The sequence below is a fragment of the Vulpes vulpes genome, chromosome 2, assembly GCF_048418805.1.
Source record: "Vulpes vulpes isolate BD-2025 chromosome 2, VulVul3, whole genome shotgun sequence".
NCBI lineage: Eukaryota > Metazoa > Chordata > Mammalia > Carnivora > Canidae > Vulpes > Vulpes vulpes.
The window spans coordinates 116,636,800-116,921,214 of NC_132781.1; the positions used below are offsets into that span (position 1 = coordinate 116,636,800).

Sequence of the window (284,415 nt, forward strand, 5' to 3'; positions counted from 1 at the left end):
GTCTAAGAAATAAATAACTGTGTCCAGCTTTTCATTATTTTTAAGTATTACTTTAACGATTCTGACCAATACAGCTTTGATAACAAGGTTTGCATCACCCCAGGGGTTAATCTGATGGCACCTTAGCAGCTAGTTGCTTGGTGCAGGTGCATATAAATCCAGAATCATGAGGTTTTTGTATCAGGAAACTACTTCTAAAACAAAGCAAGATGTAAGAAGAGATTATTAAAAAGTATAGGAAGCTAATATGTCATCCGGGAAGTAGTTAAGACTAATCAGAAAAGTGAGGATGTAAGTTAAGGTCTGTGTGGGAACAGTGGCTCTCTTCCTCAGGGAGCGTGGCAGAGACACATTGCCAGCCAGCATTGCCGCCTCGGAAAGCTGAACCATTTATCTCCCCTGGAACCCAAACATCGTCTCAATATCTATCAGAGCCTCCTTTTAGAATCGCCCTCAGTCATGTAAGAAACTACCAGTAATCATTTCTTTAAAGTCATGCACACACAACACACATACACCCACAGTTATCAAAATGTCAACACACTAGTTGGAGATTATTTACCATAGCTGACTGAATCTGAATTTTGGCTATTTTCAAAGTCTCAGCTCCACATTCATAGGATACACTTCTAGGGTTAAACATTTTTTAAAGGTTGAGCTTTGCTTAAAAGAAAGAGAGAAGAAGGAGAGGAAAGGAATGTAGGAAGGAAGGAAGGAAGGAAGGAAGGAAGGAAGGAAGGACGAATGAATGAACTATGCATCCTTCCAAAGGAATTCTCTGGAAAGCAACGATTTTTTAGTGTATAAATTCCTGTTCTTTTAAAATCCATAAACATTGCTTTATTTTTTTTAATTGTAATGTTTAATTAAACATACTTGGGAAAATATACCTGACTAATTTTTCCTTTTTAAAAAAGTATTTCTTTCCAGGTTTCAGTTGAGCGAGAGATACCCCCCCCCCCCATATTATTTTTGGAGCTTTGTGTGTTTTCCTTGGCCAGGAGAAGAGCATTGTGGTACTCTGAAAATACACGGGCCAGACTTATATAGAAAAAGAACGGGTAACACACATATTTATTTTGGCCCTTTCTTGAACTCCCACTGTAAAATATGGAAAAAGATGTTTTGGAAGATACAAACTCACAATAATTTTTTTTTTTTTTAGAAGAATGTAGGAAAGGAAAGCAGCTACGTTTTGGAAGCTAGGCAGAGGGAGTTCCATTTCCAGAAATAAGGCACACCGGGTTATTCAGATCATCTTCCCCTTTGAACATAATAAAAGGATGATTGAACTCTAAAGAAGCTCATTTTAAAGTTCCTGGCCGGCTGACAGGATAATAAGTAATTGTCAGGATGGACGACACGTCGGGAACCCAGAGGGGCTTAGCCATGCACAGAACAGCTTTTGTCCTGTGGGCACCAGCCAAAGCAAGCAGAAATAAACTGAAATTTCATGGCTCTCAAGGTTTGGAGACATGCAAAAGTGGGGGGTTCTCCAGGAAGTCGTGCCCCTCTAAGGCTGGGGTCAGAAAGCCCACCGTCTCCATGCAATGTCAAGCAAATTGGATGGAAAGCCCACCCTGAAACCCAGAATCAACTCATGCGCTTGGAACCAACCCCATGAAGTGGCAGGTACAAAACAAGATAAAACCAAAAGCCAGGGCATGCTTCTTGTCCAGTGTTGAAATCTGGCCCCTCCAGATCAGAGAAAGGACGGAGTGAGTGCTCCTGACAGGTGTCCTCAGCATCAGATAAGGCGCCAACGGCAGAGTCAGGAGCACAGACGGGCACACGGACTGGGAGGGAAGGAGCAGACGGTGTGCCTTTCGGAGCACAGGATGGTGCACGGGGCAAATGAACACGCTAGAGCTAAGGAGAGGGTCGGGGGCGGGGGCCGGGGTGTCGACAAAAGCAGAAAGCAGAGTGGGCCGGGGAGCATGAGCAGATGTGCTGGGGCCTCAGTGAGGGTGCTTGTTCGGGGTTCCCAGCTTGAAGGAAGGAGAGTGAATTGGGGGGAAGGTGGTAGCGCTGTGTGACTTACATCTTTATTAACCAAACTCCCTTTCTTTGCTCCAGGAAGGCAGACAAAGGGGGAGGGAGTGGGGGGCTGTCAGAGGAGGGGGCTGGGGCCCTGGTCAAGGGCGCGCACTGCAGGGGCTGCTGGACCCTCCCTGACGGGATGTTGGGCCTCAGGGGCAGGGAAATCAAGAGCGGTTGTTAAGCGGGTGTCTTGAACAAGAGGTAGATAATAATACTGTTCAGAAACGAGCATTGGGATGAAGACGTGGTGACAGAGGCGAGGCACGAGGGCTGTTGTATTTGAAACACTCGTGCGAATCAGGAGGGCTGTGGCCTGCGCAGATGGATGCCTGGGTCTCTAACCCAGGGACGGGCCTCTGGGATCTTCCAGCATGCAGCTGGGCATAAAGTCCTGGCTGGAGGTGAGCTCTGTCTGGGAGACGGGGTGGAAGAGCGGCCAGGGAGGAAGAAGGGAGAAACTGGAGAAAGGACGGGGACCCAGCTGAGAAGGAGCAGCCAGTGGGGCAGAGGAAAGCCACAGGGAACCTTCCAGAAGGCGTGGCCACCTGGTTTCTGTGCTGTTGTCAAGGCGGATGGGGGGGAGGGGGCAGGTGACGCCCCAGGGCTAGCGACAGGGCCTCTGGGAAGCTCTGGAAAGGGCCACCTGCTGACAGTGATCAGGGTGGGGGCAGGGGGATGGGAGAGGGAACCAGAGACGTTTAGTCACACGCATCCTCGGTTTTGTGGAAGGAAAGTGGAGAAAAGGTGCAGTGTTGCAGGGAGATGAGGGTCCGGGGAGGCCCTGCCGTGAGGTTGGAGGGGTCATGACGTGTCACAATGATCCACCAGAGGATGCAGAGAAGGGGCTGGGGCTTCAGGGAAGCAGGAAGAACAAAGGCCCGGGTCGGGTGGTCCTCAGAGAGACACGGAGGAAAGGGGTGAGCACGCAGGTGAACCGGAGGGAGCGGCCAGGTGAGCGGCTGCAGAGGCAGGACCCCCGTTCGCCCCCTGCTCGGCCACTCTGGCCTCTGGCTCCGCTACTGCCCCCGATGGGGCTGTCGGCCTCCCCCAGGGTGGTTCCCAGCCCCTCTGTTCGTCTGCTTCTCAGCGGCGGGCAGAGGACAACTCTTCCTCCCGCCAGCTTTTGGATTTATTCGAGCCCTCAGCAGAGAGGACGATGCCCTCACATTGGGGCGTGCAATCCCCGTTCCTCATTCCACTGGTTTCCACGCCAACCTCCATGGAAACACCCCCCTGACACTCCCAGAACAATGCCCGACCAGCTGCCTGGGCATCCCGCGACCCCGTCAGGGTGACGCAGAAAGTTAACCAGCACTATGTGCTTCCAAGCCACCTGAGCGGGATCTGGCTGCCAAAGCATACCTGTAAGGGACCCTACTACCTCCCGGCCTGGCTAGACCGCCTGCCCTCCCGGGTAGCCAGCAGGCAGGTGGCCAAGGGTGGGAATTCTCAGCCTCTATGATCACATGGGCCAGTTTCTCATAATAAATCCTCCTTCATAGATGTAGCCCTAGTACATGTGTGTATATCTACTGAATGACACAGGTGTAACCTCCGTGGATACATAGCTTCCAGCCCCGTTTCTCTGCAGACCCCTGACTCGTACACCCCTTGGTTAGCTCTCTCTGCCTGTTGCCCTGGAAGGAAAAACAGTGAGGGTGACCTGCCAGCAGCATCCCAGACTGGCTCACTGTGGGCTCATAGTATGGCCGTGGGTAGCTTCTCTTTGGATTTCGGTTTCTTCATCTGAATTAGGATTAACAATGTTAGCTGGTTGGCCTACAACCAAACAAAATAAGAGCAACAGAAAGAGAATCGGCACCAGGGCATCTGGAGGCTTGGTTGGTTGAGATCTGCCACTTGACCTCAGCTCAGGCCTCCATCTCAGGGTCGTGGGTTCAAACCCTGCATTGGGCTCTGTACTTGGTGTGGAGCCTACAAGAAGAAGGAAGAGGAGGAGGAGGAAGAAAAGGAGGAGAAGAAGGAGAAGGAGGAGGAGGAGGAGGAGGAGGAGGAGGAGGAGGAGGAGGAGAAGAAGGTGAAGCAATGTCACAGAGCTTGACCACACAGGGCCCTGCCTCAACAGTTCACTCACTCTGTGCAACTGGGTCCTTTTCATTCCTAGGAAACCAAAGTCCCGGCCCTAAAACCAAATGGCGGCTTAATGCAGAAGCATCCTCCCACCTTTATTGAATAAAAAGCTGATTCCAAAGAGAACTGAGCAGATACATTCTTCAAAACAAGAGCACGGAAAGTGCAAAATGAGCGCACCCCTCCGTGTACTTATCCATGAGGGGATTGCATCTTCTTTATTTAAAAACGCGGTCCCCGGGGTCCGCAAGCGGAGGGTGATAACCCGGGTGTGCACGGGGAGTACCCACAGGTGAGTGTGCAGGGAACTCCCGGTGGCAACCCCAGGTGGGCAAGACAAACGAGACCCAGATCAGCCCAGTGCCAAAGAGCCTTGCACAGTGATCGCCCCCCCCCCAAGGCCAACTGGCAGAAAAAGACTTTATAGGAGCTTCATATCAAAGAAAAGCTTTTATCAGCTTTCTATAGCTTCAATTTAACTTGCAATAATGATTGTATTCTTCTCCGGCACCACGATTTTTTAAGCAGGTGTGCAAGAGAGGGAGAAGAGAGGACGGATGGCTTTTATGTCCGTGTAAGAGAGGGGGCTGAAGGAATCATCCTATTTTATGATGATTTTTAAAGATTATATCATTTATGTGAGTTGTGTTTCCTGTGCCTGCTTTTTAAGGATGATTCTTTTTTTTCTAATTTTATTTATTTATTCGTTAGAGACACACAGAGGGAGAGGCAGAGACACAGGCAGAGGGAGAAGCAGGCTCCATGCAGGGACCCCGATGTGGGACTCGATCCCAGGACCCCGGGGTCACGCCCTGGGCTGAAGGCAGATGCTCAACCACTGAGCCACCCGGGCATCCCAGTGATGATTCTTTTAAACTGGGAATTCATTACAAGCAAAGCTTATGCTTGTGACTACTCCTCAGATTTCACACGTGCGTGAAGCCAGGAGTGTCCATTAATAATTCAGAAGACCCGGCTTTCATCCCCTCTCATCCCATGGTCTGATACTTGGGATGCTAATGTGAGGAGACTAGGAACCATGCAGGTGGCATCCCGCGGCTCCAACAAGCCTCACCCAACAATCCCAACAACCACTCGGGGAGACAGCAGTGTCGGTCCCATAGGATAACCCTCTGTCTGACTCTGGCCTCCTACCAGGTGTTCACTTTTGCACAAAATGGGCCTTTCCAGCGCATACGTTTCTTTCTCCTTCTCTTCTGCAGCCTGTCGCCAGATGCTCGTAAACAGCCGTGCCTACAGGGTGGCCACAGAAACCTTCTCGAAAACATTGCCAATGGTGCAGTGATTGGCCTCTATCTGCAAGGACCTCAATGTCCTATTCGGGAAAATTGTTTAGTCATGAGTGCAATCTGTGTGAGATGCAACAGCAAGCGAGGGTCGCGAGAAATGATCTGACTTGTATTACAACTCGTAGGCCAGGAAGGCTCTGTTAGGTGACCACTCCCTGTATTTTTCCATCAGCGGCAAAGTCGTTAGTGGCATAAAGTGTCACTAACACGTGAAAGAATGACCAGAGGAGAGAGACTCATTCCACTCGACCAACCCAAACACCTGTGGATCAGGTTAGGTGCTTCTCATCCCTTGGTTCTGCAAGGAGGTTCTAGAATCTCTCAAAACAGAATCGGGAGCATCGCAGGGCTCCAGGAAAATCTGCTGGGCCTACAGGTGAGTGTGCAGTTGAGTCACCCAATCCTCCATCCTTATTCAGTGTGACCCACGAGGGCTTGGAGTATGGAAATCCATCCAGACAGGGATTGGACTCGGGGCACCCGCAGCATCACACGGGGCAGCCAAGCCTCTGCTTCATCAAGGTGATTAGTCACGTTTCTGTCCCCGCCAGCCTGCTGCCTCCCAGCGCGGGAAGACCGCCCCTGTTCTTCCTTTCCTACCTTGTGCTGAACAACTAGAAGTGAGGGAGGTAGGGGGGCATCCCAAGCAACCGCAGGAGCTGCAGTACCTCGGAGAGCTGGTGCCTACCCCCCAGCCAGCGGGGATGTCTCTGCGCCTGTCATCACAGAGCCTGGCTAGTTAAGAAGAAATGTGGATTTTGCTTTAGCCTAATGAAGCTTTGCCGTTTTTAAAGGACATCACACTGTGATCACCACGGTCGCGTTAAAAGATAATGCTAGCCGGTGTTGTGCGTGTTATTTTTAGCACGGAGCCTAACGTACAATCTCAAGTTAGGCAGCAGGATCCTTGGGCCTCCCGAGGGTCTCGTTAAAATGAGATGTTTCCCTCTAGAGGTTCACTCGGTAAGCAATGCTTAAACTTTTTAATCAGGCTGCCCTGAGTTGCCAATCGAGAAACAGTTTTGAAAACAAATCCTCGGTCAGACTGTGGCTGGTGCCCTGACAGTCGAATCCCAGTGACTTCAAATGTAGGGAGAAGATGATCTTTGAATGAAAGGTGTCGAGAGCTTTCAGTGCTCTAATTAAGATCTAAGAAGGTACGTATCCAGCTAGAAAGTCACCACCGCATTAAATTATACTCTCCTGAGTAAGCCAACATCAGCTTAACGGCATTTTCCGGGTAACAAGGTTGTGAACGCTAATCCCGATTTTGAATGCGGGTTGGGTATTAATGCTTCGACTAGAAAAGGCTGGGATTCTGAGAATAAGACCACTTTTAAAATTAGTCAAGATTGTCTTTATAGCTGTTAGACAGCCACATCTGTGATAAAACAGGGCTCGTCGTCTACTCAGCTTTCTGTTGCTGAGCACACGCCCAGTCTCCTCAGGAGGAAGTCCCTAAAAAGTGGAATAAAATAAAAATCGTCACAAGATGGATGCAATATTCCATCTTCTGTGGTTGAGATGAAACATTTCATCTAACGGAGGTGGTGTGAGGCTGCTGGGTGCCCATCTGGGGTGTATTTCCATTCTGGGGTGGGCTGGGAGTCGCCTCGTCACTCCTCAGCGGGGTCCCAGCCCGGGAGGCTGGCCTTCACCTCATAAGCATGAGGGTGTCTGTGTTCATAGACAACAGCTCCGCTGAGACGGAGCCACCAAAACTGGTTCTCAGGCATTTCTGGACATGCTAATGCTCTGCCCGCAGGTGGTCTGTTTTGCTAGTGCACCATCGTCCTTCCTTCTGAGGGTGACATTTATCTCAAACCATTGACTTTCCAGGCTGGCTCAGACTCCTAAACCTGTCTTGGAGACCAGTAGGGCCAATGGGTCAGGTTATCAATGGAGAGACCCCAATCAGTGGGAATCTGGGAAATTCTTCATGAGCTGAGTTTGGGCTGCACCTTGACCCACATCTGTCAGTCCAGCTTTGTGATTTGATGAGCGACCTGATGCCACGGGGCCGATATCTAGAGCCAGAGTCGTTCGTGAGCTTTCCACATGATCGTGACACCAGAACGTTGTCACGAGAATAAAGTCAGAAGTGCGGTCTCCTTGGGAATAAATGTTTCCTAGTGAAAGCGATGTGCTCAAGGATCCACAAACTGAAATGAGTCCTGCTCCCAATAAACAACAAACAACCCCAGGAAGGCATGCAGGGAACACTCCTTGAATCAAACAGACTGAAGACGATCTGGACTCCACTGAGTGGCCTGGCTAGGTCCAACTGATGAGGTTCACCAATGACAGGCCACCCCTGGGCGGAGAATCATGTCACTTCCAGGGTCATTCTCCACGAGGCCTCAGCTTTAGTAAGGAAAATAGAATGTATGTGTAGACTCTGATATCAAAACATATACACTTATCTTAAGTGTTAGAGCATCAGACCACGTTAATTTATTCAACAACAACAAAAAATATGTTTGCTGCCTACGATGCAGCAGGCCCTGGAAAGCCAGATGCAAGACAGGAATTTTGACAGATTCCAAATCAAACACCTCTCAAGGCCCAAGGGCTCTGAAGCATTAGGTAAGCGTGGACTGAGTTGACGTGCTCGTTACGTATCTCCATTTCTGTGAACTATACCATCCACTCTCACTCGTTGGACAAGGGTGGTCACGTCCCCACCATAAGTGCAGTTTGGGTCAGTTTGAAAGCCTCGTTCTCTGGTCAGGACCAGGCCAAATCTAATCCAGCAGAGCAGGGAGGAAAAGCAGACACACATCCACATGTAACGCAGGAAAATCTAATCGCCCTGAGGAATAACATACGGCTCAGTGATTTAGACCAAGCATATTTCCCCACCTTCCCAGATTTACTTTGAAGTAAAATCTAATCACCACCAGAACACAAAGTCTAGGCCCTCTTTTTAGGCAAGACACAGAAAATCTTCCATTCATACCTTCTCAAGGTCAGACACGCAGGTACAAAGTGTCATTGGAATAGAAGACTTCGCCGTAACAAGAGAAACATCTCGTGGATGGAATTTGTGCACATCATGCAAGCCAAGAAGATCGCCCTCGGGATTCTTGGGGTTTCATTAATCCCAGTCCTTATTCCGTGCCCACCGCCACCATGTCGTGTGTGAATGCAGACTGGCTTTACTTATCATACAGTATGGTTAGTACTGCAATATTCACAGAACAGTCTTCCGGCTGTTAAGTTTTGTATTATTCATGTTGCCAACCTCCTTCTGTGGCCCCCAGACCTGCCAGCTGGGGGTTAGCTGTGTGTTTCAGGTACTAGTGATGCCATAGGACAGTCTGCTCCTGCTGCTCTAACAGGACACCACAGACAGAGGGCTTAACCAGGCTCTGGGGGCTGTAGGTCCAAGATCCAGGGGGTGGGGGTTATGTCCAGGCAGGGGTAGGTCCAAGATCCAGGCAGGGGGCAGGTCTAAGATCTGGGGCAGTGAGGGGGAGGGGAGGTCCAAGATCCAGGCAGGGCAGGTCCAAGATCCAGGTGAGGGTAGGTCCCGAGATCCAGGCAGGACAGGTCCAAGATTCAGGTGGGGGAGAGGTCCAAGATCCAGGTAGAGAGGAAGCGGGCCTAAGTTCTAGTGGGGAGGTCCAAGAACCAGGTGGAGGTAGGTCCCAAGATCCAGGCAGGACAGGTCCAAGATCCAGGTGGGGGCAGGTCCAAGATCCAGGCAGGAGTAGGTCCAAGATCAGGGGGCGGAGATCTAAGATCCAGGCAGGGGCAGCTCTGGTATAGGGTGAGACACCCCACTTCTTGGTTCACAGATGGCATCCTCTCGCTGTGTCCTCATGTAAAGAAAGGGACAACGGGCTCTCTGGGGTCTCATTTACAAGGACACCAATCCCATCCTGGGGGCTCCACCCTCACAACCTCATCCCCTCCCAAAGACCCCACCTCTCAGCACCATCATCCGGGGGTTAGGTGTCAGCATATGCACTGGGGTGGCCACGGGCCATCCGTCCACAGCAGCAGCTTTGCCATGTGCTCCTCGCTGCACGTCTGATGGACCTTGAGCCCCTCATTCAACATCAGTCCAGGGAAGAGCACACGTTTGCCACAGATGTTCTTGGCCACTGGGTCCTTTAAAGCAGAAAACTGCTTTGCTCCTTTAAGTGACACACGGGACCTCCAGCTGCAGTGCGCTGTCTGCCACCACTGGGGTCGGGCTTGGGGGGTAGAGCACAGGAGGTGGGGGCCCGCACAGCCCGCTCCCCAGGACTGTGGTCCGTTTGTGTGAGGAGAGCGGGTTCAAACAGAAGGGGCCACATGGGAAGTTCCTCAAGACCTTGAACAAAGTCCTGTCTCATGTGACGTCTTTACAAGCTGGGGTGCTTGTCAGTCACGAGACGGCCCTGTGCCGAAGCTCACCAGGAATGCTGACCCAGACACCAACAACGCTGGGGTGCTCAGAGAGGTGAGAATGGAAGCAGGGAGCAGGTGTGGGCGCACCGCGGGGAGATGCCATCCGAACTGCTGGCCACCTGCCTCCTCTGCTGAGGCCCAGTTCGTCCTCATCTCGGGGGTGCTGCTAACACAGGGAAGGAGAAAGCCCCCCGCCCCCCCCGCCATGAGGGAAACACACACTTTTGTTCAAAGCTGGTTTTTCAGGATGACTCACAGAGGGCTATTCTCACGGGTGCTTAGCCTGTGTGTCTGCGTGTTCATCTCCTCCACCGACCACAGAAAATCTGTGACCTTCAGCACAAGGGGCCTCCCAGCCCATCTCCACCTCTTCTCCTTGGAACGCTCTCTGACACCCTCCACGCAAGTCTACGAAGACCAAGGAGATCGCACACCTACAAGATGCAGACGTTTCCTGCTCTGGTCCCTGCTCTAGAGGAGAAGCCACTGACGTGAGTCACACACCCAGAGTGCAGCGTGTCTGCAGGGACTAGCTGGGCCATCTGGTCTACCGGCCCCACAGCGCTGCGGTCATCCCCACCGCCGCTGCGCCAGCCTGCCCCGGCCAGTGCTGCAGGCCCCTGGTGGGTTGATGAGCCCACCTGCTTGTCTCCGGTGGCCACTGCGTCACCACCCCCGGCTGTGAGTCCCACGAGGACAGAGCCTCACTTACCCACTGTACCTTCCAAGACTACAACATCTTTGGGCATGTGGTAGGAATTCAATAACTACTTTGGGATGAGCGCGTGCATATTTACAGTGATTACACTGGGGCGGGGGGATGAAGAAACTGAGAAAATGAAATTTACTTTTCACTGAATTCTCTGAAGTGTGATTTTTTTTTCAAATCTATAGCAAACAATGTGTTACGGAGAATGACAAATCCTGAAAGTAAATAACCCTTCATCCAAAAGGTGATCCTGTGCTGAAAGGGCCTGTTGGGTCCTCTCAGGCCAAAGGAGGAAAGGCGGGGCAGCCCGAGGAGCTTCAGCTGTGCCCCAGCCCCTTGCTCCCTTCACAGTCCCGAAACCAATCCTAAAACATTCCCTCCCCCCAGTGCAAGAAGGGAGGTGCTTGTAGCAGGAGGGCCCAGCGTCTGTGCTTGCAACTACATCCCTGCAGGTCCCTCACCCTGGGTGTGGTGACCCTGGTCACTGAAGCTTTCAGCACGTTGCTAGATATGTGGCCACAAATGGGTGACACCCTGAGGGTGCAGTTGCCAGTCCCGTGGCACGCCTGAGCGGAGGCTGGCAGGTGAAGGGGCCCTCCTTCATGTGGTGAGGACCTGCTGCCGATATAGGTGCGGCCTGAAAGGACTGTGCTGTGTCATTAACGTGGGTCAGCCCTCATGTGTGCTCCGTAGAGGCAACTGGCTTTGGCTGGTTGGACAGAACTAGGTTTGATGGGTTGGTTCCGTTGGGAAAGGCTGTTTCTAGGGGAAGAGTGGAAACATCAAACAAAGAAAAGGTTCTGAGAAAGGTCAGCCCTCCATGTCCTGTTATTGTTCTTGACCCCCCCAAAAAACAACACTTGGTGAAGGGGCCCCCGGGGGCCCGGAGTGTGTGCTCCAAACAGTGCGGGCGGCCAGAGGAAGCAGCGAGCAAGCAGGTCAGAAGCGGGGGCACCACCGCCCCCGTGAGTCATCTCTGGGCTCCGTGCAGCAGCCACAACTTGCAAAATAGGAAGAGGGGGGTAAGGCAGAGAGAGAGAGGGACGGAGGGAGGGAGAGAGAGAGGGAGAGAGGGAGAGAGAGAGGGAGAGAGAGAGAGTGGATGTGTGGTGGGGGAAACAAGAGCCACACTGTTCCTCCAAAGGCAACAAAATAAATCACCACTGGAACCTAAGAGTCTCCATGTTTTGTAGGAATCAATCTAGAAAACAAACAAGTAGGAATAAAAAGAAAAACTTGGGTGCATCCGGGGCTGGGATCCGGGGGCAGCACGACCGTAGCAGCAGGGAGGCCGCAGTGTATCAGGCCTGTGGGAAGCACACGGCCCAGGGCTCCACTTGCTGGCAGCCAGGGGCACCCCGACAGTCACATCTCTGGGCAGAGGCTGCAGGGCCCCCCCCCCTCATGTCCTGGCTTCGGGACTCCGAAGCTGATGGGGCCCCATCCCAGCAGAACGCACAGCCACGACTGCCAGCCCCCAGGGCCAGGGACATCCTCAGGCCTGCCGACGTGGACGCCATGCTGCTGGCAGCTCTTCTCTAACCGGAGTAGATGACAGAAGCATCCAGAACAGTAGGAGGGCATGGGCAACACACAGCATCGGGTCTATGGGGTCAGCCTGGGACCTGCTCTCCTGCCAACAACCACACACTGCCCACACCAGGATGAAGTCTGTGGGTCAGGATCCACAGCACACAGCAGGTCGACACAGTGAGCAGGCCACACTGCACAGGATCCACACCCCATTCCGGGATCCACACCACACTCCGGGATCCACACCCCAGGATCCACACCACAGTCCGGGATCCACGTCACATACCAGGATCTGCTGTGAGCCACTTCCCAACACCTTCCTTGCCCAGGCGCCATCCTTGGTCTTCCCCATGCACTGAATGGAGTCTTAGCTCCCTGCTCCCCCGCACCCCCCACCCCGGGGCTCATCCTGGTTCCCTGCGTGGTGAGGGCCAGTGATGCGAAGCAGTTGGTCAGGGTTGGTTCTTTGCTCTCTCCCCATGACCTCTGCTCCCACCCACCCGTGCCCCCTCCCTGCAGGGCGAGGTGACCTGAGAGGTCGCGGCAAGCTCAGCAGGGTTGTTGTAAAGCCACGGACATGTGTGTGTGGAGGACACCCCAGAGCCGGGCGGCTGGCAGTGTAAGCAGCACCCCCAGCCTGTCCCCCTCCAGGCTCCTGCACCCGCCCGGGCGCTGTCCTGTCCCTTCCTGTCCATTTGGGATAAGCTTCCTCCTCCTTCCAAGGGTCACACAGGAGAAGCCGTGCTCCCGTGGACGCTCCCCACGTTCATGGAGCGGCTGCCGGCAGGCCCAGGGCTCACTCTCGGATGCGGATGAGTGTCCCGGGGACCCAGCACTACAGCCCTGTGACAGGCGCTCAGCCCCAGGCATGCGGGCCTTGCACAGGTGGCGAGGCCAGCCGGGGCAAGGCAGCTGAATGAGGGCCTCCAATCCAAGGCCACGGGGTGCTCAGGGGGCCCGGGCACCCCGGGAAAGCTCCTGAGCTCTGGGCAAGGGCAGAGGGCATGCTGCTCGGTCAGCCCAGACAGGAGTGACCTCACGGCCACCTTGCGATGTGCTGTCATGCTGGAGACACTCGTGCTTGGTCTGTGTCCCCATTCCTGGCCCAGAGCTCCCGGACCCCATGCTGTTGGCTAAGGGAAGGGCCGCGAGGGTGGCAGGGGTGTCTTGGGTTCACACCAAGGCCCTTTGAGCCACACCTGGGTGCATGCTGGGGGACTTCTGGGGAGCCTCGAGGATGGAGCATGTTGCCGGGGGACCCAGCAGCGTGAGGATGGGGCTGGAACCTCTGGCCGTACTCCCTGATCTCCGGGGAGGGGTGGTGGGACCAATCACCAGAAGCCGATGACTGAGTCCATCACATCTGTGTAATGAGCCTGTGTAAAGACCCCAAAACGAGGGGTTTGGAGTGCCTCCGGGTCGATGAATCCTGGGGTTCCCGGACAGGCGGGTGGGCCCTGGATGGGGATGAGGGCCCCTCGCCGCCTCCCACAGGCATCGCCCTATGCACCCCTCCCCTCTGGCTGTTCCTGAATTGTAACCTTTGTAGTAACTTGTCACGTAGCAGTGAACAATTTTCTGGTCTGTCATGACCCGTGACCGGTGTCTGCAATGGGGTCATCTCGTGGGGCCAAGCCTGTCACCTGCAGGGCCGGTGCTTGTGGCAGGCAGACAGTGTCAACAGTGGGCTCAGGCTGGGACCGGAGAGTCTGCCTTTGGTACTAACCGCCACCTGCACCACGCGTCCTGCCCTGGGACCGCACCCCGAGTGCTAAACACGGAAGTAATAACCTATATCCTTAAATATAGAATTAAATAAATGAACTATAGTATTGAATGAGCATAGAATCAAATCTATATTATTAAATACTTGAAATCATAATAAAACTAAACTGAAATAATAATCAGGGGCATTCTGGAGAATTCCAGCCAGGCACTTTTTTGTCCTAATTCTTCCAAAAGACTTCCTCAAATATCAGAAAGGGAGACAGAACATGGAAGACTCCTAACTCTGGGAAACGAACTAGGGGTGGTGGAAGGGGAGGAGGGTGGGGGGTGGGGTGACTGGGTGGCGGGCACTGAGGGGGGCACTTGATGGGATGAGCACTGGGTGTTATTCTGTATGTTGGCAAATTGAACACCAATAAAAAATAAATTATTATTAAAAAAAAAAGACTTCCTCAAAAGCCTGACTTCTGGGTCAAGTTCTAAGTCACAAAAACACATATTTGCTCTGTTTCTTCTTTGGAACGGGAGACTTCCGGGCTCACCAATAGCCCAGCTGCCTCCTAGGCTGTCCTGGGATCTGACCCAGGGCCACCTGAGAAAGCAGCATGTGGGGGCACAGAACAGCCAGGACCCCAGGTGTGAGTCCACCTGGCCCAGGACCGATGGACAAGTCCCCTCCCTACCCCTTCTGAGTCTCCTCCATTCTGCCAGAGGCTCACCTCCATTCAGTCATTTGATTTCCATTCATAAACTCAACCACCTGATTCAGGGATCTTGAATATCGTCTTATGGCTCCGCCATCCTTAGCCTCTGCTTCGTGGTCACGAATGGCTGCCCAGGCACCAGCCATCGCTTCCATGCTGCAGCCAGGAAGAGGTAGGGCGGGAGCTTGCATTCTGTCCAAATCCGTGCTGCGTGCCTTCCTGGCTCAGGCAGGTGCGTCCTCCACTTCCTAACAAAATATCCCTCAAGGCCTCCGAATTATGCATTGTCTCTCCAGCTTTGGGGTTTTACAAGATCAACAGAGTGAGACATCCTAGGTATTAAGAGAGTCTTGGGTAAATGAGTGTCACTGACTGATTTCCTCTTATTTCCCAAGTTCTCTGTAAAACGTGAGCTCGTTTCTCTACTCCGTCGCAAAGACACAGAAGTCAGTGAGCTCTGATCAAATATTCCTCTAAGGACTGCAGACTATTGATATCTTGGGTCATCATTCATAATGCAAATCTTTAAATGAAACGTAGACCAGGAGTTTACTCTAGGAAGAGCTATCCTGGGGATGTACGCCACGTACCGATTCAGGGATCGTTTTATAATGTGATCTATTTTTCTAGAGATTTTGCTCTTGCTTCTCATTATAGACTGTACCAAGCTCGCAGACGTGTGGGCTAATTGATCATCGTGATCCGCCAAGTCGAGCTTATGTGAAGAGGTGTCCGTTCATTGTCAGCCCCTAAAGCACGGAAAAGTCGGCCACTTGCTCGGAATCGGTTCCTCGGAGCAGGACAGCTTGGCAAGAGGCTTCATATCCCACCCGTGCGAAAGGAAGGGGAGGCGAGGGAGAGGACTTTTCCCTTTAGATAACCACAAACAATCTCCAAATAACCCCTCCGTTTCAGGGAGCGACACATCTCTGTTTGCCAACCTGTGTTTGAACAGTCGGAATCACTACCTGAGCAGGCCCGTGGGTCCATGCCCTCGGCTGTGTGCATCTGATTCGGAGTGAGCTTGAGTTGTCACCGTGGGGCCACAGGCCAGCGTCCAAGAAATGACATTTGGAGCGAAGACGAATGATCCCCAGAGCAGACATTTGCGATGGTTATGATAAGGTCCCGGAACCTTACCTCCCTCGAGGAGGCCAGAAATATTTGTGTAAAACCAGATCAAATAAAAGGCCTCTCCCTGGTCCCTCAACTAAATCATCTCTCACTTAGTGTCGTTAAACAAATATTGGCCTGGCTGCGAGGGATGTGACCTGTGTGCCGTGAGTTTGTCCCCCCACCCCAGCTGCCCTCGGCTTTTTTTTTTTTTTTAAGTCTTTTTAAATCCACTCCAAGGAGTTTCTTTCCCACCAATCTTCTCAAGAAACCCTGTCCTGTGGCTTAGGTTTGGATGAAGCCCAAGGCTCCTCTCCCAGGTGCCATGTTGCCTGAGAAGGATGCCACACTATCGGCCACCTCGCTCAGAGAGAGAAACCACCAGCATCTCTCAAAGCTGACATTGAATCAAGAGTTGCCAAAGGGGTCCCATTGATGCCCCCGTCAAGAGCCCATGATTTCGATGCAAGCCTGCCTGCAGGTCAGCACTGCTGCTTACCTGAGGCGGCCTTGGCCAAGGGAAAGAAATTCTCCAGGCCGCAGCTCACTTATCGCGAAAGTAGGGACTTGTCACAAATCGACCATGAAGATCAAGTGAGCAAAGGCACAGGAAGTGCATGAGGTGGTGCCGGGAACAAGAGCAGACTTTACCTGTGTGTTTTAGAGTGGCTCGAGGTCCAGGTGGTGCCCCGAGCTCACTCCAGGACTGAGCCTGGAAGCTAGGATTTTCTGTGCATGCCACTCTACATCTGGGAGGTGACAGGAATCCCAATATGGTGTCTCCAAATATGCCACTTGGGCACATGGATCATTTTTGAGCTGATGACAACTAAAAATAAATAGTTTTATACAGAAGAGGTCTTAGAGCTTCCTTTATCTGAACACAGAAACTCCAGGAAAATGTGGACCACCATAAATGTCCTGTCTGGGGGAGTTTTATGGCTGTGAGATGGCAAAAAGCCAGCACCAAGATCAATCTGCACAAACAGACTCAACTAAAATAATCCTTATCTTCCACGAGTTTCCTCATATATTGACCTTCCCACAATTCACCGCCCCTTCAAGCCCAACAGCCCCCCTGCTCCTTTGTCTGCTCCGCAATTTAGTGCCTTTTCTTGAAATGGTACATAATTTTCTGAGCCTAACTATGTCTTTGGGTTTCATTTTTTTCCCTGTGAAATCCCTGTGCATGAACTAAAAAGTATTAACATCAGTAACAATGTGTATGCTTTTTTCTCGCACTCATTTGTCTCTTGTCTGTTTAAGGAGAAGTCCCCATGGGAAGAACATAAAAGGGTGGAGGAAAAATTTTCCCTCCCCTACTGATAGAACTTGGGGACTTTGGGAGGAGCCCGGTGAGGCATTACCCTAGATGCTCTGGGATTGCCTCCCACTTCCCACAAGAAAACTTCCCAAACCAGGCAAATCTCTGTCAACACCACACACTCTTTTATCCTTTAGGGCCACGTTCTTCTGAGTTACCACTGCATCTTGACCACATTTCCAAGCTCACCTCCTGCCACGGCATTTTGCTGAGCCAGAGTTCAGTAGCAGAAACGAGTCATTGTGAAGCCATCTAGCCAGGCATTTCTGCCCTAAAGCCATGGACATTCTGTGCCATTCTTTTCCCAAGCCCGGCCTCATGCTATTTCCTGAGACTGGAAGTCCCTTCTCTTACAGCTCACCCTTTCCCTCTGGTCTCACTTTATGCCGCATCTCCACCATATTTCTGACTCACCCCATCCTGATCAGAACCCTGTTACACATCCCTGTAGCACCCCATGCTTTTTCCTTCAACACAATTGATTGTAACCATAGGCTTGAGTGTTTTCATTCATCAAAAAGAAAAAAAGCATCTTCTTGACGAATATTGCAGAAATCCATTCATATGAGGTCCCTAGAGTCATCAAATTCTACTGAAATGAAGTAGAAGTGAGTTCCAGGGGAGGGGGTGAGACTCAGGGTTTGGTGGGGAGTTTGGGAGGATGAGAGAGTTCTGGAGGTGGTGGGGATGGTGGTAACACAACAGTGGAAATGTGCTTACTGCCACTCCACTGCACACTTAAAATGATTAAGATGGTAGATTTTACGCTATGTATATTTTACCACAATAAAACCAATCACCTTGTTAATTTACAAAAAAGACCTTTTATTTCCCTGGACTACAAACCCCAAGGTGGGACACTGCTGGTCTGGCTCAGCACAGAGCACACGGAAGTTGCTCAAATGCATTTGTTATGCGAACTAATAAGGAGTGTTTAATTGCTTAGATAATTCACCACCTTCTTAATTTAATTATCTGACACTTCCTCAGTACCAGGGCTGCCTTTCCTACCAATAGAAGTTAAAAAAAAAAAAAAAGTATATTTTCTCTGTCTGGGTCTAGTGCTTTCAGACCTAAATCACTCAGCAGGGATCAGCTCAGGAAAGGCAGCCACATCCAACAGCGCATGCAACCCAAGGAAGCGTGAACTGAAGCAAACCACCAAAAAGCCACTCTGCCACTGTCCAGATCTTTCTGGAAACGCATAGAATAGGCATGGTCAACTCCTTCTCTCTCCAAAAGCTTGTGAGGCTGTGGAAACCTGATAGAGAAGGAAGACAGAGGCTCAGGGATCAGAGATCCTGTGCTGGGGCTCTGGCTTCCCACCTGTCTGCAACATGACCAGTCTGGGGAGCCTGTGAGCTTTAGTTTCTTCAAACCAAGAGTGGGGCCAGTTGTGAAAAATCTCATGACTTAATATTGATGGGGTTCAGAACATGCCACCCTAGACTGACTCTTTCAACATGAAGGAATCTGAAGAAGGGATCATGCAGGAAGGACTCTCCCACCTCCCCTGAAGCAGGTCACAGGACCCTCCTGCCACAGGTGCCCTCCCTCCACCTTGAGGACGGGAGCACCCTTATCTCCAAAGACAGGGACACCAAGGGGAGTCCCAGGGAGCAGGCCTTGCTGGGTCTCCCCAGGTCACTACCCTGAGCTCATACCCTTCGTCCTACCACATTTTCCATGAATGTCCACACTTCATCACGCCCAGCGTGAAAACACTCAGGTTTAACGGATTCTCCACATCTTCATTCCTTATGAGGGCTCCGTGTCACATAAAACTTACAATAAATCTGTATGCTTTCCTCTCCTTAATCTCTTTCATCTGTCCAGTTTATAGAGTCCCAGCCAGAGGACCAAGGGCTGTAGTAGCAGAAAGAGCTCTGTCCTCCTCCCCAGTGTCCAGTGAAAACTAGGCCATGGAGCTATCCACACAGCATTGTGTCAACACACACACCGTGATTACAGCCTGGGAAAAATAGACACCAGCCTGTCTACTGGCTGGTGGTGGGGAAGAGTTTTGCTTCCTTCTTAATGCCTTTGTGTGCTTTCTAGATCCGCACAGGTTACCACAAGGGAGGAGGCCCAGCACGACCCTTCCCAGGCTGCAGCCTCACTGTCCAGGTGATCTGCTGTGACGCGGCTTCTCTGGGCAGCAGCCTGCAGCTCCCTTTGGGGGAAGCACGAGGAGTTGATGAAACCATATACACCAGCACTGAGCCCATCAGGAGCTCGGCTCTAATCAGAAATGACGGCAAGGAGGCAAGCATTGCACTGCTTAGGGTAGGCTGCTGGTGGGAGACCTGTGGGCGCCTACCGTAAGTGGTCCTACCCTGCAGATGCCATGCTGGCGGGGAGTACTTTGTTCTGAGAGATGCAAAGGAGATGATAAAACTCTCCCTTCCCGGAGAAGTCCTACCTTGGCACTAGATCTTCATTACTTTCCAGTGAGATACGACCACCGTTCGTGGTGGTATATTCAGTCTTGCCTGACTTGCTTTGTTGACAGAAAGCTTAATCTGTTGTTTAAAATGATGACACCAGCTTTGCAGTGTCATTGGGAGTGGCAAATGGAAACACACTTGACGCACTGAGCATTTGAAGTCTGTCTTTTCTCCATCCCCTTGGCCTGGGATGATACAGAACAGAGAAGCAAAGACCCAGTGGCTCTGGCAGTGTGGGCCTGGAGAGGGGAGGGAGGCCACGACTTGTGCACCCGCCCCCACCGATCTCCTCCATCTCACCACTGACGCGCGTGTAGTGGTGCAAGCAGCTCAGCAAAGGGGAAATATCACTTGAGACTCATAACAAAGGACTGCAGATGGATGGAAGGGAGTCGGTGTTCCGTCTTGGCTCAGAACACAGCCATTTTGTTCATGTTCAATAAACTAGGACCCCAGGACTCCATTAAGATCCCATACTGCAGGGGCACCTGGGTGGCTCAGCGGTTGAGCATCTGCCTTCTGCTCAGGGCATGATCCCAGGGTCCTGGGATCGAGTTCCACATTGGGCTCCCCACAGAGAGCCTGCTTCTCCCTCTGCCTCTCTCTCTCTCTGTGTGTCTCTCATGAATAAATAAATAAAATATTTTTAAAAAAGATCCTACATTGGGGACCTCACAGTGGGATGGGGCTCAACTCCACATTACAGTCCATGTTCTAGAAGACCTCTAGGTCCTCAGCTTCATCCTTCCTTGATGCTGGACCAAGATTTAATAAGACCCTATGTTCATAGGGCAACTCCCACTTCCCTTGAGCACTTGGCACTTGAAGGAGGAATTCGCACAGCAAACCAGGATGAGAGTTGCAAAGACCAGCTCGTTCCCGACAGAGGTGGGAGGCCCAGTCCAGCCTGGGCCATGGAGGTATCTTCCTGTCCAAAGGTTCAGTGCTTCTTTACGAGCAAATGAAACAGTAAAGCAGTACAAGTCACTGTATGGTTTGGTTAATGTCACTCTCTTCCTAAATACATTTATTTATTTATTTTATTTTTAACATCATCTGGCAAATGAGGCATTGCTGAATCTTTCCCATCCTTGCCACCCTGCCACGCCCCCCTCCCCTCAGAAGCTGTGATTTGTGATTTTCAGATCCCTCTGAAAATGTGTTCATACTCTGCACGGAATTCCAACTGGAATCCCAAGAAGGTGTGGCTGAGCCAGTGACAATGAAGGGAGCCTACCAAGCTTCATTAATATGGGGAGAAAGTGAAACAGAAATAAAGATTTTTCTCTACATCCCCCTACACCACCAGACAAGGAGTAACCATAGTAACAGATGCTTAGGAAACCGGGAGGTGAGAAAGACCAAGAATGAGAATCCCCAAGCCCTGGGGACCCTGGTGGTCATAGGCAAATCCAGAAACCTCCTCTTTCTCACCTGGATTTTGATGGGAGATATTTCTCCCCTTTCTCCCAAAATTTCCAGGAAGCGATATAGAAGCAGAAACTGCCTTATAAATAGATGTTTTTTTGAATAAAGCGGACAATGAAGAAGAGGGAAAAGAAGACATTCCTTGGTACTCACACATACCAGATTGGGAAAAATAACTTCCGTGTTGAAAATAGAAATAAAATCTGCTAAAAATAGTAGTGGCTGCAAGTGCTTTCAGTGAGATCAGAAATAACAATCCAACCGTTGGGGTCACTTCTGAACAAAAGACCTCTCACCGTGGCGCTGATGTCACTGCAGCTAAGGCTGCTCATGGACGTGGACCCAGAGGCCGCTCTGGCGCTGGGCTCCTCTGCCCCGTGGTCCTACTCTCTGAGGCCAGGAGGAAAGCTCTTACCAGGAAGTGAGCTCATGAAACCCACTCTTCCCAAGAGCCCCCATTATACCCTGTTTTTTTGTTTTTAGATTTTATTTATTTACTTGACAGAGAGTGAGAATAAGAGAGACCACAGGCGGGGGTGGGGTGAGCAGAGAGCCTGACGTGGGGCTTGATCCCAGGACCCTGAGATCAGAACCTAAACCTAAGGAAGACCTCTAACCAACAGAACCACTCAGAGGCCCCTAACCTAGATTTTCTTTTTTTAACTCGAAAATGTTGGGAAATATCTACACCTATATTTCATCAAGGAGGAAAAACATTTTTGGTTTCAGGGAACGGACTTGCTCCTCAGAACCACCCAGAAAAGGACATTATCCGATAGGTACCAGGGCTGAGGATGGTTTCCAGGGCACTTGGAACACAGCAGGCAGATCAGAGGCCCTGCCAAGGCTCACTGAGCTTCAGAAGGCAGAGGCTCGGTGTTTATCAGCAGCAAATACGGCGGAGTATTATCCTCCTGACTGGTTCAGTGAGACTTGTACATCCAAGGACATTTCTGCACAAGGGCTGAGCTCAGACTGGGCCTGTCCACATTGTGGGGACAAAAGAGACAGGGATGCTGCATGTCTGTGCTCTGAGGCCCCTGGAAGCTGCCCTGAACTGGGTGGCACCTGATCCTGTCTGCAAGGTCAGATCTCCTTTGTAAACACTTGGTAACCTTCCATTAATTACAAGAAGTATTAATCTAGACTCATCATGTGGGAGGCGTGTGTGTTTGTTGACTCCTGCTGCCATCCCAAAGGCAACATGAAATATTGCAAAATTATTTAAAACAAAAGGTCAGTGAGAATAAAATATAATGAAAATTTCCCCCAAAGAATAAAATTGCCCATAACCTTTGACCTCTTTTAAAAAACCTAATAGAAGTAGATCAAGATAATAAAAAAGTGAGGGAGCTCGTTCTATATGACCAGCAATGAGTAGGCAGGCTATTTGATGATAAAATTGCATATTTGAGACAACTCAAGGATGCTGTTATTTTAGCATTTTTTAGATTCTATTTTCTGGATGTGAACCACTAAAAGTTGATCATTGTTTTCCCATTCCAAATCACATTGATTTAAGGTGGAAAGAGGATTTTTAAACTCCATTATCTACATCTGACTTACTGAAAATCAAATTTTTATTTATTTCAGAAAATCAGACATAGTCAAATTCTTTTATTGGACTTGATGAAAGTGACATAATTTGCTCAGAAAACTTGGTTCTAATTCCAGGTGCCTCTCCTTGGGCAGTGACTTGCTCTTTCTCTTTCAGAGTCTGCCCCCTTTCCATAAATGCAGAAATAAACTAAATCCACAAAAAGTGGAACTGCTGGCTACATGGTACATTAATAAACAGGAAAATGATGGATTGCAGAGATGATAGATAGATAGATGATAGATAGATAGATAGATAGATAGATAAGCAGACATGTTCAATGAGCTCTAATGTCCATTCCTGCTCCACAGCATGATAATGGGTATTTGTTTTTTAAAGATTTTATTTATTTATCTGAGAGGGCAAGCATGGGGGGAGGGGCAGAGGCAGAAGCAGTTTCCCCCAGTGAGCAGGGAGCCTGACCAGGACTCATCCCAAGACCCCAAGATCATGACGTGAGCCAAAGGCAGACACTCAACCAACTGAGCCACCCAAGTACTGACACTGGGCATCCATAAGGAAAGATGTCAGTAACCCTTCAAATAAGTTATAGGTTTTCAATATCAGAAAACCTCCAAGTATTAAGACTCTTCTCCCTACTTATAGACTAATAGAAAAAAAGAAAACAGGGAAATACTCCTCTTTACAATAATTTCTGAAAAAAGAAAACAGAGAGATACTCTTAACCAAGTTGTTCCTGATGTTTGAACTTTTTTTGCCAGAGAGATTGCTATGCGTATGCAAGCATCACTACTTCACCATATTAGGTGTGACAGGGTTTCAAGAAAGGGCTGGTAAACATGCCTGTAGGAAGGGGATTGTTTTCTCAGCCACGTGAACTTTCTGTGACGTCTCTCCCCAGACTCCCAAGTGGGGAGTGGCTTCGTTCAGAGCGCGGAGGGCGGAGCGCACTTTCAGTAGACATTTAACAGAAAGCGACTGTTGACGGATACTTGAAAGATTGAATTCGAATACTCATGTTTGACTATTTGAAGGGCCTGTGTTCATTTAGCATAAGCGGAATTGAAGTCAACCCTTAGAAGAAAGGAAGGTGTGCATTTTACAGCAGGAAACTCTTCCAACTTTGCAACTGACCATATTATAAAAATGATCCCCCAAATCAAAGTAGTGAGGAGCCATACCTGGCAGCAAGAAACCAGAAAAGGAGCCAGGTGGGGTGGGGATAGATTACTGTTTTTAGATTTCTTTCACTTCTAAAGGGGGTTCTAGATTGTATTTTGTATTTTGTGCATCTTTTCTTTCAAATATACAGCACACGGGTATATGCAAAGAGGAAACTATGGATTGACAAATAGGTTTTCATTATTTAGGAAGAAATACAAGGTCTAAATTCCGGAGGTGCGTTAAGATCAATTTAGTTTGTACTCTCAGGACATCTCACATTTGGGGATTTAAGCTGATGTGTTTTGTAAGCTTTCATAAATGTCTACCAAAAAAATGAAATTTCGGAGCTGATGAAAACGTAAGGCTGAACAAAGCAGAGTTAAGCTATTACGATTAAAGATGTCATCAAATTCTCAAGTGAGACTGGGAAAAATAAGCCAGAAACTAGGCCGATCTGGGGTGACTTTTCTGGGTTGTTTGTGTATCAGGCAGAAACAGAGACTCGCCAGCCGCTCCTGGTTGTGACTAAGCAAGATTGGAAATGAATTGCTTTCGAATCTTCGAAATGCTCCTGTGTCACCGTGCATGATTTGAGGGGAGGGGTCAAGAGCAAAGGAAGCCATGGGAGACCACAGCCATGCCCAGAGTTGCTCTGCAGAGGCGAGAGGAAGACCCGGGAATGGCACGGAGATTGTGGAAGCTTTGGAAGTGCTGAGGGTCTAGTGCTGTGAGTGCGGCGGGCACCAGTGGTACGCTGTGCTTTCTTTGCCTGCTCTCCACACCCCCGCCCCGATTACACACACGGTCCCGGGTGCCAGAACCAGGAGAGCCTCTGGATGCAGGCCCCATGCGGCCAGGCTGCCTTCGTTGCTCGGCTGTGCTGGGGGGTCACACTGTTTGGAGATGCTCACCTGCTCGGAGCCCCACCTGTAGATGCGGGGCACGCACCAGCCAGGAACCACCGTGGAGGCCTTAGACCACACCTCAGCTGCCTGTCTGTGCTTTTGGCCAAGTCATGAAACCTGTGAGGCTTGGTTTCCTCATCTGCAAACTGGGGATGTGCGTCTCCCACCACTCAGGCTCTTGGGTAGAATCGTGAAGCAAAAAAAAAAAAAAAAAAAAAAAAATGTAGTGAATGTTACCCCTCTGTGTGAAGAGCTGATTTAATGCACAGGTTTCCAGTGATTCCCTCCTGGGTCGAGATGCTTTCACAAAGCCTGAGTGATAGTGTCCTCATTGTTTCTGTCGTCCCAGCGCTTGATGGCATTTGAGGTTCGGTTTTACTCCATGTCGAGCAGAAATTGAATGAAGCCTCTATTATAAGGGTAAGGAGGGGAACTGAGTGGGAAAAATTAGAGAGGGACACAAACCATAAGCGACTCCTAACTCTGGGCAACACAGAAAGGGTTACCAAAGGAAGGTGGGTGGGAGGGATGGGGTGACTGGGTGACAGGCACTGAGGACACATGATGGGATGAGCGCTGGGTGTTATACTGGATGTTGGCAATCTGAATTTAAATAAAAACTTTAAAAAATTAATTAAAAATTAATTTAAAAAAAAAGTTTGGAAAGCTTGCAGAGGAGCGGCCACCCAACCCGGTTCTGCCTTGCCGGGTGGAAACACGCTAGTGAGCCGTCCACAGCACAGGGCACGATTTCACCATTTGCCTCCGTGTGAGACCAAGCGCTCTGTTTTCTGTAGGCCACGTACATAACGGTACAAAGAACATGAATAATGGACTTCGGGGTGGTTACTGTACCCACAGGCTTCCCAGCCTCAAACCCATGCAGCTTGTGAATCAGACACTTGCAGCTAGAAATGTCCACATTGTGATGCTACAGTAGCCGCGTTAGTAAGATCCCCGCTCGTCATCCAGTTGAGGGGCTCGCCGTGGCTGTCCCCACAGTGATTCCTGCTACTGATCGGATCCCGGAGGAAGTTTCCAAGTGATAAGAGCAACAAAAAGAAAGAAGCCAATTGCACTTTTAAATTAAATTTCTTAGGACACCTGGAGGCTCAGTGGTTGAGTGTCTGCCTCCAGCTCAGGGAGTGACCCCAGGGTCCCGGGATCGAGTCCCTCATCTGGGCCACCATAGGGAGCCTGTTTCTCCCTCTGCCTGTGTCTCTGCCCCTCTCTGTGTCTCTCATGAATAAATAAATAAAATCTTGCTTTAAAATAAAAACAAAATTCTCTAAGAAATATTTGTCTGTTAATTAAACATCACGTTTCAGCAAATCAAATCTAGTCAGTAAATGCAAGTAGTTGACAGGCCTATCAAACCTGAGGTCACTCTAGGAACTGCTTCTGTTTTTTGTCATTTCTGTTGCTTGGATTTAATCCTCAATTATTTGATTCTTGTACATCAGAGGCTGTTCTAATTTTTTACATGAGTACGGGTGATGAGAGGCAACTCTGTTAGGCTGGACCTCACCTTACAAAATATTTGTTGTTTCTGAGAAGCTTCAAGCCAAACAAACCCCACTTTCCACTTTCAAGCCAAACAAATCCCACTTTCCACAAACCCCACTTCCCAGTCCTGTTCACTGTTTTGGGGAACGTGTGTTTGGTCAAATGAACCAAACATCATCATCACCATCATCATCATCATCATCATCATCATCATCATCATCATCACCACCTCCTTTATATCCACCATGAAACCGCGTTCCTTACAAATCTTACAACCACATCTGCAAACCCTACGCTGCCCCTTTCTGGTGAAACATTTTGCTGTGGGCTCTCGTGCACCAACGTGAGAAACCAAATCAAATTAAAAAACCGTATACGAGAATGTTTGCTCCTCCAGCTGGATCCTAATTTTCAAAGTAAACACTGAATCTTTCGGAAGCAAAAGCTGTTTTTCATGCAAGCAATGGTGGAGGTGCAATAATCGTCCGCCACAAGCGGCTCCGGCACATCTCTGGGCTGGGACATCACCTCCGTGCCCCAGGCAGGTGTCCCCGGGCCCTCCTCCGTTTCTATGCCAGCAACCCGACGCCCGAGCCCATCACAAACCACAGCCACCAATGAGCCAGTTTCCTCCAGCGCGTCTCCAGATTATTGCTTTACTCGCAGGGGGAGGAAAACAGGGAAAAAATCAAGAAGAGCAAATCTTTACAAGCTGTCCTAATCATGGCTTGTGTCAAGTGACCATTGCAACGTGGGTCCTTTCTTCAAGGTTAGATTCACAGCACAGCACCCAATGAATGCACTGAACACAGGGCATGCAGGCGAATGAAAGGACCCCGGGGTGCAGAGCACCCCTCCCGACGCAGCAGCTCGGACTCCCGGGCCGCCAGAGGAAATGGGTCGGGCATCGGCTCCCTGGGCCCAGCGTCCCCGCCAGGGGGCCACCCTAGCTCCCACCGCGTACAGCCTGCGCCCCCTGCGTGAGTCCTCAGCAGAGTGCTCCCCTGGCTGCACTGCTCCCTGAGCGTCTACCGTGGAAAGACCACCTGTGGGACAGGACAAGCAGGTGCCAACGTCAGGGAGGCCGCCGGGACAGGCTTCCAGGCCTGGCTGGCGGTGGGTGGCTTGCGCGCCAGCCAGAGGGCACATGCCTCCTTGGACCCTGCACAAGGCCCACGCAGCGAACCGTCCTGGGCAGCCTGGGAATCTTCGGGGGGACGGCTGGGGAGCAGGGACGACGGGAGCAGACGTGGGTTACCCGTGGGCCTCTTGAGACCACTAGAGTGGCGCACGTTGGCAGGCACCCTCACTCACCCAGGACAACACGCGGGCCTTGGGACCAGGGGGGACAGGTCCTGGGACAGCCAGCACCCGCCCGTCCCCCTCCAGCCCCCCAGATGCCCTGCGGGATGTCAGCAGCTCCCCAGCATCAGGGCAACTGCGAACTGGAAGCCTTTGCCTCTGCTCGTGGTGTTCAGAGCAGCGTTGCCCTTTGCCCCAGGAGATCCACCCCGGGCGGCCGCACACCCACCTCTGCCCTGAGGCTGCGCGGCCTGCAAGGGCTCCGGGAGGCCGTCCCCGTCCGTGGCCCGTGATAGAAAGCCTGAATCGACCCCCGAGACCCCGAGGCAAATGAGTCTGGCCCAGAAATCTTTCTCCGTGAGGGGACGGGTTCCCGGGGCTCACACGCTCCAGCTGTGCCAACCCAGGTGCTCACCGACAGGCGGCCGCAGAGCCTCAGGTGGGGGCGTCTCCTAACCTCCCTGTGGGCGGGGAGCAGCTGGAGCGCAGGGTGTCGGGGACCCAAGCCAGACGCAGAAAGACAGAGGCTGCGTGATCTCAGCCCATGCGGACGCCTGGGGACACCAAAGTCCTGGAGCAGAGTGCAGGACCCTGAAGGCCAGGGTGGGCGGGCAGGGGCAGGTGGGGCTCAGGGCACCCCTCCCATGGGAGCGCGGGGGTCGGGGAACTAAGGCACGGCAGAGGAAGGGTGCGCACACCCCCTCCAAGCTGAGACACCCATCATCTCCTGCCCGAGGACACCCACATCCCTGGCTCTCAGCGGCTCAGACGCGGGTGGGCGTCTACACCACCAGCCCCTGGTGCTCAGGCTCTGAACCTGGGCTGAACCTCGCCAGCAGCAGCTGTGCGGGGTGTCCAGCCGCCGATGGCAGACGTAGGGCTCCTTGGCCTTCGTAACCGCACCAGCCAAACTCTAGAATAAACCTCTGTCAGGTCCCGTACATCGGTATCTATACACACAGCTTCTCAACTGGTTCACAAAGTCTTTCTTTGAACCTCTGCATCAGGCGCAAAAGTCTCTAACTTGATTAAAACGGACACAGGGGAGGGTTGCTCTTGGAGCAGTGGCTTCTATTAATGAACAAGCAACAGAAACCAAAACCCCAGCTCCGATCACCGCGTCTATGAACGCGAGGCAAGAGGGCCCGTCGCCGGGGTTGAAACCCCGACCAACATCAACTGGAGTAAGAGCTCGGCCGTGAGAACGTTAGGGAGCCGTGTGCACACGGGCCCTGCCACCCGTTGGGTGACGCAGCCGCCGGAGCTGAGCTGCTGATGGCTGCGGACCTGTCGCACGTCATTGTCGGGACTCAGGACCCCTTCGGCAGGGTCCGTGGTACGTCCTGCGCAGTTTCCGCTGGATTCGCTTGTGCGCATCAGATGTGTCCTATCTGCGGCAGCAAGACCACCCTCGGGATTTACGGCCTTGACACGAGCCGCTGCCCCAGCCCCAGCCCCAGTGCCCTCACGTGGTTTGGTGATGCCCGGAAGCGCTTCCAAGACTCTGCAGTTTCTGAGCCAGACCTGGGCTTCCCAGGGTCCCTGCCACCCCACCACCCTCTGACCCACCGCGGCCCTGGCCCTCCTGAGCCATCATCCACATCGTGACTTTTGCACCCCCAGCTTCCCCTGGGCTTTGATAACTACCTTGAAAAATTGCTCTGGTTGGGGTGACCCAATGTAGCCTCATGTATCCTCCTGGTCGGTCCCCACCTGGCTCGGAGCTCCCTAGTCCGGGTGCCAGCCTTTGCTTAGGTGTTCACTGCACGGTGCGGGCTGGGGAGCCCCATCATCTGCACCTGCCACCATGATCCCACCCCATCCGGTCCCCAGAAGCAGAGGACACCATTCCTTCCCCCACCCAGTAGGCTATTAAAGTACAAGCCCTTTGTGCCCCGGACCGTACTTTCTAAAGACTGAATGTTTGGGTTCAAAGGACTGAATTGACTAGTGGCAATGTCCAGGAGACGTTTGCCGACAGACACTCGGCACCGGTCAGAATTGGCCGCATGGACGCTCGCCACTGCTTGGGCACCCCCTCCTCACTCTGTAGAGTCCAACACTTCTACTTTCAAGATCCCTCCTGTTAAAAGGGTGTAAGAATTAGGCCAGCTGATGTAAAAGCTCCGCAAAACTGAGCGGTGGAGAATGACCTACTTCTAGGCTTCACAACACACAAGATTAAAAGGTTAAAAAAAAAAAATATGCGGGGCCTCCATAAGTACTTGGAGACCAGCACTTCATCAAGATTCTTTCAGTAAAAGATTTCATTTATCATGAAAGTTGAGGGGCGCATTATCGACTTGACAGCAGATTAAGGCTATTAAGAAAATTTGCTAAAATAAACATCGAACTTTTCGCCCTGCGGGAATGGTGGAATTGCTGGTAATCACTAAGTGAAACAACCAGAGAACAGGATGAAGCCAATAGTCATCCCCTTCCACAGAGTACCTGGCAGGTGAGACAGGACACGGCTTTAAGTTACAGATGTTCAAACAAGGAATAACGAGGGTGTGTGACTATAAAGCCGCTTAAAGGAAGAAAGGGGGTTAACTCGGCCACTGCTCCCGCATGGATTCCTTGCAAAGGCCTTCATTAGCTCCGTGGGCCGCAGGGCGAGCTCCCTGAGGACACCGCACGTCGCGGGGGTGCGTGACCTTGCAGGAGTCACACCTTCCAGGTACCTACTGCCTTGAGCATCTCGGACCCGTGAGAAAGGATATCGGCTATTTGCAGCGACCCCAACACCCTCTTATCCAACTCCAAGGAAAGCATCACCTAAAGAAAGGTGGGGGGTGGCATGGGCAACAACGGAAGCTCGTGTAGTCACGCACGCAAGGCCGGGAGCGTCCCGAGCGTGAGATCAAGGCACCCGATCAGGAACCCGTCTGGGAACGCATTTCGGGCTGCGCTCGGTGGCAGGCTCCCGCTCAGGCCGATTTCTTGGCCACCACTTTATGATACTGGGCATCGCGATGCGTGGCATTGCGTGGACAAAACATCAACATCTGGAATGCGCATTTTTGTTCCCACTGGAAACGTTATTGATAGATACAGTGGTGCTGCATCGTCCTGGCAAATTTAGTTCATCTCTTCGATCCTTTTCCACATACTTCCCCCTTAGGCTCTTACCTGTAGGAGATGCCTGGCCGCTCCACGAATCCGTGGAACCTGGAGGCAGTTCAGATATTTTGTCAGCTTCTTAACACTGTGGAGCCTCCGAAATAAAACCGTTTGCACTTCCATTGACTCACTTAACAGTGTCGGGAGGTGGGGGGCTAGAGGATGTCGGTGAAGTCACCACCGTTTTTAGCCTGTTACTAGCATGACTGTATTAAAACATGATATAGGGGCACCCGGGGGGCTCAGTGGTGGAGCGTCTGCCTCCGGCCCAGGGCGTGATCCCGGGGTCCAGGGATCGAGTCCCGCATCGGGCTCCCTGCGTGGAGCCTGACTCTCCCTCTGCCTGTGTCTCTGCCTCTCTCTGTGTATCTCATGAATAAATAAATGGAATCTTTTTTTAAAAAAAATGATATATATGCACTTTTTTAAAAGACTACAAGGGAACGCTGTCTGGTTCCCTTTGGCTCTTCCAAAGGGCACTGTGTCCCAATGGTTGTTCGCTGGTGTTTAAAGTGGTGGTGAGGAAAACCCCCACTTCGTTGGCTTCAGGAGGTGAAGGCATCTGCTGAGGGTCTCCGGGGGGTGGCTGGCAGCCAGAGCAGGTGGGGAAGGCCCCTGGTGTGCGTTTCCTCAGAGAGACCCTAACTTAAGGCTCCTTGTCAAGACGAGCCTGACCCCATCCAGCACACATACATGACACAGCACACAGTCAGGCTCTCTCCACACTAGGCAGTCGTTTCCAGAGAATGCGAGGACACTAGGCTATTTGTCCGAGGAACGGATGGGGACATGGACAAAGAGGAGCATCCTGTGTGCCAGTGATTACTTGGCTTCCTCCCTCCCCTGCCTGTGGGGCTCCCCCCTTCGGTCTGGGTTCCCAGGAATGCAGGGTTATTGCACAATGTTCTCGTTACCTGGTGAGACACCGTGCAGCATGGCTGTCCCACGTACATCTGACTCTTGCTCTCACAAGTCTGTGTGCATGCATATGTATGTGTAGGTGTGCATGCATGCATGTGCCAACGTGTGTAGGCGTGTGCAGGTTGTGGACAGGTGTGCATGTGTGCACAGGTGTTTTCATGTGTGCAGGTGTGTGCATGTAGATGTACGTAGGTGTGCATGTAGAGGTAAGTAAGTGTGTAGAGGTGTGCACACATGCAGATATATGTGTAGATGTGTGCAGGTATATACATGTGTACTGGGGTGCATGAGAGCACAGGTGTGTACAGGTGTATATGTGTGCAAGTGGACAGGCATATGTGCAGGTGTACAGGAGTATGTGTGTGTGTGTACACATATATACACGTATGCCAGTGTGCATGGGTGTGTAGGCATGTACAGGTCTATGTGTGCATGCTGGTGTACAGGTGTGTACAGGTGTATGTGGGTGTGCAGGGGTGCATGCATGCAGAGGTGTGTGTAGATGTGTGCATGTAGGCATGTGCACAGGTACATTCATGTGTGCCAGTGTGCATGTGTGCGGGTATATGAGCGTGTGCTGGTGTATAGGTGTACATGCATCTGTGTAGACATGTACACATGGATGCATGTTGCATGTGTGTTGGTGTGCATGTGTACAGGTATATGCAGGTATGCAGATGTATATAGGTGTGCATGTACAGGTGTATACATGCGTGCATGGTGTAGGTGCGCAAGCATGCAAGGTATGTGAGATATGTTCAGGCAGGCATGTGCACAGGTGTGTGCAAGTGTGCATGTGTACAGGTGCATGCATGTGTGCATGCATGCAGAGGTATGTGTAGATGTGTGCAGGGAGCTATGCATACAGGCGTATACATCTGTGAGTGTGTGCAGGGGTGTGTACAGGGGTCTCACTGGCAGACCCTGAGGTTAGCGTTAAGTACCCAGAAGCTGCAAGTACTTTAATAGGAACAGACACACTTGCACACTGTGGGTGCACTCATCACGTGAGTTCACTAATTGTCCCTTAATGCTCATGCTTCATGACCGTGCGGTGAATTGACATGTAGTGGAGTCGGAGCCTCAGCACACATGCCAGCTGGAGCCCTGACCGCCCGATGTCATTCAGCGCAGAGCCGGGGTCATTAGGGTGTCCAAGCGAGTGAGGATCGTGCGGAGGCCCCAGCAGCCTATCCGGACATCCGCCATCGCCATGGAAACGCGGGCCCTCGCCAGCAGCATCAGGACCACGCGGCACCGGCGGCACTCGGCTGCACACGGGCGAACACCTCCTCCGACGGAGCTGGGCCGGCTCGCGGACCCACAGGCCAGTGGCAAGCACCCAGCCGCAGATCCAAACTGCGGCGAGACCTGCATTTCCTGAGCAGGGTCGCTGGGGTCTCCACCCCACGGAAGTCGGCCCGCAGTGGTCGGCCACCCCTCCTCGAGAGAAGCTACTCAGCCAATGGCCACTGTGACGTCTGGTGGCGAGTCCCCGAAGCTGGGGAGCCTGGAGCCGTGGCCTGTGGGGGTTGGGGACAGGCCAGGGATGCGAGCACCTGCGGGAGGGGAGGTGGGGCAGCGTCCGTGCCGTGAGGCCACCTGACCACCTCTTCGGGGTTCGGCTGGGGAAGAGCAGTGGAGGCGCCAGCCCAAGGCAGGTCGTACCCCTCCTGCTGCAGGCTGGCGAGAGTGAGCACTGCACCCTGCTCCCTCTTGCACCTTCATCTGCTCTGGAAACATGCTCCCTGGTGAAGCATCATTGGATTCCTGCTGGCACGAGGCAGGGGTGCCCTCTCCAACATGGGGCTGTCGCCTCACAGGGCATCTCTTGAGCCCCTCCCCGCCAGGCACAGGCCTGCGGCGTCCACACCACCATCTTTCCAGCTCGCGCGTCTGGCTCCTTTCCCCACCCAGAGCTGTTCCCCGGAGAGCCAGGGCGCGCTGCGGGCATCTGGGCGCGGTGGGAACAGCGCGGGGCTGGGAGCCACACAGACCCGAGGTTTGAAAGCCACGCTGCCTGGGAACCTGGCTCTGAGCGGGAGACAGGCTTGTCCTGAAACCCCACACTATCACTAGTAAAGGAGGTTGTTCCAGAAGTAAGTGGGGGTCATGGGAAACACCCGGCCTCTTGGGCACAGCCTCCAGGCACCCCTGCCCTCCCTAGACAGCCCCCCCCACTGCAGGGCCATGCCCCATCTGTGGGCATCCAGGGAGCGGTGCTGGGGTGCGTCCTGCCCAGGTGGGCCAAGCCTGGGACGTGGGGGGTGCTGGGGGGACCACGGAGGCCGGGCACAGGGCGCGGCGTCCTCAGGTTCGTCCACAGAGCAAAGCCGGGACAGAGGACCCGAAGCCTTAGGTGTTTCCTGAACGGGTTGAAAGGGGGGCGTTATTTTGCAGTTTAGAACCAGGATTTCACCCTGGCAGGGTTGGAGGGGCGCCTTCCAGGAGGGTCTCCATGGGGCAGCCCTGCGCCAGGCAGGGGTGGGTTTCATTCCGAGGACGAGGGCGACACCTTGTGGGCTTCCGGGGACACCTCATGCCCGTGTGTGGCCAGAGGCAAGCCTGGAGGCCCGGTGTGTGCTCCCGCTGGGACCTCGTGGTGGCAGGTGCCCAGGGCAGTGCAAGTGCACGCGTCGGAATGGAAAACACACCCCAGGCCTTGGCAGCTTCGGGTCTTCGGAAGAACCTGATGTCAGTGAGCCTGGCGGATTCCTGGATGAATCTTGATGTGATGCATCAGCATCCTTGGGTCACCCAGGTCCCCAGGGTCTGCAGGCCGCACCCTCCTGTCCCCCGGCCCCTCCTGCCATTTTCAGCGGCACTCAGGAGAGTGCAGTGGGAATGGGGCCGGAGCACATCCCAAGGTTCATGTCGCCCTCATCACGCCCTGGCCTTTGGCACAAGCCAGCTAGAGAGGCACCTGGCCTCTGGCATCCCCCTTCCCCCCGCCCCCGCTCCTCCGCAGACTGTCTCCCTGAGCGGCTGCACCACACCTGATGCCCGCCGTCCCTCCTGCCCTCCGGCCTGGGCGAGAGTGAACAGCGCAGCCTCCAGGGCACAGAGGACACCCTCCCGGCTCCCCCTCCTCTTCTGGGCTGCCTGGGGTTAGAGGAGACATGCGCCCAGCCTGGGGTGAGGCCGCAGGTGCTGCTCCGTTTCCCCTTCATTAACATCATGGCACAGCAACATCATTGGCCCTTCCTGCGGGCACTGTGACCATCCTGCCCAACGGGACGGCCCGCGGTCTGTAGGGACGGGTCGGGGGTGCTCCTCACGGGGGCTGAGACTCCAAAACACAATGAAGCGGAACACCCCAGGCCCAGAATCCACGTTGGCGGCGCCAACCCCCAACCCCCAGGCCACCCCCAGGACTGTGTGGGACGCAGCCGCCCCGCACCAGGTACCGACCCTGCCCCTCCCCCGCTGCCCCCCCTGGCCTCCCAGCCCCACCTGGGGGTCGAGCACCCGCCGTGCGTCTCAGGCACCGGTGCTCAGTAAGCGCTTCCACTCAGGGCGTCTGGCCGCTGGGTGCGGAGGTGTGGGCGAGGGAGACGCAGGCCCCCCGGGGGCCCCTGGCCTGGCCGGGCGTGTCACCCTCTGCGGACACGTGGCCCACTGAATGCAGCATCTGGGAGACGTGGACATGGCCTGGGGGCGGCCCGGGGGCAAAGGAGGCCTGTCGCAGGGCTTCGCATCACACGCTCTTGAATACATGGAAGGGGACGTCGGGCCGTTGCTTTCTCAGCCACAGCTCACCTCCGCGGCTTCTTGCAAACCCGCCCTGGGCGCCTGGGCTCCGTCGGGGACGCATCTGCCTTGGGCTCGGGTGCCGAGCCCGGGGCCCTGGGATCGAGTCCCCCATGGGTTCCCGGTTCAGGGCGGAGTCCGCTTCTCCCTCTGCGCCTCCCCTTGGTTGTGCTCTCTCTCTCTCTAGCTCTCAAATAAATAAATAAAATCTTAAAAACAATAAAAAAGAGAAGAAAGAAAGGAAGCCTGTTCCATCGTGAAGAAACGTGGCAAAGACCCAGGCCGTGTGTCCTCGTCCAGCACGTCACGTGCATGTTCTCTCTCCACCGGATCTCCAGCAGGAACACAACACGTGCCTTAATATCACTCAGCCCCCGGCCTGGGGACTGTCGGTGGCTAAAAGGGATTGGAAGCTGTAAATAACCATCCCCCAGTAGAAGCGGGGTGGCCCGTGCTCACCGCACTCTCTGCCCCGAGCACGTGTGTCCCTGCTCTGCTCACAGAAGCCTCCCCTCTTTCCCCCCATCCCCGACCCCATGTTCTGGGCTTGGAATAAGCCGGCTCCTTGTGGAGATGCTCACCTGGACTCGACCGAAGCAGGTGTCCTCCGAAGATGCCAGGCTGGGCCCCTCTCATGCGGGACCCACGGCGGGCGGGGAGATGCCAGCGGGGCACAGGATTCCAGTCATCGAAGTAAACAACGTGTTAATGCGCTGTTAAAAAAATCAAAATTAATGCAAACACCCGTGATTAAAAAAAAATCAGCATTTTAAATAAAGACGGGATCATTATTCTTGACTTTTTTTTTTTTTTTTTTGCCTCGGGCTCCAATATGGCTCATCACAGCACTGTCTTTATGTCAAATTTTGATATTTTGTGCATCATGAATTTTCCACACTCATTCTGAAGTTTTAGCATGTTGCGTTAAGATTGTATTTCTCTTGGGTCTTGAGGGATTTTCATTTGTTTGTTGGGAGACTCCTTAAGTGCCAGGCGGAGGAGGGTACCCAGGGCCCGCTGGCTGCACCCATGAGCTTGCACTCTGGGACTTAGACGGGGCTGCCGGACTGTTGCACCCCACTGCTTCATGTGCCTCCCCGGGTTCCTAGCTAGCGTAGAGAGGTTGAGAAAGGCTGCTCCCTCCCCACCGCATCCCAGCCAGCATGGCTCACCACCCTCAGGCAGGCTGCCTCACCCCCCCCAGCTGGATGTCCCCCCAAGACGGAACTCCCTACCCTACCCCCGTGATGGTGGCTTCCCACACAATGTGCTGCACCACTCATGACAAGCTCCCAGCAGCTGCCCTGCAGAGCGCCTGGCTCTCAACAATCATTTATTGGGTCGATCAATTGATTGACTAATCGATTGATCAATACCTCGGAGCTTGGGATGCCTGAGAGGCTCAGCGGTTGAGCATTTGCCTCCAGCTCGGGGCGTGATCCTGGGGCCCCAGGATCGAGTCTCACATCAGGGTCCCTGCAGGGAGCTGGTGTCTCTGCCCCTCTCTCTGTGTCTCTCATGAAGAAATAAATAAAATCTTTTAAAAAATACCTCTGAGCCCAATCCACTCAGACTATGCATGCTCCACTCATTCTCTCTTCCACTTGACCCCAGGAATTATAGTGGAATGCTGCAACGGGCTCCTCTTTCTTCCTCTTCCTCACACACACAGTGTCCACACACACACACACACACACACACACACACGCATGAACCCCTATATCAGATTCTGCAGCCAAGAAGCACACGGGAGCTGAGGTCACCTCCTGGGCTTGAGCTGGGCTCTGATGACCTGAGTCTGCTAGGCCACAGCTCTGACCTCCTTTCACGTTTTGCGTTTGTGCTTAAAGTGTTGTGCGTGGCATGTGCTCATCAGACGGGACGGCCAGACAACTTATCACGGCGCCTCCAGCTGTGCTTGAATTTCCCATGAACCACGAGGAGTGTTTTAGTGCAAGTATGTCCCAAAGATTGCGTGGCACCCACTCACACTAAAGAAACCATTTATCTCTCTGAAATTCCTACCTCACTGGGTGCCCTTTGTTGTCACTCGTGACATCTGGCCACCCTGCCGCCCATGTGCCAGGTTAGAAACCGTGCCGCCTCTTTGGCCATACCACAGGGACTCCAGCTCCAGCCCCAAGCTGGGCCCACAGGTCTCCCGTGAAACCGTGTCTCTTTCAGCACCTAGAGGGACCAAGTCTCACGACGTGTGTATGTGTACATCTGTGTGCAAAGCCCATTATTTGCATGATAGCAGCAAAAATTGGAGGACGGGGAAAAGAGGTTCTGAGGGAATAAGCTATGCATCTAACCTGAGTTAACTTCCTGCCCCAAGAAAGGCTTCATCACATGCACACACGTTAGTACGTACGTTAAATATATTTATGTTACATTTAGACGTAAATACATATATGTATGTAAATACATAGAAACACACATTTCCTGGAAGATCGGGTTCCCTGGGAAAGCCTGAGCCCCCTCCACGTCTCTGGTTGACCCACCTTTTCCTGCCGTCAGCCCCCTGCCTCCGACCTCTGGGCCCTGGTCCCCGTGAGGCCCTAGACGAGCTCGCCTCGGTCCTTGGTGCATGAACAGACCAAGGCCAGACAGAAACGTGACAGCCTCGTGTTGTTCCTACGTTGCCAACGGGAGTCTCTTAATGGGTCACAGAGGGTTCTAAAGCAGTGCTCCCATCTGGGAATAACAAGGCACCATCTTAAAGATACGATTTTTGCACCAGATGGTACATGAAGAAGGATCTTAACCTGAATGCCACTCAAGTTGCTTCTGATTCCTAATCAGGAGACTCAGGTGCAGGGTCGCTGGACTGAGAGGCTTGGCCTCGTGCTGTCCAATTCCATCCACTGCTCTACTGCTTCCTAAGCTGTCCTGTCCCTACCAGAACAGACAGAGCCAGTAAACCAGTGAGCAGGAAGGGGCACACTGGCCAGATCTCAGATGTCCCACGATGTGCCACCAGTTGGGGAGCAGCCGTGGGAGGAAAGCCAGGGGGTCAGTCGTCCCAGGGACTTGTGTGTCTCCCCATGCATGCTGCCCAGGGCATTAAGGTTGCACACTACTGCGCAAAATTATTATTATTTGACAGAATAAAAAAAAATATGAGCTCCTAGGTGGCCCAGTTGGTTGAGCATCTGCCTTCGACCCAGGTCATGATCCCAGGCTCTTTGGGGAGAGCCCCACATCGGGCTCCCTGCTCAGCACTGAGCAGAGAACCTGTTTCTCTCTTTTCCTCTGCCCTTCCTCCCTCCTCCCTGCTTGTGCTCTCTCTCTCTCTCTCCCCCTCTTTCAAAGAAATAAATAAAATCTTAAAAAAATAAAATAAAAAATTTAAAAATAATCATCACCTATCCTTTGATTGCAAAGGCTTCCAAACTCTCTTCAGGAGGAAATTTGCCCATGCACACCGCAGAGGGAAGAATGTTTTATCACAACTACTAAGGTCCTTCCTAGCAAAGTACAGAAAATGGCAATACAGGGAGTAGAAACCCTTTGTGCCTCTCCAGAGGAAAATTGTTATTGCCACAGAATATATGAATTGCAAAACACCACCACGTAAAGATTTACGACATGTTTCTGTTATATGGGGGAAGAATGAAATGTAACTTGAATTTATGTAAATGCTGTTGACAGGAAACAGGGCCTTCATGTCTAGTCATGGATTACGATTTGTGTAGATACGCTCAAAGAGTGGAGAAGAGACATGTGTTGACAGACCTTTCAAAAACCAAGAGAATTTTGTAACCTGGAGCATGTCCACGAGAGAAAAGGCAGGAGACACCTACATGGGAGAGATCGTGAGCACCTCATAGCTCTTCCTTTGCAGGAACTGTGAGGCAGGAGTGTCACTAAGGTCACCAGAATGGGAGCCGGGAGCACAGCCCAGATTCCAAGGGCAGCACCGTGGTGCCCAAGCACCCAGCCTCCGTCCCCTCTCCGGGGAGAAGTGCCTGAGCTGGGACGTCTTTCATCCTTCAAGCTCCCGCATCCCAGTGCCATCGTGAGGCAGCAAACGCTCGAGCCCACGGAGACAGGTGGCAGGAGTACAGTCGGGTCTACCCACCCACGGCCGCCTGCTGGTCTCCCGGGGAGAAAGAGAGCAACATGCAGAGGGCAGTGTATTCAATAGCGTGATAGAGGACTTACGTCTACAGGTGGGCTCCTCTCACCCCCATGAAGGTCCGAAGAAAGGTCTCACACTACATGGAGTCCCAGCAGGTGAGGAAGAGGGTGTCTACACAGGATGACGTCTTCCCCTGAAATTGCCCATCAGACTGTGGGCCACGGTGGAGTTCGGGACGGGGAGAGGTGGCCGGGCAGGCTGGGATACAGGGAAAGATGCAGGATCCCAGGCGATGCGCCATCCTCAATACCAAAACCAAATGCACAGGTGTGAGCACATCGGGGGCCCAGGCCCCTGACAAGAGAGAGCCTGTCTGGGTGAGTCCCGGCTGCGGTACCCGAACACCACAGACCGGGCCTCATGAGCAACTGACACTGGCGTCTCAGTTCTGGAGGCTGGCGGCCAAGATCAGGATCCGGACGCTCCAGACTCAGTGTCTGGTGAGAATCCACTTCCTGGTCCTGAAGGAACGAGGAGGGAGCTCCTTGGGACCTGTTTCACAGGGGCACCTATGGCTCGGCCATCCACCCCCCGCCCACCTGGTGACAGGATCACAGCTGCGGAGTTCCCAGGTGTGGGTGTCCTCAGCAGCATGGGCTTGGGCCAGCCGCCATCTGTCGTGGGGTGCAGGACCGTGTCCTCGCTCACCCCGGTGGGAGAGCACATGGCTCCAGGAGAGAGACGGGGCCAAGGACCTGGGGGGGTCGCTTGTGGGCCGAGGCTGTCACTGGCTGAGAGCAGAGCACCCACGAGGGGATGGGCCAGCCTGACGTACAAGATGGTGCCCACGTGGTGAGGGACCCCACAGCCTGCAGTCCTGCTCAGACAAGGCCACATTTACCCACAGTGGGGTCCCCCCTCCAGTTGCCTTCCCATGGGGCCACCAGTTTACTGTCACAGCCCTGGGAAGTGGGCAGCCACCCACTTTCAATGCTGATGTGAGGTCACATTACTTCCACCCATGTAGGGAAGCCCTGATGTCTCGAGATGCAGAGACACAGCAGGAGGGGCTTGGAGCCAGGTTCTAGACACGTCCACAACATGTTAGAGAAGGAGCCTACACAGGTGAGCGGACTGTCCCGGTAAAACCGGGCAGAGGAGCCGCCGTGGGCCCAAGAGACACGGGCAAGAGCTCCTGCAGGACGTGTGGAGGACGTGTGGAGCCGTCTTCCGCTCCATTAGTGCAAGACCAGCGTGCTCACTGAACAAGCAGGGCGGCACAGAAGGAACAAAGAAGGCACAGACCCATCCAGTTTTGGCAACCAGAGAAAATTGTTCATATTTCCAGTGAGCTACTTTCTGATTTTTTTTTTTTTGCATACGTAACCTGGGTCATATTGTGTCACATTTTTCTTGAACCTGACATGATGTGTTAAGCCCTAACTCATAGAGTCTTTAAAAAAATATTCCATAAGCAAGTATTGTGCACTTTATCTCTCCTGATGAAGAGAGAAATTGTGCCGCTCAGGCTCCTGCCCCCACCGCTGCCACCGCATGAGGCCACAGGGTCCCCTGTCTGCCAGCCTTCTTATCAACCCCCTTGCAGGAAAGGGAACCGAAAGCATGAAGCACGCTTGACGGTGGTGGTCACAACTGGGTGCAGAGCACGCCACCCCAAAGCGCTGCACCCTGGCAGACTAACTACCTCAAGGTGAAGGAGTTTGAGGGGCAGCAGGTGAGGGAAAACTCTCTGACCTCCCCTGAAGCAGGTCTGGGACCCTCCTGCCACAGGTGCCCTCCCTCCACCTTGAGGACGGGAGCACCCTTATCTCCAAAGACGGGGACGCCGAGGGGAGTCCCAGGGAGCAGGCCTTGCTGGGCGTCCCCAGGTCACTACTCTGAGCTCATACCCTTTGTCCTACCACGTCTTCCATGAATGTCCACCCTTCACCACACCCAGCGTGCAACACTGGGCCCCAGCCGAGAATCTCCCTGCACGTGGTTCTCTCTAGGCCTGTGTCCGCCGGGCCATGCCATTGAGGCAATCAGGAACATCTGATTCGTCCGTGGAGTTCCCACGAGACCCAGCCCAGAGGCTGGGTTAGCGAAACGCCAAGGACACGGGGCCCATTTCCTGACTTTTCCCGGACGGTTGGTCTGAGACCCTGAGGCCCGCGGGGCGTTGCGACCGCTCGGCTTCCTGGTAGACGGGCAGCGTCGGCCGCCGTGTTCTGGCTCCCCGCTGCTCACACAGCCCCGGGCTTTAGCCTTAACCCGTCGGGACGTGGTGGACATGGGAGCGGGTTCCCGGCCCCCGAGCCGGCAGAGCTGAGGCCGTGGCATGAATCCGTGGACTGATGAGGCCGTACCCACCTGAGCAGGCCTCCAGGAAAGATGGGAGCCGGTTACCTGGGAACAGATGGCCCAGGATGGACAGAGGCCCGTGGGCTCCGCAGGCCGGCACAGGCTGCCTCTGCTCCACGGTGCCCCCCCACGGGGCCTTGATGCTCCCCTTGCCCTGCTGGCCCGTCCTCCACGTGCCCCCTGGGACCCACGCAGACCTGGAGCGACGAGAGCCCCCGTGGCCCTGTGCTTCCTTCTCTCTGCCTCCCCAGCTCCTAGCATTGGTCCTCACACAACCTTCAATGATTACAACTTCAGGCATTCGGCCCCGCGGCGTGCAGCTTGCTGCAGATATTGGCCGCGGCAGGTGCGCACCTGCAGCCCGCTGATGTGCCAGGTAGCCCGCGGTCGCTGCGCCCCAAGTCATCCCCGGGTCCTCCTGCCACCCCGGGCCTCAGTGAGGAGCCCGCACACGCCAAGATGCACAAGCCCCCCGGAGCCCTGCCCTCTGGAACAGCGCAGGCCATGCACCCCTCCCCACCGGGAGGTCAGCCCGGGCGCGGTGTGTGCTCCACGCGGGGTCGAGTGGGTCACTGCCTGAAGGCGAACCCGAGGCCTGGTAAGCAGAACCTTGGCGTGGGGCGGGGGGGGCGCCCAGGCTCCATACTCTTCGCAGAGAACACCGCGAGCGCCCATCCCTCTAGAAAACACAGACGGGTCCTCAGTCCCCAACCCCACTACGTCCCACAGCAGATATTTTGAAACTTAGAGGAAGAACGACGGATCTGTACTTCCTGGAAACCACGAGCTATTTGGGAAAAACAAAACGAAACGGCAACCCCGCGCCGCACGTCTCAAGACACTTGAGCATCTCCATGGAGGAGGAAGAATCAACACGACCGTGAAGGTCACTGTGGTTGTGGGGACACCGGGAACCGTAGGTGAGCACACGGGTCGCTTTACCAGGCGATTAGCGCTACGGCCTCTCGGCAGAAGGGCACATCTCTGGGATTCGCTTCTGAGTGATCCCTACGGATGGCGCGAGGAAAGGGGGTGCAGCGTGGATGGAATAACAGCCGCCGAGTACTGACCACTCGGAGCCTGATGAGCACACGGGGGCTTGTGATCCCGTCTACTCTGGCACGTGTCTGAAATTTCCCTACAAAAGGGGGGTTTTGTTTTGCTTTGTTTTTTTTTTTTTTTTGGCTTTGTTTTTGTTCTTGCGGCTTTTATTTTATTTTATTTTTTTAAGATTTTATTTAATTATTCATGAGAGACACAGAGAAAGAGGCAGAGACACTGGCAGAGGGAGAAGCAGGCTCCAAGCAGGGAGCTCGACGCAGGACTCGATCCCAGGACCCCCGGGGTCACAACCTGAGCCGAAGGCAGACGTTCAACCGCTGAGCCGCCCAGCCGTCCCTATTTTATTTTTTTTTTAATTCACATCCACCTCCGGAGTGGGTGCCGGCAGCTTCCGTCCCTCGGGTGGGACCACCTTCCGTCTGTCCCTGGTCTCGTCAGAGCCAGTTTCCAGACTGCCGCCTTCATCTAAATTCCAGAAATAGCTAGGGCCCTGCGACTTTCAGGCGTTGTACCTGAGATAATTAGAAAAAGAAATCTGTGTTCGTGTGCCCAAGATCATTAAAGAATTTAGGGAGCGAGCTAAAGCAGGGAGAAAAAAAAATGTCTTCCCTCCTACTAAAATTAGCTGTAAGTAGCTTATTGCAAATATGTGCTTTATTATTATTATTTAATGCAAACTTTCTGAAACTTGTGATATTTCTCTCCAGAGCCGGGAAGAGAGGAGGGGAGTCGGTGGGCAGGAGGGAGTGGGGATGAGTCAAGGGCTTGTTATGACGGAATGACCCCGGGCTTCCCATCAGCCTGGCCTCGGGTGGCCATCACCCCAGTGCCCAGGGTCCTAAAAGCAGAGATCCTACAGTCTCTCAGGAGAGACCTGCCAAAACCGGCTGCCTCACAGCTGCTCCTGGTCCCTCCTGCCGACTGGATCCCGGGATCCGCCCAGGAGATCCCTGAGCCGGCACAAAAGGTGGGGATGGGCACTCAGCGCCACTGCCTTCGTGGGAACGAGGAGGTCAAGGAGAGGGGGAAGCGGCCGTGGGGTGAGGGTGCTGTGCTCCAGGGGCGTCTCCCATGGCCCAAGGGGCCCGGGACTCCATGCAGGGCTCCGTCTCCGTCTTCCCCATGTGCTGTGTGCCACGCTGGGAGGGGATGACACACCAGCCACAGACCCTGCATGACACATCAAGAGTCGCCTCCCCGGAGACACGCTAGGACTCCAGAAACAAGATCAGAAGTCGTCTGGAGAGCCCGTTGCTGGAGAGAGGGAGAGGCCGTCTCACCTCCCCAGGAGCGAGCTTCGCGGCTGGAGGAGAGGACAGCAGGGGGGACAGAGGTGGACTTGAACGTCCAGCCCGCGAAGCCATCCTCGGGGTTTGCCGGCAGCAGCCCCGAAGCAGCGCCTCGGGGACCCGATGCATCCCTTCTCCGTCCCCGGGCCCCCCGAGACATGTCCTGCATCGTCATGCCGGCTGTCAGCGCTCAAGCCCCCGGCCCCCACCGAGTGACACGCTGACTACGTGGGCATGGAAGTCACCGTGTCACGTATGGGCAACGGTTTTAGGGGCCACTTGGGGCTCCCCGTCCTTTCATGGGAACATGAGTCAAGAGAGGTCAACAGACGGGTGACAGCTGAGGACGGGAGCCCACGGCAAGCCACAGGCCCACGCGCCCCGCGGAGGAATGAACTGCGCCTGCCGTTGCTCCCACCGAGCCAGGCCGGGCCGTCAGACACGCAGGGGGAGTGCTCCCCACGGACGACACGTCACACCGTGGCCCTCGCCCCCCCACCCCCGTGTGTGCCAGTGATGACTTTGGAGCGAGGTCCGTATGGCACAAAAACAATCATTTGGAAATTTGGAAAAGGGGAATTTGGTTATTTGCACGAAGGGAAGACAAACTAAAAAAAATATCTCGGCTGTAGGTCTTAATGCTCCACGTGGACGCCCGAGGCCCCCGAGTGGGATGCTCTCCCTCAGCTCGGCGAGGCCTTAAGGGGCCCCGTACACCGTACATCCCAGAACGTTCTGTCCTTCCCTTTCCCCATCTTCCAGGAAAGAGTCTTTTCAGTCCACTCTGCCTCCCCCTACACGGGAGCTCATCCGAGTCAACAGCCTGTGCCCGTGGAGCTCTGCTTCAGGCCTCGCAGGGCCCGAGCACCTCCCCTCGCCCACAGGACACCCGAGGGAGCCGGCCACTTCCTGGGAGCCCGGCCCCAGTCTCACTGGGGGCCTTCCCCTCGGGCCGCTCTGTCTCCTGTGCACCAAACCCGCGGGCTCCCTGAGCTGGGTGCACACAGTGGCCGCGAGGAGCTGGAGCGAACCTCACCTGGACCCCTCTGGCTCCTGTACCATTAGCTTGCTCCTCCGGCGTTTGCCACGGCCTGGACAGTAAGGCCCCCTCTCTGGAAGGGACATCGGTGACCCAGCTCTTGCAGCAGAGCACCCCAAGGGCTTAGCCTCCAGGTGACAGGCATCTGGACCCCCCGGAGCCCCGCAGGCTTGATCTGAGGTCACGGCCTGACAGGCACGGGGTGCACGAGGGAAGGTCTTCCCTCCCTGAACGCCGACCTCCCTTGACCACTGCTCCCCTCCCTCCCTCCCTCCCTCATGTCGACCCCCGCCCCCGAGGCGTGTCCACATTGCATCCCACTTCTCTCCCGTGACCCATCAGCAACTGTCACTCGTGGTGGCTCGAGCCGCCTCCAGATCCCGTCATACCTGCAAGAGCACCTCACCCCCCTTCCTAACATCCCGCAGCGCCTAGCTCTAGATCTCCAGGTCCTTCGTCAACTGGATGTGTGATTTCGAATCCCTTGTTGAGCTCCTGGAAGCCACGCTGCAGAGCAAGCTTGTTAACCCGTGACCGATTTCACTTCTGGTCGTCTGCCTCTCATCCCATGCGCCATTATTAACGAGGGGCTGATTGAACATTAATGTGATTGGAATCTGAATTAATGTATTTTTAATAATTTATTGTTTTCATAAATCCAAGACAATAAGATCAGAAGGACGGGCCTCGTTGTCCTCACACCGATGGAATTTAAAATTAAGAGCCCACTTTGCCCTCACGTCCATTTAAAGCCCTCAGCGGACGTGCGCTTGGCTGACCACGACAATGTTCCTTGGCGGTGGCGAGTCCGTGAATTCTCCAGCTCCCGTCCAAGAGGCCTTGTTCTGGTGACCCCGGAAAGCCATCCGTCGGCGTTACGGGCCTCAGGCACGCGGTTCAAGGGGGCCGGCGAGGCGGTCATTCCATCTGGAGGCTGAATGCAAAGGTGTGAACTTCCACCTGGCTCCCAACGCTGGCAAATCCCTCAGTCTGTGCCCACAGCTGCCTTCTGCGTTCGTCCCGTGTAAATAGCGCCCGGAGAACGATGCATGGGATCGCCACCGTGCGCCTCGCTCGTTCCGCACAACATCTGCTTTGTTCTTCACGGTTAACAGATGGAAGCCACACAGAATGGAATGTGAATAATAACCCTGGGTGAATTGAATCAAGTTCAATTATCATTCCCGTAATAGACTGAGTGCCGAAAAATCTACATAAATATGTTGAAAGTTTCTATGTGGACGGGTTTTTTAAAAATGTATTTGGCCAAATGCACGCCTGGCTTTAAATGACTGTATTTGAGCATCTTTAAGTGTTCTCACCTGATGTGATTCAACTAAAAAAAAAAAAAATGCACTGAGTTTGCACAAAGTCGTGCATGAGACGATATGCCCCAGGCATGGTGAAGAACAGAGGGTTAAGTCAGCACCACCTTCTCAGTGTGAAGGCAGGTGTCATCTCCGAATGCCTGCACGGCAAAGCCTAACCATCCAGCTCCGTCCAGTCACGCAGCACGTCCGGTATGCAGGGTGACGCCACATTGCAAGGTAGCCTTTGGTCGAGTGATTTAAAGAGATTGGGTACTGGGATCCCTGGGTGGCGCAGCGGTTTGGCGCCTGCCTTTGACCCAGGGTGCGATCTTGGAGACCCGGGATTGAATCCCACATCAGGCTCCCTGCATGGAGCCTGCTTCTCCCTCTGCCTATGTCTCTGCCTCTCTCTCTTTCTCTCTCTCTCTCTCTCTCTCTCTCTCTCTGTGTGTGTGACTATCATAAATAAATAAAAATTTTTTAAAAAAAGAGAGATTGGGTACTTTCTGTAGGTCAACACAAAGACGACAGCCAATGACTATCCACCAGCTATGCTCCATCCCACTGGCGTGTGCCGCACAACCACGCAGGATGCATAGACCTTGGAAGAACACCACGGATTCAGAAACAGCCAATGTCCTTTAAGATACACCGTGGCGGGGATCCCCAGGTGGCTCAGCGGTTTAGCACCTGCCTTCCGCCCAGGGTGTGATCCTGGAGTCCCGGGATCGAGTCCCGTGTTGGGCTCCCTGCATGGAGCCTGTGTCTCTGCCTCTCTCTCTCTCTCTCATGAATAAATAAATAAAATCTTAAAAAAAAAAAAAGATACACCGTGGCAAAGGCTCACAGAAGTTGACCGAGCCGTGCAACTCTGTCATTAAGCTCTGGTTTTATCTATTTATCACCACGGTCGTCAGAGCCGTTGGTAAAAATTCAGATGCCTCGTGATTTTTTTTTTTATTGTCTACAATATAAAAAAAGATATATGGGATGGAGGGGGAGCATACGACGAGGTGGAGCATGGATCTGTGGGGCAGTGAAAGGGATCTGAGACCTGTACCCACCATCACAGCGTGGGTGATGTGGGTACAGGTCATCACGCGTGCCCAAGCCCAGAGCATGTACGGCATGGACCGCAGGCCCCAATTCAGAGCACAGACTTTGGGTGCCCACGGCGTGCCGGTCAGATTCAGCAACCACACCAAATATACCACCTGGGGGAGGAGAGTGGGGGGCGCTGGCCGGAGGAGACTGTGCATGTGTCGGGACAGGGACGGGGCACATGTGGGAGATCTCTCTACCTTCCTCTCAATTTCACCATGAACCTAAAATCGTTCTAAAAATATTTTTCTGGTCAAACGCGCTGTGATATGGAACCAAATCCCACAGCACCTCGCTTTTGGAGGTGGCCTGGTTGGAAGACAGAGAGGGGCAACGGGCAAGTGCTCTGTGGCTCCAACTGATCCATAGACACCTAGAGCATTATTATAAGTGTAGGTGTTTCTTTCTACAGGAATAAAGTAAGTTGAGTAGAACTTTCTAGTTGGAAAGAATCTCTTCAACCAACCATCTACAAAAGCCCATGTGAGCCTTCAATGTCCACCTTCCAACACAGCTCCTTTCTTTCCTCCAGATGATTTATGCCTTTGTAAGATGAGTCTTTCTGTAACCATTGCCACCGCCTCCAGCTGAGTGTGACGCAGGTCACGCCCCCGGCTGCTGAGCCCACTCATGCATATGGATGGACGGTCCAGCAGCCAGCTGCCCGGGATAATGAAGGCCCGTGCTGCAGGGATCCTACTCTAAAAATGCTTACATCAATGCTATCCTAGGACCCATGGAGTACAAGGGCACTGATTTTACTTCCATTATGTCTATTTTTGATAAAATGTTTTTATTCTGTTGATAATGGGTAGGACTGGTCAGGTGAGCGTCTATGCGATGATGGTGGTTAATACAGACTAATTAATTTATCAGCTCGTGTTAGTGACATCAGCACCGTTCTTTCATAGTTATTATTCTTTGCTTTTGGATATATTTGAATATTTTTGAATTTATACATGGTATGCGATTTGAATACATGAAAGCCTATTCTGGGGAGACGGTACCTTCCGCTTGCTCACCGTAGCCACACTCTGATAGATCCTTCCAGATGACCTAGATTACCCGTATTTATTAATTTTTATATTTTGCACAGAACTGTTGCCCTGGGCTGGGTCTTGCCTCTCTCCTATGTTATGCCCTCTGTGTTTTTTTTTTAATTTTTTAAATATGTTCAATGTGGTTAAAATACAACATGCATTTTACCATTCAGAGGCATTACAGACATTCCCGCTCCTGTGCAATCATCTTCCCAAAGGAGAACTCTGTCCCCATGAACACATATTCCCCGGTCCTCTCCTCGGGCCCCTGGATGACCATCCTACCTTCTGTTCTTATGACCGTTGACTCCTCCAGGATCTTCCCAGAAGTGGCATCATACGGTGTTCGTGCTTTTGCGTCTGGGCGTCTTCCACCAGCATGAGGTCCCCAAGCTCCGTCCGTGCCGTGGCAGGTGTCGGAATGTCCTTCCTTCTCAAGCCTGAGTAATATTCCAGCACACAGCATTTCCTTGTCCATCCAGCCATCGACGGACACTGGGCTCGCTTCCACTTTGTCGCTTTGTGAATAGTGCTGCTGTGAGCGAGCGCGGGTGTGCAAGCATCACCCTGCTTTCACTTCCTTTGACTAAGCACCCAGGACAGAATTACTGCGTCATGGGATGATTCTACCTTTATTTCTGCCTTCTGTTGTTAATGCTCCTTCTTTTCCTTTTTTTTTTTCTTTAAATTTTTGCTACATGGAATATGAGTGTAATCTCTCTTTCTTTTTTTTTTTAGGAGTTTATTTATTTATTCCTAAGAGACACAGAGTGAGGCAGAGACACAGGCAGAGGGAGAAGCAGGCTCCCTTCGGGCAGCTGGATGCAGGACTCGATCCCAGGTCATGCCCTGGGCTGAAGGCAGAGGCTCCACCAAGCCACCCAGGGACCCCTAAGAGCGTGATCTTTGCCCTGCTTGTGCTTCTGAGTCCTTTCTTTTATGCTAATTTAAAAGTATCTCCATTTTGTTCTTAATTCTTTTACTGGACATTTAAAAACTATTTATAATATCCTTAATTCTCTGTCTCTGGGCTTCCTGTTCAATATGAAATCAGCATATTTCCGACTTGTCTGGCTTCCCTTTTCTTGCCTCAGTAAATCTACTTTGTTACTTTACCACCCTTCGCTCTTCTAATACATCGCTCTTTCCAATACGTGTGACTCGCCAGTGCCGTGCAAGCTCTTGCGCCCCAGACCGGCCAAGAAGGGGGCCACGGTGTGTCTGCACCCCTCGCTGACGTGGCCGGAGCACGGCGGACCGCTGGCGTCACCCTCCCAGGAGCTGCAGTCGTCCCCGCGTGCCCGTGGCTTCCGTGCTCGCTGCTCGTGCTGGATTTTAGTTTCCCCGTGTGTCACGGGGGCATTGTGTTGCATCTCCTCCGGGGCAGCGCACCTGCCTACCTCACCTGGCCCCGACCCCACACGGCTTAGACCTGAGTAGTGGCGCACTCCCGCCTTCTAGAACTAGACATGGCTGCCAAGCCGGGGGTGCCTGAGGTTTCCCCTTACGACCGTGTCCTTTGTTCTGTGTGGTTGGCCGCACACCTGAGGAACCTGGATCTACAGACACAAACCCGCTGTGTCTGTCTTCTTAGCGTCCAGCACGTCCTTGCGTCCGATGATTGCAGCTTCCGTTGTTTCTATACTGACCTCGGTCTGTGCTCCTTCACCTTCTCCTCCTTGAGCGGCCTGCACGCGAGCCTCATGGCCCCGGGCTCACCCCGCCCATCCCCGTCCCCCTCACTTCTCAGACGTGCCGGCTGCACCCAGTGGGGACGAGTGTCTGCCACAATGTCATTGTCACGGCGTGCAGTCTGTCCAGCGCTGATGTCCCGGCACGGAGCTCTGCCCACCTGGGCCCGCGTCTCCCCAGCGGTGTCTCCGAGAAAGGTGCCCACTGGGCTGCGACTACTGGACACACTGTTTGCACCTGCTCCCCGGCCTGCAGTGGGCAGGCTCCGGCTTCCTTTATGCTTCTCTTCCTTGTTTCTTATAGTGTCTTTAACAGATCTGTGCCTTTCCCTTTCCTATGGAATCCAACTTTTAATAAAGGGAATCTTTCTGGACTGGCTATTCACACAAGATACAAATGGGGTCAGGTCCATCTTCCCTGGTTCAGAACAAAGCCCCTTCCTTGTAACTCGGGGCTGCGTGCATGCACGCCTGTGTACTTGGGTGTGTGCATGCATTATTTTCTTTTTTAAAAGATATTTATTTATTTATTTATTTGAGAGAGAGAGAGAGAGAGAGAGAGCACAAGCAGGGCGGAGGAGCAAATGGAGAGGGAGGAGCAGATTCATGCTGAGCAGGGAGCCCAATGCAGGACTGGATCCCAGGATCCCAAAATCATGACCTGAGTTGAAGGCATCCGCTTCACCGACAGAGCCCCCCACCCAGGTGCCCTGCATGCATTATGTTAGCTGTGATTTCTCCCCAGCTCACAGGAGGTGAGGATGCAGGCTGCCCCCAGTCTGGAGCCTCTCGCCCTCACCCCAACTGAGAGGTTGCCTCCTGCAGAGCTCACTTGTTAAAGGACCAGCTAAAATGCTTGGCATGAGGCCTGACACACAGCAAATGCTCACAAAGTGCGGGCTCTGTCGTGAGGCAATGTCTCCTGCTCCTTTGTGGCACCCGGGGAGCGTCCTCCTGCAGCCCCGCATCGGCTTGCACGCCTCCAGACGGGGACCCTCTGCAGTGTCACTTGAGAAGCTGGGGAGCCACTGGCTGGCTTGGGGACCTGCGGGTGGGCACCCTGTCCTCCAGGCCCCACTGCGCCCACTCGACCCCGTGTCCAATGTGTCACACACACCATGGCTCACAGCCACACAGCCTCCCTGAAGGGAGAGTTTGCTTTCTGGATTTCTGTTCATCCTTGTCTCTGGGGATAAGCTTAGAAGGGACATAACAGAGATGTTTTAATGTGGACCCAGTGTGTTGTTTGCTTTGAAGAGACTGAAAGGCCAGCCCGTCCAGGGTGTGTATTCATTCGTATGCCCACCGTCTACAACACAAGTCAGGGTTTGTGTTGGTAACCTGGTGGGTGTTAGGGATGTGCAGATAAACAAGACCTGAAAGAATGGAAAGCGTGGATTCGAACACCTGTCTCTGCGTCCGTGTTCACAGCAGCATCATTCACAACAGCTAAACAGCAGAAGGAACCAAACACCCATGAACGCATAAACAGGTGAGCAAAATGTGGTAAATGCACAGAACTGAGCATTATTCACCCTAAAGGGGAAGGGAATATGACCCGTGCTACAATAATGAATCTTGAGGACGTTATGCCCAGTGGAACAAGCCAGTCCCAAAACCAAATCCATTGACTTTCGTCTGACTCCATTTCCACGAGGTACTTAGAGCAGTCTTGTTCATCAGATGGAACAGTCGGTGCTGGGACCTGGGGCGGGGTGATGAGAACTTTGTTTTTCAATGGGATGGAGTTTCAGTATGAGATGGAAAGTTCTGGAGGTGGACGGTGGTGATGTTTGCACGACCTGTGAGTGTCGATCGTGCCTCTGAACTGTGCACCCGAATATCATCAGGATGGAAGATTTTACCTTGTGTGTATTTTATCATAATTAAAAATAAGCAAATGAGCGCAGCCTGGGTGCCTCAGCGGTTTAGCACCGCCTTCAGCCCAGGGCCTGATCTTGGAGACCTGGGATCGAGCCCCACATTGGGCTCCCTGCATGGAGCCTGCTTCTCCCTCTGCCTGTGTCTCTGCCTCCCTCTCTGTGTCTCTCATGAATAAAAAAAAAAAAATTGTATGGTCTCATTCATTTGGGGAATATAAATAATAATGAAAGGGAATAAAGGGGAAAGGAGAAAAAATGAATGGGAAATATCAGAAAGGGAGACAGAACATGGAAGGCTCCTAACTCTGGGAAACTAACTAGGGGTGGTGGAAGTGGAGGAGGGTGGGTGGTGGGAGTGACTGGGTGATGGGCACTGAGGGGGGCACTTGATGGGATGAGCCCTGGGTGTTATTCTGTATGTTGGCAAATTGAACACCAATAAAAAATAAATTTATTATTAAAAAAATAAAAAATAAAATTAATTAATTAATTAAATAAATATTTTAAAATATATAAATAAATAATAAAAATAAGCAAATGAAAGTAAATAAGCAAGTAAGACACAGTCCCAGCATTCAAGAAACCCACAGAAGGGTCAAGGAGTACTGGGAAGGGACCAGACCCCTGCCCTCCGGCTGGCTTCTGGAGCTTTGAGACCTCCCTTGGCCTTTGGGACTTTGGCCCCTCCACCACGAAAACCCTGGACTGAACCCACAGGTTCCTCGACTCCCTGTGACACTCTGACACGGCTCTGCATCACAGCCCCCAAAAGACCGTGAACATAACAAAGTTGTTATCAGAAGTCCCTGCAGCTGTGCACAGCCGCTTGCCCCGGGGCAAACCGAGGTAGAAGCATGGGGTTTGGAAACCGGCCCCCGGAGCCGCCCAGTTGCCCAGGCCGACCCGGGCAGTCCCACAGCCCCGTCGGCCTCTCTCCACCAAGAGGTCTGCATTTTCAAGCCACGCAGTTCCTGTAGCCAGCTCTGGGTAGGTCTTAGCCCAACGTGGTGGAGGTCAAGTTAGAGTAGCTCTAGTTCCAAAGAACTCCAGCCCTTGCTTGGCTTTGCCGTGGATGCAGCCAACCAGAGCTCGGAGACGCCGAGAGGGACAGTGCACCAGGAGCCCATAAACATGTCAGAGACAGACGGCTGGAAACCCTGCTTTATTACACTGGAACCCGCGGCGCAGAGCTGCGATGAAGGATGAGTCTGGGACTTGGCTTCAGAATGACCAAACTCGAGCTAATTTACATCACTTTTTGGCCTAAGCTCTTGGCCCTTACATTAGGTTTTATTTCTGTTCCCCCGACCCCTCCCCAAAGCCTCTTCTCTCTGGTCACAAATAGACTTTTACTAGCATTTTTGAAAAGAAAAAGGAGGAAAGGATTGAGGTCAGGTGGCCCACGTCGACTTGGCTCTGCTTTCCACGGTCATTACTCACTGGAATTTGAAATGCATAGTTAATCATCTGCAAAGTGAGGAAAACAAAAAGCAGAGCCCTGGCCCGGCTTCTCCGGGAGGTCAGCCCGGCCTGCCGCGCACACTCTGGAGAGCCCTCTGCATGCAGAGACAGGCAGGCGGAGGCCCTGGAGGGACACACATGCAGACATACATACAGACACACAGACACATCATGCAGACACACAGACACATCATGCAGACACACAAACACACACACAAGTGTAGACACATGTACACAGTGACACACGTAGACACACACACAGATGCAGAAAATAAAGGACATACTTGGTGTTGACGCGGTGCTGCTTTAGGCATTAAGCAGGAAGTTGTGGTACCAGAACTGATGCATCTTACAGGCCCCAAGGAGTCATGAGCAAAGCCCATGTTTAGAGGCCTGTGTGGGGTGTGTGGGGTGGCCCACCCTGCCCTGGAATGACACTGGGACCCCACGGCTCACCCCGACTCTGACCTGACCCCTTGCCCTGAATGTCACCAGGACCCCACGGCTCACCCCGACTCTGACCTGACCCCTTGCCCTGAACGTCACCGGGACCCCATTCCAGTCTGGGATCTCGGAGTCATGTTCCTGCCCGCGTGGAATTCATGGTGTGTAGGGGTGTGGGAGCCTGGCTCAGCTCACCACCCTGACCCAGACTTGGAGACACAAGGTGGTACCCAGCCCAGGGCAGCAGAGAGGGACCCCAGGGAGAAGGGGACACCTACAGGTTTGTGAGGTGGCCCGGGGGGGCTCAGGAGGCCCAGAGAAGGAGGCAGAAGGGGATCCGTCGCTGTGCTGGGCACAGGCCACTGCAAGCCGCCGTGTGGACAGCAGGGTGGGCCGGGAGGGCAGGTGGCCCAGCTGGGGAGACGGACAGGCAGGGCTCCAGTGGCCTCCACTTTCCAGAATACAGAAATACCTTCTCACTGGTTGGTAAACAGCAGCTGCTCTGAAGCCCCTACAATAGCCTCCTGCTGCCCGGTGACCCCACCTCCACCCATGGCTCCTCAGCTCCCCCAAACCCAGACAGTGAAAGGCAAACTCCCAGCAGAGCACGCCCCCCTGAGACCTGGCCCTGCGCGTGTGAGCGGGACTCGGGGCCACCACGCTGTGCTGCTTGCTAGATACCCCGGCCTCACCGATGATCCTAGAGGAGGACGACCTTCCGGAAGCCGCCATGCAGGGACAGACTAGAGGGGCGCCCACCGCAGCGGAGCCTGGCTCCTTGTCCTCGGGGGTGAGAATGCAGGCGGGGGACAGGTGCAGGAGCGTCCACCAGGCCTTCCAGAACCACGAGGCGTCGCTGCTGATGCTCAGGAGCTCCGGCCCCTGCTGGGGGGAAGTGGGTGAGGGTGACAAGCCCCCGTCCTGACCGGAGCCCTACTGGGGCTCAGAGCCGCTTTCACGCTTGGCTGTGAGGGTGAGACGGCTGGGGACTCCCTCCTGAGGGCCTGCAGAGGACGGTCCCCTGCCCCAGCCCCGACCCCTGACCCCCGACCCCCGCGGAGCGTTCTCCAAGACCTGGCGCTCCCCCGACGGCCAATGGTGCGCGGGCCCAGAGCTCGGGGCTCCAAGGGCTCCCAGCCAGGTTTCCCAACAAGTGGAAGGAGAAGAGCGGCCCTGGGCCGGGGAGCTGTTTGCCCCTTGCAGGTACCTGTGGCGGTGAGTCCACGCGTCAGCGGGCCTGGGCCACAGGCCTGGGCCGCAGGACGCCCGGGCGGTGCTTGGCGTTACCCTGGGGCTGTCCGTGAGGATGTTGCTGGAAGACGTTGGGGTGGGAGGTGAAGTGGAGCGGGTCGTCCGCACCCCGGCCTCAATCAGTTGAGGACCCAGCAGAGCAACGGGGTGAAGGGGGAGAAGCTGCCCTGTGCCCGAGAGCACGTCGGAGCCCTGTGTGCATGCAGAACCCCGGCTGACGCGCCCCCGCGAGAGGTGACAGCCCGGGGACTCCAGGTACGACGGGTGATCGACATTCATCGGGTGGTTTTCATCCCTTCCGAACCAGACCCTAAGTTTTCATCGCCGTGTGTGTAGCTCAGCCGTGTGCAGTGCCTGGCACACAGCAGATGCTCAGGAAATGACTCGAGGTTTTGTTTGTCTGTTTTAGATCAGCTTTCTGGACAGGCAAGGTCAGGAGGGAGGTTCCAGGTGCCCCTAAACTCGTGTGCTAAAGGTGTACATCTGTTTTTTTTTTTTAATTTATTTATTTATTCATGAGAGACACAGAGAGAGAGGCAGAGACATAGAGGGAGGAGCAGGCTCCATGCGGGAAGCCCAATGTGGGACTCGATCCGGGATCCCAGGATCATGCTCTGAGCTGAAGGCCGACGTTCAACCGCTGAGCCACCAAGGCATCCCACGTGCATCTGTTTTTAAATCGGCGAAATAGTCTGCAAATCTCATACCATCGGGAAGTTAAAATGAGCCCAGAAACAGGAAAACAGATTATGGGCAAAAAAAAAAAAAAAAAAAAAAAAGGTGCTCTTGGATCCACAGGCCATGTGCCAGCCCCGACCCCGAACTGATGCTGTGCAGATCCATGGGACAGTCGGCTTCTGCCATGAAGCATCTCCAGTGCGGGACCAGGGCACTTGGGGGGGCACCTTCCTGCCCAGGGCTGCCCCCCCTGGGCCCCGTGCAGGACGCTCGCTTCTTATCTCCAAACGGATGGACCAGCTGTCTTCCGGGGAAACACTATAATTCTAGCAGGGCCCGTGCCTTGCACCGAGCTCCGTGTTTAACATATAGGCTGTGCTTAATACCCCCCATTTTATTCTACAGTCCCTGTTTGAGGCAACACACTCATAAGGCAAAGCAACTGCTCAAAGTCCCCGACTGACGATCAGCTGGCTGGAGCCCCTGTCCCGGGCCTACATCACCTGTGCTACCTCCCATCCCCAACAGCATCATTGGTTTGAGTGGAGGTGCTGCAGACGGAGTGTCTGTGTCCCCAAACTCCTATGCTGAGGCCCTAAACCCCCAGTGGGATGGTGTCAGGGAGCAGGGCCTCGGGGAGGCCACGAGGTCAGGACGTGGAGCCTCACCAGGGTGAGTCCCCTCACAGAAGACACCCCGGGGAGCCCCCCCCCCACCCCTTCCCCTGCGTGAGGACACGGCAAGAAGAGAGTGTGTGCCCCTGGGACCAGGTTCCTGGCCAACACTGAATGTGCCGGGGCCTCGGTCTTGGTCAGCCAGGCTCCGGAGCTGTGGGGAGCACGCTTGCACCGTCCACAAGGCCCCCAGCCTCGTGCACTAAATCACAGGGTCACATGAGAATGAAAACACCGTGAACACCCAGCAGATGAGCACCTAGGTCGGGGCTGCGGACACGCAGAGTAAGGGACAGTACTCCCCGGTGACAGCGTGCTACAAATAAGCGGTGCATTTGTTCATTTTTCACCTGGTGGAAAGAGCAGCGTGCTCTGTTTTATGCTCCTGGACCGGACTCGTGTCCCCCAGGCCAGTGCATCTGCCTGTCTGACGTGTGGGCAGCCTGGTTCTGCCCAAAGGATGGAAACCCTGTACCGATTTGTGGGGCTGGGGTTGTGTCTCCCTCTTCGCAAGCAAAGCCGAGGATATATTTTTCTTCTCTCTAGGGCTTGAGGCAAGCTTGAGCTACAAGTTAATGGGACCCAAAATATCTCTATTTTATGTTATTAAAGGTAATCTTCTTTAATTAACGTAATCTGAGGAAAATAATACACTCTAGAGGCCAAAGAAGTGGCATATCTTAGATCAAAGCTTCCTCCTGGTGATTGTGTTTGATTATCTTTTAAAAACATGCATCATAAGAATTTCTACAATGCAGTCATTTGACTCTTGATTTTATTTATTTTGTAGGTACTTATATTCTGACTTTTAAATCATAAGACAGTTGGGGTGTCCTTTGCTAATGTTTACAATGTTGGTAACCCAGAGGGAGAAAACGATATAAACTATACATTTTCTTAATGTTGGTTTTCTTTTTTTTTTTTTTTGGAATAGAAGTATTTCTAGAACTGTAATTACTTTTTATAAACAGCTTCATTGAGATCAGAGCATACCCCCTGTCGGCCCTCCTTGTTTCTAGAGCCTTCCGCTCCATCTGAGGGAAAGTAAAAATAAAAAGCAGTAGCCCCTCCACCTGTGATGCTGGTAGGTGTGTGCTTCCAAGAACAGCAAACCCAGACAAGGTTAGGACTTTGTACTTCACGAGGAAGATCTGTTGACCGAGGCCTCGGCCAGCCCTTCGGAGAACCTGACTGCTTGCCCTGCTGATCTCGCTTCTGCAGGGTAGAGCGGGTGCAGAAATAAATGTCATAACACACACACAAACTGCTTGCATGGACCCGGCCCGTGGTGAGATCAAGGCGCCATGACAGGCGGTGTCTGGAGAGGACGCTCTTCCTGCTTTGTAAACGGTTCCCTTCTCTCTGTGTCTGCACAGGGTAGAGAGAGAGCTCTCTGGCGTCTCTTCCTCTTCTTACGAAGACCTCCGTCCTATCAGATCAGGGTTCCACCCTCATGACCTCATTGAACCCTAATGACCTACCCAGAGACCCCAGCTCCAAACACCACCCCACTCAGGATTAGGGTCAACTTGTGAACTGGGGGTGATGGGCACAATCCGGTCTCTGGGAGCAAGGGGACTCCTCATCCACACACAGAGTGTGTTGTTCTTTTGCTTTTTTTCACCCTCAATCTTTCAGTAGCCCTAAGACCTCTCACCCCAAAGAAAACGTGGAATCTCACGGGGAAAGTCTAAATGCAACATTACTTTTACCCATGGTAACTCCTCGTATAGCAGGAAACAACCGGTTCTCACTGTGAATATGGGAGGTGGTGTGTGGAGAAGACGCAGACCAGAGCCACCTGTGCGTCTACACCCAAGGCTGTCTCCTCTTGTCAAACCAGATCCGGCAGGTTCTCGAGAAAAAGCTTCAGAAAGGTAAACTAGGATCTGTCTCCAATTCTTTACTTTTCCTCTCATAGCACTCAGGCTTGGAGTCACGATGTAGAGTCCTAGGGAACCTGCCAAGCGTTCCCCAACCAAAGAAAAAGAAAAGTAGGAGAGTCTAAAGGCACATGCAACTGGGAAAGTCATGAGGTCCCAGGATATCAAGTGCAAGGACCCCGGAGCAAGGCCAGGCACGGTGCTGGAGCAGATGCCTTGAGAGGAAGAGCCTACCTTCTCATGATTTGACTCGTGTGAATTAGGACAGCTCTTCAAGCCTTTGACCCTCATTACCGCTTTCCTTGTCACATCTCAGAGTACAGATGACACAGCCATGTAAAGCAACCCAGTTATTTCTAAAAGACAAAGTCCAGGACCTGAACTCTTTTAAGTTTGCCCTAATATTCAACAACCAGTTCGACGTGCTGCAGCGGCCTCATTTACTGTGTGTTTTATTGGCCTACCTGAGACGGCTTTGTGAGGCAACGTGAAATCTTCTGCTTGAACACAGGGACCTGACCTCAACTTGAGCAGTCAGGCCTGTTCGCTGCAACAATGTGAGCACTGCAGAGATGAAGACTGATTTTGCAGGATCTATTTTGCACTAAAAATATTGGACATGCTTCAGAGGACCTAGGGGCCACCGCTTGGGGTCAACTTGCATTACTGCTAAGTGTCCTTGGAGATGTCACAGGACTAGTGCTTCTCAATGCAAATTTAAAGAATTCATGAAAAGAGCAAGGTGTGTGTAAAATTATAATAGAGGGGAAAGCTTGGCTTCAGAAGATAATCCTCTCCTTGACTGCAGACCTTGATAGGGTTTCCTGCTGCAGGTTGACTTAGGCGCTGCATCTTACAGCAAACTCTGAAGTTGGATAGTACGTCTGTAGGAAACCACGTGATGGATGTAAAGCCAGGGAACAGAAGTGAAGACCAAGCAAAGCACGTTCTTACTCTTATACAAGACCAGCCTGTGTCCTGTCTGGAGGGTTCCAGGGGTTCCTGCGTGCCCCATCCCAGGACACACAGACAAGCAAAAGTCAACCGGTCCAGAGGTGAGAGGAACTCTCATGACCAGAGACCACCAGTAGACATCTCAGTCTGGAAAGACAACTGATGGGAAGCATTTGGATGAAAACTTTGGCACGATCAAGTAAATTTGGTGAAGGAGGGGAATTTTAGATTTGAAAGGTGATTGCAGGAATGTCTTTCCAAGACACAGAACAAGAGTGGAATGCATTATCACAGGCAAAACATGACTGCAAAGACTACTGTTCTGGAAGCACGTCTGTGTAAGATCATGAATTATCCATGAGAGACTGGTTTGGTGAAGCTTCGGAGCTGGGCACGGACGTAGAGAGGAAACATGTAGCAAGCTAAGCTATGTGTTGATCCGTGGCCATGATGCTCCTCAGGCTCTTCTAGATCACAGCACAGAGCAGACCGGTGCAGCTGGAGCCGTGTGCCTAAGGATCACAGCAGCACATGGCCCGAGTGTCGGAAGAGAATCGTAACACGCAATCTGCATGATCCCACGTGCAGTGCGGGATATAGAGAAGCACCGTCTAAGTCATATCTGATTCATATGGCCGTCGCATCAATGTGGAGTCATGATCCATTTGGGATGCATTCAATATTTTTCCTTCTATAATATGTTCATTTCCTTAGCAAGTATCTCAATATCCTCATTAATCTTTGTCTTGCACATTCCTGGTCTTATTCCCCCAAAGGAGTTCTCATATTGTCTCTTCTGTTTCCATGATACTTTCCATAGATGGGAACCCCAGACTTGAAAGGGGTTGACATGTGTCTTAGGGAGAAGTGACTAGGGACTTCTCCTGCTGGGATTTCCAATGGAGGGGTCCAATGGGAGAAAAAGCTCATCATTTCCAACTGTAGAAGGTCCCCAGGTTCTTGGAACAGCACTTCACTGTCCTCTGCATGGCATTTATCATGCGTTAGAGTAGGTTGGCACCCCAAGGGAGGTGCCTACCACATTGCTAGCTGCGGTCTGGTACCCGACTGGTTATACAGGGTTCTGAGAGTGTTCTATGTTTTCTTCAGCCATATATTCATCATGACCACAGAACGTTATGTCTTCTTATATCCTTAAGGTACTCTCCAGTTGGGAGACAAAAAGATCATTGGAGAGAATTGCATTATCTTGCTGGGGTTTCAAAGAGTTCTACCCTGAGGAAGAAGCCATAAATATTCATAACAGGTCCTGCTTCCCTGGATTCTGATAGAGATGAAGACTTTGTAGGTTTTTAAGAAGGGTGTTTAAGACGTTAGCTTTGGTTGATAGCGTATTTGTTTTTAATAAAACTCAACAAAATATATCTGTCTCGCATCTCCCCAGGATATTAGATTTTTGCTACATTTGGTTTCCTAATGTCCTTTTGTAAACTGGAAGGACAGGGGAAAAAATCATTCATTAGCAGAGGGAAAATTAGATAATCCACTGCCTTTCTGGAGATTTTTGTCAACCAACTGGCCTGACCTTCAGGATGATGCTCTTCATTTTGCCCTTATCTCCTTGAATTACTGCTATGCTAATAATGCCTGATTTTTGTGTTATTCCCATGGTTGGATTTTCTCAGGGTTTTTTACTGAGGTCAAAGCTTTCAGATATTCCATTGTTATTGCTCAAAATAAACAGTCTCATTATTGAACTTAACCTGGAACTCAAAACAATGAAAAGTTTTCAAAAAGGCAGAAAACCAGGAGATATTCAGCTCTTTCAACTTTTGGTTTCAGAAACTTTATCGTGGTCATTCCAGGAAATGGAGTCTACCCAGGCGGCAAGGATTCAAAGGGAAAAAAAAAACAAAACAAAACTTCTGAGACGCACATAAAGAGAGTCTCTGGGAACAGAGCAGTTGGCCGACGTGAAGCTCTGGATGTGCACCATCCAGGGCTCTTGCCTCCCTCCTGGCAATGTATAATTACCTGCAAGTGCTGAGGTAGTCCCTCGGGCTGTCTGTCTGGACCCCTTTGAGGACCAAAGAACTAATGAATTTCAGATTTTCAGATTCCATGGCAAATATTCTCAAAAATAATGTGTAGATTCACCTCTGCTTGCATATCAGAAAATTCAATCATCGTGGCCTGAAAGTGTGTCATGTAACACCTGACTGAGTAGAGTAAGGACTAAATCCAGGGCCTCAGCACACACGGGCAAAGGTAACGCAGTGGACAACGACTGCTCTGAAGGCCTCCAAATAGAAGATGGCCCGTGATTCTGTAGGTGGAACAGGACCATCTGGCTATTGATTGGCACCCCCGTTGGAATGGAAATAATCAACATCACCAAGAAGCCCATCATCACCAAAGCCTTCCAGTCGGAGTTTCTCCCAGGCATCCCGAGCTCCTCATGAGCTTCCGAACTCGTGTCTCAAAGGCAACCGGCCCCTCAATCACCATCCCCCAGCCTGGAGCACCTGCCTCTCCTGCCACAATATGAGCTGGTCCTCAACAGGAACCAGCACACTTATGTCTGTCTTTCCAGAGCCCCGTGCACAGCCTGACACCTTTCCAGGCCTCAAACAAGGATTTATTGAGTCAATGAATGAACAAATGAAATGATGTACTGTGTTTCAAAAATCTATCTACTGTGCCTGTGATATGTAGAGATGGGAAGCCCTCACAGGACAGTTGACTTTGTCACTCTTTACCATATACAGTGTGACCGACGGAGCTGGGGTCTGACGTCTGCTCCCTCTGCTTCAGCATGCTTGCACCACCAGTGTTGGCTTGGCTTCCTTCCTTCCTTATTGATCTGGATGCATCAGGATGCTGAACCTCCCCCGTGACTTCTTTCTTTCCTGCTTGCCACCTTTCCATCCCCCAGTCCTGTGGCCCCCAACACCAGCTCTGACTCGAAATCATGTTGCAAAACCCAGCAATTTCACTCATGCGGAACTCTTAACTGTTGACCTGATTTTCACAGCAGAACAATCCAAATGTCCTTGGCCGTCAAGGGGGCTCCGCGTATTCACCTGCCTGCACACCGCAAGGTGTGCAGATGTGGGATGAGCAGCTCTGTCGTCAGATCCTGAACGTGCGGCCTGCCCTCCCTGCTGCTGCCCTGCTCGCTCTCCAAGTCAGCGCCCCCAGCCCACCAGAGAGCCCCTGTACCACAACGACTCCACAGGTGCAGCTTCTCAACTTGGACACACGTCTCTTGGGGTAAACCCCCCCAACAGCCACCTGGGTCAGCTTCCATCCTCGGGTCATGAGGGGCTGCCACTGGGCTTCCTGAACGCCCCAGTGCCGGGTCCCACCCTCCGTTCCTCAGCCCCAGGACTCAGAAAGGTGCTCCTCCTTCTGGATTCCAGGCTAAAATTTCCTGAAGGCAGCTCTTTTGTCAGATGTGTGGAAGTCATCCGTGATGTGCTAGGCACCCTAAGAAGTGAACAAGATGGACTTTGGCCTAACTTTATAGAACTTTCCACTGGGACAGGACAAGCAGACAAGGAAACTGGCAGGTTTGCAGGTGGTGGTCTGTGCTGATGAGGGACCCGTCCCATGGGTGGAGTCCTCTGCCCGGAACACAGCCACGGGGGATGCCTGGCTCTGGCCCCGCCCGGGTCCAGTTGGTTCTGGGGTAGGCAGGCCAAGACCGTTTCAGAGCTAAGGACTATTTCCAGCCAATATCAGAGATGTGGCTGCTACTCAGGCAGGGAGGAGACCCGTGAGACCCAACTGTCGTCTTCCCCAACTGGGGGAGTCCTCCGGGCAGAAGCTGGGGTGACATGTGGGGAGGATCGCAGAGCCAAGGCCAGGGCGATGTGCTCACCCCGCAGGCCCGGCATGGAGCGTTGTTCCTGTGCCCTGAAAACACAGCTTAGAAGATGAGATTTCAACACTGGGCAGCCTCGATACCCTAGAATAACATGATCCACTTTGGGCCTCGTTGGGCCTCCCAGCCTTGGTCTTGGACTGTTTTTAGCAAACATTTTTCTAAACTTCCAATTAAAATCTCTTTTCAAACCAGTTCACATAAACTTCCTGCTTCTTGCCACCTGTTCTCTCAAGATTTTTTTTTTCCTCCTGTCACTTAACTTTTCCTGAATCAAGCAACATTTCTTTCAGGAGAGGCATGAGATATATAGGAAGGATGCAACTTTGATCCTCCCAGATATGATTCTGATAGGCAAACAGAATGATCAATAAACATGTATGGAGAAACAACGATGTGCATAGACTCTACAGCAGGCTTGACAGGACCTCGCAGAGAGAAGCTGCTGGCTGCACGACCGGCAAGTTAATATGACCAAGGGGCCAACAGGTGCCCCTTCGCTTTGTTCAGGAAATGTGTGGCTACTCTAACCAAAAGTAAAGAAGCTCTTTTGAAGCATCGTTGATTCCTGCTTTGAAAGAAATAAAATCTTGGGGCTTTTCGGTGGCTCAGATGGTGAAGTATCTGCTTTGGGCTCAGGTCATGATCTCAGGATCCTGGGATGGAGCCTCACGTCGGGCTCCCTGCACAATCTGGAGTCTGCTTCTCCCTCTCCTTCCTGCTTGTGCTCCCTTTGTCTCCCTGTCAAATAAATACATACATACATACATAAATCTTTAAAAAAAAAAAAAAAGAAAAGAAAGAAAGAAGTAAAATCTGGCACCACAAGCCTGTTCTGTGCATATGAAATAGAATTCAGTTTAGAAACAAAAAAAAAGAAAGAAAGAAAAGAAACAGGGGTGTATGGAACGGCTGGGTGGCTCAGCGGTTGAGCATCTGCCTTTGGCACAGGGCATGATCCTGGGGTCCTGGGATCGAGTCCCGCATCGGGCTCCCTGCATGGAGCCTGCTTCTCCCTCTGCCTGTGTCTCTGCCTCTCTCTCTCTCTCTCTCTCTCTCTGTGTCTCTCATGAATAAATAAATAAAATCTTAAAAAAAAAAAAAGAAACAGGGGCGTGGATAAGGACGTATCCACTTGGACTTGGGCAGAAGGCAGGGATCGTGTCCTAAGGGGATTGATTTTTATTTTTAAATTTGGAAGACAGCAGCCAAGGGAAAGCGAGACAGTCATCATAACGGGCTAACCAAAACTGGAAGTGCTGTTAGAGATTCCATTTTCTTTTTTTTTTTTTTCTTTTTTTTATGATAAATTTATTTTTTATTGGTGTTCAATTTACCAACATACAGAATAACACCCAGTGCTCATCCCGTCAAGTGCCCCCCCTCAGTGCCCATCGCCCATTCACCCCCACCCCCGCCCTCCTCCCCTTCCACCACCCCTAGGAGATTCCATTTTCTGTTATAATAGGGATAAAACTTGGAGATGGAAATTGTCACTGTTTTCATTACTAGAGTCCTTAAGCACCAAAAACGTTAACTCTATTGAATTGTAATCACCTGATATTCAATCCTTGTTACAATCCTCCAAACCGGTGTCCCGGCGGGGAGAGGCTTTTGCAAGTTTGATTTCTGCAAAACAATTTGCAATTCACCAAAATATATTCAACACAAAATCTAATCATATTAATATCAGTGCCCGAAATGAACAACCCATGACAAGGGGGGAAACGAAGAGAGAAATGAGCCCCCTTCTCCCGACCCAAGGAGCGCGGGCACCGGGGCCACCTCCTGCCAGCCGCAGGGGCCTCTGCTGCCACCGCCACCGAGGGGACACGCGTGGGCATCACTTCTGTCTGCAGGTGCGGCTCAACTCACTGCAGAAGTTCCATCCTCTTGCGATATCCTGTTGGAATATTTTCTTCCAGAAATGACTGTGATTGAAGGCGCACTTTGCTAAAAGGAAGTGTGTCTCGGGTTAGAAAAGCCAGGAGCTTCCTAGGGTAATTTAGGGTTATTTTTAATATCCAGGGTGATGCTGTGCATCTCGGAATGAAGATGTTTTAAGACTTAAACTGATAGTCAGCGCTTCTGACAGCAGAATGGCAGAGGGGAAGGCAGGGTGGGCAGGGACGCGGTCTGACAGTGGAGTGGGGCCGCGTAGAGCCACGCGGGAGAAAATGCCAGCAGGAGGCAGCATGTGAGACACCCAGGTCTCAGATCACAGCATCCGTATGACTGTGTCTTTATAAATATGGACAGAGGAAAAGCTAGAGATAAAAGCACCAAATATTGGTAGGGGAGGCGAAAGGGCTCAAGGCTTAGGGGGTCGGTCGGGGATGGCATCGCAGGTGAGCCAAGTCCTATAAGAAGTAGGGCAGGGCAGCCTTGGTGGCTCGGAGGTTTAGCGCCGCCTTCGGCCCAGGGTGGGATCCTGGAGACCCGGGATCAAGTCCGGCGTCGGGCTCCCTGCATGGAGCCTGCTTCTCCCTCAGCCTGTGTCTGTGTCTCTGCCTCTGTCTCTCTCTCTCTCTCTCTCTCTCGTGGATAAATGAATAAAAACTTTAAAAAAAAAAAAAAAGAGAGAGAGAGGGAGAGAGAGGGAGAGAGATGGGGCCAGAGGACACAAGGTCCCCACGCGGAAAAGACACACCTTCAGTTCTCCACCCGTTTGGCGATCTCCCTCCAGTCCCAGGATGTCAGGCTGTGACGCCGACATGGAGGAGCAGGTGCGTGGATAGACCTGAGTCCGGTCTCCCCGTGGGGTTGGAGACGTGGGTGAGCTCGTCACGGTGAGGCTGCTGCAGCCGCGTCCGCGACGTCGGTTCCGTAATTCTCGAGCCAACGGGTGGGTGTCCCGTGCTCTGGATCCCGACACACCAGGGACCTCGAAGATGCAAAGCAAGTGAAGGCAGGGGAGGGGAGGCTTTTCCAGGAACAAGGCAGTTTGTCCAAAATTACGGCGAGAAAGCAGCCAAGTCAGAAAATCGACAGGTGAATTTCGGCTTTGGATCTCCGGGAGTTTGGGTTGTCAGCAGGAGAAGTTGACCTAAAACCACGAAGTTGGGGGCGTCTGGGGGGCCTCAGTGGGTGAGCGTCTGCCTTCGGCTCATGACCCAGGGTTTTGGGGTGGAGCCCCACATCCAGCTCCCTGCTCAGTGGACTCTGCTTCTCCCTCTAACACTCCCCCACCCCATGCTCTCTCTTTCTGTGTCAAATAAATAAATCTTTTTTTTTTTTTCAAAAAAAAAAGGCTGTAAAAACCACAGAGTAGAGAGAGCCCCAGACAAGACCAAGCGTGGGGTGTAGGGAACGTGGGAGTCCTGCTCTGCCCTCTGCAGGCTTCCTCCAGGGGCCCACGCAAAGAATGGAGTAGCTTTCCTTAGAGTCCCCAGAAAAGTTCTAGAAAAAGGAGACTGTAGTGACATGGCTCCAGTGGCTCCTTGACTCCTTAACACCATTCCTGGGTCGGCAGTGAGAAAACGCTGGGGTGCAGGCCTGAGGGCCTGTTCACACTGACCTCCATGGACACCAGGACCGGGAGCCACGCGGGGCTCACACCCAGAGGTCGCGGAAGAGAGGAAGGTGAGGCACCTGAGAAGCGAGGCAGCCCACGCGCCTTTCGGACCCCAGGCCCTGGGCCGGTCCGTCCTGAGACACTGGCTCTGCGCGTGTATTTACAGATGATCAAGGCTCCAACAGTGAAGCTCCACGAGAGCTCCTAGGCTTTGGGAAACTCCCCTTTGCATCTGTCTCTCTCTCTCTCTCTCTCTTTTTTAACAGCAGCAATTGCTTTTTATCTCACATTTCCTTTTGACAACGTCACCCGTGCACTACGAAGTGGTTGTGCATCGGAATAAGTGTCACGGATGCGATGTCTGTAAAAATAAATCAACCCCCATTAAAGGACGCGTTTACTCAAGATCTGACTTCTTTCCCAGGAGACGGAGGATGTGGAAGGCAAGGGCCCCATCTAGTGGCCGCGCTGCCCACGTGGTGGCGGGTGGCTTCGCCCGCAGATTTGGGAACCCAGCTCTGTTTGGGGGGAACTTCTGCACCAGCTGGAGGAAGACTGGCCGTTAGTCTGTACATTCAAAACTAAGCCTATATGTAAAAAAAAAAAAAAAAAGTTAAAGTTATCAATTATACTAAATAAAATTCAATAACTTAAAAATGATGGGATGAGCACTGGGTGTTTGCTATATATTGGCAAATTGAACTCCAATAAAAAAAAAAAAAATCCTAAGCCTGGACTGAACTGCAAACCACGAGGGTGTGCATCGGAGGGATGGGTCTACAGAAACTACTTGCATTTCCATTGGTTGTGTCTGATATACTGACCCCTGCTCCTGCTTCCTGCGGGAAGCTAAGTTCTCCAGCATAGGACTGGGGAAACCTGCCTGTGATCCTAACAGGCGCGCTGCATTCATGGTCGCGGGACCCCACACGGCCACCGCTGGCTTGACCGCAACGGTCAGCGCGGGAAGCCTTCATAACCTGAGGCTACGTGGAGGCAGCAAGTCCCCCACGTGTCATGTTATGGCGTGATATGACATGACAGCATTTTATTTTATTTTATTTTATTTTATTTTATTTTATTTTATTTTATTTTATTTTATTTTATTTATGAGAGAGAGAGAGAGAGGCAGAGACACAGGCGGAGGGAGAAGCAGGCTCCATGCAGGGAGCCCGACGCAGGACTTGATCCCAGGTCTCCAGGACCACACCCTGGGCCAAAGGCAGTCACTAAACCGCTGAGCCACCCAGGGATTCCCATGACAGCATTTTATAAGGTGAAAATCCACTACCATGAGGAAGGAGTGTATTTTAGGACGACGTACAGATGCAATAAGAATCTGTGAGAAGTAAAATAAGGGAGTAGTTCTCTTGGGTTGGAGGGAAGAGGTTGTACCTACTTCTCCAGGTACAAAATTGCTCTTGTCACATCTTAAAACATCACGAAACACACAAATACATGTCACGACGGGTACTTACTTGTACACTAGAGGTCTGGCCACCTGCTCTGTTCCTCGGCAGGATTTCCATTGCATCTGATGTGAAACCGGGTCTGAGCGGCTTCGGGAGACAAGCGGACAGAGGTCTGTTTTCCCTGATGTTTACAGGTTTCGAAGAAAATAGGGAGATACTTGTTTAAAAGTTGGAGTTCTCCGCAGTGTCATCTGTGCTTTCCAACCAATTCCTCGAATAACAGAATGTCAGAACAGAAAGAGCCCTGGGAGGCCTGCTGGAAGCTCTTTAATTCTGTAGAAAAATGAATCGGAAGGCCAGAGAGGTCAGGTGCATCTCCCAAAGCCACACAGCCAAGCGGGAACGAGGCTCAACTCCCAGCCCAGGGCCTTTGGAGGCAGACTTCTACACAAGTACACAAATACAATTCAAGATCGGAATCACATCCAGGGCCTTGTTCGGCATGACCTTGCCTGCCTTCAATCGACACTTGCAACGTGCCTGCCAAAAGCCTGGGATAGAACAGTTAACCTATGAAGTCCGAGGCGGAGTAGATGCATTTACACAACAGCTTTATTTTGTCCAGGAACCGAATGGAGTTGATGGTGCACAGAAAAGATTTATTTTCCTTGCAAAATGTTTCATTAAAGTATTTCCACCTCTCAGATCCACTGAAGTCAGATCGCTTCTATTAGATTTTACATAAACTGTTGTCAATCAACAGCCACAAGGTAGGTTTCAATATTCACTATTGAACCTTGATGAAAATACCACTCTGGGATGAGAAGACACAGACCATCGTATTCAGTATCCACGCAAAAGAAAATAAAACGACACTGAACGTGAAGGACCGGGCAGTATGTCATCCACCTAGACCTGCCATTTGTGTTTTTAAGAACATTATAACATTTTGTTATCAAAGGCACGCAAAGGTTTCCTCAAGAAGGCATCCGTCGTCACATTGCCTGTACTTTGAAAAACGTGCAACTTCCCATCAAAGCGAGGGTGATCTAAGCTCCCTGTGCCCTTGACTGACTCAGCACTGACCCTCGATAATCAGTTCAACTTGCCAACATTGGTCGTAAGAGGGCTTGATTGTGAGTATGCACGAGAGGCAATAAAGGGATTGAATCTCAGAGGAAATGTCTAAAAATCCTAAGAGGGCCCGATGCGGGAGTCAATTGCATGGTCCTTCAAAGCCTCTCCAAGATCCCACAAGGAGGGGCCCTGGGACCCCACTTCCCATCAGCACAATTCAACTACTCTGTATTCTACACAATCCCCTCACTTCCTACTGGCCTGGCCTTTCCTTGACTTCCAATATAATCATTAGGAGAAGCCTTCCGGTTGGCTCAGCTGATAGCATCAATCAATCAATCAATCAATCACATCTAAATGGACCCTTTGGCCACAGACCCAAGGCCAGCCTGTGAACCCACCATCACTGGTGGAGGAGCAGGTTTCTAAATCAATCTGGGCAGAAGGATGTGGTCTTGGGGCTCACACTGTCCCTGACAAACACCAGATGCCCCACAAATGGTGGCTGTTGTCCTGAGAGGCTGTGGATACATCAGGCTGTGACTGATTTGTCTCAGATGTGTGTTAATTTAAGGAAATCCACTACACATTCTTTCTGCAAACGCAAGAATAAGCCTTGTTGAACGGTATTTCATAGAGGGCTTGGCTTACCTGGTCCATTGGCTGAGCGCCCGTTGGGTACCTGTGTTGTTCAACCAGTATCTCTTAAGTTCAAAAGTACTTCCATGGTAATATGTCAAAGTATGTGTAGTCGAGAACTAACCATACCCACAGAGCGTTGGCGTTTGCTCCCCCCCCCACCCACCATGCCCAATCCTGGAGGTTCATCTCTACAATGTCCTGCCTGATGGGAATATCTGTTTACCTGGGGCCATGGGCCACACAGATCTGATCATCTACAGTGTCATTTATGGTGGGACACATGGTATCAGCTCAAGGTCGAGGGTCTGGTGACTAAATGTTGGATGGGTGGACAGTATCCTAAAAAATACTCTGAAGACCAAGGCTTGGGAAGCTTCCCTGGTTGGCAAACTCCATGAATCATCGTCACACATGATTGCCAGGAGAAGTCAGTGCTGCCCACAGTTGCTGGGACAGGACAACTGGAAACTCCGTGCCTGGGCGTGTCCTGGTCACTGCCCCCAGACCCCCTTCCCTTGGCTGACTTTCCTCTCTATCCCTCTGCTGTAACAAACCACAACCATGAGTGTACCAGCTTTCCATGATTCTGTGCATCCTTCTAGCACATTATCAAATCTGAGCTTGTCTTGGGACCTTCCTAAGTCTGCAAAGTATGATTATCCTTTGTTGAACTTCTATTATTTAAATGACTAGCCAAAAGAACTTCAAGTAAAATGCATGTTCAATTTAGAAAAAGGACAAACGTAAACACATGTACAAAAATAAGCCACGACAGGTGCATCTCGGGAGTTAACATTCAGCCTCGCAGGGGGAAATGCCTTCATCAGGTGTTGGTCAAGGGCTAGGAGAAACATCCTTGGCCTTGCCAACTTCTCTCGGTGTCCTTGTTCCGGCTCATTGGAAGTCCTTTTCTCTGACCCGGCCCGTGTTGTTCTGTGTTATGTTATATATTGTTACTTTCTCATATGCATCTGTCTGCAGTTGCCCGGATATTTGGCGTGGCTCTCGGAGATGTGCTGGAGCTGGCTTGGCTGGTGGCAAAAGGCAGTCATTAGCACCTCTGCCCCTCGGATCCCCATGTTGGTCCCTTGGAGTCATGATGGGTGTGTTTACAATGAGGGCATCTGTAGAAGCTACAGATTAGGCTTTCCCTCCCCTGCCCCTCAAGGCAGTTCAACATTTACCTGCAAAACACGAGCCTTTAACAATTCATTTCTACATCCATCTGCTGCATTTAACTACCAGCTATAAACCATCAGCTACAACTCCCATCTAGACTAGAATCCCAACCTCTGCCCAGCACACTGGCTGTTTGTATGTTTGTGCTCCAAGCCACATCTCGTAGATCACACCGTATGGAAGGAGGTCTGTAGGTCCTGTCTTTTCAATGGACGAGTCGCATCCAGGGGCTGAGCAACCCCTGAATAAGTGTCTCTCGTTGCAGTGAAAGTGTCCCTCTTCGTCAGTACTTCCCTTGGTGCAGGACCGGTTCTGTATTTCTTTATTTTCCAATTCTGATGGATTGATTCTTCTCTAAAATACAAAAAAAAAAAAAAAAAAAAAGGAGTCCTTAGAAAGAAGAAAAAATAGGAACTCTACATTTTTAATATGAGATTTAAAGAAATAATATTTCTGTTAGAATGTTATAAAAGTCTCTAAACTTTCTAAACTCAATTTTTACACTCAAGTTTTTCCATTTCTAACCTCCTCCTAACTTCAGTACTTTGCCCTCCAAATGCTCCTGTAGGCTTAACTTCCTGAGGCCAGGAAGACACTGTTTGTGGGCCACACCGAGCAGCACAGACGATGATCTGATCACTGCCAGAGCAGGTGAGCGTTCACCTGTTAATGTTACTATGCTCCCAGTCATGAAGGTTATACATTCCTATTTTCCATTGTTAGGCACCAGGCCTCGTGAGTGAGAATAAATCACAATTTTGAAACTCAGTTTTATTTCATGTAATAATTGATCATGGACAAGCCATTGAACCCTAACCAGGTTGTTCCAATTAAGTAAATTTGTCTATAAACCCACTGTATACTGATCTGGAGGCTAAGTCTTTATAATGCAATGAATTAAGTCTATTGGAATTCATTGAGATAATCATAAGGCAATTGATCAGATCCCCAATTAGTTGATATAAATCATTTATAATGACAACCAGGACAGCTCAACAGACTCACCCATTACAAACAGATTTTCTCTGACTTTTAGCTCTGTGCTCCTCTTACAATATTCTAAGAAAATGAAAATTCAGAAGGTCTCCTAAAAGCCAGAATCTGTCTTGAAATGGTTATACATAACTTATATTGAAAAGATAAAGCCCTACATGAGACACGTTCATGTGATGGCTAGATTATCTAATACAAATGCGGTGAGTAAATGCAGAAGAGTAAGCGTGAGGCTCCATTTGATGGAAATCAGTGGAGGGTGTTGCAATGGTACTGGGGAAAAAATTCATTAAATCAGGCTGATGCTCTAACTACATGCTTCTGTAGCATACAGTTCATGTTAACATCAGAGCTAAAGTGTCAGGAAATGATTCAGAACCCTTGAAATGCACTTGCTAAGTGGACGCCCTCCGGAGCTGCTGAAGATCTGGAAGACAGGTGAGTACAGCCAACTCCAGACAGCCCCCCGCCTCCTGTTAGGGAGCAAATACGGTACTACTGCAAGAGCGATTTGTGGGACGACGTGATTGTCACTTCAGATAGTGTCTCCTTAAATTTTAGCAAAATCCTATGAGATGAGTTCTATTATGACCAGACCCACTTTGTTTGACAGAGGAGGGTAGTTTTCTGCGATGAAGCACATGTCTGGGAAAGTCTACGATGATCTGTTCCTTTTGGGTGAACTGCAACTCTCTCTAAAATATCAATGTCAAATTTAAATCTTTTCAAGAGAGGGAAAACTTTCCGCATTTATCAAAATTGCAAAGGCATAAAAAATTGTAAACCGGGCAGCCCGGGTGGCTCAGCGGTTTAGCGCCGCCTTCAGCTCAGGGCGTGATCCCGGGGTCCTGGGATGGAGTCCCACGTCGGGCTCCCTGCGTGGAGCTTGCTTCTCCCTCTGCCTGTGTCTCTGCCTCTCTCTCTGTCTTTCATGAATAAATAAATAAAATCTTTTTAAAAAATTGTAAGCAGTTGTGTTCTGTGGATATGTATTTTAAAGTGACATTTCTTACCCAAGGAATAGATCCCATAAGAAATCCATTTGGGATAATTTAGATTATTAGAGAGCCAGTTACCACTACAGCAGCCATAATTGATAATAGCTCTAAAGCTTTTAAAGTACCATCTCTCCTTCTATGTGAAAGAAACTCTGCTAAATACTTTATATTTTCTATAAGATAGCTAACATTGTCTCTATTGCATGGGAAACTGAAATTTTTAGAATTTAGGTGATGCACTGAAGGTCAGATGGTTCATAAGTGGTGGAACTTCTCTGACCGCAGAACTATATTCCCTACAATGGTTTCCTCTTGATGCAAAGGATAATCCTAAGAAGTTTGATGGGAATCCTAAGAAGTTCGTGCATTCTAATCAAAAACAGTAGAGTTGAGTGAAGACGTGTTATAGGAATAAAGGCAGTGAAGCATTCGGGCAGGAAGACACCAGGTGTTGGGATTCCCAGGTGGCTCAGCGTTTGAGTGTCTGCCCTCGTCTCAGGGCGTGATCCTGGAGTCCCGGGATCGAGTCCCGCATCGGGCTCCCCACAGGGAGCCTGCTTCTCCCTCTGCCTGTGTCTCTGCCTCTCTCTGTGTGTCTCTCATAAATAAATAAATAAAATCTTAAAAAAAAAAAAAAAGAAAGAAGAAGACACTGGGAGTCTAACTAAGCCTCTTCTCTTTGTCAGAGGAAACAACAGAGGCTGCGGGGGACGGGGAGGAAGAAGAGAGAGAGACAGGAAGAAGGCATCATCTAGTCTGAGAAGCAAAGGGCATGGCGAAGGGGGATTGCTCTCAGCCTACTCTGTTTTTTTCCAGGGATTGGCAAAACCAGTCGACAACAACAGAAACCGCTAAGCGCTCTCTACCTGCTAGAAATGGCCCTGGGAATGGCAGTGGGGGGCACAAATATAAATTGCACCCAGTCCCTGCCTTCAAGGGGCCCCCAGAGAAGCAGAGGAATATACCTCTTTCCCAGGAAAATGAATGCAGAAAAGCAAAAGCAATGAGCAGCACACTCTAAATTCACCCAGGAAAGGAGCCGCCTGGAAGCCTGAGGCTTTTCCATGTAATGGTCTCGATATACCTGCTGGTGAGCGTATCTACAGAAATGGTACACTTTCCCACTCCGGGTATCTATTGAAGTCATAGCTACAGGTGAAAAAAAGTTTTAGCAAGCTGCAAAGGGAAGGATAAATGTCCTCAATCGCCCACATCCGTTTCTACCCTCCACAACCATTCATCATGGATCTCCATGCTTCCAGGCATTTTTTAATTGCTGTGACATCAATATCTGTAGCTGCATTTTTATTTTTAAAAAATTTTTATTTTGTTGGCAAATTGAACACCAATAAAAAATAAATTTAGATAAAAAAAGACAATTCAAAAAAATTTATTTTAAAAAAAGGATCATACTGATGGTTCTTCAAAAAATTAAAAATAGGACTACTACATGACTCAGCAGTTGCACGTTGAGGTCTTCACCCAATGGAACTGAGAGCAGGATCTCGAGGAGGTGTTTGCACACTCGTGTTCACAGCAGCATTACTCACAGCAGCCGGAAAGTAGCCCAGCGCCTGTCGACAGATTCGCAGACAACAAAATGCGGTAAATACGGACAATGGGATGTTTTTCCAGCCATTGAAGGGAAGGACATGCCGATGCAGGCTACAACATGGATGAGCCTTCAGGACGTGACGCGGAGTGCAATCCGCTGGATGCAAAAATCCAACGTTGTGTGGTCCCGTCCACCTGAGATGCTTGGAGTAGTTGAATCCGTAGAGACAGAGCTGAAGGCGGCTGCAGGGCTGGGGAAGCAAGGGAGAACTATCTTTGGGGGGTGCCCCGTCTCAGTCCCAGACAATGAGTGCTTGGGGATGAACGGTGGACACCGGGACCCAGCAGTGAACGTGCTTAGTGCCATGGAGCTGTCCACATAAACGGGCAAAATGGTCAACTTTCTATTATTTGCATTTTACCCAAATCAAGAGTCATGTTTTTAAACAATGATTTGCTGTTTTTCGACAATGCTATTCATGGGCTGTCCTGTCATGTGGGTGCATGTAGCCCCGCTCCTTGTTATTATATGAGAAGACTGGGTGGATTCTCCCCCTATTTCAAGCACCTACTCAGAGCAGGGTCAGGCCCAGGGCCCAGGACACCAGGGCGTGCATCCCATAGCAGGGGGTTGAGAGCCCTATATCGATAGAGATCCGGGAGGCTGCAGGCTCCCGACCCTGGGAGCTAGGCGAGCACAGCTGAGCAGGCCTGGACCTGTGGCGGGAAGGCCTGGGATCTAGGTCACTATCCCAGGCGAGGTGGGGTCGGAATGTGCCACTGCAGCGGCTGCAGGAGACGGGAGGACGGCCTCTGGGTGCGATGGGGTGAGTGCACAGGTAGCAAGACAGAGAAACAGCACCTGCTGCCCGGGCTCCGGCTGTTTGATCCCCGGGGCATGCTCTCCAGGATGGCAGGCGCTTCCAGCACATTCCACAAGAGGGACGTTTAATAGGCTGCTAGATGACACTTGGGCACGTCTGCATTTACTACGACCCTGCTCGATCAGTTCCTTTTTTTTTTTTTTTAATTTTTATTTTATTTATGATAGTCATACAGAGAGAGAGAGAGAGAGAGGCAGAGACACAGGCAGAGGGAGAAGCAGGCTCCATGCACCGGGAGCCCGACGTGGGACTCGATCCGGGGTCTCCAGGATCGCGCCCTGGGCCAAAGGCAGGCGCCAAACCGCTGCGCCACCCAGGGATCCCCAGTTCCTCAGTCCTTTGGGGTATATACGCCTCTGCTGAGCGGCGAGAGGGCAATTGGCCTCTCTCGGGAACATGCACTATTGCACCCCTTCTCCACCCAGACAGGTGCAACCTACAATCCCTGCAGGAGTCAGTGCTCCCACCACGAGCGCGTGCGGGGTTACCCCAGACGCCGGCAGTTGTCAAGCGCTTAAACCTCTGCCAACCGGATTGGCTAAAAACGGTTCCACATATTCATTTTAATTTCTGTTGCCTTTGTTGTGAGTTGGAGGGCCTTTCTTTTTTTTTAATTGATCATTTGTAATCCTATGTGTGAAACAACTGCCTTTTTTAAATTTTTCTTTGTGGTTTTCTTAGAGATTCGCAAAAATGATTTATATGCTATAGCCTTTTCCTGCCATGTGATTTGCTTTTCTTTGGGGGGAGGGGGTTGTTGGTCTTTGGACTTTTTTTTTAAGATTTTATTTATTATTCATGAGAGACACAGAGAGAGAGGGGCAGAGACACAGGCAGAGGGAGAAGCAGGCTCCATGCAGGGATCCCGATGTGGGACTTGATCCCGGGTCTCCAGGATCAGGCCCTGGGCTGAAGGCGGCTCTAAACTGCTGAGCCACCTGGGCTGCCCAGGTCTTTGGACTTTTTAACAATACTTTTGTTCCACACATATTTGTATATTTTATACTGACCAATGAACCAGATTATTTATTTATTTAAGAGAGAGCATGCACATCCAGGGGAGGAAGGGCAAGCAGATTTCAGGCTGAACACAAAGCCCGACCTGGGGCTGGCTCTATCCCAGGACCTCATAGCAATTCAATTTTTCACCTGAGCTGAAATCAGGAGTTGGATGCCCAACCAACCGAGCCCCCCAGGTGCCCCAAACCAGTTTTTAAAAAATGGATTCTGGATTTTTATATCATCCTTATAAATAATTCCCAAATTGTGTTTTAAATGTATCCATCTTGGGGATCCCTGGGTGGCTCAGCGGTTTAGCACCTGCCTTTGGCCCAGGGCGTGATCCTGGAGTCCCGGGATCGAGTCCCACATCGAGCTCCCTGCACGGAGCCTGCTTCTCCCTCCTCCTGTGTCTCTGCCTCTCTCTCTCTCTCTCTCTCTCTCTCTCTCTCTATGTCTATCATAAATAAATAAATAAATATCTTAATAAATAAATAAATAAATGTATCCATCTTTCACGTTTTTATGGACTCCTTTTATATTAAACCCATTGACCTATAAGGACTCTCTTTTGGTGTAAAGAACGGGTCTATATCGAACTGATTTATTGCAGCGTCATTTCTTAAATGACCATCACTTTCTCGGTGATTTAACATGCTTCCTTCATCCTGGATGAAAGTTCCCTATGATCTGCTGTTTCTGGATACTGTACCTGGGGTCCCCTGTCTGTACTGCCTTCCTGGGACCCCCACAACCAGCAGCACAGACCAGGAGCTCTCACAACAGACTCCTTTGTGTCCCCATCCTGGAGGCCGGAGCCCGAGATGTGGGCGTGGGCAGGGCTGGCGTCCCCCGAGGCCTCTTTCCCTGGCTTGCCCACGCCGCCCGCCCCCCGCCCCGTGTCCTCACATGCTCTTCCCTCTGGGTGAGTCCATGTCCTCATCTCCTCTTCTTACAGAGACACCAGTCAGATTGGATCAGGACCCATTCTCATGACCTCAATTTACCCTAATCGCCTCCATAAAAACCCCATCGCCAAATACAGTCACATTTTAAAGTCCTGGGGGTTACGGGGAGTTAGGGCTTCAACACAGTTAGGGAGTTTGGCTGAGAAACAGCTCATAACACCATCTTATAACCACAGATAAAGGATGGTTTCGGTGGAAAGATAAAATCAGTCGGAAGATAAATGCCTGTCTGTTTAAACCACGATGACTCAGGTTATCCACCGTCTGCCTTCAAAGCCTTGCTGATGATCACCCAACCTCTAATGTCTCTGGAAGCATATCAGACAAGAACACAAATTCAGGAAGGAATCTGTGAGTCAGAAGGTGCAGAATTCCAGATATCTGCTCTACGCACACGTAGCACATGTGCCTGGGTTGGGGGGCAGGTGGGGGGTAAGATAGACGTGAGTACCAACCAAGGACCGACAGGTGGTGTGCAGAGGCCCCTCAGGAACGCGTGCCTTTCTCTCATCCAGTCCCGATTCTTAGTGCTGTCTCCCCTTGCATTTAGATTTAATATACAAGTTGAGTTTTCTTACCAACTTTGTATTTTCAGACTCAGCTCCCCAAAGACACTTGCATTAGACGCTGGACCAGTCCTCCTCTTCCCATGGCACGCTAGCTGTGCGGAAACCAGGGCCAGCCCTCACCCATCCTGATCCACTCCTGGCACAAATTTATCTGGCCCCTGACCCAAAAGGCCCTCATTGTTCCCCCAAGAAGTGTATTTCAACAAGGAAATGACTCCTTTGTTATCAATGTTATCAGTAAAGGAGTCATTTTGATGATTGATATGTCAAAAAAATGTGTTGAAATGAACCCACTTTAGCAATGATGTGTTCTCTGAATTTAACAAAGAACCAATTCAGAAGTAACAAAAACAGCTTTTCTCCCATTGAGCTTTAAGCTATATAAATATGCTCTTGCCTCTGGCTTGTTTCTACTAAAAAGACATTTCACTAATGAATATTTATTTCACTGCCACGGATAATAATGCATAAAAATGCTAAATAAATGCCATCTTGGGCATTCTCTCCCTTCCTCTCTCCTCTGATATGTACCCATTTGTTCTCTCTCTAACTGACAGGTATTTGTTTCAAAGCTCCAAAAAGTGATGTCTGGAAATTCAATTATAATATTCATCTCCTTCTATTCCTGGAGTGTCAAATTCCTCCTTCAAACAAATAAGCCAGAATATCGTAGAATGTTTTGCTGAAAAGACCAACAATTTGCAATAGAACGTCACATTTGTTGTGTGAAATAATGATTTCGATCAGTGAGTGGGACTCAGGGAAGAAGCTCAGGGGAAAAACCCAGGGAGTGAGGGTGGGGAAGGAAATGTATATACACACACTTCCTCTTTTTAGGATAGGAACCTGACAGTTGTATTCTAAAGTACCCATAACAGATTAGTAAAATACTAATTTTAACAATATGGCATAAACATAAATGTTTCTTTTTTTAAGATTTTTTAAAATTTATTTACTCATGAGAGACACAGAGAGAGAGAGAGAGAGGCAGAGACACAGGCAGAGGGAGAAGCAGGCTCCATGCAGGGAGCCTGACATGGGACTCGATCCCGGGACTCCAGAATCACGCCCTGGGCCGAAGGCAGGCGCTAAACCGCTGAGCCACCCAAGGATTCCCTAAACGTTTCGTTTTTAAAGATTCTTCTAGCATTTCATAACACAGAAAGTTGGCTTATTTTAATGCAGTGGTAGGCAACATAATGGGCCCCGAGAATGTCCACATCCTAATCCCTGGAACCTGTGAATATGTTAGGATGCACGTCAAAGAGGATGTAAGGTAGCAGATGGAATTAAAGTTGCCAATCAGATGATTTTTATGTATTGATTCATGAAAGACACAGAGGGAGAGAGAGAGGCAGACACAGACAGAGGGAGAAGCAGGCTCAATGCAAGGAGCCCAACACAGGACTCCATCCCGGGTCTCCAGGGTCATGCCCTGGGCTGAAGGCAGGCGCTAAACCACTGAGCCACCCAGGGATTCCCTACCAATGATTTTAAGAAAAAGAGATTATGTTGGATTATCTGGATGGCCCAGCATAATTACAAGGGTCTCTACATAAGGCAGCAGAAGGCAGAAGCATTGATCTAGAGAAATGGCATCAGGAGAAATGCTGGACCAGCCATTGCTGGTTTGAAGATGGAAGAAGGGGCCACAAGCCAAGGAATGTGGGCGGCCTCCCAAAGCTGGAAAAGGCAAGAAAACATATTCTTCCCGGCATCTCCAGAAAATTGCAGCCCTTTAGACTTCTTTTAGCCCAGGGAGACTTGTGTCACACTTCTGACCTGCAGAACTGTGAGATAATTAACTCATGTTGCTTGAGATCAGAAAATGTGCGGTAATCTGTGGTAGGAAATAAATACAAAACATATGACATTATTTATTCATGCACTATTTGGGGAAAGTCCAATGTGTCCCCTTCCCCAGGAAGGCTTCTCTGAGCCACCCTTTGCTGGTACTATCTTTGCCTTTGCCCTCCCGGGGGCACTGCATTAGACAACACGGTAATTTTCAACTTATTTTTCTACAACCTACGCTAGACCAACAGTTCCCTAAAAAGTGGGGACTGCATCTTTAATCTCTGCCTGAAGAGCTGGTTTCTAAATCTTTACCCAAATTTCAGCAGCAACTCAGTAGCCTATGCTAGGAGTTCAATAAATATTTATCCAACCAGAGTGATGATGAACCCATTGCACTCCTCCCTGGAAACCAGTCACAAACACATTATCAGTTTTATAAGACGAGTTGTCATATGAAAGATGTAACCCATGTCACAGAGCAGATAAAAGGTCACACGCAGAGCCTGGACTGGATGGATAATTCTGTGTCATAACCAACCGACGGAGCTGTGGGTTGGTTACACCAGCTCCCAAGTCATTCACAAGCAAACAGCAGCATTTGGGTTGCAGATAAAACACCGGAAGCCTACAAAACCATTGGAATGTGAATAATGGCTATTAGCCTTGGAAAGGAAACATTTGAAGAAAATAAACTTTCGAAGTCCCCAGGGTTTTGTTTTCCCCTCTCCATTTTATTGTTTCTACCTGGTGATGACACTGTCCTCATAGCCTTCCACCCCACTGCTCAATAAAAGTCAGTCTCAGTGCAAATTTTGGGGAATGAGTACTTGCATTGGAAGCACTCTGCTCACTTTGGAGCGCTCGTCTGTCTCCTGCTAAAGTATTTCAGGCACCAGTAAGTCCATGCTAAGGACGAGATGCAGGTGGAGGTCCTTTCCCTGCCTGGGCTCTCACTCTAAATTTGCACATAGGGATGGGGGCGGGGGCGGGGGTGGTGTCCAGTCTAACGATTTATTCTGCAGGCGTTTTAATCTTGAGGATTTCTCTGTTACAGGAAGCAGAAACAAAATTCAAATCATGGGTACTAAAAGTATAAGTGAGAAGAGTAAAATAAAACCTTTGAGCCCGTTAAGAGATATAATGTTACTCTGGCTTTGGGGCAGGTGCAGACTGATTTAAACCAGCAATTCAATTTTTCCCATATAAATTACAAGATTTATTGAATCTGTTCTCCAGTGACCTACTTCTAAGGGTATATTCCTGGCTTTCTTTATATTCCCTTAGACTCCTTGACTCTCTCGGTGCTAATATTAACACACTGTCTTTTTTGTTATAGCTTTTATAGACTTGGAAACCTAAAAGTCCTGAACATTAAGACTTGTCTTAATATCTGCTAAAATAAGTTTCACACATTGTCCTTCTTCAAAATTGCTTTGCCTGTTCTTTTTTTTATTTTAAGATTTTATTTATTTATCCATGAGAGACACACAGAGAGAGGCAGAGACACAGGCAGAGGGAGAAGCAGGCTCCCTGCGGGGGGCCCGATGCAGGACTCAATCCTGGGACCCTGGGATCACGCCCTGAGCTGAAGGTGGACGCTCAACTGCTGAGCCACCCCAGGCGTCCCTCTTTGCTTGTTCTTGAATCTTTTCTCCTTCATCTGTATTTTAGGATCATTTTGTGTTCTAATCTGTTGGAAATGTGTACTCTTTTGGTTTGTTTTGGAATTGCATTGCATTTTTTTCTGCAATGACATCTTTATCATTCTGTGTTTCCTATTTATGCATAAAGATTGTCTTGCCATCTATTTAGTCTTCATAAATTTCTTTGATTAGAATATTATGTTAGCGGGGACACCTGGGTGGCTCAGTGGTTGAGCGTCTGCCTTTGGCTCAGGGCGTGACCCCAGGGTCCTGCATGGAGCCTGCTTCTCCCTCTGCCTATGTCACTGCCTCTCTCTGTCTCTAATGAATAAAATCTTTTTTAAAAAATGATATGTTAGGTCCATAACTAACATTTCCTTTCGACTTATCCTATTCAACGAGAGTTCCAGCCCCCATTTAGCTTTTTTCCTTATTAATTTGTGTTATATATATATATGAAAAATAATGCATATCACTATTTTAGTATCTGTGTAGTATTTAGTTATATGAGTATCTTATATTTTATTAAAGAAAGTCTTCTTGGTAGACGTTAATGCTGTTCAATATTTGCTGTAGTTGAAAATGCTGCAGAGAACATCTTACCCAGCATTGTGCCCTTGTGAGAATGGAGCTATAGGGTAATTTTTCATAAGAAGTGAAATTTCTTCTGAAAGAGTACGCTCACTTAAAGTTTGTATAAGTAGCACCAAAGTGCTTTCCAAAAGGTAATACATAGAAAGAGTAGCACATTAGTACTTGGAGCATAAAAGCACCTGATCCCTGTAACTTCATTAGCCTCACTGGCCTTAAATTTTATCAAATCATCACATCTAATAGATAAAGTAATATCCATTGTTATTTTAGTGTACTTTTTCTGTAATTATGATTAATCCTGGATTTTTTTCATATATGTATATATACATTTGTAAGATCTTTTAAAAATTATTATTATTATTATTATTATTGGCTTAACCAAGAGGAATCTCAACAACATCTTGTATTTTCTGAAACAACTTTTCAAAACATCTGAAGTCAAACTGTGTTCAAAGGAAGAGCTTATCTCCACCAAAGGTGAATATCAGAGAACATGCCTAGAAGCAGAAATGAAACCAAAATCTGTCAAATTAATGTGAATTTCTTAATGGGTCTTTAAAGACACAGAAGAAATAAAGCTCAAGGATGGAGTCAATACTGTACCAACATCACAGTTAAGACCCAAGATCACACAACTTGGAATCTCAGGGTTGAAAGTCAACATGCAGAAAATCACAGGTTTATTTTTATGAATTCTACAGAGAGATGAAAGGCTTTTGTTCAAACTCAAGGTGGCAGAGTTCAAGTTGGCAAATAAGTGACATACAATAAATGTTTGTTGAATGAAAAGCAGTGAATGAGCACTAGGATTGGATCCTAGGTTTCAGTAGGGGGATCTTTCGCCTTATTCCATGTCATTAGCAGTGTTTGTTGACATTTTACATATTTCTACAATTTATCATTTTAAATGTGGAAGCACTGAGCTAATCCCTTATCTTGCAGTTCTAACAACCATCACTTGTGGTTTATGATAGACTCAGGAATAAAGGATTTCCAAAAAGTATGCATTTATGCCAATGACATGCAATCCCGGGAAACAACACATGCAGTTGAACACTTTGTACTTTTCTTTGGGAGGTGAAAGGACCTTGACTTTTCTGCCTTAGTCAGATGGCTGGAGCGGCCATCGCAAAATACCACAAACAAGATGATTTAGAACAACAGAAATTCACTGTCTCGTAGTCCTGGAGGCTGCAAGTTGGAGATCAAGGTGTCGGCAGATTGGTTCCTTCTGAGGCTATGTGGGGGAATCTGCTCCATGCTTCTCTCGGAGCTTCTGGCATGCCAACAACCCTTGGTGCACTTTGGTGTATAGAAGTATCACCTTGATCTTTGCCTTCATCTTCACACGGCCTCTTCTTCATGCCGGGGGGCCCAAACATCCCCTTTCTATGAGGAAACTGCTCATCTTGGATTAGATGCCTATCCTAATGCCTACCTTCCAATTTGATACCCTCTACAGAGATCCTTTTAAATGAGGTCACAACATATCTTTTTGGGGAGATATAATCCCATCCGTAAGCCTCAAATATTCATTCCGTTGCTCTTCTACATCCAGACAGCCCCTCTTCTGATCAATGCTCATCTTACTAAAACAGTTTCGTTATGACATTGGATGTGTTTTTGAAACATAGGATATTGTATAGACAATTCTTTAAAGAATTGCAATGATTTTTAATATAAGTCGAAATGACATATGAGTGTTAAAATTATATTGGGTGCTATTCAAAATAATTATTTATATATTACTGTGTGTGTGTGTGTGGGTAGGTAGGTAGCCATCAACGGGGCTGTATGCTGTGGGAAGATATCAGTAAGTGGCAATTACTGGATTTATATAGCATCCATTCTTCAGAGAGATCAAAATACTCTAACTTCCCAGCACTCATTTCCCTAAACACTGTCAGTAGTGTTATAGTGTTAATGATACCCAACTGTCCCACAGGATCACAGAGATGCTGTGGTGACTCAGTAACATTTACCACCCAGATTCTCCAAGGAAGAAAGGTTTACACACGGAGTGTGTTTGTATTAGTGGCTTCCTATCATCACCTCTGTTTGTTCTGGTTAACCTGTTTTCTCCTCTGGATAAAGAGCTACTCGGTTTACTAGCAGAATCCATGGCAACCTGGAGAGTTTTTTGGAGGCTTTGGTGTGTTTGGTGACAGTCTCCATTGCGACTTAGAAGTTCTTCTTTAGAACCCAGAAGTGATGGCAGGGATATTTGAGAGGGGCCAGGGGGGAAAGAAATGAGGGAGAGAGAGAAGCAAGGAGGCCGTGGCCCTGAGGATCTGCAGACAGAGGTGGGGCAGGACTTCTCCCCGCCGCTGCAGCGCACAGGTGAGGCTAACTGACCCCAGGTGCGCAGGCCCACACGCACGACCTGCCCCCCTGAAGCCTGGCTCTGCTGCTCCAGAAGGGCACGTGGGTACTTCAGACAACGCAGAAGTGCAGAGTCTCCCCAAACGTGAGATGCAGGTGGGGAAGGCGGTGAGCACCTGTGCAGGTGCTTTTAGCTGTCCCGCGGTTCCCTGAGGACACACTGAGCGGACCATTCATAAAGAGCGTGACATCATGGTGTGCTGACCCTCGAGACTATACGGTGTGGTCCTCGGACCATTTCTACAAAGCCCTATAGTCAGGGGCTGAGGCACCAGGTGGGCCCCCGCTGGACATCCTTTACTGTCACTTAACTACCTGCAGACAGAGCTGTGAGCACCCACGGGTGCAGGTGCACGACCTCCCCCAGGAGACCAATGCCCCCACGAGCAGGACAGGCAGCTCACCTGGCCGGCCTGAATCAGCCCCACACCTGTGCCACACGCTCCACCTGCGGGGCCCCGCCCCTCCCTGCGCACGCTCCGCCCCTCGCCTTCACAGGCCCCGCCCCGCCCTCACAGGCCCGCCCTTCCCCGCCCAGGCCCCGCCCCCAGCGCACGCCCCTCCCACGCACGCCCCGGACTCCGCGCCTGCCCCGGGCTCCGCTCGAGAGCCCCGCCCCCGCCGGGCGCCGACGCTCGGAGGCCGCGACGCTCCGCCCCCCATCGCCCCGCCCACCTGGGCGAGTCCCGCCCCCTTCCTCACCAGCCTATTGGGGACGGCGTCGCCGTGCGCGCTGGCCAATGGGAGTGGAGGCCGGTGCGTCACACCCCCGCGCCGTGCGTCCGGATAAGCGGAACCGCGGCCGCGGCCCTGACGCGGGTCACCAACCATGTGGCGCTGCGGCGGGAGGGCGCCGGGCTTCCTGCGGCTGCGGAGCGGCGGGTGAGGCGCGGCCCCGGAGGGAGGGCGGGAGGCGGCGGCCCCGGCCGCGGGGGCACCCGGGCGGCTCCGCGGTCTCGTCCCGGCCCCGCGGTGCCGCGCCGCAGCTCCGTGCCCTGGGGCCCCCGGACCCCGACAGCCCGGACCGGGGAGCCCTCACCTGAGGACCCCAACAGCGCGAACCCGGGGAACCCGAGACCCCGACAGCCCTCACCTGGGGAGCCCTCACCTGAGGACCCCAACAGCGCGAACCCGGGGAACCCGAGACCCCGACAGCCCTCACCTGGGGAGCCCTCACCTGAGGACCCCAACAGCGCGGACCCGGGGAACCCGAGACCCCGACAGCCCTCACCTGCGGATCCCGACAGCCCGGGCCGGGGGAGCCTGGACCCCGACAGCCCGGACCCGGGGAGCCCTGACCTGGGGACCCCGATAGCCTGGGCCTGGAGGAGGCTGGGCCCGGGGAGCCCTGGGACCCCGACAGCCCTGACCTGGGGGAGGCCAGACCCTGACAGTCCTCACCTGGGGAGCCCTGGGATCCCAGACCCCGACAGCCCTCGCCTGGGGAAGGCCGGACCCCGGACCCAACAGCCTGGGCTCGGGGAGCCCTCACCCAGGGAGCCCTCGCCTAAGGGAGCCCTGGGACCCCAGACCCCAACAGCCTGGGCCTGGGGAGCCCAAGACCCTGACACCCCGGACCCGGGGAGCCCTCATCTGGGGAGCCTGGACCCGTGGAGCCCAGACCCTGACAGCCCTCTCCTAAGGGAGCCCTGGGACCCCGGACCCCAACAGCCCGGGCCTGGGGAGCCCAAGACCCCGACACCCCGGACCCGGGGAGCCCTCACCTGGGGAGCCTGGACCCGTGGAGCCCAGACCCTGACAGCCCTCTCCTAAGGGAGCCCTGGGACCCTGGACCCCGACAGCCCTGACCAGGGGAGCCCTGACCTGGGGGACCCCAGACCCAGACAGCCCTCTCCTAAGGGAGCCCTGGGACCCCGGACCCCGACAGCCCTGACCCAGGGAGTCCGAGACCCCGACAGTCCTCGCCTGGGGGAGGCCGGACCCTGACACCCCTCTCCTAAGGGAGCTTAGGGACCCCAGGCCCAAACAGTCCTCGCCTGGAGGAGCCCAGGCCCCAGCACACCTCACCCGGGGATCCCAGGACCCCGACAGCCCTCTCCTGCGGGAGCCTAGACCTGGAGACCCTGACAGCCCTCGGCCGGGGACCCTGAGACCCTGATGGCCCTCTCCTGGGGGACCCTGAGACCCAGACACCCGTCTCCTGGGGGGAGCCCAGACCCCAGGCTCCCTCGCCCGGGGAGCCTTGCAGAGCCTGGGTGATGGAGGCGCAGCGGTCCCCCTCCCAGGGACTGCCCTGCCAGAGGAAGGGGGTTCCTGTGGCTGGTCGGCGTTGGGAGCGGCAGCCAGAACAGCACGTGGGTGAAGCCGGCCAGGCGAGGCTCCCCGGGCCCCTGGGAGGTCAGGTGAACCCAGCCTGGGGGGCGCAGGTGTGGGTGGGCCTAGATGTGGATCTTCCTGCGTGATTACAGCAGCTGCGGGCCTGTGGTTCTCATGAACATAACTGCCCTGTTTGTGGGGAGCAGGGAGTCCTCTGGACACCTGATGCTCGCTCGGTGCGTCGGAGCTCCTGGAAATCGAAGTTTGTCAAAATGACTAGGTTCTTGTAAAGAGCGATGGAGTCCAACCTTCAACGACGGTGGCGCTCCCGCGTCCACAGGTCGGTTTTGTCTCAGGCTGGTTCACAGGAGCCCGTTTACTGCTGTGTGGGTGCCCTGACGGGTCTGAGTACCTGGGGAAGCCCCCGTGCCTCAGGCGTTTCTGCATTTTCAGCCTGAGCACGTACTTCTGGGGCTTGTGTTCTTGAGCGTAAACACGTCTGAACATCCTCTTTCTTTCTGGACGTGGCCAGCTTTAGAATTAGGACTGTGTTGCTCCCATGGTCTGACAGCAACTGGCTCAGTGGTTTTCTTTCCTTTTCTGTGTTTTCCTTCAAAAGAAGTATTTTTGTGACCTATAGTAACGTAGAAAATTCTGTAAAGCATATAATACAGTTGAGAGAAAAATACTTAAAGGTAGCGTCCCTGTCACCCAGAGTAAGGTGAGCCCTGACGGATGGGGAGCCTCCCTGCTTGCCCCTCAGATGGGCCCTCGCTCCCGGTTCATCCCTTGCTTTTCCCCGTAGATCTGTGTACGGGAGATGGAGCTCCAGAGTCCCTGGCTCCACAGACCCTCTCCCCCTCCTCCCCGCTGGGGACATCAGTAGTTCTCTGTGGTTAAGAGTTGGTTTCTTCATCTGCCTCTTTTCCCTTTGCTCATTTCTCGTTCCACATGAGCGACGTCCTATGGTCTTAGCGTCACCCTGTCCAGCACCACCCGTAGTGTCGGCATTCCTTTATATTTTCACCGTCTGTGTATTCCTACCACACAGGTTACCTACTTGGGATGATACTGGGTCCGTCCTTTGTATTTGTCTTGGCTTAGCATTATGCGACCCACGTTTTTGTTACAAGTGGTTGTTCCATCCATTCTTATGGCTAAGGTTATCTATTGAATAGTCCACAATCTACCCATTCTGAGGATGGGCGTCCTGGCTGGTAGAGTTTGGGACTCCTAGGAATGGTACCAACGCAAGGCCTGTGTGCTGCCACGTGATGAGGTCAAGTTCTCCAGGACACGTGGAGGTGAATCTTTACTCATTTAGATGATGCCAAATGTTATTCCAGAATCGTTCTTATTTGCACACCTCAGTTACACTGCAGGAGTTCCTGGCAATGCTAGATTTCTTACTTTTTACCAATTTGGTAGATGCATAATGGTAGTTTATCGAGATGCTGTGTACTGAGATGGAAGAAGTCCTTTTGATGTGAGAGTTGTTTTTCATATGGGTAAGGAAAGTTGGTATCACAATTATAGTTAATGAACATTTGCATGTAATTGCAACATGCGGTTATTAGTTGATATGAAGCTTTAGCTGAGTAGTGTAAATGATCATAGAATTGAAAGAACTTGGGCACCTGAGTGGCTCAGCTGTTGAGCGTCTGCCTTCAGCTCAGGCCATGACCCCAGGGTCCTGGGATCAAGTTCCGCATTGGGCTCCCTGCTTGGAGCCTTCTTCTCCCTCTGCCTGTGTCTCTGCCTCTCTCTCTGTTTCTCAGGAATGAAGTCTTTAAAAAAAAAAAAAAAAAAAATTGAAAGAACTTTACTAAAGATTCAGGAAATGAATTTTCTGGAGTCTATTTGGAAGTTGTACAGTTTAAATGTCTTGATCATTTGAACATTTGAAACTGTTTTTGTGATGTTGCTGACTTAGCCACACAGTTGTCCTGCAGGAGCGTCTAACCTGGGTTCCTCTCCTCCCGTGGAGCAGGGCCAGCCCCGGAGCATGGAGGAGGAGGGGCAGCAGCGCCTGTGAGAGGGCCCAGCAGCACAAGGTGGGAGAGCAGATCCACGGCTTCACCGTCAGCCAGGTGTGTGGGGCTCACCCTGTTCCACCTTGGGCTCAACTGAGCAGAGTGTGCAAGTGAAGAGATTTCCTGATTCTTGGATACGTACAGATCCCTGGTCCCTGCCCTGAACCTAACCCTCTGAGGCCCCATGTCTCTGGATTGTAGAATGAAGTCACACTCATTGATGTTTGTGTGTCCACACACTTGACTGGTCACTGTGCTGAGTAGACTGCCCCACATCTGTTCAGGTCACGTCTTCCTAGCACATGCTAGGAAGTGTGCTCCACACACAAAAACTTTATTTTGGAGCCATCTGGGTACAGAGATTGTGTTCCTGGACCTTCGTGATGTTTTCTCTTTAATGTAATCAAAAGGTAGTGTACACCATGGACTGGCTAGTTGGCTTCATGTGATGGGTAACGCTCCTACAGCTTCAAGAGGCAGGCAGCTCTCAGTTCAGGAGGTTGCCAGTGTAGCCGCAGCACGGCGGAAGTGCAGAGACCAAGAGGACGATGGGAGGGGAGGAGTGCCTAGGACAGGTTCACGCAGAACTAGGGGGTGTGTAAGTGGAAGGAGGAGAGCTGCACGCGCCCGTGGCAGCAGTTCCAGACATTGGGGGCGGGGGGCTCAGGAGTGGGTGAGAGCACGTGTGAAGTCCCTGAAGGCCACGTGGGGGGTTGGGACGTATGACAGTGACTGTTAGGGAGGACCTCACTGCGTTTTTCAAGTGTTGTAGAAACTTGTCATAAAACATGGTCCTTGTTTGAGGAGTAGGGGAGGCAGACAGTTCTGTGTGTCAACTGATTTTAAATACATTGATCATCTCTTGCAAGGTAAAGTGTTAGATAATTTAACGGCTTGTAAACCAAGCAGAGGCCCCTTAAAACGATGTGGTGCCAACGGCCACGGAACCTTTGTGAGGCTTACGTAGGTAGGAGATGACCGTCCTCAGGGTGAGGATGCGCTGGTTCTTATTGGAGGTGATTTGGACCCTCCCACTGGGAGCGGGTAACTGGTGGTAGCCCCAGCACCCCCCTCGGGACGCCTCAGAACTGCAGAGACCAGGCAAAGCACCTTGCAGTCCCGGGCTGTGGCCCACCCCATTGTCCCCTCCCAGCGGGGCCATTCTGGGCAGTCCTGGAATGACGTGTATAAAAGGAAGCCACACAGCAGGCTTGGCGGGTGAGAGCAGGACCCCTCCCGGGCAGCCTGGTATAAGGAGTGGGGTCTGCTTCCCCATCTGACTGCTCCTCAGAGCCTCAACGGTTTCCTCTGCCGATGGGGCTGAGGACCCCCCACCACAGTTACCCGTGAACTGTTCAGAAAGTATCTAGCAGACAGTAAGCCTTCAGAAAGAGGGTGCGTAGGATGGTCAGCGCAAGGCCTGCCTTCGCTCGTTTGTAAGATTAGGGTTTGAGCAAGGTGTTGCTGATGTGCTGGTGCTGCCTGGTGACACAGACCAGGTCCCGCGGTGCAGTGCCTGTGCCTGTCCAAGCATCTTTCCATCTGACTAGATGTTCACATGTTTCTCGTTCATTCAGGTGACGGCCATTCCTGAACTGTCCCTGACCGCAGTGAAGCTCAGCCATGACCGCACAGGCGCGAAATACTTGCACTTGGCCAGAGAAGACACCAACAACTTGTTCAGGTGTGGGGGGCGTTGTGCACACACACTCTTGACTTTTTTCCACTGATGGCACCTGCCACACCACAACTAGTTTAAAGGCTTTGTTCACTCATCTTTTATTTTATTTTTTTTTAAGATTTTATTTTATTTATGAGAGAGAGAGAGAGAGAGAGGGAGAGGCAAAGACACAGGCAGAGGGAGAAGCAGGCTCCGTGCAGGGAGCCCGATGCAGGACTCGATCCTGGGACTCCAGGACCATGCCCTGGACCAAAGGCAGGAGCTAAACCGCTGAGCCACCCAGGGATCCCCTCATCTTTTATTTTTATTGGCCATATCTTGAAAACAGAAGGGAAAGTTTAATTGAATTTATGTCCTCAGCGACATAAAGTTTGGGGTCTGAGTTAGTGATCTTCTGTGTTGTTGTAAGAGACCATTTTTGTGCGAGGGTACGTACGTGGCTGGAGGGGTTAAGGCTGGTAACCGGGGTGAGCGGAGTCCTGGATGCTGAGCTGTGCGCCTGAGCCCGCCTGCTGGCTTCTCTTGTTTCCCCGCAGCGTGCAGTTCCGCACCACTCCCATGGACAGCTCTGGCGTCCCGCACATCCTGGAGCACACCGTCCTGTGCGGCTCTCACAGATACCCGTGCAGAGATCCTTTCTTCAAGATGCTCAATCGGTCGCTGTCCACTTTCATGAATGCCTTCACAGGTAAGCTGGCCTCCTGCGCTGGGGCTGTGCCGGGGGCCACTAGGTGTGGGGGTACTTGGCAGCAGGATACGTAGGCGGGAACACGCGCACCACTCTCTGGTCTGGTTGAAAACTGCTAGAACTTTAATCCTTCGGGAAAGCCGCATCGTGGTCAGATTATAAAAACTATAGTTTTAGGGAAGAGGCACCTGACTTTTTTCTGGAAAATGTCAAAATAATACTCTTTTGGAAACATTGCTATAAAAGTTGATCTCTGTGGCATTAAGTTAATGTGGCAGGGGTGGTGTTTGAGCTTAGTTTTAGGAACTGGGGCAGCGCGTAGGCTGATGGTGTGAGAGAAGTGCCCTGGGGCCCACAGTTCCCAAGTGCGTTAAATCAGCAATCTGGGTGAGGCCGTCTTTGCAGGCGTGTGAGGTCATGGCTGGCTGTGCCTGTTCCGCCCGCCCCGGCCAGCCTGTAGCAGCAGGGTGCTCCCTCTGTGCCAGGGGCAGTAAGGGCTCACCGTAGGGGGGTAGGAGGTGGTGGACGTGACTAATTCCTGTGGGAATCTGTCGAATTTTAAAAATGTTTTCATTTACACCCAGCTAGCGATTATACTCTATACCCATTTTCCACACAAAATCCCAAGGACTTCCAGAATCTGCTGTCTGTGTATTTGGATGCGGTCTTTTTCCCATGCTTGCGGGAACTGGATTTCTGGTACGTAATGATTGATTGATTTAGACTTTAGTATTGGAGTCCCTGTCACTGTGTAATTACTTATTATTATTTAGGCAAGAAGGATGGCGACTGGAACATGAGAATCCGAGGGACCCCCAGACACCCTTGACCTTTAAAGGCGTCGTCTTTAATGAAATGAAGGGAGTATTCGTGAGTTGTGGGGTTTTTTTGTTTCATTTTGTTTTGTTGTTTCCTTTTTAAAACTGTGTAACACTGATCCTTCTGTGTGAGATATTGGAATGTTCCTGGGTCTGGAAGACCGTTGATGTTATCTCACATTGTTTGCTGGGCTTATTGAACCAGCAGCTGGACGGTAGAGGGCCAAGCTCCCAGTGTTGCAGCTACAGCTCTTCAGCTGCGGTGGGGGCCTGGCCTGGGGTCTGCGGGAGGTCTGTGAGGTAAACCTTGTCATCTTTTCTCATGCTGGCCCATGTGGAGTTTCCCCGGGCCTGTGTTAAGTGTTTTGTGATAGTTGATCAGACACAGAAACAAGTATATCGGAGTCCAGCTGTCTCTAATTAGGCCAGACATTAAGGAGATTTGCAGAATGTGCAAAACAGAGCTGTTCTTTAATATTTCTGCTTTGTCTCAGAAATAGTTTCCAGAAACTATTGTTAACATGTAGTGATGGGTTAAGATAATGAGTGAATAAGTAACTTTTTTAAAGGTCTCAGATTTTTAATTTCTAATACAGAAACATTATGTGTGTGCACACACACTCCTGTGCAGTCAAGAAACCCGCATCATCAAAAGCCCTTTGGGGGCCTCATTGATTCTGGGGCGCATGAAGGATCTGAGACCAGGCAGTTTGAGGACCTCTGTGCTGAGGCCCGTCCTCCCAGCGCCTCTGACTGTGGAGTCCTGCCTTGACATGTGGGGCTGCTTTGCTGCACCATAGGGCTTCCTTACCCTTGAATAATCAATTAGGGTTTCATTTCTTCCAGCAGCTCCTGAAAACTCCTGTTAGAGTGGCTTCTTTTGCTCTGGAAGCCCTTGGGACCCCTCCCCACAGCTCATGGGCAGGGGTCCTTGCGCATCTTTCCTTGTTCCGCACGTCCCTCCCCTGGCCCTCGGCTGTGTAGCTATTGGTGGCCCGTGCACAGTGCAAAGTGTTTTCCCTCTGGCGAGAGCCCTGACCCCTGAATCCTGTGCGGGGATTGTGAGTGAGTTGTGTGCTTTGTTAGGATCCTGGGAGTGCCTGGTATACTGCTGTGACAGTGTAAATTTCAGGGAGTTACTCCCAAAATGTGGTTCATCTGCGTAGTTCATCTGCTGTGTTGTAACAGTGGGTGTTATTTTTCACACACATATATCTTTTCTTTTATTTGAAGACTGACAACGAGAGGATATTCTCGCAGCACGTTCAGAACCGACTCCTGCCTGACCACACGTACTCCGTGATCTCTGGGGGCGATCCCTTGTGCATCCCAGACCTCACATGGGAGCAGCTTAAACAGTTCCATGCAACCCATTATCACCCCAGTAATGCTAGGTAATATTTCACGTTTGACGTTTAATTAATGGTGGGTGATGAAGAGTATACTGGTGTGCATACACTAAGTGATACAGCTTCTCTCACATTTGGCAAACGATTGTTTGTGAAGAGCTACGTAGATTTAGAGGATTCTTCCCTTAATGGATTGACGTTCATTCTGCATGTCTACAGCAGCAACTTTTCTGTGCCCAGCATGATAGTGACAGCACCTCCTAAAGGAGGATCCGGATGCTGCCACCGTCAGCCCCCTGCACCTCAGCTTTACGATGTAGGACGTGGGTGTACTGGCGACCATCCCCCTCCTGAGGTGCTCGGGAAATGGCGGTTACCCTGGCTAAACTGGGGAACTTGCTGGTTTCAGCTGTTACTAATAACAAAACACCAATGTGTGTATTTATAAATAAAATGCTGATGGAAAATCAAATTTTCAAGATTATTTAAAATGTAAAAAAATTTGAATTTTGATAACAAAAACTTTGAAGCATACAAAAAACCATAGAGCATAGAATGATGAACTTCGTAAACATACCACGTATAAGGGAGATGACAGTCCTCGTGATGGTCTACCTCTAATACTTAAATTCGGGACCCTGAAACATTTTATGACATCATACCATATTCAAATACTTGCTTGAAAGCACCCACTAATTATTCCAAATCTGGATTTCCCGGTAGTACCCAAAATAACATGTTCAGTCCAAATGAGGCGCATATATTTTGTAAAGCTCTGTTTTTCTCCCTGGAGACACAGGCCATCTACAGGGTTGGTATCCTGGCATTCTGTGAATATTCTGTTTCTTACCAAGCTGTTAATGTTCTTTGATTTATTCACTTATTCATTGTTTGGTGTGTTTACTGCCTGGAACAATTCCAATAGAGTTTGCAGAGTGTTCTAAAGAATTCTTTAATTTTGGGGGACACCTTGGTGGCTCACTTGGTTCAGCATTCCAGCTCTTGGTTTTGGCTCAGGTCATGATCTCAGGGTCTTAAGATCAGCTGTGCACTCAGCGGAGAGTCTGCTTGAGATTCTCTCTCTCCTCCCCCATCCCTGCTCCCTGTGTGTGTGCATGTGCATGCGCACACTCAAAAAAATTCAATTTCTTGTATGTTTATTAGCTGGACTTGGGTGGACATGAGCTTCTCCCATCAGTAGGGGCTGATGGGTTAGCCTGAAGTATAGCTCTAATGGGAAGGGCGGAGACAGGCTTCTTTTCTTTGGCTGTCCAATTTTAAAGGGAGATGGTGGCAGTAGCTCCTCCAATGGCGACAGAGGAAGCTTTTCTTCTTTCACTTTCATATGCTTTATTTTTAATACCATTGTTATCTCACAGAAATATTTTTTGTATATGTGTATACTTCAAATTATATAATTGAATAGGATCTTCATTTTTTTTTAATGCTCAAAATTGTTTCAGCCGTCATTCAAGGGAATTCCTTTAAGCTCATCTTATCTAATGGTGTCTTTAGTTTTCAATAACTAGTTTCTGTATCCTGCCCCAAATCCTGGTTCATCCTGCTCCTGATCTGTAGCTACTTCTTTCTCCAAGGAGTCCTGAGACTAAGTGGAGCCTGGCATTTAGAGATCAGCATCTCCATGGATGCCAGGGGTGCTACTTGTTATTGCAGTGCCACTCTCTGAGCCACGGAGTGGAAAATTTTGAAGGATCTTTAAGATACTTGTTCCCCAAATCAGATGTGTTTATTTTTTGGGGATATAACCAACATATAGCATTGCAGTAGTTGTAGGTGTGCAACAGAACAATTTGGGTCATGCATATGCCATGAAGTGATCACCACAATAAGTCCAGTTAACATCTATCACTGCATATAGTTGTAAATATTTTTTTCTGATGAGAACTGTAACGATCTGTTAGCAGCTTTTAAATATACACTACACTATTCAACACAGTCACCATACTGTATGTTATGTGCCCGTGATGTAACTGGAAGCTGGAAGCTTGGACCCCTCCTACCCATTTTGTCCACCCCCTGCCTCTGGCAGCCACCAGTCTGTTTTCTGTATCTGAGTCTTAGCCCAGAAAACAGCTTATTTAAAAAAAAAAAAAAAAAAAAGTGTCATTGTACTCTTTTTCCCTAGATGGATAAATATGTTGTCCTAAAAACACGTAATCTGAGATTTATAGCCTGAAACTGAACTTTGTGAAATTCCTTACTTTGACAGTAATAGATGGGTTACTGTACTCCTGTAGCTAAGAACCATCAAATATTTTAACATATGAGTTACTTCATTTTTGAAACCCCTTTATACAGTACATTTAAAATAAGGAGCAATTTCCAGCAGATTTACATTTAATTAATCACTTTTACATGATTTGTGTTGTGTTTCTTATTTAAAAAAAAAAAAATCAAAGCCAATATTTGGTCTTTCTAGTTTAGGTAAGTAAACAGAGGCCCCTGGGTGGCTTCGTTGGTGAAGTGCCTTAGGTTGAGATCATGATTTCAGGGTCCTGGAATCCAGCTCCACATTGGGCTCCCTGCTCAGCAGGAAGTCTTCAGGATTCTCTCTCCTCCTCCCCCACTCCCCCCTACCCAGGTGCACGCAGCATGCACACCCTCTCAAATCTTAAAAAACAAAACAAAAAGCAGTGAATGCAATGTATTTCTATACAAACTTTCAACATGGGAACTATTTTGCTATGAGGTACTATATATATGTGTACCTTCTGGTTTTTTAAAGATTTTGTTCACTTAGCACTAGCCGGGGGAAGGGCAGAGGGACAAGCTGACTTCCCACTGAGCAGGGAGTCCAACATGGGACTGGATCCTGAGACCCCGAGATCTTGACCTGAGACAAAGTCGGACACTTAACCGACTGAGCCACCCTGGCACACCAATGTACCTTCCATTTTTAAGTTTGTTTTTTTTAATTCTGCTGTAATTAATGTACAGTGTTATATTTGTTTCAGGTGTAAAATAACATAATTCAACACTTGGCATATGTTATTCAATGTTCGTCAAGATCCCACATCACCTCTATGTCCCCCATCAACCCACCACCTTCCCCCTAATAACCATGAGAGTGTTCTCTAGAGTTAAGACCGGTTTTTTTCAGTTTTTCTTTCTCCCTTTGCTCATTTGTTATCCTAAATTCCACATGATTGAAATCATACAGTAATTGTCTTTCTCTGACTTAATTTCACTTAGCATTCTGTTCTCTAGCTCCATCCGTGTTCTTGCAGATGGCAAGATTTCATTCTCTTATGGCTGAGTAAGAGCTCTTATGGCTCCATTATATATACCACATCTTTGTCCAGTCGTCTGTCGACAGACACTTGGGCTGCTTCCATATGTCAGCTATTGTATATAACGTTGCTATAAACACAGGAGTATGTGCACATATCCCTTCAAATCAGGGTAATATTGGCCTCATGGAATGAATTTGGAAGTTTTTCTTCCTCCTGTGTTTTTTTGAAAAGCTTGAGAAGAATAGCTATTAACTCCACTTTTAAATGTTTGGTAGAATTCGCCTATGAAGCCAAACTGGTCCTGGACTTTTATTTATTTGGAGTTTATTACTAATTCAATTTCTTTCCTGGTTGTAGGTCTGTTGAAATTTTCTATTTCTTCCTGATTCAGTTTGGGTAGTTTTGTATGTTTCTAGGAATTTATCTATTTCTTCTAGGTTGTCCAATTTATTGGCATATAGTTTTCATGACATATTTTTATAAATGTTTGTATTTCTGTGGTGTTGGTGGTTGTTTCTCCTCTTTTATTATTAGTGTTTTTGTTTATTAAGGTCCTCTTTCCTTTTTTTTTTCTTTTAATGATCCTGGCTAGAGGTTAATCAATTTTGTTGCTCTTTTCAAAGAACCAGCTCCTGGTTTCATCTGTTGTATTTTTTTAGTTTCTATATCATATATTTCTGCTTTCATCTTTATTATTTCCTTCCTTCTGCTGGCTTGGGGTTTTCCATGTTATTTTTCTATGTCCTGTAGGTGTAAATTTAGGTTGAGATTTTTCTTGTTTCTTGAGTTAGGCCTGTATTGCTATAAACTTCTCTCTTAACAAACACTTTTACTGAATCCCAAAGATTTTGGACTATTGTGTTTTCATTTTCATTTGTTTCCATGTGTTTTTTTTTTTTTTAATTTCCTCTTTGATTTTTTGATTGACTCACTCATTGTATAGTAGAATGTTGTTTAACCTCCGTGTATTTGTGGTCTTTCAGACATTTTTCTTACTGTTGATTTCTAATTTCATATGTTGTGGTCAGAAAAGATGCATGGTATGACTTTGATCTTTTTGAATTTGTGGCCTAACATGTGACCTACTCTGAAGAATGTTCTGTGTGCACTTGAATGTGTATTCTGTTTTAGGATGGAGTGTTCTGAACATATCCCTTAAGTCCATCTGGTGCAATGTGTCGTTCAATGCCATTGTTTCTTTGTTGGTTTCTTGTTTAGAGGATCTGTTCATTGATGTAAGTGGGGTGTTAAAATCCCTTACTGTTATTGTCGTCTTATTGTAAGTTCCTTTATAATGGTTATTAACTGTTTTATGTATTTGGCTGCTCCTATGTTGGGTGCATAAGTTTTTTTTTTTTTTTAAGATTTTATTTATTTATTCATGAGAGACAGAGAAAGAGAGGCAGAGACACAGGCAGAGGGAGAAGCAGGCTCCATGCACAGAACCCCATGTGGGACTCGATCCCAGGTCTCCAAGATCAGGCCCTGGGCTGAAGGTGGCACTAAACCACTGAGCCACCCGGGCGGCCCGGATACATAAGTATTAGTGTTAGTAATTGTTGGATTGTTCCTTTTATGATTATATAGCGTCCTTTGTCTTTTTTTCTTTTAAGATTTTATTTATTTATTCACGAGAGACACAGAGAGAGAGAGGCAGAGACACAGGCAGAGGGAGAAGCAGGCCCCACGCAGGGAGCCTGACATGGGACTCTATCCTGGGTCTCCAGGATCACACCCCGGGCTGAAGGTGGCGCTAAACCGCTGAGCCACCAGGGCTGCCCGCGTCCTTTGTCTTTTGTTGCAGTCTTTGTTTTAAAGTTTATTTCATCTAATGTAAATATTGCTACCCCAGCTTTCTTTTCACTTTGTTTGCATGAGAAATGTTTTCCATTCTTTCAATCTGCAGGTGTCTTTAGGTCTGAAATGAGTCCCTTATAGGCAGCATATCAATGGATCTTGTTTTTTTTAACAGTCACCCTCTGTCTTTTGATTGGAGCATTTAGTCAACTTATATTCAAAGTAGTTATGGATATGTATATATTTACTGCCGTTTTGTTACTTGTTTTATGGGTTTTTTTGGTTTTTCTTTTTCTCATTCTCTCACCATAAGTTAGTTTTTTTTAGTGATATGCTTAGAATCTTTTCTGTTTATTTTTTTCATATGACTGGGTTTTGATATATGGTCACCATTAGGTTTGTATGTAACTTTTGCACATAGCAGTCTGTATGTAGCTGATGGTTGCTTGTTTGTACCCAATCTCTACTCCCCACCACCATATATGGTATCATACTTTACATTCTTTTATGTTGTGGGAGTCCCTTGATTTTTACAGATATGCTTATTTTCACCATTTTTGTGTTTCCTGCTTTTTTAAAACTCTTAACTAATGTTCTTTTTCCACTCAGAGCCCCCATTAACATTTCTTATAGTGCCTGTTTAGTGGCCAGGAACTCCTTTAACTTTTGTTTGCCTAAGACACTGCTTTATATCTCCTCCTATTATGAATGACAGCCTTGCTGGATTCAGTGTTCTTGGCTACAGATTTTTCTCAGCATTTTGAATGTATCATGCCACTTTCTTCAGGCCTGCAAAGTTTCTGTTGAAAAACCCACTTGTAGTAGCCTTTTGAGGTTTTCCTTTTACATAACTTTCTTTTGTTGCTTTTATAATTCTCTTTATCACTGCTTTTTGCCATTTTAATTACTATGTGGCTTGATATGGACATCATTGGGTTTATTATTTTTTCCCAATGGGGGTTGGACTCTCTGGCCTCCTCAGTGGTAAACAGCTCTCCCCCCTGGATGCTCTTGCCTTTTCACACTGCTGCTTTGGTGGTGCGCTTTCAGGGCAGGGACTCAGTTTCCCATCACCCTCCAGGTTCTCTCAGAACATAGCCTGCTCATGTTGAAAGTTCCAGCTATAAGTCCCATTGACTGTCAGAACTCCTAAAACTTGGCCCCTCTGGCTTTCAAACCCGGATGTCATGGGGATCCATGTTCCTGTGTCGGCTCACCAGTGTGACCCTCGGTGCTCTCCCCACCCCCAGGTCCTTCCCTCCAGCAGATCAACCCCAGGTCCCTTTAGCCCCCCACAGTGACTCCTCCCTCCCCACCCTCTCCAGTATGGTCTCTTCTCCGCATTCCATTGTGGCATTTGTTCTGCTGGTGTCTGGGTTATTTACCCTGACGTAACTGCCCTAGTTGTATCTGGGATGAGGTGAGTTTAGGGTTTTCCTACTCTGCCTACCTTCTATTTTATATAAAAATCCATCTGTGTTAATTTCTAATCTTTTAAACTAAGGTAGACTTAATATATTCTTTGAACATTTCAGGTTCTTCACTTACGGCAGTTTTCCACTAGAACAGCATCTGAAACAAATTCACAAAGAAGCACTAAGTAAATTTGAGAAAATTGAGACAAACACTGCAGTGCCAGCTCAGAAGCCGTGGGATAAGCCAGTAAGTGCCCCATCCAGAGAATAAGCAGTGTTTTTACCTACTAAATACACTGAGATGGAGAGTCAAACTGTGTATTAGTAATAGGATTTTCAAATATTGTGGCCTCCGACTTGAATGTAAGAGCTTCTTAACTCAAAGGAATGGTTATTTGTTTGAAAAGAAGGTTAACTTAGTGGAAAGCATCTCTTGGGCCACTTTATATGTATAACGGGTAACTTCTACTAGTTTAAAGGCAGTCGTTCATACTCTGCACCTACTTAAAGCATCACCTCCTTTTACAGAGGGAATTCCAGATAACATGTGGCCCGGACTCACTGGCTGCAGATTCCTCTAAACAAACAACTGTCGGGGTCAGCTTCCTCTTACCAGAGTAAGTGTCTGCTGTGAAGTAGGAAAAGTGCACCTTAGCAGGGCTGGAGGCAAATGCTCCAGGTATAAGTTCGTTGATGGTTAGGATTTAGGAGTCGAGCAGCTGTTGGGTGGCAGGGAAGATTTTAGCATCTGGGATGGTTCTGAGGAAATTGCCACTATAGTAGCTATCCGAAAAAAAAAAGCTTATTTTCCTAGTGCATTTTAAAGCTTATTTCTGTGGAGAAAACTGGCTTGGATGGCAGTTAATATTTGTTGGGGTGGGACCACAAGGGCCCTTGCACGTGGGAAGAGCACAGTGAACACAGGCTTCAAAAACCTGCACGGCACGTGACACTGTGTAGTTGTGGAGATCTGGCACCCGCGGGGCACGTAGGCAGGCCGCCATCCTCTGCCATCCCGCATCGGGGCTGGCTGCCGTGAGTGGCCACACTGCTGGACACGGTCCCCCGTTTCCTCTCTGTTCTTGTCTAGGTGTGCACAGTGCGCTTCTAATTGAGATAGTGTGGGTCAGAGTGCTTGGCACACTAATGTGATGGCATTCGATATACAGCTAAGTCAACTTCATGGTTTGGGACCCCAAAGTAATCTGGTTTATGAGAGCTTTGCAAACCAAAAAACAATTACTCTCTTTTATCCATATAATTTAAAGTAAAGGTTAAAATACAAGTGTTTGTAGAACATCCACTTCTTTGGAAGTAAAAGTGTTGATTTAGTGGTGACTTTAGTGATTGGAAAAAATTTACGAGGAGCAACAGTTTCCCTTTTTCTCTCCTGTCCCCGCTTTTAAATGAAGCATCACTGATACATTTGAAGCCTTCACGTTAAACCTCCTGTCTTCGCTCTTGATCAGTGGACCCAACTCCCCTTTCTATAAAGCATTGATTGAATCTGGACTTGGTACAGACTTTTCTCCTGATGTTGGGTAAGTTTCATTATCAGATCAGGTCAGTGGTATTTGCACTTGGGGCCAGTTTGGATATTTGACAGTGTCTGGACAAGTTTTTGGTTGTCACAGCTGGGGAGGGTTATTAACATCAGGTGAGTGGGGTTAAGAACAGAGTATGCACAACGTCCCACAGTCACAGAGTGGTTCCCTGCTCCCCAGCACCGAACAGTGCCTGAGATGACAGATCCAGTACAGCTGTCCTCTGTCCCCTGAAGGGGACATTTGGGGGGCGGGGGGGTGATAGCTTGTCCAAGATCTCAGAGTGGTGTACTGCGGCCTTCTTTAAAAGCCAGGTTGTTAAATATTCTTTCAAATCTTAAGATTTTGTAAAGCTCAGCAGTTTTATTTCCAGATTTAACTTAGCATAACTCTGAAGGTTAAATTGCAGTGAATTTTAGAAATATAAATGTGGACACGAATGCACGTATGACCAGTTATATCTGAGGAGCGGGTATCTGAGGACCCTGCTTCAATTGGCTTTTTCGTGGAAAACTTGGGAGGTTTAAGTGTCCATAGCTCTCTTCTCTAGAGTGTTGGATCTTTAAGTGAAGCGTGTTGTGATGATCGAAGCCATCGGAATTCTGCTGTGTGACTGACTTGTATGTTGCAGGTACAACGGCTACACGCGGGAGGCCTACTTCAGTGTGGGCTTGCAGGGGATCTCGGAGCAGGACACCCAGTCTGTGCGGGATATCATCGACAGGACGATCGAGGAAGTCATCGAGTACGTGTGGCTGGTGCTCACATTCCTGACACTGTCCAGTGAGGGAGCTCACCTCCCTCCATGTTTTACTCTCTTTACCTCCTAAAACGTGTTCATTCACTCCAAGGTGTTTAAAGATGATCTCTGCTGCTTTGGTGTATTGGTTCCTTTTTAACATCCCCATTCTCTGTTTCTGTAGGAAAGGATTCAAAGAGGACCAAATTGAGGCTCTCCTTCATAAAATTGAAATACAAATGAAGCATCAGTCTGTCAGCTTTGGCCTCACCCTGACGTCTGTGCGTAATTTCTCTTTTACCTCCTTCCATTTGTGCTTTGTTTTTACTGTTGTGACCAGTGGGTACTTGACGGCACTGAAAACAGATAGCAGCTACTCAAAGCGCCTTTCATTGGAACCTTGAAAGTTGTGCTATTTGGGGTCTGATATAAACTTAATTTAGAAAAGTAAATAAATAAATAAACTTAATTTAGTTTTATAAACATGTCTTTTTACCAGCCTAATTGGCTTTCTGATATCTTATTTTTCTTTTTAAAAATCATTTGTTTTAGAGAGAGAAAGAGCATGCTTGGGGTGGAGGGTCAGAAAAAGAAAGAATCCTGAGCAGGTTCCACACTGAGTGTGGAGCCCACCACAGGGCTCAACCTCAAGACCCCAAGATCATGACCTGAGTAGAAACCAAGGTCGGACACTCGACTGAGACACCTAAGCTCCCCTTATATCTTCTATTTTTATATAGGACAGATTCACATGGACTATATACAGGTAGAGATTCATAACTGTAGGTCTGTTGGTAATTATATTTCCTAAAAATAATTTTAATACCTGTGCTTTACTTTACTAGAGAAAAGACAGATGTAAAAATTTCCTAGCCAAGAAATGACTTAATTTTGGTTATAATCAAATTTTGAGTACAGAAACCAAGATGATAATAAAATGTCACGTTTGGTATTGAGTGAGCTGACTAGAGTTCGTCGTGTAATGTGCATGTGGATTGGATGTTCTTGGTTGCAGTACATTGCCTCCTGCTGGAATCACGACGGGGACCCTGTGCAGCTCCTGAAGCTGGGGAGTCTGGTGGCTCGATTCAGGCAGTGCCTCAAGGAAAATCCACGGTTTTTGCAAGAAAAAGTAAAACAGTATTTTAAGGTAAGGAAATTGGAGAATTTATGTGAATACATGATATAATTTCTTAATTATTAATTAATGCTCCTAGTAACAAGTTTAGTTTTGATTCTGACGCAAGTTGGCTTTTTATATGAACACATGAGTGTTTTTTTTGTATGTGAGTATATGTATACGTGTGTATAAACAAAAACATCTGTAGGCATTTCTGTTCTGCTTTGTTGAAAGAAAGATTGTATTACTCCTCAGTTTTGGGGTAGGTTTTGATAAGAGTTGTTCAATTGTCATTAAAAGTTTGGTGGACTTCACCTGTGAAGAAATACAATTCTGGGATTTCTTCATCAGGAGTGGTTTTGTGTGTGTGTGTGTGTGTGTGTGTGTGTGTGTGTGTGTATGTGTGTTTTCATTACTGTTTCAGTGCCTTCGTGAGTTACTGATTTATTCAGAGTTTTCTCTCTTCACACTTAAGTCTTGAAAGGTGATGTGGATTTCGGGGTCTGTTCATCTAGGCGTCTGGTTCATGCCCGTAGATTGCTGTACTGCTGATGCTGCCGGGCCTGTTTTCTTAGTGTATCTGAAGGGTTGGCACTTATGTCAAATGTCTGAAAAAAATCTTCTCTGTGATAGGAGTTTCATTGTTTCCTGTGTTCTGCTACCATAGGTCTGGCTGGATCTCACTTTTCTATTTACTGAGGATACGGAGATAGTTTAAAAACTCATTGGTCTTTGTTTTTAACGTATGTGTGAACTGGGTACGTGTCCCTCTTAACACTGATTCTGTGGGGTCCTGTAGTTCTCTGTGTTCTGCTTATGGTTTCATTTGTCTCAAGGTATTTACCAAGGTCCCTTATTGACTCTTTAATCTACTGGTTGTTTAGGGATGTGTTGTGTAAATTCCAAATACTTGTGGATTTTCCAGTTTTCTTTGTACAGGCATTCCTTGGAGAGAGCGCATGTGTGGTTCACACCATCGCAGTAAAGCAAATAGAGTTGAATGAATGCTTTGGTTTACCAGTGTGCGTAAAAGTTAGGTTTACACTACCCTGCAGTCTGCTAAGCGTGCAATAGCGTTATATTTAAAAATAACTACATTCACATCTTAGGTAAAAAATACTGCTAACAAAATGCCAGTTATCTGAACTTTCAGTAAGTCGTAATCTTTGCTGGTGGGGAATGGTGATGGCTGCTGAAGGTGGGGGTGACTGGCATTCCATAAAATAAGACACTGATGAAGTTTGTCATAATGACGGACCCTTCCTTTCATAAAAAAATTTTTCTGTAGCAGGTGGTGCTGTTTGAAAGCAGCATTCTACCCATGGTACAACTTCTTTAAGAATTAGAGTCAGTCCTCTCAAACCCTGCCACTGCTTTATCGAATGAGTTCATGTAATATCCCAAAGATTTTTATTTATTTATTTTAAAGAGAGAGCCATGCGCACAAGACAGTGAGCAGGAGGGAGGGGCAGAGGGAAAGGGAGAGAGAAGATCCCAAGCACACTCCACACTGAGCATGGAGCCTAACATGTTGGGCTCGATCCCAAGACCCAAGCCAAAATCAGGAGTCAGAGCCTTAACCAGCTGAGCCACGTGTTGTGCCCAAGATTGCAAATCCAAGAAACCACCAAGGAGCCAACACCGATGCAAACACACGAGGGTTTATTTACAAGCTCGAGCTTGGGTCCAAGTGTACCCGACACAGTGGAGCAGGGACTTGGACCCCGAGACTAAGAGGCGTAGCAGCTTTATAGGGGCCAGTGGCCAATGGGATACACAGAAAGTTGCACAGTCATGTCGGTCCACATGCAGGTGGCTGATTGAATTACTTCTTACCCTATAGTATCCATTTGAGCTGGCCTATTACTTTGGTCAGAATTGGCGCGCAGTTTTGGGGGGCACAAAGCAGGGTTACATTGTTAGGAGCCGATTTCCGATTAGGGTGTGCCCAGCGGCTTGACTAGGGTGGGGCAGCACCTTAAGCAATAAGCAGGTTATGTGGGGGTCATACAGGAGGTGGCAGGTGTAGCACAAAATGGAATCAGTCCTGCTCTGCTTGTCCAGGGGTACAGGATTTTTGTTAAATTTCCTGGGTCCCACACCACGCAGGTGCCCTGTTCATGTAATATTCTAAATCCTTTGTTGTAATTTCAACAGTCTTCACAGCATCTTCACCAGGAGTAGGTTCCATCCCAAGAACCCACTTTCATTCATGAGAAGCAACTCCTTATCTGTTCCAAGTTTGATCATGAGATTATATCCATTGAATCCTGTCTTTAGGCTCCACTTCTAAGCCTGGTTCACTGGCTGTTTCTACCCCATCTGCAGTGACTTCCTCCACTGAAGTCTTGAGCCTTTCAAAGTCATCCATGAGGGCTGGAATCAACTTCTACCAAAACTCTGCGAATGTGTGTATTGGGACCTCTTCCTGTGAATCGTGGATGTTCTTAATGGTGTCTAGGATGATATATCCTCTCCAGAAGGGTTTTAATTTACTTTGCTCAGATCCATCAGAGGAATCACTATCTATGGCAGCCATAGTCATATGGAATGCATTTCTTAATTAATAAGACCTGAAAGTTGAAATGATTCCTTGATTTGCAGAATGGATATTTTTTTAGCAGGCATGAAAACAATATTAATTTCACTGTTCATCTTGACCAGAGTTCTTGGCTGACCAGGTGCTTTGTCAATGAGCAATCATATTTTGAAAGGACATTTCCTGAGCAGTAGGTCTCAACAGTGGGCTTAAAATATTCAGCCAACCATGCTGTAAGCAGATGTGCTGTCATTCAGGCTTTGTTGTTCCATTTATAGAGCACAGGCACAGTAGATTTAGCATAAATCTTAAGGTTCCTGGGAGTTTTGGAATGGTCAGTGAGCACTGGCTTCAACCTTAAGTTCCAGCTGCCTTAGCTCCTAAAAGTCAGTCTGTCTTCGAAGCTTCGAAGCTACGCACTGACTTCTCCTCTCTGGCTATGAAAGTCCTAGATGGCCTCCTTTTCCCCTCTTAGGCTGTTTGTCTATGTTGAGAACCTGTTGTTTAGTGTGGCCACGTTCATTAACCACCTTAGCTAGATCTTCTGGACGCCTGGCTGCTTCCCTTTGCACTCTCCTATTATGGAGACGGCGTCTTTCCTTGAAGCTCAGAAAGCAACCTCTGCTGGCTTCAAGCATTTCTTCTGCAGCATCCTCACCTCTCTCAGCCTTCAGGGAATTGAAGAGAATCAGAGTGAGGCTTTGGCTCAGGGGTGAGTCTTTAGCTTACGGGAACGTTATGGCTGGTTTGCTCTTCTATTCAGACCCTTAAAACTTTCTCCATATCATCAGTAAGTCCCTTGCTTACTTACTATTCACGCATTCACTAGAGTACCACTTGCAACTTCCTTCAAGAACTTTCCCTTTGAATTTACAGCTTGGCGCACAGTATGGTGCAACAGGCATAGTTTTTGGCCTCTCTCAACTTATGGTATGCCTTCCTCACTAAGCTTAATCCTTTCTAGTTTTTGATTTAAGTGAGAGTTGTACAACCTTCCTTTCAGGAAGCCATGGTAGGGTTATTGATTGGCCTGATTTCAGTGTCGTCGTGTCTCAGGGAAGAGAGAGGCCTGAGGAGGGGACAGTGCCTGGGCATGGCTGGTGGGTGGGGCACTCAGAACGCACAAGTTTACTGACTTACGCGGGTGTGTGGTTCACGTCTCCCCACAACAATCACGATCGTAGCCTGATCACTGGGCACAGATGGCCATAGTAAATACATGAAGATGTCTCACATGTTGGTAGAATTACCAGGATATGACACAGACACAAAGGAGCAAATGCTCCTGAAAAATGGTGCTGCTAGGCTTGCTCGGTGCAGGGTTGCCACAGGCCTTCAGTTTGTGAACAGATGCATTGTTTGCAAAGCACAGTAAAGTGAGGTATGCCTGTGTAGAACATACGAGTAGTCACCTAAATTAGTGGATATTCTGGCTATTTTTGTGAAGGCTTCTTTTTTTCCCCTGTCAACTAACCGTCCGTCCCCCCATGATGCTGTCAAGTACTACTGATTCTCTTCCTTAACGCTGGATCCTTTGCATCCTCGTGACTTTCTTATTCCAGAACTGAAGCCTGCACCCCCCAGTCACTGGCTCCCTTTTCGTTCACCCCCCAACCCCCACCCATGGGAGTCATCAGTTCTATTTATGGGTTTGTTTCTGCTTTTTAATTGGATTATTTGGGGGGAAGGGGTTGGTGTTTAGTTGTATGAATTCTTTATATATTTTGGATATTAACCCTTCCCAGAAATATTATTTATTTGCCAGTATCCTCCTCCGTTCTGTCGGTTGCCTTTTCATTTTGTTGACTGTTTCCTTGGCTGGGCAGAAGCTTTCTATTTTGGTGCAGTCCCAATAGCTTATTTTTTGCTTTTGTTTCTATTACCTAAGGAGACATACCCATAAATATGTTGCTAAGGCTTTGCCCAAGAGATTACTTACTGCCTGTATTTTCTTCTGGAAGTTTTATAGTTTTAGATCTCACTTGAGGTCTTTAGTCCATTTGAATTTATTATTTTTGTAAGTGTAACATATGGTCCAGTTTCATTCCTTTGCATGTAGCTGTCCAGTATTGTAATGTTTTAATTATTGTGGCTTTGTAATATAGCTTGAAGTCTTGAGTTGTGATGCCTCTCCTTTTGTTTTTCAAGATTGGCTATTTGGAGTCTTCTTGGGGTTCCATACAAATTTTAGTATTCATTCTAATTCTCTGAAAAATGCTTTAATGCTTTTGGTATTTTGATAGGGATTTAAGTTTGTAGATTGCTTTGAGTGTTACAGACTTTTCAACAATATTTGTTCTTGTAATCCATGACCATGGAATGTCTTTCCATTTCTTGCATTGTCTTGAATTTCTTTTATCAGTGTTTATAGTTTTCAAAATATAGATCTTTCAAGTCTTAAGTTTATTCCTAGATATTTTACTGTTTTTTTTTTTGTAAATGGGATGGTTCAGTTTCTATTGCTTCATTATAAACGAATAGGAATGCAGCAGATTTCTGAACATTGATTTTTATATCCTGCAACTTTGCTGAATTTGTTTATCAGTTCTAGTTGTTTTTTGGTGTCTTTAATGTTCCCTGTACGTGGTATCATGTCATCTGCAAAGAGTGAGAATTTTACTTCTTCCATACCAATTTGGATGCCATTTATTTATTTATTTATTTATTTATTTATTTATTTATTTATTTATCTATCTATCTATCTATCTATCTATCTATCTAATTGACATGGCTAAGACTTCCAGTGCTTTGTTAAATAAAAGTAGCAGGTGCGGACATCTTGGTCTTGCCTCTCACCTTAGGGGCAGAGCTTGCAGTTTTTCACTAGTGAGTATGATGTTGGCTGTAAGTTCTTTTTTTTTTTTTTTTTTTAAGATTTTATTTATCCATTCATGAGAGACACAGGCAGAGGGAAAAGTAGGTTCCCTGCAGGGAGCCCGATGCAGGACTCTATCCTAGGACCCTGGGATCACAATCTGAGTCAAAGGCAGACGCCCAACCATTGAGCCACCCAGGCGTCCCAGGCTAAGTTTTTCATATAAGTACTTTATTATGTTGAGTTATATTCCTTCTATATCTACTTTGCAGAGGATTTTATTATGAATGGATGCTGTGTTTTGTCAAGTGCTTTTTTTTACATCAATTGAAATGATAATGTGGTTTTTATCCTTTTTTTTTTTATGTGACATCATGTTGATTGTTTTACAAATATCGAAACACCCTCGCAACCTGGGGATAAATTCCACTTGATTGTGTTGTATGATGTTTTTAATGTGTTGTTGAATTTGGTTTGCTAATAATTTGTTGAGAATTTGTGCATCTTCATTCATCAGAGATATTGGCCTGTAGTTCTTTTTATGTGGTGTCTTTATCTGATTTGGGTATCAGGGTGATCCTGGCTTTATGGAATAAATTTGGAAGTTTTTGTTCCTCATCTGTGTTTTGAAATAGTTTGAGAAGAACAGGAATTAACTGTTTTCTAAATCTTTGGTAGAATTGCCTGTGAAGCCATCTGGTCCGGGACTTTGGCTTATTGGGAGATTTTTGATTACTGATTCCATTTCGTTGCTAGTAATTAGTCTGTTAAACTTTCTGTTTCTTCCTGCTTTAGTTTTGGGAGGTTATATGCCTCTCAGAATATTAATGTATATTAATATACCTTAAGTTTTGGAATTGTTGGCATGTAGGTGTTAATAGTATTCTGTTACAGTTTGTATTTTTGTGGTGTTAGTTGTTAGTTCTCTTTCATTAGTGATTTTTGTTTATTTGGGTCTTTTTTTTTTTCTTTGTTAATATGAGCCTGGCTAGTGGTTTATCAATGTTGTTGATCTTTTCAAAGAACTAGTTCCTGGTTTCATTGATCTTTTTTAGTTTCTATCTCATTTATTTCTGGTCTAATCTTTATTATTTCCTCCCTTCTGCTGATTTTGGGTTCTGTTGTTTTTCTGACTCCTATAGGTATAAGGTTGAGTTGTTTGAGGTTTTCTTGTTTGAGGGAGGCCTGTATTGCTAGAAACTGCCCTCTTAGAACTGCTTTTGCTGCATTCCAAAGATTTTGTACTATTGTGTTTTCATTTTCATTTGTTTCCATGCATTTTTTATCTTTCCTGGTCAACTGATTTATTGTGTAGTTGCATGTTACTTCATCTCTGTGTGTTTGTGCTCTTTCCAGATTTTTTCTTGTGATTGATTTCTAGTTTCATAGTGTTGTCATCAGAAAAGATGCATGTCAAATGCTTTTTCTACATCTATTAAATTGATCATACAGTTTTTGTCCTTTCTGTTATTGATGCGATGTATCACACTGATTGCTTCGCAAATATCGAGCCTCCCGTGCATTCCTGGAGTAAATCCCACTTGATTGTGGTATAGGAATTTTTTTTTTTTTTTTTTTTGAGCTTGTTAAGACTTGTTTTGTGGCCTAATATCTGATCTATCCTGGAGAATGTTCCTTGCGCACTTGAAAAGAATGTATGTACTTCTGTTTTAGGATGAAGTGTTCTGAGTATGTTCAACCCATCTGGTCTAGTGAGTCATTCAAAGCCACTGTTTCCTTGTTGATTTCCTGTTTTGATGATGTTTTCATTGATGTATGTGGAATGTTAAACATCCCCTACTATTATTGTATTACTGTCTATTTATATTTGTTATTAACTGTATTATGTATTTGAGTGCTCCCATATTGGCGCAAAAATATTTACAACTATTATATCTTCTTGTTGGATTATCCCCTTCATTATGATGTAGTGCCCTTCTTTGTCTCTTATTACAGGCTTTGTTTTAAAATCTGTTTTATCAAAAAAAAAAAAAAATCTGTTTTATCCAATGGAAGTGCTGCTTACCCGGGGTTTGTTTTCACTTCCATTTACATAATAAATGTTTTTCTATCCCTTCACTTTCAATCTGCAGGTGTCTTTAAGTCTGAAAGAAGTTTCTTGTAGGCAGCATATAAGTGGGTCTTGTTTCTTTATCCATTCTATCACCCCATGTCTTTTGATTGGAGTCCATTTATTCAAAGTAATTATTGATAGATATGTACTTATTGCTAGTTTGTTTGTTTTGTGGTTGTTTCTTTAGATGGTCTCTGTCTTCTCATGCTGTCATAGTTTACTTTTCTTTAGTGGATTCCTTTCTTTTTATTTTTTCAAATCTATTACTAGTTTTGGATTTGTGGTTACCATTGTTTGTATATAACATCTCCATCTAGGAGTCTATATTAAGTTTACCAGCTACTTACTGTAGCATTCTTTACCTCTCTCTCCCTCACATTTTAAGTATGCAGTGTCATATTTTACATCCTTTTATTTTATGAATCCCTGGACCGATTTTTGCAGAAATACTTATTTTTACTGCTTTTGTGTTTTTAATCTCACTTATGGTCTTTCTTTTCCACTCAGGGTCCTCTTTAATATTTCTTATAGGATGAGTTTAGTGGTCATGAATGAACTCTTACAGTTTTTGTTTGCCTGAGAAACTCGTGATGTCTTCTATTCTGAATGATAGCCATGCTGGATAATGTATTCCTGGCTGCACATTTTCCCCTTTCAGCACTTTGAATATGTCATGCTACTCCCCTTGGGCTTGGTCCTGCTAAAAAATTCACTCGTAGCCTTAGTGTTTGTTCCCTATGTAATGTCTTCTTTTCTCTTCCTGCTTTTGAGATTTTTTTTTTTCTTATCAGTACTACCATTTTAATTACTGTTTGTCTTGGTGTGGACCTCCTTAGGTTGAATATTTGGGGCCACCTCTGTGGCTCCTGGATCTATCATCTGCTTCTTTCCCCAGGTTAAGGGAGTTTTCAGTTATGAGTTTTTCAAATAAATATTCTGTCTCCTTTTCTGTCTCTCATTTTGTAACACGAATGTTATTCTGCTTGATGGGAGTTCTCAAATTTGCATAGTTTTTCTTTTCTTCTCATGTGTTCATCTTGATTCCTTTTCATTATTTTGTCTTCCAGGTCACTAATTTGTTCCTGTACTACTTCTAGCCTATTCATTCCATCAGTTGTATTTTTTTTAATTTATTGTGTTCTTCATCTCTGGTTCTTTTCATCTCTCTGTTAAGGGTCTCACTGAGGTCCTCTACTCTTTTTCAAGTCCAGTGAGTACTTTTGTGATCATTACTTTAAATTCTCAACCAGGCATACTACTTAAACCTTATTACTTAGTCTCTCACTGTGGTTTGGTCTTTTCCTTTCATTTGGGACTTATTCATCCATCTCATTTTGTCAACTCTGTGTCTGTGTCCATGTGTTAGGGAAGTCAGCTATCTCTCTTGCTCTTAACGGTAGTGGCCTTAGGAAGAAGAGATCTTGAAGTGCCCTGCAGTGTACTGTCTCCTGTTCCCCAGGGCCTGGAACTTCAGGGAGTGTCTCCTATGGGTGCTGCGTATGCCTTGCTGTTGTGTCCTGGCTTCTTTTTCCTTCAGTTTTCTCTCCAGGCTCTCTTTGTTTGTTGTGGACAGTATTTGTTTCCCAGCAGGAGTGGGGCACATTTTAACAAAGTATCCAGTGGTCTGCTTGTGAAGTGATCTTGCCCCCACTGCCGTCAGAACTGAGTTTCCCTCAAAACGCATGGGTCAGAGATGTGGTATTGGCAGGGTTTGTAGCAGTCTTCACGGGGAGGGGCCCACAGTGCCACTGACTGAGTGCTACTGGTAGTGACAGATCCGCTGAAGCATAGAGGAGGTGTGGCTTGGTGCCAGTTAAGTGAGGAGTGTCAGTGTAGTTCTGGATCCCACAGATGACCATTGTTTAATGCTGGGGGTAGGAGAGGAAAGTGATGCCTACCAGCTCCCTTGTTCCTGCGGGGCTCTCCCCTTGATCCCTGTCTCTGGGCCACACTCTTGAGATGAGCAAATCACTCTCCTTCCTGCCTGCCCCTGACGTTTCTGAAACTGCTGGTTCCATGCTAGATCTGCAAGGCTGTTTGGTGTGCTGTCTCTTTAAGGGTGGAATTCTGCTTCCTAACACCCTCTGATGCCGATGTTTTAGATTCCAGATTCTGTGTCCCATTGGGTGTAAGAACTCATGACATTCGGCCTCTCTCATTTCCAAAAGCATATGTTACAGGGATTCATTCTCCCTATTGGTGAGCTCCCCAGTGTGAGAGTCTGTTTTTCACCATTCTCTGCATCACCTGCCTCCTCCCTGCTGTGGACAACCATGGTTTGTTTCTCTCCCAAACTGCATCTTTGCCCTTCTGACCTTCTCTTACGTGGCCTCTTCTCTACCTAGAGAAGTTTCACTTCTTCCTTACTGATTTAGATGTCTTTTTATTTCTTGTCTGATGGCTACAGCTACAATTTCCAGAACTGTGTTGAATAAAAGTGGTGAGAATGGACTCCCTGTCTCATTCTTGATTTTAGAGCAAAAGCGCTCAGAGTTTCACATTCAGTATGATGTCAGCTATTGGTTTGCCAGATGTGGCCCTTATTCTGTTCAGGTATATTCCCTTTAATCCCATTTTGTTGAGAGTTTTTATCACAAACGATGTTAAACTTTATCAAATGCTTTTCTGTACCTATTGGCAAATGATCGTTTTTATTTATTTTTATTTTTTTAAAGATTTGATTTATTCATGAGAGACAGAGAGAGGCAGAGACATAGGTAGAGGAAGAAGCAGGCTTCTTGCAGGGAGCCCATTGCAAGACTCTATCCCAGGACCCCAGGATCACAACCAGAGCCGAAGGCAGATGCCCAGCCACTGAGCCACCCAGAGCCCCAGCAAATGATCGCTTTAATGTTATTGTTGAACGTGGTTTGCTGATAATGTGTTGAGGATTTTTGCATCTTGGTTTATCAGAAATACCAGCCTGTCATTTTCTTTTTTTGTAGTGTCTTCAGTTTTGGTACCAGGGTAATGCCGACCTCATAGAATATATTTGGAAGCTTTCCTTCCTTTCTGTTTTATTAGAATAGTTTGAGGAACTTAGGTATTAACTCTTTAAATGTTTGGCAGAATTCACCTAAGAAGCCATCAGTACCTTGACTTTTGTTTGTTTGAGAATACAAGAACAATCACCTAAATGTGTGGATATTTGGGTTGTTGGGCTGTTTTCTTGATGAATTCTTTTAGGATTTGCTCATTTATTTGCATTTGCTTCGGGGCATTTGTACTTGGTGTGTATGCCTTGGTAGATTGTCATGAATGTAGTAGCACCTCCAAGGCTTTACCACAGAGATTAGACTGGTTCTGTATGAATGGCAGCTCTGTTGTGCTGTGTGCCATTTTGGCTTAGGTTTGGCACTTGACCTGCCATCTGTCTGTTCCTCAAAGTTACTTGGCATTAAGTTTATGCTGTAGTCTGGTTCTCTTTCCTCCCTGTAATATTGCGAATAGATGAGCTCTGTGTATGTGTTGAAGAAAGAAGCACATTAAACCACCTAATACTTTTACATTAAATGGATGTCTAGTTCATCCTCTTGATTTACAAAATGCTGAATAAAGAATTTAGTTCTAACTTTTTGAGAGGTTAAAACTAAAGAAGATTCAATAAAGATTACATTATTTTATTCTGTTATTTTCAATTTAGAGTGAAAGATTTATAATTTAAAATGTGAACAAGTGAGGTGTAAAGAAAATGTTGAATGTTGATACTTTTGGGGTTTAGACATAGTACCCATAAGAGTAAGCATCCCAATAGTGAGAACCCCAGCATGTGTGACTGACATAGTTACTTTGTGATGAGCGTGGTGGCTGGAGTGTCCCATACCTCGTGAGATTTCTTCAGGACGGCCTTTGAGGGACGGATGCTCTGTTGTCCTCACTATTCAAAACAGGTGGGCATATCCTGCCCCAGCATGTGGCGCTGGAAACTGGTCAGCATGTTGGGCTCCAGTGAGATCTTGTTTCAGTTTGGCCTTTGTTGCTGTGTCTGTTGCAGAATAATCCGCACAAGCTGACTTTGTCAATGACACCTGATGACAAGTATCCGGAGAAACAAGCACAGATGGAGACAGAAAAACTAAAGCAGAAGGTCAACTCTCTTTCCCCGAAAGACAAGCAGCAGATCTATGAGAAAGGTAGATGTTTTCATCCAAACTCCTAGCCTTCAGCCAAACCCAGTGAACTTTGTAAAGGGAATGTATAGTTGGATGCAAGTATCATTTCCACTAACAGACATTTATTGGGCACTGACAAAGGTCAGTGCTGGGTGTGATGGCTTCAGTGCCAGGGTTTGCCTTTATTCTCAGGAGATTCATCCTCTAGTTCAGCAGGAAAGGCAGAAGTTGTAGGAAGGAGGCCTTACATTTTACAGATTTTATAAGTACTTGGTACTTGCCAGGGGCTGTAATATACCACTAAAATCTGTTATGTTGCAATCTGTAGTTATAGTTAATCACCAAGTGAGCACTGCAGACTGTATGATTTTGAGCTCGGAAGAAGTGAATCTCACTAGGGGTGGTGGAAGGGGAGGAAGGCGGGAGGTGGGCGTGAATGGGTGACGGGCACTGAGGGGGCACTTGACGGGATGAGCACTGGATGTTATTCTGCATGTTGGCAAATTGAACACCAATAAAAAATTTATTATTTAAAAAAAGTAACAGAAAAAATAAAAAGAAGAAGTGAATCTCGGTGAGGGATAAAGGCCTTGTCATGAGGTCCTGCCCGTGTCTGTGTGGTGCAGGTGTGGGTGAAGACAGAGTCAGCTACATGATTTCTTACTGTCTAAACACACACTTAACTGTTAGGCCCAGTGGTCTGCTCCAGAGTATTTGCCCAAAAGAAATGAAAGTGTATGTCCACACAAACTTCAGGGGAGCCGTATTTCCATCAACATGGTATATCTGTACTGGGAAATATGGCTCAGCCACACAAAGAGGAGCAAAATCCTGGTACACTCAACAGTGAGGAATCTCTAGAGCATTGTGCTGGGGAGTTAGCAGGCACAAAAGTACCTACTCAGTCCATTTACATGAAATTGTAGAAGTGGTAAAACCATCCTAACAGAAGCAAGTGAGGGCAGGGGGTCACTTGCAGGGAGCCAGGAGGGAACTTTCTGGGGAATAGAAATGTTCTGTCTTCACGTGATGATTACATTACTTTATGCATTTGTCAGAATTCATTGAATTATCTTTACAACTGTGGATTTTGTCATATGTAAATTCTATATTAACAGAGTCTACCAAAATAGGTATACAGAACGTACAGACACCGCCTACCTCTCCAGAGTGGTAGTTGGCTGGGATTATGTGAGGGATGGTATTGTTGGCTTTAGATAGGAAGTGAGTAATGCTAGATTTCATGATTTAATCTCATCAAGGCAGAGCTAATTTCAGCATGTAACCTCCCCCTCTGTCTCAGAGTTCTTGTTTTGACATACAGCTATTCATACATTTAATAGCTAATTGTGAGTAATATAACAATCACTTTTGTTGCATGTGTGCCAGTTGACAAATGCCAACTTGCTTTTTTAAATTGAGATATTGATTGCTTCTTGGCCTTTTGTTAAGATCAACTGTAGTACTGTTCTGATACATTTAACACATGATGATGCATTTCTATTCGGGCACAATCTATTAGGTGGATTTAAGTAAGTAAGTAGAGATGTAAGTGGTACGTTACGAGTTTCAAGAGTGTAGCACCATGAATGGCTATTTGTGCAGATTGCTCAGTGATCACAATGCACCTCGTTGACATCTGTCACCACACAGTTGGAATTTATTTTTCTTGTGTTGGGAACTCATGAGATCTACTCTTAGCAACTTTCAAATATGCAACACGGCACTATTACCCAGAGTCACCAATGCTGTGCATTGCATCCCATGACTTATATCCGTAAGTTTGTACCTTTTGACCCCCTTCATCCATTCCTCCCACCCCAGCCCCCAACCTCTGGCACCCACCAATCTGTTGTCCATGTCTGTGAGCTTGGTGTTTGGTTTTTCGGGTGCCATTTGTGAGTGGGCTCATAGAGTATTTGTTTTTCTCTGACTTCTTTTACTTAGTGTAATGACCTCTGTATTGCCATAAATGACAAGATTTCATTGCTTTTCTATAGCTGGATAATAATCCATTGCGTATATACCACATCTGTATCCATCGGTGGACACTTAGGGTTGTACTCATGTTTTGGCTTTTGTGAATAACACTGGAATGAACATGGGGGTACAGATACCTTTTCAAGTTAGAGTTTTTGTTTTCTTTGGGTAAATGCCCAGAAGCAGAATTGCTGGATAATGTAGTGGTTCTGTGTTTGATTGAACAGCTTCCATACTGTTCTCCACAGTGGCTACAGTTTGCATTCCCACCAACAGTGCACAAGGGCTCCCCCTTTCTCTGCATCCTTGCCAACACTTATTTCTTGTCTTTTTGACTTTAACCATTCTGATGGGTGTGAGGTGAGACCTCATCATGGTTTTGATTTGCATTTCCCTATGTTGATTGTTATGGAGCGCTTCATATTCTTGTTGGCCATCTGTATGTCTTCTGTAGGAAAGTGTTCAAGTCCTCTGCCCATTTGTAACGTTTTAGTGTTGAACTGTGTAAGTTCTGTTACATCTTTGGGTGTTAGCCCTTTACAGATGAGGCTGGCCGTATTTTCTTCCATTCCATAGATCACCTATCATTTTGTTGATGGTTCCCTTTGCTGTGCAGAAACTTTAGTTTGATGAAGTCCCACCCATTTTCCATTTTTGATGAAAGCCCTTTGTAGCACAGGACATAATTCCAGGTCTAAGCAACAGAACGTACATTCTCTGAGTTGTCAGATTGTTGGCATGGCCACAGAGTTATGCTCTTGTCCACACCCAACATGTGAGTGGATGGAGGCTCATTTTACAAAAGCATGTTACTTCACAGATCACCACAGAGTTCCATTAAGTAGGAGATAGTGCTAGTGCATGTAAGGGGGTATTGCAGGTCAGTAAGTCTTAAATGAGGACTTTAGTGTGAGCAATCTGTGAATCAAAGTTTAATCTGTAGCTGACCACCAATGAACATAGTGAGGATGGGAAGTTAATTAACTTTAAACCGTCCTCCAGTTTGGGGCATCTCTGTATAATGGGTCACATGCTGTTGTGAAGGGCTGTAGCCTCTGCCATGGGGAGCATGTTGCTGGCCGAGGAGAAGCCACCGGTAGAGATTGCTGTGTGCCTGCAGGTGCTTTGGGAAAGGAGCAGCAGGTGTCAGGGTGTGGCTGCCGACAGGATGAGGGGTGGGCCCTCCAGCTACTCCCCAGACTAGGTGAGGGGAGAGGCAGGAAGCAGGCTTTCAGGTCCAGCACACAGGCCCAGGGGTGCAAGGGGCAGGAGGGGCAGGGTCAGCCTAGTTGGTCGACGGAACAGCCTGGTGAGGGCGGGCCTGGGAATTCTGTGGGAATTTGCAGGAAGCCTGCGCCTTAGTGCCTCCCTCAGCGAGTGCTGTGTGCCAGCCCCAAGAGGCCAGGTCCCTGTGTCCGGCCACCCTGAAGGCCCCTGGAGGTGATAGGTGCTGGGGACCGCAGGGGGCCAGACATAGAGGCAGCTCAGCCCAGCTCTTCACACTGTCGTGGGAAATGAAGCTGCCACGTTTGTTTGACAGAACTTCACTGGAGTCTTTGCTCGTGTACCATCCAGCGCTGTTGTCAGCGCATGCGCTGAGCCTTGGTTCTCTCCCTGATGGGCTGGGCCGTTGTGTCTCCAGGAAGGACGGGTCTCCCCCTCTCCCCAGATCCGTGAGGGCTCAGGCCCAGAAGGAGGTGTGCTTGAATTCGTAATTTGTGAAATTTATGTGATTACAAGCATGGTGCTGAAATTAGTGTAGATGAAATAAGAATAGACAAGTTCAAAAGTTGGAGCTTCACACCAGTGAGAAATGGGTTAAACTCTGGCCCACCACCACCCTCCTCCCCGTGAAGTGGTTCCCTTAAGTGATTGAGAGGAGAAAGGGCAGTCTCCTGAGCATGTTACTGGGCCTCGGAAAGGGCTTGCTGGGAAACATGGTAACTGTAAAACCACAGGGCTGGTGGTGCAGCCAGGCTGACTGTCAGGATGAAAGGCTGCAGCAGGGACAGACAGACAGACGGACAGTGTCAGACCTCCCAGTGGCCATCCTGAGTGTTCATCACCTCGCTTTGTTCTAGGCTTAGAACTACAGGATCAGCAGAGTAGACCTCAGGACACCTCGTGTCTGCCAGCACTGAAGGTGTCGGACATCGAGCCCACCATGTCGTTCACGGAGTTGGAGGTAGCCCTGGCAGGTCAGTCCCTGGGCACGGTGTCTGCAGGAGGTGCCACATGTGAATGATTCCCATGAGACATCCAACCACCCTCTTGATAGGCTTGCTCTTCACGGTTCGTGTAGGTGGGATTTCCCGCGCCGTGACAGTGGACTTCCCTACTCAGGGATGTTCCTCGCAGTGGGCTCATGGGGCGCTGCTTTCACAGTCCCACGAGGCTCCTGATCACCCGGTGGCTGTACTGAGCGCAGCCCGAGGGCCGCCGGCACCCTCCGTGCCCCTGGTCCAGCCTCACCCCGTCAGGAGAGGCGGCAAGCCACGCAGGGAGCCCGAGCACACAGCAGGACCATGGTGTGGTCTCCTGCCAGCTCCTTCCGGCCCACCCTGCATCGCTGCTCATGGGGAGGCGTGCGAGACATGCTGCGGGGCAGCAGCACACTGTTGGGTGCCGGTGTCCGTCTTGGGCATGCTGTGCCCGAGGAGTCCTGACACCCTGCTGCACTCCCACCAGGGCCATCCCACTGGTTCACAGGGCTCCTCCGTTCACCACGCTGATGCATGAGTGTGCATGCACGAATGAGATCTTTGTTTCTGGGTGAGGCCTCTGCAAAGTGGGGTTACTAACGTGTTTGAGTTTCCCCTAGCTATGGTTTATCAGTGAGGTTCATTAAGTGTTCATTAAAAGAATTAGTGAAGGTAGACCACGGGTTGTCCATAAATGCCCTGCACCCACCGCTGCTGTAAAAAATTAAGCCCACAGCACCTGCCCCCGAGGGCCTTGGGACTCCGGAGGCCATGGGGGCCGCCACGGTGGGTCCTCAGACCCCGGGTTTGGGGGTGGCATTTGGGAGGGGTGAGAGAGTGGGAGCTGTCAGCCCACTGTGACAGCATGGAGGGCTGCAGGTGGGCACAGGCAGGGTCCGGCCTGCCCGAGCACCAGGGCAGCTCCAGAGCCTGAAGAGCGTTCCTTGCCCAGCCCTCCCAGAGGCGTGAGTTGTTTAGTGGTCACCAGGAATGGGCAGTAGTCTTTGCTGATGGAAATTTTAAATACCCTTGAAAAGCACCAGCATTTTAAAAATACTAAACAATGATCATGCGATTCAAAAGTCTGCCTTTTGCCTCTGCAGCTGGCGAGACCCCCGTGCAGTACTGTGCCCAGCCCACCAACGGTGTGGTGTACTTCAGAGCGTTTGCCAGCCTGCACACCCTCCCCAATGAGCTCCGGCCCTACGTGCCACTCTTCTGCAGCGTCCTCACCAAGTAATGGGACACACATATTGGTGCAGTCAGCACGTCTTATGTATTTTGTTACTGAATTTTTCTGTATAGGTATTTATTTTGTTTTGGTGCATCAGCAGTCACTTTTCAGCATATGTCAATTTTGAAAACCCATAGTGTTATTAAAGTGTGAGTAAAATGTGATATATTTGTTGAGAGGTCGTTCTACAAAAGCTGTATTTTCTTACTAAAATGTAAGGACTTAAAGTGTTTATAAGCCCAGAGTACATGGTGATACTTAGACATATCTATGTCAACTATTTAGTTCCTTTTAAAATGGTGAGAATAATGATTGTTGCATCATCAGCATATGTAAGTCAACAAGTGTGCCACGTAGGCACGGGGTCGAGGCATGTGCCCTCCTCTGTGGAGCCAACTAGCTGCTGCTACTCTAGGAAGCCATTGTCTGCATCCGTGTGGGAACACGGGGGACCCAGGTGCCAGGACAGCACGGCAGGGGGACTCTAGCGAGTGGACCAGCCTCCCCGAGCCCCCCATGTGTACAGCCTTCTCCGAGAGGGAGCCCGAGGATGTGGGTTCTGTGTGAATACCCCTCCAGCCATTTCCACGTTCTCCTCCCCCAGGCCTCCTGCTGCTCGTCCTTTGGCGGCACGGCCGTTCCAGGGGGACCTCATGAATGGCGCTGTGGCCTGAGTTATTACCCAGGGAATAGGATGTTGCTCCAAAAAGCATCATCCACCTGAGAGGACTTCTGCTATTCCTGAAACTCAGGAAGGCTTGCTCTCCGGATGTCCTTTCTGACCTGAGCATTTGGGCAGGGGAAGTCTGTGCCAGGATGTCATAGAGAAAGGAAAACGTAGCGACCACCAGAAGCCCCAGAAAGCTTGGTGCTGCCACAGTGGAGCTTAGTGTCCCGTTAGCGCTGGGCAGCTGCTGTGTCCGCCTGGAACGGGGCGGACGGTGGGACGCACAGCTGTGCTCTAGTGTTGCTCGGGTGTGAGGGCGGGGCTGCAGAGGGTGCGGCCCAGCCAACCCGTAGGCGGCTCGCGGCTGATGGGGACGCGGCCAAGACCGTGCTGGCAGCTGGGGGAACCGTGCTTTGCTGTCGACAGGCTGGGCTGTGGCCTTCTGGACTACAGGGAGCAAGCGCAGCAGATCGAGCTGAAAACGGGGGGGATGACCGTGTCGCCCCATGTGCTGCCTGACAACGCGCATCTGGACATGTACGAGCAGGTAGCGTGGTGCTTCTGTATCCCAGGGCGCTCCATGGGAGTTCTCCAGCACCTTTTTTCCCCTCTTAAATAACTTTTCTTTCTTTCATGATTCAGGGTATGCTTTTCTCATCTTTCTGCCTCGATAGGAACCTTCCGGACATGATGCACCTATGGAGTGAAATATTCAACAGGTAACCGTTAGTAAAGACCTAATTCTGGGGCTCAAGGGTTGTCAAAGCAGTTTCTACTCATTTCTCTGTGGTAGTTGGTTTCTGAGGTTAATTTTAGTTGTAATTCCTGAGGGTACTTAAATCATTTGGAAACTATAATTTTCCATGATATTGAAAGGGGTTATGGGCGGGTGTTGAGGAACTTAACGCATTTTTCTTTTTACAAAGCCCGTGCTTTGAAGAAGAAGAACACTTCAGAGTGTTGGTTAAGATGTGCGCTCAAGAGCTGTCCAACGGGATCCCGGATTCAGGGCACCTGTACGCGTCCGTCAGGGCGAGCAGGACCCTGACACCCACAGGGGACCTACAGGAGACCTTCAGCGGGATGGAGCAGGTGAGGAGCCAGGTCTTCCAGAGTTGGTGACAAACTGTTTACACCCCCAGAAAACCAAATTTCATAGGAAAGGTTCTTTTAATTCCCCCTCGTCGGCCCTCCCGTCCCCAAGCTGAGCCGGGCAGGTGCATCCCATCCCGGCACAGTCACATTCCCAACCGGGAGGGAGGAGCGCCTGTGGTGGCCGCCCCGCCCGGGGGTCCATCTCTAGGTGTCGGTTTCTCCGGCTCAGGTGAAGTTGATGAAGAGGATCGCGGAGATGACAGACCTCGGGCCGGTGCTGAGGAAGCTGCCGCACATCCAGAAACACATGTTACACCGGGACAACATGAGGTAGCGCCTCCCCCCGCCGTTCCCTGAGTGCGGTGTTCAGATTCTTCTTACTTGAAGATGTAGTTACATACACTCACCTTCAATCAGAGAGAGAGTCTGGGGCTTGGGGTCAGTCATGGAATTTGTTCTGGATTTCAGATGTTCCCCATCATCAAGAAACCTTTTTTTTATGGGAAAAAAATATTTTAAGTTTAGTAAATGTGGCAGGTGGGAAGGCAAGCTATTGCAATCCTAGAACTGCAAAGTAGGTATTACCTTGCTAGTGTTCTATAAGCATGAGACGGGAAAGGTTAGCATGCTTTAGAGCAGAGTAAAGATGCAGAGTTTCTCGTGAGAGCAGTTACCTGATGACACGAGTCACACACAGTCACCCTCAGGCCGGTGAGCACGAATGACATGGTAACGGGGTTGACAGTGTACTTTGAGTGTCTCACTAGCAGGGGCACAGATGTGGATTAGCTTGTAGTTCCTCGTAGAGGGTCTCCCAGGGCTTCCTGGCATGGCACCTGGCTGCCACTTCTGGGCCATGGCCCCCTTGCACCCATGGGCACTCAGACCTTCTGTCTCCTCTGTAAGACACGACTTGGCAGATTTGTGCAAGAAGTGGTTGATGGCTCCCACGTGTAGTCAGCAGTAATATGATGGCACCTGCTATTAATTACAATAAATTCAAAAAAAGAAAAAAACAAAACAAAACAAAATAATAATTACAATAAATTCAGGAGCTACGGCCTGAAGGGAGAGACAGATGCCGTCGGTAGTCTGTACCGTCCAGTAACTTGTACGTGAGAACAGTATTTGTGATTTTGTGGAATTTCCAATAGTACATTTCTGGGAGCCTGAAACGTCTTTGGCAACTGCCACTTCCCCATTTTAAGGACCAGTTCACATTTCAGGGTGTTGATTTCTCTCCTAGATGGTAATGTAGGTTTTCTGCCTGCAGACAGAGTGTGAGTCCGAAGGCACTGTGGGCAGACCTGCCTGGGTCCTGGGCTGTCCACGGAGCCGAGCGTCGACGGTGTGCTTGTGGCGTCCGCGTGGCCGTCCCCCGGCTCTGGCCCTGACCTCATGGGAAAGCACTGTGGAGACGGCTCTGTTACGTCTGCATTGGGCTACTCTTTCCTTCTAATATTTTTGAACGCTATTTTTTTTTTTTTTTAAGATTTTATCTATTCCTGAGACACAGAGAGACAGAGACACAGGCTCTGTGAGAGGGAGAAGCAGGCTCCATGCAGGGAGCCCGATTTGGGACTCGATCCCTGGACCCCAGGGTCACGCCCTGAGCCAAAGGCAGATGCTCCACCGCTGAGTCACCTGGGGGCCCCTTGAACATTATTTGATACAAAATGGATGTAGTAGTCACTTCCTTGTGTTACTTCTACGAAATACTGAGTGAAACAGTGTTTTATGTTTTATAGTAATGGTTTCTGACATATTTGTGATTTTTTTTTTTTTTTTTGCACAGGTGCTCCATGAATGCTACACCTCAACAGATGTCTCTGGCAGAAAAAGCAGTAGAAAAGTTCATTAGAAGCCTCAGTTGGAGTAAAAAAGAACAGGAGCCTGTGTGCCCATATGTGGTCGAGGTGAGACCTGCTCCCTGGCCACAGGGCCGTCGGCCCCTTTCATTCCCACAAGGGTCCCATGTAGGGGGTATGATGTCTGTGGTGTCCCCACGGCATGGCAGGGTGAGGTAAGAAGTGAACTCAAACTGGGTAGGCTGGCCTTCGGCCCCGTGTGCCCTTGTCACTCGAGCCTTGGAGCAAACACTTCCTGCTGGGGAAGAACAGTGGGTTTGAGACCCGCACCATTGGTGTGAACGGCCCAGGACTGACTCGGTGTCCCGTTCCCTGCCGAGCAGGTTTAGTCTGGCTCAGCAGAACTGTCAAGGAGCTTCTCCTGGGGGAGGTGGACAGTGCAGGGGTGTTACAGAGCATTCCTGCTCCCGTGACTGTGGCAGGGCCACCAGGCCTGTCTTTCCAGTGCTGGAGCCCCCAGGAAGGGGGCATGCTCCTGCCTCTCCCTGACCATCTGGAAATCCGTACAGAAATGTCATGTGCTTAAAGCGGGGTTACTGAAAACACGTAAGCACATGTGCCCCGACACTTGTCACTGGCTATGAGTTTTCAAGACTGTATCTTATCCGTTTAAGGGGAGTTGGGGATTTTTCTCATCTCTCTTGGAAACATTTTACTTTCAGAAACCTGCACCCGGTGGATCCAGTGTAAGCTCCCACGTGAGCGGCCCCCGAGTCCTAAGGAAGCTGATCACAGTAAGTTAACACGGTCCCCGTCACCTTGGAGAGAGCAGGTCCGGGCTTGTCTGCCCTGCCATCAGGCGCCTCACCCCCCAGGGTCTCTCCCCTCCGGGCAGGGCTGTAGCCCGTCCTGCACCTGTCGGGGCCCTTGGGCTCCCCACCTCGCTGTCAGCTGGGCACCCTACACCCTCTACCTGCGCCGCTGCGGTGCATGAGGGCTCCCGTTTGGTTCATCAGAAGATGGCAGTGTAACATGTTTCTGGAGAAAAACGCAAAGATGAGGTCACCAAGTCACTTACGGGTGGAAACCATGTAGGAGGAAATGTTTCAAACCGAGAAACCACGCACTAAAGCCCTGGGTCAGGGTTGAGTGCTTCGTTGTCCAGAGAGCTTGTGTGGAAGGACGCGGTCACCGTGCCCTTTGCCGCGAGGGCAAGGCCGGGGGGCCTGCGGGAGGAACCCACATGGCCTACCTGTCCTCCTCAGGACCCCACCTTCAAACCGTGCCAGACGAAGACGCACTTCCTGCTGCCCTTCCCAGTGAACTACGTGGGCGAGTGCATTAGGACGGCCCCTTTCACAGACCCGGACCATGCCAGGTGCGGGGCCAGGGGCGGGATGGCCGGGGTGGGCATGCAGGCCCGGCCCCCACGGCTGCTCTGGGGGTTTCCGTGAGGATAGAATCACAGGTGGCGCTCAGCTGTTTGGCCAGTTTGTTTCCATGCACCAGGGGTATGTGCTCCCTTGTTGAACAGGCTGAGAGCACGGACATGTCCTAAGGAGGACCCTGGCAGTAGCAGTACCCGTATTTTTTCCCCTTTCTTTGTTTTTATTAGTTTATTTAGTTTATTAGTTTTCCAGCAGTGAACTCGTTTTCTTTCTTTAAAAATAAGTGGGAGGTCAGCCCCCAGTCCCCGCTGGAGAGGGGGGCACCCGCCTGCACAGGTCTGGCACCGTGAACCCAAGATATGAGCGGCTCCCCACCTCCCGCCATCTCCGGGGGACACCTGTTGGCTCCTGCAGTTGGCGGCTGGACTGAGACCAGTCAGTGGGGAGCGAGCAGGGCCCCGCTCAGTCCTGGAAGGTCCTTGCTGAAACCATCCGTCTCTCCCAGCGCATCGGCCATAGCTGCACTTGATCTGAATGTAGGACTCAGAAGTGCACTCTCGGAGTGTGTACACCTGCGGAAATCTCCTTAGGAGCTTTCCGTGTTTCAATGGAGACACACGGCCACACCACTGGGGGATCTAAAGAAAGGGTGGTTTATACATTTGCCCGAGCGATAAAATTTAGTCACCTCTTCCCTTGCTCAGAGTCTCGGTGTCCCTGTGTGCTATAGCCAGAGGAGCCCGGAAGTGTCAAGGGGCGTCCACGTCCCTCTCACCACCTCTTCCCGCAACCCTGCCTTGAAAATTCACCTCACGTTGTTCTCGTGATTGTTCTCTCTTGTTCATTAGAAAAGGGGAGGCCATAGTGCATCTTGGTTTTATCCTAAGCCAGAAAGACATCAAGTGCGTAACTACTTTGTTAAGTATGGTACTTCCCTGGCAGGCCTGCAGCTTTTAACGTGTGCTTTTTTTTTTAATCATTCATTTCAGTCTTAAGATCCTTGCACGTTTGATGACTGCCAAATTCTTGCATACAGAAATCCGAGAAAAGGGTGGTGCTTACGGTGGAGGTGCCAGACTCAGCCGTGATGGGGTGTTCACACTTTACTCGTACCGGTGAGTCGGCGCCGCCCCTCCCGACTCTGGCTCCCCCAGGCATCCGCAAGTCCCCCCGTCTTACGTGTTGGGGTGAGCCTGTGAAGAAGCGTTTCCCCTTGTCTCGCTTCTTGGGCGCATCCCCACACCCAGCAACATCGTCTCGTTGTCAGTGTCTACGAGCAGTGGTACGTAACAGGAACTTTGGCCTCAATGTTTACCTGTTACCAAACACCGAGATTTAGTTACAGACAAGCCGAGAGCTTCACGGGCTCCTGTCGGGCCCAGTGTGGGTGCTGGGCGCTTTGTTGTCACGGCCCCTGACTCTTCTCGCCCCTTTCCTAGAAGGCTTCTGAGCATATGCCTTAGAATACCCCAGGGGCGGGATGAGGCTGCTGCCCCTGACGCAGTCTCCCTGCTTCCCCCTGGTCACGTCCTGGGACCCTTAGAGGACGCGTCTGCGCCTACAGGAGGACAAGAGCACGGCTTTGACCCGTACCTCCGCGGCACCTGCAGGGGGCACGTGCTGCCGTGAGCAGAGCAGGAAGGAAGGGCGTCTGGGCTCGCTGGCCCATATGTGGGGGGTTATGTGTCTATTCTGGGTGCGTCTGAAGGAAGTGAGGGGTTTTACTCTTAGCTTCTGCACGTGAGTTTCCTTCCCTGTCTACTTGACTTCCCATGTCTGTGAAATCAGGTGCATTTAATCTGTGGTGAAGTAGGTCATGGGTGTCTCTGCCCTTCTAGGGATCCACGTTCAACAGAGACGCTGCAATCTTTCTCTGAGGCTGTGGAGTGGGCTAAGGCAGGGAGGTTCACGCAGCAGGACATTGACGAAGCAAAGCTTTCTGTTTTCTCCGTCGTGGACGCCCCCGTGGCTCCTTCAGACAGAGGTATTTGGAATAAGCAACAAACCACCTGAGAAGTGGTGTTGCCCAAGCACCTGCCCTGAGCTCCCCTGAGCTGTGTGCCTGTCCTCAAACCCCTCCGACCCTCCTTTAGGATGCGTAGACGTCCCCCTTGAGCTTCTCAGCACCCAGGCTGGGACATCTCATGTTGGCCACTCACAGAGTGTGGAATCCTGTCCTCTCAGAGCTTGAGTGATGGGAGGCCCAGGGGCCCCAGGAGCACCCCAGGGTGGGTGGCCCGAGTCTGGGGGAGGAAGCCACTCTGACTTGGCTTCCACACCCGAGGGGAGAGGCTGGGTGCGAATGTGAAGGTCACCATCGTGACTTCTGGGTGTGTGTCCCTCGGGTGCCCTTAGAATGGGCTCAGCTGCCCCTGCCAGCTGCTCTGAATTTCCGTGTCCATGGTCAGGGCTGGACCACTTTCTGTGTGGCCTCTCGGATGAGATGAAGCAGGCGCACCGGGAGCAGCTCTTCGCCGTCAGCCGCGAGGGTCTCATCAACGTGAGCACCAAGTACGTACTGCGTGGCCCAGTGTTCAGGGCTCCCCTGTGGCCGCCAAGGCTCCTAATGTGGGAAACACCCTGACATGTCCCCGCCTGCCTTCCAGGTACCTTGGCGTTGGGAAGAGCACACATGGGTTGGCTCTGCTTGGACCAGAGAACACAGAGATTGCTAAGGACCCGTCGTGGATAGTAAGATAGCGAGCAGTTCTGACTGTACGCAGGGGTTGAGCGGCACCGGCGGGCACGTGAGGCTCCTGAAAATGAAGCCTGAGCTCATTTAGTTGGAAAGGTGAGAGAAGATACTGGTTCCCTGCACATTTTGCTCACATCATTCTTAAAATTTTGTGTAGCCCGGTTAGACCAAGCTCTTCTGTCCTCGAAGGAAAAATCATGAAGAAATGAATTGAAATCATCATGTATTAAATGCTAGAGATGCACAAATTATTCTAAGAAATGGATATGTTTATTTTACCTGGAACACTTAACTTATTTTTAAAACGTAAAAATAAAAGACAACTCTGACCTGACCTACCTGTGAGTTAGTCATTATTTTAAGTGACGTTTTACTAGAGAAGTTCTTGGGGCCTTTACTGAAAAACAAGTAAACCGACTGTTGATTTGTGAAACCGGTGTGGTCACACCACAGACGCTGGGGAAGTCTGTAACAGATGGGCGGCCTGAAGGATTAATAAGCACATTAAGCTTCTCCCACTGTCTTTGGGGGAGGGAGCGTCCGCTGGCTCTCATGGCCACGCCGCCCTCAGGTCCCTGATGGAACTCGACTCTGCAGCTCCCTGTGCCCAGGGAAGCCAGGCTCTCCATGTCCCCCTGGCTGGGACGGCCCACAGCCCTATAGGGCCCTCCCCTGGGTCCTCCCCTATACAGCCATGAGCTTCCTCGGCAGGAGGGCCTCGGCCTCCGTGTGCAGTGAGGCTCCAAACTCACCTTGTTCTCGAAACACATCCCCAGTTCCTGTTTTTAATTCTACCCCTGGCCTCACTCGAGTTGGGTTGCCCCACCTGGCTGGTGTCCAGTGCAGGGCCCTCTGCACACTTGTGACAACTTTGTTCGTGCAGAGGGCCTAGCTCACTCATCCCTGCCCATAAAAACTGCCGGGAAAGCCTCAACGGTGGCTCACAGATCCCGAGGCTCTAAATCCCTGTGTAAAAAAATAGAGTACCACGATTGGGATTGTAGCTCAATGTTTAATTCTACTGGCCACACACGTGGTAAAGCAGGACACAGTACGGAACACGGAACACAGCTCGTGCTGGAGTCTCGGGGCCCGAGGGGGTGGAGAAGACAGGACAGGGGCTCTGTGACTGGGTATTCACGTCGACAATACTCGCAGAAAAGTGCCGATAAATAACTTAAGTACTAGAAAACCAGGCAGCAAATGGAAGTCCACTGCAGCACGGGGCGGGTGGTGTCTAGATGGCAGCGGGCTCCTCGTGGCCTCGGTGGTGCACATGCTCCAGCTGGCCGGAGTCGGAGACCTCGTAGCTGGCCTCATACTTGGCCAGGATCTTCATGAGCGGCCGCAGCTTCAGCCACCACTGCTCTTTGGGGATCCTGTGCCTGCGGACAGGAGGAGCGGCGGTCAGGACGGCCGGCCATGGCCCGGAGCACGGCTCTGGCGTCGGGGGCGGACGCGGCGCTGGACGACAGGGCGGCTTTCCTAAGCTATGTGAGCCCACTCCGTATCTTCCCAGAAATTCCTCCCCCCCCCCCCCCCCCCCCCCCCCCGCTCCTAAAAGGCTTGTCTAGAGCTACTTCCTGGAGTTGCTGGGCTCAGCAGTTAGGACCCCAACTCCAGCCACGTGGGGTCCCTGCAGGGCAGGGAGGGCTCCCCCGGCGACGGCTTGTTTACTTACTCGAAGTCGGTTTCCTTCTTCAGCTCTGTCACCGGTTGGAAGAAAAGATTTCTTTTGCTTATTCCCAGCACGCAGATGGAATCATCGGTCACAAATCTTTTTCCTGTAAAAGATGGAAAAAATGTCAGAACAAATAATCGGGCCTGCTGGGCACAGGAGAGGTGAGGGAGACACGGAGGCTTGCTGGAGGCAGGGGGCAGAGAAGAGCTGCGGCGGGAAGCCAGGCCCCGCACTGCCCGGGGGCCCTCAGACAAGGTGGGGGCGAGGCCCAGGGAACCGCCGCACGACTGCGCTTCCTCGGGGGCTGTGGGCACCGCTCCGGTACCGCTGAAGCCCTGGGACTACAGACAGAGGGCAGAGAGGAGGCGCCCGGGCCACAGTGTGGCCCCTCTCGCTGCACACTCACACCCAGAGGGGCCGGTGACCTGCCCTTGGCAGCGCCCCCAGAGCTCAGGCCGGAACGTGCTTCCAGGCGGTGAGCAGGTGTCTCGCTGCACACGCCGTGGGAGCACCCGCTTCCTCCGCACAAAGCACCAGCTCCAGTGACCTAGCACAGGAAGCCTGTGCTCCTGAGGGACATGGGGGAGGCTGCAAGGGCAGGGGAGGAGCATCCTCAGGCCAAGTGAGAACACCCAAACCTTGAGGCAGAGTCAGCTCTCTGAAGACTAAAATGAGGCTGGATCGTTTGCCTCGCTGCTTTTTAAGTCAAGGGTTGGATGTAAAACTAAACACACAGACTGGTCAGGGCAACAGCAGTGAGATCAGGACGCGTCTGCAGTAAAGGGGGCTAAGTGTGCCACGGGAGCCAGGACATTTCCTAGAAAGCAGACTGAAACTGATTACAGAGCTGCTTTGTTGTTTCTGGAAACACTGGAAACTCCGAAGTCCACTCTCCCAAGGGAAGCAGGAGGCCCGACGCCGTCCCAGGGGAGTTGTCAGGCGTCCAGAAAGCAAAGTACAACTGCCGTCTCACAGACTCTTCTGACAGGGACAGGACAAGAGGGGAAGTCTCTGGAGCAGGAGGCCGTCACGGGAGACGGTGCAGGAGCCGCACACAGAGCCCCCCCACCCCACCCCGGGAGGCGGTGCACCCCGGGAAGCAAGGTTGGGCTCGACAGCAGCTCATCAGTTAAAGGAAGTGCCCACCTCGGTCAACGCTAAAGGGTGTACGGGTATCCCCCGCTTTCACGGAAGACCTGCACTGGTACCTGTTTGCGCCAACTGAAAGGAATCCAGAGAGGATTTTCAGTTTTACAAAAAAAAAAAAAAAGAAGCAGCGAGGTCCTGGGGGCAGTGGGAGTGGTGCCACCCCACGCCTTCCCTGGGAACTGCAGGCGGCGTCTGCACATGCAGCTGCCTGGGCTGTGCCTGTGAGCACCCGGCTCAACCTTGAGATAAGCCTCCTGCATCCGTGAGCAATGCATGCGTCCTGAGGGATTCTGGGGCCTTGGGGATGCTCAGGAGTCTGTGTGAATTAATTGCTTCGTCATGCCATTCTGGCTCATGAAATGGTCTCATGACATAGCGAAGGAAACCCAAAATATCCTTTTGTGATCAAAAGACTACGTAACAAACACCAGCATTACGATCCCCAGTTTCTCACAGACCTACGGGTGTGACTAACAGAAAGACCTCTGTTAAATAACAACTCTGGAAGCATTCCCGGTGCCACCAGGGCTGAGGCCTGGACGGGAGCTCTGCTCTCACTGCACCTCTTCGGGATTTCTCTGGAGCAACACGCACCTGCCCACAAGTAGCAAGGAAGAAGTAAAAGGTTGTATACGGGACGGGCATACGTCCATGGCTGTGAGAAACAAAACGTCCACAAATAAGGGCTGGAATTCAGTGTGTAGGAAGTTGTGGATTGCAAACTGTGTACAAAAATTATGTTTCCACAGACCAACAATAAAAAAAAGAAAAATGCCACTTACAACACATTTTTTAAGACTTCAGGTCAGGAATAAACTTAGCAAAAGACATGCAAGATCTATACGCTTTCATAAGAGATAAGGAAAGGCCTGAATATATGGAGAGAGAGAGTCCATGAATTAGAAAATATTTTTAAGGGATGCCTGGGTGGCTCAGCGTTTAAGTGTCTGCCTTCGGCTCAGGGTGTGACCCCGGGGTCCTGGGATCGAGTCCCGCATCGGGCTCCCCGCAGGGAGCCTGCTTCTCCCTCTGCCTGTGTCTCTGCCTCTCTCTGGGTCTCTCACGAATAAATAAAATCTTTAAAAAACAATATGTTTTTTTAAATGTCAGTTCCTCCTGCAAATGATTTATTGATTAAATGTAATTCCCTCAATCAAAACATCCAACAGAGTTTTTGGAGGACCGTGACAGTCTGGTTCCATTTCTGCGTCGGCACAAAAGGCCAAGAGAAGCTGAAACCAGAAGCAGCCCCGGGGGAAGGGCCTCACCTTACCAGCTATCAGGAGTCGTCTACAAGGCTGGGATACCAACGATCAACACTGATGGCCCAACCATGAACCCCACAACCCAGGTTGTCCCGCCAAGTTCACAGGTACCTGGTCTGTGGAGATTAGACTTCTCAACAAACGGCTCCCAAGTAAGGGATCATCCACATGAAATCAGACCTCAGACTTCACATCAAGTGGATCAAAGTAGTAACGCATCCAAGTGTTTTTGGCAAAAAAGAGCTCAAACCACAAAGAAAAATGTTCACTGTCTACAGAAAGACTGAGAGGACATCACTAGGAGATGCCCTGCACAGCACGACCAGCCCCACGAGGCCTGTCTGCACCAAGGCGGGAGCAGAACATGAAACAGAGCAAGCTTCCGCAATCAAAATACGGTTCAAAAGCAAGAAAAAGTCAATAAGGTAAGTGTTCGCAGGAAAGGAAAGGTAGGCAAAATGCCGGCAGAGCTCACAGGAGCAGTGAGAGCCTGAAGGCAGCCTGAGGGCGGCTGGCTTTCCCTCCTCGCTCTGGAAGGTTCCCCTCAAGGCCATGGTGAAACTGCCATGTCACAGCGACAGCCCGAAAGGGACAGGTCACGTGGTGCCTGGACAGGAGGAGAGAGGCTGCACTCCCCACAGTGGGCCTGTGCACGGGGACGTGGGGATGCAGGGCAGGGCTTGGGGCGCTGGCCCCCGCGCCCCAACACCAGCCGGGCCCCCAATGCCCTGCACAGGGACCGCGCCCGGGCTTCCATACACCTAAACACACACCCGCTCAGGCGTGGGAGCCTGCCACTGCCGAGGCATCACCCAGGCAGCAGGGCTACAGGGTGGCAACTTGGAGGCCTCGTGGGGTGGCGGGGGGTGGGGGGGTGGAGGGTACCGCACAGACATCTGCCAGTTCCCGGGTGTCTCTGAAAAGAAGGGTCCCTGTGTCTGTCCAAGGTGCCGCCGGGGAGACCCGGGTAGGGGCAGCATCCTCCCGGAAAGGAGCCCCGCGTGCAGCTACCTGGGCACCACGGAGCAGGAGCACAGCACGGCCTCAGCCCAGCCACTCACACCTAGGGGCGGCCTGGACAGAGGGTCACGCAGCAAGTGCAGTCGGGCGGCAGCGTGCCACGTGCGGCCCGGGCCTTGGTGCGTGCCCATGAGGAGCCCCCCACCACCCCAAACCACCGCCAAGTGCACTGGGTCCACGGTGTGCCGCGTGCGGCCCGGGGCTGGGTGCACGCAGATGAGGAGCCCCCCCGCCCCACGCCACCAAGTGCAGTCAGGCCGTGGCGTGCCATGTGCAGCCCAGAGCTGGGTGCGTGCCCATGAGGAGCCCCTCCACCCCCCCGCACCGCCCCACACGGCCCCGCACCTTTGCCCGGAGACTCCTTCAGTTTCATGCTGATCCACTGCATGGCTCTGGCGGAGATTTTGGTTCCGAAGTTTCTATCGAACGGTGAGGGCGCTCCACCCTGCGGGCAGTTACGGGAGGGAGGTCAGCGCCGCGCCCACCCACCCCTTTTGCAGATTGCTCCGGGAGGTACGGGCACGTAACACAATTCAGGTCACACGCTTAAGAGACTCCACTCTAGACAGCAGCGTGGGGTTTCTGGACTTTTGTTGTTGCTCGTCTTCCCTGCCCTTCTGCCGTTGGGGCCTGTGGCTGGAGCTCGGCCCAAGGCCCGCATCCCTGTGCTTGTCCCCCCCTCCCCGGACCCCCGCCTGCACCCCTGGCAGCTCACAGCTTCCAATCGTCCATCAGGGTTACTTTGTCTTGTTTTGGGAGGGGAGCCAGTCCCGGTTTCCATCAGGTTCTGACCCACCTGGGGGCTAGCCCCCACAGAAATACAGACGCCCACCATCTCGGCACGCACCAAGAGCCGGGGCCCTGGGAGCACACGAGCCGACCCAGGACGGCGGGGCCGGGAGGCAGTGCTTGCACCAGGACGGGCCTGTCACCCTTGCCCGCCGCCAGCTTTGTGGTCTGCCGAGCACCCCCAGAGCACTCTGATGGTGTGCAAACCTCACGCATCACAGTCACTAAGGCCCGCTATCCAATGACGTACCCAATTCGATCAGGTTTCCCCAATCAGTGGGCGTCAACTCTACCCATCAATGCTTTGCCTGAAAACTGCCCACCCGCCCGCACACATGATTTGTAGGGCTGTGGAGTGGGGCGGGACTGTTAAACGGAACCGTAACGGAGCGAAGTAGATGCTGAGGTGACGACGACCGTGTCTCCCGCGCCGACGCTCCCCGGGGCTAACAAGGCCTCCCACCAAGCGCCCGGGACGGGCCACACCTGCTGCATGTGGCCCAGCACGTTCTTCCTGCAGTCGAACACGCCCTTGCCCTCCTCGGAGTACAGCTGGTAGATGAAGTCCGTGGTGTAGTTCTCACTGCAGCTCTCGTTCCTGCAGGGAGCACAGGCGCGGGCCGTCGGCGGGGGCGCCCAGCCGGCCCCACGCCCGCCCGACTCCACCGCCCTTCCTTGGACATGCCGGTGCCTCAGAGAAATGACTTGGTATAGCCTTAGCAGCAACTACGAAGTGACCCTGGACTCATTGTACCCTGTGGGTACGCCCGTGTACACAGCCTGCAGCACGCTGTGCAACGGCGGCCCTGAGCCGGGCCCGGGAAGGGGCTCCATGGGCAGGGGTGGGGACAGGGTGTCCCTACCTGAGCACGAGTCCCCTCTGAATGGTGGTCTTCATTTTCTCCGTTAGGTGCTCCACGTTGGACTGGGGAAGAGCAGGCGTTCAGGTGGCTTGGCCTCATAGGTGCCACCCTGCGTGCTGTGTCCTCGGCGTCCCGCCACCCCGGCGGGCAGGCCGTGGCACTCCAGGGATGTTCTCCAGCCACCACGGACCCTCCCACACAGACACCCGTCCAACCCGCATCAGCATGTGCCCCTCCACGTGGTGACGGGGTCATTGAAAGCGCATGAAACTTGGTGCACCGTCACCCCCGTCGCCCGCCCCTCAGAGCCAACCCCATCGGGCCCCCGAGAACCCTCACCCAGGGGCCCCGACGCATGGCCGTACCTGCAGATCTCGGATGTCAAATGGCTCCTCAAAGATGTAGGCAGCATCGGCTCCCGCGGCGAGCGCCCCCATGTTGGCCAGGTAGCCACAGTAGCCCCCCATGGTCTCGATGATGAACACGCGCCGCTTGGTCCCGCTGGCCGACTGTTTGATGCGGTCGCACGTCTGGCCACAGAGAAGAACACGGTCATGCCCCCGCGGGGGCGGCCAGGTACCGCGGCTGGGGGCCCTGCCCGTGGCTGGTGTGGTCACCGTCCCCCGCGCCCGGACACCGCCTGCCATGGGGCGCCCGCGCCCAGCTCACTCCAGCTGCCCTCGTGGCCTCGCAGTACCCCAGGATTTCACGGGCACGTCCCTTGGGTCGGCTTCTGAAAGCTCCCGGTGACCTGCGCTCTGGGCGCCCTCATCCTAACCCTAAATGCTACGTCCAGGAACGGGATGTGGCTCCTGCACACAGGCCCCCGGGGGTCTTCTGAGGAAACACCCGCCACAAAAGCCGGAGGGGGGCAGCAGACTCGGCCGTGCACCACCCTCCAGCGCCGCACCCCTGCAGAGCACCGCGGGTGCTCCCAGGGCGGCCCATGTCGGGCACCAGCTCCAACTGCAGCCTTGCTCTCAGCATGGGGGACAGCGCCCCCAGACTGCCCGGTCCTCCGCCAGCACGTGCAGCCACGGCCCTCGGTTACGAAGACCACCGCCGACCAAAGTCGCGGCACCAGACGCAGCCCCGACCCACCGGTGGTGCTGGCAGAGGGACCTCTGGGGGACGGGGAGGACTCCAGGGCTGCTCGTGTCCCTGGCCTGGCCCAGTCGGCCCCATCCATGGTGGCAGCCCCTGCCCCCCAATGTAGACGCCCCGCGGCGGCAGCCACGGCTCTCCGAGCACAATGGTCCAAGTGTGGAGTCTCGGTTCCAGCACTAACACATCATCACACTCGAGCTTTAAGGACACACACGACGAGATTAGGTGGAGCTTGGCGTGGGGCTAACGCAGAGCCCGTGGACCTGGACGTGAGGACGGGGTCGTGCTGAGCCCAGGAGCCCGTGCTTAGACCCCATGACAGGGGCCTTCCCGACAAGTTAGCGGTCTGCTAAGCATGGGGGCGGGGCCGGGCATCCCATCTGGCCACTGAGATGCCCCCGGAGAAGCGCAACGGACGCAGGGAGCCTCAGAGCGGGGTGACGCCTGGCACCTCACGGTGCTCCGTGGCTGCGTTGGCCACACACACACAGGCAAGTCCACGGTCACATGCGGGGCCCATGGGAGCCACCACCCTGGGGAGGATCTGGTGCAAGAATGAGCAGAAGGCTCCAGGTGCAGGTGCCACGTCACAGGGTAACGGCTGGGGCACCGGGCGCTCAGGACAGAGCTGTCCCCTTCCCGTGGTCCAGCTCAGAACCCCCACCTGGACCCCGGCTGCACACTTCCAGGCCTCTCCAGCCCCCAGGGTGAGCGCTGCAGGCTCTGCAGCCGGCCCACCCCTGGCCACCTTCCCTCCTCCTGTGTGTGTTGGGGGACCGCGCCCCAGATAGCCTCCACCCCAGACAACACGGACCCCAGCGACCGGGGGGCACCAGCGGGGCCTGCCTCCACCTGCACAGCCGAGGGCACATCCGAGCCGCGGCCGCGCCTATCCTCCCGGGAGCTTCCCCCTCGGGCCTCCGGACACCCGGGGCGGGCTAGCTGCCCCCCCGCCACGTGAGCCTCGGGCCGCAGGAGACCCCGCCAGGGTGCTGGGGGCCCTCCGCCTTCCAGCCGCCGGAGTCCCGCTCAGCCGCGACCGGGGCTCGCTCCTTGCGCGGCGTCAGGCGGGCCAGCTCCGGCCGTCCTCGTGGGGCGGGAAGGACCCGGAGCAAACGGGGCAGCGAGGGCCCGCTTACCTCCATCACGACATTGAGGCTAGTGTCACAGCCCAGGCTCAGCTCCGTGCCCGGGACGCTGTTGCTCATGGTGGTGGGCAGGACGCACACGGGCACGCAAAACTCCCGGTGCTGCTCGCGGGCCTCGGCCAGCAGGAGCGAGCTCTCGAAAGCCTGGAGCGGCGGGAGGCCGGTCAGCGGGGCGCCCCGGGGCTCCCGGGAGGTGGGAGGTGTCCGGGGCGGGGGCCCCGGGGAAGGCGGCGTGAGCAGGCGGGCAGCAAAGCAGGGGCCGGAGGCGGCGGCCGGTCCTTGGCGCCTGGGAGGTGGGCTGGGGCCGTCAGAGGGCCCAGGAGCCGCGAGCCTCTTCGCTCCTCAGGCCCCCGGGACCCCCGCTTCCCGGGACGCCAAGGACATGGGCTGTGGCCAGGTGCAGGGCAGGGTTAGTGGAAGTGCTCGTTAGTGTCCACCCCCCCACCATCGCCCCACGGCCACGCGCGCCCCTTGGCTCGGGACTCCCCCCACCCCTGCCCTGAGCACCGGCCCGCTGCGGGGCCACGCACAGCTGGAGGCGGAGCCGGCCTCGGGGGGCGTGTGCTCCCCAAACACCCCGCTCCTGGGGCGGCGGCCGGGGCAGGCGTGGGGGCCTGTCCAGGTAGCGCACAGAGTGGCTGGCACCACGCAAGGGGGCACCCCCCAGCCCCTCCGTCTGCGGCCACACGTGGAGCCCAGGCAGGCAGGCGGCGGCTGGCACCTCAGAACCTGGGTTAGAACCCCAGGAACACCCTCTGTCCTGGTTCCTGTTGCTCCTCCTCCTTCCCTTAGATCTTCGGGAAGCCACCAGGCCCTCCTGCGGGGATGGGACAGCCTGCCAGGACGGGGCCGGCACCAGGACTGTGGCCCGAGGCCCGGGGACAGCGACGCACAGCTCGGAGCTCTGAACGCACAGCGCGTGGAGGCGACAGGCCCCGCGGAGAACGACCCTGGCTCCGACTCCCCGCATGATCCGGGGCGGCCAACGGGGCAGCAGCCACCCTCTGGCGTTTGCGGCACCTCAGCCTCGGTGCAGACTGGGGCGCATCGTGCCACTTCTGGGGACCCCAATGCAGCCATGGGGGGATGGCTCTCTGGACCCCTGCTCCAAGGGGCCGGGCCTGCAGCCTCCACGACGCACGATACGCACAGAGCTCCGTCCATTCTGAGGGACACCGGGAAGTGGAGCGTTCACACTGGCAGAAGGAAGTCACCCGTGAGGACAGTGACAGAGGAGCCCAGGAACGCAACAGTCCCTGCGGCAAGGCTACCTCCCAGGGCCTTGGCACTGCGGGCGGCAGGGCCGTGCTGAGGTCGGGGGCCAGCATCATCGCTCGGCATCGCCAACGCACCCCGGAGGCCAAACCCAAACACCACCGGCGCTCGGCCCTCAGCACAGCCACATCTGGACACGAGGCCACAGGACCACGGGTGGCCCATCTGGGAAGGAGGTCCTGAGGGAGGCGCACAAACCCACGGTGAACTCACTCTGGCCCCTGGTCCCCGAGGGCCTCTTGGATCCTGCGGAGCAGATGGGGAGGGACGTGGACCGCCCAGTGACCCATCACCTCAGGCCCCTGGGGCCAGCCCTGCCGGGTTCCAACCCAGATCCGAACCTCCTGAGGAAGACACGCCTTCACTGCGGCTCATAAAAACACAACCCTGCAGGAAACCAAGGGATGTGCACACGCCATGCCCACACCAGGGCCCCTACAGCACCAGGACCGTCTCCCCACGCTCCGCAGCGGGCGCCCAGGCTCCCACCCAGGTCACAGGCAGGACCAGGACCACGGTGCCGGGCAGGTCACCCATGGGCTTGGGGCTTCGGCGCACACCTACTCGCCCAGCGAGGGTGGGCCTGGCACCAGCACCAACAGAAAGCTGCCCACTATAACTGGGTAACTGGCTTTGAGCAACTCAGAGGAGAAACCAAATTCAAGACATCACAGGACAAATTTCCAAATCCCTCCACAGGGAGCAAGGCACCAGGATCACTTAGAGCTTCCCTACATGTTTCAGTTTTCAAATTTTGAGCAACACCCATGTATCTGATCTTTATAACCTGGAAAACATGTCTCGTAGCGGAGGAGCCTGGCAGGTGCCAGAGAGGGCGCGTCGGATGTGGCAGGGAGACGAACACCAGCCGGGGCCAGGGCCCCAGACAGCCCCCAGGCCCCACCCACCCCGGGGGTTCCAATCAGATGACAACGAGGAAACACGAACTTCCACTTGCTTCTACTGTGCGTAAGCAAACTCCAGCCAAGGGCAGAGGAAAGGGCAGTAAAGCACTGGTGAGGTCACGGACAGTGAGGGATGGACATCGACCCTCCCGCGGCAGGCGCAGCCAGTCAGGAGTGGAATCGGCTCACAGTGGCCAGAGCAGGAGCAACAGTCACCAGGACGGGGCGCGCGGTGGCCCAGCAACGGGTTAGTGGTGCCAACAGGGCCGCTCCAGCGGCGGAGACCCCGGAGACATGGGGCAGAGCTTTTTAGTAAAGAAACCACAGAAAGTTTAAGGAGCACAGAAAAGCAAAACAGGACAAAACAGAAAAACGCAAGCGCGAGGCATTCCTTACCATTCGATTTTTATTTAAAAAGCATTTCTTTTATGTACCGGCACTAGAGACAGGTTTGAGCCCACAGGGTCGAGGAAAATCCGAGAGCAACATTCACAAGAAAAATACTGGGGAATCTGCGGCAAAAGTTCAGACGCCAGATTATAAAGAAGAAGAAACGTACCTGAAGCTCCTGCGCCATCTCCACAGCGTGGCCTACACGCGTGGTAACACGGGCCAGGTCTGTCCTGCTACTGCCCTGTGGCAAGACGCAGGATGGATGCCACAGGGACTCAGGTCGGTGAACAAAGTCACAAGACCTCAAACATTGATGCCCGGCCATCAGACCCAGGATTTATCACAATAAATCACGTCACAGGAGTGAAGTGAACTTGGCCCCGACAAAAAAAAAAAAAAAAAACTACACTGACTTTAACGAGTATTCAAATCACAAAACCCTAATACACAAGTACTTGAGCTATAGATGCTCCCTGTCACTCGATGGGCCTTAGCGGGCACACGGCATCCTGGCCACGGGGCAGGAGAAGAGGTGGCAAGAAGCCACAGCTCTGGGCATTGGATTAAAATCATCAGGTTTTTTTTTTTTTTTTTTTTTTTTTTTTTAAAAAAGACCTTTCTGGAAACAGACCCAGGTGTCACTCCGGTCTCTAGTGCGCTGGCAGATAAAAGTGGGCCAGGCGCCCTTGGGTTAGTGTCTGCCGCACCTGCTTTGCTGGCCACGCCCACTTACGTCGGTGATGGTGTTCAGGGCGGTGTCCGCGCCGATGCTGAAATCGGAGCCGGGCACGTTGTTGGAGACAGTGGCTGGGACCATTACCATGGGGACACAGAACTCCTCGTACTTGTCGCGGGCAGCTGACAGCTCCAGCAGGCCCAAGTAGGCCTGTCAGCCAGTGTGCAGGGGTGGGGGCGGGGGGGAGGTGGGAGGGGTGCAAAGGGGCCGTTAAAAACACAGTAAGGCGTTAGGGTCACAGGGAAGTGACACCATGTCTCCTGTCCACAAGGGTCGTGTTATTGGAGGTCCTTAACGTTTTCTTCAAAGCAAATGGGAAAGTTACTATGGGACCGATCTTGGTTAAATAGACCCGTTAAGGAATGGTGTCCAACGGGCACGGGATGCCCCGCCCTGTCCTGGCTCCGGGCCTCAGCTGCAGGGGGACGCCCGTTCCTGCCCCTGGAAACGCCACAGAACATGCCGGGCGGGGACGCACTGGACGGGGATCCCGCTCTGGCTCCCGGGTCAGCGGCTGCCACCAGGGGAGCGCCCCACCGCAGCTTCCCGGGGCCCAGGGGTGCCCCCACCCCACCCGGAAGCCTGCGCACAGCTCACCCCAGCCCTCCGGTCCTAAGGGGCCCACAGGGGCAGCCACGGGGACGTACCTCGAACCCGCCGATGATGAGCAGTGCGTTGATGCTGTGGGTGCGCATCTGCTGGGCGATGTCCTCCAGAAACTTCCCGGGCAGCGTGCTAGAGGCAGTTGGGGGGGACGTGAGGCCAGCCAGCCCTGCCGAGCCACCCCCCCCCCGCCCTGGCCTGCGGTCCCCAGGAGCAGCGCCAGGGAAGCAAGGCTCCGCTGTACTCAAAAATCAATCGCTCCATCAATAGATGGGAAGAAACGCGCGGCAGCCAGACCTAAAAGAATCCTACTGCCTCATCGGGAAAGAACACAAACTGCACCAAAACAGCGTGTGAACATTCGCAGTAACGATTTGAACGGAAACTTCCTATTTGGAGTTCGGTGCGAGCTGCGCCCACCTGAAGCCCCACGCGCTCCCACTCACGCCTCTCCTGCTCTACCACCTAGAACCATTAGCAGGGCCCACGCGTAGGGACCAGCAGCCGCGTGTGGGGGCGCAGGTGGTGGGGGGCCTGGGGCCCACGATGCACACTCCTGCTCCCAAGGGAGCCTGCGGCCCACACAGCACCCCGGCTGGGCTCTGCGGGGCCCTGCTGCACCCACCACGGGGCCTGCACAGCCCCAGCGGTCAAGGACCCCGGGAGGACAGCCCCCACGTCGCGGGCCTCATCTCTGCCCCAGGGCACACCTCGGGGACCCCCCAAGCACGACCCAGGGCTCTGGCGGGGGGTGCTGGCCCGGGAGCCCACGCCATCGCCCTTTGGGATGCCTTCCCGGAGCGAACAGGGGCAGCTGCTGGTCTACGATGGGGGTCCCCCTTCCTGAGCACGGGGCAGGATGGACCCGGGGATTTACCGTTTGGTCCCGAGGATGGAGCCTCCTTGGCCGGTCCAGCCTCCGACATCCCCCCAGCCGATTTCCTTCACCTGAGGAGCACACACACACGGTCTCATGGGAAGCAACCAACGAGGGACCCGCCCCCATCACGAGACTGAGCAGCTCGGGCGGCCCCGGGGTGAAGCCCGCCCCCCACGTCCCGCCGCGCACAGCAGACCCAGGTGTGGCCACGCTCTACCCATGGGAATCAGGTGCGTCTTGGTCTACGTAAAAGACTGCCCCTTCAATAAGGCTGGAGGAGACGCGAGGGACCCAGCGGCAGCCAGCCAGGTGTGCACCCGCGCTCCTGGGGCCCCTCCCGCCTCGCTCCTCAGGGCGAAAGTCTCATCCTCCAACCGGCGCCCTGGGGGTGCCCTCTGCCGATTTCCCCCCAGCTCCGTCTTCGGCCCATGCTCCCTACGGCCCGGCTGCTCCCCGGACGCCTCCCCCAGGCCGTCCCGCGACCCCTCCACCTGTCCCCATCCTGCCCTAAACCCTGTGTTCCCCGAGCAAAAGCCAAGTCCTCCCAGTCACCTACAAGCCCCCGCCCCTTCCACCTCTCCCCTGCGCCCCCCAAACCCCCGCTGCTGGGCCCCCTGAGCCCACTGTCCCAACCCCAGTGCCCTGGCGCTGCCCCCGCCCTGCCGGCACACCCTCGTGGCCACGAGCTCGGCGCCTCCGTCTCCAGCCTGAGACCCCCTTCCCAGGGGCGTGCGTCTGAGGGTCCCAGGGCGGACCCTGCTCTGTGCCCTGTGGGCGCTGGCCCTGCTCGCTGCCCACACCCTGTGCTCCGCCTCCCGAGGCTGCACCCCTGCCCGCAGAGGGCGCTGTGCTTTCTCCTGGAGCCAGCTTCCCAGGCGTAAGGACTCTGCATTGCCGGGAGGTAAGACAACCAATGTCGTCCCGCGGGGCACGCTGTGGCCCGTGACCCAGGTCATGTTCACCAGTGTCTCTGTGCCTCAGTTTCCACGTAAGGAGAAGGGGGCTAATACTGCGGGTTTACCATGAGATTTCAACGAGTTAACGTGTGCGCATCCCGTAGGAGCAGGAAGTGTATGCAATAAGCGCTCAACATGCGTTTGTTCGCATTTTCCACCAAAGCTTCTGTCCGAGTGCTTGCCGGCCTCATGCACTTGGCCTGCAGCGTCCCAGGTCCCCTCCCCCCCTAAGGCCGGAGCCCACGAGCCCCACTGCCTACGGCTCCTGGAGAAAACCGCGTAGCGTGCTCCACGCTGAGCGTCAGGGCAGGGCCCAGGACGCGGCCCCAGACAAGTCATCCCCGAGGGCAGCGGCTGTGTTCACCACCCGACAGAGCCCTGGTGTGAGGCTGGGAAGGCAGCTCCTGTTTCCCACGACATCCCCCGGGGCCTCACCTGGCCTTTGGCGAAGCCCTCAAAGCCGTCGTAGATGGCGAGCATCTTGTGGCCATCGGCGATGCCCACCCGCACGGCCGAGCGCACGGCGGCGTTCATCCCGGCGGCAGGCGCCCCCACGTTTATGACGGCCACGTTACAGTTGCTCTGCAAGATGAGAGGGCACGGTGCATCCCCACCCCACGCCCCGGGCACATGCTAGGCGCACGGCCCCGAAGGCTGCGGGGGAGGGTCCGCGGAGAACACGGTGGGGGGGTGTCCCCTACCTTCACAATCTGATCATCCGGCAACTTAATGGCGAGCCGCTTGTAGGTGTTCAGGTTGGTCTCGAAGCTCCTGGAAGGACAGGGCGCCACAGGCCGAAGTTAGAAGGGCTCCCCTGGGAGGTCACCTGAGCCAGATGCAGACGGTCCAGGCACCTGCCTGGGGCGCTCGGGGCAAGCAGCAGGCCCTGGCGTCACCCCGCGCCAAGGCCCCGGTATTCCGTTACATAAGGAGCGTGCCGTGTACGCGGCCGAGAAACCTGGTCTCTCGTACACCCGAGTGTCTCTCAAAACACCATCCTTGGGCAACTTTCCATTGTCACCGCGCTAACCTCTCCTCCACCCCACCGGCCAGAACAGACAGCAAACCAGCGCGTGCCCCCGGCTACCCATCGCGTCCCGGCAGCCGGAAGGGGCGCAGCCCCGGAGCACATCTCAGCAGCCCCGCAGCAGCAAAGGCCCCAGGGACGCAGGGCCCTACAGAAGGTCACCTGCCACGGAGCCGCACGGCATCCTTGAATCTCCTCTCGTCCATGGCCTTCTGCACGTCCTGGGTCTTCAAACAAACATGCAAGAGAGACTGTGTCAAGGCTCAGACGCCTGTGGATGGGCCGCCGTGCTGGCCACCTCCCGCACGCCGACCCTCCAAGGCCGCCAGCCCGACACCTGCCACCGCCCGGCGGTTGCCAGGGACAAGCCAGGCCCGCCCGGCTCAGGCCACTAAGAGGGATGTGAGGCCGCGGCCAGCAACGCCGGGCGGGAGGTCCCAGATCCACCTCCCGCCCCACGTTGGGGGCCGCCCAGGTCCTGGGGAAGCTTGTGGAAACCCACGTGGCACCGACCAGCCACAGACTACAGACAGGACGGCGAGCGTGTGGACGCTGCAGCTCACCATCTGCACGCACTCCACCAGGGGCAGGCGCACCGCCTGGTTCCCGCTCAGCGACACCACACAGGCCGGCGTCTCCGGGGTGGCCTGAAGGAGGGCAACCACGGCCTCCACCCCCATGCGACTGGCCTGGAAAGGACAATCACGAAGGTTACAGACCGGGTCAAAGGCCAAGGCAGCAGCACCCCCACACCCAGCCCCCACTCCACAGATGCACGACCGCACCCTCAGCAGGTGGATCTGTGGGCAGAGACCTGTCCCCCATTACTCAGCCAGACTCCAGCTGCCTCCCTGCCTCCCGTCCTCCTGGCTTGGGCCTCTGCTGACCCCAGGGCCTGCGTGCACAAACCACATGGGGGCTCTGTTCCCGGGGTCCCGGCCACCCTCGGCCCCCGGGTCTGGGGTCTCCCTGCATCTGCGAGACTGGGGGCCGGGCAGTGTCTGCACGTCCTGGATGGGCCACCCCAGCGCAGGCACAGACTGTCCCCTCTCGCCCCCAGGGAGGGCACCTGACCATTTGCATCCTCACCAGAATCCGGTCGAAGGCCGAGGGAGTCCCTCCTCTCTGCACGTGCCCAAGGATGGTCACCCGTGTGTCGTATCCCAGCTGGGTGACCACGAGCTGCGGAGACACAGAGCGTTAACACAGGGGCTCGGCTTGCAAGAGGGTGCGAGGGGCAGTCATCCTTCCCCTCCCCCTCCTGCTTCCCACTGACGTGGAAACAAATCCTATTTTCCAATCTTCACTTCCTAGAAGGTTTAATGTTGAGCTTTTTTTTTTTTTTAAAGAATGTCTTTATTACCAAAAAATAAAATCCTGGCCTGTCCTGCCTTGCAAACGAACATAAGTAAGGTGATCAAAAATAAAGAAACGGAAACATCTCCCTGACCATCGCTCTGGTCGCCCCACGCGAGGGACGCCACCAGCGGCTACGCCACCGTCCTCGCAGGAGGAGGACAGCAGGCCGGGGTTGCGGAAGCCGGGGGCCCCTCGCTCTGCCCTTCATGACCCCGTCCGTCTCAGCTTCGTCCCGGGGGGGGAAGGAGAACCTTTGCCCTGACCCCTTCCCCGGGCTTGGTACTGGCCACACCCGGATGCCAGGCTGCAAACCCAGGCGCACGGCGTCCTCGGCCGTGAGGGACGGCTTCCGCCGCAGCCCTCCCGTCTGTGTGTCTGTGTGTCTGTCTGTCGGGAATGTGTGCCGTCGCCTGCCCAAGTGGACGGCCCACCCCTGGGACCCCGCCCTCCGCCCCCTCCATCTCCCTCGGGCCTCTGGGACTATTCGCGACCCTAAGACTCAAGCTTAGAGTCTGGAGTCATTACAGAAGCATCTCCAAACCCCAGGAAGGACAGAAAGCGCTTTCGTGATGACCACACCCGCTCCAAGGGCGGACCCCGCGCGCCACGGGAGGCTGCGTCCCCAGCTGGCCGCTAAGGAGAACCGCAACCGACGGACACACTCACCTCCTTGATCTGCTCGGAGGTGATAGGCTTATTCTGGGTGTCTATGGCGCCCTCGGCCACGATGATGATATTCAGTCTCTTTTTCCGGGCACGGTTCTAGCGGAAGCAGAAAATGAGCCGCCTCAACCCCCAAACCATCTCCGCGACAGACAGGCTCAGGGCCCTTTGCCCTGGGCGAGCTGGCCTCTGTCCAGGGGGAAACCTTCACCGGATTTCGCAAGCGGGGTTTCCGACTACCTAGGCGGGTAGGTGGAGGCGGCAGGAGGGACACATGGCCCCAGGCGCGGCCGCGCTCCTTTGCCATCCGGCCCAAGGAGGCAGTGAGCTCAGCCCTGGGCCCCCGCAGCGCATCTATACCACAGGCCAGGCCTCCAAGCTCCTCCAGCAGCCAGCGCAGCCCGCCACCCCCCTGCAGACCTATCCAGGAAGGCCGGACTTCCCAGCCCCCACGGCCAGAGCACAGGGCCTGGGAGCACAGGAGGCAGGAGTCAGGAGGGTGGGGAGGGACGGCGGAGGGGCACACCTGCACCTGCACCTGCACCCACACCTGCACCCGCGCCCGCACCTGCGCCCACACCTGCGCCTACACCTGCACCCGCACCTGCACCCACACCCGCACCTGCCGCCCCACAGGGCCCAGCGGCCATCACCCAGCAGCGCCCAGAAATCCTCCTCGGCCCGTCTGCTCTCCATCACATCCCACGTCACGGCCCCTCCCGTGGAGGCCGTGGGCCCCAGAGCGGCCAGTGCCTGAAGCTGCCCCTGCCCGTGGCACCCGGGGCACGTCACCCAGGGGGTGGTTCCACGCAGGCCCACCCAGTGCCTCCTCGGGCATCACGTGCTCGCTGGTTTGTCTTTGAATAGACATAAACATGCTCAACTTCGAAGAACTTGCTGGTCACAAGTATTTTCTAAAAGGTGTAAAGCTGTGGCTTCCAGAGTGGCTGTGACGTGTCCATGAACGTGGGATGGGCCCCAGAGCCACAGCGTCCACACACCACACTCTCCGGAGGCTCCCAGAGGAATAGCGTCCTCTCCACCGTGCGGGAAGATAGGCCCCTGGCCCCACAGGTGCCCAGCACCTGGACCCCCCCACCCCCGCAGTGCTCGGGGAAGCGCTCGGGCAGCAGCGGGACCCACAGCCCGTGGGGAGTCAGGACTCGGACGCAGGGCACTGAGCCCAAAGCCCCTCTGGGGGGTGAAGCCAAGACCAGCCCTAGGCCCGGGGCGCCTACCCTCATGTGGAAATGCCTGGGACGTGGGGCGAGGGCCCGGGCCTGACAACATGTTCAGGAAGACTCGCAGTGAGCAATGAGAATTCATTACAGACGCGGTGATCTCGGCTCGGCCCCGCGTGGGGCAGGGACGCAACACGCTCCTGCCGTCCCCGCGGACGGCAACGCATGGATCTGAAACCCACGGAGTCTGCAGACGAGACCATGCGGTCACGGCAACAACGGGCACCTAAAGCTCAGCTCCTAAACCCAAATAGGGTGTCAGCCCTGCCACAGGCCCTGACCTCCACCCTGTGTGCGCCCTCCCCCCCACCACCTCCACCACCGAGTGTGCCCTCCCCCAACCCACACCCTCCCCTGTCCCCCCAGCTCCACCATCGTGCACCCTCGACCCCTGACCCCCCGACCTCCATCCCTGTGCACCCCCTCCCCCCAGCTCCACCATCACGCACCCCCTCCCCCCTCCACCCCACCTTCACCCCCGTGCACATCTGTGCAGCGGGCCTGTTTCCTCGTCTCCGGGTGCTGCCTGCAGGACTTGGCCTGACCCCAGGGGCCCTGGACCAGGCCCGGGGGCATCACGGGGGCGGGAGGACAGCTGGCGGGCACAGGCACAGCCCCTGAGGAGTGGGACCACGGGAGCGTCCCTGCGACTGCAGACTCAGCACATATCCTCAGGCCACACAAAGGTACCGTCCAAGACCAGTGCCACCCCGTCAGGCAGCCATGGCCCCGCCGCGGCCGCCGGGGAGCGCTGCCCTCGTCCCCAGCCAGAACCAGGACAGCACAGCGGCTTGAGCACGTGGTCAGTGATCCCAGGGACTGGGCGCGCGTGCCCTGACCCGTCCGCAGCCGCCAAGCCTCGGCCCCAAGCGCACGGGGCCTTCCAGCAGTTCCCCACCTCATTGAAGGTCAGCAAAGCTTTTCGGTACGTCCCCCAAACGCCTCTCTTGGACCCTGTCACCTGGAAGGTGGTGGCAGGGTCTCCCAGCACGCAGAGCGCGTGTGCTTGCTGAATACATCCGTGACTCGCCTGGGCCACCCGCTGATGGTGATGACACGGGAGGGAAATGCAGCACCCGCCGGGGCTTCTGCACTGGGAGCGAACCTCGCACACCCCCCACGGAGCCGTCCCCCGGGAAGCCGTCCCCCGGGAAGCTGTCCCCCGGGGACACAGAGCGGGGCACACAGGCTACCACGGGCCACACATGGAGAGGCCTGGTCAGAGCCACGGGAACCCCACCCCGCCTGACGCACACCCGCTGCTGGGGACACACGGGTAGCCAGGTCACGCACATCCCACAACACCGCTCGGACTCGCTCCAGAACCACAAAGTCTCCACCTGTGTGACCCCGAGCCAACAGGGAATCCCCCAGGCCGCCACGCGTCGCAGTCGGGCGGTGGGACCAGCAGCCCCGGCCGTCGAGGGACACGCACGTTACCTCTGAGAGCTTGATGCACATGTTCTCCTGCCAACCCTCTTCTGGCGGCGATTCCGGGAGGAACACCCAGTCGGCACCGCAGGCCAAGGCGCTCACCAGGGCGAGGTACCTGTCCGGAGCAGCAGTGGCCATGTCAGGCTGCCGCCAGGAACCACAACGCGGAGGCCACCGGGGCGGACGCACATCGGGGACCGTGGGCTCCACCGGGCAGCATCGGTGCTGTGGGGCGCAGGGCTCTCCAGGGGCCACGCCAAGGCAGCGACGCGTACGTACCCGCAGTGTCTCCCCATAACCTCGAGAACAAAGGTCCTCTGGTGGCTGCAAGAGAGACAAAGGAAACGTCCATTTACCACCACGCAGCCCATGTGACAGGCAAAGAGGCATGTGCTTTCCTTGCCAGCTGTGCAGAAAGCCTGCCTCATGTCGGAGGACACCTGTGAGCCGTGGGCACCTGCCCCGTGATGGCACCTGGCCCCTGGGGGCCGCGGGCACCTGCTCTGTGATGGCACCTGGACCCTGGGGGCCGCGGGCACCTGCCCCATGATGGCACCTGTCCTCTGGGGGCCGTGGGCGCCTGCCCCGTGATGGCACCTGTCCCGTGATGGCCGTGGGCACCTGCCTGGTGATGGCACCTGCCCCATATGGGCCACAAACACCTGCCCCATGATGGCACCTGCCCCTGTGGGCCGCAGGCACCTGCCCCATGATGAGAGCACACAGCTGAGCATCCAGAGGGCCCGATCTCTGCCAAAGCAAGCAGGTGTCACTGTGCTAGCATCTCGAGGTTGTATGGGCAAAGGGGCCTCAGGGTTACACCCGCCCAGCGTGTTGCCCACACACGCTCACACCCCCAGGCACCTGCCGCATTGCTCAGCACACGCAGGACAGTGAGCCGGCCGCCTCCGTGGCCCCCAGGTGCTGACAGCCACTGGATCACGGACGGGAAGCGGCACTTTCCCGTGCCCACAGTGTCCTCGAGTGCCCACCGAGCCAGGCCCGGAGCCATGGCTGGCCTGCTGTTCCCATGGGGACCTTGCTGGGGTCCCGTTGGGGTCATTTTTTCTAAAATTGGGGGTAGTAGTAACTTTTTAAGTCGAAGATAAAAGTCAACAGGAAACAGTTTTCTAGCTCTGGTTTCGGACCTTCAGGAGCAACGCTGTATCCGATCACCCACCAGGAACGCCCAGGGACGTCTATACCGCGGCACAGAACATCCATCTGGGGAAACTTCCAGAGCCAACATGGATGTCTACACCGCAGCACAGAACATCCATCTGGGGAACCTCCTAGGGCCGACACGGAGGACGTCCACACCACAGCACGTGTCAGCCCCATGCCCTTCCCGGGGCCCCGCATGTGCGTTACCTCTGGGCGGTGGTCATGATGGCGTCAACGACCTCGATGATCCTGTGCAAGGCGGAGTCGGTGCCGATGGTCATGTCCGTCCCGCAGAAGTCATTGTCGATGGAGCCCACCATGCCCACGACGTTGAGGTATGCGTGCTTCTGCACCTGCTCCTTATCAATCTCACCTGCGTGGGAAACGGGCCCCGCGTGACCGGGAGCCGCCCGATGCCCCCGCAGCAGGCTGCTGAGCACCGGGCGGCAGCCGCCGGCCTGCCGTTTCGAACCACCTCGTTCTGCACACGTGGGGCGACGGGCGCGTGGGGTCCTGACACTAACAGGAAGGAAGGCCTGTCTGTGCCGGCATCGGGCAGCGGCCCCGGCACATGTCCCTCCGGGGAGGACGCGGCCCCGTCAGAGGGGCTCCTGGGGGCGTGGGTTCCCGGCCATGCTGGGGCTGCTGGTGGCGGGGACGTACCCACCGGCTCGTGGCAAGGACTGTCCGGTTGTGGGTGTGCAATCGGGAGGGGCAGTCAGCGGGGCGCCAGGGGTGGGGGGGACCAGGGCCACCCGAGCCACCACGACGACGGCCGATGGCCACCTGCACTCCCGGACAGACCCGGGGCTAGGGGCGACCGACTGCCTCTGCCTCGTTCACACCTGAACATGGAGGGTTCCGGGGCGGGGGTTGGCCCTCGTGGCCTGGCTGGTGACAGGGAACCCAACAGTGGAGCGCGACTGCATCTCCGCTCACATCCTGGCAACAAGCGGACACTCGGGAGCCCACGCGCCCTCCCCTCACCCCCCACGTCCCCGCATGGGGACCCCCGGGAAGCCTATCTCAGGGCGCCGTGAGCACCACCCGGAACCAGGTCAGATGGGCGGTGCCCAGTGGGGAACAGTTGCGCAGGAACTGCTGTTCCCAAGGCACAGAGTGCAGGGCCCGGAGAGGGGGAACCGGGCGATCGCGCCATCCCCAGCACATGCATCTGCGCAGTCGGCTGGGTGGATGCAAGAGCTCGGAGCTCTCTGGGGGCAACGGAGAGCCCAGAGGCGCAACGCGCAGGCCCGGGCTGTACCGTGTTGGGCCAGCTCCTCCAGCAGCCCGCTCCACTCCTTCCGGAAGATGTTGGCTCCCGTGAGGCTCCCGTCCCCGCCGATCACGCACAGGTTGGTGATGCCCCGCTGAACCAAGTTACACGCGGCTTTCAGGCGACCCTCCCGAGTCCGGAAAGCTTTGCAACGGGCACTGCCGATTATGGTCCCTCCCTGGAAGACAAAGGACGTGGCGTTTATCAACCTTCCTCCCGCGGGACAGGAAGCAGCTGAGCTGGCACATGTGCCACCTGTGGGACCCGCAAAATCTGGGCTCCCCTGGGCCCATGTGTTCAGGTGTGGGTACAGCGGACAGGGGCTCAGCACCGGGCCCAGGACGTCAGGTAAACGCCGAGGAGGAGAGTCCGGAGGCGCCCCAGCCTCCCGGGGGGCCTGGGGTGGAGGTGGCCAGACCCCGCCGCCCGGCCTCCCTCGGGCCCAGATGGCACAGCCCTGTCCGCCAGAGCTCGCCGTGCGTGCAGGCAAAGCGGGGACCTGGGAGCCAGAGGATTTCTGTTTGCCCAGGCGCCCCGCCCCACCTCTCCAAGGCCAAGTCTCAGGAAACTCAAGGCGGATCACGCAAACTGCCAAGAGCGAGAGACCAGGACTCCTCACACTTGGTCTTTCGATCATGAAAGATTCCCAGGCATTGGGAGAAAAGAGCAGGACACTTCACATTCCCCGCGATGTGCTCACAAACCTCGGCGGTGCGTCGTCCTCCAAGGACACGCCCAGGTCGTAAGCATGGGGAGCGGCGGGAAGGCCGTGGGGACGGTTGGCCCAGGTCACCTGGGTCACGGCCTGGCGCGCAGGCCGGTTCCCTGGATTGGACCTGACCGGGAGCCATCGGACGGTCATGGGATTTCGCCCCACTGGAAGCTGCCCGGGCAGCTGGTGCACACCCAGGAGGTCACATGCTGGGGGCTTGGCGGGAAGCTGAGGCTGAGGAAGGTGCAGAGATTGCCGGCCTGTCCTGTGTCGCCGGGTGGGGACAGCGCCCAGCACAAGGTGCCCCCCGCATGGGGTTTAGGGTCGGGACCTCGGAAGACGCCGCCCTGATGCTGGCAAGTAGTGCTCCCTGCAGAGGCCTCACCGGCCGGTCCGCCTCCCCAGGAGAACAGGGCACAGGGGTCCAAGCGCAGGCCCCACCAGCTTACAGGGTACACCCGCCATCACCCCCCGTGGGGTGACGGGTGCCAGCCTATCCAGAACGTGCTGCGGGTCCGGGGGCGCGAGGTGCCGGGTGCCATGACGGGTGTTCTCAGCAGCCGCATCGTCGGCCTTTCTGCCGTGGGAACGTCTAAGGCCTACGTTTTTAGCAACGTCCAAGGTCATAGTTATCGTGCAGCAGCATGGACGTCCCGAAGGTGCGAGGCGTGACGATTTTACACTCGCCCCGTAGGGTGATCACCATGCTCCAGCTCACGAGCTCGTCCGTCACCTCGGGCTCCTATCTGTGTGTGTCGACAGTGAAGATTTATTCTCAGCAACTTTCAAGGGTACAATGCGGGGTCCTTAACCGCAGCCGCCGCGCTGTACGTTCCAGAAGCTGTTCACCTTCTGCCTGAAGTTGGGGACTGGCGTCCAGCAGCGGGTCCCTGTCTGCACCCCCCCCCCCAGCCCCTGGCAGCCACCGGCGTGTCCTGCTTCTGAGCTGAGCTTAGGTCCCCAGGTAGGGGGTGACGCATGTCCATCTCTCGGCGGCCGACCCACGTCAGCCAGCGGGTCCCCCCGGAGGTGTGCACGCCGTCCTGGCCGCGCGGGTCCCCCCGCCTCTTACGGGGGAACGTGTTCCACTTACACCCGGACACCACGGGAACAGGATCCGCGCTGTTGCGCAGGCGCCCACGGCACGGCTGTGCCAGCTCGTGGCTCCCTCCTCTTAAAATATTAACGGGTACGTCTCAACAGGTCCAACCGCCAGTGAAGAGCTTATTGTCAAGTCCGTTCTTCCCACGTAATCCGCCTGGTAATCCGCCTCCCACCAGGCCTGGAGGCTTCCCTGAGCTAGTGTTTGGGGAATTTGCAGGCAGGAAACAACCAGGCAGATTTCTTTTAAATTCAAAGTAAGCAATTGCTCTGCCTGCAGCTGGTACTTGCCTCATTCTTGTGCACATCAGAGCAATTAGCCCCGACAGCTCAGGCTGGAACAGGGAGGCTGTGTTCCTCTAAGGCCCTGGGAGGCCCTGGGAGGCCACCCGGGGGGACCGTTCCCAGGCCTGCTTGCACTGACACCAAGTGATGGAGAATCCAGGGGGCGGGGGCATTGGCCGAGAACGAGGCACCAACACACCCAAGCTTCCTCGGGGCTCATCCGCTTTTAAAACAAAGGCAAACCCCAAAACCACTAGGAGGACCCCAGGGAAGGCTGGCGGCCGCTAAGGACCCTTGGCGGCAGGAACACTGCTCCATCTGCAGGATGGAAAAGCTGACCTGGGAAACCCACACGAAAGCCGTAGCTTCAGGTCAAATCCCCGTGCGGCTGGCTGCCCACGGGCGGATCCTGGGGACGGGCAGCCTGTGACCATCCTCCGGGGCCTCGGGGCCGCCCCGGGGCTTCGTGCTGAGCAGGAACCTCATCTAGGCACAGCCCCCTCCCCGCCATGGGTCCCTGTCCCCCTCATCACACAGTGTACAGTCAGCCACTGCTCGCCCACCCGGTCCTGCCCCAGGAGCCTGGGGAGCCCGACTCCCCCAACCGCGCCCCTGTGCCCCTGGCAGGTGGAGGCACAGGGACAGGGCGCGGCCAGAAGGCAAAGGGCAAAGCCAGACAGGAGCTCACGGCCTCTCACAGCCCCTCACAGCCCCGGGGCCACCCGCTAGGGACCCGGGACCCATTGGCCCCACCCGCACCTCCTGAACCTCCGCATCACCCTGTGTGTCCACAGGGCTCATTCTCTGACTCCCTGCGATCCTGCAGCAAAGCTCCTTGAGGACTTGAACCGAAGGACAAAGCAAGGCTGTTTCCTCACCGGGCGAGGAGGGGAGAGGAGCGCGGGCAGCAGGCTCACGCGTGTCACGTGCCGCCGCCGCCTCCGCGCAAAAGGTTTGCAGCTGGGACGGGGCGGGCTTTAGGGACCCGGAGCATCGGACTCCGCACGTACCACTTGCAGGATGCTCGAGACGCTTTCCCAGTCGGCCTCCACGATGTTGCTGCCGCCGTCGACCATGCCCTGGTAACCCTGTGGGCGAGAGCGGGAATCCTCATGAGACGGGGTGACTGCTGAGCCGTCAGGTGGACCAGCGAACCCCGTGGGTGCGGACGACGAGGACTCTGAGCTCCGAGGGCCCCGGGGTTAGAAGCAGTGCGAGAGCAGTGCTGGCCCCACGCATCGAAGGTGCACGAAAGCCGCCTAATGGGTGCGACACGTGGGACCTTCTTGCCAGACCCGTCCCAGGTACCGGGGGGAACGAGCAGTGTGCCTGTCACCCCACAGCCCCTGAGCGCCTCAAATGGGGGGAAACTTACCCAAAAAGCATCTGTAGTTAAACTCCCGTGCAAACAGTGCAATCACACTGCACACAAGAGCGCATGCCTGTGGAGGCCTCAGTTTCCCCTGGTGATCCATGCTCCCCCATGGTGCGTCTGAGAAAGCAGCGCAGCCAGCGGTCCTCCCTACCTTCCAGGTCGGGGCTACGGGCTCCCCGGGGGCGGCGTCAGCCTTCACTTTCCCCAGAAGCCTGAGGGCCGGGCCCTTCAGACCCCAAGCACAGCGGCTCTCCCCGGGCTTCCCCAGCAGGCCGCGCGACGGCAGAGGAATCTGGGAACACCCACAAGCGCCTTTACCTGCGTGACTCTCCCCAGGACACTCAACCTTACAAAGGAATGGACCTAGCGGGTCATCAGCGGGGACTCGGATGTCCTAACCAGGGGAGGTCAAGAGGGAAGGGGAGGGAAGGGGTCTTCGAGGCGGCCCACGGGGCAGGGGACCGCGGCTGCCTTTCGGGGCCAGGGATGCGCGCTCCTACTATGCCCGCCCCACCAGAAGTCCGGCACAGACCGCGTCGTCTAATGTGCAACGCGCATCCACAGGGTGTTCAGTGCACAGAACGCGTCACGGTAGCTTTACATCGTGAAACGTGGGGTTACAGGATTCTCTCTATGCCGTAGACAGCGCATTCCCTGGACTTCTGGAAGTTACACGGGATGAACCTGCTCTCGACGTTCAGTCGGAGCCTCCGTCCCCCTTCCTGTGTCACACATAAACGAGGCTTCCATCAGCACCCGCGTCTGTGGATGCATGTGTCTCAGGTCACATAGATACACGTTGTGTGACAAGTAATGTGTCTTGGATGTTCACCTACTTATAATCTATCGATACAATTACAATATTTTATATGTTACACGGAGCGTACATTGTAGAGGATACATTAGACCTTGCAGCCCTGTGGTATTTTATACACAGTATGTATGGATAAATACGCACATGCCTGCGCGTGTCCTCCTCACATAGGCAGCACGTGTGCCAAGCAGCAAAGGGAAAGGTGCACAGGACGAAGGAGCACGGAGAGGCCGAGGGCGGGCTCGTGGTGGAGCCAGCAGGCCTTCCCGCGCCCCCGGACGGAGGACGGACGCTGGGGCTCTGGCTCCCGCAGCCCCCAGAGCAGCCCAGCCGTGCACCGGGCAGTTTCCACCCGCTCCAGATAACGTGCTGAGCTGCCGCAGCTGTCACATGCAGGAGTGTGGTGGGATCCAGGCCCGGCCCTGGAAAGCCGGCTGGTGAGAGAGGCTGTATCCACACCGGGCCCGTGCGTGAGCTGCCCAAGCACAGACGCCACTCAGGGACGGGGCACCCAAAGCCAGCCGTCCCCCCTCTGAGTCCCAGGGATCGTCAGCAGGAACAAGCGGGGCCCTGGATGACAGTAGGCGGACAGGACAGGCGGGGGACCCAGACGGAGACCGCCCCACGCTCTGCACACCCCACACCGCAGGCTCCCATCAGCAGCTCCCCGCCATCTGTGCCATCTGTGCACGCGCTGCAGCTCGCCCTCTCCCCTGCAGCTCCCTCCTCGGAGGCCTGGGTGGGGACACCCCACGTGAGCAGGCCTGTGGACCTCCAGACCCTGGACACGGACGCAGCCCTACGCAGAGGCCTGAGGTCCTAGCACCCCGGCCGCAGGGGGCGGAGGGGAGAAGCCAGTCCTGGGGAGCCCAGGAGGGCAGGTGCACGCAGGCCGTCAGGGCAGAGCGGGGCAGGTGCACACCCACAGGCTTTGGCAAAAGCAGGCGCCCCCAGCTGCTGGAGGACTTTCTGCAGGCTCCCCCGGACCCCGCAGCGCTGACAGGACACACGAGGCCCCAAGAGCGATTCCAGCAAGCGCATCGGAGCCGGCGCCCGCCCGTGCCCCGGCGACAAGCACCATCCACAGTCTGCTCGGCAGGTGCCGCACTGGGAACCCAGAAATTCCCTCCACCCCCGCAGTCACTGCTCCGCACGTCAACACAGACTTAATAAAAACACGTCGAAACCCCTTTGCTGCAGGAGCAGGAACGTGGAGAACCGCGCTGCGATCACACCACGTACCTCCAATCGTAGAATGTTCTCCAGAGGTACTTTACGCCCTGGGGTTTAGAGGTGCCTCGAACAACTGGTGATAAAGGGCCGCTCAGTGACCCAGGGACCCGGGAGGGCGCTCCTGGCCGCGTGGGGGCAGGAAGCGACACCCCCTCCGCAGGCTCCTGGAGCTGGGGGGGGGGGACATCTGAAAATCCCTCCCAACTGCGATTCTCAGCGGTCTTCCGCTTTCAGGGAAGAGGTCACTGAATAAGAGAGGACCGGCCTACGCGAGCGTCCCCTGAACTATAAATCCGGATGAGCGGTTCTCCCCTGACGTCTCCTTGCAGGTTCGAGCACTTACTCCAACGCAACCAGAGCCTGAAATATTTTTCTATGATTCTCCTTGGAATTTGCCTGCAGAGCCAGTTCTGTGACTCACGGAGGAAGAAAACCACAGAACACCCCGAAGAGCCACACGTAGTTTTTCACCCGGAGTAACAGTCCCCACCCCGCACACACGGTGGGCCCGAGTGGCCGCATCACCCTGGAGGAACCTGCTCCGGGGCCGCCGGGGACACCTGAGCACACGCCACACGCTTGGACAGGACTTTGAAGAGCATCCTGAGCAAAGTACACCAGGTCCCCCGATACGGCGTCCTCTGGAGACCGCGCTGCACTTGGGGGTCACGGTGGCCTGGGTTTTGGGGCGCCTGGTGAGCACATCCTGCGTCAGAGCCTGTCCACGGCGGGTGGCCTCCTCAGAGAAGGGACCTCCCACCACGTAGGGTCTAAATCAAGGACCCAGTCCTGTGCCATGTTTGAGGAACACACCTGTCACCTCACACCTGATAATGGTTTTTTTCCCAGACCTGATTTCCTGGATTACTGGGTCAGCAGCCCACAGGCAGAGAGGCGGGCATCCCGACTGCTGGGGGAGCAGCCTCTGGGTATCGCGGTGACGGATGCCAGACCTCTCCCCAGGGCTTTGCTGCCCAGGGGACATAACTGCTTGTGCTTCCCTCCTACGCTACAACACGGCGCTGCCAGAACCTGAGAGCGAGCACACCGCGAGGCCGGACTAGGCAGGCGGGAAAGGGGCGGCAGGGGCCCCCGGGTGGGCGCTGGCTTCCAAGTCAGGGACTCGCGACTGTATGGCTGCATGAGTTGACCGCAGAGCCTCAGGTCCAGGTCCTGCCCACGCCCACCCGCCGCCGGGCACCCCCCACCCCAGGGCACCCCCACTCCAGGGCGCTCCGGATGCCCGGCAGCCTCCTCTGCTCTCGGAGTCCATGACCGCGGGGCGCCGTCTACACAGTCGCCTCTGCTTGGTCCCCCCGACGTGTGGACCGGCTCGGAGGCGCCAAAACAGGTTAGAAGCCGGGCAGTCACAGCAAAGCCCTGCGCCCCAGAAACCTGACAACGGGCCGGCGGGATTTAGGGGGCCACCCGGCGTCGTCAGGTGGCTTGGACGACAAAGCTGGGGATACCCAGTTCCAGGTACGTGGAGAATCCTGAGGCCACAGCAGGACACGGCGGGTCCGCATCCTCGGGTGGGAGAGCCTGCCCCCCGCCGGCCGCTCAGCCACCCCCGGGGTGACACGAGGACCCCCTAGCAACTCAAACGCCAGGGTTGAGGTGGCCAAGCCGGGGCGAAGCCCAGGCCATGGCGGCGGCGCCCAGGGCAGGGGCCCAGGGAGGGGCTCGGCATCCCCTTGCACAGCAGCCACGGCCCTGGGGCATCCGCGCGGGGACCCAGCGGCCCGGCCACTCTCGGCGACGACCCTCCACGCCTGCCAGCAGCACGGGGGACGTTTAACCACACGTCCGATCCCGTTACTATTCTTAGACGTTTTGTGGTCAAGAGGCTCCAACTTTCAGGAAGTTGAAATGCAGAAGTGGCGACATGTGAAACGTCCAGTTCACGGGGCAACGTGGTTCTGGTCACCTTGCCGGGCCTGCGGGCACCGGGGGCAGGGGGAGGCCGAGAAGGGGCCCACACGCCCCCCAGGATCCCGGGTCTCCCTGGCCTGCCCCCCACCCCACCCCCCCCGCAGGTGGCGGACCAGGAGCTTGGGCTCGGGCGCGACCCAACACCCAGGGGGACCCGGGGACCCCCCAGGACAGGAGGTCAGGCCGGGCGGGAACCAGCCCCATCACGTGAGGACCCGCAGCCTCACCGGGAAAGGGGGGGTGTGGCTGTCGGGGTTTCTCTGCCGCGAGCAGGGCAGGTCTTACTTCAAAAATTGTGAAAGCAGGCAGCCCGCAGCGCCAGCCACACGTCCACGGCCAACAGATGGCTTCTGTCCACAAGGGGAAGCAGGTAGGAATCGGGCGGACACGTTCAGGCTTGTTCGCCGAGGATGACGTGGGGCCTGATGCACAGGACCCGGGCTGCTAGGCCCCGTGCCCCTCCGGGGAGAGCCCCGGTGTCCTGTGTAGACAGGAGCCCGAGGGAGGCCCCGGGTGGAGGGAGGCCTCGGGTGGAGGGAGCCCTGGGTGGAGGGAGGTCTGGGCCGAGGGAGCCCCTGGGTGGAGGGAGGTCCCAGGTGGAGGGAGCCCCGGGGCAGGGAGCCGGGATCCCAGGAGAAGCCACTCAGGGCGGCAGGGGCAGGTGGTCCACCTGCAGGGGGAAGGCCTGACCCCACGTGCTCAGGCTCCTGTCTTAGCCCCATCGGCTGCCCACCGGGCACGACACCAGCCTTTCCTCGGGGTTCAGAAGACGGGGAGACGGAGACACAGGGCCAATGCCCAGGCCCAACTGGGAGGCGTCATTTCAAAGAGGAAAAGACTTTTAAGCTAGTCCCAATGATAGGGCAAGAACTGGGGGCACCTGGTTTAGCACCGCCTTCAGCCCAGGTTGTCACCCCGGGGTACCGACATTGAGTCCCACGTCGGGCTCCCTGCATGGAGCCTGCTTCTCCCTCTGCCTGGGTCTCTGCCTCTCTGTGTGTCTCATGAATAAGTAAATAAAATCTTAAAAAAATAAACAGCTATACCCGATGTCAATCTGTAGGAAAACCTTCAGCTACAAGGACTTCGAGCCTGCTAATTGCATGAAACAGGACGGGCCTCCTATTCCCGCCGGGAGACCACAGAAACAGACACCAGCGGGTCTCCTCCCCAGTCCCCCAGAAGCCAGGGCGTCTGCAGACCAGAGTCTTGCCAGGCTGAGGGACAGAGGTGCCACCACCATCCTCAAGGGGCCGAAGACACCCGTAGGTTCTGCGGGGAAAACCCTCGCCCGGAGGGGGGGCATCAACAGTTGCAAGGAACGGGTTAATCCTGCGGCCGTCCATCCTCCCCCAATGGTGCCCAAGGGCCGGGCCAGCCCAGCCCGCGCAGGCCTGGCCCAGATCTGCAGCAGGCCCGGCTGCAGCCAGACAAACAAACCCGCTGCCAGGCCCCGAGCAGAGATGCCAGCGTTTCCCGCTCAACACACCTCCCACAGACTTTATGGAAGGAAAAAACCCAAGAACCCTGTGTCTACAGAGCAGCACCCTGTTCAATGGTCCGGGGGTGTCGGCACGTTTCACAGAGACCCTCGCGGCCGTCCAGGCGGGCCGACCCCAGCCCGCAGCCCCGGCTCCTGGGTCGTGCCCATGGTCGCCCCCCAGGTCCTCGGATGGCCGCCCCCCGCGGGGGGCCAGGTTTCCCCCGAGCACGGGGCGTGGGTCAGGGATGTATCTGCTCGGACGCACGTTCCATCCTCACACATGAAGAGTCACGCTTCCCCACCCTTTTCATCAGGATGTCCGTGACCGCAGCTCCTGGTCCTCCCCCCATTTTGGGAGGTGGACTTGAGGCTTTTTCCCTCCCACCTCCTTGTCTCTGTGTCTCGCTGCCTCTTGAATCAACCCTTTCCTTGCCACAAAAAAAAAAAAAAAAGACAATAAACGAGCAAAACGTGTGAACAGATGCCTGAATGAGGTTTAAGAAGATAAAACTAAGGGCCCCTGGGTGGCTCCCTGGTGGAGCAGCTGCCGTCAGCTCAGGTGTGACCCGGGGTCCCGGGATCGAGTCCCGCCTTAGGCTCCCTGCGTGGAGCCTGCTTCTCCCTCTGCCCGTGTCTCTGCCTCTGTGTGTGTCTCATGAATAAATAAATAAAATCTTAAAAAAAAAGTCCAGTCTGAGAAGGATTAGTGTAGAAGTCGCTGTGTCTCCAGTTTCCACACTCAAACACTCAGCAGGCGCACGGCCGCCAGGCCCACCCCGTGCACTCCACGACACGCACGCCAAGGGCACATACAGCCCTACCGTGGGGCTTCCCGACCTCGGCACAGCGGACACTGGGGCAAAATCACGAATTCCTCGATGTGGGAGCTGCTCTGGGCTCAGCGGCCCGGGAGCACCAGCCCCGGTGTCCACGCCCGAGATGCCAGGAGCGCCACTCCCACCCCAATAACGGGACCATCGTTAAACATCTCCCGACACGTCCCGGGGGTGGATCACAGCCCTGCTACGGGCTCCACTGGGCACATGAGCTGTCGCCCCAGCCCCACCAGTGACAAAGACGTGGAAAATGCAGACTTCCTTTTACCGACGAGCCACGGGTCCATTCCTTTAACTGTGAAATACCGGATAGGACTTGCTTGTCCCCCCACCGCCACCCCCGCGCCCCGTGAAGCCCAGTGGGGCGGGGACCCAACGGCAGCTCCGCAGCATCACCGGCCACGGTGACAGGCACTGCGGGCCCGTGGGCCACAGGAGCCAGGGCGCCGGCACATCCGCCCTCCGAGAGAGCCTTCCGCAAGCCCGAGCCTCAGGAGCTGCCGTCAGGCCTGGGGTGCGGCGTCCCTGCGACTCTCGGGTGAACGCAAGCCTCCCCAGGAGGCTGTGGAGCGAGATCAGGAGGCAGAGCGCCCTGTGCGCACACGGCCAGCAGCCACCGCGGGAATGCACACACGTGTGCCCGCCCGTGGGACCCTGAACATGGAATGAAGGGGACGGGGGATGATGGAGGACCGGGGACGGGGCAGCGGGGCGCTCCTCCGCGCCGGCCAGCGGCAGCTGTGACCCCGAAGCGCCCGACACAGGGGGACTGAGCGATGGCCTGCAAATGCTCCGCGGGGCCCGTGGCCTTCCAGTTGCCCAAACGGGAGCAACGGCAACCCTGCATCAGAAGCGCCACGCGGGGAGGCCTCCCAGGGCAGCAGGCAAAGCAAACTCCCTCTCGCATGAGGTGCGCGGCCCAGGGAGTGGCGGCCCACTAATGGCCTCCTCCCAGGGCAGAAACACGCACCGCGGGCACCGGCTCCGCACCAGCTCCCGGGCTCGGGTGGGACCGGGCACGCAGGACAGGCACCCGCAACCAGCGTCAGAAACTGCTGTGGCCCACGGCACCAAACCCGGCATGAGGGACAGTCACCAGTGCCCAGGGTTGGGATCAGGGTCATCCCAGGGGTCTACATCCAGAGCAGGCCTCCTGCGTCAGGACACGGGCAATGTGGGCTGTGACCCACAGCGTGCAGCCGCCTGGGGATGGAGGGGCACTGGGCGGACGGGGGTGGGGGTCACCAGGGGGACAGAGAGGATCCTGGGGACAGAAGGGTCACTGGGGGGATGGGGGGGTCACCAGGGGGATAGAGAGGGGGTCCTGGGGACGGGGGGGGGGGAGAGGAGGGAGGAGGGAGAGGAGGGGGGCTGCAGATGAAGACATCCATCCCCCAAGACCACCAGGTGCAGACAAAAGGGCATTATGTCCCGGTATGCTGTCCCTTCCTGCTGCATCCCCGGCCCCCCATCTCACAGACCAGCATCTGGAGCCCCCCACCCCACATCCCTGCAAGCCCCCCACCCCGCATCTGGACCAGGGAGCCCCCCACCCTCCATCTCCGCAAGCCCCCCCACCCCCACTCCCTACACCTGGACCAGGGAGCCCCCCCACCCCACATCCCTGTGAGTCCCCCCACCCCGCACCTGGACGCCACCCCCTCCCCAAAGGCCCCCCCACCTGGATCCCATCTCCCGCCACCTGGTGCCAGGTCGCAGAGCCCGGGCCCGTGCCAGGCACAGGTCCCCGAGCCAGACTAAGCCGCAGGAAGATGCAGCACCGACCTCGTAGATGAAGTACACTTTGGCTCCCACGTATATGCCCATGCGCACGACAGCTCGGACGGCAGCATTCATACCTGTGGAGGGAATGGGACAGTCGTCAGTGACCAGCCGGGGCGACTCTGGCGCTGCCCTCGGACCCACCTGAAGGCTCCCCACCTGGACGACGGGCCTGGGGCGTCCCTCGGGGGTCCGTGTCTCGGGCCCGCAGAGCGTCACCGTGAGGAGCCCAGGCGCCCCAGAGCCACTGCAGGCAGACCCAGGCACCACCCCGCGGGGCCACAGGCCACGGCGCCCCGTCCTTGAGTCCCGGGGGAGGACGCAAGGTTGTCAGCAAGCCAAACTCCCGTAAATACAGAAAATGACAGTTCCCGTGACACGAGGGGGAGAGAAGAACACGGGATTTCATGAGCAACTACTGCAGTAAACGACTCCTCAGGCCACGGCTGTGAAAAGCTGCGAGTCCCGTAGCCGGACAAGCTGTGCACGCTCAGCATCAGTCCGGGCTCGTCACCCGAGAGGTCGACGTGGACGCGGACAGGTGCACGTCTGGGGGCCTTGTCACCTCACGTTCTCGAATCTGAACGACCTACTAATGGGTGCTCGGCCCTCCAGACCCTCGACTCCCTGCATCCAGGCGCGAGCGGCCACTGTGCCACGCTCACACCCTCTGCGCATGCACCTGTGTGGAGGCCCGCCCCATCCCGCTCTCCTGAAACGGACATTTCCCCCCACACCAGCTCCGGATCCCACCATGTCCCTCTAACGTCACTCACGCTGTGGCCAGAGTGACTTACAAATACATTCTTCTTGTTTGTTTGTTTTTTTTTAAAGATTCTGGAAAAGGCAAAACTATGGAGACGGCGACGAGATGCGGGGCTGGGGGGGGGGGCAGGGGCCGTAGCGACCGGTCCTTGCCGCCGCTGCACGGTGGCCGGGGTCCGACCACATCTGTCCAAACCCATGGGACGCCCCCCCCCTCCCCCGGCAGCAGCGACTCTGGCGGTGGCTCCGGGGGAGGAGGGCGCGTCCGCGTCCCCGAGGTGGGCCGTGCAGTGGGGGAGCCGAGCACGCAGGGGCACGGGTCCTCTTTGTACCTTCCATTCAGGTATGAACGGGCCAAAACGGCTCCAGAAAATAAAGTCTTTAGAGCACGGACTGGGGGCACCTGGCGGGCTTGGTCGGAGGGGCCGTGATTCTAGACCTCGGGGCTGCTCGTTCAAGGCCCACACACTGGGCGTAGAAGTGACTTACAAATAAAACATTTAAAAATAAGTTCGAAGGAAACGCTGGCCTGCGTCCTTTCCCCTGGGCTGCCCCCGCAGCCGGCCACGGAGCCCCACGGCTGCACCGTCCCGGCACCAGCCCGAGCGTGCCCCTCCGGTTCTCCAGAGGTTACCAGGTGGGAACCCACGGGCACCAATGTGGCCTCCACGGGGCCTGCATGCAGGCAGCCACACCTGCGGGGGGAGGCAGCCCCCCACTCCGCCCTCTTACCCTGGAAGGGCCACCCCGTGCCCGTGCGCACACCGTGTGGGGCACTCACGCATCTGCACCTGGACAGGTGCGCTCTCCATGGCCCGGCCAGGTGTGCACGCGGCCTGTGGCCTCACCCCGAGGCCTTACGGATGGAGGAGCACAGCTGCTCACCGTCCGTTCCGACAGACCCCAGGATTCTAGGCCTGGCTCCGCGGCCTCCATCCCAGGGAGATTAACCCCAAACGCTCCACCACGAGAACACCATCCCTGGGGGACTGGCACCTGCAGGCCTGCGCCCACCTGAGCACCCTTTCCTCACAAGGACGCTGGCTCCGGAGGTGGGGGGAGGTGGGGGGGGGTCCTCTTGTAAAGGTCTCCCTTTACGGGGAGTTTCTAGAGAACGTAAGACACGGCAGGAGGAAACTGTGACGAGTGACCCCCGGAGACCCAGGTCACGGAGATCCGCAGACCTTCACGCCAGCCCTGCGCCTGAGTCCCAGCCTGGCCTCTTGGTGTTAACCTGCACTCACCTGAGAGGGGGGCTCGCTGGGTCACCTGCGGCTGTGGGCGTCCCTGGGGGGCGGGGGCTGGGGGGGCTTCCCTGGTGGGGAGAGGAGGTTCCTGGGAGGGCGAGGGCTGCTCACCCTCTAGCAAACAACTACCCCCCAGCCCTGCTCAGATTTTTTTCATTTGCAAGTGAGTGCACTTTGCTTAAACCAAGGGGCCTCCCCCAGCTGGGGCCCACCTGCCCGGCTAGGGGCCTGGGAGGTCGGTCGCGCCTCCAGCTCTGCAGCAGGTGGACGAGCTCCGGGGGAAGAGGAAGTCTGGTCCCCGCAGGCAACCTGAGAGCCAAGGGAGCAAAATGAGCAAACGGCCCCTCTGGAGGGAGAAGCTTAGTCTCTATTTTATCTTCACTTAAAAGGCGAGCAGATTCCCTTGGGGCGGGCGCACCTGCCCTGCTGTAGGATGGCCCCAGAGGAGCGAGGAACGAAACCAAACCGCCTGCCGGGCCCCAAGGGAGGGCTTCCCAGTTTGGGGCGGGGCCTGTGCTGGGTCAGCTGGTCCTGGGAACGGGGTGGGGCCAGGTGGGGCCGTGGCTCTGAGGGGGACAGGGGACGGGGGGACTGGGGAGGAGGACCGGGGACGGGGGACAGCTGTGGGGGACGGCTGCGAGGAGCCGACCCTCCAGGACATAAATCTAGCCTTACAGAACCGCCCGCGCCCCCCTCGACCCCGGGGCCTCGGTCACACACAGCTTGGACACCGCATCCATTCCTTGCGCTTTCACTTTTGTTTCAGCACTAGATCTGGGAATTTACGACTCTCCTGGGGTGGATCCGTCCTGGAAGCCTCTGCCTGGGGCTCAGGTCATGGTCCCCAAGGTCCTGGGATTGAGTCCTGCTTCTGCTTCTCCCTCTCCCCCTGCCCCTCCCTGTATGGGCTCTCTTGCTCTCACTTGCTCGCTCAAATAAATAAAATCTTAAAAAAAAAAAAAAATCAACAACAACAACTCTCCTAACGATTCCCACGGGCAAACATCATCCTGCAACCAAGTCAGAATCTTAGAATTTGGAAACACTAGCAGCTGACGGGAGCCGTGAGATCCTCCCTTCAACCCAACAGATGGAACAGGTGCCCCAAGAGCTCCCCGGATGTCAGGGACCGGGAAGCCCCTGCAGGTGAGGGCCGGTGGCCATGAAGACCATTCCTTCCTCAATTAAAATAAGAACTTAGGGAAAAAAAATGAATGACAGAAAGGAATTGCGGAACCAATCACTGTCCTGGATGTCTGACAGGAATGTAACTACGCTGCAGTGAAAGTAAAGACGGTTAAAAAAATAATTTAAAAAAATAACTTAAATGATGTTTTTTAAAAAACCATTTAAAAACATCATTTAAATAGGGGATCCCTGGGTGGCTCAGTGGTTGAGTGTCTGCCTTCGGCTCAGGGCGTGACCCCGGGGTCCCGGGATCAAGTCCCGCATTGGGTTCCCCACAGGGAGCCTGCTTCTCCCTCTGCCTGTGCCTCTGCCTCTCTCTCTCTCTCATGAATAAATATTTTTTTAAATAATAATAATTTAAATAATTTTAAAAAGAGAAAAAAAACATCCTTCCTTCCCGAGGTCACAGAGTGCAGTGGCCCCGTTTCCAAAGGCCTCCAGAGGTCTGCTCCGAGGGAGGCCAATCTGCAAGGAGCGAGGAGTCTGTTGATGCTGATAAAGTAACAGGGGCTCATCCCCATCGGCACAGGCTCCTCACTTCACCCTTCCGACCCTCTGAAGTTACGTACCCCCCTCCCCCAAGGCCGCCGCCTCGTGACCGCTCCCTCACTAATTAAAGTCCTTTTCGAAAAATCGGGTGAGGTTGTTTAGCTGCACTGGCTTCCCCCTGAAATCCTGTAGACCTCAGCTTCGGACCGAGGCAGAGATGTCAGGAAACAAACTTAGAGCCCCTCATCCAGCCCTTGCTCCTCGAGTCCTTCATAAAAGCTTCCCCCTTTAACAACGGAGGAGTCCCAAGGACGCCCGGGCCCCATCAGCGGCCAAGGCGGGGCTTCCTGCATCCTGCTGCACACAAGGCGCTGGGCCCCCCCAGGCGAAGGCGTGAAAGGTCAGAGGGCGGCCTGCGACGGGTGTGCGAGGGCAGGCTGGCTCACCGCAAGCCCACCCGACGCCCGCGGAAGGGGCACCCTGTCACTGACACATCGGCAAGCGTGGCCTGCCCGGCTCCAGGGGGCAGCGAACAGGGCCCGACGGGCACACGGCGCCGCCGCCCTGGCAGGTGCCGAGGAGAAGCATCCAAAGCACAGCAGGGCTGGGGGACCTGGGGCGGGACAGCGGGGGACGCGGGGAGCCAGCGCGGGGCCCTGGAGAAGCCCTGACGCCCAAAAACCGGACGACCAGCCGAGGGGACATCTGCACAGGCGGCTCCTGCAGGCCCTGCCAGCGTCCCTGCACGTCTCCCGGACTTGGCCACATGCACGCAGCAGGGCCCCTGGGTGCTCCCCGCCGCGGTGCGGGCCTGACGGATCTCGCTGATGATCTCGCTGATGACGCTTATCCTGGGAGGCCCGGAAACCCTAGGCTGCGCAAGAGGAACATTCACAAGGAACTTCTCCGGTTTCTTTTCCTTCCCAGACGTGATGATGTCACCTTCCCCTCCCGGCTGCTCTGCTGCCCTTATCAGAAGCACCCGGTCCGCCCAGGTGGCTTCCCTGCCCCTACAAGGTAAATCCAAAGTCCTCCCTGCCTGCCCCTACCCACAGCCTCACCCAACGGGCCCTGAGTCCTCCTCCCGGCCCCAGGCACCCACCTCGCCCCCGCCCTCGCCCTTGCCCTAGCCAGGCTGCTGGGCACTAGCTGTGCCCTCAGCGCCAGGGGGGATGAGGGCAGAAAAAGGGGAAACGAACCCCAGGAATACTAAGCCAGAGCTGAGCTAACGAGGAGGAGGGGCTGCGGCCAGTGGCCCTACAGCACCCTTCCCACCATTTTCTGCCCAGAAGGGACGTCCAGCCTCGTCACATATTTGCAACTTTGTACACAAGGGGTCCCACAGTCATGAACCTTGCAGTCGAGGTCCTTCTCGAGGTCAGAAAGCCACCCCATGAAATTGCCCCAGGGACCCAGGACACAGGCAGCAGCTGTGGTTCTCAGGCCGCAGCAAGACCCACAAAACCAGAATGTGCACCTCACCAGGACCCCGGGGCGGCCGCTATACAACCCGGAGGGAGCGTGTGAGCCCCTGGGGGCGTCGGGCCTGCGGGGCCCTGGGCTGGGCGCTGCCTTCCCCGTTCTATCCTCCTCCTTCCACGGAAGACGTTCACTGGGGAGAAGGAAGGAGGACAGTCCTTCATTCTGCAAACGAGAAAGAGGCCTGCCCGCCGCCCCGAGGAGAACCAGGGAGGGGCCCATCAGTCAGTCTCCTGGTCCCCCAGGCGGCTCCACCACGGGCCTGCTGCGGCTTGCCCTGACAAGCACAATTGCCGGAATTCCCAGCGAGCTAAGGCAAGGGTGGCAGGGACGCGTGGGGCGAAGGACACGGGGGCTTCCTGGCAGGTGCTCGGCCGCGCGTGGAACCGGAGCGCCAGCCCAGGCCTGCGGAGAGGGAGTCGGACGGCACCTCAGCCTCCCGCTTGACACGAGGCCCTCCCGACCTCATCACAACCACGTGGGGTGTGCAGTTTGGGGTCCCAGCGCCTGCCTTCCCCGCGTTGCTGGCCGCCGCCTCCTTTCTAACGGGGACGGCTTCCTTCCCGAGTCCCGCCGGCCCCAGTTCTCCCCGACGAAAGGTGTCCGTCCTGAACAGAAGCCGTTTGTTCCCCGTAAGGCAGGTCTGGGGGTTTCGGACCTCAGGGTGTCCAGCTCCTAGGAGTCGCCCGGACCGGCCCCGCAGGGAAACGGGGCAGCGGCTGCAGTCCCACGGCACTCACGGGGTTAATGCTCTAACCCCAACATGCTGCCTCCTAGACGCACCCATACTTGCTAAATTAACCATTAAATGTTACGTGGGGGAAAAAAAATCCCAGTACAGAGCGTGCGTACAGAGTTCCAGGCCCGGAAGGGGCCCTGGGGAGATGAGACGCCCACGGGTCCCCTGTTTCCGCGGCGCGCTGGGAACCTGCCCGCCGGGCTCGGGGCAAGCGCACGGGGAAGGCGCCCCCTGGAGGTGTTCGAGGAGCGCGTAGTCAGCCACAGGAGCACCTGGGCCCCGGCCAGCGACGGGCGCCTGTCATCTGTGACGGCGGCAGGAGAGCTCGGGGCACCTGCCCTTCCCAGGTACCGCTGAGCAGGTGGAAGGGAGCTTCTGAGGAGCAACGGCCCAGGTCACTGAAATGACTTAATGGGAAAGGGAAGCGGCCAGAGCTGGCAGTCGCCCCTCATTTTATGAAAGGGGAGCGGCCCACAGGGCTTCGCGGGATTCAGGGGACCGACCGCACAGCAGACAGGAGAGCCTGCCGGGGTGGCACACGGGCCGGCTGCCACAGAGGCCCTCAGGAAGAGGCTCTTGGGTCCCAGCCCCACTGCCACTGAGAACGCAAGGCACCGGGTCCTGGCAAAGCTCACTGGCCTCGGCAGGCACCGGGCGTAAGCTAGCAGCCCGCCACCAGCCCCCGCTGCTCCCGAGGTCCGATGTCCTGTCGGACCTCTCCGGGTCCCCTGCTCCCTGCTCCGTCCGCTTGCCCCGAGGCGAGGGAGGGAGGGCTCGATCTTCCCAGCCAGACTTCCCCAGCCACGCTGCCCCCCAGGACACTCATTTCCCCTCCTGCTCCTTTGCACCGGGACCCACGGTCTGTAGCCAGTGATTCATGTTCGGCGAGTGACACAACCTTGCTCGAGGGCGGCTACTTAGTCACGGAAAGGCTGTCTGTCCCTCCGCCCCTCCGCCCGGCAAGGTGCAAGTTCAGTTTAAACTTGCAGGCATTCCTTGCGACAGCAGAAGAAACCCGAAGCTTGAGAAAAATAACTAGCCCTGGAAAGACTCTGCCTTCGGGGGTGGGGCTGAGGCAGGATCCTCTTTTTTTTTCGTCATTACTAAATTCGATTGGAAAACAAAGCACTTCATTGGGCGCAAGAATGTTGCAGTAAAAAAAAAAAAAAAAAAGATGTTTTCTGCTCTGATACCAAAGCTGTTTAAAAATCATCGGGGTGGGAAGTGCCCGGGGGGCTCAGAGGGTTAAGCGGGGCTCAGGTCCGGATCTCAGGGCCTAGAGATGGAGCCCCAGGTGGGGTCTGTGTCAGCAAGGAGTCTGTTTGGGATTCTCTCTCCTTCCCCGCCTCCCGCCCTGCAATACATAAATACATACATATATTTAAAAAAAAAAAAAAAAACCCTTTAAAACCTGGACTTTAACTTTACAACCTCGCCTGAAGAGCGTGGCCCTACTGGGAAGGAGGTGGGATCCAGACCCCACAGAAGTCGGTTTAAAGCCTGTCGCCTGCCACAGAGGACCTGTGTAGCCCGGACCAGGTCGCGTATGTCCTTGTGGGTCTTTCTCCCAATCCTCCACAGTGAGGATGTACCTATCTGGGAGCAATGTGAGCAGGCCTGGGGAGAACCATAAGGCTCCCGGAACCCAAAGCGTGCCCAATAGACGGTCGCTGCTGTTTACTGGCTTCCATCCCCCGTGGAATCTTACCATAATTTCACATTTGATCGGAAAACCTGAGATCAAGACTCGCGTCTTTAGCGAGGGGCGGAACTCTCCAATCTCAGGGAAATTCTGCTGACAGAATCTGGACTCAGCCCAAAATGGCAAAAGAACCAAGCGTCTGACATATTATCTCTGTCGGAATAACCTCATCTAAGAGTCTGTGAACGTGTTGCTGCTAAGACCAGACCCTCTGAGCGCACGTCGGGATCAGCTTTCTCCAGAGGAAACACATCCAGAGGCTCCAGCAGGTCTAAGACAGTTAGATAAAAGCAAGAGATGGCTCTTTGCATACAGTCCAAGAAAAACCCCAAGCCAGCGGCCCACCCTTGGAGTGGGGCCCTGGGGCACGTTGGGCTCTCCCTGGGGCGGCCCAGAGGTGCCAAGTCGGGAGCATCTGTCACCTCCCCTGACCTCACACCAACAGCGCAGCCTTCTCCTGTAATTTTGCTTCTCAGACTATCCCGTCCCACTGCACGTAAGGCGTGCAGCCTTACTGGCCTGTATCGTAACTACTCCCAAGTGGCTGAGCCAGGCTAAGCAGCGGAAAGTGCTGACTCTGTGTGTTGCCCCAGCATCTCCGCGGCCTGCACGTCAACTACCAGGTAGCTGAGCAAAGCCCAGGACAGGAATTCAGAATGACCCACTATATTTTTTTTTAATTTTTTTTTTAAACAGACACAACACCTTAATTGTGAAATCACCTGGAAACTGGCCTTAAAGCCTGCTGCTTAGAGCCTCCTTCTCTTCCTCTGCCAAAGACGCATTTCTTTCAGGTTAAGATTCACTCAAAATGCTTCCTACTTTGGGGCACCCAGGGGGGCTCAGTGGTTGAGCACCTATTTGCCTTTGGCTCAGGGCGTGACCTGGAGTCCCACATGGGCTCCCCCTGCATGGAGCCTGCTTCTGTCTCTGCCTGTGTCTCTGCCTCTGTCATGAATAAATAAATAGAATCTTGGAAGAAAAAAAAAAAAGCAGATGCTTCCTAATTTGTGCTGGGGCAGGCAGGTCTCCGGACGCAAGTGCTTGCTAGGCCATGTGACAGGGAAGCCGCCGCACCCCACCAGGCCCCACGTGGCGCGCCCTGGGGTGCTCTCAGGTGCGGCTCCGGGCTTCCCGGACTTCCCCGTTGGTCGGGGCCTGTGCTCTCCAACGGTTTCCTTCCCCGGGAAGGGCAATGTCTACACCGGGGCCCGTTACTAGGACGCCAGGGCGCGCGCCGCCCATGCCGAGGGCGCGGGGCGCAGGGCGCAGGGCGCAGGGCGGCGACTGGCCGGGCATCACGTAGACGCGCGGCGGGCGGGGCTGCGGCCACCGCGCCCCGACCTGCCGCCCCCGCGCCCGCCCCGCCCGGCTCAAGGGCGCCGGGAAGGTCACGCGCGCGGGGGGCGGGGTGGGCGACGCGGCGCCCGAGCATCCCTGCATCCCTGCACCTGGCGTGACCTGGAAGCCTGGGAGAGCCGGGCACCCGGGCGGAAGCAAGGGGAGGAAATGACCGAACCCGGCTGGGGAGGCGTCCCCAAGCGGTCTGTGCGCTCCCGGGACGCGCCCCGCCGCACGGCGGCCCTCCGCTGGCTGGCGGGGCTGGCTCCTCCGGGGGTGCACCTGCATCCGGGGCGCCCCCGGCCCCGCGCCCCCTGCGCCCCCACGTGCTCGCGGCGCCGGCCCGGGCGTGGCCCCGTCACCCTCCCGTCTAGGCGGTGGAAGTGGTCTCCGCGCGTGTCCGCGGGTGTCCGCGGGCCGGGGCTGGGCGCCCCCCCGGGCTGCCCCACGTGGCGGGGACGAGCAGGGGCGCTGCGGGGCGCGCCCGGGGTGCCCGCCTCCTGCCGGCGGGCGGGCCTAGGCACCCATTTCAGGGTTCCGTTGGGTCGGGAGGGCGGCGGACAGCGCCCCGCGGGGCATCCCCGGCCAGGACCCCGCGCCCGCCGCGCCCCCCCCGCGCTTCCCCCCGCGCCCCCCCTGCGCCCTTGCGCCCCTCCGTGCCCCCCCGCGCCTCTACGCCCCCTCGCGCCCCCTCGCGCCCCTGCGACCCCCCCCGCGCCCCCGCGCCCCTCCAGGCCACAGCGGGGACCCCGCCCGAGCCGCGCGCCGGGCACCCGGCCGTTGTTCCCGCGCGGTGGGGGCGGGGGCCGCGCGGCTCGGGCCCCCGAGGGGACCCCCCATCCCCCCGACTCGGACGGGGCTGGCCCGGAGGCCCCGCCGCCAACCTCAGTCTAAAAACTAAACGTGGAGGGGAAAGTAACTGGTCTTCCCGTTAGAGGAGCCGCCGCATCCCCCCGCCCCGCAAGGTCCCCGCGGCCCCCGGGCTTCCCCGCCTCCCCGCCCGCCCCGCGGGCCCGCTCCCCTCGCCTCCTCCGGGAAGCCCCCGCGCCTGCCCCCGCCGCCCCCGCCGCCCCCGCCGCCCCCGGCCCGGCCCGGCCCCTCCCCCGGGCCCCCGCATCCCCATCCCCGCGGGCGGGGTCGGGCGCCGCGCACCTTGGGCATCCCCGCCGCTGGTCAGCACGCCGATGGCCTTGCCGGCCCCGGACAGGTGCTCCAGGAACGTCCGCAAGGACACCTTGCTCTCGGAGGCCTCTTCCCCCGCCATGGCGAGCAGGCGGACCGGCGCCGGGGCGGGAGCGGGAGCGGAGCGCGGCACGCAGGCAGGCCGGCAGGCAGGGAGGGAGGGAGGGAGGAGGCAGGGAGGGAGGGAGGCAGGGAGGGAGGGGGGCCCCGCCCCGCCCGCGCCGCCGCTCCGAACCCTCCGCCCCGTCCGCTCGGCGCGCGCCAATGGGCGGCCTGGGGCGGGCTCCGGGGCGCGGGAGGGCGGGGTGGGGCGCTCGGAGGCGGGGGCGGGTGGAGGCGGGGCGGCACCGCGGGAGGGGGGGCAGCTCCGGGCGGAGGGGAGCGCCGCAGGTGGGGGGATGGAGGCAGGGGGAGCGCCGCGGGAGGGGGGCGGATGGACCAGGGGAGTGTGCAGCAGGTGGGGGCACAGTGTCGCAGGGGGGTGTGCAGCAGGGGAGGGCTCACTGTCGCAGGGGGTGTGCATCAGGTGGGGGGCACACTGTCGCAGGGGGGTGTGCAGCAGGGGAGGGCTCACTGTCGCAGGGGGGTGTGCAGCAGGGGAGGGCTCACTGTCGCAGGGGGTGTGCAGCAGGTGGGGGGCACACTGTCGCAGGGGGGTGTGCAGCAGGGGAGGGCTCACTGTCCGCAGGGAGTGTGCAGCAGGGGAGGGCTCACTGTCGCAGGGGGGTGTGCAGCAGGTGGGGGCGCACATCGTCGCAGGGGGATGTGCTGCGGGGGGCACAGTGTCGCAGGGGTGTGTGCAGCAGGTGGGGGGCGCACTGTCGCAGGGGGGTGTGCAGCAGGTGGGTGTGTACGAGGGGAGGTGGGCAGGAGGACCCGTCAGGGGGAGCGCCGCAGGTGGGGGGGCGGAGGGAGCAGGGCAGTGTGCAGCAGGTGGGGGTGCACCGCTGTTGGGAGGAGGACCGTGTGGGCCGGCGGGCCTCGGGGGCCAGGAAAGCCCGGCAGGTGGGCGGAGCACCTGAGAGGGGCGGGCACAGCCCCGGGGGCCGTATCCGCGGAAGGAGCCTCGCCAAGGGCCTGGGTCGCAGGCGCTGGTGGGGGAGGGAGCGGGGGGCTTCCGGGGCGCCCGGGAATAGCCCCCAGGTGGGGCACCCGGGGCACCGGAGGTGGGCGGGGTCGCGGCGGGGGGGGGGGCGGGGGGGGCGGGGGGGGGAACCCGCGGGGAGGTGCTGGGGGGCCGGACCCCGACCGCAGGGCCCCCAGCTTCTCCTCGGAGTAGCCTACTCCGGGCCTGGCCTGCAGCCCGGGGCTGGGTGCACCTGCAGGGGTCCCCCAGCTGGTGGGCAAAAGTGGGCGTCGCTGGCTGGGGAGGAGACCCGGGCCTGCTCCCCGCTGGAGGAGGAGCAGGAGGTGACTGGAGGGGCCCTGGCGCCACCCTAAGCCGGATTGGCATAAGGAGAAGCCTGTGGGGGGGGGGCAGGAAAGATTAGCGGGGAGATTAGACCTAAATTCTCACCTGGGGACCCGGACCTGTGCCAGCTCTGCTGGGAATCTCCAAACCTAGAACATGGCCATCCAGTACCCTCAGGCGATGCATGAACCCCCGCACCCACTCTGCACAGAGCTCAGCTCAGGGCCAGGCCCCTGCTTCGGACTTGGAGCTGGGGCCTTTCCGGGGCCTCCTGTCACCGGGCACACAGTTCTGTGCTTGGAGTACAGGCGACCCCAAGAAGCGTGGCTCAGAAATCCCCCACCCATAGTTCTCCCTCCGGAAGGCCTCAGCCTGCAGGTGGATGCGCAATAGAGGTTTGTCGGGTGGGCACGAGAGGGAAAAAGAGCTCGAGGAAAGACTTGCTGAGTTAACCCGAAAAGTCTGTAATAGCAACACAAACAAGCTACTTGGGCCACCCCAGGGGAACAGTGGGGGCACGCACCTTTAGTGGGTGCTCGGCCCTCCCAGCTACCCCTCATCCTCGAGCTCGCCCCTCTGAGCGATAAACAACATTTATTGTAAAAGAGAAAGACCAGGCTGGAGGGCTGACCTCTCCTCGGCCGGAATTATTGGTGCCTCCGTAACCCCGCGGGCTGAACCACCCTGGCCTGATTTCCGCAGCCCCACCAGAACCGCTGAAGTCCAGCTTTGGGGTGCTTCCCCGAGAATATGTGCTTTTAGCAAGCTCCCGGTGTCTTACGTACGATTGCAAAGCCTGAGAGTGACTGCTCTGAGCAGGGCGGGGGCTGCTGGAAAGGAACGCTGGGCCTTCTGGGGGTGGCAGGTGGGTGCCCCTCACTCTCCCAGGGCAGGGGAGCAGAGCCAGGCTGCGCCCAGAGGTCCTGCACCCCCCCCCCCGCACCTCCCACCTAGGACTCATGCTCTAGAATCGTTCCTTCCTAGAGCATCCTGCACTTGCAAAAGTGGGTGCACGCTGAGCTTTAATCTGAGCTCGAGGCCCTTACCTTCTTACACAATTGGTATTTTATAATGTAAAGTTAGAGATGGGTCATTTGTCTTTGAATTTTCCATAACGTAGAGAACAGTGGCTATACACGGGGTCCAAACACGACAGTGGGTTAAATAAATTATGGCAAAAGTCTACACTGGAATAGTTGTCAATTATTGTGCTGGAATAAATATGTGATCGCTAATATCCAGTGTGGGCCAGGTCTGAAGGCCCAACTGAAGGCTCCCCCAGGGGAAGGGTCGGCCTCTGCACACACTCCTGGGGTCCGGGCAGATCCGCTTTCCTCGGGGCTGCTGGAGGAAGCGTCTCAGTCCTCCCTCCGGGTCCTGGGCCTGCAGGCTTGAACTCTGCCCCTCATCCTGGCAGTTGCCTCGCCTTCCAGCCTTCCATCCCTTCCTGTCCCGTCCCGCTAGCTCCAAGCTAGTCTGCACACACACCACCTGGCCTAGCCTGACCACATGCCCCGCATTCCCTCTCCTCCTTCCTAGAAAGTCCACGCGCACAACGCCCAGTCATCTGCTAAACTAGGCGTTGCCGCCGCCCCCGCCTCCCCGGGCTGGTTGTCTTTCAGTGTCCTTGTCCACACTTAAAAATAATTGTGCTCCGTTCCTAATAGCTAAACTTTGCATTATATATAGAACACTTGGATGCTTTCCAAGACCTTGATGCACAATCTCGTCCTCCAGAGCCAATGAGAATCTCTAGAAACTGGGAGGCGGCGGGGGCAAGGGAGCAGAAGCCAGTCTCACTATTTCTGCCAAGTATGTGGCTGTTCCGAGTTTCCACCGTTGAGGCAAACTCCATCCAGAGATTGGAGCCTCTCACGGGGCAACGGTATTTCCTTCACGGGGTAGGTTGGCGGCGGCCGGGCCTCCTCCTTCCAGCAGGGCTGGCCTAGCAGGAGGCCCCAGTGATGGTGAGGGTGGGGGTGAGGGGTGGAGGGGCTGTCCCCAAAGAGGAGCATCGCCTGAGCACTCCCGTGGCTGCCGGGGCTCTTTCCCCGGAAAGCAGAGGGAACGAGGGGTGGCTGTCTTGAAAACGAAGTTGCAGACGCATCTCCCAGCTGGAAAAGGAAATTGTGATTCGAGCCACGTGAAGGACTGACGGGTGACTTTCTGTGTCGGGCTGGCTGGGCAGAGGCCGCCCAGATGTTCCGTTAAACATTACTCTGGGTGTGTCTCTGGACGGGATTCGCATTTGAATCCAGTGACTCAGGGAAGCAGATTCCCCTCCCCAGTGTGGGGGAGCTCGGCCGGCACCCTGAGGCCCGAGAACATAATAAAAAGGCAGAGGGAAGGAGAATCTGGTCTTGCTGCCGAGCCGGGACGCCCTGTCCTCCTGCACCCCAGGACGCCCTTTCCTCCTGCACCACTGGTCCTCGGCCTGTGGGTTTGCACGAGGATCCCACACGGCCTTCCTGGATCCCTAGCCTGCGCCTCCAGAGCCGCGCGAGCCTCAGATCCGCGTGATCACCCTCCCCGTGTGTGTGTATAAGTATATCCCACGGGTTCTGTTTCTCCAGAGAACCCTGAGGAGTCGAGTCCCTCCCTAAGGCCAGGTGAGGTCCAGCTCCGGCTGAGAAATGCGAAAATCTGAGCGCTGGTTTGCATATCGTCTCCGTCTCCGCAGACCTGTGTCATCCATGGGCGCCTGAAAGTTTGGATCGATAATACCCGGTTCGCGTGGGTCCAGCTGAAATGATTCACGGCTGAGGCGTTCCGGGACAAACAGCCTGAAACATCTGAACGCAAAGCCATCGACAATAACCCTGTTTCAGTTTGCAAACGGGCACGTGGGCCATACGTGTCTTAGTGGCACATGCCAGCATCCAGCAGGTGATTTTTAACATTTTGGGGGTACGCTGCCTGAGATTCTGATGCAAGCCACGGACCTCTTGCTCTGCCCAAGAGTACGTATGTGCACACGTAACTAGCACCTGCTGCACACAGTCCGGGGCACTCCGCGCCTGGCAACTGGCCGGGCGGCCCAGGGCTGATGGCGGAGGGCAGAGCGGCGGCCGCAGGCCCCGGGGCACACATCTCCAACTCTGAATGGTCCCTGGCTGCCCACCTGCAAGCCCTCTTTTCCTAGGCGGCCAAGCCCAGCTGGTGGGGTGCAAGCCCAGGGTAATGGGAATGAGCGTCCTACGCCCTGGGAAGGAAGCAGGTGTTGGGCCGGAGTCTGTTGCCCATTGGTGCTCAGACCCCCCTCCTGTCTGAGCACCTGAGAGCTCCTGTTTCTCCCACTGAGGGGGGGCATGGGAACACCCCGGGGCACACTGCTCTTTGATGAGCGTCTCCCTCCAGCCCTGGCCCATCGGGTTGGCTGTTTGTCCTCTCATCCGAGGCACTTCTATTGTGGAGCAAGGGACTGTTGCAGCCATGGGACGTGCTCTCAGGGATGCCTTCTGCACAGGCCTCGTCCTGGGGACCTGCTTGTCCCTCCTGGAGTGGCCTCCCTCCTCACCTGGGTCCCGACAGGCGGTGGGCCCAGGGGCCCCACTTGGCTTTCCCTGGCACTCCACCCACCAGGTCACCAGGGGCTCAGTGCCAGGGGCACAAGGTACTGGCCAGCCCCCCAGACTCCCAGCCCCCCAGGCACCCAGGCTCCCAGTGCTCAGGCCTCTGTGGTCAGGGTGCAGGTGAGGGCCATGCTGGCCAGCCCCCCAGCCCCCCAGGCACCCAACCCCCCGCTCTCAGGCTCCCAGGCTCCCAGGCCCCTGGCCTCTGCAGACAGGGTGCAGGTGAAGGGTCATCCCGTGGATAGCCAGCTTGCTTAGTTAGCTTAGGAGACTGGAGGGGTGCAGAGAGAGAGGGAGGGAGAGACACACCCTTGCAGTAGGAGGATGCAGAAGCCCACCTGGCTCCGGCTGCCACCCGCCTGCCTCCTGCTGGGTGCCCCCCACTTCCAGGGGCCACCAGACCTGGTAGCGTGTGGGGCCCCTTCCTTGCACACTCGCAGCCACACTCCCTCCTGCCCCCTGTGTCTGCAAACACCTCCCTGCCCCAAGGACCAACCAACCAACGAGAAAGCTCTTGAAAGTGGTGAGTCTGGTCCTTGTTTCTCAGCTGCGGTGAGGCCGGGGTGCTGTCTCCCACAGCCCTGCCCGCCCGCCACACCCCCTCCCCGCTGGGGTTTCACTGGGGCCCCTGGCTCTCTTGCATGAATCAACGCCGTTCTTCCCGCGAGGTCCCGCGGGTTATTTTGGCCACCAGCGCCCTGCCGTCTCCCGGCCCCTCACAGTGCTGCAGCTGCCCTTCGTGGCTAACCCCGTCCTGACTCAGGGCTGCTGGCCCGGGGGTTCACAGCCGCCCCGGACTCGCCACGCCGGCCAGACTCGCCACGCCGGCCAGCTCTGATCTGCCCGTCACGGCTGCTGATACAGGGGCATCGGGTCACTGAACAAACGGGGGGCAGGCATCATACGGGGAAGGACAACCGAGACGGCCCCCTCCCGCTGCTATTATTAGGTAGAGTCATTGTCACTGTTTCCTCAACATTCGCCCTTAAACTGAGCCCTATAGGCCCATTACCATATGCTTTAAGTGCCAATAAAAGAAATTCCCCCCCCCAAAAAAAGAAATTCCAGAGCCCTTTCTTAAAAAAAAAAAAATAAGTCTAGTTTTACTTAATGTATTACCTACTATCCTAATTCTTTATTTTATTATCTTTTTTGCTTAAAGAGCCTTGGAGACGGAGATGTCCCCGCTGCAGGCAGGGAGAGAGGAGGCTCTCCCGACAACCAGGTGCACCTGTCCAGCAGACACCAGCCCAGGGACGGGGGTGCGGGTCCCGGTGCAGCGCCGAGGCGGGAGGGAGACCCCGGCCCCTGGGACGCCCACTGCTCCCCCGTATTTGTAATCTGCAAACCGTCTCCCCGAAGGCAACTGCCTGACTGGTAGGTCCCGGGGAAAAAGGCCTAGGGGTCTGTGCTCCAGACCTCCTTGGCTCTGTGCTTGCGCGGCCGCGTCGGCACCTGCTCCACGTCCCTGCGTGGGGACCCGGGAGGCTGGGCAGGAACAGGCCGAGGCACCGCGGTCTGGGCGAGGAAGACAACAGTATTTTGGAGATGGTGTGGTTGGTCACCGGAGATGTGCTGATGGTTCCTTGGTCCCCCCTGGTGGGCAGTCGGGGCGCTGCGGGGGATGCCCGCGCCCCTTGGTCCGGGGCCATCAGACGCCAGCACCGGCCTGCGGTGGCCCGGGCCCCGGAAACGTGGGGGAAGGCGGGCCAGCCCCGCAGGCAGAAGTCTCCATCCTCCCTGAGGAGAATCACGCGGATTCGGATTCGGGCCCGGCCGCTCCGGGAGGCCGTCCTGTCCTTGCCTCACTCGACCTCCGCCTGGCTGGCCAGCGCATGCTGCCTGGGGCACCCGGGGCCCGGGGGAACCGCACACAGGGACCTTTGTCCCCCCCCCCCCCCCCCCCGGCCGCCTGGCCCTGGCGAGGAGGCACCGCCCCTGGCTGCCTGGCCCCTGGGCTTGCTCTCAGCTCCAAGACTGACCTCAGCAGAGGGTTCAGAAACTTCCTCTTAAAACTCATTCTTGGTTTTTTTTTTAAGGCAGAAAAACAAACAAAACAATAGACAAAATAAAAAGAATCGGCGGTGAGCAGCAAGTGTAGGCACTGAAATGAACCCTGCGGGCACGCTGGCCACCGGCAGGCCAACCGGGGAGGCAGGTGCTCTGGCCATGAAGTCTCGGGTTGGGGATAAGTTGTGTGCAGATGGTATTTTTCTTGACTTCTAGCGATTTGGAATCCCAGAGATCAAACAACAAGTAGCGCGGGCTTTCGAGGCGGGCAAAGTAACTGCAAAGCAATGTCCAGAGCAGGGGTGGTGTGGAACACGGGGATACGTAGGAAGGATGCTGGGTTGTCTTGAAGGAGTTTCCCCCAGAGGGCTAACTGGGGACACGGAGACAGAGACGCAGAGAGAGACAGAGGCAGAGAGGATCAGGCTCGCCCAGGGGTCCAGGGATCCGCCACGGGCCGTCCGAGCCTTCCCTCGAAGCATGTTGGGGAGCAGCCGGAGCAGCTCGTGCGCTGTGCTTTCCTGGGCTGTGACAAGGCTCAGGCCGCTCTGCTTCTGCTCTTACTCTCTATTTTAAAAACGAGGATCTTAGGATCGGAGCTTATTTCCCATCTCGCTGGCTGTGGCTCGGTGATGTGCCAGAAGGGCCTGGGATCCCAGGAGCAGATGGGTCGGGTGGGAGCTCCTGAGGGCACTCGAGGTTGCCGCTTTCCCGGGCTCCTTCTGCAGCTTCATTACCGCGTGTGCATGTGTGTGTGTGTGAGTGTGTGTGCAGGTGCGTGTGCAGGCGCGTGTCCCCGCGCACACACGAGGGAGGTGAACAACGGATTTGTACTCCCGGCTGCCCCGAGGCCGGGCAGCGGGACTCGGGGCACCCCTGGCAGTGGACACTGGGCTCCCGGCCGCAGGGCAGCCTGTTGCCAGCGTTTCAGGGCCTCGGGCCGCGTCCCCACTTCTGCGCCGTCCTGTCTCCAGGCTGCTGAGCCTCTGGCAGCCGCCTGGCCAGCATGGAGCGGGGGCAGCCTTGCAGGGAGGTCTGAGGGTCTCAGCTGGTCCTGGGGGTGTCACTGGCTTCCAGACCTGGTGATGTGACCCAGGGAGGATGATGTGGGCAGGAGGATGTGTGCAGGGGGTGGGCACAGGGTGCAGGGAGGGGCCGGGAGAGTTGTCTGCAGGCGCTAGGAGAGGCTGCGGCCCTGTGGAGAGAGGGCACTGGGAGAGTAGGGGAAGCAGGGGGGAGGATGGGGAGAGCAGGGGGGGAGCAGGGGGAGCAGGGATAGCGGGGGTGGGGGGGCAGAAGGAGAGCCCTTTTCCCAGTCTACAGGGGCACTGAGTTGGAGGGGAGGGGAGGGGCTGAGAGGTGAAGGGCGGGAGCTGCCCCTTGACCCATTGCACCCTGGGCCCCTGGGCGGCCAGGGGTGGGGACTCCCAGCGCCAGGGCTGCGGGCAGGGGTGAGGCCCCTCCCTCCCAGACTTCCGCCCTGCTCTTCCAGGGAGGAGGGGGGCCGTGGGGGGCGGTGGCCTCCAGCAAGGAGGAAACCCGCGTGTGACCGCCAGGCCCCCTCTCCACAGCGCCTGGGCCGGGGCTGACGTCATCCTGGGCAGGGACTTCCTTATGAGGCTGAGCAGGGCAGCAGCGGCAGACGGGGAGCAGGGCTGGGGGAGCCAGTGGCAAGGGAGGAGCAGGGCTGTGGGGGGGAGATGCAGGGCTGGGGCAGGGGGTGGCAGGATGGCTGGGTTCCCTCCACATCAGGCCTGTTCCAGAGGTGGAGAGGGGGGAGCAGGGGAGCGGCTCGGGCTGGGGTGCAATCCCCGCTTCACAAAGCAGGGTCCCCAGGCTTCAGCAGCAGGAGGGGGGGGGGACGTCCTGGTGCCCAGATGGGTGGTGGGTGGTGTGTCCCCGGTGATGCCGGGAAGTCAGGGCGATGGAGTGGGTGGCCGTGGGTGCACACGCGTGGCCTGTGACACCTGTGGGGGCCCTTTCCTGGGTTTCATGGTCTCCAACAAGTGGGGCAGCCTCCTCTCGGGGACGGTGTGAGAGGTCCCCAGGGCCCTGAGTTGGAACCCCGCATGCTGTCCCCCTCGCGGGTGGGGCAGATGGCTGCACGCCGCAGGGGCCCGTGGGCCCAGGGTCAGGACGTCTCCACGCTCGGGACAGGATGCCACCCTCTGAGGCAGCCTCACTGGGCCATCTGGGGAGCGGGCTGAGTTTTTGGCACCGGGGTCCGCGGTACCCCCGCTGCCCAGCATGGGACTCACCATGGGTACCCGAGGTGCGAGCGCGGTCCCACATGGGAAACCAGACTCACCCTCTTGGCGCTTTCCCCAGCCAGCTGAAGCTGGGGTGTAGAAAGCACATACATACATACATAAAAAGCAATTCAAATAAAGAAGCTCTATCCAAGTGTTAGGACGACTAGAACAGCCAGAAAGCAAAATGGTGATCGAGCTGACCTGGGATTGCATTTGTTTCTGGCACACTGGCCAGCTGCTGGGCGCTGCTCGGATCCGGCCAGGAGTCTCCCCACGGAGCACCCTGGGATGCGCCGAGCTGCACAAAGCCACGGTTCTTCACGGCAGTCAGGAAAACGCGCTGCGTGCCACATGGTATTGTATAATTTTTCAGGTTTCTATCCCGTTATTAAAAACGACCCTCCGTGGGGCTCCTGGGTGGCTTGGTCGGCTAAGCATGTCGCTCTTGATCTCGGCTCAGGTCTCACACGGTGGTGAGTTCGAGCCCCGCGTTGGGCTTGGCCCTGGAGGCAGATCCTACTTTTAAAAAACGACCGTGGGAGCGCGTCTGCATGTGTCCCCACGGCCTCCCGCACCCTCCCTACTACAAGTGTGCAGTGTGCTCTGTGCTCCTGGGAGCTGCCTCCCCACCCCCGGGGATGCAGGCCCCGGGCTCCCCGGCCGCTCCCTTCTCCAGGTGCCTTCATGCCCCATAAGATGCGAGAAGCACTTCAATCACTGCACGTTAGCTTCTTTATTACTATTTTTTAAAGATTTACTTATTTATTCATGAGAGACACACAGAGAGAGGCGGAGACACAGGCAGAGGGGGAAGCAGGCTCCATGCAGGACTCGATCCCGGGAGCCCGGGGTCACACTCTAGGCCGAAGGCAGACGCTCCACCACTGAGCCCTGCCCCCGCCCCCGCCCGGGCGTCCTGTCTCCCAGCTTTTACCTGGAAGATGGGAAGTGTCGAGGTTCACAGTGACTTTCCAGACGCCGCGTGCGGGAGAGCCCATGCGTCCCACCCCCTTGCTGCGTTCCTCCTGTTGGCAGTGAACAGGCCACGCAGCCCCCCGCCCCCCACGTCTTCCCCGTTGCCGATGACGAAGCGACCATGTGGCGAGTTTGTGCCCCACGCTCCACCACGGAGCCACGTGCCCTTCCCTTCCATCCACCCCTCCTGCCGCCCATGTCAGGACTTCTAGAAAGCTCCGAACGAGGTCCTGTGAATCTTGCTCTGTGTGTCCTCTCCACCAGGTCACGTTTGAACCCTTCGAGACACAAGCTTCCCGAGGAACCGCGGCTGGCACTCCGGTGCTGCTTGTTTCTCCGAATCGGCTTCATCCACGACGGGGGTGGCGCGGGGCCCACTTCACCGAGTCCTGAGCTCCCCCCGGTCTGAGCCGCCCTGCTCTGCTCCGTGCCCACCAGGGAGACAGGAAGACCAAGGCCCTGCGTGTCACCTGCCCCCCGACTTGGAGAGTTAAAAACGTGCTGTGCAGGGTCACGAGAAACGGTCGTCGTCGGGAAGTTAGAACAAGGAGGGCCACGTGGTCACGGCGCCAGTCCTCAGAGAGGTGGGAAATCCTCCCGATTGCGTGCCTACGCAGAAAGTGACGGCTTTCTCTTCCCCACAAACCCGGAACATGCATCTTGACGTGTAGACAACCAGAGGCACAGGCGGCCCCGGGCCCCCTTCCACTGTCTTTTTTGTTTCTTGTTTTGCTTCTCTGAGGCATGTAGACGTGTGTTGGGCATCCCAGATTCACCGCGTCACACGTCTGGCACGTGGGCGTGCGGGCCGCTCTATCACATCTCACGCCCCGTGTGCTGCGACCTTGGGGGAGGCCGTCACCCGTCACCGTGGCTGCTTCTATGTGAGCGAATCTGGGCCTGGGATGGTTGAGGACACACGGGGAGCTCGCTACGGACGCCGGGATCACAGCATTGCGACCTCCAGGGGGCTCAGGCCGGCTGCACACATGCTGCATATGAAACATGGCTCTGAGCAGTTGGCACACGCCATGGCACGTAACCCTCAGACCCTCGTGCAGGACCCACATTTTATGGCGGGGGACGCGGAGCTGCACGGAGGTCACAGACTTTGCAGGTCTCACAGCAGTGATGGGGCAGTGGGACCCAGAGCCAGGAGCTCACCCCCCGGAACCCTGTCCGCGGTCCTGGGGTCCGAGGCCAGCTGGCCGTTCTAGGACAGTCCGTCACTCCATGAAATAAAGAAAGCTTTAAAAATAAATTCTGGGGATCCCCGGGTGGCTCAGCGGTTTGGCGCCTGCCTTTGGCCTGGGGCACGATCCTGGAGTCTGGAGATCGAGTCCCGCGTCGGGCTCCCGGCATGGAGCCTGCTTCTCCCTCCTCCTGTGTCTCTACCTCTCTCTCTCTCTCTGTGTCTATCACAAATAAATAAATCTTAAAATAAATAAATAAATAAATAAACAAACAAACAAATAAATAAATACTAAGTTCAGAGTGCACCCAACAGCGGACTCCAAGAGATCGGCGGACCTCGGCGAACCGCGCTCGCCCTCAGCCCCTCACGCGCCGCTCCCGGAACCTTGGCGGCCGTGGCGGCAGCCTCCGCTGAGCCGCTCATCGTCGGCTGGTACACGTCCCGTGAGCTGCTGCAGGTGTTCCCGGAATGCTGCATTTACTGGGTAGGATTCGCTTTTCGAAATCCTCCAGGGACACAGCCCATTGCAGAAGCAAGGTGTCCAGGTGCTCCCTGCAGTGGCTGGCATACGAGGTGTCGAGGACCGGGCGGCATGTGTTGGGAGAGCGCTGGCAGGGGGCCCCGACTGAGGCCCCAGCCCCGAGCCCTGGGCAGCTGTGTCACCGGGTGCTCCTGTGCTTCTCAGCCAGCATGGGAGCCAGTGCCGCACAAGAATGGGGGGTCCCCTGTGCTCTCTCGTCAGAGGAGCACTTGCCAAGGTCAGTGAGGGGCCGGTAGGCCCCCGGAGAAGCAGCATCCACAATGATGACAATACCAGATCCCTTCCAAACCCCTTTGCACCCTCCCACTGTAAGCTCCTGGAGGACAGGGACCACCTCTACAAAAAATAAAAAAACACCAGTACCTCCCCCCATCTCGCAGTGTCCCAAGACCCTGTGGAGTGGTGGAGGTGCACCAAAAAAAAAAAAAAAAAAAAAAAAAAAAATAAATAAATAAATAAATAATAAAAAATGAATCCTAACTTCAGATTACCTATAATCGAAGCATTTGGGCACCACTTTCTATTCATGGCGCACCTTTGCTGCTTTTATTTTTATCAGGCAGTCATGGATAATATTAATTTTTTATTCCTCATTACACATTTGTGGCTTCCATTAGGTGACCTTGGTGGTGCATCCAGATGAAGCTTCTAGAGTGTAAACTACGCTCAACTGTCCCATCGTCTGGAAGCTTCCAGTATCTGGAATTGCTGTTTCTTTCTTTCTTTCTTTCTTTCTTTCTTTTTTTTTTTTTTAAGATTTTATTTATTTATTCACCAGAGACGCAGAGAGAGAGGCAGAGACACAGGCAGAGGGAGCAGCAGGCTCCTTGCAGGACTCAATCCCAGGACCCCGGGACCCCTTTGGCCTTGAGCCAAAGGCAGGTGCTCAACTACTGAGTCACCCCAAGCCTCCCTGGAATTGCTGTGTTTTCTGTATTTTCCTCCTCACATCCCTCCCGAGCTGGGGACTGGCTTATCATTTCTTTTATGCCTTTTGCGGAAATCCCATTTTCTCGTCTCTTCCTGAAGACTCCCCCGCCCCACAGGCTCTGAAAGGCCCGGAGCCTCCCAGGCCCTGGCTGCTGTGCGCTGCCCTAGTGGGGTAAACATGTGGTTTGATGCTGATGCTTTGACTTTTGGGGTCTGGCAACGGGCTGGCCCCTGCAGTTAGGCCGCCCCATAGCTGGCGAGGGACTTGCCTGGGGGCTCACCTTTTGGAAGCAAACCCACCGGGACCCTGGCCCTCCTTTGTTACCTGTTGCATCCTGGGCCACTGTCCCTAGCCCTCCGCTCTGCAGGGCCAGTACCCGACCACCGCTGGGCACAGCTCCTCCCCGAACCCACCTACTGAGGAGGATGTTACTCAAACGAGCCAGCCCTACCCTGTGCAGGCCTCTTGGGTTCCTTCTGGTGGAAAGCACGGTAAGGGCTGCTGCCCACATTCCCCATGGCTCTCACTGCCTCCCGGCCACCCTGATGCTTCCCGCTGGGCCTGTGAGGCTTTAGGGTCCCCCCACCCCTGCCATCAGTAAACCATCTTTTCAACAACAGTCCTCCCCATCGGTTCACCCCACCATCCTGAACAATGATAACACCTACACTTAAAAATACACTTCCAGGGGCACCTGGGTGGCTCCGTGGCTGAGCGTCTTCCTGTGGCTCAGGTTGTGACCCCGGGGTCCTGGGATCCAGTCCCATATCGGGCTCCCTGCATGGAGCCTGCTTCTCCCTCTGCCTGTGTCTCTGCCTCTTTCTGTGTCTCTCATGAATGAATAAATAAAATCTTAAAAAATAAAAAAAAGCACTTCCAGGAAGGATTCTTTTCTTCACACAGGAAGTACTTGCCAACTAGCCTGGAGCTATGTGTGCAGTCCCTTCCGAATGAGGTGAAGAGACAGGTGCTCCATTTCCATTAAACTCCGATCTTCAAGGCTGAGACTACATGGCCCTGCTTTTTATGCTCCCACGCCGCCACGTCGGCCGTGAAAAAGCGGCTCGTTATTGCTTACGTGTTGATAAAACAATATACCCACACGAGATGCTTTCCAGGAGAAAACCTACGCCATCATAAACTCCTAAAAAACACATAGCGTCCATCGCTTGTCAGCGGAGAACGACAGTATTTCTCTCCAGGGTCTCGGATTTGCTGGAGAGTCTCCCAGGTTGTGAAGTGGATGGCTTCCCAGCGCAGATGGTGTTCGTTCTGCTAAAAAAAAAAAAAAAAAAAAAAAAAAGGAATACCTGCCACGTGTAGGTCGAAGATCTCGCTTGGAATGCCAAGGCCCTGCTGCTCCTTGGAGCCCTGGAGTGAACGGTTCTCATTATGCATCTGGCAGCCCATACGGGGACATACTTACTGAGTCTGAGATGCTTTATAATATGTTTAACCCGCATGACATTGAGCTCTACATGATCAGTGATGTTCCTGAGTAGCGTGGGGTGCGAGGGAGACGCCGAGAGGGGCTACTGTGTCACATAGGACAGGTCACAGCGCTATTCCAGTGACTCATTGGAGGTTCCTCTCTTGGGTAGGAAGTGGTTTCCTGGTAAAAATAAGCCTAAAACCCCACCCTTGTTGCCATAACAGAAAAGGAAACAGATCCCCGAAGGGGAACAGAGGGAATACACTGGGGGTGGAGATGCATAATGCTTGCAAATCATGTCTGAAATCTTCTAGAACATATGGAAGGGAAGCACAGCTTAGCATAAACCAACGGGATCTACAGACTCCACTTGGCACGAGTTTATAAGGCAAAGACTACACTTAAGATGAGAATCTCGGAAGGAGAAGTAGGTGTGTCAGTGGTGTGAGGTCCGGGACACATGTAGGACACCGAGGGAACACAATCTTGACCAGTGGAGAACGTTCCTGGAGGGACCGTACATGCAGCTAATCGCTGATTCATTTTTTTTTCTTAAGATTTTATTTATCTCTTCATGAGAGACACACAGAGAGACACAGGCAGAAGGAGAAGAGAAGCAGGCTCCATGCAGGGAGCCCGAGGCGGGACTCGATCCCGGGACTCCAGGATCACGTCCTGAGCCTAAGGCAGACGCTCAACCACAGAGCCACCCAGGTGCCCTGAATCACCGATTCTTTACTGAGAAGAAGTGAGTGCATGGAATCGAGGGCTATTTACTATCTTTACGGCCCGTGTCCTACTTGGTACTATGAGGACGTTGTGGTCTCTATTTTCACGAAGTTCTCACTTAAATAAACGGCTTTAGATGTGCGGGGTTGACGCCGCCTGCCGACGAAGACTCTGGTGCTAAAGGATATAAAACATCAGGTCACAACCCCTCCTGCAGGAATTGGGACTTTAGGAAGATGCTTTCTGTTTGAGTGTTTCCAGTGCATTTATTTTTCAGACCATCGTGGCTCCGCCCTAAGTGTTTCTCTGGATCTAACAAAGGCCGTATCTGCTTTAGAGGGATATGAATTAATTATTACTCCGGGATCTAAATTAATTATTACTGCGGGATATGAATTAATTATTACTCCGGGCCCTTTGGATAAACTTTTTAAGGAGATGCTGACTCATGATGAATGCCTTTCCCGCTGAGCGTTCCCGCTGGACACGAGGTTCCCATGTTTATAGAAGGATTTGGCCCATTAAGCATCAAGATGGGGGGAGGGGAGAGATGTCTAGAGGTTCGTTTAAAAGAATAACTTGGTTTAAAAGGACACAGACACACACAAAATGTGCGACGCCTTGGGAGGGGTCAGTATAACGGTCAGAGGGGCGTTTGGGTTCCCCGGTGGTCAGCGAGGACACCGGGCATCTTGCTGTTTACTCATTTCAGGTCATCTTACTCTTTTAAAGGGAAGATGAGAAATGTCTGCATGGAATGTTCCTGGTCTCCAAGAAAGTTTTAGCTATTTTAGTCACAGGGAGGAAATGGAACCCAGCGATGAGCCACAAGGGCCGGATGGTGACGTCTGCACTGTGTTGTTCCCTGGTGCTCAGGGTAACGGGTCATTCTGACTCCCTCCACTCCTTGCGGTTCCCCAATATTCTTATTAAAAAGACTATTTTGAAGTCATGTGGTAACCAAGGGGAACTTCCAGCCTGATCCCCTAACCGCATCGTAACTTCTGCCCTGTAGCACAAGGATCCCGGTTTATTTGACCTTGAGATAACTGAGATTCTTTCCTAAGAATCTGTGGTATTTATCTGGTCCTAGAAAGAATTTACACCGTTCAAATTCCTCTTCACGGGGGATCACGGCTGTGCTCAGAGATGTGGGGCTTTACTACGGGACGGAAAACTAATCGCCAGTTGACTCTCCTTTGCCACCTCTTTTCCTGCCGTGTCACTTATGTTCGTAAATCACATCCGGCGAACACTGTGGAGATCCTAGGCTGATAGAATCAGAAGGTGTACACGGTGTCTGCTCTCTCAGGGAGGGGTAGACTGTGTGGGTCCCCTTGGGGAGGTGTGGACAGTGTAGACCATGTCAGTTCCTTAGACTGTGCGGGTTCCCTCAGGGAGATATAGACCGTGGCAGTTCCCTGGGGGAGGTGTAGACTGTGTAGACCATGTGGGTTCCCTCAGGGAGGTATAGATGAGTCCTTAGGACTCCCTGGGGGGTGGGTGTGTGGACTATGTAGACCATGTCAGTTCCTTCAGGGAGGTATAGACTGTGCTGTTTCCCTCAGGGAGATATAGACCGTGTCAGTTCCCTGGGGGAGGTGTAGACTGTGTAGACCCTGCGGGTCCCCTCAGGGATGTGTAGACCATGCGAGTCCCCTTGGGGAGGTGTAGACTGTGTAGACCATGCAGGTTCCCTCCAAGAGGTGTAGACCATGCAGCTCCCCTCGGGGAGGTGTGGACTGTACAGACCATGTGGGTCCCCTTGGGGATGTATAGACTGTGCAGTTTCCCTCAGGGAGATATAGACCGTGTCAGTTCCCTTGGGGAGGTGTGGACTGTGTAGACTGTGCAGGTCCCCTTGGGGAGGTGCGGACAGTGTAGACCATGTCAGTTCCTTCAGGGAGATATAGACCGAGTCAGTTCCCTTGGGGAGGTGTAGATTGTGTAGACCATGTGGGTCCCCAGGGGAGGTATAGACTGTGCAGGTCCCCTCGGGGAGGTGTGGACTGTGTAAACTGTGTGGGTCCCCTCGGGGAGGTGTAGACCATGCGGGTCCCCCAGAGGCCAGTCCGTTTACTGCAGTGCACCTGGCGTGCACCCCCAGGGCAGGGCCTCGTCGTACCCTGTGTCCCGGCCCCTCCCACAGGGACCCCGTCCCCCTCCTTGCAGGGCGCACAGGCTCCCGGGCCGCTCGGGGAGCACGGTCAGGAGGGTGCCTGGCCGCCCATCCCGGGACCCCCCGCCCCCGGCCCTGGTGGCCCCTGACATGGCCCGTGCCCACAGCCTCGCTCCTGCCCATGCCCCGCGATCACTGACTCCTCCGGGAGGGAGGGCGCAGGGCAGTGACGTGGGTTGTGCTCACCTCGGCATGGTGGCTTCTGTCCTTTCCTGAGGGGTGACGACACGCGAGCGGCCGTGCTCATTCAGTGTACACTGCACCATGCGTGTGGACCCAAGTAGACCGGCTTCCCCCGCGTTTCAACCCGCAGCTGGAGCAGCACCAGGGCTGATCCGGATGCAAAGCTCAGTGCTGCGAGCAGGGCCTACGTGGCCACCCTGCCCCCCAGAGCCAGCCGAAGTTGCAGGCGCGGCCATTGGCCTTGGGACTGTGAGCAACGACTGCCTGACCCTGATGACTCTTAGTCTGGTTCAAGGGTCCCAGAGTGAACAACACAATCTGTCACCTCCCTCAACCCCTGAGCCCCCCAGGCACCCCCTGGCACCGATTTTAAAGCCCTCTCAAGGCTCAGGGGTGGAGCGTCTGCCCTCGGCCCAGAGCGTGACCCCAGGTCCTAGGATCGAGTCCCGCATTGGGCTCCTGCGTGGAGCCTGCTTCTCCCTCTGCCTGGGTCTCTGCCTCTCTCTCTCTCTGTGTCTCTCATGAGTAAATAAATAAAATCTTTAAAATAAAATAAAATTGGTGCCAGGACACGATCATTTTCCCGGAACTGGCTGAGCCGGGCGTGCGTGCGTGTGCAGCGTGTGTGTGCAGCATGTGTGCAAGTGCAGCGTGTATGCTCAAGCAGAAGCACGGCTTTACTCGTGGATACGGTTTGATCACCTTGGGGCTCGCTCACGCCTCCCTCATTTTCCAACAAGCGCATCTCGCGGCTGAGTCCCGCGCACCAGGGATGTCTGGTCACGGACATGCTGAGGGACCGCATGGTCCCTGCTTTCACCGCCTGCCCTGGGGCCGCGGCAGGTGCCCGTGAGGTGCAGGTGGAGAGAGGAGGGTCCCGGGGTGAGGGGCCCGAGAGAGACACAGGGGGAGTGGTGTTCACGGCCTGACCTGTGGGTTGGTGGGTCGGGTGCGAGTGGAGTGGGGGGCGAGGCTGGCAGGAGGCGGCAGGAGCTGCCTCAAGGGTCTACCGTGTGTGTGCTTCCCGCACCTCGTCCCCGGGCCGTCCACGCAGCAGGGAGCTGGGGACGTCAGCATTTCCCACACGGGAGCGGCCCACCTGTGCCCGACCTGTGCCCCACCTGCCCCCCACTGCACCCCACCCATGCTTCACCTGCCCCCAACTGTGCCCCAACTGTGCTCCACCTGCACCCCACTGCACCCCACCCATGCTCCCCTCACTGCACCCCAACTGTGCTTGACTTGCCCCCCACCTGCCCCCACATGCATCCCGCACCACACCTGTGGCCCACCTGCTCCCCACCTGCCCCCCACCTGCACCCAACTGTGCCCCACCTGCCCCCCTGAACTCCATCTACACTCCACCTGCCCCCACTGTGCCCCACCTGCCCCCCTGCACTCCACCTGCACCCCACCTGCCCCCATTGTTCCCCACCTGCACCCCACCAGCACCCCATGTGTACCCTACCTGCACCCCACTGTGCCCCAACTGCCCTCTACCTGCACTCCACCTGCCCCTACTGAGCCCCACCTGCACCCACCTCCCCCCCCTGCACTCCATCTGCACCCCACCGGTGCCCCACTTGTAGCCCACCTGCGCTCCACCTGCCTCCACTGTGCCCCACCTGCCCTCTACCTGCACTCCACTTGCACCCTACCTGCCCCTACTGAACCCCACCTGCACCCACCTGCCCCCACTGCACTCCACCTGCACCCCACCTGCCCCCACTGCACTCCACCTGCACCCCACCTGCCCCACTGTGCACCACCTACCCCCACTGCACCCCCTGCACCCCACTACTCCCGGCCTGTACCCCATCCGTGCCCCAGCGCCCGTGCCTCTGCGCAAGTGCTCTCTCACCTGGCCTCTCCTCCCACCTGGGCGTGCCTGCTGTGCGCCGCCGTCCCTGATCTACCGGCCACCCTGCGGCCGGGCACTCGGTCTTCCTCTTACTCCACGAGGGTTTCCCATGTTAGAAGCCATCACCTTAGGCAGCTACTCAGGTAAGATCCCCAGTTTATCGTGGAGTCGCGGAGCCAGCCCCAGGACCAAGGCCCTTAAGTGAATCTTCTTCACTATACGACAGTTAATATTAGCATTAGCAGGTGACGCCGCCTGATTGGTCGGTTTGGGGCGTCAGGATGCGGTGTAATGGGACTCGCCAGAGCAGCCTTGCGTTTCCGGCTAGAACGTAATTTAATTATTTGCGTTACTCCCTTTCACACCAATGTACCTTGTGTGTCTTTATGAGATAAGGGGAAGATATCACCCTCTAGTTGTCACACATAAGGCCTATGTTATTAAGATAGCTTTTAAACCAACAGAAGCTTTTTTAAAAAAAAGTTTAAGTAATCTCTTCGCCCAACGTGGGACTCTAACCCACAACCCCAAGCTCCAGAGGTGCGTGCCCTTCCAACAGAGCCCCCCAAAATGCTTTTATCTAAAAACATTTTAGACGAAATTTTATATAAGAATGGAGGAATTGACCCATCAACGCTGCCTGAAAGCCGTCGAGGACTCTTACGCAAACAGTAGAATTATAACAGTAAAAGGGAAGGTAGCCGGACAGTCATCCCGAAGAGTCTTCAAGGGTTGAAAGCCACGCGAAGGACATATTTAAAATTCTGAGACCCCTTCTTTCCACCTGTGAGTGAGCAAAGGAGACGATCTCTGGCTGAGGACACATTCCGCGTGGCAGGTGTGTCGCTTTGCGAGGACCAGGACCCGCGCGCCTTCCGGCTGCCCAGGCCCCTGTGCTGATGGAATCTGAAGCCGCTTTCTCGGTGTCACTACCTCTAATCCCAGGGAGCGTGAATAGCGAGTGGAGACGCGTGGGCGGCAGACGAGCTTCTTTCTGAGGACATCTAACGCCCCCGAGGTGGAGTCATTACAAACCGGGTATCCTAGAAACGGTGCGAGTCATCAGCAACGAAGCCAAACGACGGGGTGGAATCGTGAGGAAGGGTGCACTTCGGTTGCAAAAATGATAAAACTGTCTCTATTCGTTTTTCATGGATTTTCATAGCAGGTCCTAAATCAGTAAAGCGTTGCTTTTCCTGGAAATAGTTGTGACTCGCAGGACGCCGGCCGTTACGAGCGCCAGCTGCCACCGGGTTCCGAGACACGCGGGTTCCGCACCAAGAGCTTCTCGGACGCCGAAGGTCACGACAACCTGTTAGAGCAGCTCGCGTCAATGTCCTCATTTTGCAGAGGAAGAGCTTGTGGCACAGAGAGGCCAAGTAGCAGGTGCATCTGGAGCTCCCACCTGGCCCCCGCGTCGGTGATGGCATCCACGGTGCGGTCCTGGGGCTCAGGCAGGAACGAGGCTCCTGGAGGTAAGCAGGCTGCACAGAGTGACCGCGGGTACTCCGGGTACCCTGATGCCCCAGCTATGTGAAGCTGAGGCAACCTTCAGCCTCGTACGTCACGTCATTGCTTCCGCAGCGGCCTTGGTTGGAGGCTCTCCCCAGGCTCACTCACAGTCGAGTCCTTCCTCTGGGCTAAGCCGTGACCCGGCGACCGCGGGAAGCCGTGCAGCCCCTCGGTGTATCAGCGGCCGATGGCCCCAGCGACAAATGATCACAAATGTGGTGATTCGAAGCAGCACAAACTGCAATCACCTCATCGTTTATTGAAGCGACTTATGTCCGGTAATAATGGTTTAAAATCATAAAAAATCAGTCCTCCTCCCACACGGCAGCAACACACAGCAAAGACAGTATTCCGTTTCTTGGCACAACAAAATACCAACAAAAGTAAGCAAAACTTGAACCTAGAAAGGGCTGTATAAAGTTTTATGAAGAAAATAATATGGGGTTCAGGGGCGCCTGAGTGGCTCTGTGTGTGGTGTCCAACTCTCGATCTCAGCTCAAGTCATGATGTCAGGGTCATGAGTTCCAGCTCCACACTGGGCTTCCCATTAAGTGGGGGGTCAGCCTACAAAAAAATAGGGGTGGCTGGGTGGCTGGGTGGCTCAGTCGGTTAAGCATCTGACTCCTGGTTTTGGCTCTGGTCACGATCTCAGGGGTGGGAGATCAAGGCCCAGGTGGGGCTCTGCACTCAGCATGGAGTCTCCTTAGGATTCTCTCTCTCCTTCTCCCTCTGCCCCTCCACCCCCCACTGACATGCTGGCTCTCTCTCTCTCTTTCATGTGTGCACTTTCTTTCTAAAATAAATAATTTTTTTTTTAAAGAAGAGAATATGCAGTTGTATTTCTGGCGGGTTCTATTCCTGGTAAACCAAGCCACTTGAAACACCCCTTCTGCTACAAACACTTGGAAACGTTGGATTCAGTATAAAGGGTGTGGGGGAGGGGAGGGATGTGACTTCTCTGTTAAGTTCTCAAGAAGGAAAGGAGAATCCCCGGGGGCAGAGGAAACAGAGAGAGTGAAAATCAGCCTGGAAAGTGGATGAGCAGATGCTGTCAAGGCCTCGTGGTGAGCCCATGACGTCAGGGTTGTGGTTTCTGTACAGATGGGCTTTTACCTGCCTGCGGCCTCCAGAAGTGAGGGAGACTGCGAGGCCCCGGGGCCCTCCGAGCGTCTGTCCCTCAGGGCAAGAGGTGGGGTGATAAGAAGTAAGCCAGCAGAGGGGCGGAGCGGGGCACGCGGGTTGCCGTCCCCGATGGAAATAACGTCTCCCTTGGGAAATCTCATAAATATTGACTTTGCCTCTTGGGCGGACTTGGATTCGACATTGACACTTCCCGTGCAGCCTGTAACGGAGAAACTCTGTCCGTGATGCCTGCCAGGAGCAGGGCTCAAACCTCCCCGAAAGGACGTTCCCACGCCTTGGACTACGTGGCATTATCAAGGCCCCTGAAGATGAGCTCGCAATTCAAAATATGTGCACACACACACACACACACAAAAAAAACCCCACACAAACTTGATACCCTGTGGTCCTGGGGGTTCAGAAGATCACAGTGGGGTTCACTGGGATAAGCTTCAGGTGTCAGCAGGCTGGTACCTTCCTTCGGTGCGGGCGGGGGGTGTGGATTGTGTTTCCTTCTCTCCTCCAGCTTCCAGAAGCCACCTGCTTTTCAGATCTTCAGAGCTGGGCGGGTCGCTTCGTCTCATCCCTGATCTCTCCGCTCTCAAGACCCCAGGATCCCAATGGGCCCATCTTGATCATCTGCAATAATCTTATCATTTTAAAATACTTAATTAAAAAAATTTTAAATATAATCCCATCTATAAAGCCCTCAGGGCACATGTTCCCATCAGGTTCCCAGGACTAGGTCTCAGACATCTTGGTGGCGCAGGGCAGGGGTGCATCATTCCAGTCACCCGTGGAGTTTTTGGATAGTTGAGGTCTACGGAATCTCCAGGTCTGTAGAAGGTCGGGCCAGACCAAATTTCTGTGTTTTCTTTTTTTTAAATTGTGTCTGTCCTTTTCATTTCCCTCTCCGTTTATGACAGCTGATGGGAGAAGGAAAAGAAATAGCTTATTTGGCTATATATATTATATAAAATATAATATTTTATATTACATAATTATAATATGTATATTTTAATATATATTAAAATATATATATTTTATATTTTTTTTCAAGTGAGACCTGAAAGCTGTTTATCCGTCCGCATGTGTCTGCCTGAGGTGCAGGGGTGCACGTGCTTATTTCATGTCCCCCCGCCTGTAGCCTGGTGCCTCGGGCCAGCTCCTCCCTGTTTTGGGGACCGGAAACTATTTTCTCCCATTTCCAGACATTACAAAAGGCCAAGTCCAGGTTGACCTGGGTGTTTCCCATGGCTCCCGCACGCATCACGGCACGGGGCATCCTTCCCTCTGCTCTCCCTGGTTTTCTCCTGCCCCCCTCGCCCCTACTTCCCCAACGCCACACCCGATAGTAATATGTCACAGGTTCAAAGTCAAATGAGCATCCCTATGTGGTGTTTCCAGGAATATCCTCCGGTCCTTGGAGCCGGGGTCACCCACTTCCTCCCATCCCCACACGACACCTCCAGCAGCCAGGAACGGAGCGAGGCTGTGTCCTCGTGGGTCCCACGTGGCTGGAATGAGGTACCATCACCACATTTGTCCCTCGGTAGATCCCACCTTCCTGATTCATGGAAAATTGTGCTAGAAGAGTAGAGGGGAAGGAAGACTCATGGGCCGGGAAACCCCCTGGTCTACACCGAAGGATGGCCGTTTCAGAGATTTCCAACTCGACGTCTTCCTCTCCCTTCAAATGCACTTTGCTTGCTTCCCTGCGGTCGCCCGGTCTGGCTGGGAAAACCAGAGGCTACGGACTAAATGAATAAATGAAAAGCAGCTCGCTGTATCCGCGCTTGTGAGTGTAGTCCTTTCACAGCCCATTTTCCCTTCTTCTTGTGACTTTTTTTTATGCCGTCATTTTCCTCCCCAGCTGTGATGGTTGGTTTCATAGGTCAATCTGGCCAGGCAAATGGTGGCCACATATGTGGTCAGGTGTTATTCCCGATGTTTCCGTGAGGACGTCTTTGGATGAGATTAACATTTAAATTGGTAGACTTCAGGAAGGCAGATTTTTTTTCCCCGTGGGTGGGCCTCACCCAACTAGTTGAAGGCCTGCGTGGAACAAAGACTGACCTCCCCTGAGCAAGAGGGAGTTTTGCAGCAGGTGGCGGGCTTTGAGCTCCAGCTGTAAGTCTTCCCTGGGTCTCAGCCTGCCAGCAGCACCTCCCACCCCCCCCCCCCAGCCCAGGACTACAAGATGTGAAGTTTGGGGGGTTGGATTGACCAAGTCTCCACAATCCTATAAGTCAATTCCTTAATGTAAATCTCTTTATCTATCACTCCATTGATTGATCTCTGTATTTATCCTGTTAGTCCTATTTCTCTAGGGGAAACCTGGCTGATAGAAAGGCCTTTTCTCAAACTGATAACATTTTTGTGGAACCTAGATGAGGTGGTACTTAGTGGTTTAGGCGGTGCAGGAGTGCCACGGAAAGACTCAGCATGGAACAGAGCCCCGTAGGGTGGTGGGATGGGCGGGGGCCTGCCTTGCAGCTGACCGGGGCTTGGAGTCCGCCCTGCTGTTTACTGGCTGGGTGAGCGTGGGTGGCTCATGGGACCAGACTCACAACAGAGGATGTGAAATGGCTCACACCTGCTTTTCTATGGGATGCAGTAGGGCTGAACAGGAGCACCACTGTTAGGATAATTAGGAGGAAATCTGCCAGGTTTTGTCTTTAAAAATACACTTTATCAGGAATCAGGACTGACAATGGTGTTGCTGCTGTGACACTATCACCTAAGAAGAGCATTTCTGGGCTGGGGGGATGGGGTGGCTGGGTGACAGGAGGGCACTTGATGGGATGAACGCTGGGGGTTATACTATATGTTGGCAAACTGAATTTAAAATAAAATAAAATAAAATAAAATAAAATAAAATAAAATAAAATAAAATAAAATAAAATAACATTTAAAAAATGGGGAAGCCTGGGTGACTCAGTGGCTTGGTGCCTGCCTTCGGCCCAGGGCGTGACCCCAGGGTTCTGGGATCGAGTCCCACATCGGGCTCCCTGCATGGAGCCTGCTTCTCCCACTGCCTGTGTCTCTGCCTCTCTCTCTGTGTCTCTCATGAATAAATAAATAAAATCTTAAATAAAAAACCATGTTGGCCACATTCCTTTCAATCTTAGCCTTCTTGTCTGGGCTTTGTAAGGTTTTTGTTTTTGTTTTGCCAACATCACACTTTCGGTTCCCAAAAGCAAGTACCATTTCCCCATAAATCGCACAATTGCTCGCTCAATTCGTTAGTCACCTCTGCTACTGGTACAGTGTATCGAGGCACCTTCCAGGAAGTCTAAAAATCCTAGATCAAAGATGAGAGTGTGCGGTCGCTGGAAAACCATGGTCTTGCTCAATCAACGTCTCAGGAAGTGGAAGTTTAGGGTCCTTGCACGGCGTGGCCTCGGGGATTTGAGCGGCCAGCTTCAGGCCGCGTTGGCCCCACGTGTTTCCCGATGGCGAGAGGCAGGGCATCTCTCATCAGCCTTGTATCCCGGGTGCTTGGCCCTTGAAAGAGAACGACTGATGTTTGAATGAATGACGGAGCTTCCGGGTCACTTCAGGGTGGGTTACTCCTGAAGACACATTAAAACTCGATCTTTCAAAGGTTCACTGAATCCGCGTGAGGTCGGGTGCCCGCTGCGCGCTGGGGCCTCACCCCACGAAAGCTGACGTTTGTGTGGAGCGGCCAGGCACCCCCTCCCGGGGGGCAGCAGCCGTGACCCGGGCCGTGACCTGGGCCTTGCAGGGCACGGCCTGCGGCGCCGAGGATGGAACTGCAACGGGGGCTCGTGCGAGCCGGGGCTTTGTGCCCTTCCTCTGTAGCTCAGGGCTCGGGGGGCAGGCGTCCTGGCGGCTTGCTCTACGGGAGGGGACCCCTGAGAGCCCGACCTCCCCACGTTGTGCCTGTAACATGCGGGGACCTGGAAGCTTCAGATTTCATGATCCCCACCCAGGAGCAGGCGTTTATTCACTACGGTGACATTCGGGCCGTGGCAGTGTGGACGGCGGAGACCCAGGTGATTGGTCCCTGGTGGGCGGTGGGATATGAGCTCTGCTTGGAAATGCACAGGGGCGTTGGCGGTGCAGGGGCTCCGGGCAGAGGTAAGAGGGGCTCCCAGCCGGTGCCCGCATGGACCGTGCAGGCTGCACACCCACCCGCTGTCTCCCCGCAGCTCCTCGCTCCCATTACGGCCCTGGTTTTGCTCACGTAGGAGGAGGGGTGATGACCTGAAGATAACCAGTGCCCCCCCCCCGCCACCTGCACCATCCCAGGACTGGGCTGTGATTAGCCTGAGCGCCTCACGCCAACTGGGCCTCCCTTTGCTAGCGCTTGTCTTGGGGGTGAGTGCACAATGCCACCGTGGCCAAAGGTCCCCGTGCGAAGTGTGCAGGGGGGAATGATTTCTTCCATCCTCTTGGTTTGAGGACGTGATGTCCGGAGCTATGGCTGCCTCTGTGACCGTGAGTCAGAGGTCGAGAGCATCTCCGAGATGCTGACCCAGGACGGACCCTTCCGGAACCTCCTCCCTGTGAACCTCATGTTATGGGGTGGTTACATCTCCTCACCCGTGACCCCCACTCAGCAGGCGTTTTGTTACTTGCAGCAAAAACAAGAGCCAACGTGACCTCACCGGCCCTGCCTAGAAGGTTCCCATGTGAGAAACGAGCAGATCTCAGATTTGACGCGACCAGAGGAGCCCACGGCGTAAGTTATGAGCACATACAAGCACCTGTATGCATACGTGTGTAAGAAGGAGGTGGGGCTGCTGCCCCAGGCGCGACGGGCCTTCAGAAGTGAAGCATCGGATCGGTCATTCGGGTGTTTGCCTACACGCTGCACCCCAAGCCGGTGATCCCTTGGGAGCGCCCCCAGGATTCGGAGTTTCTGCTGCTGCTGCACTTCCCGCTGACAATCTGGCAGCGGCTCCACTGGTGCCCGGAGATGGGGGTCCCCACATGGGCGACGAGCTGGGAGCCGAGGCCAGGACAGGCAGCGGGTCCAAATCTGTCTGTTCCAGGAGCGGCGGGTAAAGGGAAGAAAGTCCTGGCAGGGGTACTGGCTTATGGGAAAGTAGTGAAACATCAGGCTGGGAAGAACGGACAGTAGGGGTTATGGTCCTTGGGCAGGTGAGCTAGATCTCAAGAGGCACTGACACCGCTGTTTAAATCTTGTTTTTATTTTATTTTATTTTATTTTATTTTATTTTATTTTATTTATTCATGAGAGACACAAAGAGAGAGGCAGGGACATAGGTAGAGGGAGAAGCAGGCTCCCTGCAGGGAGCCCGATGTAGGACTCGATTCCGGGACCCCCGGGGTCACGCCCTGAGTTGAAGGCAGGTGCTCAGCCCCTGAGCCCCCAGGCGCCCCATGAGCCACCAGGCATCCCGCATTTTTCCAAAGCAAACGTGAGCACCCCTGTGAGTGGTAACTGGAGCAGCAGCCGCGCCAGCCAATGGCCGCGGGCTTGCCGGTGCCTGGGGTACAGGCTGCAGACAAGACGGCAGGTGCTCTGGGGACCACGCAGCAGCCCGGCCCTGACCTGTTACCTCCATCCTCCACCCGGACTGAGGGGCTGCTGGCTCAGGGCAGCAGTCACTACGTGGACGGAAGGATTCAATTTTCTTTATTCACTTAGGGTCTTCTACACACCTCCGCTGGAAAGACGGGAGCCCTTCCTGCAACAGCGCAGCGGTGTCACGGCGCACGGGGACGCAGACCCAGGCGGGTGGCACAGCCACGCGGGCCAAGCTTGGACTGTGTGTGTTGCACTACGGCATGGACTGCAGGTCAGCTGCTGACCACTGACCCTGAGAGGAGGGTTGTTGCGTCAGGGGAACCCCAGGAAACCGACTGCTCCCCACCACGCGGGGGCTTGTGATCCTGGGGCAGGATAAGTCCTGCAGGATGGGAGAGCAGGGGCAGGAAGGTGGACAAGGGCACGCAGAGCGTCTGCGTAAAGATCCACCGGGCAAGCACGGGGACGGAGGGCATGAGCTGCAAGTGGATGTCACAGTCCTTGCCCTGACCTCAGATGGGCAGCACACAGCTTCCTCGGCTGGGGCAGGAGGACAGACATGACCCCTGCCCCGTGGGTCTGTGGCAGGATTAATAGTTCATGCTTGTAGAGAGCTTATCACCCTGCCTGGCAAACAGTCTACACAACAGGGACGTTTATTCGATACAGAAAATAATAAGAATCAATGATTTATATACAGAAGATCCTGAGGAATCCAGTGAATAATTATTAGAAGTAATAAATGAGGTGAGCAAGGTTGCGGGATACATTGTGATCAATAAATTAAAATCAATTGTGCTTATGATACAATACAAAACGGTATTTTACTTTCAAATATTTTATTTATTTGTTCATGAGAGAGGCAGAGACACAGGCAGAGAGAGAAGCAGGCTCCATGCAGGGAGCCCAATGGGGGACTCGATCCCGGGACCCTGGGGTCACGCTCTGAGCCGAAGGCATACGCTCAACTACTGAGCCATCCAGGTGTCCCTGGAAATGATATTTTAAACACAATAACATCAAAAAGAATAGAATATTTGGGAGTAAACTTAACAAAAAGCGGTGCAAAATGTATGTGTTGAAAACCACAAAACACTGTGGACAGAAGTTCAATAAAATCAACATAAGCAGGGAAAGATCCCATGTTAATGGTTGGAAGGCCTCACACTGTGAAGATGCCGATGCTCCCCAAAATGCCGTACGGAGTCGGCACCAGGGCATTCAGAATCCCAGCTCTCCTCGCTGTGGAGATAGGCCGACTCGAGAATTCCTGTGTCACTGCAAGCGACCCAGAAGAAAATGGGAGGATTCCTATTTCCTGATTTGAGAATTTACTGACAAGCAACAGCCATCAAGACACAGCAGGACCTTGGAGGGTGGGGGGCGGGCTCTGTTGGTTTAGAGTCTGACTCTTGGTTTTGGCTCAGGTCAGGATCTCCGAGGTTGAGCCCCACATCAGGCTCTACACTGGGTGTAGAGAGTGCTTCAGAGCCTCTGTCTCTTTTCCCTCTGCCCCTGCCCCCTGCCTCAAGTATGCATGCTCTCTCTCTCAATTAAAAAAAAAATCCTTAAAAAAAGACACGACAATAAAAAAACAAAACTAAAAACTTTCGTGCTTCCAAAATAAATAAATAAATAAATAAATAAATAAATAAATAAATAAATAAATAAATAAATAAAAAGCTCTCAGAATGGGAGAAAAGTATTTGCAAACCCTATATCTGACAAGGAACTTGTATGTTGAATATACAAAGAACACTCACAATTCAGTAATAAAAAGACAAATACCCAAGTTAAACACGGGCAAAATCCCTGAGGATTTATTTCTCCATAGAAAAGACACAAAGGGGGCAGCCTGGGTGGCCCAGCGGTTTAGCACCGCCTGGGGCCCAGGGCGTGATCCTGGAGACCCGGGATCGAGTCCCACCTTGGGCTCCCTACATGGAGCCTGCTTCTCCCTCTGCCTGTGTCTCTGCCTCTCTGTGTCTCTCATTAACAAATAAATAAAATCTTTAAAAAAAAAAGAAAAAAAAAAGAGAAAAGACACAAAGGGCCAGTACACACAGGAAAAGGTTCTCGACCTTGTTAGCCATCTCAAAAATGTGAATCAGAAGCGTGGTGACGTAGGACGTCAGACTCTCTCAAGTGACTTGAACCAAAGGTGAGAAACACATGTTGGGGGGGTTGTGGCCGAATGGGAGCCCTCGCACATTAACGGTAGAGAGGCAAACTGGTGAAGCCATCTGGAAAGCCATCCGGTGGCTCTGCAAACAATTGGACGTCGTTGACGTATGCCCCAGCAATTCTGCTCCTAGGTATCGACCCAAGAGACATAAGAGCACGTGTCGGCACAGGGATGCGGCCCTGAAGGCCCCTCCTGGTAATTCCCAGGATGTAGAAACAACCCAGATGTCTAACATTCAGTGAACGGGAGAACAATATGTGCTGTATTTCTGCAGTAGAATATTCTTCTTCCATAAGACGGAATGATGCGCAGAGAGAGGACACACGTGGATGGGCTCCCACACATGGTGCTTGGTGAGAGAAGTCCAGCACGAGGGGCCATAGATGCAAATCCACTGATGGCAGATATCCTGAGGAAGAGAGTCTACAGGGACAGCAAGGAGGTCCATGGTGGCCTTCGGCTTGTGAGAAGGGCAGGGAAGGACCAGAGAGTGGCTAAAGGGGATGCAATTGCTTTTTGGGGTGACATAAAATGTTCCAAAATCGACCGCTGTGATTGTGGCATGTGTTGGCGAGCATGCTAAAGACCACATGGTCGGACACTCGAAACAGAGAGCGGTGCAGTGTCGGGGGTCTGAGATAAGGCGCGTGGAAGCGGTCCACTCCCACCCGGTTTGGGAATTGGCTTTCCAGGTGCTAATCCCCAAACACTCTCCCGGTAGCCTTGTAGCTTCGGCCACTGGCCGGATGTTACCGACTTCTTACCGTAAACTTGGCCTCACTTGGCTTAAAAGCCAAATGTCCCTGTTTGTGCTCAGAAACACTAGTTTTCATGGGCACAGCACCAGGATGACAGGCAGTTTTTTGTTGTTTCCTTCATTTTGATGAACTCGAGACGCCAGGACCTCGTGCTGCTCGGGTCTGGGAGGCGCTGTGACCTGGACGCTCCCCGAGCCTGCGAGGTGGCAGGGGCTTTGCTGCGAGCACACCTGACCTGCACTGAAGGTGGCCCCGGTGGGGTCGGTCCACCCTCCAACTGAAACCTCCCAGAGAGATGGTAAGTACAGGATCCGTCACTGACAAGGGAATATCTCTGGCAACTGGTAAACCCCAAAGTCCATCAGGATAAACACCCCTGAGAGCTCCCCGTGGGGGTCGGGGGAACTGGGAGGGGGGACTGTGGCAGGGCGGAGGTAGAACTGCCCTGTGCACGGGAACCCTGACACCCCACAAGGCCCTCTGGACCCCTGACACCCCACATGCCCCTCTGGTCCCCTGACTCCCCTCATTTCTCTCTGGACCCCTGACTCCCTCATGTGCCTTGGGAAGCAGTGAAGCCCTGCAAAGCCTCCCCTGCAGAGGGACACAGCTCCTGTCTCTGAAGTGTGCCTTTGGACTTGTGAGATGACCCTTGACCACACTCGGGGCCACAACTGCAAATCCCAGGCTACAGCCACAGCTTAGTGTATGTGGAATCAGCTACCCAGCCCAGCACTAGGCTGGGGTCCCAAATAAGCCTCTGTGTTTTCTTAAATGTAATTTCTAGAAGGTGATTACTTTCCACGGATTGCTTTTGAGTCTGGGGAAATCAGAGAGCCTGTGGAGAGAGAGATCGAGCCGCCTTCTTCCACGTCCCAGGAACATGAAGCGGAGATTTTCTTCCAACCAGGGACTGGTTTGGGCTGACTTTATGTAGGTGAGCTGATGAAAAAACTATTTGGAGCCCACTTAGTTTATGATTGATATTGTTGTTGGCGTACATGTTTTCCTTACAATGAAAGCTCATCATAACGAGAACTGTCAGCATATCCTCTTTATAGAACCTGGCTTCTCTGCGCCATTCCCTCTCTCTCATGTATACCCAGTATGTGCTCCGCAGTAGGTGTTTTTCTTATGCTCTATCTCTATATCTGCATCTGCATATCTCAAGGCATATTTATAGTTTGCCAATTTAGTAGTGGAATTTAAAAAAAAGGTACTCTGAAAAAATAAGTGCTAATGACACATGCGGGCATTTAAAAAAATGCCTTGAAAAAAATGCAAAAAAAAAAATGTCTTGAAATCACATAGCTTTTGAAATTTGAAAAATTTTTGGAAAAAAAAATTTTGGAATTTTGAAAAAAAAACTCTTATGCATACTATTTCTTAGGTTGGTATACTTAGTATTTAGGGCGTGCGAGCTAATTATATATGTAATATATATATATATATTCAGAATATTTTAATGAATATTTTTCAGCTGTCCTCCATCATATAGCTTGAGATCTTCGTATTGTATTTTTAGAGCAACACGATAGGGAATTTGATGCGTGGCCTGGGCTCTAACTGCAGTTGGTGTCTGGTTATGTAAAGCCACAGGCTGTCTCCGTCAGGAACGCACCTGGGAGGCCACGGACAGTGGAGATGCCTCTGCTCTGCACCTCTGTTAGCAAGGGCTCCTCATAGGATGTTACAGAAACACAGTTTGAGATAGAGCAATGTGGCTTTGTGGTTGGGGTTGCTCAGTGCTCGGCTCAGTGCTCGGCTCCAGCCTCAGGTGGTCCTGGTGGGGGCTTGGCTGGATTAGAGTCCGGCTTCTGCTTCTCTGTGCCTTTGCTCTCACACATGGCAGGGACGGTTTTGCTGGTCAGTTGTCCTCCTGGGCCACGCCCTGGGTCCAGAGAGTGGGATATGACCATCAACTGGAACGGGGGCACAGACCACCGGTGTGTTCCTGCCGGGCAGGTGTGGGTGTTGGGAACACACAGGAAGGACCCCGCAGGGGCCAGTGGGTTTATCACAAACCCCGGGGTGGAGAGACGGAAGACCCAGCACCCAGCATCCCTCTGAGCTGCTTTTCCTGAGCTTGGTTACCAGCTAATGTGGAGCCTGAGACGAACAGCCACCAATTTCACAGAATAATTTGCATTTTTGATGCTGGAGGTAATACGTGCTGAGCGAAGGAGTGGGGGGCCCTCGGCCTGCACTGTGGTCCCTGCAGGGGGATGGCTTGCCCTGCATCCCATCATCTTGGATCATGTTCTGGAAGCAGGAAACCAGAGGATGGAGAGGGCGATGTGGGGAGAGCAGCTGAGTTTTCCAGCCCCAAGGGGTCTGTGTACTGTTCCAGGGCGGGGCAGGGGCAGGGGTGCAGGTGAGAGAGGGTCATGGAGATTCGGGTGCAGAGAAGCCAGGGGGAGATGGACACATGTCGAGGTTCTTTCATTCTGGAGGCTGGGACACCCCCCCCCACACACACACTGTCTGCAGGCATGCTGGAGAGGGGAGCACAGGCGATGGGTGAGGCCCGGGAGCTGAGGGCGTAACTGCAGCCCGAGAACCAGGGGCACCGGGTCAAAGAGTGATGTCCTGCAGGGCGGGTGGGCAGGGGGTGCGCTTGGTGCTCCCGAGTCCCCACTGAGTGGAGGGACCCACACGGCACCTCTGACTCTGATCTGCTGAGTCCCCAGACTCAATGCTGGTGTCCTCCAGGACCAGCCGTCTTGGGAGACACACCTGCCAATCATGTTTGACCTGACACGGGGCGCCCGGTGGCCCAGGCGAGGTGACATACACGGCTGACTGCACCTGTGGGGGAGGGCAAGCTGCTCTCGCTTCTTGTACTGGTTGACATGCGGGGAGACAGAGGCACACAGTGCTGCTGGGTGACCTGGCTGGCTTCTACTCCCAGCGGTGGGGGCAGTTGGCTCGGGTGGTCCACCCAGGGCCCCCTGCACAAGCCTGCCCAGCCCACGAACCTGTGCACCTGCCTGAAGCAGGGCCTCGTCTAAATGGGGAGAAGGGAGCTCAGGTGCCCTTAAAGGAGAGCGTCCAGGTGTGCTGCTCCCTGGGGATGTGGGTCCACCTCGCCCCAGGCAGGTGCCAGGTGATGGTGGGTCCCACGGCCCCACGAGGGAGCCGGATCGCCACCGCCCCACAGACACAGAGATGGAGCCCCGCCCCCCATGGCCATGGAGGCTGGGGCGGTGCAGGCGGCAGGCCGTGGGGGGCCTGTGGGGGGCCTTTGGGGGGGAGGGGGAGGGTCCGAGACACAGGACCGTCCTGCTCCACCTGTGTCTGCGCTGAGCCCAGGCCTCCCTACCCCATGGCCGCTGGTGGAGCCTGCCCCGGTGAAGCCGGACGGCAGTTGCAGGAGCCCGGGATGGAGCCGCTGACTCCACCTGGGCGCGTGGCCCAGCAGGGAGCCAGGTGGCCATGCAGCGCGGGGAGCCCTGGGGTCTTGCTGTGGGCCACAGCTGGCGAGGGCTCCTCGGAGCGACTTGGGGGCGACCCTCAATGTCTGTCTGGACGGGTAGACGGACGCTGCACAGCTTCTCTCTTATTGAAGAACAATCAGACTGTCCGGTCGCTGGGTCCGTCTCCTCTGTCGGGGTTTGCTCTCCACGCCTGCCCTGGAATCCCGAGGCTTTGCTGAGCACCTGCTGCTCCAGGGGAGAGACCCAGGAGCAGAGGCCAGAGGGGATGGTGTGTGGGGAGACCCCGCACCTGGAGCCACGCAGGGAGTGGGGCGTGGGAATCATTGGGAGAACAGTCCCCCAGCTTCCACAGTCCTTCGCCCCCTCCCCCCACGGATGGTGGGAACCTGCTCCCCGCTGGGTCAGAGGCCGGGCCGGTGCATAAGTCCACCGACAGTCCCCAGGTCCACCTGCACCTTTCTGATGAAAGGGCAAACTATTAAAATAAACCCCCTCATTACATCCCTAAGTACCATAATACAAGCACCACCTCGGGGCTGGTGTCCTGACATTAGGAGAGGCGCCGAGGCCATCCCGCAACAAATGATGAAGTCCTAGGATTAAAATCTCTCCTCCTCCTTCCGGCATTGATTTAAGAAATAGTGGGTTTATGATGTCTATGACGATTGTGCAAAACTTAAAGTACATTTTTCGTCTCTCTGAGTCTTTTATTTCTTCCACTGAATTCCCAAATATTTGAAAACCGTCTCGATTATAAAAACGTGTAGACATAGGGTGACACTTAAACTAAATGCGGTGTCCTCAGCAGAAGGTAAACCCTCTGTTACAACTTCATGGCGACCGGGGACTCGCATCACCGTGTGCCTGGGAGCATCGGGGGTGCAGAGCCAGCCAACACCTGCTATTCTAAAATGTATGCCCCCAGTGATTCAGAAAACCTATTGGCTAATTATTATTATTATTATTATTATTATTATTTATTTATTAGAAAGAGAGAGAGAGAGAAAGAGGCAGAGGGAGAAGCAGGCTCCATGCAGGGAGCTTGACGCAGGACTCGATCCCAGGTCTCCAGGATCACGTCCTGGGCTGAAAGCGGGGCTAAACCGCTGCACCACCGGGGCTGCCCTAATTATTATTATTTTTTTAAGTGGAAGTCCAAGTGTCATATTTTTTTTGGAATCCCCAGAAATTCAGTGGACATGAGGCACACCAAATAGTAAACCGGTCTCCAACCTCTTTCTAGCCTTGCAAAGAGAGCCTCTAGCGGGTGTGCAGCCCATCGAACGGGAGTGTGCAGGGTTATTAGCATTACTTATTTATTCAAATGACTATTTCCTGGACATTTACTGTGTCATGGAAGCCAGGGTGTGAAATGGCCTCAAGAACCAGGTTTGTGTTATGCCCCAGAAGCCCCGTGTGATGGGGAGACAGAGCCCGGCACAGCGAGCACCCCTCAGAGCCCCGCCCGAGGCCCAGGGAGCTCCATGCTGGGGGGGTGGCTCCCCACGTCGGCCTGGACCTCTTGCCATAATTATTCCTGAACGGCAGTTTGTTCCCACGTCAGCATCTTCTGTATTTCATATAATTTTATAATTTAGCCAAGTGCGAGGGCCATTCATAATTTCAGAGTTTAACTAAATATTAGATGATTTATCATTTCAGAGCTTAAATATTGGATAGTTTGTGGTTTCACTGAATAGGAGGCCACTTCATAGTTTCACTAAATGTGGGATAAATTCCTGAACCAGGAGATCAGAGGGTTGGACGCGGCGCACTCTTCCTAGGAAACTTCGCTCGAACGCTCGGCAAGTCACTCACTGGAGACCCGAGGGATGAGGGACGTAGGGACGCTGTTGGCGGAGGCGGGCGGGACCCAGGTACAGAGGCTCGAGAAATCTAAACCCATCCCGTGGATTCCGCACTCGAAAGTCTGCAAAGGCCGCCGAATCTCTGATGTGTTCAGGAAGCAGTGGGCATGGAGTGGCTCTAAGGAAGGGACAGAGCTGGGGGCGCCAGAGGACATCCGTGCGGACTTCCCCAGCGAGAAACATTCTTGGCATTTTAATGTTTGTTTAATTTTCAGCTACTAACTTTTAAAAATTCACCTGACCTCCTCCGACTGCACAGGGGCTTTGCCAGGAAATAAGGCGCTGCCCCCAAAGGGCTGCAGGCGCGCCCAAAGTCAGGGTGATGGCACTTCACCGCCACTGGGATTTCGGGGGGGGGGGGGGGAGAATTACATTGTTTGCAGTTCTCTGCCACCGGGGGTGCCCGTGAACACCCAGGAAGGAGCACCTACAGGGATGAGGGCGGTCGGTGGCTTGGTTCTTCTCCGGGAGGCTAGCGGGGAGCAGGCAGGGATTGCACAACCCCAAGCACTGCTTTGTGCATCGCGTGGGTCCTTGGTACCCGGGCTCCAGACGCGCCCCTGAGGGAGCCTCTGCACATCTGTCCTCAGAAGCAGACTTTCGACGGGTGAACAGGCCTGGCCGGATCCAGTTCTCTCCGCATCTGATACAACCCAGGCGTCTCGTATTTTCATTAGGTTTGCAAAGGCCGTGGCGTGCTCCTTAAATATAGGCACACTTGATGGGTTTTTTTCCTCCATCCAGTCCTCAATAATCACCTAAGAGAGAAGTCTGTTCATTACCAGGTCTGATTAATTTTACTGAGGACGTGAGAGTGCAAGGCCAGGAGGCACTTGTGAACTGCGGGGTGTGTGGCTCACCCCATGAACGGGATACTCAGTGCATTGGTGGAGAGGAAACGATGTTTATAGAAGAATAAAACAATATCAAAAGTAGATATGTTTTCCTCAAGGGACTGCATTTTTTTTTTTACATTTTTTAGAATTTAAATTCAGTTTGCCAACATATGGTGTGACACCCAGTGCTCACTATCCCATCAAGTGCCCTCCTCAGTGCCCATCAAGGGACTGCTTTCCTACAAGCACATATTAATTTCCCTGCGAACATCTTCTCTGTGGCCCACTGGTGTGGAAATCTGGGGGATCAGATGTGTGTCTGGGATGTGGTGCTCATCCCCGCCCGTCCTTCGTGGTGACGGCTGAGTGGACCATCAGCACCCAGCACCAGTGAGGACTCGGCTCTCTGGTGCCGTTTCAGCTTTCTCTCCAAAGATAAAGGAAAGTCCGAGATTTTGCCTGTTCCCTTGGGCTTTCCACAAGCCTAGAGGTCACGTGAGAACAATGAAATCTTCAGAACCAGGAAAAAAAAAAGTGAAATGTCTGGAAAATGTGGATATTGCTGTGTTCCTGTTCAACGAGTCCTGCAATAAATACTTGGGGGCAAATCGTGGGGCAGAGAGCTGTCCATTAAGAAAGGAACCGAGTGAAAGACACAAAAATTGCCAACTTCCAGGGGAAGCTGGTGGCTTCTGGGGCTGAATGTCCAAGTTCTGGAGCTGGGTGTGCAAGTTTTGAGGCTGGGTGTGCAGGTTCTGGGGCTGGGTGAGCAAGTTCTGGGGCTGGGTATGCAAATTCTGAGGCTGGGTGTGCAGGTTCTGGGGCCGGTGTGCAGGTTCTGAGGCTGAGTGTGCAGGTTCTGGGGCCGGGTGTGTAGGTCCTGGGGTTGGGTGTGCAGGTTCTGGGGCCAGGTGAGCAAGTTCTAGGGCCGGGTGTGCAGTTTCTGGGGCTGGGGGACAGGTTCTGGCGCCGGGATGCAGGTTCTGAGGCTAAGTGTGCAGGTTCTGGGGCTGAGTGCAGGTTCTGGGGCCGGGCGTGCGCGGCTTTGTTCAGCTCCGGGAACATGCCGTGTGCATTCTGCGCTGCAGACAGCAGAGGGGAGCAGCGGACCGAGTAAGCCGCGTCTGGGGAGGGGAGAGAAAGCACGGGCACAACCTTAAGGCTCCTGTGATGAGGTCCTCTCGCTTTGTCCCTATCTCCCTCCTGTTTGCTCCTCCTCGCCCCCCTTCCTCGCCTGCCCCTTAGGACGGCAACCTTTTTACAAGTTCACCAGGAGACGCCCGATGTGCGCGTGCGGGGACAAGCCGACCCGGTGGCGCGCTCGCACTGTGAAGGGCAGGAGCTACAGGGTGACAGCAGCTGCTGGGGTGGCTCCCGAACACCAGTCCGGACACTTAGCAACATACTTATTTCTCTGAGTCCCAGCTGCTTTCTCCCCCTAAAATTTAAAATTGACTTAATAACAGTACTTTCATCACAGTGTACTGAGGATTATTCGGCCGTGGCATCCGGCATATGGGGAGTGGCCAACGTGTGTTGTTGGTACTATGATCCATTTTAGGTATTTATTTATTTTTTAGACCTCTGCGTCCCATTAAAAGCAGATTGGAATCGGTGCACAAATAATCCCTCTCCTCTTCCTCCTGTGTCATTCAAACCAGTGATGACAACTGTCATGCTCGCTTGACCTTCAGGGTCATCGGATCTAGACATCTAGGAATTAAGAAATGCCTCCCTAAGTATACTCCCATTTGACTTAAAACAATGCCCCACATCACAAAATCCCTACATTTGCGCTTTCTCAATATTGAAAAAATAACGTCGGAGTGCAGAATATATTGTTTGAATATATTGTCTATATTTTTATTTTTATTTTTTATTTTATTTTAATTTTTTGTTTCTTTTAACTTTTTAAACTGCTTTGGGGCTCAATCGGTGAAACGTGAGACTCTTGATCTCGGGGCTCTGAGTTCCAGTCCCACGTCGGGTGTCGAAATGACTTTATAAAATCGCTTTCAAAAATGTCAAAGGCTCCATGTGGCCGCCTGCATTTCTAGTGGACAGGAGGCTCCTCCTAAGTATTTTTGTGCTGTCAGAAAACTCAAAGTGTCGTTTATTATGTTATTTTTTAAAAGTGTAACAAGCGAACGGGGAGTTGTGGGGGGACTGTATGGAGAGTCCAGTCACTGGAGAGGGTTTGGAGAGAGGCCCACCCAGCAATTCACTGAGTTGCCTCTCTTGCCACCGTTTCTGTCAGTTTTGTGACCTCTGAATAATTTATCTTTGCTGGAATGTGACAAGTGAAGGCTTTTTCCTTTCCTCCTCCACTTTCTCAGAAAGCCTGGCTCTTCCTGTGAATTATCAGTAAATCCATCAAATGTGGACAAAGGAGAGCGCGAGTTCTGGTTGGATGATTTCGCATCTCTGCCCCAGCGCCCTCGGCTCCCCCGGCGAGGGTGGGTGCCTGGAGGGACCCTGCGTGTCCCACCCACGACCCGCCTCCCCGGCTCACCCCTTCCTGCCCGTCTTGCCGAGAAGTCGGGCATTTACCCCCTGAACAAACACGCCGCACTGCAGGCTGAAGAACACGCGCGGTTCCTTCCCTTCTCGCCTTAAAATGTCAGAAAACGCGTACGGTTCATAAAAATTCGTTCTCACGTCAGAAAGTGTCCCCCCCCCTTTCTCAGGGTGATGGAACCAGGGGCGGGAGATGGCACCTACTGATTTCGGCTCTGCCCCCGCGTTAGGCTTTACTGACATCCGTGGCTGTGTTGCTCTCAGCCGGTAACGATCTCGGACCCGCGAGGTCCGGGCTGGCGGCCTTTCCGGGCCCCTGTGCCCCGACATGTCCCCCCACCTCGGATCCTGCTGCTCTCCTCGGCGTCACCTGCCGGCCGTGCTGCATTTGCGGGATTCAAGGAAGCATTTTATGCCACGCCGGGCCGGCAGAGGCATCCCGTCTAATAAAGACTTGGTAGTTCCTCATGTTTTATTTAGCAATCGTTTTGCTGGGAAGCCTTTCCTTCACGCATGGAGGGAATCCTCAGGTCTGTTTAGGCAAATTCACTGCCTCCTCTTGTTCTCCTATTTTATTTAAACGGCTCCCGCGTTTCTAGGTGCGCGAATACAGGGTCAGGCTGGATCTCACGCAGCGGCTGTGAGGCGCTGATCATTAACTTGACGCCTGGGCCTGCGTGACTGAGACTCGAGAGTGATGCTGCCCCGCCCCGCGTGGGTTTTCCAGTTGTGGGACATAGTGGGGATGTACAGAAACAAGGCAATTCTGGTTTGCTTTTAATTTTTTTATGATTTTTTTTTTATTCATTAGAGACACAGAGAGAGGCAGAGACACAGGGAGAGGGAGAAGCAGGCTCCATGCAGGGAGTCTCCAGGATCACACCCTGAGCTGAAGGCAGATGCTCAACTGCTGAGCCCCCTAGGCGTCCCCGTGGTTCTAGTTTTCAAACCGTTGCAGCTATTAGGATAAGTGAGTAGCCCTGGGGGTGCTGGTGACACAATAGCAAGATACGGGGCTCGAGCCCAGGGCCTCCTGTTCTCCACCCGCCGTGGCCCAGCCCCCATCTCAGCCTTCTGAGCCCCCTTCCTTGTGCACAGGATGGGGAAATGACGGTGCTTTGGGGACGGGCTGGTCGGGAGGCCTTAGGGAACGACATCAGAAAAGACCGCATTGTAAACTGCACGGCAGGACGCGGGGTTGCCTAACTTTTACTCCTCACCTGCCGAAATAATTAGGGCCCCAAACCCTGGCCAGACCCCTGTGGCTTTGTCGCTCGTCTAGGGCTGACGGGGGCACGCGGTGGAAGTGTCCGCATCCATGAGCATCCCCAGAACGTTTCTCTCCCCGGGTCCCCACAAAGGCTCGGCCCTGACAGATCTTGAGACCTGAGAGCAGACGCGCCAGGCCCAGCGCGGGGGCTCTGGGGCCAGTACTGGTTGGTTGCAGGTGGCTCACCTGTGGTCCGTTGCCCCAGGGGACACTCAAGGTCTCTCCAGAGCGTGGATGAATGAGATCTAAGGGCATGGTTCAATCATTTGCCGTAGATTTTTTTTTAAAGATTTATTTATTTTTATTTATTTATGATAGGGGTAGAGAGAGAGAGAGAGAGAGAGAGAGAGAGGCAGAGACACAGGAGGAGGGAGAAGCAGGCTCCATGCCGGGAGCCCGACGCGGAACTAGATCTCAGGACTCCAGGATCGCGCCCTGGGCCAAAGGCAGGTGCCAAACCGCTGAGCCACCCAGGGATCCCCCATTTGCTGTAGATTTTTATTTTTATTTTTTATTATTTATTTTTGCTTTGTTTTTTGCTGTAGATTTTTAAATAGGCTTTGTTTTTCAGATTCACAGCAAAGTGAAGAGGTGAAAAAAAGCCTGCCCCCCCCCGCCCCCTGCCACCTCCTCCTGCATGTGCACAGCCGACCCTGCGAATGACATCCCTGCCAGATGGTGCCTTTGTCACCACCCATGAACCTGCATCGTCACTTCGTCACCACCTGGAGTTCGACGTTTATCTTGGTGCTGCGCCTTCCGCGGGCTTGGACAGGTGCATGATGACACGGGTCTGCCGTGACAGCATCACACAGGGTGGCTTCGCTCCCTTAAAAGCCCTTTGAGCTCTGCTGATTCATCCCTCGGCAATGTGCTAGAGAATTCTTAACCCCAATCTTATGCCTCAGTTTGCATAAGTCTCAGTTTCCTGTGGGAACCTTGAGGTGATTTCTCAGCCACTTTGCTGTGGTCATTACCGCCGGCACACCGAGGAAAGCCCCGCATTTCGATTTCTGAACGTTTTATTGGCGTCGCCCTGCATGGAGGGCCATTCCCCTGTCCCCGAGATGGGCCGCGATTCCTGGTCTTTGGTCGGTGGAGCTTGAGACCAATTCCGAGGAGCGCAGGACCATGAGTGGTGTGATTTGAGCTCATGACAGATCCCACTTTCTAGGACAAAAGCATCGCCAGGCTACAGCTGCCATTTGGGGTTCCTAGAGTGGCGGCCGTGTAAAGTCCCATCAGGCGCCCCAGCCGCGTGGAGGAGGCACCCGGGGCCTCACCTCCATGTCCTGCCGGAATGCGGTCCCATCCGTGACCCCAACCCCCGCCCCGTGCCATCCTCACCTCCGTGGCCTCCCTGGGGCCCTGGGTTTGAGGGAAGCGGTCCACAAACAGCAGTTACTGTACGATTATCCTACAATCCCGAGCCCCCACCCCATGCATTTTTTTTTTTTCTCAGCCTGTCTTCAAATGAATTAAAAGTTCTGATTTATTTCCAGGGCCTTTAAAAAAAAACTCCCCGAAAAGCAAATACTATTTGTAGTGGTGACAGGCAATTAGCAAAGCATTTAGATTTATTATAAAGCACCGGCAAAAGCGGGTTTTATTTTGCTGTTACAGGAGGGCTCAGCGCTCGCTGCAGATAACGGGCTGATGGCGTCTTTCCCGCAGGCCAGCCCTTGTCCCGACGTGCGCGGCGGCGGGTCCGTGGCCGGGGCGTCCCCGTGTCACCTGTCCGCTCACACCTGGTCTCCTCCCTTTGTAATAGAATCACTGTTTCAGCTTCTTGCTCGGGCGTTGTTTACTCTGCCCACGATGTGCTCCAGGTACAAAATTGCCTTCGAGTGAGAGCTGACATCGATCCCAGGGCCCGGCTGGGCATCCCCGCGGCTTGCGTGTGCGGAGGGGGAGCTCACGGGGGCACTCGGAGGAAGGCTTTCTTCTCCTTTCAGGAGACGACAGGGCTGAGGACCCACTGGAGGACCAGGGGGTGGAGGGTCACGGAGAGACCTGGATGCGGGAGGACATGGGGGGGGATGGAGGGTGAGGGAGAGGCCTGGATGTGGGCAGACAGGGGTGGGATGGAGGGTCAGGGAGAGACCTGGATGTGGGAGGACATGGGGGGGGTGGAGGGTTGGGGAGAGGCCTGGATGTGGGAGGACAGTGGGGGATGGAGGGTCGGGGAGAGACCTGGATGCGGGAGGACCTGGGGGCGGGATGGAGGGTCGGGGAGAGGCCTGGACGAGGGAGGACCTGGGGCAGGGAGGATTGGGGAGAGACCCGGATGCGCAAGGTGGAGAGGGTTGGGGAGGGGGCGGAGGGTCGGCGAGGCCTGCATGCAGGCCTGGATGCCCCCGGTGCCCACGCCCCTTCCTCCCCCAGGACCACCCTGCTTCTCCATCCCGGCTCCTCTGTTTCCTGCCAATAAAATTAATTTCCTTGGATTCACTTCCAGCTACATCCACTCCCCGGTTTGTATCTTCCTCCAAGTGTCACTGCTCATCTTTTCTCCCCAGGCCACGTAGGAGGGAACGGTCTGCTCTGAGCCATCCCCCAGTCGGCGGCCCTGGGGGACCTAGAGCCGGCTCAGTGCTCTGCGGGGTGAACCTGGGATGACGCACCCCATCACCTCAGCTCTTACCTTCCAGCCTAGTGTTTCACCCAAGGAGCCTACTTTGCAGACGCACCTGTTACGCAGGTACACGCGCGGCCTGTATACGCGTATATGTGCGAATGTGCGACCTCGTGCATGAGAACCACCAGGCGTAACCACGTCATCGACCGACCGTGAAAGCCGTTTAACCTCGTGTGTGACGTCACTGACAAAAAAGTCGCAAGTGCTGGTAACAGTGTATTGTTAATAGCTATCTTATACTCACAGTACCATGAGCAACTATTTATTTATTATTTTACCATATTAGCTACATTCCTTTTTTATTTTTTATGATTGCATTTGTTATTCCGATCATATTGTTAATAAGTAGATTATTACAGTAACTATTCACAGCAGTGTATCATCGATAACTTAAAAAAAAAAGATTTTATTTATTTATTCATGAGAAACACAGGCAGACGGGGAAGCTGGCTCCCTGTGGGAGCCCGATGCGGGACTCGATCCCAGGACCCCAGGATCACGCCCTGAGCCAAAGGCAGACCCTCAATCGCTGAGCCACCCCGGCGTCCCTCATCAATAACTTATTGTCACAGTCACTGTGGGATTTGCGGTGTCTCATGCCCTGGAGCATATTATTAACAATTATTGTATCAGCATCAGTAATCCCCGGAGCCTGTTTCCGTGTCGTGTGCTCAGCTGCACTGCTCCCAGCAGGAGCACCCTATCACAGGTGAGGACGCAGTGTCACCCTAACCCTGGGGACCGGCTCCGCCCCTGTGGCTTGGGGCCCCAGTGCCCAGCCGCCTTGCACCCCAACAGCACCCACTCGGCAGGCGGCACGCGTGGCCTTGCTCGGGAGCCAGGTTCCATCTCCAGAGCCTCCTCAGCCCTAATGCACGTGGCGAAGGTCTGTTTCTTTTTGCAGATGAGGTGCCGTAGGCGCCTAAGACCCCAGCAAACGTGCGGTGTTAGGGACGTCACCCCTGCCCGCACCGCCGGCTAGCAAAGACTTAGCTTCTGGTATCCGGCCCTGCCTTCCTGCAAAGGCTGCTGGAAATCTCTGGGAGTTCCAACACTGTGGCATCAAATCACAGCTCCCAAACTGCCTGTGATGGTAAGATGGGGTGCACGGGGCGCTGGGGGGCTCCCTGGTGGGGCGTCCAGCTCTCAGGGTCGGCTCAGGTGGTGATGTCGGGGTTGTGCAGCCGGTTGACGGGCTCCGAGCCCTGCATGGAGTCTGCTGGAGATGCTCCTCCCCTACCCCCTCCCCTGACACTCTCTCTCTCTCTCTCTAAAACAAATAAAATCTTTTTTTAAAAAAAAAAACTTTAGTATGCAAGTGTTTTAGGCAGTATCTGTTCTGACGTTTTATTAATAGAGGAATCGTGTAGCCTGGGGGCCTTGTATTTACCGGAGGGGAAATTAAAACGTGATGACAGCAGCGCCGTGCTGACGTAGCCTCGTGCACTGTGCATGTCGCAGGTTTGTGGGACCTCACAGAGGGTTCTAGGAAGGGCCTTTAGGAACCCGCAAATGTGTGTCCCAGTGGAGCATGCTCAACATATAAGCAGCACAATCTCAAATATGCGAGATTACGGATGCACATTTTCTTAAAACAGGGTGAGAAAGTACCAAAAAGGTCATACTCATTAACAGTTATCGTCCCTGGGCCTCGGGCTTTTGATTGATTACTTCTATTTGATAGTTTGGTACATTTGCAGAATTTTCTGGAATAGACAAGTACTGCAAAAGCTTCTGTTATGAAAAAAAAAAAAAGAGAGAGAGAGGGAGAGAGATGTGTTTAAGCAGAGAAAGACCACGTAGGTGATTCAGACGGTCCACCGCGTGTGACGGGTCAGCAGGAATGTTCTGGAAGGTTCCGCGGCCGCCGCGCCAGCCCATTTTGTGTTGCTATCTGTACCCATCACCTCGTAAAGCTTCTTTCCGGAAGCCGTGTGGCCTCTCTGGCTCCGGCCTTCTCAGAAAATCTCCGCTCTCTTTTGTCAATTCGGGCATAAAAGGAGTGAGCGAGAGGACAGACACTTGCAGGGAATGTTTCCTGGAGGTGATTTTTCACGACCATTAATTTTCCACTTGCCTCAGATTTTCCTTTGACTTCAGGAAATTTGGTTTTTATTGTCCTCCTAGGAGGCCCGAGGGCACAGGGTATTCATGCCCTCGCCTTCCCCCAGACTCTTATTTAAATTTAGATTATGGCCACATGAAAAATTTGTTGGGAGAAGTAATCAGCGAGGCCATATGTTAGAGTTTCAAAAATCGCCCTAATTTCCATTTGACTCACATCATAAAAATCACCCTCCCATTCAATCCGACTATTATAAGGTGTTTTAGATGAGTGATGTGGCGAACGCCCGTAAAGGCGAGCTAATAGCAAGGCCTTGGTCTTGGAGAGCGCCATTAATCTTTGTCTCGCTCACGCACACACACACGCACACACACGGGTGGAAGCCACACCGACGCCCGGAGAGCTCTTGAGACAAGTACCTGAAAGTGGGAGGGAGACTTTGCATTTTCTTCCCCGGGGGCTGGTCCTCGCTGCAGGGAGAGGCCCAGGGGGGGCTGGGGGGTCCTCTCTGAGTCTCGCGCACCTGCTGCCCACCCTTGTTCCGACCCCTCTGCCCCGGCGCGTCCTGCCGAGGGGTGGTGGCCTCCACGGCCCACCCAGGTCACTTGAAAGCCGGCTTCGATGCCCGTGAGAGTATGAGAGGCGGACCACCAGCCCGCCCAGTGATTCCTGGCGGATTTCAGCCCCAAGCAGGTCTGAGGGCCCTGCGTGTGCCCTGCGTGTGCCCTGCCATGTTTTTGAAAGGAGAGCTCAGTGCTCCTTGCCGGACTCGCTGTGCTTGGCGACAGCCCCCGGCTCCATCGCGGGTTTGCTTCCCAAACCACGCACCTTCCGGCCTGGGGCTTGGTCGCACGCTGTGGCACCTGTGTGTGTGCTTAGGGGCGGGGGGGGGTGCATCCCCCGATGTCCTTCCTGATTCCTGGCTCCTGCCGCCCGGACCATGAGGACGGCCACCCCAGGGCGGGGGGCTGGTGGCATCGCCTCGCGTGCTGGTGGGTGTTGGAACCGCAAGGCCACTGCTAGGAATCACATCCGTGTGCTCCGCGGTAACCCCGCAACACTCGCACTCAGGACCGCGCAGCCTCCACCCGCCGCGAGACCCGGCTCCCGGGGAAACGATCGGAGCTTGGAAAATCCTTCATGCTGGAGAAGTACATTCAGAAAAGAAACTTCATTCTTCCCCATTTCATTTTCTGACCTTGGTTATTAAACTTTCTTCCAAAACAACAACAACAACAACAACAACTTTCTTCCAGGTGCCCCTGGGGGGCTCAGCGGGTGAGCATCCGGCTTCGGCTCAGGTCGTGACCCCCGGGGCATCGGGCTCCCCAGAGGGAGCCTGCTTCTCCCTCTGCCTCTCTCTTCGTGCCTCTCGTGAAAAAATGGGTAGGATCTTTTTTTTTTTAATGTTATCTTCCTTTTTTAAAAAAGATTTTATTTATTTATGAGAGAGAGAGAGAGAGAGAGAGAGGCAGAGAGAGAAACAGGCTCCATGCAGGGAGTGTGACGTGGGACTCGATCCTGGGACCTCCAGGATCACACCATGGGCCAAAGGCTGGTGCTAAACGGCTGAGCCACCCAGGGATCCCCAAATGGGTAGGATCTTTAAAAATAAAAAATAAATTAAAAAAAGTAAACTTTCTTCCAAAGGCTCCGCGGAATTTCGTGCCTCTCTGGTTTAGGTGCGTGCTTTCCGGGCTGGAAGGACAGACAGCCTGGGTTGGGGGCGACCAGTCCCCACTGGTCAGCGAGCTGCTGTTAACCCAAGGAGTGCAGGTAGTTCAGCAGCCGGGGGTGGCTGGCTACAGAGTCACCCCATTTGATGTGAGGCTCACAGGGATTTGCAAGGGGACCTGGGGCTCAGCTCCGAGGTCTGGCAGCAGGATTGGGAGTCATTGGTGTGTATTTGCCCTTTGCACACCCCTGCAGACAAAGACGGGTGTGGCAGGTGCACGTGGCCACAGGGAGGAAGACAGCCCTCAGCACAGCCAGTGGGACAAAGCCCGGGCCCCAGGCCCCCAGGTGCCACCCTGCAGGCTCCACCTGTCATCCACACCTTCCCCCAAGTGCAGAGAGAGCCAGCACCCACCCCCCACCTACCCCAGCCATGCAGATGATACCTAGCAAGCCACCCACCCTGGGATCCCGCTTTCTGTGGGGCACACAGAGACCCCTCCCCTGCACCGTGGAATTTTTATTGCTTTAATTATCACCTGCAGACCGTGTGGGAAATCTTCCTTTCCCTACGATAAAAAAAAAAAAAGCCCAAATGGTTTCCTTTCTTATTTCTTTTTGAGAGAAACCCTACTGTGTTCTAAAGTGAACATTTATTACCGAGGAAAGTCTTTTAGTTTTAAATAAAATCTGGGTGGGTTCAAAAAAATTTTTCTTTTTAAAGCGCATCAGAAAACATTTAAAAACTTGCATAATTAAATTAGTTTTTTTTTTTTAATAACGTCATTCCCTGACTGCAAAGCTCACTTGCGCGTGTGCTATTTGGAAACATTAAAAAATTTCGCACGCGTTCTTCTGCTAAGGATCTGCTGTGTTCGCGGCCCCACGTGAGATGGTGGGCGTGCTGGCTTCCCTCGCCGCCGTCCGCGAGACCGTGAAGCGTTCCGGGATTTACACCACATTGCTGTTTCTCCTGGAGTCCTGAATAAAATACAAATTGAGATAAAAACACACCCGCGACAAAATTTTTGAGTCCAAATAGCCGGGTGTGCATCAGCCCTTCCGTTAGCACACGTTCAAAACCCTCCACATGCACTCTGTTGCCACCTAATGCTTTACTAATATTTAGAAATACGCTCACAGTGGGAATTTGCAAATGTTCTCCCCAGAACTTGGGTAAACTGTATTAACATAATTCCAAATCCGATTGCTTTTTATGTGGTGAGAGATAGAAAACAGTGTTGCTATTTTCAGTCATGAGTTTGAGACGGGGAAAAAAAAAAGACACTGAGGGAAAGCAGGAAGGTATTTATGAAATCACGACAGCTCAGCGAGTGTGTTTGTGGTCGGCGCGGCGCCCTCTGGCCGCCCCGGGGTCCCACGGGCACTTCTCCAAGTCACCTTCGGGCAATGTGTCGTGTGGATGCTCAAGCGGAGAGGAGCGTCGCCGCGCATCCTGTGATAGCATTACCCAATCTCAACAAACACCCACGTTTTGCTACATTTGCTTTTTTTTTTTTCTTCTGTTTTTCCTCCCCCCCTTACAGGATAATATGTTGTAATGCGGCTTTCATGGAAGGTCGTTTCAACCCCACGTCCTTCCCCGCGTCTTGGAGTGGTGAGGAGGTTCCCCAGCAGTGCCGCTACCACGCAGCACAGGTCAGGACGCTCTTCCCTGTAGCCGATGCCACATCCACAGCCAGGCCTCAGCTGTCCTGATTCGCCGCCGATTCCCTTGGGTCTGGGGCTGAACAAGGTCCATTCGTTGTCAGGGCTCCTCTAAATCTGCAGCTCTGCTGCCCTTTGTTCCCCTGATCCTTTTCCCTGCCACTACCTTGAAGAATGTCCCGTGTGCTGGTTCAGTTGCATGTGTCCACTTGGCTGGGCCACCGGGCACCCGGATATCTGCTCAGACTTTATTCCAGGTGTGTCTCTGAGGGCGTTTTTGGAAAAGATTCACATTTAAATCAGTGGACTTTGAGTAACGCAGATTATCCTCCCTCACCCGCATGGTGGGCCCCATCTAATCAGGTGAAGGCCTCAATAGAACAGAAAGACCTACCTCCCCAAGCAAGAGGGAACTCAGCCGGCAGGCCGCCTTTGGACTTGAACTGTAACGTGGGCTCTTCTCTGGTCTCCCGCCTGCTGGCCGACCTTGCAGGTCTCAGACTTACAAGCCTCCCTCATCACCTGGGCCAGTGCCTTAAAACACCTTTGTCCATGTACGCACAACCTGTTGGTTCTGTTCTCTGCAGAACGCTCCTGCATCTGCAATCTAGCAGCGTCTCTTTGCTTCCTCAGGGTGCTTTTCATGAACCCTCCATCCCCTACATTTCCCATCAGTGGAGGCTGGTGCTAGCTGCAAGGTCCAGTGCAGTAGGCACTAACCGTGCGTAGCTATCTAAATTCAAATGAACCGAAGTCAGATAAAATGAATTCAGCTCTGCAGTCTCACCGGCCACACTTCAAGAGCTTAATAGCCACCTGTTTCTCGTGGCTGCTCCACCGGGAAGCACAAATACAGACCATTTCCATCACTGCAGAAAGCTCTGTCGGACAGCGATTTTTTTAGGAGCCTGGATGTATTCGCAGCCAGCATTTTAGCAGGAATATTTCATAGGCTGTCCATACGTGGGCCTTTAATGCTGTCTTATTTTCTCTCCCTCCTTCCAGGGTTTTCTTGCACGAGCTGTAGAATCGAATGCTCTCCGAGACTTTCTAGACCTTCTGTCCTAGTCTGTGGGGGCTGCTGCAACAGGATGTCACAGACGGGGGCGGGATGGTGGGGGCTAAGCAATAACACAGCTCTGGGGGCTGTGAGCAGTGGATCTGGAGTCTGCTGGGAGCTCCTTCCTGGCTCACAGACCAGTCCTCTGGCTGTGTCGGGGTCCCGTGGAGGCGTGAGCGGGTGCTCCGGGGTCTCTCCTGCAAGGGCACTAATCCCACCGTGGGGGCTGCACCCTCTTGACCTCATCACCTCCCCCAGGCCCCACCTCCTAAGACCGACTCCTTGAGGGGCTCAGTGTATGGATGTGGGGGCACACAGCACCAAGACCATGGGTCCACTTCATGCCTGAAGTACTGGTTTATGGAGTGCTTGGCCTCAGCTGGCCTGTTCTCTAAACTGAAATGCCTCTGGCAGCCTCGGTGGTTTGGTCCTGCCGGGCGCGGGGACGGTGTCTTTCCTGCTGCAGCCATGTCCCGGTGGCCTCCTTGGTGACCCCACAGCAGCTTCTGGGATGTCCCTGTTTGCGGGGCTTCTCCACCCTGACTCTGAGCTCTGCCCCGCTCATCCTCATGGCTGTGTCGGTTGTTGAAGCCACACAGAGACATGTGATGGTTTCCTGTCCCGGGGAGCTTGTAGCCCCGAGGGGAAAGTGCTCCTGATGACTGTGCGGAGGTGCAAGACATGCACGCACACACGCACATGCATGCACACGCACACACGGTACACACACGCATGTACACACAGCACACACACATGCACACACATGCGCACACGTGCACACACAAGTGCACACACACACGCACATGCACACAGCACTGTGACCCCTTGTCCCCTGGTCCCTTAGCTCCCTAACCACATTGGCTCACACAGTGAGGTCCCTCGGCCAAACAGCCTGGTGGCCCTTCCAAACTTCTGCAGTTTCTAAATCCAACACTCTGATGTCAAATTATGCTCCTCCTCTCAATTCCATTCAGATCCTGCTCTCTCCAAAAATCTTTACCCTTCTGTATCCCTTTGCATTAGCTTCCTGGGGCTACCTGGAGCCTCCTGAGGCTTCCTGGGGCTACCTTGGGCCACTTGGGGCTTCCTGGGGCTTCCTGGGGCCTCCTGAGGCTTCCTGGGGCTACCTTGGGCCACCTGGGGCCTCCTGGGGCTTCCTGGGGCCTCCTGGGGCTACCCGGGGCTACCTTGGGCCACCTGGGGGCTACCTGGGGCTTCCTGGGGCTACCTGAGGCTTCCTGGGCCCTCCTGGGGCCTCCTGGGGCTACCTTAGCCCCCCTGGGGCTTCCCGGGGCCACCTGGAGCTTCCTGGGGCCTCCTGGGGCTTCCCAGGGCCATAGCAAACCAGCCCACACTGGGAGTGGGGGGGTTAGGACCACAGAAATCTACCATCTCAGCATTCTGGAGGCCAACGGGCTTGGTTCCCTCTGGAGGCTCCAGGAGAGCACCTGTTCCAGTCCCCTCTCCCAGACTCCCAGGTCCTGGGGATGCTGCCGGCAACCTTGGGCCTCCCTGACTTCTGGACGCGTCACTCTGACCTCCGACTCTGTGGCCGCAGGGTCGTGTCTCAGCTGAAATCTCCTCCTCTTAGGGACACCATCACACTGGTGTAGGGTCCACCCCACTTCACTGATCACATCTGCAAAGACCCCCAGCTCCGAACAAGGTCACATTTCCAGGTACGCAGAGTTCAGGCTTGAAAATGTCGTTGTGGGGACACAGCTCAAGGCACCGTGACTCTGGTGTGTGTTCTTCCGAGAGCTTGTAAGAGAAACAGCAACAGGTCACAGATCGCTTCCTCTGTGGAGCAGTGTTCTGGGCATGTGAGCGTATTTTTTTAAAAAAGATTTTATTTATGTAAGAGAGAGTGAGGGAGCAAGCATGCGCAGGGGCAGAGGGAGAGGGAGAGGGAGAGGCAGACTCCCCTCTGAGCAGGGAGCCCGACTTGGGGCTCGATCCCAGGACTCCAGGGTCATGGCCTGAGTAGAAGGCAGACGCTTCACCGACAGTGCCCCCAGAGCCCCTGCCACACGTGTTGTTAGGCTCTTCCTGTGTGACTGTCTGCCCAGCGGGAACACCAGGGTCATGGCTGCACAGACAATGTCCCCTGTCGCCCCCTGGTCCCCGACACCTGCTCTCAGATGCTTACACCCTGGGACAGCCCGCTGGAGAGCGGGCGATTCCTTCTCGCCCAAGGGCATCTTCCCGGGCCCCTGGGCATGTCGCTCAGCAGGTTCCGAGGCCAGATGCTCCGGAGAGAGATCGTGGTCCAGTCGCTGGTTGAAGGTGGAAGAAGGAGCTGCGGGGGCCGGGCCTGGCGCTGGGAGGCCATGCCCAGGGGCCCTGTGGGCTCGGGTGTCTGCAGGGTCCTCGCTGCTGGCTGACCTGGGATGACAAAGGCGAGCCTCCCTCTGGACTGTGCTTGAGGCCTGGCCCAGGCGGCCGGTCCGACGCCCACAAATGATGCCAGGAGGTGAGCAGTGGGGAGCAGGCAGGCGGGGAGACTGGGGCTATTGACGAGTGCCTCTTTCAGCGCCGCAGCCACAAGTACCCCTCACCCCACAGCAGCTGAGCGTTCATTCGGGCGATCACCCTACATCATCTCCTCCTATACCAACGTCTAGAATGCCCGGCGTCGCTTCCTGGTTCTGTGGAGGGTGACGGAGACCTGAGGGGTGCTGGGGGCACCAGGCGGGGCGCAGGGAGGCCTAGGGACTCTGGAGGGAGGGTGGGCCCAGAAGGCCCTCCCCCGTGCCTGCGGGTGGCTTCGTGCACGTAGGCACCTCCAGTCCGTGCAGTCTCTCTGTGGCATCAGGGGTGGTCGCCTTCGCCCAGGCTCCCAAATGCTGTTCAGCTGCAGCGGGGTGGGTGGCCCCCAAAGCTGCGTCCACGTGGAACCTCAGGGTGCCACCTTGTTTAGAATAAGGGCCACGCGCAGATAGGACGAGGGTGAGGATTTCAAGATGAGCGCTTCCGGGATCCTACGTGCAGTGACAGGTGTCCTTAAAAGAGACATAAAGGGAGTGGACGCACGGAGAGACACGGCGAAGCCGCTTGGAGGTGAGGCAGGGAAAGGAGTGACGGTCTGTGAGCCAAGGGCCGCCTGGGGCCGCCAAGAGCCTGGGGAGGGCGGGCAGGGAGGGATGCTCCCTGGACCCCACCAACATCTGGATTTGGGCCCCAGATCCAGGAGGGGATCAATGTCCGGCATCTCGGCTGCGGCCCAGGAACCCGTGCAGGAGCTTAAACCAGTGCCCCGTCCAGCCCACACCCCAGCGAGGCCTCCCCAGGTCACCCGGCACCATGCCCTTCGTTATTCAGAATAAGGAAGTAGATTCAAGGAACATCCTCTTTCACTTGAGCTTCATGGGACGTGAATTTGCACCATTAGAGATTCACTTCGTGGGCTTGAACAAGCCTGTTACAGGCAGGAGAGATCCTACATGAGTCTGCAACCTTGTAGGGAGAGTTGATTCAAATTCATTGACAAGAGACTTTTGGGTTATGTAAGAAGGCAGTGGGGTCCCTGCACCCCCCCGCCTCCCCCAGGGTCCGTAGCTGTGAGGCCGACCCACTGTTCACACAGCACCTGCTGGACCCTCCTGGGCCACCCCCAGGGCTTGGCGGCCAGGGGACCACAGGCCTGCTGCTGCTGTGCTGGGAGCTGGGAAGCTGTCTGCGTGGACGCGGCCTCGCCTGACCTCTGGCGGCCTCCGTGGAGCCGGGCTGGCCGGCACTGTGACACACCTTTACCTGGTGCCGCGGTAACAGAGTTTCCAGAGGCTTTTAGCGGGGAGCCGCCGTGCCCCTGCAGCCCCGTGCAGCAGCTGGCCTCCCTGCGGGGATGTGGACACTGAGGCGGGGTCCGCATCTCCAGGACCCGCGGTGGTCCGGGTGCAAGGCACAGCACCCGGGGGGCCGGACCGACCATCGCCGCAGCGCCACACGGTAGTCCGAGGCTCTGGGGGGAAACGTGGGCGCCTCTGATTTTCTAATGGTTATTTGTTCCCCAAAAACATTAAAGGAGGTAAAAAAATATTGCAAATTAAGTGTATTGAGACTCACATTATTTTACATTTAAATATCGTATTTATACCCGGGCCAGGATTTATTACGGTTTCACCTTCTTGGGTTTAATGGAAGCAAAGTCATCCCTGGTGTCTCCGAAATTGACTTCATCACTGCGTTTTCGAAAGGCCTCGTGAATTAAACCGGGAGACGGTGCTCGGAAGCATGTTAGATGAAATTTTTTTTATTATTATTGTTAGATGAATTTAAAACTTTACCAAAAGACATGAATATTGAAAATAAAAAGCAAGAAGCTGGAGATGAGTGATTCATCGGATGAGTGTACCAATTACCATGGAAAAGTGGATATCACATAGAAATCTGGGAGCCTATACACGTCCCAATTTTACATTTCAAGTGGAGGCATACAGAATTAAACAAACTATCTTCAGATTCTGCATTTTTAACTAGAAATAAGTTATTTTGCAGGAATATCCCTGCTTTTCAAGTGCCAGCCCCTGTCTCAGACCTGAAAATCCTGAAAGTTACAAGGCTTGGGAAAAACCTCGTTGGTTTTCAGCAGCTCGAGTTGTCAATAATCGATAATGTAAAACCGGCACCATGTTTGGATCTTTTATTTTTATTTATTTATTTATTTATTTATTTATTTATTTATTTATTTATTTTTATTTTATTTTATTTTATTTTTTACTGTGTTTGGATCTTGCCCAACGTGGTGATTCTATCAATTGAAGAGAAGATAAGCGGAGGGCAGATTTTGAAAATAGTTATCGATGACTTTGCTTCCATTCATGTCAAGGAAAGAAAAAAATCATAATGAATTTTGTCTCCGGTGCAAGCAGAAAGCATCTAAACTTAAAACTACTGCTGTGACATTGAATATACCCATTTTTCATTTTTTCCCGATTTTCCAACGACCCGACTGATCTGGAAGAAAAATTAGTTATTGAAAAAGTTAATGAAACGCGGACATGATGGTGCGCGTCTTCCCTTTTGACTCGGCTCAGGGCCATTGGATCCTGTCTTGATTTAAAATCGTGATTTTTTTTTTCTTTGTTGTTCATCATGAACTTTTCTGTGTGAATGTTGATTTTTTTTTTTTTTGCAACGTAAGATGAAAATGTCGATTGCCTTAATGACCAGGGGTTGTGGGGCCCCCTGGGCACCGCCGCTGAGTCTCCCGCTTGTACCCCCCCCCCCCTGTGGCTGGACACCTGGGTCTAGCTAATCAGACCAGGACACCGGTGCCTGAGACAGAGCGATGTTGGCTTGATTGGATCAATCGGGAGGTGCATCTGGAAATATCGTGGATGTTGGGGAAATTCGAAGCGTCTGGGGCACGAGGAACCTGTCCCTCGGGAAGGACACGTGGTGGGTGTGATCCCTTCCTCCTCCGGCAGGTCTCCTGTGCCAGGAGCAGCCCCGCTGGCGGGGAGGACGGCCGGGGGCATCGGGGGACGTGGCGGGCAGTCTGATGACATCTTTGCATAGCCCTGGCTTCTGTCGGGACCGTGTGGGCGCCGCGGGGGCCCGCGGGCTTGGGAAGGACAGGCCGGGACGCCCCGGCAAGCCCGGCCCCTTGGCCAGCAGGGAGGCTGTGCTGACCCCGCATCCCGGGATGCGCGCCCTCCCTGCGGGTCAAGCGTGAGGTCACGCCGTGTCAGAAGTCTTCCCCGGAATTCTTGGTTTTTCACCCGGGACAGACGTAGAGCCTGAGTCGTAGGAGATGAGGAAACAGTCGCGCACAGTCCAGGAGACGTTTCCTCATCCCGAGAATGTCCCTTCACCTCTGTGCCCACCAGCAGGTGCCCTGGCGGTGACTGGGCGGTGGGGGGGCTGGGCCGGAGCCCCTTGGGGAGGCCCTTGCTCCTGCGGGGGGTGCTCTCCAGCCTCCCTCCGTGAAGTCATCCCTCGCTTGCCCGGAGCCCGGAACCGGGAAAAAGAAACACAAGGAAATTCTTTAGCTTGTTAGCAAATGCTATTCAGTTTATCGAAAAATACGAATTTGAGCGGGACACCGGGCCGGTCCCGGCATCTTAGTTTAGTAACCTTCTCTGACGGGAACCCCGTGTCGTGTGCTAGAAATAGCGCCTGTAACTCCCGGGCTTCTGGAAGCTTCTCGGGAGCCGGGCAAATAGGGGACGGGCACCGGGCTGCCGGATTGCTGCCGAGCCTTGTGTGTCAGTGGCTTTCCCGGAAAGTCCTCTCACCTCGATCGTGGGGGCTGCATGAGGATGGGGGCTCCTTTGTCTCCTGTGATCCATCAACCGTGTTCTGTGGTGGGGCTCTGGGGCCTCCGGGGCTGAAGGCGCACAGGGAGCCCCCGGGCCGGCAGGGGTGGGGGGCTTTGGGGGGACCCCCGCCGTCCAGGAGGGAGCGGCCGTGCTCCTTGACGTGGACCGCCTCGGCGAGCACTTTCTGTGGGTGTCTTGTCCCTAGCGGGGTGCCCGACACAGGGATCCCAACCCGGACAGCAAAACCCACTTTCGGCAGCACGTTGGAGGCCCTGGACGCAGGTTGTGGGGCGATTAGCGATGTTGGCTCGTTGGACAGAAGCTCCCAGAAGCTCCTCCCGAAACGGTCCAGCAGCTCTTCGCCAGGGGAGCTTTGTTGTCATCGTTAGCATTTTAACGAGAGCCCGGCCTCATTTCTCACTGTCTGGTAGGAAATGCGGAAAATTGACCAGAGGAGATTCATGCTGCTCCCCTGGATTGTTAAAAAATATGATTTGTCTTCTATGGCCACTGGCTCCTTCCCTCTAAAGGAGGGGCGTGCAGAGACCCCGACGAGTAAATGATGCTGGTGCAGGTGACTGATGCGCCTCACGCCTCAGAGCTGGCTGACGATTTCTTTCATTCTTTTCTTTTTTTTTTTTAATGGACATTGGTAGTTTCTGATGGCTTGTAAAGCCTCGTCCTGGGCATTTTATTTGATCCTCAGAGAAACCCCACGAGGTGGGCAAATGACACGGGGGCTCCCACGGCAGAGCGGTAGGTGGGAAGTCGCCTCCCGGGTGCCGCGTCTTCCCAAAATTTGAAGCCTCCCCTCCCAGTGCGGCTGTACCTGGAGATGGGGCGTCTGCGGAAGTCATTCAGCTCGAACGCGGCCGCAGGGGTTTCCATACAGTCAAAACCGCCAAGTGCCGTTGGTCCTCGGTGGCCATGGGTTGGCTTCTCTGGGAACAGACGCTGAGCGTGGCCCCGACCGCCATGGAGGCCGCAGTGGGTAGCCGAGGGGGCTCCACTTGGTGGCGTAGGCCTGGCCACGGCTCGCCCCTGTGGGAACCGGATCCGGGGTGATGCCGTGTGGCTGGGAGGCCCAGCCGTCTGACCCCATGACCCCAGAAGAGCTCACTGCTGAGGCCGCCTGCCGACCCCACTGTCTGCAGCCAGGCGGGGAGTGTCCCTGAAAGGGGTCTGGGTGGTACGTCTCACGTCCACCATGTGGAGGCTGGTGGCCTTGTCTGGGCACCCAGTCACCTCATGGCCCTGTGCAGGGTCCTTGGGTGCAGGACACAAGTGGACACCCCGGGGGTGGCCACAGCTTCCCGTCAGGCAGATCACAGGCTCCGGCAGGTATTTCCTGATGTTGCTTCTCCTTCCAGCACATCTGTTCGGCCCTTAGTGGCTTCCTGAAGGTAACAGCTAAGCCAGGGGAGCATTCACAATGGCTGCAAGTGACCGTGTCTGCAGCAGGCCACAGTGCAGACCAGCTCTCACTGCAGAGAAGACCTCCCCATGTGGCCGCAGGGTCCTGTGACGGTCCCACGGCTGCCCCTCGGCAGAAGTAGCAGGGGCCCTAGTGGCAGGGGAGGCGGGAAGGATGAAATTTCAGAGGCGCATTTGTTCAGCTGAAAGATGCATCAGGAACCTGTTTCTTGTGGGCGGGGGGATGGGGTGACTGGGCGACAGGCACTGAGGAGGGCACTTGATGGGATGAGCACTGGGGTGATACTGCACGTCGGCAAATTGAATTTAAATGATAATAATAAAAAATAACCTGTTTTTTTAAAGATTTTATTTATTTATTCATAAGAGACACAGAGAGGGAGAGAGGCAGAGACACAGGCAGAGGGAGAAGCAGGCTCCATGCAGGGAGCCTGACGTGGGACTCGATCCCGGATCCCCAGGATCACGCCCTGGGTCAAAGGCGGCACTGATCTGTACGTTCATAAGTGGACTTAATTTGCACGAAGGGAAAGAATCGCCGTTCACGTTTGGGAGGACCCACTGGGCTTGGCCTTGGATGCTTCCTAGGATCTCCTTTAGTCCCGCTCTCTTGCTCAAGGCGCTTGGGTCACAGGACGGGAGGCATCGGAGCGGGGTTCTTGCCCGGGTGCCCTGGTTCCCTGGCCTGTCCCATCGGCGACTCACCACTGGACTTCCCACTCCTTTACCCACGAGGCCACAGTGGCTTCACACGGCGGCGGCTTTCCTTTCTTGATGCACAAAAGCCGCGTCTTTGCGATTTCCTTGCCATTTTTCTGCTTCTCCGACGGCTGGGGTAGGGGGGCTCTGAGCACGCCGACGGTGGGTGCAATCAGACTCACAATTAGGCTGCGATTCACATTATGTAAAGGATTCATCACGCCGATTGATGCAAAATGACACGCCATCCCGCTTGGCTGTGATTGCCGAACCTTCAGTCTCCGTGGCTTGGTTGTAATCACGGTTCGGCAAATGCCCTTCCAAGATGTCATTACGGGCAGTGCGTGTGTGTGCGCGTGTGGGCGTGTGTGTCCATGTGTGCTGGGCGGGAGTTTTGATTTCTTTTTCTTTTTTTTTTTTTTAAAGATTTTATTTATTTATTCATGAGAGACACAGAGAGGGAGAGAGGCGGAGACACAGGCAGAGGGAGAAGCAGGCTCCATGCAGGGAGCCCGACGAAGGACTCGATCCCAGGACCCTGGGGTGATGACCTGAACTGAAGGTAGATGCTCAACCCTGGAGCCCCCCAGGCGTCCCAGGAGTGCAAATTTCCCATTGCACTGGTATCTGTGTAGACTTGCCTGTCTGCCCACGACCTTGATTTGATTGGCGAGTTTTAGCCAATTTGCACCCGCGTCTCTGGGCAGGTTAGATTGGCTTGTGTCCTAAGGGCCAGCTCCTCCCACGAGGGTCCTGAGCTTGGGCCCCTCTGCTCTGGCCCCTCATCTGCCCACTCCTGCCCTCGACCTTCCCACTGGACGGGGCCTCCCACAGGGCTGAGTCTCTGCTGGCGACGAGGCGCACAGGCCCGAGGCAGGAGTCGTGGTGTCGCTGCTGCACGAACGGCCTTATAACTTGCTGTTAAACATATGTGGGATAGACACGCATTTGCGGGTTCCCGCGGTGGAGCTAGACGCTCGTCTCAGTCACCCGGCACGTGTCACTGCATCTGCCGTGAATCTGGCGGCCGCGCGTCCACGCTTTGGGGGATGTCTTCCGTTTCCCTCCCTCCTTCCTTGCATCCTTCTCTCCTGCCTTATTTTTCTTTCTGCCTTTCTAAAAGTTTGAGTTACTTTGATTTGACTACTCGATTTCCACGATCAGGGTTCGGTTTCGCTACTTCAGACAAAGCAGCCCACTCACAGGCTCAGCCCCACCGGAAAGGGAGCTGCTCTCGTGGAGGAGGGGTGGCCTGGACCATGGGCCGGACGAGGCGGCCGCCCCATCGAGGCCGTGTGCAGTGGCTCAGGCTGGACGGTGAGCTCACGGGTGCAAAATTCATCAAGAGAAAGCAGCTCGAGGACTCAGAGCAACGTGTGCTCGGGAATCATGTGCCGCCCAGGGGAAGAACCATGTCCACTGTCACTTTCATGGACTCCTGTTGCCCGTCGCCCTCCGACGTCCTCCAAGGTGAGGTCGTAGCCAATGAGCGCGGCAGGCAGTCGAGGGCGGGAGCGCGACGGGGGACTGGGGGCCCCGCCTGGTGTGCTTGGAAGTATGATTGAGATGTAGTCACGGTAGATTTGAGCCTTGGACTCGAAGGGGGAGGTCCCATATGCACATTTTCTCTTCCCAAGGTTTCGGTGTCAACACTGAGCCGTATGCCTACACGTCCGGACGGGAACGATGACTTTTGTACGGATTCGGCATTTCTACTGGAGGTGCTGCTGCTCGGTCCCAGGCCCCCCGAGGTGGCCACCCGGGCTCCATGCGAGGCAGCTCTGCTCCCCCAGGGCGCATAGGGCTCCCAAGTGCTGGGTTCCCATGGCCGAGCAGCTGAGCTCTCCTCTGCGATACGAACCTCACTAACTATGGGCCTAACTGTGGGCCCGGAGACAGATTCCGAGCTCTGCACCACTGCATGGACGAAAGGCAAGGCGGGTTTTCGGCAGCCGAGGCAGGAGCGCACCTGAGAGGCTGTGACTTCTGGAAAGGGGAGCGCGCCTGGCGCGTGGGCCCAGAGGGGTCAGGTGGGCCCTGATGCAACCTGTGGCCGTCAGGGGCTGGCTTTGCTTATTTAGGGGAAACAGCAGCGAGTGGACGGGCTTCCTCAGGTGCCTGGAACCTCGAGCCACTGGTTTCCTCACATAGCTTGCCCTTACCCACGAATTCGTGTTCTACATGCCCGCTGAGGGTGCGCTGGGTGTGGCGCCGGGGCGTTCTGGGGGATCGGTGGGTCCCGGCCTCTCCTTCAGGTGCTGGCGGGCAATGCAGGTCTTCAACAGGTGGATACATGCTTAACGGAATGGATCGGAGCCCACCGAGGCTGCTCTAACCGCACGCCACAGCCGGCCGTCTAACACAAACAACAGAGCTGTATTTCTCGCAGTTCTGGAGGCAGGACCCCGAGATCCAGGCGTCCGGTGAGCCCCCTTCCTGCTTCACAGAGGGCGCCTTCCAGTGGGAGGGGCCTCCCCGGGGTCCTGTTTAGAAGGACGCTCACCCCATCGCCTGGTCCCACCCTCCTGACCTCCACCCCACCCAGGGGTCCCACCTCCTGGTGCCCTCACCCTGGGTCTAGGTGTCCATATGGGTCTGAGGGTGCAGAGGTTCAGAGCACAAGAGGGAAGGAAAGGGTCCCCGGGGAGCAGTGATGGAGAAGGGGATGCAGGGTCTGCAGGAGGGACAGGAGAGGCCTGCGTATGGGTGGGGTGTAGGAGGCTGTAGGCGTGGGGAGGGGGGCGACCCTGCGTGTCAGAGTCACACACTGCAGCTGGGGGGTAAACCCCAGACGACAGTGGTTCACACGGTGCTTGGAGGGATCAGCTGAGAGCGAGTGACTGCTCACGGGTAATAGCGCCTCGCTCTGTCTACGCAGGGGTCCGGGGCCCATGCTCCCTCCTATGGGTGCACCGTCCCTGCTGGCCTGCTGGCACATCTGGGCATCAGGGCGCACTGACCCGCCGCCGGGAGGCCAAGGGCTGCAGGTGGGATTTCGGAGGCCCCAAAGGTGGCCCGTTGGTTTGCCCGGAGCTGCCCTCGCTGCACACACACTGGGTGCCGTGAACTTGGGAGATTCCCCATCCCTGTCCTGGAGGCTGGAGCCTGTGGTCAGGTGGGCAGGGCAGGTATCCCCGAAGCCTCCGTCCTGGGCATGCAGACACCATCCCCTCCCCGTGTTTCCACATGGCCATCCCTCTGTGCGTCTGTGTCCTCATCTCCTCTTCCTACAAGGACCCCACTCGGATCGCACTAGAGCCCACCCTTGTGACCTCATTTCACCTTAATCGCCTCTATACAAACCGCGTCTCCAAATACGGTCTCATCCTGAGTTCCTGGGGGTTGGGACTTCCCCATGTGAATTTTGGGGACATGGTTCAGCTGGTGACAGGTGGTGCCACCTGGGCCACGTCCTACGAGCTCATGCTGTGTCCTCAGGGATCATGGCTAGCTCTTCCTTGAGGCCTGTCAATAGGATCTGAGCACTCACACTCTTCTGTCCGTCTGTCCTGCCCCTGCTTCGGTTGTTTTTGGGGAGGGGGGTGCAAGAGGAGCCTCCCAGAGGGGACCCTGAGACCCCTGATGGTGCCAGGCAGGAAGACCCCTACCCCACAGCAGCCCCTGGGAACGGCCCTGGGGAGACGCCACCACACCGAGCCTGGAAGACACCGAGAAGGTGGAAAGCAGGGGAAAGCCTGGGTTATCCATAACTTGATAAGATGACACGCTAATATTCAGAGCGGTGCTGCAGGTGGCTTTAAAGCTCTTCCAATGGAACCTTCCATTTACAGAAGAGACAACTCACACTCATGGAAGTGAAGGGACCTGCCCCCTGGAAGCCACAGCAAAGCCAGAAGCTCTTCCAGAAGTCTGCCTTCCTCCCCCCTGGTCGCCATTCCCTCCAAAACACTCCCGGGAAGGGGTCTCTGAGTAATTGCAAAACTTCTGCAGGCCTCAGGGACCGTGACTTCCAGCCCAGCCTTCCCCTGTTTCATGTGTCTCCCCCTCTGCCGTGACTTGGAAGTTGAATGGGAACGTGGTTCAAGCTCCCCTGGCATCCCGAGGGCTGTTCACACACAACATAACATTTGCTCGCTGTTTGACTTTGATGGATGCAAATTTATTCTAAATGAGCCCAGCGTTCATTAGTGTGTAAGCATATGTTGTCGGTGGCGGCCTACGGGGCCACGCGCCGGATGTCGTGGCTGGTCTCCACTGGACACCATCAGCTAGCCTCGGCCTGCCTTGCTCCTGGCTAAGGCTCCAGATGTTGTTTCTCTTGCACTGGGGCGTCTACAGGTTCGCTACGGGGCCTTTCTCTTTCAGGAGAGAAGCACAGACAAATCTGTAGACAGAATTTAAGCTTATAGGCTGATCTACCAAAGCGAGCATTTCTTTGAATGTTGGCTACTCGGCCGTCTGCTTTGACTCACAGACAGTTCTTTCTGTTCCGTGACTCCTCGGGGCTGAATCATCGCTCGATTCCACTCCTGCTCGATATTTCTCTGCGAGCAACGCTGCTGCCATTTCTGCTGCCTTTAGAAATACCTGTAATAAGCACAGCGTTGGTCCAAGGACAGAGTGCTGTTTTGCAGAGACCCATTGAGCTAACACGCACGTAGCAATGCAATGAGAAAATATGAGCAGTGCCGGGTTTAAGGCACACGGGTCTGCTGAGTTAATTAACCCTTTCCTGCACACCCGTTAACTCCAATCTAAAGGAAGCTAGAGCGGCTAATATAGCAGACAGAGCAGGCTTTGGAACAAAGAATATTACCAGGGATAAAGAGAGACATTTTCTAATTACAAAGGGATCAATTATTCAAAAGACACGCCAATCCTAAATGTTGGTATACCTAAAAACAGGGCTTCGAAATACATGGCTGGGAATGGAGAGAACAGCAACGAGGAATAGATAAATCCACAGTTACAACCGACACTCCAAATTCTCTAAGTTAGTAGAACAAATAGATAAAGAAATTAGTGAGAATGTCGGAGACTTAATAGTATCAGCCAACTGGAGCTCATTGGTATTTATGGAACGCTCCACCCACCGCACCAGAACATATATTCTTTTCAGGTGCACAGAGAACATTTTACAAGACAGCTCACACTGTGGAACATACGCTGAATTTCATAAATGTAAAAGAATTCAATCATACAAAATATGCTATCTCTTCACAATTGAATTAAAGTGGAGATTGGTAACGTTGAGAAATCTAGAAAAGATTCAAATATGTGGAAACAATAACTCACATCTAAACAATCGGTGGGTCAGAGGAGGGAAATTAGCATTTGACTAAAAGGGAAAGTAAAAAGTATTTTGAGTTTAACAAAAATGAAAACAGAGCACCAAAATTTATTTATTTATTTAAATAGCCCTAGATTTTTAAACAGTTTAATATGTAGTTAAAACCTCCCACCCCTCACCCCCTTCTCCTTCAGATCAAGATAGCTTTTCTGATGAATTTTACTAGGCACTTAAGGATGAAATAATAGCAATTTTACACATAATCCTTTACAAAATGGTACTGAAAGGGTAATTACTAACTCACTTTATGAGGCTGACATCATCCTGAAACCAAAACTATGGACTTTTATATCCTTTTAATATAGATATAAAAATTACTAGCAAAATGCTAACAAATGAAGCCCAACAAAATATAAAGCAGCATCATGACCAAGCGGGTTTTTCTGGAAATTCAGGATTACTATAACACATGAAAACCAGTAAATGGATTTCCCATATTAACCAATTAAAAAGGAAAAAAAATAATCCCACATTTTCTCAACTGATTATTTTAATAGACACGGAAAAAGCATTTAACAAAATTCAACATTCGTTCCTTATAGAAACTCTTAGCATGGTGGGAGTGGGCACAGTTCCTTCAGCTGATCCTGCGCCTCTCCAAGAATCATATACTCAGTATCACACATGATGGATGAGATTGAAGTCTCCCACCTGTGAGTAGAAATGAACCCAGATTCTCTCTCACTTTTCAACACTGTTCTGGAGTCCAGCTAGTGCAATAGGGCAAGATAAAATATATAAAATGTGTTCTGATTGGAAAAGAAAATTGAAAGCTGTCTTTACATGCAGCTGAAATGATCGTCTATATAGATTATCTGTTGGAACCTACAAAAAACCCCTACTAAAACTAATAATAACACAAACTCACTACTAAGCGAGCTTGACAAGGTGGCAGGATATAAGATCAATATACAAATATAATTGTGTTTCTATAGATTTGCAACCAATAATTGGAAATTGAAATCTAAAAGGCAATAGCTTTTACATCAGCATCCGGAAATAAAATGGTTAAGGATAGATCTGACAAAATATGTGCAAGATCTGTACACTAAAAAGTGCGACATTTTTCTGAGAAACACTTAAAAAGTACTAAATAATTAGAATGATACTTTGTGTTCATGGCTCTGAATATTGAAGCTAAGAGGTCAATTCCACCTTTACTGATCTGTATGACTTTAATGCAATCCCAATCCTAATCCCACCTGATTTTCTTTCTTTCTTTCTCTCTTTCTTTCTTTCTCTTTCTTTCTTTCTTTCTTTCTTTCTTTCTTTCTTTCTTTCTTTCTTTCTTTCTTTCTTCTTTCTTTCTTTCTTTCTTTCTTTCTTTCTTTCTTTCTTTTCTTTCTTTCTCGGTAGAAACCGATGAGTTGATTCTAAAATTAAAAGTTCAAAAGATCCAGAAGAACTGAGATAACTGTGAAGAAAATAGTAAGTTTGGAGGACTAGTATTAGTTGATAAGACAATGTGGTATTGGCATAAGGATAGGAAAATCGATCAGGGGAACATGCTAGAGAGTCATACATGCAATTTGTTTTTGATAAAGGTTCAAAGGTCTTCCATTAGAAGGCGGTGCTGCAACAATGAAATGTCCATATGCAGAAGGATGATATGGACACGTGTCCTCTGGACACGTTCATCTGTTCCTACCATTTAGGCAGATCTACACACTGAACTGATTGCTCCTGTTCCTCTCCCCACATTTGCTTCGTGGAGATTCTGATGGTCTTTGGTGAGGCTTTGGAATGTATTATTTTTAAAAGAATCGTGCATATTAAAATTCATGAAGCTGTGTAACCACGACTTATAAAATCTTGTTCTAAACCTTGGAATCACATTCTTCCCTTTTTCCCACTGATCATTGCTCATTTCTATAAATCCTTACATGAAAATGTCCCCAGAATATCATCCCCATCATATCCATACTGCATTCCTTGTAGCTCAGGTTCTTACTACCCTACTTCAGCCCTCAAGGTGGTCACCTGTGTGCCCCCCCTCTTTCCGGTCTCATGCCTCTGCAGTCATTTCTCTGTAACTTCTTACCCAAATCCCCAGGCCTGATCTTAGAATCGAAGGGCCTCAGGCTGGAAAGGGCCCTGGTGGTATCTAAACCAGTCCTTCATGGAATCCATAAACCCCTTTGGGTAACTCCTCTTCAGAGCTCAAGAACTTTGACCTGTCCATGGAATAGTCCGAAGTGCTTATTATGATATTCCAATCCCTTGCACGTATGACCTTGCACTTTCCTATCCTTATCTCGCTACATTTGCTCTTCCCTTTCTCATTCACTAAACCTAACACTTCATTCACATTAAAATTGTTATTCTTCTCCAAACACCATGTTTTTCCCAATACTGTTCTTCTTCAAAGAACAACTCAGATATCACCCACTTCACCAAACTTCCCCAGATTCTATAATTTTCATCCCTGCCTTACTGTAGCCCGGAGAATAGTCTTCTCTCTCAGCCAATAGTATTTGCCACGTCCTTCTTTATATTAATGTTTGCGCAGAGGTAAGAGGTCAGCTTAAAAGCTGACCCTTATAACATTATAACATCTTCCGGGGGTGGTGGTGGTGGTGGTGGTAATTCAAAGGTTATTTGCACATATTGTGCCCACTTATCCCAATGTGGCAGGGTTACTACCTTTACTTCCATTTCATTGATGGAGAACCTGGTGCTTGTGGAATTTATTTGCTCTGGGTCACATGGCCAATTAGTGACAGAAGGACTCCAGCCTGTCCTAAAAGCTGTGTCTTGAGCTGCCCCTTCATCTGTTGTCCCAATGCCTACTGGACTGTAATCCCTCTGAAGACAGGAACAGCATTTCACTCCCTTTTGTTGCCCCGTATCACCAGTCCATAAGCTTTGCCCAGAGTAACGTTGAATAGTTTATTGAATTGAGGTGAAAAGAATCAAAAGACCTAAATCCCACGATTGAAGATCAATATTCAAGGAACTACAGATGGCTCAGTGTCAGGGATACCAATCAAATCCGTGTTACTATGCAATTTTATTCTCCACGTAGGGAGTAAGACACCAAACACAATGGAAAAAAGTGACCCAACTCCAAAAAAATGTATCACAAAGGATGGATTTAGACAGACAGGAGAGCGGCAAAATCGGTTATGAAGTGCTCAACATAATCCATTTTAATGAATTGTTAGCTGAATCAGGCAAAGCATTTAGGATTTCTGGGAGGAATGTACAAATATCTTGAATATTTATTTGACATTTTCTTTACGGATTCTTTCTTTCCGCACGGCTGCAGGTGTTGTTGACCAACGGCCTTGGGAGGAATGATTGCAGCTGAGTCCACACCTTCTCAAATCCATGAGACTGTTTCTATTTTTGTAGAGTAATTTTTCATTAACAGTAAATCCCTAAGATTTGCTCAACCAGTACAGCAGTGGTTGGCCAGAGTTCAAGTTTCTGATTCTAAAGTATCTGATTCTTAGATGCCAGCTCGGAATATTAATCGTGGCTTCATATTTGTGATGGGTGCATCTTTGCTGGACTAGGAAACATAGTAGTAGGTCATGGGGTTGGGGAAAGGATGAGTCCCACAAAGTCGTCTGGGTGAGGAGGAGAGTGAGGAGCAGGGGTCGGGCATTCACCCCAGTGTGAGGCCAGTCTGCCGACCTCTAGGTGCAGAATTGTCACAATCCTGGTGACAGCGTGTGTGTTGACTGAGGAGGGAGGCCTGGCTGTCGTAGGGTGGTGGTGGTGTCCGTGCTGACTGGCCATGGCAATCGATGCTGGGGAGGACCGTCTCTCAAAGCTACATTGACACCTGTCTCGGGCTCTACCTGATGTTAACTCTGTTGATTCGTGAGGGTGTGAGGCCCAGACAGACCTTGAGGGAGGGAAAGTTCTTCTGTTGCAAGCTCAGCTCCCCTTCAGGGCTCTACTCTCTGTACACCAGCACATAGTAGATGCTCATCAAAGTTCCCAAGGAGAAGCATGGGGTAGCCTTTCTCGCATTGCTGTGCCCAGAATAGCTGGCGGGTGTGACCTGGACACTCTTGGGAGTATTTCTCCAGCTTTCTTTGGTGGACGTGGATGCGTAGTTGTAGGTCTGCCTTGGAAGCCACTGGGCGCCCCCAGTCTCCTCTTACCAGATCCCCACCTCTTGGTTCCTCCTCCATCAGATACAGAAATGTGATTCTAACACAAGAGTGTACAGGGGCTCCCGGGGGGCTCCGTCGGTTAAGCATCCGCCACTTGATGTCAGCTCAGGTCGCATCTCAAGGTCATGAGTTCAAGCCTGGCGTCGGGCTCCCTGCTGGGCGCGGTGCCTACTGCGCTCCGTCCTGGCATAGGAAGCGTTCTGCTCTAGCTCTGCTTTTCACCTTTCTCTGTTTTCTCTTTCCAGGGTCTATTTCTGTCTTAAAAATCATCACTGACGGCAAAGAAATAAGAGGATTGTGAGCGTGGAGGTGGTGACAGAAGTCAAGGGGACGAGAAGACAAAGAGGGCAAGCTGAGAAGGTGGCTGGGACCTGAACACGTGCACGGATGCCCGAGGAAAACCCCCATGGGAGGAGCAGTAGCATGAGAAGCTGAACTGTCGAGGGGCCAGAAACCGGCTGGGAGACCTGAGACCGTTGACAGAGGACAGGGTGTGTCGTTGGGGTCGGTGTCACCTGTCAGGGCAGACGCCCTCTGCCCTCGGGGACCCTATCCCCCGCCGACTGTGGTGCTGGTCGGTCTCACCCGCATCCGTCACCACAGTTGTGATCTCAGGGCCCCAGGTCACAATCTGGTCCTCCGGGATCTTGCACGTGGTGACACTGCCTGAGCCCCAGTGACCTGAATGTCCCCTTGGATGCCAGGAGGGCCTCAACGTGGTGAGACAGAGAGTGTGAGCTGGCATCCGGGGGGCTCTGCAGTGGTGAGGGAGAGCAGTGAAGCCATGAGGAGGGGGGACAGTATCTGGGATGGTAGGGGCAGCATTTAGGGTTTGAACGTGGGGACAGCTCGCGGGGCTTGCTACCTATTTCTGTGTAACAAGTGACCCCAAATAGTGGCCGAGAGAGACAGAGACAGAGCACAGAGTGACAGTGGCCAAGGAGGAGTGACAGTGGCCAAGGAGGAAGCAGTCTGCCCGTCACGGGAAGGACACGGCCTTTGTCCAGACCAGCCGTGTGTGTTCCAGGGACGGGGTCCCCGGGGCCAACTTGCAGGCAGCCCACCACACTCATGCAGGTTCCCAGGGAGGACGACGCCCTCGATGGAGACAGAGCTGGGCCGGTGGTGCACGTGGGGGAAGGCTAGACCCCGCTGGGGGGCTCCGGGAGGGGGTCTGTGGGATTGGGGGATGAGGCCCGGGCTTCTCAGGAGATGCTGACCAAGCACTGGTGTGCGAGGCGCCCATGCTCCCAGCCAGTTTCCGGGGTCGGTGTAAACACACAGCAACACACCCCAGGGGATGTGAACATCCCGCCGGGAAGGTAGAAGCACAGCCCGTGCTCGAGAGAACGCTTCCGCTGAGTCATGATATTTCCAGACGCCCTAAGAGCGAGAGGAGGGGAGACAGGGTGCAAAGCGGGGTGCAACTTACCACTCCTTCTGGTTAGGGGATCAAGGGGGGCAGTTTGCGGCGGTGAGCCCACGCAATCAGGACAGATAAACTACTACAGCTTTGAGGAAGATCCGTGTCATGTACTCTGTGAACGCAGGCCCCCTTCTTCCGAATCCAGAAATTCCCTCCCTCCTTCTCTCTCGTCCTTCTTTCCTTTAAAAAATAACATTTACGCAAGAGGTCTGCGCGCTCACACGTGCTCTCACGGAGATCCGTGAGCGCCTGGCGCCTGCGGGGAAGGGCTCTGCGGAAGGTGAGCCCGTACGGAATTGCAGAGTTTTTCTCTCCTTTGCACGTCAGTATCAGCACCCCTTTATTTCGAATGAGTGAACGCAAGTGGAAACAAACGTGACCCGCAAAGGGGGCGAGGGTGTAGCAACGGGCAGAGACCATGGAATCTGATCCCCCGTGACCAGGTCACCACTGGTTTTGGGGCCCTGTGCTCACATAGCTACTATGTTAGATTGACGTCCGGGTTGCATTGACCTTTTTTTTTTTTTTCTTCCCGCCGCCTTCCTTACTTAAAAAAAATTTAAATTCTTTCCTTTCTAGATTCTTTTTTTGGGGGGGCAAGATAGTACAATTTCCCATGTTTCAGAGGGGTGTAAGCAGCTAGTTTGTCTCTCCCGGTGCTGAAAGCACCTGGTCCCTCCTTCCTGTAGCTTTGGGGTAATTCAGGCGGGCCCGGTGCACGGGGCCTGAGCTCCCAATGAGGTGTCGGGGGCCCGGGCAGTTTGCACAGGCTAATGTGAGCTCCCTCCATTTATGCTCGACAGGAAGGCATTTTCGATGGGTTTTCTAGATGCTTTTTAGCAGCATACCAACTTGGAGAAGTTTGTCCTTTATCTGTCACCCATGTAACCTATTTTTTTTTTAAATTGTGCATTTCTGCTAAAAGAGTTTATATATGTGGGCAGAGAAAAGACGGCTGGTGTGCAACATACAGAAGCCAACAACACCCTCATTTCGCCCACTGTTCATACCACAGGTTCCCTTAAAATTGGATGCTGTATTTTTTTTTTTGATGCTGTATTTTTTTATTTTTATTTTTTTTGGATGCTGTATTACACAGTTTGTATTTCTTTTTTTAAAAATATTTTATTTATATATTCATGAGAGACACACAGAGAGGTAGAGACACAGGCAGAGGGAGAAGCAGGCTCCCTGCGGGGAGCCCGATGCGGGACTTGATCCTGAGACCCCGGGGTCCCGCCCTGAGTGGAAGGCAGACGCTCAGCCCCTGAGCCCCCCAGGTGCCCTAAAACAGTTTGTGTTTCAAGGTTGCATAATGCATGAGGACAGTTCTCAGGACGGGGAGAGAGGGCAGTGTCCAGGAGAGCTGGGCCCACCTGGGGAGAGATGCTGCGGGGACCACGCAGACCCCCAAAGCACTGGTGACCGACCCGGCCTGTCCATATCCACGATTAACCCGGTGTTCGATGCTGTTGAGCGCTTCGTCGGGTGGTGGCGAGCGCCTTTACCTGTCTCTAGTTTGTGTCTCCACCATCTCTGCTTTGGGCCAACAACCCAATTTAAAGGCAGCTGGCAGGTGTTTCTGGCTCGTGAGCGGCGTTAAGTTCTGTGCCTCCAAGGGGTGGGAACCCCGGCCGGGTTTGGTCACGGGCTGGGCTGTCAGTGGGTGCTCCTCCTGCCTCTGCCTCCCCCCGCCCCTCCCACCACTGCTGTCGCTGTGCCAGCCCCATGGGGAGGGCAATCTTGAGGTCACGTGTGCTCCCCGCCCCGAGCCCAGGTTGGAGGGCTGCGTGCTGTGCCACTGGCCCCTGGTACGTGCTCACCTGCGTCCACTGTCACACCTCCAGGCGGGGCTTCGGGCGTCGCAGGAACAATGGCAATCCTGCAAAATCATTTCTCTTTGACGGGAAGCTCAGCATGAATGCAGGTGTGCCGAACACGACTGATTGAGCATCACTTCTTTCTGAAAAAAAAAAAAAAAGAATTAAAGAGGTGCCCAGACCTCACTGCTGGTGGGTCCTCTAGCTGGACTTGTGGAATCATGGGATGCAGAAGAAACCTTCCCTTCCTCCTGCCCCCTCCTTCTCTCTCTCTCTCCTTCTCTATCTTCCTGAACCAAATTTCGATTGCACACGAGGTGCCCACATAGTTGCCGAGAAAGCGGCTTTCGCGGAGCTGGGAGCTAGGTAGTTTCCCAGGACATCTTTCTCGACCCACGAGCGTCTGGCGAGCGTCTGAGGGAGGACCTTGCTCTCAGCCGCCGTGTTCGCAGACATCCGAGGCCCAGCAGATCGGGAATTCCAGACGGCCCGGAGAGGAAACGTCTTCCCTTGACCCGACGTCTCCAAGTGTGACTTGTAGGGTGGCTGACTCCGACCTAGGCGGCGGCCCCACTGGCGACGGTAACACAGGCCTGTTCCGCTCCTGGGGGAGCTGTGCACATCAGCCCGAGGGCTCACAGACGTGCTGGCTTCTGAGCAGACGAGCACTCGACGGCCTGGCAGCCCAGGCTCCGTGTGCCCCTTGGACCTGCTGACCCCGGCTGCCCGCTGCCCTGCCACTGTGTCCCCGCCCCCGGCATGCACCTGTGTCCCTTCCTGCTGGCCGCGCGGGCCCGATGCTGCCCTCCTCAAGCCACCGCCTCCATCCCTCTAGTTCCCAGAGACTGGGCGCGTTCCTCCAAGGACTTTATTAGTGACTCCAACATGCAGATGCGGAGCTGGGCGGCCGCGCTGGTCGCGGGTTCCAGGGCATCGCACTCTCCCACCTGACGCCGGGCTCCAGACTTTAGTCTTGCAGGTGTGTCCATGACGAGTAGTGGCTCCCGGCAGGACGCATCCACAGGCCGGGGGCACAGGATGGCATGGGGTCCTTCCCGGGCAGGGCTGGGGGCCTGGCGAGCCCTGAGGCGTCCCAGTCGGTGGGGGGCTCTTTTCATTCACTGTCCACTGACCAGCGGTCTACGGATCTGCAACAATAGAAGTTGACGCAGGACGGTAATGCGCGTGGTATCTGTCTGTAGCGACAGATACAGGTGCAGAGACACACGACTCCTTTCCCGGGGAAGTCTAAGCACAGGCGTCATATTTATTTGCCTCCAGGACATTTAGCTGCTCCGTATCCAGTGGTGAGTTCATTCAGCCTTCTGATTGCACATCTCCACTCGTCCCCGTTTCTGCTCAACACGTCTTAATATCTTATTGTTTCCTCATTTATTAGTGAGTTAGATGTATTCTCGGGCATGTGTTTATTTTATTTTTGCACAGGGGTCACACTTCTAGTCTGGGAAATGGGATCTTATCGCTCTCCACGCTCAAGGCACCTGCACGGCCGTACATTCTTGGTTTGTCTATTAATCTCTTGAATTCCCGTATGCCTTCACGGCAAGAAGCACGATCTGCCTCCAGAAGCTTCCTCTCCCCCAGCATTTGGGGGACTTCTCTCATGACCCAGGGGCTCTGCATGCACACGCGTGTGCGCACGCCCTAGCAGGTAGGATTCTCCGACTCAGCAGCTGCTTATGGCGCACGCGGGTGCTGTAGCTGTGTTCGTCCGGCCACTTTTGTTCCTTGCACCTGTTCAATTAGAAACACCTTTAAACACAGGCCGGGGGAATTACTGCAGGAGCAGAATCACCCGGGGGGAGCATTAAAGACCTTCCTCCGACAAGCCTACTTCTAATCAGGGCTGGAAGCCAGGAGAGAAAAGTGGGGCAGGACTCTAGGTGACGGATGCTCCGGGATTCGACCTCGCTTCCCTGCAGAACCGTGTGTGTGACCAGCCACGTAGCACATGTCTGTGCGGCTTCATGAACAACCGAGAAAATCGGATGCGCCCGACTGACCTCCCGGCTCCGCACAGTCTGGCTCCACGGCTCTGACGTGGCGTGGGCACGCGTTTACGCAGGTTGTGGCTTCACCAGCACTCCCAGGCTGTGCTTTCCCACCACCCGTCTGCAGGGCCCCGGGTGGGTGCAGGACCCCCAGGTACGAGGCAGGCGTGCCAGTCGCCTCTCAGGCACACAAATCCAGGTTCAAGATGTTGGTTCTCTTGTTTGCTGGCGCTGAGACTCTGAAAACACCCGAAGGGACAGACTGGAAATGCCCACGGCCTTGGGGTGTAAGACAGACGGCGCCCCTCTGCGCCTCTCAGCAGCCGGGGAGATGCTTCCTCAGCCTTCTCACCTCTGTGTCGTCCCTGCAGCAGCCAGAAGGCAGCACGTGGCTTCTTCCAGGCGAATGTGAGCTACATGCTCCGAGCATCCATGGAGGCCCTAAGCACGCAGCGACTGTTTTACGTGACACCTGAGGCTTTGGTCTGGTGTCTCCCCCACGGGGCCTGGGGATCCTCTGCGGGGGTGGGGGTTCTTTAAACTGGGTGTTTGGGGCTGCAGATGCTGTGATTTTGACCCGCGCTGTGTCTTCACTGCTGTCTGTCCAACAGACAAATAAGCAGGGTCCCGAAAAGGACTTGTTCGTGCTGCCCTTCCTTTTCCTCGTCAAAGGAGAGCAATTTGACAGAGGAGGATGCGAAGACAGAATTCAGTTATTTGTGGTGGTTGCGGTGTCACATTGATAATTTGCTCAATCTTCTTGCAAAGTTGCCTAATTGAGAAGAACTCAGCAGATGCTTCTTTGTCGTGCAGCATTCAGCTGCTTGTCTGTGAGCCCGCCGGAGGCTTCCCGCTTATAGGTCCCCCTCCCACCCTGTGTGCCCCTCCGAGGAGGAGGAGGAGGAGGGAAGGGGAAGAGGAGGAGGGGGAGGAGGAGGAACAGGAGGATGAGGAGGAGGCAGAGGAGGAGGATTAGGAGGAGGAGGATGAGTAGGAGGTGGAGGATGATGATGATGAGGAGGCGGAGGAGGCAGAGGAGGAGGATGAGGGTGAGGAGGAGGATGATGAGGAGGAGGCAGACGGGGAGGATGAAGATGAGGAGGAGGATGATGATGAGGTGGAGGCGGTGGAGGAGGATTAGGAGGAGGAGGAGGAGAAGGATGAGGATGAGGAGGAGGAGGAGGATGAGGAGGTGGAGGAGGAGGATGAGGATGAGGAGGAGGACAAGGAGGAGGAGGAGGAGGAGGAGAAAGAGGCTGAGGAGGAGGAGGAGGAGAAAGAGGCTGAGGAGGAGGAGGAGGAGAAAGAGGCTGAGGAGGAGGAGGATTAGGAGGAGGAGGAAGATGAGAAGGAGGAGGTGGAGGAAGATGAGGAGGATGAGGAGGATGATGATGAGGAGGAGGCAGAGGAGGGTGAGATGAGGAGGAGGAGGAGAAAGAGGCTGTGGAGGAGGAGGATTAGGAGGAGGATGAGGAGGATGAGGATGAGAATGAGGAGGATGAGGAGGAGGAGGAGGTGGAGGAGGAGGATGAGGATGAGGAAGATGAGGATGAGGAGGAGGCAGGGGAGGATGAGGAGGATGAGGAGGATGATGATGATGAGGAGGAGGCGGAGGAGGATGAGAAGGAGGAGGAGGAGGAGGTGGAGGAGGAGGAGGAGGTGGAGGGCGGAGGAGGAGGAGGAGGTGGAGGAGGAGGAGGAGGAGGTGGAGGAAGCTGCAGAGGAGAAGGATTAGGAGGAGAAGGATGAGGATGAGGAGGATGAGGAGGATGATGATGATGATGAGGAGGAGGAGGAGGAGGAGAAGGAGGCGGAGGAGGAGGAGGAGAAGGAGGTGGAGGAGGATGAGGATGAGGAAGATGAGGATGAGGAGGAGGTGGAGGAAGATGAAGAGGAGGCGGGGGAGGATGAGGATGATGAGGAGGAGGCAGGGGAGGATGATGATGAGGAGGATGATGATGAGGAGGAAGAGGCTGCGGAGGCTGCGGAGGCGTCGGGGAGCAGCGGAGTCCCCAGGCCGGCTCCGTCCCCGGGCAGTGCCCGCCGCGCCCACGGGGGGGCGCTCGCCACACGCGCAACAGGGTCGGCGGCCGCGGTGGGAACCGGTTTCCGTGGGCTCGGGCTCCCGGCGACGCGCCTTCTTGCCGACCCTCGCCCCGTCTCCCGTCTCCTTCCTAAGAAAGCCGCCGGCCCCTCTGGAGCGGCCGCGGGCCCCGGGCGGGACGGGCCGCACGACGCAGGGCTGCGGGGTGACCGGGGCTGCGCGCTCGGGGTTCGGGGCCGGGGTGGTGGGGAGGGGCGGGGAGGGGAGGGGAGGGGAGGGGAGGGGCCTGCCGCCCCCGCCTCCCCTGCGGCCCAGGCTCCGCGTGGATCCAGTCCCTTCGGTGATGTGCTGCCGCCCGCTGCGACCCCCGGGCCCCGCGCACCCCGCCAGGGCCTCGGCTCCGGAGCCCGCCTCCCGCCAGCGTGGTCTGCGGAGCCTCCCAGGTGCAGGTGGGAGCTGGGGCCCGGAGCAGGTGGGCCGCTGTGAGGTCTGGGCACACGCACACACGCATTCACACGCGCACAGACATGCACACACGCAATCACACACCTGCAGACACACACACGCACACACACATGCACACACGTACACACAGACATGAACACACACATAAGCACACAGACACATGCACACACGCACACACATGCACACGCACGAACATATGCACAGACACGTACACAGAGACACAGACACATGCACACACAGACACATGCATATACGCACACACATGCACAGACACGCACACACACATGAACACACATAAACACACATACACGTACACACATGCACATGCATGCACAGACACATGTGCACACATACACACAGACAGCACACGCACATACACAGACACATGCACACACATGTGCACAGACATGGACACACAGACACATGCACATGCACACACATGCACAGACACATGCACACACATATTACACACACACATGCACATATACCCAGACATATGCACACACATACACACAGATACATACACACACGTACACACATGCACATACACATGCACACACACGTGAGCACACACACATTTGGGCTTCCTAGGCAATCGGGATGCACAGCCAGTCTTGAGAACCGCTATTCCACGTGCACCCTGACCATCACGCCTACCGCTGACTGCCTTGTTTTATAGGCGTCCTCGCGGTGGTTGCACAGAAACTGCAGAAGTGTTCTGGGTGGTACCACGCGCCCCCCACCCCCACCCCTGTGTTTGATGTGGGACCCGCTGCTGTAGAGCCAGGGACACGCTCCTGCTTGTATGCTGCGGGCCGCGCTCTTGCCTCTGTTCTTTGCCGTGGACCCCTCTCTTCCTGGGGGCGTTCGAGTTCTCAGATTCCTTGGAGAGGCACATCCGTGTGTCATTTGTCTTTGGAAGACATTCACTGTGATGAATCTGTGGCTTTATTCCAGATGCAGTCCCATCGTTCTACTGGATGATTTTGTTGTCAAACAAGATAAAATCTCCCCTAAAAACATGCTCTTTCTCCTTCTTCAACTCGACTGGGACACTGTTGGTTGGGTTATTTTCTTCCCACAGCACGCAGTAATGTTCTGGATACTGACAGCCCAGGTAAAGCTGGTAAGAATGTCCCACGTGCTTGTCAAAGAATGCCTCATCGAGTTCCTTCTGGGAAAGTGCTTTCTATCCGGAATAGAATAAGGGCTAAAATATAATGGGGAAAAAAAAAACAGGTTGTGGAAACACTGGCTATGTGTCTGTGATGGTGCTGGCACAGTGGGGTCACCGCCAGGCTGGCCTCCGGGTGGCCTGTGGTCAGGCACCGTCTATACTGCCGATTGGCCTACTTGTCCCAGCCTCATCTGCTGCTGGGTGCCCAGGCCTGTGTCCCCACAGCTCACCCGCTCCCATGTGCTCAGAGGAGGAGGGCGATGTGGGCAGGGGGCAGGACCGGCACAGGCAGGAAGATCCAGGACCATGCCTATCGGGACAATTAGGGACACGCAGGCCATTCCTTTGAAATTTGGCCAGGTCCTCGGGGAATATAAGATGACGATGTAAATATTGAAGGAACGAGATTTCACAGGATGGAGGCCATTGGCATTATGCAAACGCTCCTCCTCCATCCATTTCCAAACCTGCATTGTCCCTCCTTGGGAAAGCAGAAGACACTCAGAATTTCTAGGTGAAAAGTGCTGGGATGTTCGATCACTCTAAATCAGAATTTCAAAAAAAATATCTTAAAACTGTTTGGCCGTTATTATTATTTTTTAATAAGATGAGGTCAGAGGCCTGTATTATAAATCAGCATAGAAACAGCTTCCTTCCGTGGCAACCGGAAGGGTTTTCTCTTCCTGGAGTCCTGACACGTTGCACTGTGTCCACCCACCACCCGCCAACCTGTCCCTCCTGCGTGGTCTCAGAAGCCAGTGGGGGAGCGGGGGCCTGGGGTCACATCTTATCTCCTCACTCCACCTGTGGACCTAACTTTCTATGGTCAGGAGTAAGGGAGATGATTTCCAGCCAGGTCTCGAGTCTGGAAATGTGGGTGCAGAGCTTCCTCTGCGGGCAGGATGTCCCTACATGAGTGATTTCAAGCATTTCGTTTTATTTGTATTTTTTTTCTCCCAGGTATTTACTGTTGGCTAATAGGTTAGAGGCCCCTTTCCTTGTCTGTTCATCCTATGAACAACCTCTCAGCAGGTGCCCCCTTTCTTTTTCTTTTTTCTTCTCTTCTTCTTTTTTTCTTTTTTTTGCCTTAAAGAGTCCATCAAAACCTTGAAGCATTTTTTTCCCTCTAAATAAGCATGGAGTTAAACAGAATCATTATAATAGAAATGTAGAGTTCTTTCTAGAACTAGACTATTCTTGTGGTCTTATCAACGTGCCTGTCTTCAAGAGGTCACTCCATTTTGTGAAAGGGGAGAAAAATCTTATTTTTTTTAAAAAAGATTTTATTTTAGTATTTTTAAAAGATTTTAAATTTTTTAAAAAAGATTTTAAAATTTTTAAAAAAAGATGTTATTTATTTGAGAGAATGGGAGAGAGCTCAGAGGGACAGGGAGAGGGAGAGAGAAGCTGAGCAGGGAGCCCAACGCAGGGCTCGATCCAAGGACCCTGAGATCATGACCTGAGCTGAAGGCAGACGTTTCGCCAACTGAGCCACCCGGGTGCCCAACAAAATCTGATTTTTTGAAAAAAGATTTATTTATTTATTTGAGAGATAGAATGAGTAGGAGGGGCAGAGCGAGAGTCCTAAGCAGACTCCACGCTGAGTGCAGAGCCCGACGTGGGGCTCCATCCCACAGCCCTGAGGTCGTGACCTGAGCCAAAACTCAGAATTGGCCACTAACTGACCCCACCAACCATGGGCCCCAGAAAATCTGATTTATAAGGATCATCCTCAAGAACGATGCACATGAGGCCCACAGACATCCCCTCGGAGGGAGAGACGCGCTAGGGGAGGTGCACTCGAAGCTCCGGATCTGTCCGCTCCCAGCTTGGTGCCAGGCAGTGACTTGACCTCAGTTTTCTGGGTCTGGATGAAGGACGATGGTGTAGGAGTCAGGGGTGATGTGTGTAGTGTGCTTGGGGCGGTGCTTGGAGTGTAGACACTCGCATGCTCTTTGCCCTGGGACCCCGTGAGTTGCGGGGGACATGGGGATGCGCGGCGGCACCCGCCTGCACGAGGATTTACGGGGAGACGTCTGAAACCTCTGGATGTATAAGCAAGTCTGGGAAATGTACCAGCGCATCCTCCGAAAAACGCCTCATCTTCGTGGTATTGTCTGACCTTAAGTGGTTTTCCCAGGAGGAGGAGAGCTTGACCACATTTCCATCAGGATAAGGATCTCAGCATAATTTCACAGCGTATTTCCCTTGCAATATTCCGTTTGGTCATCTGAAAGTTCACGTCTTTTCTTATCTGAGGAGGTTCAGGTCCGCTTAGGAAATAACGCTACAGTGAAGTAAGTGATTTGGAAGGGAAATTCCAGCCGCTTGGGCTGTGCACATACAACGGCCACGATAAGAAATAATTGGTACTCGGTCCTCGTTGCTGTCCTGGCCGACGCACTACCTCGCGACCTTCTAAGAAGGGAGAAACCTTAGAGGCGCCTTCGTCCAAACCTACGTCTTTACAGATGGGGACATTGAGGCCCGAAGAGATCGTGTCACTTGGCTGGGCCGGAGCAGGATAAAACTCCTAATGGGGGCCCTCCCACCCCAGCGGCAGTCTTGCTTATCTCCGCTCACTACTCGGGGCAGGGGCGACCCGGTCTGGTTCGGGGCGGGAGGTGTGCAGCACACAGCCAGAGGGGATCGCTCAACACCGACACCACTCAGGGTGACAACCAAGCGTAGGCCCTTTGAAGCCTGGGTATTTCTTTGCAACTTTGAAAATAAGGTGATTCCAGGGAACCTGGGAGCGTCGCTAAGTACCGAGGATGCCGTGGAGGTCCCTGGGGAGATGATTCAGCGTCCGGCCACTGCCAAGTCTTCTGTAGATGAACAAAGCATTTTTTTTTTTTTTTGATATTAATCATCTCCAAGTGAAGAAATCATTTGGGAATGGGGAGGCGGGCATGCTAAGGCCAGCTTCCCTTTCATTCCGGGCATTCCTGGAGAGAAGCAGGTGCAGGTGAAGTCAGCCCCACATCTGAGAAGAGAAACACTTGTGAACACACTGTGCAAGGGGCACCTTCAGCTCAGGTCATGATCCCAGTGTCTTGGGATCGAGCATTATGTCGGGCAGGCGCCCTGGTCAGTGGGGAGTCAGCTTCTCCCTCTCCCTCTGCTGCTCCGCTGCTCAAATAAATAAATCTTAAAAAACAAAACAAAACAGAACATTGTGTTTTTGTCTTTAAGGAGACCTAACAGGTGCACATACGGCCAAATTCTGCAAATTCTGGCTACAATAGGCTACTCGGGTCGAGCACACTGGTGCAAAGACAAGGGGGCGGTCCCAGGTCATCAGATGTCACAAGCAGGTGCTGGTACGGAATGAGGTTTTATACTAATTAGACCAGAAGCAACGATATCAAGATGAAAAGGGCTGGGAAGTCACCCAACGTGAGGCGGTGGTCTGAACGTTCCTTTCGGCAGAGCGACGATCAGAAAAAAAAGAGAAGGCTCGCCGTGCGGGTCAGGCCGCCAGCCTTCTGGGGCTCACCTTCCTGCCTCAGCCTGGCGGGCACTCGCTCACGGGGGGCGGGTGTCGTTTCCCTATTTTTTTTTCTTTTTTCTTTTCTTTTTTTTTTTTCCTATTTATGGCCGTGGGTTTTCAACCTCGGGCAAGGCCCAGACAGAAAATAAGTCAGACCCAGAGCGCCAACGCTCCCTGGCTCTGACGAACAAGCTGCGTCTATTAAGTGTTTCAAGTAATTGTAATATTTAAGAGAATTTGACACAGAGATGATCTAAGAGATTAGGCTCACGATTCCAAATGAAAACGTGTAAATTGCTCAAGTTACATTTAGACGTGTTATTTGAAATGGAAAGGCGCGAGAGAATTTAGGGACATTTCCACACGGGCCCGGCATGCCGAAGGGAACTAGGAGAACCGCTATGTTTACGGACTCAGTTTACTGCGTCGCCTCGAGCTGTTAAACACGTGGCAGGTTCTGCTTATCTAGTGAGCGCTGGGGAGTGAATACGAGGAGACCACGCTACGTTAAACACGCAACGTCGTTTGGGGTATTTAAGGGCACTCAACCAATTGCACTTTGCGTTTGCTACGTTAAAAACGGCGTTGATGAGATAACAAACACATCGGAGGAGCCAACGGTGTGCCTGGCGCCAGGACTCTCTGCGAAGGGCGCCCAGCAACCCCGCGGGTCGCTAAGATGTCCCGAGTGCACTCACAGACGTCCTCGCTCCTGTTAATTAACAGAAAGAGATCACCGCGAGTGGCCTATCTCCGAGTGGAGGATGCGCCTCAGGAAAACAGCATCGCCGCGTGCCAGACGTCAGTAACTCCCCGAGGAGTGTGCACCTGCCTCCCCCGTGCGTGCTTCAGGCTCCTAGGCCGTGTCTGCAGCCGGGTGTGCAGCGGCAGAGGCCAAGGTGAACTAATGCACGACAGGAGGGAATCCCCCGACGTGGACATAGGCACCTGTGTCCGTGGGCGGCAGCGGGTGCTCCCTGGGGTGCGCAGTGGACCAAGGTATGAGGGCCGGGTGGTTACCACCAGGCAGGGGACCCGTCCTGAGGCCCAGAGGCTGCTCAATGGGGCAGGAGGCAGCATGCCCGCGGCCTGCCCTTCCTCCCTAGAGCGAGGCAAACACCAAGAACCCAATGGGCCTGTGGTGGAGGGAGGGATGAGGGCCCGGAAGGAGGGAGGAAGGGAGGGAGCATGGCCCTAGGATGCTTCCAGAACCTGAGCATGGGAGGGAGAGGGCGTGACAAGAGGTGAGGAGGGAGCGTGGGGGTGGCGAGAAGCTTGGTGACACGCGGATGGGCACGCAAACACCACGGCAAGGCACCTGCCAGGTGCAGGACTCAGGCGAGGCCACTGGGCCTCCATCGTCTGCCATCTTAACCAATAGGTTGGCTTTGTCAGCAGACTTCGGAGCAGCGGAGTCACCTCGCCTTGCCGGATGGAGGAAATGCCAGGGGTAGCATTTTTGCAAACGGCCTGCTTCCAGTCAGAGTGCCTCAGCTCAGAGGGGGCAACAGTGGACCGTGGGCCTGTGCACCTGTCCTGGGAAATCCCACTTTCCTGTCGGGTGTGAAAGCAGAGGTGAGCTGGGGCGGGAGGGAGCCCAGCAGGAGAGGGGTGGAGGCAGGGTGGGGTTTGCTGCTGGGCCTCCTGGACCGGGCCTCTGGACACTTTCCACCACCACCCCGGGCAGGAGAGGATGGCGTCTAGATCTACCACAAGTTCCACTACACCAGGATTTCCCGTGTTATTCCCATTTCCCCAGTAAGGACGTTGTTCCGTGGCTCGCTCCACACAGCAGTCTTGGTCTTTATGTGTGACCTTGAGATGCGAGTCCTGGAGCCGCTCCTGCATCCCGGGACTCAGCTGCGCCCCAGGCTGGTGAACCCCAGGGTGCAGAGACGGCCTTCCTGCCGCAGTGCATCCTGCCAGCCTGCGCCGATCCCAACACCACACTGACCCCGCTGGCCCATGCAGACCCCAATACTGCACCGACCCCGCTGGGCTGCATTGACCCCATCACCGCACTGACCCTGCTGGCCTGTGCCAACCCCAACACTGCACTGACCCCGCTGGGCTGCGCTGATCCCATCACCACACCGACCTTGCCAGCTCACACCGACCCCATCACCACACCGACCCCACCAGCCTGAGCTGACTCCATCACTGCACTGACCCCAATGGCCTGCACTGACCCCAACACCGCACTGACCCCGCTGGTCTGCACCGACCCCAATACCTCACTGACCCCTCCAGCCCGTGCCGACCCCATCACCACACTGACCCCTCCAGCCCGTGCCGACCCAAAGACTGCACTGACCCCGCCGGCCAGCACTGACCCCAACACCACACTCACCCCACTGGCCCATGCTGACCCCAACACCACACTGACCCCGTCGACCCACACCGACCCCATCACTGCACTGACCCCACTGGCCCACGCCAACCCCATCACCGTGAGGGAAGTCACAGCAGCGTCACCAAGCTCCGCTGACTTAATATTTGAACCGCATGTTATTTCCACGTGCAAGGGACAAGGAGGCAGAGGCTCGCTCGGTGCAGGGGGCACTTGGGGCCCTGTGAGTGGACGGCACAGCGGCCGTGAGCAGGCCCCCCATCACAGTCGCTGCTACTTGTGGGACTGTCGTCTCCAGTTACTGAAACCCTATCCTTGACTCCGGGCCGCCCGTCGTCGTCGTCGTCGTGCGCACACACTCTGTGCAGGACAAGGTCCTTGCTGCAAAGCGAGCGCCGGAAAGCTCTGGAGAGGCCGGGTCAACGGCACAGGATGCCTCGCTGTGCCCGTGACGTCAGGAAGGGGTGGCCATAGTCACGGGGGTCGGAGCAGAGTCAGTGGAAGGCAGAAGGCGCTTCCGGCCCGGTTGCTTTCCCCGTGGCTCCACTTTTAAGTGAGAACGAGATCGCTCCACACAGGATCCCGGCAAATGAGCGGCCGTGGGTTCGCGCCGCCGCCGCCGCGACTGTGAGGAGCAGAGTTGTCCTGTCACCTGGACCCTGCGTCGTCCCCACCACGCCCGGCAGCTCAGGGGATGCTCGCCTCCCAGCTCAGCCGGGAGCCCTCCACCCCGGAGGAAAGGCAGTTTGCCCTTTTGTTTCTGACTTTGGGAAAACACAGATGAGAATGTCGACTCTGCTGCATCGACGCTCGGTCACGCAGACTCAACTCTACGCTTGTCGGAAGCCGTGACTTACAAGTCAGGGCCTCGGCTGGCGCGGATATCCGCTCCACCGCCCAGGACGAGCGACACTTTCCCTTCCTCCTTACGCACTGCAAATGGCCCTCGGTGCGGAAATCATGACATAATCATGACAATCACCACGAAGGCCCAATGCTGGTTTCCTGTCCAGGCTCTAGGTTTCCCCACGTCCCCGTGACGGGTTACACGAAGATGCGGGATGGTTTTCTGAGCTCACAGGTGGTGACAAGACCTAGCAGAGAAATGCACCCTCCCTGGCTGGCTTTCTGTCTGTTTTTAAATCTCCCGCCACTAATTTATTACTGATAACTGCATCTTTGGGGTCCCGGGGACTCTAAGGAGGCTGGCTGTCGGGTCTCTGTGTTCCCCAGTGAGGGGAGCACTTTCTCAGCACGGGCCTGGGGGCTGCAGGCTGGACGGTGAAGATGTGTCCGGAATGTCTGTGAGCGTGAGCTCAGGTCCCTGCCGTTCCCCTGTGTGGTCGGGAGGGACGGGGCACGGCCCCCCATCAGGCATTTCCAGTGGTCAGGTGGTGTCCACATTCATAAAAATTGTTAACAACCAAAATCCCAAGTGCACCCTCACCCGACTGTGTGGTTGGCAAATACGGAGCGAAGGGTTGGGCATCCACGGGTGTGGGGGCCGCCCTGGCCACTAAGCGTGCCAGGGCTGTTGGTCGGGAGCAGGAGCCCCGGCTGCAGGTCTGGGGAACGGCCTGTGACTGTGTCCATCAGGAGGGACACGGCCCTGGGTGACCCGTACCTGTCACAGGGGGATGGAGGATGGCCGGGCAGGGTAGGACCAGCCCTGCGCCTTCCCATGTCCAGACTCAGGGGACACTCCTTGGTGCTTCACAGCTGCCAGACGCTGACCCTCCCCAGGCCGCCCGTCTGGGCCCAGGGCACAACAGGGACAGACAGCGTCCCCCAAAGTGACTCTCAGCAGAAGCCAACAGTCTCCCAGAACGCCGCATCAGTCGGGGTTCCCCAGAGAGGAGACCAATAGGAGACGCGGGGCTGGATGGGCGGCGTGCCAGCAGAGATCTTGTGCGCATTGGCTTGTGCCCGGGTTGTAGATCCGTGGAGTTGAAGGCCGGGCGTTCGGGGGCAGGAGGAGACGTCCCAGCTCAACAGAGAGCCTGACCCTCCCTCCCGCCACCTTGTCCTGTCCAGGCCCCCGAGGACTGCGGGACGCCCGCCACTCCCGGGAGGCCCACCTGCTTTACCCAGTGTACGAGTTCAATGCTCATCCTAAGACCCTCACAGGCACCGCAGGGCAATTTTGCCAGTTTCCGGGCATCCCTTAGCCCAGGCGGTGGATGCCTGACGCTAGTCATCGCAGGTCTGCGGAGCAGGCTGACCCTGGAGGGCGCGTGGCCCGTTCCACCCGCGAGTGAGGCTGGGGACTGGCAGTGGCCCTCGGGGCCTCGGGGTCCGGCCGAGGGGAGCCTGCAAGGGAGGAGCGAGCTCGGGTGTCGAGGTCCCGAGTGCATCGTCACTGCCCCCCCTTTTCCCCCGACTCCGGGCTGTTTTAGGCAAAACCATATGTGTTTTTAAGTGACCGAGCGCACACTAAGGGAGCGTCGTCTCACCGCCCGTTACCGCGAGTCGGGACAGTTGTCAGCCTCGGTGTTACAAAGATTCACAAGTGAGCGTGCGTGTGCGTTGTAAAGATGTATGGGGTCGATTCATTTCGAGGTGTCGGCGTCAGTCGTTCTGGCCTATGACAGCGTCTCATAAATCCAACGTTTCCCAGGGAATGTTGTTTTAGAATGTGATTTGTGAATTGATGCAAAGACGCGTCCGCGGGCACCGTAAATCAGGGACAAGAGACAGTAGCAAAGGAAGTTATTCAGATCATTTGAGCTCGTTTATTTAGAAATAATTTCGGGCCATGTATTAGAGGAACGGGAATGATTTTGGCCCAAGGGCGGATGGAAAGGGCACAAAGTACCACCGGCGCGTATGCACCGGGCACACTGGGAATGACGTCTTGTGAGGGCTGGGCCGCCCCTGGAGCTTACCTCCCCTACGTCACTCACAACCCCCCAGCAGCACCCTCGGGGCATGTGGGGCGGTGCCTCAGTTTACAAACGGGGCCCCAGTGCAGAGAAGTAAGGCCATAGGTCACAGGTGCCCAAACGGAGCATCGCAGTTGCCCGCGCGCTGGCCCGAGCACCAGCCTACCCTCGACACCACAGCCCTTACCTGTGCAAGAAATATTTGTGCGGTGACCTCCAGAAACACGGGCCGGCGTGCGAGGGCCCCACACCGTTGGCTCTCCATTGCACGGTGCGCCCTGTGCACCTGCGTGTGCCTAACTCGGCAGCCGGAAGTTTGGAAGAATACGGAGAGGGGAGATGCTCTAAACAGCCCGTGGGTCTTTAGGACGCAGTCTTCTTAAAGGATGCAGAGTTATAGTTTTTTGAAGAAGGACAAAAGCAAACCGTAGAAAATTATTATTTTCTGGGTCTCAAAATACCCAGTGCCCAGAAAGCTTCATCCCTTAGAAAAACCCTGTGTCGACTCTGCTTTCATGCTTCTCGTGGGGGCCGATGGCTTTGTTCATGGCGTGGGTGCTTCTTATTTTCTTCTATCTAAGGATATTTTTTTTTTCTTTCTTTCTTTCTTTCTTTTTTTTTTTTTTTTTTTGGTATCTTTGTCTCTTCGTATAAATAATATAAGAGCGTTCCTAAAAGCCCGGCACCAGGCGCTTCTGGGTCGCACGTCTTCTTAAATTTCAGGGCCGCGTGGCGGCTTTCCGCCAAGCCTTATCTCTCGCGCCAAAAAGAAGAGAGGGATCACGATGGCAGGCTTTTCTTCCCATCCGCGTGCACGCAGAGCGAGGAAAGTTCAGACATCCCCAGCTTCAAATGGCAGCTTTCAAAGGCATTTAAAAAGTCGAGGGAAGAAAGGGAAACAAATCTCGAGCTATTACAAAGAGGTTTTTTTTTTTTTTTTTTAAGCGAGACATGTTTATTAAGCGGCCTCCATTCTCTCTCACGTATTCAAAGACATCTGATTAGACCATCCTGGGGACACTGACAAAGCTCTTGTCCATCTGTGCGGGACAGATAAACCGCCTCCCGGAAGATCGTTATCGCCTCTCGGGGGGTCTGCTGGGGACCGGCCGGAGAGCGCCGGGGAGGTGCGTGAGCCGGCCTCAGGGGGTCCCGGGCGCAGGAGCCCAGCTGCGGGGAGGTGCCCTGGGCAGCCCGGTGGCCTCCAGCCGTGGACTGTGGGACTCGGGCTCCCGCCAGGGACCAGCCGGGGACGCACACGAAGACGCGGCCAGGAGGAGAGCCCTGCAAGCTGCTGTCTCCAGAGACGCAGTGCACAGCACGGTCCCCAGGTCCCGGCGGCTGGCTGCAGCCGCGTCCTGCAGGATCGCCGGGCCCGATTCCGGAAAATGCACCGCTTCCCGCCGCATGGCCGCACCACTGACCGGGAGCCACGAGGACACGAAGACACGCGGGGTTCCCATGGGGTTCCCACGGGGTTCCCATGGGGCACCGCTTCCCCGCAGAGCGAGCCCTTCAGATTCCGGGCAGGCTTCTTTTCTCCATATTGTGGAACAGGCATTTATGCAGGGGAGAAATCATGTACAGAAGATATTCTTTTTTAATTTTTTAAAAAGATTTATTTATTCATGAGAGACACAGAAAGAGAGAGAGAGAGGCAGAGATACAGGCAGAGGGAGACGCAGGCTCCACACAGGGAGCCTGACGCGGGACTCGATCCCGGGACTCTAGGATCACGCCCAGGGCCGAAGGCAGGCGCTAAACCACTGAGCCACCTAGGCTGCCTATCCCCTCCCCCCTTTTTAAGATTTTTTTTTTTTAATTTTTAAATTCATGAGAGAGAGGCAGAGACACAGGCAGAGGGAGATGCAGGCTCCATGCAGGCGCGGGACTCGATCCCAGGACGCCGGGGTCACGCCGTGGGCCAAAGGCAGATGCTCCACTGCTGAGCCCCCCAGGCGCCCCTGAAGATACTCTTAATGGACCTATTTCTTTCCCGGCTGCTGAGCGATTCGCTCATTGTTTCAAGTGGAATTAGGTATTCACGTTCCCTATCAGTTGTTCCTGGCATGCCATGTCCCACACCATCCCCTTCCCCCAGCGTGTCCCCTGGTCCCCACTTTCCTGCCTCGTCCCTCCCGCAGATGGGGCCTTGTGTTGCCTCTACAGCCGTGTGCGGAAACCAAACTCCCCAACACCCCGACGGGATGCCGTGAGGAGGGCGCCCCGGGCAGGTGCTCCGGTTGCGGAGGTGGAACCCCCATGAGGGCACCCAGAGAGCCCGTCGCCCCTTCCCATGTGTGCGGCCGTGGGGAAGAAAAGCTCCCCTGTCTGTGTTAAGGAGGAGGAAAAAGCGCTAAGTTTACAAGTCACAGAAGGTGCATTTTCCGTCGTAGCCATGGAGCTTCTGAGGTATATTCTGAATAAAGGCTGGACGTTCCAGCTCTGAACCGGGCGGGGGGTGGGGGGTGAGGAGATGGTCAAGGCCGCCCATCCCGTGCTGGTTCTCACCAGCCCATGCCTCCCTCCCGGTAACTGAAATCCCTATTTCCCCTGCTCCGATGCACCCTCAGCACTTTCTTGCAACCCCACAGACAAGCACAAGGCTCCACGTCGTTTCACGGGGTCGGGAAGAAAACGTGTGTGTGTGTGTGGGGGGGTGGTGAGGCAGTTCCGACGGCTGGGCTGGCCCCCACTGGGAAGGATGGGGCAGGGTGCCGGGAAAGCCAGGCCCTGCGCCGTGGGGCTTGACGTAACCCTGCAGGCTGGACACGACCACAGAGGGGACCATGTGCTGTGCATGACATCAACCCCCCATCGCACTTCACCTTTATTGCATTACTGTCCAACATTCAACAGAGATCTTAATTAAAGTTTTAGATTTCTAGCCTCTCTGGAGAAAGCATAAGATGTCGGGAACCCGGGGTCTGGGAGCTCCGGGGCCATCGGGGAGGGAGCCGAGTGGCAGCTCCACCTCTGGACTAGGTGGGTGCTCCAGGCTCTGCCGCAGTCCTCTCTCCGCCCCACAGTCACCCCCGCAGGAGCCCGGGCGCCCAGCACTGGTGTAAGTGTCATGAGGGCTGTTTGCTGGGGTGTCCGCAGCCTGCTTGCGTGTTGGACGCTGCACCTGCTGTATCAGCGTGTGGGGCGGAGCCGTGGAGCAGCATGCTCACCCCCGAATTTAGAAGCACCGGGCTGGAAGCAACGCCCAGAGAAGGTAGCCAACGGGGCGGGACCCGGGGAGGTGTTAGGACCGCCACTCAACACCCAGGGAGCCCAAGCCTGGTAGCCAGGCAGCGGGGCACGTGCAGGGCGTGCCGAGTGCTGGCGACCTGCCCCATGGACGTCGCACCTTTGGTTCTTTGTAGAAGGGGCAGCTTTCCGAGGTGTCTGGTCATCTGTGCATGTTTGCTGCCCTTGGGGGTGGCTCCTCGAAGCTTGGGGCGTGTCTTCACACACTGTTCGGGGGTGTTATTTACCCGCGGGGACCTGTGGGGCATCATGATGGGTGACTGGCCGCTGTTCCTCGGGCGGGAGCATCCCGAGCAGCCCGGCATCCGACGGAGGTTTTCCCAGGTGGCTTCTCTGGTTCATTAGGTCTCCGTTGGGAGGGGAGGAGGCCGTGCACACCCTCATGGCGGGCATGGTGGGTGCGCCCCAAGGAGCGTCTCCCTACCACCCGGCACCCACGGGAGACACAAGGAACTGCTGGGCTCTGACTCTCGCAGACAGGGGTCCTACTGAGTCGTGCCCCTCGAGTGCAAAGTCACAAAGTCATGCAATTTCACTTCCAAAGGTTACCGCGTGTCACCGTCTACACCTCACACCCGTCGTGACGACCCATTCAATATGTCCCCACCGCGTTTCTGGGCTCCTGCTGGGCCTCGGGATGGCCGGTCCGGTCCGTGTCTGCTCGCTCGCCCTGGAGAACGTCGGAGCGGTGTCATCATAGGACACCTGACCCAGAGCGCATGGCCAAGGGCGATGTCCCCATGGCCGATGACCGCAGACTTGGCTCTCATCTCACCCCGTAAGGGACACCCGCGAGCTTTGTCTCACCCCCACCCTGGAGCAGATGCGGCACTCACGCGTCACACGGCCTCGGTGTTGCCTCTGTTTAGCGCAGGTGTCTTCTGCAAACCAGAGAGTGAATCTTAGTGCAACCAGGGTGCCCTCTGGGGTCCCTTCCTACTCTGAAAAGAATCATAAAACGAAGAGTCAGGACACAAAGAAACAGAGGATTTAGGACGATGTGAAGAAGGCATCAGGCCCCTGGCGTTTTGTCGCTTTTGCGATGGTTGATTCAATAGACGGCTAATTAGGGAGCCCACGGTGGGCGCGCAGGTGGTTGGTGGTGGGGGCGCCGGCCAGGGGCGGGATTGAGGACGGGCGCTGCTGGGAACGGATGAGGGTGACAGCCATGAACCCAGAGAAGGAAGACAGTGGCCTGGAGTGCTGGGGGGCTGAGTTCTCGGTGCGGGTGCACGCTGGGCGCTTGGTCACGCAGGGTCCACACTGCTTTCCTTTTCTGCTCACAGACGATGTTACCTTTCACAAAATCTCTTTAGATTTCAATTTTTGTGTATCTAAAGGATACTATAGGGGATCCCGGGGTGGCCCAGCGGTTTGGTGCCTGCCTTTGGCCTGGGGCGTGATCCTGGGAGCCTGGGATCGAGTCCCGCGTCGGGCTCCCAGTGTGGGGCCTGCTTCTCCCTCTGCCTGTGTCTCTGCCCCCCCTTCTCTCTCTCTCTCTCTCTGTGTGTCTATCATGAATAAATAAATAAATCTTTTAAAAAATAAACGATACGATATGTTCTGATACACGAGTACGCTGTGACGTGATCATTGCACCCACAGCTCATTGGCGCCTCCGTCACCTTGCAGGATTTGCGTTTCTTCTCAGCCGTCCTCACACCCAGTTTGTGCCCGGGAACGACGTCTCCCCATTTCCTGCCCCCACCCAGCCACCCCCCGTCCCCGCCGGCAACCACCGATCCACCGTCCGCGTCTGTGGGTCTGACTTTTAGATTCCACAGGGAAGTGAGCTCGCGCGCATTCGTCCGTCTGTGTCTGACTTGCGTCACTTAGCGGAGGCCTTAGAGGTCCACCGTGTTGTCACCTATTGCAAATTGTCCTCTTTTTATTTTTTTTTAAATTTTTTTGAAGTGTCCTTCTTTTGCACGGATGAATAATATTCCCAGATGCCACATAAATACATCGCATTTCTCCATCCGTTCACCCATCAGCAGACACGTAGGTTGTCCCCACGTCTAGGCTGTTGTGAATGATGCTGAAATGGGCCTCGGGGCACAGACACTCTCTTTCAGGTACTCATTTCATTTCCTTTTTTTTTTTTTTTTTAAATTAATTTATTTATTTACTCACGATAGAGAGAGGCTGATGCGGGACTCGATCCCAGGACCCCAGGGTCACGCCCTGGGCCAAAGGCAGGCGCTAAACCCCTGGGCCACCCAGGGATCTCTCATTTCATTTCCTTTGCATATATACCCACAAGCCAACTGCTGCGTCACAGAGTGGTTCTATTTTCAGTATTTATTTATTTTAAAAAGATTTATCTATTTAATTAAGAGAGAGGGAGCACACGGATATACATGCATGCATGTGGGGGGCACCTCAAGCAGTATCCCTGCTGAGCATGGGGAGGCTCGATCCCGGGACCCTGAGACCACAACCTGAGCCCAAATCAAGAGCTGGATGCTCAACTGATTGAGCCACCAGGGCACATGGGTAATTCTATTTTTAATTTTTTTGAAGGAGGAGGCTCCATGCTGTTTTCTGTGGGGCTGGCTGTGCCGTTTTGGTTCCCGCCAACAGTGCACTTTTGCAGCGGGTGGTCAGGACAGGCTTCATGGAGGAGGTAACATGGAGGGGACACCGGGGCCCGCGGTCGGGTCCTGAAGGGGACCCGTGCCCGACTGCAGAGGTTTAAAGGGAGGGTTGCTGAGGACTTATTACTGTAGAAGGTGAGGGAAGAAATGGAGTGCGGTGGGCCTGGGAGGGCCCTGCGGTGAGGTGGGACGTGGTTCAGGATGGGGAGAAGATCAACCCTTTATGCCCCAGGGGTGGAGGGGTCTCCAGGGCAGAGCCGAAAGGGCAGGACTGCCTGGTGTTGCCCCACCTATGGGTGGGATGGGAGCGTTGTCCCTGCTGGGATGTGAGGGGGAATGGGGTCGTCCTGGGCAGACTGTGAGTGGAATGGGCCGGGAAGTGGGGGGTGTAGTCCCAGAGCTGCCTTGCGTGGGAAGGAGAGGGGAGAGGGTGCTGGGGGTTCCAGGAGGGAGGGAACACTAAGCGGGCTCGTAGGACCGTGGGGCGGACAGTCCTCACCTGCAGAGAAAGATGGGGCGAGAAGCATCTGCACACATTCCACGGGGCGGGCGGGATCCCATCCACGGGGGGTGGATGGCAGACGGGATTCGGAGGTGGTGGTGCTGTGTCTTCCTCTTGGCTGTGCTTGGTGCTGGCGCGCAGGTCCACACGCGTGAAACCCGGGGGGGGGTGTGGGTTGGGGGTGCCGGTGCTCGGCTTCCCCCTGGACCATCCCGGCGGGGGTGCAGGCCGGGCAATGCCCCACACGCGACTTCCTCTGTGTTTGACGCCTGCCTCGGGGACACGTGCCAACGCTCGTCATCTGAAATCACGGAAACCGTCCTACCCTGGAATGAAACGCCGACCACATATGAGGTCGAAGGAAGAGGCTGTAGGAAGAGAGCATGGGGCTGAGAGGGACCCTGCGGTGGAGGGTCAGGGGGAAGGAAGACAGGGCCCCGGGCGCAGGGTAGGGTGAGGCCAGGCTGGAGGACGCAGCACACACGCCGGGCCACGGGGACCCGGTAGAGGGGGCGGCCCTTCGGGACGTCGCGGTGGCTGCCTTGAGGCTAAGCGGGCCACCTGGCACGGACGGCGGGAGCGGCGAGCTGGTGGCTGCTGGCAACCAGACGGGCCTGACTATGTCCGGAGGGGGGGAGTCTGTGCATCTTTCCAGAGTGTGATGGCCGCGATCAAGAAGGCTCCTGTGGGCCACAGTGTCGACCCGGTGGCGGTGCTTAGGCAGGTGGGAAAAATCTACCTGGGGCGCGCTGCTGCGGGGGGTCTGCAGGTTGGGTGGGTGGCGGAGAGCGGGCACCGCACTTGGCATCTGAGCGATTGGAAACATGGGCGCCTGACAAGGAGGTTTTGAAGCTTGGAGGCTGCAAATCCTGAGTCTAATGAGCAGGATTTGTGGCGCTGAGGGTCGTGGGGTGTAGACGGAGTGCTGGAAAAACTAGCCGTGTGGTTGCGGTTATGCCCCTGCTGGGTGCTCCCTCGGTCTCGGGTGGCTCTCAGTGCTGGAGGGGCTGCCCCAGAGGCCCCGGAACCCACCCGGGTATGTGCAGTGGGCTCCTCGTGAGGCTCGCCTGAGCGGGGATGACCCCACGCCACTGCCCCCACGTTCCCGAGCTGCGGTCCCTTTGGCGGCCTCCGGGTCACCTGGCCTCAGCCACCGCCACCCTCACGGGGACACATCAGATCGTGGCGTCTCCCCGAACCCCATCTGGTTCTTCCCTCCACCCCCCACCTCCCGCCCCAAACCCGATTCCTTCCTCGTCACCCATCTCCACGCTTGCCTGTGGAGGTTGGGGAGCTCAGGGGGCTTCTGGGCGGTTGTCCGGGGTCTGATTCTGCTCCAGAGACGGGCGTTCTGGGGTCAGGAGGGGGCTCGGGGAGAGGTCTGGGGTGACTCGCTGGACGCGGTCCGAGGGCTCGTTGGGGAGCCCGGCTCTGGGTCTGCCCGCCGCCCACTCACACCCACTGCACGAGGCTCCTCACACGACCGGAGCTCGAGCCCAGTTGGTGAATCTTCAGATGCACGTGTTCCATGTCCCAAATAACGAATTCCCATCGGAAGAGCGCGTCGGCATCTCGGAAGGAAAATATTTTTCATGCAGTGAAGATGGTTTGGAAGCAGATGAACCTTTCCTCCGGGACACTGAGATTAAGCAGAAAATTGAGACAAGGGGATGAAGTATTATTTTCTCTTATTGCCTGCTCACCATCTTCTAAATCTCTCCCTGCCCGAAAACGCAGGTTAAGTGATTTTTTTTTTTTTTTAAGGCCTCCTCGGCTTGTAGCTTGAGCTCCACTCACACTGATTTTACGGCTAAATTGCAAGGCCCCAGCGGAGGCGTGGAGCCGAGGCAAGTGCAGGCGGCCCAGCGCCGAGGCCTCTGTGACGGCGCGTCTCTGCCAGCCGCCCAATCAGTAGGGACTGTGAGCTGTTAGGAATCGTGACCGGGGAGACATTAGACCCAACCCCATTGTCAGAATTCTTCAATTTATGCAGTTTTTTTTTCCCCCCGGAGGACAGAGTCCTGAAGCTTCCTAATATCAAAAGGGCTCGATATCTGACGGAGGACATATTTAGGGAAAATCGGCCCTGAATCACCGAGCTATTATTATTATCCTACATTCTCATCACTTATATAAAGGCTAATGTAGAAGCGATTTTTCAGGAATAATAAAAAAAAATCCTCTCGAGTTTATCAGGAGGTGAATTTAGCTTTTTATTTTTTATTTTTTATTTTTTGGGGGAGTGTGAGTTAACATAAATGAAGTCACTTTTTGAACTTGGCTTTTCTTTTTTTTTTAAAGTTAATGGGAAAGTACTTTTTTTTTTTGAGAGAGGGAAAGGTGGGAGAGGGAGAGGAAATCTTTCCTTTTTTTTAATTTAATTTTATCTATTCATTCATGAGAAACAGAGGCAGAGACACAATGCAGAGGGAGAAGCAGGCTCCATGCAGGGAGCCCGACGTGGGACTTGATCCCGGGACTCCACGATCAGAACTTGGCTTTTCTTTCGGGGTCGTACAGGCAAAGTTGTCTCATCTGTCGGGTGGACTCTGAGGCCTGGGTAGCTAAGGATCGGGTCCTGGCATTGGGTCTGGTGTGCGTGTCCCCCGGGCGTGGACGCTGGGTCACGGCGGGGCGCGGGTTTGGCTTCAGGAGGCGGGTGGCTGAGAGGGGACGGTGTGCAGGCCCGTCGGGCAGGACAGACTCCATCTCCCTGGGCTCCTCTGCAGGTTGTCTGAGCTCAGAGGGACGGACGGACAGACGGGGTGCAGAGGGCGTGTGGGGCGGGGAGCCCGCTCTGGCCAAGCCTGTGACGGAGGACACGTGTCCCCGCCCGCAGAGCGCAGGCATCAAGGGTGACCCTTTTGCAGACTGGACTCGGTGGCAGTGCCCTGTCCGCGCGGGCGCGTCGACTGTGACAAATGCACTGTCTGCTGGTTCGCGGACACTGGGAGAGGCTGCTTGTGGGGAATGTCTGTACCTTCCTTGCAGTTTTGCTGTGAACCTCAAACTACTCCAAAAAAAGCACTAAATCCTAAAGAAGAGAGAGCAAGAGAGAGAGGGTGCGCGCATGTGAGACCCTCATTCCCGGGCCCAGGCAGCAGAAGGACCCGGACACAACCGAGGAAGGGCCCGTGTGCCCCCCGTGGGGGTTTTCTGGAAGCTTCGCTGTTTGTCGTCACGGGAAGACGGTGTGTCTGCTTCCCAGCGATTCGGAAGGGGAGATGGTTTCTGAGAGCGTCTATTAAAGGGTTTGGGGGGAAGTGAAGGTTTTCACTGCGGGGAAAGTCAGGAATTTATCTCCGGCGTCCACAGGGAGCGCATGATGAGGGCAAATTACCCGGGGGTCGGCACGAAGCGCTTCGGGAGCCTGGCGGGGGGTGGGGACGGGGGGGGGGGGGGGCGGCACGGGCCTCCGAGAACCGTCCCTGCCCCGCTGCGCGGCTCCCCTTCTAAAAAAAAAATTGATTCCATTACTGAAGAAATAGCTGAGAGAAGGAAGTCCGGGACACGGGTTATATTTTCTGCAGAGGCTTTCAAAAGGCGTTTGACAAAGTATCATATCGAAGGCTCCCGCGAAAGGAAGGATTTATGAATTAGAGAAAAAAAGGAGTCACTTGAAAATGAGGTGGAGAAGAGACCAAGGAGCCGCGATCAGTCACTCGGACAGACACTCGGGAAATAGAGCCCTGCGGGCCCCGTGCGTGGCCGCCGCCCCAGCCCTTCCCGCCCAGAAAGCTTGACCTCTGCAGAGTCCCCGCCTGGCAGGTTGGCAGGTGGGCAGGTGGGCGGGGGTCATGGGGGGCGCCCACGAGGTGGGCTCCCGCAGTTGGGGGTTGGCTGGGGCCTGAAGTCACCCTGCCTGGCTGTGGCCCTGCATGGGACTCAGCGTCACCCGCGGGGCAGGGACTCGCGTGTTGGTCAGGTGCACTTGCTCACCCCCCGCCGCCCCCGCCACCATCCTGGACGGTCCTGCCGGGCCCCTCCTGCCGGGCCGGGGGGCTCTGCTCTCGCTGGCTGGGTCTGGAGTATGGTCCAAGGAGGGCCCTCCAAGCACCCAGCGGCGGCGGGGGCTGTCTATCAAGGGAAAGCTAGACCAAGGGTGATAAGATTGGGGTTTCCCCAGAGTCGGGGCAATGTCACCATGTGGACCGCATGTGCCCTGTGATATATTAAATCCCTCCAATCAAGCTCTGGCGCTCCCGGGCTGCGCACCCTCTTCCTTGGCCCCTCCTGGTCCGTTTGGAGGAGTCGTTTTGCTGAGCAGCATCTGTCACCGGGACGGGGAAGAAGGGGTGTGGGAACCAGTGGTTCTGGGATTGGAGCTAATCTAACATTGTCCGCAGGTTAGAGCCACGTAAGGTTTTGCACCTTCCCCCACAGAGAGAGACCCACAGGAGGCAGACAGGGCCTCCCTGCCGCCCCAGCGCTGCGGAGGATTCCAGCAAAGCCCCATCCACGTCCACCACCGTGGGTGGTGAGTCCCCGCCTCATGTGGAGGCTGCAGGCATGAGCTGCCAGGTGGTTCTTGGTGGCGTTGAGCGCATCTCCCAGGGGATGCGTTTCTCCTTCACCCCCTGGAGGCTGGCGTGGGGCTCCCCTGTGGTCCTGCAGCCCGATGGCCGCTCTCCGGGGACGCGGGATCCAGAGGGAGGCCCCAAACCACGAGAAAGGGCAGCAGGTTAGTGTCTGACAAGCCATTTGGAAGGGACACGTATTTCGACCAGGAACGTGTCGGAAAGGAAGCGGTGAAGCAAGACCAGGGCGGGGGCATGTTGCCGTCTACCCGCATCATTTTAACGTTGCACATTTAGCTGAGATAGAGTAAAAAATACCCGTTCCTGCCATAAAATTTCTTTCGTCCTTCCTTCCTTCCCTCCCTCTCTCCCCCTCTCATTTTCTTTGCCAGGATTTTCTTCCAGGGGTCGTGGAATTGACAGTGCGTGCCTGTCTCTGGAGGCCCAGTCTTACTACGCAGACCACCACCCAGGAGGCCGTGTGAAGAACACGTGCCCTTAAAAAGAGCGTCCCTAGGCTGGGAACGAACCTAAAATTAAGGGAACCAGCCATCACCACCAAGTGGATGGTTTTAGGATCATGCCCCAAAAGTCTGGCTGCCTTTTTATTTTTATTTTTATTTAACTTAATTTTTTTTTTACTGTTTTGCTACAATTATGTGGACGTTTGACAGCTGACCAGTTAGTCAAATTTGATGAGGTTTCCCCCAAAACAAGCGTGCAGACTCAAACTGGTCGGAGGCATGTAGGTTATAAGTCAGGGCATCTGTGCTTTCATTTTGCTCTGTAGTGGGATGACGTGGGGCTCAGGTCCCAGCTCTTGAGCCCCTTCCTGTGAGTCGGGCCAGGAGTCTGTTCCGACCTCCGTTTGCAGGGGCTCAGGACCCTTCAGGTCCAGTGCAAACCCACCTTGGCCCGGGGTTCCAAGGACGGCTGCGCGAGGAGGCTGTGCTCAGAGAGCAGCGCTCTGCATGTGGGGGGCTGCGGCTTCGGGGTTTCCCGCTGGCGTCCGCCTGCCGCGGGCCTTCAGGACGAGGATCTTGTCCATCTTCATCGAAGCAAACCCTTTTGCTTCTCTTCTCATTTCCAGCTCCGGGTCGCCAGCTTTTAATTGACCTGCAAAACTCACTTGTGACGATTTCTCTGTTTTGGAGAATCACTTATTTCCGTCCCGTGCAAGGACAGTTTGGAAACACATCACAGGTGTACACGCACATTTGTGCACACAGGCACACATATACACACATCACATGTGCACACACGCATGCACAACACATGTGCACATGGGCACACACATCACAGTTGCATGTGCACATGTGTACATGGGCACACATTCATCACAGTGTATACTTACACATGTGCACACAAGCACACACACATCACAGGTGTACATGCCCACATGCATGCACAACACATGTGCATGCAGGCACACACATCACAGGTGTACATGCACACATTCATGCACAACATGGTGCATGCAGGCACACACAGCACAGTGTACATGCATGATAGGCACACACATCACAGGTGTACATGCACACATGTGCACAGGGCACACACATCATGTGTAGATACACACATGCATGCACAACACGTGTGCACACATGCATGCACATCACAGTGTACGTGCACACACGTACACACGTGTGCACATGGCACACACACCCACAGTGTGCACACACATGCACATTCATGCACACACATCACAGGTGTACACTCACATGTGTGCACACGGGCACACAATGCACACACATCACACATGTCCACACACATGTGCATATGGGCACACGCATGCACACACGAGTGTATCTGATTTCTACCCCATGCTCTCTAACTCTGTGCAGGACAGGAGATAAGATACCGCCTCGCCGCGCTGTGCTCTGCTCAGATAGCCTTATCTTCTCTGACATAGTCAGGAAACCATAAAATTAGACGTCAGCCCCCGCATGGCCTTCTGGTCAGGGCCTGGCCCCAGGTCGGGGGGTGTCCACGGGATCGCCTGACCAGCAGCTGCCTGTGACTCATCCGCTGATCTGTGAGTTTCTCCACCGTTCACTTCAAAACAGAACTGCTTTACTTTAGTTAAAAGCCACACCTTTAAAAAAACAATAATAGAGTTTGCCGTTAAACAGGCCGCCCTTGCTGGCAGAGGGTCTTTGGCCTGGATGCCCTTCTTCTGTCTCTAGGTCCAGGGGTTTCCTCAGGCCCCGTGTCCTTATTTGTCATGAGGAGCAGATGGAGTCCGGTCTTTGCTTAGCTCGGAGCCCTTGGCTGCTGCGCCCGGGAGTGTCCGGAGAAGGAGCAGTCCGTCCCACGTCACCCTACACGTCTTTCCGCACCTGCTACATTAAAGGCTTTAGGGACCTGTTGGCAACCCTCTGGGAAGGAGGAGGAAGGAGCAAAGTCCAGGTGGCCGGGTCAGGGTCATCGCTGCGGCCTCTCGGAGGCTTCCGGGGTGCAGAGCTCAGGGCACCTCTCAACGGGTGTCTTTTCGAGTCTGCCGCCTGCGAGGGCCCCAAGTCCCGGGAAGGAGGTGAAGCCCGAGTCCCCAGGCTGGGACAGGCTGCCAGGCGGTGCCTGCCGACTGCCCCCAGGCTGGGAGGAAGCCTGGGCAGGGCCCTCCCTCGGCAGTGACCGGAGTTTCAGGAGGGAGCATGGCAGGGGCACAGGACAGTGAGCCCGAGGACACAGCCCTGGGGACGGGAGCCCGGTGGGCCGCCAGCCCTCACCCGAGCAGCCGCAGGGACACGGCCGTGCTTCTGGTGGCCCCATCTCTCGCCTCCCCCCTCCCCGCGGCCCCGGGCCTCGGCTGTGCACGTGCCACTCCAATCATGGACTTCGGATATGCTACCTCGGACTTATGCCCAATTAGCATACAGCACAGGGACAATTATGCGTCCCACCAAACATGTCAGAGAGGCGTCGTCACTCATTTTATCGGATTAAAACACTGAATGCTGTTCACGTGCGCTCGGGTTTCTAGTTTGCTGCCCGCGTGGGAGGGCAGGCCTCCTCCGTTCACGGTCTGTGCGGCCCCCAGCGAGCAGGGAATCATCCCGAGGGCAGCCTGGCCTCCGCCCGTGGAAGCCTGGGGTCACGCTGCCCGGACGGTGTGCGCATGTCTAGCGCTTAGTGGGCAGGCCGCCCGCCCGAAGCCTTCCCCACGGCCCGGGACTGGGCTGTCTGAAGTGCATCATAGACAGGGCGGGATTAGCCACATCGAGGCGAATGCATGTGGCTGAGGCTTACTTGGGGACCACGCAGAACAGTTCTAGAAGGTTCCATCAGGCGGGAAATGACCCCCTGCCCCCTGCACCCTCCAGCTCATGCTCTTGGCGTCTCTGTGCAGGCTGGGCCTGAGCATTGACCAGAGCCGGAGAGAAGGCCATGGGGTCATTTAGGGTGACTTTTAGGAGACGTGCAGCCCTCACAAGGATTGAAGACCCAGGGAAGAGGTACACCTAAATGCTTTCTACCAGGCTGAGCAAAGACAGGGAGTTTTGGAAAAAAAAAAAAACAGCTCAATACACAAGGATGCTAAAGGGAGGCAGGATCATTTCCACAAGGTCTGTTGCACAGAATTCTCTCAGCTTCCACTCCTGGTCCTTGGTGATGAGGACGTGACTTTGCTCCGGGCACAGGAGCACGTCGTCCACGTGGGGTCCCCCCTCCTGCTTCCAGGAGAGGAAGGGAGGGCAAAGCACCGTCTTGGACCTGACGCTTTTCAGGGGCCTTCAGCCAAGATCATCCTTCCGCCCGAGTGGCCTATTTTCGGTGACATATTCTGGTTTCCTTCGGTGTCGTGGGCGGTTTGGTCCCCCTGGTCCAGACAGCTATCACAGCACCCAGAAGAATTCTTGAAAATATCCCTAAAAGAGACAATGAAAGAGCCCGGCGCGGGTATGCGAACCTGTGTAAACGCTGTGGCTTCTCTCACCGCTCTGGATGCACCTCTGGTTGAGGCCCAGGCCTCGCGGAGAGGGTCAATCCACGTTTTAAAATAAACTCTCTTAACGTGAGTTGCAGTTTGCATCTCTGGGCACAGTCGCTCCAAGGTCCAGCGTGGAGCACAGAGCTTGTTCACGGTTGTTGGGAGGGGGGTTGCTGCCTCCCACCCGGGGCCAGGGCTGCCCAGTCGGGCATTTCCACGTGCACAGCCTGGAGGCCTTCCTGTGTGCCTAGAGCCCCCCCACCCAGCCACCCTGGCCCCAGACTTTAAAGGGTCCAACTGGCAGACTGGAGACGAGTGGTTCTCCTTCTTCTCCGGAGTGTGAGGGTTTGCATTTCCTGGGGCCTCTCGGTAATAGTAGTAAACGTCCCCCACCGGTTGTGGCAGCCCGGGCGTTCCCTCTTTGTTTTTTTTTTTTTTTATTATTATTTCATTTTATTTTATTTCATTGTATTGATTTATCCAATCATCTAGGTTACATTTAGCTGGATTAAGAAAAACTGTTATAAACATTGCTGCTACGAGCGTTATGTAGCTGTATTTTGTTCAAGTCTCTAATTATCTTTTTATTTATTTATTTATTTTTTTATTGGTGTTCAGTTTGCCAACATAGAGAATAACACCCGGTGCTCATCCCATCAAGTGCCAGGCGTTCCCTCTTTAACCGCCCACCGGCCGGGAGTCCGCGGTGCCTTCGCCAACTACACTGTGGTCGCCTATTTCTTCCCCTCCCTCCCAGCTTCAAAGGCAGCTGACCTAGTACGCAGAAGGCACCTGCCTCACGTGCTTTTAAGGCAAGAATAAATGAAGTGATGAATGTAGGAATAAGTGATCATTTACTCAAAAATAGTATTTATTAACGGTATTGTTAGGTATCGGTGTTAAGTATCAGTTCCACACACCAGGGGATCACGGGATGAATCCTGTTCCCCCAAATTTGTATTTAGACCTCCCACCCCCCGGGGCCTCAGGGCGTGACTGTACTTAGAGATGGGGTCTTTAGAGATGTGACTAAGGTAAGATGGGGTCGCTAGGATGGACCCCGATCCTGTCTGACTGGGGTCCTCATAGGAAGAGGATGTGAGGACACAGATACACACCGATGGATGACTGCGTGGGGACACAGGGAGGGGACAGTGTCCACAGCCCAGGACGGAGGCCTCGGGGACACCAGCCCTGCCCACCTGGACTGTGGGCTCCAGCCTCTAGGACGGGGAGACCGTAATGATGTTTCAACCCCCACCAGGGTGCTTGTTACAGCAGCCCTACCACGCCGATGCTCGGTCTGCGCTGAGCAGTTGAAACCCACTACCCCATATAATCCCTGTGCTGCCGTGTGAACAAGCACGTTCAAGCCTGCGGCGTGTCTGAGGAAGCTGAGTCACGGGAGGTCAATCACCTTGGCCAACGTCACGCAGAATATATGTGACAGAGGGAGCCGGAGAGCAGGTAATCTCAATTCGGCTCATGCTCTTAGGCTGCTGTGACTCGGTTTCCCCTCTGTACAGAGCAGTGTGTGAGCCCCATAAGGTGACCAACACATGAGCTTGTGGGGGTGGCCTCCATCCTGTTGTGCTCAATGCAGCAGTTGTGGAATATCTGCCGTTGAGTGAGCGGCATGCCAGGCGCCGGGGACTCCGAGACGAGCGCCACAGAGGCCCAGCTCCAGGGAGCCCTCACTCGGGTATGGAGACAGGTGGGCACACACAAGAGCGAAGTACTGCGCCACCCACGCTGGACGTTTGCACTCATCCATAGACACGGCGATTCCCGAGTGTGCGCCGTTTGCCAAGATCCGTATGCATGTCTGTGGGCACGGCGGCCCTCTGGTCCCCATCCTCATGGGACCAACGGGGACGTAGGTGCTGATGCACCGCGGGGGATACCGCACGTAGCACGATACCACCTTCACCGAGCGGGCACACGGAGGAGAGTGGATTCCTACTGGAATGGAGGGGAGCCCAAAGGTTTTAGGGGAGAGCTAGCGTGCCGCGTCTGGGAGATAGAGCTCTCACGCCAGGCAAAAGGGGAAGAAAAGTGTCCCGGGTGGAGAGCAAGCCAGGAGTAAAGGCACGCAGGTGGGAGGGGGCGGTTCTGGATACGGGATATGGGGTGTCGGGGTGTCAGGGTGTCGGCTGAGCAGAGGCAGTGGGCACGGGAAGGCTGCAGGGAGGAGGGGCCATGGAGAGGCCTTGGGCGCTGCCACGATGGGGAAAAGCATGCTCTTGGGCGGGCAGGAGCAGGGGTTTCCCGAACAGGACGATGGCTGGCCGCCCAGCAGGTGGAGGGAAAGATGGGGAGCCAAAGGCGGGTTTAGGGACGGAGCAACCAAGTGAGAGATGCGGAGGGGAGGAGGGGGAGTCCTAGTAAAAGGAAGGGAGGACGCGACTCCAAGAACAGCGGGCCAACAGTGAGGGAGTAAGACGGGCTTGTGGATGTGCCCAGGCTCCTTGCTGGGTCGGTAAGCCCGGTAGGGATCCTGGGAGGAAGACTCGGGCTCCGCTAGTCAGCAACGCCCTGCTGCAGGCCTAGGGGGGACTTGTGGTGCACCGGGTGACGCAACCGTGGCGGTTCCAGGCTCCGTTGACGATGTGCCTGGGGGTCAGCTCCCTGCTCTCGCTGCTGCCCTTTGTGTCCATGGTTCCACCTTATGGTTACAAGCCGGCTGCTGCAGCTCCAGACCTCACATCCCGGTCAAGGCGGGCCGACGGGCAGGGGACCCCCAGCAAGCTCTCCCCCAGTGCCTTCCGTGCCGTCAGGGAAGCAAAATTGCCCCCGGAAGCCCGTCCGCAGGTTGTGCCTTCTGTGTGAGTGGCTGGGACTTGGCCACCAATCATCCCCTCCCCTGCTGGAGGCAGCGGGGGCCTCAGGAGCGGGGGCTGTCCCCACCGGCCAGGGGCCTGCCCCATCCATCCCCAGGGTGGGTCCGCAGCCACCCCAAAGGCGGGGCATCTGAGGCTTCAGACGGGGCAGATGGTGGGCGCTGGGATCCCCCATGGGACGCGGTCTTCTTTGTACTGGAGCAGGATGTGTGAGAACAGGTTGGGGTGGGGACGGCGGTCAGCTGAGAGGACATGGGGGGCAGCCCGGAGGACATGGAGGTCATCCCGGGGACATGGGTGTCAGCCGGGAGGACATGGGGGCAGCAGGGAGGACATGGGGGTCAGCCGGGAGGACATGGGGGTCAGCCCGGAGGACATGGGTGTCAGCCGGGAGGACATGGGGGCAGCAGGGAGGACATGGGGGTCAGCCGGGAGGACATGGGGGTCAGCCGGGAGGACATGGGGGTCAGCCCGGAGGACATGGGGGTCATCCTGGAGGACATGGGGGGCAGCCGGGAGGACATGGGGGGCAGCAGGGAGGACATGGGGGTCAGCCCAGAGGACATGGGGGTCATCCTGGAGGACATGGGGGTCAGCCGGGAGGACATGGGGGGCAGCAGGGAGGACATGGGAGGCAGCATGGAGGACATGGGGGGCAGCCCGGAGGACATGGGGGTCAGCCGGGAGCACATGGGGGTCATCCTGGAAGACATGTGGGGCAGCCCTGAGGACATGGGGGTCATCCCGGAGGACATGGAGGTCAGCCTGGAGGACATGGGGGTCAGCCGGGAGGACATGGGGATCAGCCGGAAGCACATGGGGTCAGCCGGGAGCACATGGGGGTCATCCTGGAGGACATGGGGGTCAGCCGGGAGCACATGGGGGTCATCCTGGAGGACATGGGGGGTCAGCCCGGAGGACATGGGGGCCAGCCTGGAGGACATGGGGGGCAGGGAGGACATGGGGGTCAGCTGGGAGGACATGGGAGGCAGCATGGAGGACATGGGGTGCCACAGCTCTTCCAGAAATGGGGCTGAGGAGACCCAGGTGGAGGAGTCGGCTCAGGGGGAGAGGCTCGAACTTCCACAGCTTCCAGGTATGGAATGAGGGGCGGGGAGGGAGGGCCGGGTCCCCATAGAGGGGGCAGGGAGTTCTGGGGGGCAAAGGGCCGGGAGTGGGGGGCCTGGGTCAGAGGAGGGCAGTGGCGAGTGACTGGTGGTGCAGGGGGTGGGCGGGGAGGGGCAGGGAGCCTGGGGAGCAGGTATTTGCCTGCAGACTTCGTTCTGCAAGTAGAAGAGGGGGTTGGTGGAGGGGCGGAGGACGGGGAGGAGCAGGTGTGTCGGGGGACACACATGCCTCAGGCCGGTGCCCCACGGTGCCCCCAGCCGCACCCTGACAGGAGCAATCAGGACTTCATGGGGCTGGGGGCACAGCCTCCATGTGGGACCAGGAAGGCTGTGTCCCGGGACAAGGCTCTGTCCTCCTCACGCTGTCCCGCCGTTGGTCTGCACGGCCAGGTAGGACATGACCTCTGCCCCTCTGGGGTTGGGGTGGGAGGTAAAGTGGGGCCCGCGGGGTTGGGTCGGATGCAGGACGGTGCCCGGTCCCCAGAGCGGTGGGGGTGGGAGGGGCACCGGGAGGCCCTGACCCCAGGTCCCCAGAGCGGCAGGTATGGGGGGGCATCCGGAGGCTCCCGGCGGCTCCTGGCAGGGTGCTCACTGTGTAGACCGCTGGGGCCAGGCCTGCCTTGGGGGCTGCGGTGCAGGGCGGTGACACGGGCAGGGCCAGTGCCAGGACCCAGGAGCAAACTGCCGCGTGTCCGGAGGACAGGGCAGGAGGTCGGGCGGGGAGGGGGCGCCTGGGGGGCAGGTGCGGAGGCTCTGGGAGCAGGCTGGAGTCCTGGCCTCCCGGGGACTGCCCCTAGGGAAATGGTGACCCTCTGGCAGCCGCTGGATTTTCGGGGTCTGCGGCGTGTTCCACGTGGCCACACGGCTCCCGGGCCCCGGCTCCCCTCCTTCCCCAGGCCCTGATCCCTGGCCGGGCTGCACCTCTGCTCCGCTTCCCTTCGCTTCTGTTTTTAAACGGGCCCTGGATACCGGCACGGATTTCTCACGGTGACTTGTACTGACTCTTTTTTTTTTTTTTTTTTCCCTGAACAAACGTCTGGGCATTAGGACCGCTGTTTTTCAAACCAGTAAAACTGTGCAGCACCTGGTTTACCGGCCCCCCATCCTGACATGCCTTGGGGCGCCCCCAAGGCCGGCCTCTGTCGTGTAGCTTGTTCTTACAGCCGATCCCTCCGTCTATGCGGTAGGATGATGGCGAGCTGGTTCCTTTGTAATTTTGCAGCGTCCCCTCCCGTGTGCGCTCCCTGTCCAGGGCCCCCTGCACGGAGCCCAGCGAGCTGTGGCCTCGCCTCTGAGTCCTGCGGGTCACTCTGCACCCCTGCCGGACCGGTCGGTTCCCTGGACCCCCCATGCTCTCCCCTCCCTCCTCTGAAAATAGGGATACAATAACACCCAGCTCACTTTCCTTTTGAGATACAGGGCGGTCCCCCTGCAAAGCACTTAAGCCAAGAGCTCGGAAGGGCCCCGGACCCACGGACCTTCATTAAGCGAATAATGGAATCACACTGGTTTGTCATTACTTTATATATGGAAAGTGATGGGGTAAATTTAGGAAACAAAGTGGATTTTTTTCTTTTTCTCCCTCTTACCACCAGTGACTGTAATATCAGTGATTAAAGGGATCCCTGGGTGGCACAGCGGTTTGGCGCCTGCCTTTGGCCCAGGGCGCGATCCTGGAGACCCGGGATCGAATCCCACGTCAGGCTCCCGGTGCATGGAGCCTGCTTCTCCCTCTGCCTGTGTCTCTGCCTCTCTCTCTCTCTCTGTGACTATCATAAATAAATTTAAAAAAAAATATATCAGTGATTAAAAAAAAAATAAAACCGTTGCTTTTTCTTTTTCTTTCCATTTTCTTTTTTCTTTTTTTAAATAAATTTATATTTTATTGGTGTTCAATTTGCCAACATGTAGAATAACACCCAGTGCTCATCCCATCAAGTGCCCCCCTCAGTGCCCGTCACCCAGTCACCCCCACCCCCCGCCCTCCTCCCCTTCCACCCCCCCTAGTTCATTTCCCAGAGTTAGGAGTCTTCATGTTCTGTCTCCCTTTCTGATATTTCCCATTCATTTTTTCTCCTTTCCCCTTTATTCCCTTTCATTATTTTTTATATTCCCCAAATGAATGAGACCATATAATGTTTGTCCTTCTCCGACTGACTCATTTCACTCAGCATAATCCCCTCCAGGTCCATCCACGTCGAAGCAAATGGTGGGTTTTTGTCATTTCTTTCCATTTTCTTGGAATATGGACCATATTTTAGAGCAGTCCTAGGTTGACAACAAAGCTGGGGGGAAGGCACAGAGATCTCTGTGTACCTACCCCCTGTCCTCCCGCAGCCTCGCCCGCCATCTGCACCCCCACCAAGCCGATCGTCTCCTATAACCGACGAACCGACGTGGACACGGGGTCATCACCCCAGAACCCAGAGCTTACATCAGGGTCACAGTCCGTGAAGCACGTTCTGTGGGTCAAGACAAACGTGTGAGGATGCGTCCCCACTATCACGGTACCGTACAGGATAGTTTCCCTGCCCTGGAAACATCTGCTCTGCCCTCCCCCTGCCCCACCCCTGCTTTCAGACATGTGGGCTCCTCCTGTATCTCCAGGGTCCTGCGTGGTGGCCCCGTCTTCCTCCCATGGGCGCTGATGGTGCAGGGCTGGCAGGTGGGCACAGAGGCGTACGCGGGTGGCCACCCCATGTCCTCCAACGGGCCGATTGCCCACTATCTGTTGGAAATGGGGGGATGCATTTTGACAATATGGTTTGTGGAGTTGTGTCACCTTCCTTTGGGGCCTGGAATCAACACTCCAGGTAGCAATTTTAACGATCGACTAACAGCATCCTTGGCACGCGTGAGCCTGGCAGGTGGCGGCCGCGCTCTTGGCCTCAAGCTGGGAGAACGCTCATGAAATCACACGAAGCCCCACGTTGACTCTTAAGAGAATTCCTTGGGTTTCTAGAAATCTGGTTTCTATTTTTAGGAGAGTGAGACTCTTCAGCCTCGGGGCCGCCCGGCTTGGCGGACAGGCATCCTCACACCTTCTTGAGCTGAAGCTCACAAGTCGGGGTTTAAATATCATGATGGCCACGGCCGCCCACTTCCAGGACTCGTGCGTCTGTCGCTGGCTCACCTCAGACTTCCATGGTTGTGTTTCAATTCAAAGTCACATTTAAAGTTGTTTTTTTTTTTCTCTCTCTCTCTCTCTCACTTCCATCTTTTGGTTTTTATACTTTTGTCTCTTCCGTTCTGAAAATTTTGGAAAAGATAATATTGGGGTGGTGATAAATTCAAGAACGTGGGATCCCTGGGTGGCTCAGCGGTTTAGCGTCGCCTTTGGCCCAGGGCATGACCCTGGGGTCCCGGGATCGAGTCCTGCGTCCGGCTCCCTGCATGGAGCCTGCTTCTCCCTCTGCCCGTGTCTCTGCCTCTCTCTCTCTGCATCTCTCATGAATAAATAAATAAAATCTTTAAAAAAATTCAAGAACACTTCTATAATTTAAATGTCTTTAGAGATAGACATTTTAAAAAGGTGGAGAATAAATAAATATGTAAATAATAGTTTGGGGTTTTCGGAACCAAAGTGCAACAAGACTCATCTAGGTCACATACCCTGGAACACAGCTATTGACTAGAGGCAGTCAATCCATTGTTTAAAGAGTTCATTTGCTACCCATGGACGCTAAATTGATACCTAAAGTTTTTCTTCCACAAAAAAATAAAAATGTTAATTGGTTGTTTGGACTTATTTGGAAATAAGAACTGTCATTTTTGAGCATTTTATGACATGCTACCGTGTTAAATGTTTTCTCCACGTTATCTGGCGAAAGTCAGACTGTTTTCCCTGTTATTATTGTGTTTAAAATTTTAATTAAGTTTGCTTTACAGATGAAGACACCAGGACACAAAGAGATGAACTAATTCGCCTACAATCACATGGAAATGAGGACTTAGAGCCTCAACTCAGGTATCTTCATCTCTAAAGCAGTGGCCCTGTTGTCGGGGGATGGTTGGCAACGTCTGGGGGCATTGCGGTTGTCATAGCTCGGCAAGAGCAGGTGCTCCTGGCCCCTGGAGGGTGGAGGCCAGGGACGCTGCTCCAAGCCCTCCCCTGCCCAGGGCACCACCCCATCCCCAACATCAGTAGTCGCGGCAAGGATGGAAAGCTCACCCTAAAGCCTCATGAAAGCCTTTTTTGCTTTTAGTGTGAAGATGCCATGAACTAAGAAGTACTGTTGGCACTAGTGGGAAGGGCCCAGAACCAGAGGGCCGGGCCACGACCCGGCGTGGGGTGGTGGCCGGAATGACTTGGCCGTGTGGCTCCCTCTCCGAGCTCCTGGATCTGACGCCAGGTCGGCTGCCATCTCCCTGGGGATGCTGGAGGTCACTGGAGCCTAGGAAGCCCTCGGGAGAAAATGGAAAGTCAACGAAGCTCGGCCCCCATCCTGGAGCCTAGGTACGTCCCTCACCTTGCACGTGGACGCGTGGGGCCTTTATGAACACGTCTTCTTTTTGTTTAAGTGGATTCGGTATATTTTTGTTCTGTGCAGCAAGAAGTCCTGGTATGCCAGAGACTCTTTCTTTCTTTCTTTCTTTCTTTCTTTCTTTCTTTCTTTCTTTCTTTCTTTCTTTCTTCTTTCTTTCTTTCTTTCTTTCTTTCTTTCTTTCTTTCTTTCTTTCTTTCTTCTTTCTTTCTTTCTTTCTTTCTTTCTTTCTTTCTTTCTTTCTCTCTCTCTCTCTTTCTTTCTTTCTTTCTTGACACTTCTTTCACTAGAAATCTTTTGACGCAGTGTTAAAGCTCTTGTTTTAAGCTTAAATCAAAATAGAGTAAAACTTCCTTGACCTTGTGAGTCAATATCCAAAGGATAAGACTTTTTTTTGTTTGTTTGTTTGTTTTTTGTTTTTTTAGGATAAGACTTTCTTGTTCTTACTTCTTAGACTCCGTCAGATGGATCTCCTTCCAAAGTCTGGGTGGAGAGGATCTTCACTCAGCCAGGCTGTTGACCCCTAGGATTGGGTCCCTTTTCCAGAAATTGTCATCCCGGGAGTGAGTAAGAATCACAGAATCGTCACGTTGCTCACTCGAGAGCCACTTAATTTAGGAAGAAAGGTCCCCAGCTCTGGGTCAGCTATCATCAAGCTACGTCCTCAGGAGCAGAATTTAACAAAATCCAGACCCGTGTTGTGTTGCCGGAGAGGCCGGCTGGTGCCTGAAGGAGGTCAGAAGAGGTTCATGGTTTCAGCCCCATGGCCGTGTCACTCACTCTGGACGAGTGGCCCTGAAGTTCTAGGAATCTAGATTCAATGGGTAGAAGAAGGACCAGTCACCGTACCTGGGCCGGGAGCGTCGCCCACACACATTGTCTGCTCTTCCTGAGAACATCTGAGCAGGTTCTTTAGCTCACCGTGGAGGTCGTGATTTGCATCCATCAGATGTATGAGATTTGTCTTATTTTCCGTTTTCCCTCTGGCGTCCTGATTCTCGTTCCAGGATGGTTCTCCCCACAGAGTGGCACAGACAGGACACGGCTGTGGCCTGAGAGCCCCTGAACACGGCTGGGCCCTCTGCTCTCCACCTATTCCAGTGGTGAGTGGAACACGGTTTGTAAGCCAGTCCAGGCGTCCCTGACGTCCCGTACAAACCTGAGACCTACAAGCAGTGCTTGTACCTCCAGGTATGAGCCTGTTTGATTTCCTAACTCTTGGAAAGAGTTCCTAACTCTTCATTAACTTTTTCTTTACCACCTGAGGTTGGAGGCATTTCCCAGGATGATGAGGCCCATCGCTGTCTGTGTGTTGGTTCCTAAAACCCACCACCCTCTTGTGAGGTGAGCAGCAATCAGGGTCTGTGACATCTTTTTTTTTTTTTTAAGATTTTATTTCTTTATTTGAGAGAGAGAGAGAGAGCAAGTGCACAATCATGGAGAGGGTCAGAGGGAGGGGCGGAAGCAGTCTCCCCGCTGAGCCCAGAGTCCCACGTAACGGGACTCGATCCCAGGACCCTGAGATCATGACCCAAGCAGAAAGCAGATGCTTCACTGCCTGAGCCACCCAGGTGCCCTGGGGTCCTTAAAATCTAAAACTCTACTCAGAGCTGGTGTAATGAACCACCGAGGGCAGGGCCTTGGGCGCTCACCATGAGCTCCTTAATGCCCAGAGTGCAGCTTCCAGTTCCCTCCAGGGCTCTGAACCTCTTCCCTATAGGTGAAGAGGGTGGGAAATCCCACAGCCCATGCGGCATTGCTTGCGTGATCCTACAACCAACTTCCCGGTGGCCCAGGATGGTCTTGATTGCTGCTCCTGGTGGTGTGATTATTAGCACCATCCTTTGAAGCCCAAATACGCAGTTTGCATGAGAAATCATGGGGTTACCTGAGCTGTTGGGTTAGCACCCTCTTAGATTACTGTACAGTCCCCGAGAGCTGGTTGAGAAACACAGCAAAGGCAGCAAAACGCTGTGTCACCCACCCCTGCCCACCTCTCCCATACCCATCGCTCTTCAGTGTCAGACGCACCTGCAGCAGAACTGAGGTGTTCTCTTCGGCCAGGCTCGGACTGGTGTATTTCCATCCCCCGCAAGATTAAGAAGATCAGTGAAACCCAGAGACAATTTGTTGCAATGAACACCCTTTTTAGAGATCTGCGAGAGCAGAGAAAATTAGGGCCCCCTTGGGCTGCAATTCAAGACGCGAGGAACTTGATCAGGAAGGAATGATCCAGACGGTCGTCACGTGGCAACCTCTCCAAGGCAGGTCCTTGCCCAGTCACCATGGCAATCCCACCGCGAATGCAGAAAAATCCTGAGCCCAAGTGGCACATCTCTGACATGTCAGGGAAACGCTCTTATGCGGTGAGTGAAATCTCCTGGGAGGGTCATAAATCCTGTGCAACAAATTATACACTAACAGGTTCTTAGAGGAATTCAAATAAATCCTCACAACCGCTTAGCAGGTAATCTCCAGATCAGATTCCCATTTTTCTTAAGAGCAAAATAATATATGGCTTCTTATACTCTCCTAGTGAAATGCTATATATCAAAGATATGAATTTAGTCGAAATATTGATCTTAAGCCAAAGTGAAACTAAGGGAAAGTTTAATGCGCTTCACCACAAAGGAGAGAGCCGGGGACGTGTGCGTGAAGTGTGCGTGAAGTGTGAGGGGAGCATCTGGAGCAGAGCCACGGAAAAATCTAGAAGACCCAGGTCCTCCTAGACTGTCTAGTAAGGGAGAACACGGAGACGTGGCTGCACGGCTCCACTCCCGCCGAGCACGTTGTCATGGAGATTCGCCCTTGCAATTAGAGGACACCAGATAGATCACAAAAAAGGGAAATATCTCAATGGCACCTGAATCCTTTGAAATGTCATATTGCGGGCCACACGATGCAACCATGTGAGAGCCGCGTGTGGTGTGTTTTCGGGGGAGGAGCTGCTGGCATGGAGGTGATGCAGAGGGACAGGTGCACAGGACACCCCTGGGTGAGTCCCCGGGTGCGGGGACAGGAGACGTCCCCTGGCACTGAGATGAACACGGCTTCCATCCGTGGAAATGCACATCCTCCTCCTCTCCCTTCTTCAATCAGAGAAACTCGGACAAGCATAATAAGGGAAATTATCTTCCTTTTCCATCTCAGTTTGCCAAAGCGAATCAACCCCTTGCTAAATCTCCTCGTGCGTCGCAGGGCAAAGAGTCGAAAGAAAAAGCGCCTTTGAACAAAAATGTCTCTATTTTCTCTTAACGAAAGATTCTCATGAAGTCATCTGTCATTCAGTTAACTGTGTGCTGTCCAGAATTTCCTGTTTCCGAGGAGAGCAAGCAGGAAACCCTAGCAGGGAGTCTGTCCAGCCACCTTCGCGTCAAATGTCCTCACAAGTGGGGTGGCCGTGATTTGTACTCCTCACGGCCACGGTCCGCCAGGCGACGCTGCCCCAGCCTGTCCTTTGGCTTGCTTTGCTGGATGTGACTTATCAGACACCAGCAGCCAAAGTCCTAGGTAAACCAAAGTAGTTTTTCTAAATAGGCTATTACTTATTTATTCGGGGGATTTATAAAAATGTGGCCGTCATGTGGAGCCTCTGGGTACATGAATAATGCAAAAGTACAAAACATTAAGAAACAGAAACAAACAAAAGCCAGACGTGTCGCTCTATTTCTCTCCACAGACAGAAACCACTTTTTTGATCAATACATTGAATTACAAAGAGGGATTGCTAAACAATGCAAACGGGCATTTAATAGGACATAAAAGATTTAGTCGTCAAACAAATGCCTTCCTGCCGTCCTGCGCACACACACGAGAGTGTGGGCGAGTCCTGGGAGGGCAGTCTGCTGTTGGGACAGGGGCTGGAGCCGGTCGGGGTCTCTGTGAAGAGGGGCATCGGTGGGGCGGGGGCAGCGGGGGACACGTGGACTTTCCAGAAGGGGTGGTCTGTGCACCCAGGGTTTCGAGCTCTGGTCCCGTGTGGGCTTGTCCACTCCTTGTCTGTC

At 54.1% G+C, this 284,415-nt stretch overlaps 2 protein-coding genes and 1 long non-coding RNA gene across 6 annotated transcripts; 1 reads left to right on the forward strand and 2 right to left on the reverse strand.

Annotated features, from left to right (window-relative positions):
* The first annotated feature begins 85,053 nt into the window (after nt 1–85,053).
* On the forward strand, nt 85,054–127,971 carry PITRM1 (pitrilysin metallopeptidase 1). Of its 2 annotated transcripts, none has more exons than XM_072749642.1 (27): nt 85,054–85,196; nt 88,582–88,681; nt 90,202–90,308; nt 90,842–90,993; nt 91,578–91,692; nt 91,767–91,863; nt 93,045–93,205; nt 99,747–99,873; nt 100,155–100,243; nt 101,039–101,167; nt 101,802–101,915; nt 102,094–102,190; nt 102,925–103,059; nt 114,452–114,590; nt 118,631–118,747; nt 119,854–119,986; nt 121,078–121,198; nt 121,294–121,370; nt 121,578–121,743; nt 121,976–122,076; nt 123,542–123,662; nt 124,277–124,348; nt 124,820–124,932; nt 125,932–126,057; nt 126,781–126,926; nt 127,351–127,453; nt 127,549–127,971. In XM_072749642.1, exons 1-27 carry the CDS (start codon nt 85,144–85,146, stop codon nt 127,640–127,642), a joined length of 3,105 nt encoding a protein of 1,034 aa, XP_072605743.1. In that variant the 5' UTR covers nt 85,054–85,143; the 3' UTR covers nt 127,643–127,971. The 2 variants fall into 2 exon arrangements, with proteins under 2 accessions (XP_072605743.1, XP_072605744.1); XM_072749643.1 differs by having other exon boundaries at nt 85,084–85,196; nt 88,544–88,681.
* Nucleotides 127,972–128,629: 658 nt separating this feature from the next.
* On the reverse strand, nt 128,630–172,537 carry PFKP (phosphofructokinase, platelet). 3 transcript variants are annotated; one of them, XM_072749646.1, is made up of 23 exons: nt 172,227–172,468; nt 162,128–162,201; nt 153,680–153,757; nt 150,560–150,749; nt 149,503–149,668; nt 148,411–148,455; nt 148,138–148,246; nt 145,460–145,555; nt 144,524–144,616; nt 143,998–144,123; nt 143,597–143,661; nt 143,109–143,178; nt 142,843–142,989; nt 141,449–141,519; nt 140,616–140,703; nt 139,966–140,118; nt 136,651–136,803; nt 134,770–134,934; nt 134,405–134,466; nt 134,028–134,139; nt 133,098–133,197; nt 129,319–129,421; nt 128,630–129,022 (listed from the first exon to the last, which is right to left on the reverse strand). In XM_072749646.1, the coding sequence occupies exons 1-23, from the start codon at nt 172,336–172,338 to the stop codon at nt 128,875–128,877; spliced, it is 2,526 nt and encodes an 841-aa protein (XP_072605747.1). In that variant the 5' UTR covers nt 172,339–172,468; the 3' UTR covers nt 128,630–128,874. The 3 variants fall into 3 exon arrangements, with proteins under 3 accessions (XP_072605747.1, XP_072605745.1, XP_072605746.1); XM_072749644.1 differs by lacking the exon at nt 136,651–136,803 and having other exon boundaries at nt 172,227–172,537; XM_072749645.1 differs by lacking the exons at nt 136,651–136,803; nt 162,128–162,201; nt 172,227–172,468 and adding an exon at nt 155,003–155,448 and having other exon boundaries at nt 153,680–154,766.
* LOC140597928 (uncharacterized) lies at nt 132,207–132,648 on the reverse strand. The gene is made up of 2 exons (XR_011999975.1): nt 132,506–132,648; nt 132,207–132,339 (listed from the first exon to the last, which is right to left on the reverse strand). It is a non-coding gene; the product is annotated as an uncharacterized lncRNA (long non-coding RNA).
* Nucleotides 172,538–284,415: the final 111,878 nt, after the last annotated feature.

Bases quoted from the DNA above. Each gene is read 5' to 3' on its own strand.
- PITRM1 (XM_072749642.1), top strand. From the start codon at position 85,144: ATGTGGCGCTGCGGCGGGAGGGCGCCGGGCTTCCTGCGGCTGCGGAGC. The intron at 121,371-121,577 runs GTAACCGTTAGT...CTTTTTACAAAG, and splicing joins TGGAGTGAAATATTCAACAG to CCCGTGCTTTGAAGAAGAAG. The intron at 124,349-124,819 runs GTAAGTTAACAC...TGTCCTCCTCAG, and splicing joins TCCTAAGGAAGCTGATCACA to GACCCCACCTTCAAACCGTG.
- PFKP (XM_072749646.1), bottom strand. From the start codon at position 172,338: ATGGCGGGGGAAGAGGCCTCCGAGAGCAAGGTGTCCTTGCGGACGTTC. The intron at 140,704-141,448 runs GTAAATCCCCGG...AACTGCCTCTAG, and splicing joins TCCATCCTCGGGACCAAACG to CACGCTGCCCGGGAAGTTTC. The intron at 129,023-129,318 runs GTAAGTAAACAA...TCCTGTCCGCAG, and splicing joins AAGAAGGAAACCGACTTCGA to GCACAGGATCCCCAAAGAGC.